This window comes from Cervus canadensis, chromosome 18 (genome assembly GCF_019320065.1).
Source record: "Cervus canadensis isolate Bull #8, Minnesota chromosome 18, ASM1932006v1, whole genome shotgun sequence".
NCBI classification, from domain to species: domain Eukaryota; kingdom Metazoa; phylum Chordata; class Mammalia; order Artiodactyla; family Cervidae; genus Cervus; species Cervus canadensis.
In genome coordinates this window covers 57,391,716-57,646,948 of record NC_057403.1, presented here as the reverse complement: position 1 = coordinate 57,646,948, position 255,233 = coordinate 57,391,716, and the positions used below count along the sequence as shown (strand labels likewise).

Below are 255,233 nucleotides of genomic sequence, written 5' to 3'. Positions count from 1 at the left end.
GCGGCTGAACCAAGATGAAAACTGGAGCCTGAAAGTCCCTGTTCTGAGTCTCTCTCTCCTTCTCTTTGACTGAGTTCAACACATTTATTTCTATATTAACCATGAGTTCCAGGCTCCATTTTTAGCCCAGGGATTAAAAACAGGCATCATGGTAATTGTAATCAAAATGTATTTTTCTATCTTTGACCCCCATCTACCACCGAGTGGCATCTAGCCCATCTTAAAAGTCCTCCTGCTATTCTAGTACCATCATCTCCATTGATAATCATAATAATAAAAATAACAATAGCAACTAGCAGCTACTGAGCACTTAACTCCATACAAACATTGGTAATTTATATAATTTAATTAAATTATTAATAGTACATTGTTGTTCAGTCACTAAGTTGTGTCTGACCCTTTGCAACCCCATAGACTGCAGCACACCAGCCTTCCCTGTCCTTCACTATCTCCCGTAGTTTGCTCAGACTCATATCCATTGAGTCAGTGATGCCATCTGACCATCTCATCCTCTGTCGTCCCCTTTTTCTCCTGCCCTCAGTCTTTCCCAGCATCAGGGTCTTTTCCAATGAGTCAGCTCTTCACATCAGGTGGCCATAGTATTGGAGTTTCAGCTTGAGCATCAGTCCTTCCAATGAATGTTCAGGGCTGATTTCTTTTAGGATGGACTGGTTTGATCTCCTTGATGTTCGGGAACTCTCAAGACACCACAGTTTGAAAGCATCAATTCTTTGGTTCTCAGCCTTCTTTACGGCCCACCTCTATGGGCTTCTCAGTGGTAAAGAATCCACCTGCCAATGCAGAAGACTCGAGAGTTGCAGATTCGATCCCTGAGTTGGGAAGATTTCCCTGGAGTAGGAAATGGCAACCCACTCCAGTATTCTTGCCTGGAAAATTCCATGGCCAAAAGGAGTCTGGCAGGCTACAGTTCATGGGGTCGCAAAGACTTGGACACGACTGAGCACACATGCATGCATGTATGTGTGTGTGTATGTGTGTTAGTCACTCAGTCATGCCCAACTCTTGTGACCCCATGGATTGAAGCCCACCAGGTTCCTCTGTCCATATATATATACATATATATCTCAGAACCGAGGTTTATTTGACATAACAATTAAAATTATGAAACAGCAATAACAATACCAATGCTTTTCTTATTCTCTCATTTAATTCTCACGTTGGCCCTATGACACTTGCCACGCTAACTCAGTTCCTTGCGTGAGTACACAGGGGGTGCCATATATAATCTCAAGAACACGCGTCTCTTGGCTATCCCATGTAATCTGTCTGTCTGGTATCCCTCCTGGCCAGCTCTGGCTCCATCTGTCTACGGGAGGGTCACTGCTGTCCTCAGAGCCCCGCTGCCCGGCATGAAACCCTCTAGCAGGACCTCATTCCGCGTTCCAACAGCCACCTCAACTGTGAAAGTACCCATCCCCATTTGTGCTGCATCCTCTTTCCCACACCACAGCCGTGGGCTCTTCACGCCTCTCCAAGTTTGGATGGGTAGCAGGCTTCTGATTTTATGCTCAGGCTTTATGGCAGGTCCTCACATGCCCCTGTTCTTGGTCAGAAGTCTATCTTCCCTCAGAACATTTCTTTCTGAAAGCCTTGGGCCAATAACCCCACGAGGCCACCCCACCATCCTTTAGACTTGCTGGACTTTGCTGCCTCCCTAGTGAACACAAGAGTTTGTGCTGTCCGGCTGGGACTTCCGCTCAGAAGATGGAGCTGCTGAACAACCATGTCTTTCAGTTATCTTCTCAGTCCTGGGTTGGTTTCATCCTGACTCATCTGCAGTCTCTCTCTGCTGTTGTAAGAAACCCTGTGCATTGTTGAGATAACCGCTTAGCAGTACGAGTGGGAAGTACTCAGTGATTTGGGCTAAATCGTCTTCCTGTTTCCTTGCATTCATCTCATCAGGGAGGTAAAGAGTTCATGGGAGGTCAGACTCATCACTTCACCTCTTCAAGTCCACGTCCCGACCCCATGGGCTAATTGTAAGGAAGATGAGGTTCTGAGCTGTCAACCGGAAACTCCAAAGCAAGATACGCTCGCTGACCTCCGAGCACGTTTGGAATGAAGAAGCACCCCCCTGCTGATGTGGAAGGACCACCATCCACCCTGAGGACAGCCCCGCCCGCATGGTAGTGCCAAGGAGGCAGCAGGCTTACAAAACGCTCTTGAAGAAACAGCCCCGGCCCCTTGGCTCCCAGCCTGTGAGTCAGCAGCCTCGGCAGCCACTTGCTACTCACCATGAAACTGTGTGTGTCTGCAAAGTTGATGACATCTGGAGTTTCGGTCTCAATCAGACTGCTTTTGGCAACTACCTTTCCTGGCACGGAGCTGATTCTGGGTATTTTTCAAACTTGTATCTAGGGACTTCCACGGAAAAAACCCTAAACTGCATCCTGAAAAAGCCACAGCTTGAAATTCCTCGCCTGTTGCATTTGTCACAGTGGTGTGATGTGTGTCCACACCGAGAAAGGCTGATCGGAGACCGTAAAGGTACGGCAACGAGCTGTACCTAGACAGACTCGCCTGCGTCTCCTGCCCTCAGCCCCAGCTCTGCCCTGTCCCAGGTGTGAAGCTGACAAATAGCTTCCAGGGATTCCTCTAACTTTGTCTAAAAAAATAAAATGGAGGAAGTGATGTAAGTAAAGCACTTAGAAGTTAACTACACGTGTTTTAAGTGGAAGAACATTTTTAAAACAATTTATTTATTATCGATGTTGGCTGCGCTCAGCGGGCTTTGTGAGGGCTTTTCTCTAGCTGCAGCGAGCTGGGGCTACTCTCGGGTTGCAGGGCCCAGGCTCCTCATCGGGGTGGCTTCTGCTGTTGCAGAGCAGAAGCTCTAGGGCACACAGGTTCGGTACTTGCAGCTCCGGGGCTCAGTAGTTGTGGCTCCCGAGCTCTAGAGCTCAGGCTCCCCAGCTGTAGCGCACAGGTTTCGTTGCTCCGCAGCATGTGGGATCTTCCCGGATCAGGGATCGAACCTGTGTCTCCTGCATTGGCATGTGGATTCTTTACTACTGAACCACCAAGGAAGCCCAGAAGAACACTTTTAAAAAGGCTAACTACAGTGTCACTAGCCTATCAAAAAACTACCAGAAATTCCTTAATATTATTTACCATACACATACGCACAGTGTTTTGGTTCAAATCAAGATCTGACACAATCTACATATGATGTTTGGTACATACGTCTCTCCTAGGTTCCCTCCTCCCATTAATATTTTCTCCTTTGAAAGTCATCTGGTAAAGGAACCAAATGCTGAAATAGTTTTTTTTTCGGCACTTTTCTGCATTCTAGATTTGACTAATTGCGCTGATAGAGTTTTGCTTAACATATTCTCTTGCATATAGTTCCTGGACATTGCAAACACAATTTAGAGACAGGTGGTATTATGTCTCTCCACGAGGAGAAAAATAATGTTCAGTTGACTCCCTTTTGGTGAAATTACTAGGAATGGCAATCATTAATTACCTAAATGTAATAACTCATGAGGGGCTGCAGCCCAATCACTTTTAAGAGAAAGAGAGGTGCCTAAGGGCCAAGAAGAATGAGGGCCTTCAGCACAGAGTAAAGGTCCTAAAGCTTAGAACAAGACCACTCCACATTCCAAACCCAGCAGTTCCCATTTGCTAGTTGGGACTAATTGTGACTTGGAAAAGTGACTTACTGACTTTGAGGCTCATTTTCTTCATCTGTAAAAAAGAAGATCATAGTATTACCCAACCAACTGGTTTGTGTAAGGGTTAAACAGAAGATATAAAAGGTAGTATATGAGAAGTTGAGGAAACACATGCCCTGAGTTCAGACTAAACTACAAAGCTACAATAATGAAAACAGTATGGTACTGGCCAAAACTAGAAACATAAATCAATGGAACAAGATAGGGAGCCCAGAATTAAGCCCACATACTTATGGTCAATTAATCTATAACACGAGAGGCAAAAGTATACAATAGAGAAAAGACAGGCTCTTCAACAAGTAGTGCTGGTAAAACCAGAGAACTACATGGAAAAGAATAAAATTATATTCTATACTACCATATACAAAAATAAATTCAAAATGGATTAAACACTTAAATGTGAGACTATATATTATAAAACTCCTAGGAGAAAACATAGACAAAACACTCTTTGACATAAATCACAGATGTTTTCAGATCCATCTCCTAAACTAAATAAAAGCAAAAATAAGCAACAGGGGCTAATTAAACTTACAAGGTTTTGTACAGCAAAGGAAACCACTGAGCAAATGAAAAGACTGAATGGGAAAAAATATTTATTTGCAAATGATATGACTGAAAAGGGGTTACAATCCAACATAAGTAAGCAACTCATACAAACATCAGAAAAACAAACAACTCTACTTAAGAATGGGCAGGAGAACTGAACAGACACTTTTTCAAAATGGAAATGCAGATGATCAACAGGCACATGAAAAGATGTCAACATCATTAATCATTAGGGAAATGCTGATCAAAACCACAGTGAGATATCACCTCATACCTGTCAGAATGCCTACTATAAAAAAGAACACAAATAGCAAATGTTTGCGAGGATGTGGAGAAAACAGAACCTTCATATACTAGTTCAAGCTAGTTTTAGAAAAGGCAGAGGAACCAGAGATCAAATTGCCAACATCCGCTGGATCATCGAAAAAGCAAGAGTTCCAGAAAAACATCTATTTCTGCTTTATTGACTATGCCAAAGCTTTTGACTGTGTGGATCACAATAAACTGTGGAAGATTCTGAAAGAGATGGGAATACCAGACCACCTGACCTGCCTCTTGAGAAACCTATATGCAGGTCAGGAAGCAACAGTTATAACTGGACATGGAACAACAGACTGGTTCCAAGTAGGAAAAGGAGTGTGTCAAGGCTGTATATTGTCACCCTGCTTATTTAACTTATATGCAGAGTACATCATGAGAAACGCTGGGCTGGAGGAAGCACAAACTGGAATCAAGATTGCTGAGAGAAATATCAATAACCTCAGATATGCAGATGATACCACCCTTATGGCAGAAAGTGAAGAAGAACTAAAGAGCCTCTTGATGAAAGTGAAAGAGGAGAGTGGAAAAAGTTGGCTTAAAACTCAATGTTCAGAAAACAAAGATCATGGCATCCGGTCCCATCACTTCATGGCAAATAGATGTGAAACAGTGGCTGACTTTATTTTTCTGGGCTCCAAAATCACTGCAGATGGTGATTGCAACAATGAAATTAAAAGACGCTTACTCCTTGGAAGGAAAGTTATGACCAACCTAGATAGCGTATTAAAAAGCAGAGACATTACTTTGCCAACAAAGGTCTGTCTAGTCAAGGTTATGGTTTTTCCAGTGGTCATGTATGGATGTGAGAGTTGGACTATAAAGAAAGCTGAGCGCCGAAGAATTGATGCTTTTGATCTGTGGTGTTGGAGAAGACTCTTGAGAGTTCCTTGGACTGCAAGGAGATGCAACCAGTCCATCCTAAAGGAGATAAGTCCTGGGTGTTCATTGGAAGCACTGATGTTGAAGCTGAAACTCCAATACTTTGGCCACCTGATGCAAAGTGCTGACTCACTGGAAAAGACCCTGATGCTGGGAGGGATTGGGGGCAGGAGGAGAAGGGGATGACAGGGGATGAGATGGTTGGATGGCGTCACCGACTCGATGGACATGGGTTTGGGTGGACTCCAGGAGTTGGTGATGGACAGGGAGGCCTGGTGTGCTGCGGTTCATGGGGTCGCAAAGAGTCGGACATGACTGAGCAACTGAACTGAACTGATACACTGCTGGTGGAATTGTAAATTTGTACAGCCAGTGGGAAACTGTATGCAGTTTCCTCAAGAACCTAAAAATAGAGCAGCTATATGACTCAGCAATGCCACTCCTGGGTATACATCCAAAACAACCCAAAACTACTCATTTGAAAAGATACACACACCCCAATGTTCATAGCAGCATTATTTAATTTAGTCAAGATGGAAGCAGCCTAACCGTCCATCAACAAATGAATGCATAAAGATGTGGTATACATACATACAATGGGATGTTAGTCACCAAAAAGAATGAATTTTTGCCATTTGCAGCAACGTGGATGGACTTGGAGGGAATTATGTTAAGTGAAGTGAGTCAGACAGAGAAAGGCAAATACTGTATGATATCACTTATATGTGGAAACTAAAAAAATATGACAAACTAGTGAATACAACAAGAAAGAAGCAGACTTATAGATACAGAGAATAAACTAGTGGTTATCAGTCAAGGGAGAGGGTAAAAAGGAGGGGGTACAAACTACTGGGTGTAAGGATTTATTGTACAAAATGGGGAATATAGTCAATATTTTGTAAGTGGAAAGTAACCTTTAAAATTGTATTTAAGAAAAAATTTTAAGGCAATGTAAGGTACCCGGTATATGGAAAGTAATCAATAATTATCTCCCTCCCTTGCTAACAACCTAATCTACAAGCTAATAGGGAAAAGCATTCTGAGTGAGACCCAAGGAAAATGGCAGACTAAAGAGAGACAAAGAAACCACCCTCACCTCTTCCGAGATACAGGAACCACCCCACGCCGTGACCTCCAGAAGAAATAACGTGGGTTTATGACTCAACCAGAGCTAGGTTCAAAGTATGATTCTGCCATTTCCTGGCCATGTGACCTCTTAGAGCCTCAAGTCGATTCAGCAATAATTAAAAAAGAAAAAATCAGCTGTCAAGTCACAAAGAAGACATGGAGGAAACTTAAGTGAAATTAGCCCATTTGCAAAAGCTACATACTGCATAACTCCAATAGAAAAGGCCAAACTATAGCTGTGCAACAATGTATCACAAACTTAGCCTCTTACAACAACACAAATGCCTCATCTCAGTTTCCATGGGTCTGGGAATTGGGGCACAGTGTAGCCGAGTTCTTTGCTCAAGGTCTCATGAGGCAAAATTAAGGTGTCGGTGGGTTTGGGTCCCATCTGAGGCTCAGGTGCCCTTCTGATCTCACTCAGGGTGTTGGTAGAATTCAGTGTTCGTGGACTGAGGTCCCCGTTTTCATGCGACAAGCCGCTGACCGGTGGCTGATCTCAGCTCCTAGAACCCTCCTGCCATTCCCTACCATGTGACTCTCTCCCTTTGGTCTCTCAAGTCTGAATCTCTGAATCCTCCATCTCTGTAGTCTCCTGATGGTTCAACTGATTAGAGCAGGCCCACCTCACTCAAGAACAGTGGATTATATCAGTTGGCAATCTTGAAGCCATCTCAGTATTCTGCCTACCACACGCCCAAATCATTAACCAGCTTTCCTAAACTAAACAGTTATGGTCTCCATCTATGGAAACACCACAAACAACCAAAGATAAGAAAATTATTTTTACACACCCAGAATCAAAGCAAAAACACCTTTGTTTATAAGAAAGAAAGAACTGTGGATAAAATTAAATATTTTTCATTTTTTAACATACAAAATAGACATTTTCCCCTTCCTCTTGTAAGTCAGGAAATATCCAGCAGGAAGTGTTAGTTTCATTCACTCAAATTTAACTGAGTGCCCACAGTTTGTAGGCAAGGTAGGAAGTAAAGCGATATATAAGGCGTATATTCCTGCCCCCAACCCGAACTGAGAATCCCATTCACTCATATGTTCATGATTTTATTTTCATTTGACAAACAGCATCTTGGCTTTCTCTCTGTGCAAGGCACGAAAGCGCCAAAGATTCAAAATTGGTTTTTGCCCTCAAGCAAACTCACAGTATAAAAGCAACATCTTGAGTTGCAGTATCATTTAATATTATTTTCAACTGCTTTAACGGCAGGATCAGTTCTGACAGCTTGAGTACAGTATATAGAAATCAGATTGTTGGTAGCATGGTGCAGTCAAAAGAAAAGAAGCCTTGGAATCTAAACCCAAATGATCAAGTTGACATCATCAGTAAGGGAACAAACGGCCATGATGTGATGCACTCAGAGAGACAAGACATGGCTTCTGTGATCCTCCTCCCAAAAAGCATAACCTGAATTTAATAACAGGGAAAGATGAGACAAACCCAAAACTGCAAAATGTAACTAGCTTCTTATATTCTCTTCCAACTGTCAAGGTCAAGAACATCTCAGAAAGGTGAAGGAACTGCTCCAGATTAAAGAGGAATAAGGAGAACTAAACGTGATGCATCACCTTGGATTGGATTCAGGACCAGAAAAAGGACAATCAGTAAAGTCTAAATAATTAGATCATAATATTGTTGTTAATGTTAATTTCCTATTTTTAAAACCGTGCCGTGTTTATGCAAGATGTTATCATTTGGGGGATCTGGGTAAAGGGTAAGTGTAATTTGGGGGTGTACAATTTTTGCAACTTTCTTGTAAGTCAAATTATTTTAGAATGAAAAGACAAAAAGACACTCTGGAATTCCCACTCACTGCTTACAACTGTGTGTCCTTGGGCAAGTCATTTCACCTCTCTGAGCCCCCAGTTTTTCTCTCCTATTAGACGGAGGCGGGCAAAGAAGTTGGGTATAAAATGAGTACACATTTTTCAGTTGTATGTCTGCATACGGACTTCCCTGGTGGCTCAGATGGTAAAGCGTCTGCCTACAATATTTCTTAATTCTTAAAACAAACAAACAAAACCTAGAAGAGGTACTGAAGGCAAAAGGAGCTGAGTCATCACATGACATCACACCATGATGGAGGGAGAATTTGAACTCAGCTCCATTTGATGCCAAACGTCAGGCTCTTCCTGCTTCCTCTCAGCTGTTGCTATGATGATAATACTACAACCAATGCAAGACGCAGGGAGGAGGAGAAGGGGAGGAAAAGACTCCGCAATCAAACAGGAAATGTGGCCAAGAGGAGATACAATCTTAAAGACACAACCGCAAGACTTCTTTAAAAAAAAAATGTCAACCACAGATCTCCTCTGCCAGGAACTGGCCCACAACGTCTGAGTTTTCTCTTCTTTTGTCAGTGACTGCTTGTTACCGTCCAAACGGCTGTGAGAGCAGCCTGCGGGCCCCTCTTTGGAAGTGAAAGTGTAAACAAGTGTGTCTGCTGGAGACAAGGTGGCGTCTTGGGACACCGAGTGTGGCATGAAGCTAGAACCCGTCGGGTCCCCTGTCACCTCGAGACAGCTCATTTGCCATCTGTCCTGGGAGAGCCCAGGGCTCCATGTTTGACAATAGATGTAAACTCCCAAGGACCTGCGTCCCCCACCCCCGTCCCCCAGGCAAGTCCACAAGTGCTCGATTAGCATGTGCATGAGTGTGTTCTGCCCGTGGTGGCTAAGCCTGCGGACCCCAAGTGTCCTACAGCCACAAATCATCTTTAAGGCCCTTAATCCAGGAGGTTAAGTTACACCCCACAAGTCACCATCTGGCTGGGGGGTTCCCACTTGGGAGGGGTCTCCTGGCACTTCTCGAATTACACCAGCTTGAATGTCAGTCCCTGATGACTGACTTGCGGAGATCCCTGCTGCCTCCGAGTTTGCATCGTCCGCTCCTCCCCTTGCTCCAGACAGGTTTCCACTGCTTTAAAGACGGGGAAGGGGAGGAGGTAGGTATCAGGCAATCACCATGTATAGGACACCTACTACGTGTCAGCTCTACTTCGGGCACTTTCTGCCTCCAGCTTGCACGAGCATCGTAATAACCTGTAGTAAGAGTTACTGTGCCCATTGCACAGATTAGGAAATGAAGATTGCCATTCAATGAAGTCAGATCAGAGACTTAAGTGCAAGGTTTTCTGACATAACAGTCATATACACCATGCTCTTTCCATTAACATCGTTGCCTTTGATCTCTCCAGTCACTTCTCAGCAAGATCTTTCCACATTTCTTACAAACTGACAGGCTTGGAGGAGGAATTTTCACTGATATACAAACACACACTGGCACTTCCTGCCTGCCTGCTGCCCTGGACATTCTCCTTCCGATCCCTGGACAAAACGGCAGTTGCCCTATAAAGTGTCCCCGTCCCACACTCTGCCCTGAACCTCCCAGTCACTCCAGATTGGTGCCCCGATGAAGCCTGTCGGCTCCTGGACGCTGATTTCTCACCTTGCCTTGCCAAAGGGCTCTTGTCCTCACCCTCAGCTTAGAAAGGCTCCTGAACCATCGCTGGTCCCAAGCCTCTGCATCTGCATTTCCAGGAAGGGGTTTGGAGGGTGGAGAAGCACAGACCTCACTGGAAACCTCAGAAGCCAAGAGCTTCTGATGGGGCCACCTTAGAGAATCCCCAAGGAAAAGGGCATCAGGCCTCACACACATTCTCATCGAATCCTCACAATAACCTTAAGAGAGGCAGCATGAGCCCCACATGCAGGAGGACACAGAGGCCAGTGAGGAAAAGGGTGTGCTGCGGTGTCACAGCCAAGGGCTTTCTCTGGGGAGAAGCATCCATTCAGCCACCAGCAGAGAACAGTTCTCACCTGGGAGAGCAGAGGGACGTTACATTTCCTACCCAACTTCTGCCTGAGCCCAGACCTGTGTTTGCTCCCATCTAACAGACATACCCGAGTCCCCAGCTGATGTAACCCAGTCTCTTGCCCCAGCCTTCACCAACATAAGTACTGATAAGTCTACCCCTGATTCAGTAGCAATGCTTTGCCAACAATGGTCCTAAAGATGAGTGTGTGTTTGTATATGTATGTAGGTAGGTACCTGCTTAATCTCACATTTTAAATAAATCTAATATATATATATATATATCTAATCCCATGTATAGTGTAAAGTTCATTTCATCACTAAAGAGTGGCTACGCACATAGACAAGACGTGGAAACAAAATATCCATCAGTAGATGAATGGGTATAGAAGAAGGAATATTACTCAGCCAAAAAAGGACAAAATAAGGCCATATGCAGCAACATGGATGCAACTACAGATCATCATCCTAAGTGAAGTAAGTCAGAAAGAGAAAGACAAATACCATATGATATCACTCATATATGGGATCTAAAATATGACAAAAAGGAACTTACCTCTGAAACAGAAACAGAATCAGGGACATGGAGAACAGACTGGTGATTGCCAAGCAGGAGGGGCAATAGGGAGGAATGGATTGGGAATCTGGGATTAGCAGATGCAAGCTATTATATATGGAAGGCATAAACAATAGAGGGAACTACATTCAATATACTGTGATAATGGAAAAGAATATTAAAGAAGGATGTGTATGTATAACGGAGTCACTTTGCTGTACAACATTAATTAACACAACATTGTAATTCAACTACATTCCAATTTTAAAAAGTGACCATGTGCCAACAGCTGTTCTAAACATTTTGTACATAGATAAAACCTCATTTACATATGTATGTATGTGTGTATGTTAGCCACTCAGTCATGCCTGACTCTTTGCAACTCCATGGACTGTAGCCCTCCAGGCTGCTCTGTCCATGGAATCCTCCAGGCAAGAATACTGGAGTGGGTTGCAATTCGGATCTTCCCAACCAGGGATCAAACACAGGTCTCCCACATTGCAGGCAGATTCTTTACTATCTGAGCCCACATATAATGATAATTATATATAATCTCTAAAATTTATATATGATACTTATATATAAAATCTCACTTATATAAATTTTGCATATATAAGAAAATCTCACTTAACCATTAAATACGGACTATGTTAGCAGCTGTTCTAGAGACTCTATATAATTATGCAAATCTCATTTAATCGTTAAAAAAGACTTCATGCCAACTCTTATAAATAGACATAATCTAATTTTATATATTAATGTCCTTTGCATATTTAAATAAATCTCATATATATAAACTCTCATATATTCAGTCACATATATACATATGTTTTTATAAATCTCATTTAATCATTTAAAAACTTCCTAGAAGGCAAGCACAGTTGTAATCCCCGAAGGCTAAGCAAATTCATGCACCCTGTGCATGTGATACCAGGACTCAGCTGAACTCCAAGCACCCCAATGCGGATCTGCCCCCCCAAACCCCAAAGCTGTCCCTGCCTCAGTTAGGGGGCAACCCCAAATCCCAGGGCCAAACGTGACTCGTTCTCTCAGTCTGCCTTCAAAATACACTCAGGATGTCAGTCCTTCCTATTACCTCAACTGCCCCATCCCCAATTCAAGCCTTCATCGAGAGCAGGCAGACAACTACCAAAGTCTCCTTTGGGTCTCCTTGCCCTCAGCTCCCTTTTGCCCAAAACTGCAGGAAATCCGCTAAAAGCACAAGTCAGTCCTGGCTCCCCCTTCCTAAGCCCTCCCACCTCCCTTAGAGTAGAAACCTGAATCCTCAGAACAACCCACAAGGCCGTACAGCACGTGTCTCCCATACGAAGACCTGCCAGCATGTTGAAACCACCCCTTGCAAGAGCCTGAATAGCGTTGGGATGTGATGTATGAATCTAACATCTATTAAGGAGGGTTTGTAAGAATTTCTTTGGTGAGAACTATGCTACCTACCACCCCTTCACGCACACACACCCCTAGAAGTGAGTAAGGAGGCCTCCCCTTTCGCCTGAAGTCAAAGGAAATGAGGCTTTAGCAATTTATATGTATCCCCTAAAACTTAGGGAACACAGTCGATTGGCATCTGACTCGTGCCTGAGAAATTCAGTGGACGAGAAGCCAACTAGCTGACTAGTCAGTCCACCAGGGAGGCGGTCGTTGCTGTTTGGGATTCAGCCTGCGGTCCCTGATCTGTGTGAACAGAGGGTGCGTGAGTGCTCCCCTGAGCCGCATGGGGTCGAGGCACGTGGGATCATCACCCTACAGGGACAAACAGACCTCCACCGAAGACGCTGGCAGTGGACCCCCAGACTCCTAGGGACTGAGGAGGGAGGGATGTGCTGATGATACGGAGTTTACTGGGCAACTGTAAGAGGCGGGCCACCATCACCTGAAGAATCACCAAGAAACCCATGTGGTTCCCTGGAAGAGTCAGCATAAGCATCTGTGGGGCCCAGAGAAGGAAAGCCCCCACGAGACAACAGCGCCACTCGGTCCTTATGGAGTCTCTCTCGCTCTCCCTAATCCAACCGGGAAAGGAAATGAGTCAGTAAGAATGAGGGAAGTCTTGACAGTGAATGAAATTGGAAGCATTGATGCTTAAATGGAACATAACCATCTTTGACTACTGAACTGACACTGTGTTAGTGACATTGTATTATTTACTGAAAGACTGAAGGCAGGAGGAGAAGGAGACGACAGAGGATGAGACGGTTGGATGGCATCACCGACTCGATGGACACTGAGTTTGAGCAAGCTCTGGGAGTTGGTGATGGACAGGGAGGCCTGGCGTGCTGCAGTTCATGGGGTCGCAAAGAGTCGGACACGACTGAGCGACAGAACTGAACTGACAGCCTACCTGTGTTTTCATCTAGGAGATGATTATTCAGTTAACCCAACTTAAAGAGACAGTGAGAGACAAAATTTGGGGATTACACCCCATTACTGTTCATCCAACACACTGGTGGTGCATTTAGTTGTTGCTGTGTCTGACACGTGAGACCCTCAGCTCAGTTCTCAATACCGGGTGAGGGCTTCTTTCAGTATCACATCACATCGAAGGTAGCCTGGGAGAGACAGTCAGAAGAAGGGCTAGTCTTACAGACGCCTCACCCTGAAACATCTGAAAGGCTTCGTCCAGTCTTCGGAAAGGACCAGATGCAGTCAGGAGCAAAGGCGTTTCCAGGTCTGACCTTGACCACTCAGGTTGGAGTCAGGACCTCAGAGAAAGGGCAGCGAGGCACACAAGACAATGCCGATGACACCAAGAACAAGAAAAAGGAGAGGGGACCATCAGCGGGACGATCCTGGGCTCCAGCCTAGGCTGGCTGGTCCACACCGATGGATGGTGATTTGATGGAAAACTAACACCACCACACCATCTTCTAGATTCTGAGGGTGTTGGAGATTATGTAAGCTCTTCCTTCCAGTACCACATTGTGGACAGTCTGAGAATTATGGCAGGATGACATGTCTTTCTCACACTCCTGGACCCCAAGATTCTGTATGACACGGACTGTCTGAGTAATCTGTGCCTGTCAGCACTGGTGTGGCCTCAAGGCAGAGCTGGGGGCTCAATACTGCTGCTGGATGGATGGGCAGGTAGACGTGACCTGTGAAGTCCCTTCCACAGAATTCCCTGCTGCCTCGAGCCCCTGACAGACTTCTTCCTCTTTCCTGTGGCCTCCACGTTGTCTCTGGAGCCAGGCATCCTCAGCAGTGTGCTTCTCCTGAGAGCCACGATGTGATAACCAAGGTGAAGAGAACAGACTTCGTATAATTTCATAGTGACAAATATGGTCATGAGACATGTGTACATCTAGGATTGTATAAAACCAAGCTCTGTAGAAGTTTATCTCCAGTGAGGAAGGATCGCTATGCAAAGAAACATTCTGGGTGGACCAGGGAAGGGGTGCATGCTCCTACCAATTTCTGACAAATCCTACCTGCACCCCTCCCCATTTCCAGGTCCTCGGTTACCAACCCATTGCCCCCCAGCAATCTACCAGCCTGAATTACTGAAGCTCAAGGCAGATGTGGGCGGGAGGTACCTTTGCTCCCCAGGAACCCAGACACAACCTAGAAGCCTCAGCTGCTGCAACCCCCTGGAGACCTTAGAAACTTCTCTGTTTGAAAACCACAGAACTCGTCTGTGAACTTCACCTGCCAGGCTGCCAAAAGGACGACACGAGTGAATGCAGACCAAGTTTCAACCTTTTTATTCAAAGCAGCTTCTCACAATGTATAAATACTGCATATTAGCACACATGAAAAATACAACTTCTAAGGCACCCAGAAATGTGTTCATACACGTTACAGGACCATTCACAAAGAGAGTGTACAATTTGCTCTAGACAGTCAGCATTTGATAAATCAGAAGATTATTATCCCTCAGTACTGCACCCAGTCTCAGGTAATATTTACAGCGTGGTGAGAAAGGGGCCGTGTACCTGCTTTATAAGTCTATGAAGTACTCATACTTACAGATATTCAGAACTAGTTAAAGACTTTCCCATGATAACCTGGCGAAAGAAAATGAGTAGCCTAATTTGCAAAGGTCTCCTTGGATTTTGGTGTGTGTGCTAGATCCATGATCAAATCTGAACACTCCCAGGGTGGGCCGGATACGTTTTTTGGTAGCCTGCTTCATTATCAGAGGTTTGGTAATAAGCCTTACCACTAGAATCCCACTTCTTCAGTATCAGATCATTTCTCAGCCGGCCGATGGTTGAATGGTTTCATTGTGGATGAGCATGGGGCATCTACCTAGTGTGAGAAGTGAAGAGATTTCTTCCAGGGCTAAATAGGAAGTGGAATGGGTTGATGGAGAACAAAAAGGAGGTGGAAATTTGGCAACTGTAGGATCTGGCTGCTCAGTCTAGACACGTCTGAAGAACACGTGCTGGAGGCGTCTACACAGATGGACAAATCATACACTGGTCAGGGACCCTGAAGAAGGCCAGACCTCCACTCTCTATGGTACTGACATGGATAAAGGCTGGGACTACACAGCAGGAACACCCGCCTGGGACTGCGCATTTCAATCCGAGAAACTCATCTTTCAGAGCCTTCACGAGGGGATGACAAATCCCTCTGTAGGGCCAGCCAGGGGGAGCATGAGGTTGGTGGGTGGGGGCAGCTTCTCTGTGCCATGAAGTATGCACACGTCTGCCTAAATGTGCCCACAATCTATGGAACTCGTGCTTTGCTGGAATAATGGAATTCTTTGGTCCTTGGTTTTATGAAAGGCAATATTTTCACAATCCTGTCAACATGGGCATCAGCAAATGACTTCAGGCTGGGACTAATGGCACAGGGACATATTAAATACTAGACGGAAAATTCCACACCCTCCAAACTGCCCAGAGTCACCTTAATGAGCTCCAGAGTGAGGCCAGGTGTTGGGCCAACGAGGCAGGGTCAACCCACAGAGAGGTCAGAGCAAAGGCTAAAAACTAGACGTCAGTTTTTCTGATTGACATACACACACTGCAAATATTTGAAGCCAGTCTCCATCTTAGTGGAAGATAGGTTGGCTTTATGAGCACGAATTTTGAGATGAACGGAATAACTTGACTTTAGCCATTCTATGGCCCTGGTCTCAAGATCATCTTTGAAACCTTGATAAGGAGAACCAGGAGGTAACTACAGGAGCATGGCCAATGAGAAAGAATCATTTTTTTAAATTTAATTTTCAAATTTTACTTGGTTTTATCAGATCCTGGTGGACGCCCATCCAGTGCGCTCCACGACTTATGCGCCACTCAGACAGCCCAGAGTGGACTGTGACCGGCTCAGGTGGCATGCGTGTTGTGCAGCTAGCTTGCCTCTGCCCTGCTACACCCAGGTTCAGCATGGCTTAACACACCGAGTTCACTGACAAGACACTCAGGACATGTGGGAATGCAGATGATACAACCGAAATCAACTTCAGATTGTCTACACAGTAAGACTCACATGTAAACTTTGTTAACATCTCTCAAGGAGTGCTGACCGCAGCCAGACTGGACGCTCCCAGGTCACCTGCAAGGAACCTGGGGTCAACCGCCAAGGTCAGGAGCAGGAAATGCCGTTGGTTCAAAACAAATGATGGACCAGCAGCCCTCCCTGTGACCGTGTCTACACCACATGAACAGCATGAAGGGGGCTCCAGAACCGGGGCCCCTTCATATGGCCAAAGACAATCACCCAGGTGTCTAACTGGTCCCTGCTGCCGTCAACTCAGCCGCACTCTCCAGATCAGCCATGGCATACAGACTGCACAGAGTCCATCCACATGGCTTACGCTGCTTAAAAAAAACAACCCGTATTACCATTTTTTTTTTTGCAACAAGCTTAAGGCTCTGTTCACAAACTCCATCAACTGCCACACAGTGAGAATTTATGGGGAGATCCTCAACTACATATGTAGTTGCAAAGGTTGGAAAATTTTACTGATCCTAATGGTAAGGCTTATTCACAAATTCAATACATTTTCTCAAATTATACTTCAAACTCAATTACTTTGAGAAAAAGAAAATTAACCAGCTCTCTAACAATTTAGGAGCACGCGATTTTAATGGAAAACAAAAAAAAAACAGAAAACCATTGGCACCAAACCAGAATGCTATTTCTTGAAAGAACAAGTGATATTAATGGAAAAGATTGCCTAAAACGCAGATCCTAACTTACCACAGAAATATAAAAGTTTATATTCTGAAAATATATATACTGTATTAAAGTCTGTAAGCATTTCAACCAAAATTTGCAGAAATAACTAAGCAACACTTATCTACAACAAAAATATACATGCAAGACAACCCCCAAATGGTTTCCCTTAAATATCTACAAAAGCAAAGTGTAGATTTTTAAAGATCATACAAAACCATTTACAGAGAATAAAATAAAATACTTAAGAAATCTCATTTAGAGTCTTAAATACTGTGTATATTAGTGAGGATGTCTAAACTAATATATACAACAGATCTCAGTATCTGAATACAGAAACATAGAAGAGAAGCAATTCTGCATTTTAAATATTCACTTAAGAAGATCTGAAGGTGTTTCTATATTTCTCTTTGTTAAAAAAATTTCCACGGAAACTGGCTTGGAAAATTACATGAATGTGACTAAATTTCAAATTAAAAAAGTGTACAAAAATTTTTTAAACCAACAGTTAATCATGGGAAATGCAATTCAGCATCCAGTGAAGGCTATTTTTCAACATGGTTATCTGGAAATAGAGTTGCATTGGTCAAAGTCTACTGTGATTATCATTTTTCCATCCTCATACTAAACTCCACATGGGAAAAACATATTTTCATGCTTCAGAGAGAACACTTCCCAGTTTACTTTATACCAAACAAGAATAACATTTTAAATCAATTCTCTACTAGCTTCTTAGAGTTATCCAATTTCATTTCCTAGAGGGTCATTTTTGATGGTTTTCAACCCACAGACATTATTTCAGAGCAGGAAGGGATATATGGGCATATCAGCCTTAGGCCGAGCCATTCAAATGGTGAGGAGCTCTGACCATCTTCGCATAGTTCTCCAAAAAGCCGTCCTGAACCATGCTGTTAACTCAGATGCTTCCACTGCAAGACCCTGGCCGCTAATCACCAGGGGCTGGAGGAGAGGGGAGTCCTAACGCGGGCCTCACGGGACGGCACAGACTGCACTGGCAGAAGACTCCTTGACTAAAGAAGCGCCCTCATCTGCCCCAAAGGCAGTCCCAGGATGCGGCCACCAAGACCAAGTGCAATTCCTCTAAGACCTGCCCAGGCTCTGGGATGTGACCGACTGGGTGGGGAGGGGCCGAGATGCCGTAGAGAGAGGGGAGAAAGGATCGTGTGGATGGAGAGAAGGTTCTGGGGTAGAAGGGAAGAAGTGAAAACCTGGGCCCCATCTCAAGAAAGCTACGGAGGACAAACATTGGCACAGCCACAGGTGTGGCGAATCTCAGCCCATGTTGGTTGGCCATAAGTTACCTGGATCTCATCTCTGCATTATCAAAGCAACTATTCAGAAAGTGAAAAACTCAGTGGTTTGGTCTACCCTGTAACCAACAGATTAAACTGACTTTTGCCCAATTTGTGGAACATCCTTCTTGAACTGACTGTATGGAAACAGCCCAAACACAGACTGTCGGGTAAAACATCTCCTGTTATACGTGGAACCTGCCCCTTAGCCCCAGGTATTCCACCTGAGTGATGGTTTCACGTTCCTACCTTATCATCAGAGATCCTGGAGGTGTTTAGAAGTTTGGATTTGATGATCCAAAGCTACGTTTTAGTCCAAAGCTAAAACACTTCTGGTTTTTCTGGCAGGGGACAAAGATGGGCATTGAGCCAAAGAAATTTCCAAACATTGCCTTCCATCTCCAAAGGGAATCCTAACTCTGCTGCTAGAGACAATGAAGTGGTTGCCCCAGAAGGTAAACAGAAAGCAAGGTGCTCTTTCTTTAGACGACTTAGTGATGGGTGAGAAATTACCTGCCAAGGAGGAGGCTGTCTAGGGGCTCTGACAGAGCGCACATTGGCTTTCTCAAAGGAGGAGACAAAACCAGAGATGTGACCACAGGCATTTGGGCAAAGGAGGGTGTTTCCCTATAGTAACAGTTCCTACAGGATCCCACGTGGACCACGCTGGCGGGCAGGGGGTGGGGGTGGTGTACACAGGACTTCAACCCATCTTCCTGTGGATGGATTTAGCCAAGGCAGTTGTCTCCCTGCCGAAGGGAGAAGCAAGTGAGACGTGTGCTCTTCCCTGATTCTCTTGAGGTCACAGGAAAAGGAATGGGGCTTCCTGCAGAGGGAGCCAAGACCATCTGAAGGATGGAGAACCCAGGTTAAGTCTCTAGTTCAAGTGCAGAGACTCCACCTGTCCTCCAAAACGCAAAGCTCAGCACCATGAGTCCCCTCTACCTGCCCGGCCCAGGGTGTCCAGCTGCCTCCAGAGGAGGGAAGAGGACCAGAGAGGGAGAGGGAACTGCAGCAATGACCCTCCCTCAGCTCCCCTCCCCTTCCTCAGCTGTGCCCCTCCACTCTCTCCAAGGAAGGGTCAGGAGGGGCTGCTGACTGACAGAGGGCGGAGGGAACAGGCAAGCAGAGGTCCTTGAGAACACTCGGGGGCTTGGGTGGAAATGGAAAGATCCTGCCACTCTGAGAACCAAACCTTCTCTGGTGTGCGACCCCCACACAGAAGAAGATGGCCCTGTAACTTCTCTGCTTGAACCCTGATGTTGACCCTCTCCTCTGCAACCAAAACCAAGGCCCCAGACCAAAACCCCTCCTCCCCCATGGCCAATCTGGGGACTTTGGGCTGACAGCCTGAACACAAACACTGGGGCCCCTCTGTGGCCCATGGGCAGAGGCCTAATCCCTGGTTACTGCTCCCTCATGGGAGTAAAGAGCCTGAAAACAGGACTTCTGGAGGCAGAAAGACTTAGACCTGCTGCTGACAGCTCCATAGAGTGGGGACTCTCCCCCACCTCTCTGGAAGGCCCCAACCAGACACCACTGCCCTGGGAGAAAAGGGACTCTGAAAGTCAAGCCCCAAAGGAAGAAGTGTCCCTCAACAGTATGCAACCCCCAGGGGGCCCGGTCCCCACCTGTTCCTGACAACCGGGAATTAGGGACTGGCTGTGTTTCAGGACCATTCAGGCAGGAGGCCCCTTTATCTCCTTAAAGGCAACAGGGCAAAGAGAAGACCTTTCCATGATTTCTCCTAAGAACAAGTATTCAGTGATCACAGAACTGCTTTATACGTAGAGAATCTGGCGCAGAGCTGTTCTTTTGAATCCTAGAAATTCTGTTTCTATCTCTCTGAATTTTACTTCAATGTGGTTCATTGCTATAATGCACCAAACAGCTCGAACCCTGTGTGGGATTTGGTCCAGGGCAGTATGAAAATAGTATCTGTGTGAACAACAGATATCGTAACGTATAAACAAAAATAAATAAATTAAATAAGTCTGATTAAAGGGGAAAAGAAAACCGCTTTCCTAGTAGTTTATGTGTTTTGCAAAACTAGCTTTACATATAATACACATAAATTATCAGAATTTCCACTTACATCATTTTAAAAAATATATATTTAACAAAACGCTCCTAAATGTACAATATCTGGGTTTTGTAAATCACTCGGTTGGGTTGTTAAGACCAAGCCCTAAAAGTCACACAGACATGCGTCAGAGAGGAGACTGAGGCCAGCTCCACACAAGCGTTCTTTCTGCTCACTGCTCTGGAAAATCCCCTAAGACTGGTCGCCCCCCAGTCGCTGGATCTGCCCTTAACCAGAGAGAGCCATGGCAGCTGAGTCTCCACGTCAGAGGCACTGTGTAGACACAGCCTGAGTCAGAAGGGTTGGTGGGCGGGGGGACCGGTCTTCCTTCCTGGACCAGGATGGTGCATCTCAGCAAGTGGGGCAAGACAAGGGCGCCTGGCAAAGGCCTGGGAAGAGATAGCCCTCGAGGGCCCTCCAGCCAGCTGGGGGTTGGGGTGGGGCCCCGGGGCGGGAGGCCGAGTACGCTGCGTTTCCCATCATCACACAAACCAAACCAACGAGGGGCGAGCAAAGGACACGAGGAGAGGGACACACCCTAGGGACAGAGGGATGCCGGACAGACTCCTCGGCCGGGCACACACGGGGCTCCGATCTCCGCGACGCGGGCGGAGCTGGAAGGCAGGGGCCCTGCAGGGCCAGGCCCTCAGACTTCGTAAATTTTGTCCTGCAGGTAGCTGAAGAGGGAATCCAGGCCTTTGGAGGAGCTCCAGAGTTGCTTGAGCATGACGCATTCTTTCTCGTTCACGTCCTCAAGCACGGACTTCAGAAAGCTCCGCACGAGGCATTTTGACTCCTCCAGCACCTGCAGGGGACACACAAGCCTCGTGAGCCAGGCGCCGGGACTCTGCTCCCGAGGGACGTACTTGGCCTGGGTAACCCGATGTCCACAGCCAGAGGCGGCGCCTCCTGTGGCCCCGGGCTCCCCAGGCTCTGCCCCTTGGCGACACCAGGAACAGGTTGCATGGGTGCCCAGACGTCAAGCCCTCAGTCCCGGGGATGGCTGAGGGGGACCTGTGTTAACCCTGACTGCAAGGCCTTGGTCTTTTACCCAAGGGTGGCAGATACTCAGTATCACTTTCTATGGATGTCAGGAAAAAACCGGGGCAAATACTGCTTTAACCTCCGTGCGCTACCTAACTCGAGAATGGCTGGGATCACAGAGTAAGATAATGAAGTGAGCTAACGGGTTGCCAAAGTACCCACAGGACCCACCTCGACAGCAACGGCCCTTGCTCAGGCTTAGCAGTGAAAGCAGTAGGAATAAAAGGAGCAATCCTTGCCACGGCGAGTAGTAACAACGGCAATAAATGGCAGTAGTGAGCAATGGCAGTGATAACAGGAATGTGAGTGGTGGTGATGATGGTAACAGCAGTAACAGAGCTATAGTACCACAGTAATGTCAGTGATCGCAATAATACCATAGTATTACATTACAGCAGTATTAACAACTGGAGTATCAGGAATGCAGTAGCCATTGTGGTAAAAATAGCAATAATAATCATGATCACGAGTAAGAACAACTGTAGCAATCACAGCGACAGCAAAGCCACCGCCACCACCATTAGCCTGGCGGCTCTATGACAGGCACTCCCCATGGGTTCGTGTATTTCCACCTCAAGTTAACTCCACAGAGAGGCAGTATGTTTATCTCTGCATTACAGATGAAGGACCCGAGCTCAAGGAAGGGAAGTTGCCCGCGGCTGCCTGGTGCACATGCCCTGCAAACCCCTGGCTGATTCCATAGGCCCCACGGCTGCCTCAGTCTGGCAGAGGCACAGCTGGTAGCAAAGTGTCCAAGCATCCTTCTACTCACCTGCCCATTCTCTGCGGACATGGGGACTTCAGTTCTCAGTCTCACCAAGCGCTTTCAAACAGAAAAAAAAAAAAGCAAGACAAGAGCTCCCTTGCTCAAGCAAGCTGGAAATGGGCAGTGACCGTATCCTTCAGCTTGGGCTGGAGGCTCACGGGTGGTAAGAAAAGGCCGACTGACGAAGGATACCTCTTCCCTCCCCCAAATTTCTCCAAAGATCACCATCTCCGGGAGCTATGGGGGAGATTCCTGTCTCAGGTGAATCACCCCAAAGCTCCTGAACTCCTATCTGTGGACAGGAGAGTCTTCCTTGCAGGATTTCTCCAAAAGCCGGTTTTGTCTGAGCACCCCCAGAGGTCAGACTCCTCAGGGGAGCTTTGGGGTCTTTGTCCTCCTGCCTTTTCAGCCTCATGGCCCCCCAACACCCTGTGTGCCAGCTCACACCACCAGGAGCTGCTGCCTGAACCCCATGTGCCCTCACTCACACCGTTTACCCCACTGAGAACATCTACCCACCCCTGCAGGCAGCGACCCCTATGGCACCAACCACCCATCTGCCCAGGCTCATGCAGTTTCCTGGGACTTGAGATCTTCGGGGCTAAAACCACAAGAGAGAGAGTCCTGGGAAAAGAGTTGGCCGCCAGAGTCATCGGGAAGATTAACAGAATCCACATAAAGAGCTGAGTGAAGGGCTCAGCCCATGACAAACGACCACCAAGAAGGCAGGGCTGTCCCCACCCCGCCACCGGCCCTGGGACCACAGGCTCCCTGGGGGCAGCGCTGACACAGTGGGTGTCTGTAAAGGCTGGCGGGGGCCATCAGGAGGTGAGTGACCGCGGGTAGGGACTCAGGGTAGATGGGGAGAAGGGGCGGGTGGCCACTTGGCCCCCACAGTCCAGCCCAGCTCCCCATGACGCTGGAGCACAGACAGTGTCCAGACCTTCTGCTCTCAGAGCGCCTTTTCTCCTGCCCTGCTCTTTCCCCCCTGCCACGGGGTATTTCCACACAGCGCTCAGAGCGACTTTTATGAGAGAAAATTGACAGTTAAAACCCGGTGCCTCCACGGAGGTGTCATTCACTTAACTAGTTTCCAAGGGGTCTTCAGAGTCGAACTGTGGACTTTAAATGCGCCGCGCGCTGGGCGGGCAGGAGAAATGAGGGACCAGGGCGGTAGAACTACTGTTTCTCGTCTCTCAGCGGGCTCGTGCCCTGCCCTTACTTGCTTTTGCTTCCCATTTCTTTGAAAACCATAGATGATTTGTGTTTCCGTGCAAGTTTAGGAACTTTAAGGCATCACTTCCACCCCAAGGTATAAATCTCTTCTGAGGTTTCCACACCGGAGCTGACGTGGGCACAGCTAACAGTGGGTGACTGTCTCCCTCTGGATTTAAGCTCTCAGCACCGGGACTCGGCCTCTGTTAAACCACACAGGGCCTCTCCACGTACTCCCTGCGTGACCTCTGGCAAGTCGGTCACTCCCTTCTAGTCTTGCTGCCCCCTCTGTGAAATGGGTCTGCTGTGAGAACAGCGCGCAGAGACGCGGGAACTCACCACCGCGCTGCAGGAGGCCATCTCCTTGACCCGCAGCATGACCTCCTGGCTGAACGTGGTCGGCCAGAAGACCTGGGACACCAGGCCCCTGCTGCACGCCTCCTGGGCGGTGAGCTTCCGCCCACAGAACAGCATCTCGTTGGCCTGAAAAAGCAAAAGCAGGAGAAGGCTGAGAGCCCGTACGCCTCCGAGTCTGTTAACGAGTGAGCGTGCTGTGGGTGATGGTCCCAGCTCTCAGAGGCGGCATCCTTAACTGGGGACCAAAGATGCCGCGGAAACTATTTGCCAACACTTGTGTCTGTATGCGTCTTTCTGAGCAGAGGGCCCCCAGCTTCCGTTAAATTCCCAAAAGAAGCCATGTACCTACAGGAGCTTCGTCCGCCCAATACCCCTCCCCGCGTCTGATGGCAGACCCCCCACGAGGGACTGGGGACAGTTTAGAGTTGACGCCCCATCCTTGACGGCTGATGTGGGAATGAGCAGAAGAGCCACCCTAGACATTAAAGCTCTCTGTGAGGTCTCCAAGCTGCAGAGGATGGGGAAGAATCTTCCTCCTTCTCTGGCGGCTTAAGGTGCTCAGCCCAGGGCTACCCGCCGCTGTGTCTGTCCCTGCTCCGTGGAGAGGAGGAGCTGCAAGGACAGGACGGATGGAGAACAAGAGCCCTGCAGGCACTGGGGTTCCGGGGCCTGGCACCCCCAACAGGGGCTCTACTGCTGGACCTGCCAGTTACGGGAACCACTGAACTCTCTGTTCCCCCCACACCTCCCTTTAAGCCACTTCAGGTGTCTCCTTCACCGACTGCCCAAAAGGTCCTGAGTAACAACAAGATCCTGACACAGAGAATGCATCCTTTCCAGGGGCCGGGGGCTGGACGCAGACACTGGCCAGCAGCCAAGAGCAGAAGCCCCTCCTGCCTTCCGCAGAGCCCCCCGCACTCTGCTCCCTGAAGGACTTCTCTCAGCTGAGAAGTGTGCCACTGTGATTCATGTTCCGGGACGAGCTGCGTGGATGAGGTTAAGGCAGAGGCGGGGCACAGCGCCCAGCCCTGACACCAATGCCTGGCCCTCCCACTGACAACCAGGGCGGGACGGCCGTGGGCCCTCCCTCCTTCAGGACAGGTCCCCCCGCCTCCTTCCCACAGCGGAACATCCAACGCCCTCCCCGACTGCCGTCCACCGGCCTCCCCTCCCGTCCCCTTCCTGGCCCTGCACGCTTTAGCTGCTCTGAGGCAGATGTTGAAATGCCAAGCTCTCCCAGCCTCTGGATCTGTGCACACGCTTCCCCTCTGGGGGGTCACGATGACCCAAAGGACAACCTTTCATGCCCGAGGAGCGAAATTTGTCAGGTGGTTGGTAACAAGCCAGTGGATGCATCTAGTTGGAGGTTTGAAGACAAACACACGCTGTACGTATTTAGAGACAAGAGACACCGTCTCAGGAAGGAGGAATGCGAGGAAGGAGAAGAAGCCAAACGGGACGTGGTCAGCTGGCAAGAACAGGTCTCAGTCGGGAACATTCTTGGAGTTTCAGAAATGATTGAAATGAAAGAAAGAGACAAGGCTCTGCAGTGTTAATATGTTTGTGACCACCAAGGCCAGGAGGAACGGGGCAGAGCACAGAGGCCAAGATCACAGGGAGAGTGCCTGCCTCATCTGCCCGCCACTGCTGAGGCTGTGAGCTGCAGAAAGTGGCCTTGGCTCCTGAGTCCAAACCACCTTGCAATCCACCTGCTGGGCAGGCTGTGTAGACACCGGCGGGCAGCAACCCCGGGAGGCAGAAGCAGCTGAGATGACCTGCAGACTGCACGGGGAGGAAGCAGCCCTGGGACTCCACCCACGGGAAGGGCCACGTCCTACACAGCAGGACAGAGGAGGGGTGCTCTGGGGCCCCAAGTGTGCCGCAGGAGCAGGCTTACCAGGGCGACGCCCAGGATCTGGGGGAAGGTGTAGGAGGAGCAGCCGGCGGGCGTGAGGCGGATGGTGGCGTACGGGGTCTGGAACCAGGCCTTCTCGCTGGCCCACACAATGTCACAGAGGGGCAGGATGGAGGCACCCAGGCCCAGAGCGGGCCCGTTGATCGCCACCACGATGGGCTTCTTGAACTGGATAAAGGCCTTCACAAAGTCCCTGGGGGAAAGAGAGGACCCTGTTCAGCAGGTGAGCGGACTTACGGACACGCTTGATTCTGTCGAGGTGGGAACAAGCCCGCCCAGGTGCTGGGAAGCACGCACGAGTGATCAGGGGAGCTCGCAGGGGAGCCCGGAGCCACGGGCACAGGCATGGCACAGAGCTTGGCGTCAGATTTTCAGGGGAAAACTCATGGGGTGACCACGGTTTGCCCAGAGGGTCCCAGGTCAAGCCCGTGGTCCCAGCACCGCACCTGGCTACCCTGCCCTTCCACCTCCAAGATAGTAATGAAGAGCAAATATCCTTAAGGAAGACACCCTGAACGTTAGCGCTCACAACGGAACTAAAAGGAGGGTGTGATAAGGAGGGGTATTTGAACTCAAGGAGAGAAGGAATGTTCCAAGGGCAGTGGTGAGGGTGGAGTGGGCGCCTCTGGCAGCATGAACCCCTCCTTACTGGAGGTACCCCAAGTTTGGTCTGATGATCATCGTGAGTGATGCTGTAGAGGGAATTCAAGCTTTAGACCCTGGGCACAGGTGGGGACTGATGACCTTTAAAGAGTTCTTTCAGTCTCAGGACTGTCTGATTCTGAATTACCTACAGGCATGCCAGACTCATTGAGTGTGGTTCTAGAATGTTGATGAGGGTCTGTGTGTTTGTGTGGCTTTGGCCAAAATTGGGGAAGGATGCTGGGCTCCCCTGGGGGCATGAGGCATCTGGCTCCATGGCTACAGATCAGGCAACAATGTCGCCTCCCTGTCCTCCTGCACCGAGCAAGGTTATAGCATGCATCTTGAGTATTAAACAGGGACGCCTACAACAACCTCTGGTCGTCTGGCTTAGGACACTCTTCACCTTTCCCCTAGCTGCTTTATAAGGTCCATAAAACATTAACGTTCATCTGGACATGGAGGAAAAACCCAGGATGTCTAGTAAGGCCTGCATCCCTCATTCTTTTTAGGTGGAAGATTGGAGACTAACAGGAACTTGCAAGAATAAAATCCAGACTCCAGGTCGTGACCTTGGTCTGCCTCCACTTCCCCCTCCAGCACCATCTCCTGTCTCTCTTAACCTCTCTCTCACCCAGGGGCTTCCTGGGCCTTCTGAGAGTTCCTGGAAAACTCCATGATCGGGACTTGCAATTATCCCAATTATTTGCTGCTCGCTTGAATGCTCCTCCTCTTCCAGTTCCTTAAGGAAACTCACAGGTCTGCCTCATGCACTGCTTGGTCTCCAAGCACATAGAGATGAACACTTGGTAAGTCATCTCCCAGAAAGAGAGCAAGGATGGTGGATGTGTGGTAGGGATGCACCGGCTGGTCCTTAGACCTGTTTTCCCTTCCGTCTTCCTCCTGGGGTTACTGTTGGGACATGGCCCCCAGTCTCCCTGGCAGCTGGCTATGCCCAAGTAACCAGGTGCCGGCCGATGGGACGTGAGTAGAGACCAGATACACATTTCTGGGCCTAGTACAAGAAAATCTCCCACCACACAGCCCTCCCGGCCCTCTCAGCTTGACAAGCTCAGCAAGCTTGGAACACATTTGTTGAATCATAAAATGGCAGGTGTTTGGTTCCTGACTCACCCCTTGGAGGACAGCCATGGGTTGATCAGTAATATCTATTCTGCATTCACATATGCAAGAAGTAAACTTCTTTCACAGCTAAGCTATTATGTATGTTGGGGGTTCATTTGTTACAGCAGCAAATACTTAACCTACACAAACATCAAGCTGATTTCTCTCTTCTCAATTGATACTATTCCCCCAAATTCTTCTCAAAAGATCTGGGTATCACAGTGGTATGCCAGGATTGGACTAAACTGTGAGAAGATGGCTTAACACTCCTGAAGTGGGGGTTATCTTAGGACCTATGTGTTGTCGCAAAAGCATGCACCCAGGCTTGAGCCGTTGGATTTCCTGATTTCTGTGTGACTCTGTGAGTAGACTCTTTGTGACACATCTCAGCTACTGCTGGCCCAGTGCAGCTGACCCCAGAAGGACACTGCCGCACAGAGGGAAATGTGGCCCCATGGCCTTCTGAGTCCTGGTTTTCCAGTGGCCTGTTTCCAAGCTTCACTTCCTAACTTCATGGCCCCAGTCACTGGTTTTAACAGGTGCTTTTTGCCAAATGCAATTTGGAATCTGCAGGGGGATGTGGGGCTTCTTTGCAGGGTCCTTGGAACCACGGGGTTTGGGTTTGGAATTTTCAACAGATGTCCCATTCCTAACCCCCCTGGTACAACTCCAGGATCCTGGATCTCACAGTTGGGAAGGACGTTAAGAGAGGCAAATCTTCCACTTGGCATAGAATCGCCTCCTGAGGATGCATCACAGCCTCTGTTGCACACTCTCAGTAAAGGGGGCCCACCCCTATCAGGACGCCCCCCTGCTGCAGTCCCTCTGATACTCCTGTTCCCTCTACTTCACCATCCACACAACAGTCCTTCCAGAAAGTCACTTGGGCCCTCATGACTCTCCGGGAGCTGCCTCTTCCAGACCCCAGAAACTTTGACGCTGCTGTTTCCAACCTGAGCCCTGTGCGCAGGCACCAAAGACCCCCGAGGAGGGCAGAGGGGCCCAAGCGTGCTCAGCTCCAACCCTCTGACCCTTCAACCCCACCCTCCCGTTTCAGTCCAGCATGCTCACTGCTGTTGCTTCGGTTATGTCCGACTCTTTGCGACCCCATGGACTGCAGCCCGCCAGGCTCCTCTGTCCCTGGGACTTTCCAGGCAAGAATTCTGGAGTGGGTTGCCATTCCCTTCTCCATTCAGTCCAGCAGACTTGCATATTCATTTCCTTGATATAAAAACGCGATGAGCAGACCACACTCCCCTTCCTTTTCATCTCACCTCGAGCAGGAGATCTCTATCGCAAGGGTGTGCTGGACGTGGAAGCCAGACAGCAAACAGGATATTGCATTACAGATGCTGCTGCTCAGATATCTGAGAGTGGCAGGGCAGCGCTGGGGAGATGCCTGGCGTCTCCCCCCGTGTCAGAGTCCCTCGGGCTCATGCCAGCCCTCATCGCTGCCTCCACTCAACCTGAGCCCGTGCCGGAAGCTGCAGGCTGGGCCGACATGGCAGGAGGATCAGGAACTTTGGGGGTTGGAGGACTTGGCCTCCAGCCTCAACACTGCCCCTAACGAGTGGGGAGACCTGGGACAAGTCGCCTAGTCTCTGGAGCCTCATTTGGCTTCTTGTAAAACGAGAAAGCCAGTGGTGTGTCCCGAGATGAGAGCAGAGACTTCAATGTGAGGGTCCACCCAGCACCAGCTCAGTGCCTGGCACATGGCTCTCTGTCACGGTCAGCGCATCGGCCGGTGAGGGCAGACACAGCTTTCACTCTGTTCCCAGTGGTCCGTGATCTCCTCTCCTGGCCCGCAGGAGACTCAGAGCCAAATCCTGCAGCGGGGGTGTCCGGAGTCCACCCGGAGCACTTGGCAACTGTGACCCTGCTACCTGTTCCCTCTAACGGGAGCCCTGGGGTGCAGAGCCAAGTCGGCCGAGACGGGGCGGGGGGGCATGTGGGCACCAGGCGCTCATGTGACAGCCACCCCGGCCCCCCCCCAACGCCCGCTCCATCGTCAGATCCAGGGTTTCAGCTAGACCTCACGGCTGGAAGTAACAGGAAGAACAGTAAAAGTCATTCTTTACACCAGCTCTAAGTACTCACTATGGGCCAGGGATGGACCAAATACTGCACGCAGGTTATCTGACTCCTTCTTGTTCCAGCATCCGGCCAGCAGGCCATGGTCTCCCCTGTTAGGGGTTCAGGTGAAGCCAGCCTCTCTGCCAGGATGGAGCACACAGCTTTGTTTGGGTCCCGGAATGAGGCTTCTGTGGAGTGAGTCATCCGAACCCTTCCCACATCTGCTAGTTCATTCAGCGAACATCTGCAGAGGGCAGGCGGCTTCCCGGGCCAGGTGCAGGCATGTTTTCTTTAGGAAACGATCAGAATGGGAAGGGACCATGGCTCAGGTGCCACGGCCGCGTGTCTGGCCCAGATCCTGGGCTCAGCCCAGCCGAGATCGTGCGTGAGAACTGCAAGGGACGCCAGCAGCTTACGAGGTTCTGTGGCCAAAATACGTTATCGGCCTTGCTAGATTTTGAACGAAGTTCTTTCACAAGAGACCTCTCAGACTGTAAATTTTTTTACATGCCTGGAAAATCCACAGGAGAGGGGACAGACCTCATTTATCAGCAGGGCTCCTCATTCACGATGCTTCTCTGGAAAGCTGCAGAAAGTTTTCTGGGAAACGCTTCTCCACACTGTGGCCCCAAAACTTCTGGTGCATGTGTGTTAAGCCTCTTTCAGCCGTGTCTGACTCTTTGCGCCGTATGGACTATAGGCCACCAGGCTCCTCTGTCCATGGGATCCTCCAGGCAAGAATAACAGAGTGGGCTGCCGTGCCCTCGTCCAGGGGGTCTTTCTGATTTCTGGTGCGCTCAGTCAATGTGAAGAAGCCTCTTGGTTGGCACGGGGCAGGGCTTCCTGATCTTGCTTTCATATTAGAATCACCAAAGAAATTTTGAAACCCAAGACATGCTCCCCCAAGGCTCCCCCCACTCATCAAGTCCAAAGTTCCCGGAGATGGGGCCAAGCCTCTGGATTTTGGAAAAGCTCCCTGGGCTGAGAACCAGTGGTCCAGGGGACATGTGGTCCCCAGACAAGTCATGGTTCAGGGGTGCCACCTGGTCCCTGGAGAAGGGGCACTTAGTCCACGTAAGGTGTGGTGGTGGGTGTGTGCCCTTCCCAGGGGGGAGGACCAGTGACAGCCTTGCTGGAAGTCACACTCACTTGCTTCTGACAGATCTGTAAAGAATGAGGTTGTAACCACCCTTCACTGTCCCAAAGGAGATACTGATCTATGGGAGTGGATGTCCTCCCCAGGATCCCAGCTTGTGCCACAACGGCAATGCAAGAGAGGGGAATGCTCCCCACCCAAGGGTCTGCGTATACAGAGCTGTCCACGTCCATCCTCCTCCTCATGGCTGAGCCGTGGCAGCTCCATGAGGCTGGGACGCCCAGAAAAGCAAAGATTTCACCATCTGGTAGGGGGTGGGATTAGTGTGTATAATACTTAGGCATTACCAGAAGCTGGGTTTAACATGAGGAAATAAAATCTCTTTTTGATCAAAAAAATAAAGTGCGATATAACCTAGAGTGTAAAAGCATCTCTAATTTTGGCAGGAAAATATCAGATGTCCAATTAAACTCTGACTTTCAGATAAACATAAAACAATTTTCCAATAGTCACATACAGATATGAGAATTGGACCATAAAGAAGGCTGAGCACCGAAGAACTGATGCTTTTGAATTGTGGTGCTGGAGAAGACTCTTGAGAGACCCTTTGTACTGCTAGGAGATCAAGCCAGTCAATCCTAAAGGAAATCAATTCTGAATATTCATTGGAAGGACTGGTGATGAAGCTGAAGCTCCAATACTTTGGCCACGTGATGCGAAGAGCTGACTCCCTGGAAAAGACCCTGATGCTGGGAAAGATTGAAGAGAAAAGGAGAAGAGGGTGGCAGAGGATGAGATGGTTGGAAGGCATCACTGACTCAGTGGACATGAATTTGAGCAAGCTCCAGGAGACAGAGGAGGACAGAGGAGCCTGGCGTGCTGCAGTCCATGGGGTCACAAAGAGTCGGACACAACTGAGCGACTGAATGATTTTTTAGTATAAGTGTATACCAAATGCTGCATGGGATGGGATATACTTATGCTTTTAAAAAATGCTTCCTTGTTTGAAATTCAAATTTAACTAAGCTAAACCTAGGCATGTCCCCCCACATGTCCAAACTCCAGCAGGGTTCACCTGATGGCCTCCGCGATCCGGGAGCTCTCCTTCCTCCGGTCGCTGGACAACCTGCCGATCAGGTAGGAGTAATCCAGGCCGCTGCAGAACACGCTGCCCACAGCGCTGAGGAGCAGCAGTTTGCTGTCGTCCGTGGCTGCGTTGCAGAGCGCACGCCGCACTTCCTTCATGATCTGCAGGCAGAGACGGATTTGTGGGAATGGTGAGTGGTCCCTCTAAAAGCAGAGCACCGCCAGACCTGCAGATCCCTGGGTGCAGAGGAGAGTGAATCTGCTCTGCAGGTGCAGGGAGCCTCCCCTGCATACACGCCACACCCAGACCAAACAAAGAAACCCAAACCCGACTCCCTGCGCCCTCCCCGAAGCAGCACAGAGCACCACGCCGGTGCCAGAGGGGTCAGTGGCTGCAGGCTCGGAGGCCGGGTGTGGAGCCGTCTAAGTCTGCCGAATCTCAGCATGTCCTCCACCAGCATTGCTTATTTGGCCCTTTCCAAGGTATGGGAAAATATTCCTACGCACAGCCCAGGTGAGGTATGTCAGCCGTCACCAGAAGGCCCAGTTTAACTATGCTCCTGCTTCTGCTTTTTTTTTTCATAGCAGCAGTCATTTATTTGAGTATATACATATCAATGCTGCTGAGGATACAAAGTGCTAACACCATAGCATATACCCAAAACCAACACTCATTTATATAAACATTGCTACCTAGGATCAGGTTGTATCTTTTGGTCTCAAGATGGAATACTGTCCATCACAGTTCTCTTCTCCAATTGAATATGTAATTGAGCAGTTCCGTATATCCAGTTATAACAATGTTCTCTTGCTTATCCTTAATTCCACTAAGATGCTTATGTGGCTCACAGGTCACATGGGAAGTGGGCTTTGGCACCAGAGTGACCTGTAACATTTTCCAGGTGCCAAGGAAAATAACCATTAAACACAAATTCTATATCCAGCTAAACCATCATTCAGAGGCAAGGGTAAAGATCAGGTATTTTTGAGAGGGGAAGGATGGGGAGAAGGGATGGGTAGGGAGTTCGGGATGGACATGTACACACTCCTGTATTTAAAATGGATAATCAACAAGGACCTACTGTGTACCACAGGGGACTCTGCTCAATGTTATATGGGAGCCTGGATGGGAGAGGAGTCTGGGGGAGAATGGATACATGTGTATGTATGGCCGAGTCCCTTCACTGTTCATCTGAAACTATCACAACACTGTTAATCAGCTATGCTCCAATATAAACTAAAAAGGTTAGAAAAATAAAAAGGATTAAGAATTTTCAGTAAAAGAATGCTTACTAGCCTTAGGCCCTCACTGGAAGAACTAAAAAAGGATGCACTTCAAGAAAAAGAAAACTATATTCAGGAAGAAAAACTGACTTGCAAGGAAAAGCAGCCTGCAAAGAAAGTAGAAAATGTGTCAGAAACTCAATGTAAGAATTGACTACAAAATCATCATCGTACTGATAGAGGCTGACTGAAGGCTGGGGTTTGCACAAGGTAGAACTATAGTTTTAGGCAATAATACAGGGTGAGAAGGCCAGAGGTGGGGCATGCCGAGGCTGTGTGTCTGGGAATGGTGCAGAGGTGACTATCACATTTAGGCTTCACTATGTGTACATAATGGGCTTCCCTGAGAACTCAGATGGTAAAGAATCCACCTGCAATATAGGAGTCCCGGGTTCAACCCCTGGGTCGGGGAGATCTCATGGAGAAGGGAATAGGCTACCCACTCTAGTGTTCTTGCCTGGGGAGTTCCATGGATAGAGGAGCCTGGCGGGGTTGCAAAGAGTCAGATATCACTGAGCAACTAACACTTTAACTTTTTCCCTTTCATGTGGACACAACTTAAGGAAAACGTCTCAAAAGTACATGAGTTACAAAGAATGGATGGGGGTGGGTGTAAAATAAAAAAAGCTCACTCAATCCAACAGAAGTTAGGGAAGCAGGAAAAGTAAGTGCAGAAAGTGCATGAAAAGAGAAAACAAGGCATGTACTTGCCTGAGTGGAGCTGAGAGCCCAATAGGAGAGACAGGAAAGGAATAGGCTTTTGAACGATTGTTATTAAATATTCAAAAGGCAGAATCGTAGGGTACAGTGGGGACACTTTACGAGACCACTGTTTTTTAGATTGTACTTTAAGTGACCATGCCCTTTTATTAAGCATAGCGGTGCCAGGATTGCATCCATGAATTTCCACATAATATTTTACCTGAAACAAAACTTCAGTGAGGGCGAGTATGGTATCTCAATCTTGCAGATGAAGCAAGGAAGACTCAGAAAAACAAAGTCAGGGGTTCAAGGTCACCAGCAGGAGGCAGAACCAGGATACAAATCTCACCTCCCTTCTCGTCCACTATTGCACACTGTAGGGTGACTTAAATAAATGGGTGAATCGTGGGGGGAAAAACACACGCCGAGACATCAGTCTGAATCAGAGCTCTTGGGGCTTGAGCTCCACGAGAAGGACGGGAGAAGTGCTTTCCATTCTAACAGGGATAAGCCACAGACATTCATATACAACATCAGAAAAGCTAACAGGCCACTATCGTGCGGGTCCTTTAATCCATCTGCCTCCAGAAATAGACACGCTCTCACCTATAGATGAGCTCTGCTTCTCCGAGAGGCAAAGAAAAGAAAACCCTGATCTGGGGACGTGAGTTGTAATTCTTCACGTGACTCCCCACCTGAGGGCCCGCGTGCTTGTCAGCTAGTGGAAACAAAATCGGACAAAATGGCCACCTCCTCTATGAGTTACATGGAAAGCAGGTTCGTGTTTTGTTCATGTGATGAAAGAACAAACTACGTTTTTAATTTTTAAAGTGTACATATCTTGGGGACTTCCCTGGTGGTCTAGTGGTTAAGACTCTGCACTTTCAATGCAGGGGGTGCAGTTTCAATCCTTCAATCCCAGATCAGGGAAACTAAGCTCCCACCTGCCTTAAGGTGTGGCCCAAAAAATAAATAAAAATGAAAACGTATATATCTAGTTAGTGTGCTTTGCCTTGGCCTTTCTCGTGTTGATAATCCAATTTGGATGGAAGGCTGAGCTTCCTCCTTCCTGAAGGACCCCTTGGCAGTCATACAATGTAACTGAAGCGTGGTTCTAAAATTCTTACACGCCCCTGTGCCTTCTAAAACAGAGTACACCGCACACACGTCACCACCTCTCCACGTCACGTGCTAGCCTGTGATGCAGCAGGCCCCTCAGAGGCTCCCGGGCACACCTCTGCTAACGAACGGTGCCGGACCACTGTGCACGGGGAAGTCCTGGGTCCCTTCTTGATACCAACTGCTCTGCTCTCCATGTAACGGCCACCGCCTGCTCCTGTGGGAAAACACACCCCTCCTCTTCTGCCTCTACCTTCTGAGCTGCCAAGGGCTGGAACCAGATAACCAAATCCATGAAAAGCGGGTATTCAAAGGGAGCAGACCAGGGTCCCTCACTCGCCTTCATCTCTACCTGCTGAATCCAGTCGCCCAGGGCCCGTATCTACTGAGACCACCCTCGTGAAGGCCTTCTCAAATGTTCCCGACAAAATGCCACCTCCTCCTCCTGACACCCCAAGTGCTTTAAACCCCTCCTGTGACACTTCTACCAACTCCCTGGCAGAGTGTGTGCATCCTTCCTTTATCCTGCCCTCTCCTTGACTTAAATCCCTGGGACAGGCAGCCTCTAAGGTAGATGGTATTCACACCTGCATGCAGTCCCTAGTGACTCACTTCTAAGAGAATTTGGTAAAGTCATGGGCTGTTCCTTTCAAGAGGTGATTAAGATACAGGATGACTAAACTGTCTCAGCCATCCTCTTCTTTTTTTTTTTTTTTTCCTGGCCATAATCCAAGGCTTTCAGTATCTTAGTTCCCCAACCAGGGATCGAACCTGGGCCCTGGTAGTGAAAGCACTGGGTCCCTAAGCCAGGAAATCCCCTCAGTCGTCCTCTTTTGCTCTCTCTCTTTCTTGGAGCTCTCAGTCTGGGGGAAAGCAAGCTGCCACACTGTGAGCAGCCCTAGGGAGATGCTATGCCATAGTCCACGGTGGGAAGCCAACGGCAAGAAACAGATGCCTTTGGCCACTGGGGACCTAGGACCTGCCAACAGTCACGAGGAGGAGCGTGGAAGTGCAGCTTCCCCAGCCAAGTCTCCAGGTAAGACTGGAAGAGCCACTGATGTGTTTGAAGTATGTAACAGTATGTGTGTGTGAGGGGTGACGTGATCATATTTGCATTTCCAGCAGATCACTCTGCCTTCTGAAGAACAGATAACAGGGCAGGAAACACGAAAGCGGGCAGCCTTGTTGGTAGGTTATTACTGATACAATCGTGCAGACAACATGGCTAGTAGTCTGGACACTCAGAGTTATGATGGAAATAGAAAGAAACATATGACTGGCTTGAGGATGGTGTGGACATGGCAGATACACCCCAGAGGTGTATCTGGGTGCCCCCATGGAGGGTGGTGGTCCATGGACTGAGACTGGGAGCTACAAAGAAAACCCCAGAAACACAGTGAGGACCTGAGGTCCTCTCCTAAGGAGAAAAGTGGATGAGTTTTTAATCCCCAAGACTTTGGACCATCTATTTTGCCGACTCTTTCCTGCAGGGGCATTTCCATTATTTTCCTGGCTCTTTGCTATATTCCAGACAAGCAGAAATATGACAACACACCTGCTAACCTGAGAATCCAGTTAATACACCCAGTAATGTATGAATTTCTGCCCATGGGGCCAATCCCGCCAACGTCACATACACAACTAGAAAAAGAATTCAGTTGTGACCCTGAAAGAGGCCTCCTTCCAGTCTCTCCCTGAACAAGCAGGGCTGGGTCTGCTGGTGGCCACTGTAACACTTCTGTTTCATCTTAACAACAATAGGAACATTCACTGAACGCTTCCTAGGTGTCAGGGACTCTGAGAGCCTCTTTTGCAGACATTATCTCTAAATCCCACAGGGAATACATTGGATGATTCCTATAAATGAGAACACTCAGAGAGGCAAAGTAATCCCAAGGCAGCAGAAAAGGAAAAGTGGTGGAGGCTGGATCTGATTCCAGTTCTGCCAGGAGGGGGCAGGGCTCCTGTGCTAACTCTGTGCGTGTTAAGTGGCTCAGTTGTGTCTGACTCACTGTGACCCCATGGACCATAGCTCACCAGGCTCCTCTAACCATGGGAGTTTCCAGGCAAGAATACTGGAGGGGGTTGCCATGCCCTCCTCCAAGGCATCTTCCCAACCCAGGAATCGAACACCTGGATCTTCCATCTCCTACACTGGCAGGTGGGTTCTTCACCACGAGCGCCGCCAGGGGAGCTGTGTTCCTTCGCTAACACCATGTCACATCCTTTCGCGCTCCTCTACCCAGTTAGCCAATTTATCCACGGCGTCAATCCACTCTGGTTGCCGGGAGAGCTGAAAACACCAGGTCAATAATTGTTTCTCCATCTTCCTCCTGTTCTGTTACCGACAGACACCAATTAGGAGTAAACCTCGCTAATCAAGCAAACCCGAGTCTCAGGAGGTGAGAACCCGGGAGCCCTAAATCAGTCGGGTGCCACACACTTCTGTGATGAGAAGGCAACAGTTAATACCCAGAGCGGCTGCGAAGGGAGAGGATGAACTGGGAGGCTCCACATCTATTCGGTTTATCAAAGGAAAACGCCGTGCCTTTTTCAAGCACTCTTTTTAAAAGTAGTGAAGTAGAAAAAATCTGAGAAGAATTGGTCTCTTGCGAATGTTTTGTGAGGAGCTTAAAATAACAAGGTTTCCAGGTGTATCAACACGTGAATGGCGGCCTTTGGGGTCAACCACAGGCCCTGGACTCTGAGACCTCTGCAGAGGTCTACACAGCCGAGAGCCTAGAGGTGGTTCTGCTGAAGGTGGAGGAGGGGGCGCCCCCAAACACCCATGCCTAGAAGAGGGGCGATGGGTCACCAGCAGCCCCCTAACTCCGCAGGCCCTGGCCACTCCCTTCCTTCACAGGCTGACAAACATTCCTGCCCGTCTTCCCCACGGTCCCCAAAAAGAACCACAGTTCTGTGTAAATCACAGTGACAAGGGAAAAAATGTAATACAGAAAAAAAGATAAATTGGACTTCAAAGAATTTTGAATTGAATATCAAAGAGTGCTATCTAGAAAAGAAAAAGACAACCCACAGAACGGCAGTATTTTCAAATCAGAGCTCTGACAAGGGCCTGGGATCCAGAGCACACAGGGAACACTTGTGATTATAGGAAGTTCAAGGACACAGAATTTCCATTCCACCCACGCCCGGGCCCCCTGAGAGCACTGGACACGCCGGGCAGTGCCAGGCCATCTGCACCTCCCGTCTGGGCGGGTCACCAGCGACACAGCCGCTCCCTGACTGCGTCCCCCCACCCCAAAGCCGTCCCGTGGCTCACCCTCCAGGTCTGCATTGCTGCTGCGGACACGGGAGTGCAGGTACCATGGGAATGGGAACGGGGGTCTGCAGTGAGCTGTCTGCAACGGCCAGGCGCTGGGCTGACGGCCCTGCCCTCTGAAGCTGTGCGACCCCAGCCCTGTTCCGCTCTCCAGGCCTACGCTGTCTCATCTGGAAGACGTGAACGGTAATAACCCTACACCAGAAGGTGGGATGAAATGGGGCAAGTAGGACACAGGAAGTGTGCACAGCCCTGCGAGCACTGTGGCCGTCTTGGTCACCTGCCACTCTATGCCCTTCCCGGGTCGGTCCCGCAGGAGAAGACTGCTCGGATGCGAGTCTTCTCACACTGGCACTGTCTACAATCTCTTCCCTGCCATCTGCTACGTGCCCCCTGTTATGAATGGTGTTGTCTATGTAAATGCATTATGTATTCCCTGCTTCACTGTTCCATTCATCTCGATGTAAGCAGAATTAACATTTCAAAAAGTAATAGAGAGGGAATTCCCTGGCAATCCAGGGGTTAGGGCTTGGTGCTCAATCCCTGCTTGGGGAACTAGGATCCCACAAGCCATGAGCCACAGTCAGAAAGAAAAAAAGAAAGTCACAGAGAAAAAAGATAAACTGGACGTCAAAAACTTTTGAATTGAAATGTCAAAGAATGCTATCTAGAAAGGAAAAAGACAACTCAGAATGGCAGTATTTTCAAAACATAGCTCTGACAACGGTCTGATATTCAGAACACATAGACAATGCTTAAAACTCAACTATAAAAAATTCCCAATTTTAAAAATAGGCAAAGGATTTGGACAGACACCTCTCTGAAGAAGATAGACAAATGGCCAACAGGCACCAGAGAAGATGCCCAACATTATCCATCATTAGGAAAATGCAGACCAGAACCACAGTGAGACAGTGCCTCAAGCCCACTAAAATGGCTGGAATTAAAAAAAAAGACAATAACAAGTGCTGGTGAGGAAGCAGAAGAATGGGGACCATCATATACCACTGTTGGGGATGTAAAATGGTGCAACCCCTGGGGAAAATAGTTTGGCAGTTCCTCATAAGGTCAAATATGCAGCTACCGTTGTTACTGTTGCTCAGTCACTCAGCTGCGTCTGACTCTTTGTGACCCCATGGCCTGCGGCACACCAGGCTTCCCTGTCCTTCTCTGTCTCCCAGAATTTCCTCAAACTCACGTCCATTGAGTCGGTGATGCCATCCAACCATCTCATCCTCTGCCATCCCCTTCTCCTTCTGCCTTCAATCATTCCCAGTAAGAGGGTCTGTTCCAATGAATTGGCTCTTTATGACCCAGCAATTCCATAATTAGGAATATAACCAAGAAAACCTTATGTTCACACAAAAACATATACACAAATGTTCATAGCAATATTATGCAAGATAGTCAAAAGTGGAAAGTGCAAGTGTTAGTCGCTCAGGTGTGTCCAACTCGTTGGGACCCTGTGGGGTGTAGCCCCGCAGGCTCCTCTGTCCATGGGATTCTCCAGGCAAGAATACTGGAGTGGGTTGCCATTTCCTGCTCCAGAGGATCTTCCCAACCCAGGGATCGAACCCAGGTCTCCTCCATTGCAGGCAGATTCTTTACCACTGAGCCACCAGGGAAGTCTTCGCCAAAAGTGGAGCCAACCCAAATGTCCCTCAACTGGAGAACTAATAGACAAAGTGTGGCCTACCCGCACACAGAAGAGGGATGAGGCACTGATCATGCTGCCACAGGGACAAACCCCTCAAACACTGGGCTGAGTAAAATAAACCAGCCATGGAAGGCCATGTATTGCACAATTTCTGCATCTATGAAATACCCAGAAGAGGCAAATCCATAGAGACAGGAAGGAGGTTAGTGGTTGCCAGGGACGTGGGAAGAGAGAATGGGGTGACTGCTAAAGGGCACAGGGTTTCCTTTAGGGGTGATGGAAATGTTCTGGAATTAGCGCTGATCGTCACAGAACTTTGTGAATACACTAAATACCACTGAACTGTACATTTTAAAAGGATAAAGTTTATGGTATGTGGATTATATGTCAGTTTAAAAAAACTGTAAGTGAGCTGAGTGACTATAATTCCATCTGTATCAGACATGCGGACTACCATGCAGTTTTGCTGGAGAAGCCCAAGATGTGATGTTTGGTTTCTGGGGCTAATACTGATTAATTTTGTGACCACGATCAGTTTACTGAATCTCTCTGTTTCCCAGGGTCTTCATCTTCAAAATGGGATACTGTAGTCACGGATCATAAAGATCAGACAGATGACGTACGTGGTGAGATCAGCAAATCGGGTCCGCAGGTCCAGTCTGCCTGGGTGTGGAGGGCCCAGAGAGCCAGCACCGCCCCCCGCCCCCCGCGTCCCGCCCCTCTCACTTCGGGGGTCAGCGCGTTGTTGTCAGAGGGCCCAGAGAGCCAGCCTCACCCCCGCCCCGCCCCGCTCACCTCGGGGGTCAGCGCGTTGTTGTCCGAGGTCTGGCTGGACAGCAGGATGTGCGTGAAGCCCTCTTCCTTCCGCACGACGATGTCCCGAAACCGACAGTTGCTCTCGTTCTGGCGGACGCTGTACCTGAGCCTCTTGTCGAAGACGTAGTCCTTCTCGGCTTCCAGCTTCCGCTTCACCGGGCTGTGCAGGCCGAGGCCTCCGTTGGTCAGAGCAGAGCCTTCCAAAATCAAACACACAGGGTGAGAGGCTGACCGCGGGACAGTCACACCGCAGCGAGGCGGGAGAGCTCTCAGACTCCACGGAAAGGCTGGGATGCGGCTGGGGCCTCCGGGCAGCCTCTGCTCCGGGTGGTGAAAGGCTATAGCTCCCAACACGGGAGAGCACAAAGAGGGCTCTCTGTGAAGGACCCTGAGCGATCCTTGATTCCCTCTCCCACACATCCACCTGTGAGTGCCCGGGTTCTGCCTGGATGCCTTCAGCAACGACAGATCCAGGAATGGTCCCCAAATAAGGCAAACTGCAAGCCAAAAATACTGCAGCTTTACTCAAAATTTACTCAAAAATTGGGAAGCAACCAATATGCCCTTGGGCTTCCCTTGTGGCTCAGCTGGTAAAGAATCCGCCCGCAATGCGGAAGACCTAGGTTCAATCCCTGGGTTGGGAAGATGCCCTGGAGAAGGAAAAGGCTACCCACTCCAGTATTCTGGCCTGGAGAACTCCAAGGACTGTATAGCCCAAGGGGTCACAAAGAGTCAAACAGGACTGAACGACTTTCACTTTCAATATGCCCTTTACTAGGTGAATGGATAAACAAACTCTGGTTCATTCACACAGTAGAATATTATTTGGCATAAAAAGAAGTCCACTATCAAGCCACAAAAATGCATGAATGACTCTTAAATGCACATCACTAAGTGAAACAAGCCAATCTGAAAAGGTGAGACACGTTGTATGATTCCAATTACATGACATCTCAGAAAAGGCAAAAGCATAGAAAAAGTAAAAAGATCGTTGGTGGCCAGGGGTTCAGGTGGAGTAAGAGGGGGGCTCAACTGGTGAAATGTAGGGACTTTTTTAGGACAGTGAAACCACTCCGCAAGATATCATGATGGCGAACATGAGACCACGAACATGTGCTGAAACCTGAGGAACTTTACAGCATAGACACCTTTGTGGTCGTTCTTCGGTCGCTAAGTCGTGTCCAACTCTTTGCGACCCAATGAACTGCAACACGCCAGGCTTCCCTGTCCTTCAGTAACTCCTGGAGTGTGCTCAGATTCATGTCCATCCAAGGATGGGACGCAGAATGTGATAAAAACAATCTAACTGTATGACAAGCGTATGAAACCACCTCCCTGAAGGGGGATGGGGGAAAGGTCCTGACCGAAGTAATTTTAGGAATGAGTGGAGTCTGTCAAACTAAAAATAACCTGCATGGAAGCACTGTAGTCCAGTTGATAAAGCTGATTCCTACAGAGGTAAATTGTTGTTGTTGCTTAGTCACTAGGTCATGTCTGACTCTTTGCCACCCCGTGGACTGTAGCCCACAGGCTCCTCTGTCCATGGGATTTCCCAGGCAAGAATACTGGAGTGGGTTGCCACCTCCTTCTTCAGGGGATCTTCCTGACCTAGGGATAGAACCTGCAACCTTCTGCCCTGCAGGCAGATTTCTTACCACAGACCCACTGGGCTTCCCTGGTGGCTCAGATGGAGTGGAGGAGACCTGGGTTCAATCCCTGAGTTGGGAACATCCCCTGAGGAGGGAATGGCAATCCACTCCAGTATTCTAGCCTGGAGAATCCCATGGACGGAGGGGCCTGTGGGCTACAGTCCACGGGGTCGCAAAGAGCTGGACACGACTGAGCGACTTCACTTTCACTTTCACCCGAGAAGCCCGCGGAGGTAAGTGGAGGTAAGTAGGAGCTCAGAATTCTGACATCAGACATGGATGCTGGAGCTGAACAATTATGTAAATAGATGGCAAGTGGGAGTGGAAGGTTTCTCTGTTTGAGTGGGAGTTTGCAGAGAAGCAAAGGGAAGGAGCCAAAATGATCCATGTGGTGATGGATGAGCCCTGAAGACATCAGTATGAACCTAACACAGGTACAGATGGTTACATACAGAAATATTCCTAGATAAGCGTGTCTATGCAGGTTAGTATACACACATGTATTTCCTCGCTCTGTTGGCTGAGAAGGCCCAGAGTCTGGCATCCCAATAGCAGTGGGCACCCCAGGAGCCCAGGTCTTGGTTTCTGATAACCATTCTCAATAAAAGGAACAGGGGCTCTCTGGAGAAATAGGTGATTCCAGGACTGGGGCAGGAAACATGCAAGATAAGCTTGCAGAGACTGAAAGGAAGAGAGTAGTAAAACCAAAACCAAAACAAATAACAATCTTCACAATGATAACACCTGTCAAAAGGACATAGGAGTCGACTGAAAGAGCTCTCAATGGCCAAAGATGCAAGAATTTGAGCAATTAAAGTATTAAAAGTACATACTGTGTTATAATTGAAAGTAAAAAATAAATATCCATGAGTCTAGACTGATATAATCAAATGACTGGATAAACGGGAGATAAGAGACATGAATCTGAGCAAACTTCAGGAGATAGTGAAGGACAGGGAAGCCTGGTGTGCTGCAGTCCATGAGGCTGCAAAGAGTCAGACACAACTTAGTGACAGAACAACAAGAACAAGAAATAAATCTTCCATGGAGAAGAATTCCCAATAGTTAACGCAGATGCTCTGCTCTCAAGGAGGCAGAACATAGCTTCTTTAAGGGTGAGCTTCACACCTTGCAAATGGTGTAGAAAGTGGGGGAAGGGGCATAGTCAGGGAAGAGGAACAGTGGAGAAACCTGGCTGGGGCAGATGGAGAAGCCAAAGCCCCGTCTGCCACGTGATCAAGACCAACACGACAGGGATAAGTCAGGGCGTGGCGTGCACTCCTGACATAATGTGAGGGAGAAGGCGCTGGACCTCTGGGGGCTTCCTCTCAGAAACCTACAACCCCAGTCTAATCATGAGAAACACACAGACAAATCCCAGTTGACGGGCATTCTATAAAATACCTAATCATTGTACTGCAAGACTGTGAAGGTCATCAAAACCCAAGAAAATCAGAGAAACTGTCTTAGGGCAGAGGATCCTAAGGAGACATGACAACTAAATGTGATGTGGGATCCTGGATGGGATCGTGGGATAGATAGTAGGATAAGGTATGGATTTTAGTTAATAATACTATATGGATTAGCAGTTCATTGACTGTAACACATGGACCATGCTAGTTTAAGATGTCATAAAAACAGGAGAGGCTGAGTACAGGGTATACATAGGAACTCTCTGTATTTTCTTTCCAAATTTCCTGGAAATCTAAAACTATTTAGAAAATAAAGTTTCCTTTAAAGAACACATTAAAATTAACTTTTGTTTGTTTGTTTGTTTCTGGGTAAACTTACTTTTTTATTTATTTATTTTCATTTATTTTTATTAGTTGGAGGCTAATTACTTTACAATATTGTAGTGGTTTTTGCCACACATTGGCATGAATCAGCCATGGATTTACATGTGTTCCCCATCCCGATCCCCCTTCCTGCCTCCCTCCCCATCCCATCCCTCTGGGTCTTTTAAAAAAAGAAAACTATACCCCAGGTGATTCTGACATTCAGACGGGTTTTTGAGTCCCTAGACCAGTGGTTCTTACACTTGAGCAGACCCCTGGATCACCTGGAGAAGGTTCAACCAGCCAGCTGGGCGCACCCCAGGCTGTGGCCCCTGCCCGAGGGACCGGACTGTGAGAACCAGGCTCAGGACAACTGTCAAGGTGGACTCAGATTCTCAATGAGCACGGGGGTGGGGGTGGGCCTTGGAATCACAAGAAGCAAGCCAAAGGCAGAGACCAGGAAATGCTGTGCTGGAGCCCTCTCCTACCCCACCGAGATGAGCGCCCAGCCCCAAAAGGGCACAGAAGCACCAGCCCCCATGTCATCAGACAGCCTCTGAGAAGCCTCCTCATCTTGTCCCTTTCCATTACCCAAAGTGACAGGGCTTTGTCAAACACCACGATGCAGGTAAACGATTCAATGAACTCCGGAAAGCAAGCGTGAGCATTTAATTAAAAGGCTCATGGAAAGGGAGCTTTCTTCAGGGTCAACCTCAAAACCTCCAGCTCCTGAGAAAGCCTTCCTAATTGGAGCCGGCAGATGCGTGCCGGGGACCTGCTGGCAGAGGTTAGCGCATCACGGGAGCTGCTCTCAGCGGCGGCCACCCAGCTCGCCCGTGAGAAGTCAGAGGCTCAGGGCTCCGCAACGGCAGTGTTTTCCCTGGGGCTGGCAGAGGTCTGACCACCTCTCCTGCCCTGCAACCAAGTCAAGGTGCTGGTTTCCTTTACATCAAGGAGGAGGACCTGAGGGTTACCTTTTCTGAGCAGCTCTATAAGCTGCCTGTAAATTGCTCAGCAGTCCTACAAATCTGCCCTTCTTAGTCCATTTTGCAGATGAGGAGAAGTGAGGCGCTTGCGGGAAGCCACAAAGGTTTTAAATGGCAGAGCCAGGATTAGAGGCAACTGCCCCTCCTTTTCTTCATTCATTCAGAATCTAATGAGTTATCACCTCCTATGGGTCAGCCGTCACACTAGATGTTGGAGGTCCAACAAAAATCAGAGAAATAAGGCCCATGCCCTCCCAGAGCGTGCTTCATGCCCTCCCAGAGGGTGGGAGATAGAAAGGAAACAAATAGAGCAATCATTAAAATAATGATAAATGGGAAAAGATAGGGTGATGTGATAAAGAATACTGGGGGTTCTCGGTGAAGGAGCCCATGGTCTTTCTGTTAAAGCATAAGGGGAAGCGGCCCCTAAGGGACTGTCTGACCAAATAATCCATAAAACTATATAAGAAAACAGACCCATATATCTATTATCTACCAGGACACAGGGCTTGCATCACGAATGCTAACTTGGAGGACACACCATCTCTGGGTCAAGGAAGGCAGGAAGCCTCCGTGAGGGCCTGGATTCACTCACATACAGTAGCATTAAGTCACCTTTCTGAGCCCCACTCCGCCCTCCCACAGAGCTGCTCTCAAAGCTGCTACCCTTCTGGGGCACCATGCCTCCAGAGAGACAGGGGAGGCTGGCGGGGAAGGTACCCCAGGGAACAGAATACGCCGGAAGCAGGGAAGTTCGGGGCTTTGCAGCCAGACAGCATGGGAATCCCAGCACTGTGTCTGCTCATCGGGAGAAGCTTGAAGCCCATGAGCTCTCCCAGTGGTGTCTCCTTCGTTATAAGCTGGCGTCAGTGGTACCTGTTTTTGAGGGTTGTTTTCGTGTTAATTTAATTAAGGAACCAACATGGGATTAGCAAGTGTGTGGCTCATTCCAGGCACTTTCAGAAACGTTAGCTGAAGGACGCCAAGTCACTCCAAAACTGAGTCCGTGTAGCCCCAGGTCTCCTGCTCCCAGCCCCACATGCTGCCTCCAAGCCCAGGACATGGGTCCAGGAGAGATGGGGCGTTCCAAGGCGAGAGGGGCTGACCACCTGATGAGGCCGAAAGCCAGAGTGAAACCCAGCAATGGACCAGCCTTCAAAGCCCACACCCCTCCTCTCAGGCTGCAAGGCTGGGGGTTCACTATTCCCGCTGCACCTCCACTTTCCACACATGGAACGGGAGATGCCATCCCTGCCTCTCAGGATGATCAGGCTGGGTTCTTTCCTTCCATTCCCTTCAAGCCTTCTCATGTTCCTTCCTTCCAAGTACAAAGGAGTATTTCCCACTAAGAAGGCCCCACAGAATCTCCCTCTCACACAGCCCCTCTGCTCCAGACATGCAGAAGTGATGGATACAAAACTGGGCTCACAAACAAGATGATCATCTCTGTGTGAGAGGCAGAGACCAACACAAAGCTCGCCATGGGGGTGGGCGCCGGGAGAGACGGGCAGGAAGGGGACATAGGGGCAGCAGGACTCACGTCTCCCACATGAGGTGGGAGGATGCACCCGGGGGTTGGAAACCAGGGGACGGCGTGATGTCCTCCACGAAAGACAGAACAGCGACAACAAAGCCACATGCTGCCCACAGCCAAGGCTTTATTGGGACCTCTGGGCCAGGTAGAGGGAGAGAGAGGAAGCAAAGAAAGACAAAACCAACTTCCCTCTTGAAATGAGCCTCTTCGCCAAAATTTCAAAACAGGAAGATATCTAATGCTTAGGATTCTGTCTGATAAAATCAACGCTGGTGACACAAACAGCTCCAAATCAAATCAAACAAATATTATGAGACAATATGACACGGACTTTAAAATAGGAATGCGTAGAATGCTCCAAGTGATAGATGTGAGGGAAACAGTCATTTAAAATAAATAAATTCTCAGATAAAAGCAGACAGAAAGGAAAAGAGCACAGGGGTAAGGTAAAGAACTAATTAAAAAGCAAATGACAAAGAGGAAAGAAATTGCATGTCACGGATAAAAGATCCCCAGACTAAAGAAAATTTAAACACTGAGGACAAAAAGACCAAAATTCCTCCAGGGGGAAAAAACAGACAGAAGATATGGACAGATAATCCACAAATATCACATAAAAATAGCTCTTATGGGTAAGAAAAGAATTCAACTTCGTTCAAAAGAATAATGCAAACTAAAATTCAGAATGAAAGAAATGAACATTAAAACTACACTTCTTACCCATTCACTTGGCAAAAGTTTATAATTTTGACAATATACTCTTCTAGAGAAGATGTGGGGAGTCAGGCATTCCTTATTGGTGGGTGGAATGCAAATGGTAGAACTGCTATGGAAGAGAATTTGGCAATCTGTGAGAAAACTGTTCATGCACTTACTCTCAACACAGCAATCCCACTTCTAGAAACATGACGTAAAATATGTACCTATAAACATACATATATATGTATATATAAGATGATTCCTTACAGCATTATTCACAACTGCAAAACACTATAACTACCTAAACATCCAAGCACAGATTGGGGAGATTAAACTATGGTGCATCCACACAATGGAATACTATGCAACTGTAAAAAGAATGAAAACTATTTCTAGGAACTAATGAGTGATTTCCAAAACGTACCTTCAAGTGAAGACAGGCAAGGTATAAAAGTATTTTACCTTTAGTGTAAGAAAGAAGGGGAACTAGACAAATTTGCTTACTTTTGCAAAAAGAAAACAGAGGAAGGGTTAACTAGAAAATGATTAAATTGGTTACCCACAATGGTTGGCAGAGAGAACAGAATAGAAGGGGGGGAGAAGGAGTGTATATAAATAACTGAATCACTTTACACCTAAAACTAATACAACATTGTAAATTAACTATACTTCAATAAAAACAAACAAAACCACAGAAAATATCACTGGGTAAAGAGGCATGATGTATGCAATCTACACTTAAATGGTTCAGAAAAAGAAAAATGATTTGTATATAATCTGTATAATCACTTGTACATAAGTTCTAAGTGTGTATATATGTGTGAGTCTATATAATTACCTATACATGTACATACACACAGATATATACACAAAGAAAGAGAGAGCAAACACGGTAAAATGTTCAGTTCAGTTCAGTTCAGTCACTCAGTTGTGATCAACTCTTCATGACCCTATGAACCACAGCATGCCAGGCCTCCCTGTCTATCACCAACTCCTGGAATTCACCCAAACCCATGTCTGTTGAGTCAGTGATGCCATCCAACCATCTCATCCTCTGTTGTCCCCTTCTCCTCCTGCCCCCAATCCCTCTAAGCATCAGGGTCTTTTCCAGTGAGTCAGCTCTTTGCATCAGGTGGCCAAAGTATTGAAGTTTCAGCTTCAACATCAGTCCTTCCAGTGAACACCCAGGACTGATCTCCTTTAGGAAGGACTGGCTGGATCTCCTTGCAGTCCAAGGGACTCTCAAGAGTCTTCTCCAACACCACAGTTCAAAAGCATCAATTCTTCGGTGCTCAGCCTTCTTTATAGTCCAACTCTCTCATCCATACATGACCACTGGAAAAACCATAGCCTTGACTAGACAGACATCTCTGCTTTTCAATATGCTGTCTAGGTTGGTCATAACTTACTGGTAAATCCAAAAAGGGGTTCTTTTACAATGTTTGCTGTAAGTATGAAATTATTTGAAAACTAAAAGTTGTATATGCTAAATATATAAATATATGTGTGTGTGTGTGTGTGTATATATATATATATATATATATATATATATTCTGAAAATAAGAATCAAATTAAAATTCCATACAAGGAATACCTCTAGGGAAGAAATATTTGAAGAAATAATGGTTGAATGTTTTTAAGAACTTAAAGAAAAGACAAATTCTTAGTTTGAAAGAGCACTCTGAGTATAAAATAGGATAAACAGACAAATAATAATGAAACTGCAGAATGTCCCAGACAAAGAAAAAATCTTAAAATATAGCATGGAGAGAAAAAAACACATTCTCAAAAAGGAATATCAGATTGATAGCAAAAGCAGTTAACAGAGGCCTGAAAAAAAAAGAACTTCCATCAAAATGCTGACAGAGAATAACTCTCAGCCAAGAATTTTATACCCAGCTAAAACCACATTTAAAGGACCAGTTAAAGGGGCATTTTTAGATATCCCAAAACTAAAAGAGTTATCACAGACTCTAAAATAATTATAAATAGAAACTTCAGCAAATCAAAAAGTTAATTTGTAGGAAGACAAGAGATACAAGAAACACAGCTGATGGTTTTCAATTTAGTAAATGCAATTCCTGGCTGCAAAAATAACGAAAACAATTTTTGCTGTTTAACAACACTGAGTGAGTGAACAAAACAAAAACATGAGGCTCCTTGAGAAGTCAAAACCAAGTAAGGTCCTCCCTGCTGCATCAACAGGAGGACAGCACATCTGTTAGAAAAAATGTGTAGTTGAATATGTATGCTAAAATTTAAGAGCACAAATATAACCTATGGCTAGCATCCAAATCAGCCCAGAGAGGAAATATATAAAATGTATCAACTCAATTAGAAAGTACAAAAAGGGCCAAGGAAGGGGATGAGAGAAGGAGCAAAGAGACAGAATTACAAAGTGAAATGCAAAATAAAATAGAAGAAAAGACATAAATGATGTTAACAGTCACATTAGTTTGTGAGCAGGTTAGGCTCATATATTAGAAGACAGAGATGACCTGGCTGGAGAAAAGAATCCACAATCCAGAAGTGAGGAAGACTCCCTAAGGACAGACTCTTAAAGACAGATAAAAGCATCTCAACTCAGCTAGTGGGAGAAGGAAACCTGTCCGGTCAAAATAGTGGAAATACTCAAAAAGTGTCAAGAAATGGTGCATAGTTGTCAGTGTGCAGCAGGAAGAGGTGTGTCAGGAAATGCATTGCACTTTGTAAGTTACACAAAGGCAAACAGAAAGCTGGTATGTGAAAGATAAGGGAGCAGCTGCCCTGGGACGAGTGAGGGGTGAGTTTTCCGGGAGGACAGAGGGTAAAGGTCTAGGGGAAGCCACAGAGGACTGGACGGATGAGGGACAGACTGCAGGACATGGCATCCATGTCCGCATTCTCCACCAGGAACATGGCAAACTCTAGCCCTGGAGAGCACCAAGCTCCCTCCAGAGAGCAAGAAGGGAAGGAGTTCAGACAGGACACCAGAGGATGCCATTCCCAGGTGAGGGGTGCATCTTCTGTGCTGGCTTCACATTTAACTCTTATTTAGGATCTAGGGCAGCTCTAGAGAGTCCCTTGACAGCAAGAAGATCAAACCAGTCAATCCTAAAGAAGATCAACCCTGAATAGTCATTGGAACGACTGAGGCTGAAGCTGAAGCTCCAATATTTGCCCACCTGATGCAAAGAGTCAACTCATTGGAAAAGACCCTGATGCTGGGAATGATTGAAGGTAGGAAGAGAAGGGGACGACAGAGGACAAGATGGTTGGATGGCATCCAACTCAATGGACATGAGTTTGAGCAAACTCCGAGAGATAGAAAAGGACAGGGAAGTCATGTCCCTCGCTGTAGTCCATGGGATCAGAGTCGGACACAGCTTAGTGACTGAACAAGAATAAGGGCAGTTCTTTGATTATCATGGGCAACTGGGCTCAGAGCCAGCTACATCTGCCCGGAACAGTCTGAGAGGGCTCCTTCCACGATCAGTCCAGCATCATCCTCAAAGTCCTTTCTCTCGATTGCCCACTGTTAACACAGTCATCCTATTTTGTTGAATGCTTATTATGTGATCCACAGAGCTTATGTTGCCTGATCCTGTAAGGCACTGTTTCATCCACATTTCACAGGTGAGAAAAGCAAAACCCAAGGTCATGCCCCTGGGAAGGGCCAGGATACAGTTCAAACTCCGAACATCCTGACTTCAAACGTGATGCCTGACTCAAGCAACAAGACTCGGAAGCCTAAAACTGGTCTTGGGCTCTCCTGCTCTGAGGGACCTTCTGCATTTTGTTCCCCCGAGAGACCACTGAAAAACGTCAGAAAGAAAATCTGGATGCTGCAGCTGGCTCCAGTGTCCTGTGGAGCTGCTTCCAAGCTGAGCTCATTTTGCTGCATCCTCGTCATCTCTGCACCCACCTGATGCCTCCACCTGACAGCAGGCTCTTCAGAGACAAGCCTGAGAGCCACTCGCTCTGTGTCTGCAGGACGGAGCACAGTGCCTGGAAGGCAGCCGTGGTCATCCAGCAAATGGAGGAGTGAAAAACAAATCTCGGAGACCAACCAGAGCAGCCTCCTGGCAGCAAAGGCCAACCTCATATTCAACGCTCTCAGTTTTGAGACACATTCCACGTTCATTTCTCAACACATTGGTCATACTTCCGAACCTTGGTATGAGTCTCATGCATGGAGAAGATAATGGTTTCCTGAAACCAGGCTGCTCTCACACCTTGATGACTAACTTGTACCTACATCACACTTGGCCCTTCTGCTTCCTAACAGCCGGGCGAGACCTTCACCTCTCAGAGACGCCCGAGGAAAAGAATACGGTGTGAGTGCTATGAAGTTTCCTCCCCTTGCGAAGAAAATAGTAGCACCTGCTTGGGGCGCGAGCCATCAGGACGCAGAAGGAAGGTATCTCCAGACCAGAGACACTGTTTCCCAGAACGTCTTTCGCCCTGGTAAAGGTCTCATCCTTCTCAACGCGGCCTTTCTGAGACCTGCTCTCTAATTCTTCCAGAGCAGTTCATCCCTCATCTAGAGGCTGCTGGCACATCGTTTTCCTTTTTTTTTTTTTTAACAGTCTTTACTGTCCCTCCCTTCATTCATTCAGCGTGCAATTAATAAATGCCCAGGACAAACCTGGCTCCTGGGATACACTGATGGGCAGAAAGAGAGATGGAGTCTGTGCTTAAGAACTTACAGTCTGGGGACTTCCCTGGTGGCCTAGTGGCTAAGACTCTGCACTCCCAATGAGGGGGGGGAACTAGATGAGGTCAGGGAACTAGATCCCACATGGCACAACTAAGACTTCTCATGCTGCAACTAAAGATCCCTCATCCCGAGGCATAGCCAAATAAATAAACATATATTAAACAAGAACTTACAGTCCAATTTAACACTGTCCAAGAGAACCCCCTGCAGTGCTGGAAATGTTTGCTATCTGCACAGCCACATAGGGCTACTGAAAGTTTAAAAAACTTGTCTGATTTTGATGAACTGAAGTTTAACGTTAGCCACGTGAGGCTGGTGGTGCCACGTTGGGCAGTGTAGGTGATCACGCCGCAGGAGAATTACCCCACGTGCCTTGCAAACCCTGACATGGCACAGGCGCGTCTGGCCCCCTCTTCACACATACACAGATTCTTAAAGGCAAGGCCGTGTCAGCCACTCCTGTGTCTTTACATGGCAATGATAAAGAATCCGCCTGCCAGTGAAGGAGATGCAAGAGGTGAGGGTTCGATCCCTGAGTCGGGAGGATCCCCTCGAGGAGGAAATGGCAACCTGCTCCAGTATGCTTGCCTGGAAAACCCCATGGACAGAGGAGCCTGGCGGGGCCACAGTCCATGGGGTTGCAAAGAGTCGGACATGACTGAGCTTTGAAACCAGCGCAGCCGGCAGGCAGAAGTGGCTCAGTCATGCTGAACAAATGAATGAGTGCATGCCACACACAGCAGAGGGCCTAGAGAAGTTTCTGCCTCCTGACCCAAACCAGGAGAGCGAGAGGCTGGACAGCAGGACGAGAACACAGTGAGGGATCTGCCCGGGTCCCCCACCCACACCCCCCACACGAAGGTGCGAGTGTGAGGCCTTTCCCCTGGCTCCTTTTCTCCCAGCATCCCGCTCACAATCACCGTCTGCGGGAAGCAGACACCACTCACAGAGGCGAGGGAGGCCTGCGAGCAGCCGCCACCCCGGAGCGCCGAGGCCTGCAAGCTGTGGAGCAGGCTGGGCGAAGGGGAGGCTTAAAATAGACAAGAGAGGATTCATCAGTTCCGCAGTTGAGGGAAACCGTCCTTTGTTGACGGCGGGGTGAGGGCTTTCCAGCTGCAGTTCTTAGAAGAGAAAGTGATAGTTCCTACACTTGAGAACTGTTTCCTGGTCTGTGGTTGACGCACCAAAGATCCCTAAAGCGTGGCCAGGTCTCAGGGTGCAGAGCTAACACGCCCGGTCCTCTTCTGTCTCAGCCGGGAGGAACGAGCTGCTGCCCGCAGACTCCGCAGATGGGGGCAGCAGCTTCTTTCTGCAGAAACGGGGCTGGGGTTCAGGTGTTTGGAGGTGGGCGGAGTATGGGGGTTGGCGGTGGTGCTGAAGTTGAAAACACCCTCCAATCACCCCACTCTCTCATATCGAAGAGTTCAAAGAGCCCAACATACACTCAATACTTGTATGGTCATTTCGCAGCTGGTCCTTGTCCCAGCCCCTAACCATCACCATGGACATTATCCCTGATCTCAGGGCTGAATTCAACAGCAAAGCTCAAGTTTATAGGTATGTTCAAAAAAAAGAATCTTCCTTTAGGCAGTATGCTAAGTGACACAAGTCAAAGATAGATACTGTATGATATTGTTTATGCTGTGAAAACTAAAAAAACACAACAAAATAGTGAATAGAACAAACAAACAAAAAAAGCAGTAGACACACAGACCTAAGAGCAAATTAATGGTTACCAATGCGGAGGGGAGAGGCACTATGGGGAGGGGGTGAGAGAGGTATAAAAATTATTGGGTATAAGACAGGCTCTAGGATGTATGGTACAACATGGGGAATATAGCCAATATTCGGTAATAATTGTAAATGGACTGTAATGTTTAAAATTGTATTAACAAATAAATAACCAAATTTTTAAAAAAAATCTTCTTTAGCCTCATTAGCTATCATCTGGCATGTTCTAATCATGCCTGATAAAATCCATACACTAGGAATTTCAAGAAAGCTTAGGCTCCCAGGTTACTTCAAACCATTGAGAGCGATGGGCATACATCTTACGATGTCTGTTGTCAGTTCTAAATGTTTTTAACAGCAGAGCATGAATTCAAAATGCAGGATAACCTGATGAAAAGGAAATTTTTTCTAGAGGTGAAATCACATCTCCTGAGTTAAACACCCTATGGTCACAGTGACGCTCAAATATTTGACCAGAATCCTGGCACCCAGAGAAGGATACCCTATCCAGCCGTACCCAATAGCTGAATTTGCTACTGAATTCAGCTCTACGGTCTCCAAAGCAGAAAATGACTCTAATGGAAAGCTGCTTTGTCATTAGTTCTTATCACCCCTCCACTCACAAACTCTGCCTTCTGACCTCACTCTATTTTCCAACCTCAGTTCCCACCCCCGCCCCTTAAACACCCCAACCTCCAGGACGATGTCAAGTTTCCTGCTTCCGGGCCATCTTCAGCAGTCCCCCTGGCCCCGAATGCCACTTCCGTCCACCTTCACACCTGGAGTCCTTGGGGCCACCTGAAAGGCTTCCCTCCCAGGCAGCTGACTTCCTCCCAGGAACAGCCACTCCCTGGGGGCCCCCACGGCGGTCTGTCTAGGCCCTTCCTGAGCGCTTGGCACACTCAGCTTTGTGGCTGGCCACTTGGGAGCATCTGATTCCTTAATTAGTTTAATGAGTTCTTTGGAAGTCCGGGCTTGTCATCTCTAATCCCCAGTTCCCAGCACGCAGTGGCCACAAAATAAACATCTCTTTAACTGGATTGTAGAAAAAAATGATGGTATCAGAAGGCTAAGGGATGGGTTTTCGATAGAGAAGTATTCTCCTCTGTGCTTACGGACAACCCCACCCCTCAGGAAGTTGAAGAGCTGAAGTTAAGAACATAGGTCTAGAACAAGAAAAACTAAAATATAAAATTTTACAGTTTTTAAAATAAATACTAAAACAAAATAACAAAAAGTATAACAAAAAGCTGCCAAAATAACAAAAAGCAACAAAAAATAAATTTAAAAAATTAAAAACAAAAAAACAACATGGATCTGGAGCCCCACCCACTGGATCTGAATCTTGGAGCAGCCACCTTCTGATGGATCAGTTACTTCTCCACAAACCTCGGTTTCCTTATCTGTAAAGGACTGAACCACCAGGGAAGCCCTATCTGTAAAAGGAGGAGAGAAACAGATCACCCCCCACCAGGATTAAATTAGTCACTACATATTATGCTGCTTAGAACCAGGCATGGTGCACAGCCTGGGCTCAACCAATAAATACTGGGTATTTCTGGCATGGTATGGAAACTGATCCTGATGCTGGGAAAGACTGAAGGCAAAAGGAGAACAGGGTGAGAAGGTTAGATAGCCTCACCGACTCAACAGGCATGAACTTGAGCAAACTCTGGGAGATAGTGGAGGACAGGAAAGCCTGTCGTGGCAAAGAGTCAGACACGAGTTAGCAACTGAACAACAACAGAAACTGCCAATTTGTCTTTTCCCCACCAGGTTGCTTTCTTCCCTCAACTGTGAGCACCGTATTCATCAATATACATGAAGAACAAGCCACCGAGCGACCCTCTTCTGGGTACACGATGAGGGTTCGTAGCAGTCACTAAATGTTGGATGAAGAAAGCATAGATGAAGTTGACTGATGATGTCGGAGGTCACTGTTACCTATTTCCTACAAATCTTCTCAATAAAATGCAGTTCCTACTTGTCCAGAACATTCTCCCTTCTCCCCTCTGCCTGACTACACTCTACAGGTCCTTCGGGTCTCAGATTTTATGCTCTTCCACCCTCCTCTCATCTCCTAATCCCGATGGGCTCCTCACTCACTCAGACCGCCCCCACATCCTGGTGCGCTGGCAGGCTGACTGCTTCCTTCCCACGAGAACCTGAGCTGGGTGAAGACAGCAACCATCTCACATACAGCCGTGGCCTCGGCACCCGATTCCACACCTGGCACGCACGGGTGCTCTGTTCACCTGTGGTCAGATGTTTCTGTCTCACCACCAAGTGAGGCTAGGAGATGGTGGTGGGAAGCCAGGCCAGTAGTAAAATGCCTTGCTTAGACTCTGGGGGCTCAGCATGGACCCACTTTCCTCCCATGTGGAGAAGCAGGAGAGGACAAAGAGGCAGAGGGTGCAGAAACCACAGGGCGCTAGTGTGCTAGAGAAGGACAGACTTGGGATCACTGTCACCAAGACGCGGGCAGAAAAGCCGACTCTGACTACCACCGAGGACATGAGTGACAGGCCAGTCATCCCAGCACTCAGAAGTAGGGCCTCTTGAGTTTGCCTGCTGGTTGACATGAACGGAATAGCCACGAAGATCCTAGCGTCAGTGAGCGAGCAGCAGGGCTGTGGCGAGAGGGAGGAAAGCGTGCCTCTGGGTAGAGCAAGAAACCCAACCGTAGGCCATGCCGTCTGAGAAAGGGGAGAAGGGAAATGAACACCCACGGCACTGACCATGCGGGCCCATCCCCTAACCCTCTGCAGGGGCTTCTGTCATCGCCCGTGGACAGAGAGGAAGACCACCGAGGCTCCAAAGCTGCAAGCACCCGCCCAGAGTCACTGTCTCAACAAGAGGCAGTTTGCACTTGAACTCATGGACCCTGTGCCTCCAAAGCCCCTGCTCACTCATTCCAGTCTCTTCCTCACCACTGCTGCCTCCAGAATTCACAGCAAGTTCAAAGGAGAAATCCCAAAGTCCTTTCTGCAAACAGGACTTTGATTAAGAAGTCTGCTTGCGTTTTCTCTGCCACAGCGAAGGACTACACTAAACAGACACGTGACCTGAATGAAATGCGCTCTGCCGTACAAGAACACCCAGAGCCCTTGACAAGGACCGGCAGGGTCTGAGCCCTGGGGCTTCAATAAGAGCTGGGCGCCCACGTGCATATTAAGGGCGGGGAATGAAGTGCAGCCAGTAGGGCTCTTGGCAGGTGGTGATGCGAACAACTGTCAGGCGAGATGCTGAAAAGGAACCCTTCAGCTGAGGAACAGAGCCTAACAAAACATCAGCGGTCCTCTGGGCCACGCTGCGGGAGCGTGATGTTGAGAACCGTGAGACAGCCCAGGATGGGAGGTGCTGCTCAGATGAGGGATGCGGGCACCTGACAGACATGTGAGGATTCACAGGGGCTCGGGGCCCACGGCTCCAAGCAGAAGAGGCTTCCTGCTTCTCTCTCTGCTCCGCTCATTCATTCACCCCCTCATTCGGCAGGTACTTCTGAAGCACCTCCTAGGTGCTGAGCAGTGCTAGGTGTTGGATCGACAAGTGGGAGCAAAACCAGAGACCATCCGTGCTCTCTGGAGCTGACAACCCAGGGAGGGAGGCAGAGGCTATCTGAGAAGTCAGGCTGTGGCCATGACAAGCCAAGGTCCATGCCGTCAGTGAGCAAACGTGGGTCCAGCTGCAAGCCGACAGGAAGCCCACCTACCGGGGAGTCAGGGGGAGCTTCCGTGGGAGGACTGCTGTCAAGTGGAGCCATGAAGGATGAGCAGGTGGGTTAAACGCCCACCTGAGGGCTTGCGGGGAGGGGCCCACGTGTACACGGCACATAGAGACCGCGTGGGGAAGGAGGCGAGGCGAGCCTGACCAGGGAGGCTTCGCAGGCCTGCGGAGTGTGGGCCACACAAAGGGACGCTTCAGTTCCTTCCAGAAAGACTCCTAGCACCATCCCACTGGCCGGCTCCAAGCCACCTGGTTCTTAAGCCAACCCTGCAGCTTCAGCCTTCCCTGCAGGGTGGTCCAGAAAGCTCTTTGTGATGTGGTCTTGTGTACCCACACGCTGATCCTTGGCTTTATGCTTCTGGGGGTGCTGTCATCTTCTCCCACCAGCCCTGCCTTTTCCCTTGCTCACTCTGGCTCATTCTATCAGACTCAACTTGCGTGTCACCTCCTCCAAGAAGTTCTCTCCTAACTCCTTTCCCAAGCTGGCTCTGGCACCCCTACTTGTAACTCCCTCAATACCTTCTGCGTCTCTCTCCACCACGCTATGAGGGACTGCCACGAGACAGTTCCTGGTATACAGCAGTCACTCAATGAGTGCAGTTAACAAATATAACAAGGGATTAAAGTATACAATATAGAAAATGCTCTAAAAAAAAAAAAAAAAGCTTCCCAGATGGCTCAGTGGGTAAAGAATCCATCTGCAATGGGATGCAAGACACTTGGGTGTGATCCCTGGGTTGGGAAGATCCCCTGGAGGAAGGGCATGGCAATGCACTCCAGTATTCTGGCCTGAAGAATCCCACGGACAGAGGAGCCTGGAGGACTACAGCCCATGGGGTTGCAAAGAGTCAAACACGACAAAGCGACTTAGCATGCACACATGCAAGAGAAATGGGCAGAGGACTGAAATAATATAGCTAATATTTATCAAACGTCTACCATGTGCCACCTAATATTCTAAAGGCTTTCTGTGAATGAATTCACTTATTTTTTACCACAACCCCATGAGGCATGATTACATCTACATTTTATGAATGAAGCCTCTGGCCCAGAGAAGCTGAGCGATTTGCCTGAAGCCACGTGGCCAAATGCCTGGCCCACCCACCCTACTGAGAGTCATCCCCTGCTCTGCTTGGCATGACGAGGCTCAGGCCCCTCCCAGGGGAGGAAACACACGTGTTGGGAACGTGAGAAGACGCTCACCCTCATTTGTAGACTAAAATCAGAACTGCAGAGCTTGGAAAAGTGTGATGAAGACTGGCAACAGCTAGGGCTGGCGAGGGTGTGTGTCTCTGGAAGGCGCCTGGACGCCCATCAGAGGGAGGCCAGCTAAGTCCCTGCAAGCCGTGAAAGCCCAGGCAGCCAGAAAGGGGAAGTACATCCACACCCCTGACACAGATGGGAGTTTTAGATTTAAAACACAGTGTTCTCACCACCTCCAGTCTCTACCCAGATGCCACCTTCTCAGTGAGGCCCTGGTTTCTTACATGTGTGTACGCCCACACAGGTGGGACTATCCTTGTTCATCATCCCTTCAACAGATCTCTGAGCAAACAGAACATTTTTACACATGCGACATATAATGTGTAATAAATATAAATAAATATATATACAAGTTGCATAAGCTGAAAGAGTAGTTCAGAATGACCTATAGGGAAATGTGAACATCAGTCACCTCGAAATAGAATTCAGGGGGGAAAAAAAGGAGGGAACTTGAATGTTTAAAAAGCTTACACTTTCCATAGTGTTTCAATTTTTTGAACTAAATTACTTTTTAACTTTAAGAAGAAAGGGAGGGAAGGAGGGAGGAAGGAAAGAAGTCAGGGGGGCGGAAAAGGGAGGGGACATTTTGGGGACCTGCAGTTAGACAGGCTTCCATCCCAGACCATTTCTCTCTCGTGAAAACCACCCTGAAACAGCAGTGAAGGAGTCAATTTTCTGAAAGGTATAAATACTCACAAGAAAAAGAGCAAGAAGGGACAAGAGTAGATACTGCTTTTCACCATGTGGACGGGAAACTGGACAAGGCAAGGCTGAGGTCATGCCCTAAAGTTTCCACCAAGTGCCTGAGAAGGTGTGGCCGAGACGGGGGCCATCCCCCAAAGCCTTTACAGCTCAGGACTCCCAGGTGCCAAGGACTATGGAGAGTGGCCCGGCCCAGCTGTGGACGCCAGAGGGTGGGGGGAGCCCAGAACCGAGTCAGAACTGCAGGAGGCCACCTGAGACTGGGCATCTGGGCTGAGTGCACTGGGGAGGGTGCTGGGCTGGGCAGCCAGAAGTGGACACGTGACTGCAGCGGAGGGTGGTCAATTCCCTTCTTCACTTTTACTGCTGACATATAAGCCAGGAGGAGATTTTGCTATTTCGGTCTTTTCTGGCAGTTCATCCATAATACAGGATCAGAAAGTCATCAGGAAACCCTCAATCAGAAAAGTAGGATCAGTCCTTCCTTTCATGACCCCCCCACCCCCGGCCAAATCAACTGGTCCTGTAATTATAACTAGGGTTGGGTCCCCGAGCATCCCGGCATCTCCTGCCCTGGCTCCGCCAGCCTTCAGAAGTCTCCCTGAGTCTTCCCCTCAACACAAGCCCACCTCCTCCCCAGTCTACCACCCCTCTGTATGAGTCTACTTTCTCCCCAGGTTCAAAGACAAGAGCAGACAAGCCCAAAGACTCAATGAGCATGTGCAGAAAAGACTCGGCCTCAGTGATGAGGTAAGAAATGCAAATCAGAGAGACACTGAAGTTCCTCTTTTTTGTTCCCACAAATAATGCTGACAAGACAAGGGCAAAACTAAAAATCATTACCTCGTTGGTTCCTTTGTTTACTGGGGAGAGGGGCAAAATCACCAGTACAATCTTAGAATAAATGCCTCTGGGAATTCATTCTAAGAAAACAATTCAGAAATAAAGCAAGACAAAACCAAAGAAGTTTTCAGTTCAGTCGCTCAGTCATGTCTGACTCTTTGCGACTCCATGGAAGTTTAGACCCAACCTGTGTCTGACGACAGGACACTAGATCAGATGTACATTTTCTTATATATATAATAGCATGACTAAAATTATAAACATGAAGACCTGCCCCATATGGAAATAGGCATATGCTATGTTGAATAGAAAAATCAAGATGCAAATGTTGTCATACAAAATGTCTTCCATACACACAGACACAAACATATACACATGGATGTCTGCATGCGTGCACAGACAGACACATGAGCAGAACAGGCTTTTTTCCACTGTGTGATTAGGGCCTGGGAAGAAAGTTAGATATCACACAGCAAGACAGTGTGAGGAAGTAGTTTTAAAAAGCCCTGAATCTCAAAAGTAAAAAGCTGGGTCAGCGGACTTCCCTGTAGTCCAGTTACTAAGATCACACACTCCAATGCAGGGGTCCCTGGTTCAGTCCGCGGTCAGGGAACTAGATCCCACATGCTGTAACTAAGAATTCACAGGCACTGCAACTAAAAAGCAAAGCAGCCAAGTAAATAAATGTTTAAAAAAAAGAAAAGCAAAAAGCAGGGGTCAGAAATCTGACTCTGGCATGTTACCTTCTGGGGAGTCCTAACTTCCTAAAGGGTCAGTTTCCTCACCTGTAAACTAGAGATGAAAAAGACAACCTGCTTCACAGAGTTGTCAGGATTGGCTGAACTATCACATGGACAATCCTTAGCGCAACACCCAACCCACAGCAAGGACATCTTAAGTATCTGTTATTGATGCTGCTGCTGTTATCGTCATCACTAGTAAGGCTCCAGTCTTTGGAGGGCTTGAGTCAGCTCCTCTAAAATAAACGCGGATGTGAGATGTGCCACGTGGAGAGGCGTCGTGGAATTTGGAAAGTGCCTCCTTTCCTGTGGGAGCCGCAGCTGGCCTTCCATCTCTAAAATCAACAAGGAAACTTAAGCCAAGTCCAGTCCCCACCAGTTGTTCACAAGTCCACACCAGGCAGATGATTCCATTTATACGTATTGTCTAACCCAGAGGACAAAAGTCATGCTTCCTTGTTACCAGCTGGCTTCTGCCCATACAGGAATATAAACCCACATGTCTCGACTGTCTTCCCTCTAGACTCTCCTATGTGCGAGTGGTCTGCTGGATAATGCACCCCCAAAGATGTCCCCATCCTCATGCCCAGAACCCCGGGATACGTGACCTGATGTCGCCAAAGGAACTTTGTCAGAGGAGACCATCCTAGATCACACCAGACAGACCCGATATCACCACAAGGATCCTTATGAGAGAGAGGCGGGAGAGGCAGAGGAGACGTGACAGCGGAAGCAGAGGTCAGAGAGATGCGGGGCCATGAGCCAAGGAATGCGGGCAACCTCTGGAAACTGACGAAGACAAGGAAACTGATCCTCCCGGAGAGCCCCCTAGGAACACAGCCCTGCCAACTCACTGTAGACTTCGGACGTCCAGGACTCCAAGAGTGTAAATGTGTGTTGCTTTAAACCACCCAGAGTGTTACAGCAGCTGCAGGAAAATCACACGGGCTGTTGACCCACTAAGATCACCTGGATTTCACAGGTGGGATCCGGGGTCTGGGAGTCACACTGCGGCCGCACTGCAGCTCCACCTCCTGCCGCACCGGGACATGCCTGAGACGCATGCTTTAGCCTCAGTTTCCTGGGGCGGGAAAGGGGGACGTCCCTGGAGACAGCACTCAGGGCTCCCAGGCACATGGTCAGCACTGGCCCTTTGTTATCATTTACATACTATAAAGTTCACCCATCCAAAGTATACAATTTAGTGATTCCTAAGTTTACTTGCAGAGTTGCACAACCATCACTACAATCGAATTTGAGAACATGTGGATCACCCCCAAAAGAAGCCCTGTACCCATCAGCAGGCATTTCCCCTTCCTTTCATTCCCCCAACCTCTGGCAACCACGAATTTGCCTTCTGTCTCTATAGATTTGCCTGTTCTGGACCTATCAAATAGACAGTCCTACAGTAAGTGGTCTTCTGTGACCGGCTCCTTTCACTCAGCATCGTGTTCTCAAGAATCATCCACATTGTAGCCTGTGTCAGCGCTTCATTCCCTTTTATAACAGTGAATAACATTTCACTGTCTGAATATAAAAAGTTTTGTTTACCCTTTCATCAGCTGATGGACACTGTTAACTTTCATTTTCTGCAATTCTTCTAGCCCTGAAATGAACTTTGATAATTAAGGGAATTCCCTAGAAGAGCTGTGAGTATATATGCATGTGTGTTTTACTATAAAGAATAGAGGTTTTAAAAAAAAAAAAAGACATAAATGAACTTATTTATAAAACAGAAACAGACTTACAGAGGTCAAAGACAAATTTACAGTTACCAAAGGGGAAATGTGGAGGGAGGAATAAATCAGGAGCCTGGGATTAACGTACACACACTACTATATATAAAAGAGATAATCAACAAGAACCTATTCTATAGCACAAGGAACTCTATATTCAATATTCGGTAACAACCTATGTGGGAAAAGGACATGAAAAAGAATGAATATGTGCATACGTATTACTGAATTACTTTGTTGTATACCTGATACTAACACAACATGGCAAATCAACCATACTCCAATAAGTTTTAAAAAAAAAAAATTAAGCCTAGCGGAAAATCCTTGTGTGGGACTGACAATTCCATCCCCCTGGAATGCTGAGCCAGCATCTTTGGAACCACTGACGATGTCTCGTAGGAAGGCCCAGGGATGCTGGCCAGAACACTGCCCTAGGACCCTGGAGAAGCTTGCTGGTTTGAACCTAAATCCCTGTAATGCCTTTTCGTAATAACGGGTCACAGACCTCTGAGGGCTTCAGCATTGCCAGACGCTAAGGCCCCACCCAGCCCCTCCCCCTGGCACTCCGGGTCTCCACCCCTCCGAGCCTCAGTTTCCCCATCTATAAGCAAGACTGATCATAGCTAAGCTTGTTATGTTGCTATGTTGTCCAGTTGCTAAGTCAGGGAGCCAATGAGGGGATTAAATGACACTCATCAAACACAAACGGTGAGGCTTCTGCTACTGCAGAGCCCTGCACTGCATCATCAGGATGGTCTTTGTAGGGCCAGTTGGGGGATGGGTGGAACTGGAGCCCTGGTCCCTGGGGGTCCACCCAGTGGGGGAGGGGGGGAGAACTAGCTTTTCACCAACATCTGCAAACCGAATTTTATCACCGTTTTGAGACCCTTTGCAGACAAGGTACCCCTCACAGCTTGTGCCTGGCGGAGCGGCGGGGGACTTCCACTCCCCACCCCACCCTCTTTGGTTCACCACTGGTAAATAGGACTTGGAAACAATTCCTAAGGACTTTTTTTTGAGGTGGTTGAGAGAGGAAAACAATATCTGAGCTGGCAGTGAAAGTGATTAGTCGATTTCCAAGTCTTGACAGTGGTCAAGATTCCATCGGTCTCCTCTGGATGCCAAAATCAAATCCGGGATTGGGGAGCCAACCGGGAGAGTCAATTTCCCCCTTGGATCTGCCATGGGTCAAGCTGACAGTCAGATTTTCCATCACAGTCAGGCACTTTCCACTCAGAGGCAGTGGCCAAGTTGGACGGGTCTGCACACATTACCCATAAAAGGGTTTTAAGTTCATTCATTCGCACAAGTTGCTCACTTGCCACGCTTTGAAAGACAAAATGTAGGAACCCCTTAGGCTTTGGTGGCTGCTATACGTCTGGAAAATGACCCACTCTTGTGAAAATAACAAGGCTAGTCAAAGTCAAAGTCTGTTGGCCTGGGAGTGGGTGTCTGTAGTGTGTTAAAGGAACAGCTGTGCCCAGGAAAATGGATACCTGCCTTCACAAGAGGCCCGTGTGTAGGACACCCTATTCGGACCTCCTGTGATTCACCGAGATGGCTCGGGGCCACTGCCTCTGACACTCGGGACCTCTTCCGGGGACAAGCTGGGCACCTCCAGAAGCAGTGGTGATTCTAAAGGTCATGAACTGGGGTCGAGTTCAGGGCATGGAGTGAGGACTTTCTGGAACAGTCACAATTTTGAGGAAGTATGAGGGAACCGTACCAAGCCTAGGGTGGGGGGCATTATTCAGGACTTTTATCATTATATCCTTAAGTGAAACTGGCCTCTAACTGTCCTTGTTCCTCCCTTCCTTGTCTGGTTTGGAAATCCAGGTTATGCCGGCCTCATCAAAAGAGCTGGGGTGTTTCCTCTTTTTCTGTTTTCTCTGAAACCATTCGGGTATGAGAGAGATGCTTCTGTTCTAGAATATTGGGTAGGCTTGCCTGTAAAGCCACCCGAGTCCTGTGTGCCTTCTCTCTTTTTGTGAGGGACGTGGAACGACTGCTTTAATACTGGAATTTAAAAGTCATTGCCCTTATTCAGGTTTTCTAGTCATCTGTGAGCCTGTTTGCTTAAGCTGTATCTTTTTTAAGAAATTAACCACTTACTCCCAGGTTTGAAATGGAAAGTTGTTGCTGTTGTTGTCCTTTAGCCACTAAATCGTGTCTGATTCTTTGTGACCCCATGCACTGTGGCCCATCAGGCTCCTCTGTCTACGGCTTTCTCAGGCAAGAACACTGGGGTGGGTTGCCATTTCCTTCTCCAGCGGATCTTCCCAACTCAGCGATCAAACCCACGTCTCAGGTATTGGCCGGTGGACTCTTCACAGCTGAACTACCAGGGAAGCCCTTCAAATTGAATGGCACATAGTTAACCTCAGTTTCTTGGGCTTAGAAGGATTACATCCATCCATCAATAAGCAACAAGGATGAGTCCAAGTGGCTTCTGCCCTACCAACATTCCAGGGCCCCCCAGTCAGGGAATATTTTTATCAGCCATCAGGAACTGCCTTGTACTGCCTGGGAGCCAGTTAAGCGATGATCTAGGGACTAGCTCTGGAGTCGGCCTGCTTGGATTTCTCTCCTAGTGCCAACCTGAGCACTTGTAACCTCAGTCTCCTCCTCTGAAAAACGGGTAGAATAACAACAGCTGCCGCTTAGGGCTGCTGTGAGGACCACAGAAAGGACTTCATACACTCCAAGGCCTGACAGAGAAGTTCCCACACAATAAGCCTTTCGACTTAACAACTTTGTTTCACAAACTTTCACCTTATGAATTCTCATGAAGGCAAACTCAAGGTCCAGAGCAAAAGTGCTTCAGCTCTCCCCGGTACCACCAGCTGGCATTCCCAGCCATCTCTGTGCTTACTCATCCAGACCAGTGGTTCTGAAAGCAGGGTCCGTGAGCCAGCCGCGGCATCTGTGAACTTTCTAGAAATGCAGAGTCTCAGGCTGCCTGCCACAGCGGCTAAGGCAGTAGGGGTAGGCACCTTAATTGTGTTTTAACACACCCTTCAGTGGATTCTGATGCCGGCTCCACATCTGAGAACCTAAGGTTCTTGAAAGTCATCGGGCATTTCCCCTGTACGTATTTCGTTCTGAAGTGCTTTTAAAGCACAGTTACTCCACGAGGATCAATAAAAGGAAAGACGATAATCATGGTGAGAGAGTGAGTAGGGACAGATAAACAAACATGATAGAAGTGAAAGCTGAGATAATTTTACAAGATCAATGGAGAAGAGACAGCAAATGTTGTGCGTTTGTGTGGGATGACTCATTCAGTGATGGGAAAGTTCTGAAAACACTGAATCAGGCAGCGTCTGGGATGCAGAGCCTGTGCTACAGAATAAGACAGTTATCCGGACGCGAGGACGGTGATCCCCAAAGTCAGAGGAACATGAACACGGGGACACGGGGACACGGGGCAGCGTCGACAGCGGAAACTCATTGGCTTCACTGAAATTCGGGGAACACTGGGCATCTGTGTGTTGTGCTTGGGGCTCAGTGTTGGCTCTGAGTCAGGGACATGTCCACAGGTTAAAGGTTCATCTGAACCGGTCAAGTATTAATGCTTTGGGCTTCCCTGGTGGCTTAGGTGGTAAAGAATCTGCCTGCAATGCAGGAGACTGGGGTTCAATCCTGGGTCAGGAAGATCCCCTGGAGAAGGGGATTGCTACCCACTCCAGTATTCCTGCCTGGAAAAGCCTGGCAAGGAGGAGGAGCCTGGTAGGCTACAGTCCATGGGGTCTCAGAGAATCAGACACAATTAATGCTTTGGCTTATTTTGATGAAACTGTGCTAACCAATTCTGGACCAGACTACAGGGGGAGTTCACTAATCTAACAGCTTTTCTGTATGGATGAAATAGGTTTGTTTTAGGAAAAAAGAGAGAGAAAAAGAAAGAGAGAGATGCCTGGTAGAGAGTGTATGAGCAAGAAGGAGAAGTTATTTCAGGTTTTAAACCTTTAAAGAACTAAATCACATTCCTACTTACAAGCTTAAAATTCAAGGAGTAATTCTGGATCTACCAACAAAGGACGTGGACTATGAACCATTCATCACTACAACCAAACGCTTCCATGAGAACTGCTGTATACACCATGGCTGTGGAAAGTCAGCATTTAAAAGACACAATCCACACTCCGCCCCCTGAGATTCATTGATGGGCATAGAGACCATTTTTAACAAGCTCCCGAAGGGACACTGAGGCAGATGGTATCTGGACCACAGAGCCATTTGTCATTACGGGAAAAGAACCAGAAGCAAAAGCTGTCCTGGGCCCCTGCATGTACTTCACAAACATTGCTGGGGAAAAACGCTGTCTGAAACCAAAGCACCACCCGCTGGAGCCCCAATTTAGCACTTGTTCCCACAGCTCAGATCGGGGAAGTCAGCAGTAAATGAGTAACGTGTTACATAAGTTGCTTTTCTGTATGCAGAACCTTAATTCACCAAAGAGAAGTTGAAATCATATAAAAAGCAACAGCCCTCCCCCAAAACAAATGCTGAGAAAGCGTGGCCAGGATCTCCCCATCTTTTGCCAGGCAAATATGAGGCCCCTCTGTGCTGAAAACCCTCTGCCTCCCCTTTGTGTCCCTGGGGTCCTGGGTCAGTGGTGGAGGTGGTCAGAGAAGGCGGGACTGGGGCAGAGGGGGCAGAAGAACGTTCAGGGTCCACGTGGGCATGAACACTGGCTGCACCAAGGCATCCCTCCAGCTGAAAACGTAAGTGGAATCACGCTTTGCTTGACTATACTTCTGACCCCTGGCCGGAAAGTTCTGGAACCACACAACCTCGTCTCAGGTCTTCTCCAAGAACTCCAAACCTCGCATTTTCTCTCTCTCTCTCTGGCAAGGATTCTCAGTCTTTTCCTCTTCCTAGTTACTCCAAGACCTGGATATGATGCTATCTCTAACTAGAGTGTTAAAGGCTGACCAGGGCTTGGGCATTTATCACCCCAAGGACCACAGAAGATGTCAACCCAGGTACAGAAAGGCACACCATCCATGTAAGAAATGTGCTATTCCTACCAGTGCATCAGCCTCAGGAGTCTTCTCAACAACGACTTACAGACACCCAGTTTCGACTTACTGGAGAGCAGGCTCTGAGTTTCAAAAGGCACAGTCCTCACCTATGTTTTTATTCCTTACCTCCAAGCACCTAGCATAGTGACCAACTCTTGCGAAGAACAGAAAAAAAGTACTGCGTTGATTTAAATTGACAGCTGATGTGAATCGTAACTGCCACCGCATTTTGCCACAGAGCAGGTCCCCAAAATGCAGGAGAGCCACCAGGAGGTGCTTGTTAAAGAACCACCTTCTGGGCTCCACCCCAGACTTAGGAAATCAGACTCTAAGGGACCTGCCTTTTAACAAAGCGCCAGGGAATCTTACACACATGAATTTGAGGACCACCGCCTTAGCCTTATGAGAACCTGAAGGACACCAATATAGGATGTGATTAAGCCAAAGGACCCTTTGGGAACACTCAGAACCAAACAAGAGAAAGGCAAGTGACTTCCTCCTCTCTGTGCAGGCGTGGGCCCGAGTGGAGTACAGAATGTTCAACACTGGGAATAAATAAGGCCAAGCAGAGATCAGAAACAAGAAAGGTCCGGAGAGGCACTCAGCATCAACAAGGCCACCAGCAAGGCCGGCAGGCCTGTCCTCTGGCTCCCCCGGTGGCGGGGTACCGGGCCCCATCCTGAATCAGGTGGTATCGACCAGACCCGAGGACGGAGTGCTCACAGCTGGCAGCCACGCCGCCTCTGGAAAGCGGTGCTGAAGGAGAAGGAAGCCTTCATCACAACCGCCACAGGCCTAGCTTCCCTCCACCCTGCGGTCTGGCGGCCGGAGTCAGCACACGGCCCTCCCTGACGCTGCCCCCCCAACCCCGCTCTCAGAGCTGCCCCTCCTGAGCAGGGCGGCGGGGGCGGGGGGTGCTGCTACCAGCCAGGGCGCCGGCAGCCACCGCCAAGCCCCTGGGCCTCCATCCGAGGAGCCGCCCAAGCTCCCCTGCCCGAGACGGGGAATCCCTCCGCTGCTGGCGACTGTCACGGGAACGTCAAACACCGGTGTTTGTGCCAGGCCTCGTTCACACGAGCCCACTCCTCCCCGAGAGATGGATTTTTTAAAACAAACAGCTTTTCCATATGCTAGCAGGCAGAGTCATGTCAGCATCAGGGATCCCCAGACGGAAACGTGAGTCAATCTGGGGCAGAGACTGCTAAATCAATCCTGTTTGGGTGAAATTCCTCTCTCTGGAGAAAAAGGGACCTCGGAAGCTGGGATTGCTCAGATTCCCCCCGGGGAGAGTTCCCTGAGGACGCTCTCCCCAGCTGGGCACACTCTGAGCGCCCTGAACTCTGACATCACTATGCCCATCACGTGTCTTGTCACCCCATCCTTCCGGGAACTCTCCCAGCCCGCCCCACCTGCCTCCTGACACCCTATGCCCACACGCACTCTGGTTCCACCCGGGGCATCGGAGGGCCCTACTGTGTTGGGCGTGGGTTGTCCACACCCGTGCAGGGATTTCCTGACGTCCCAAGGCTTGGAGTACTGGCGGCTAAAGAGAAAAATTCACCACATGGACACACGGGTATCTGAGAAAAGAAGGAAGGTAGGTAACAGGTGCAGACAGCTCACCTGGAAGACCTGGCCACTGAGGCCTCAGTCAGGAAACCATCTGACTACTGAGGGAATGTCAGACTCGAGAGCTTGAAATACCTGGGTCACCATCTCCTCCTTCCCCAATTGTGCCTGTGGGGCCTTGGTCAGAGGGAGGGGGGATTCCAGCGTCTCTCCTGGGCAACTTGCAAGAGGGGACAAGAAGGCACAAAGAAAAAGAAGGAGCCGAGGGTGGGGTCCAGGCAGCCTCTGGAACCCAATGCAGACAGGGGGCTGATCATGCGTGTTAGCGAGAATTGGGGGGCAGGACGCTCCAGTGTAAGGGCTAGTTTGGGGAATCCCAAGTCCAAACTGGGTCTGAGAAGGAGACTCCGGCCCAGACACACCTCTCTGGGCTATGACGCTGGGTTCATGACGAGATTGAAAGCAAGTGCCCTGGAAGGTGTGTGAGCTCCAGAGAGACACTGGCCTCCGGGGACATGAATCTCAGGGTCTAGGGGTTAAGGACTCTGAGATGCCCTCAGGGCAGGGCCTCCAGAGCGGCTACCGTGGCCTCGGGTATCCCCGAGGGCAGCCGGGGATGCTGGACCTGGGACCGGCCTTGACAAGAGCGTCAGTGGCTTGACCTCCCCCACCTACATAGGCGTCCGAGACCAGTGTGGGCAAGGGATTGAGCCCACAGGGCTCCAGGTGAGAGAGCCAGGGCAGGGGTCCTGTGTCTCCCCAGGCTGCCCACAAAGCCCCATCTGAGAGGAGGAGCAGCCACGTACCCAGCCCATTTTCCGCCAGCGCCGCGGGGCTCCCGTCACAGTCGCCCAGGTCCTGCTCGCCCACGTCGTTCAGATCCAGGTCAGGCTGGTGGGACCCGTCTCCAAAGGGCCTCTCGTCCTTCTCGGAGCCGGCGTCCCCATTTTCCATGCCGTTCTGCGCCTTTTTCAGCGGCATGATTTGCAGGCCACTGGGGGTAGTCCTGTAAGACACCGTCTTGGCGGCCCGGTCCCCGCCCGCGGGGGGCTTGGCCGAATAGCCCTTCTTGGGCTTGGACAGGGAAGGGTTGATCCGCTTCCGTTTGTGGGAAGTCCCTTTGCTCTTGCCAGCATCCGAGGGCCTGTGGGGGAGCTTCTCGACCGAGGGTCCTCGGCCGTCCCGCAGGAGCTTGGCGGCGCCAGACTGCTTCCCCGACTTGAGCCTCTTGTCCTTGGCCAGGTGCAGCCCGTTGAACTCATCGATGAACTCCTCACAGTGGAGCAGGTGGTGCTCGGGCTCCCAAGTGTCCTCCGTGCTCCCGTAGCCTTTCCACCTGATCAGGTACTCCCATTTCCCCTTTTTGTTCTTCCTCTTGTCTACAATCCTTTCGACCTGGGAAGTGGGAGGAGAATCAGGAAAGAGAGAGAGAAGGAAAAAAAAAAATCAAATCATTGCCAGGTCACAAGAACAACATAAGGATAGAGGTGTCCGTCCTGGCTAGGGGCGCCAGGAGGCAGGACGCTAACCCTCCCAGAAGCCTTCAAGAAGGCTGGTTTATTTTAAGAGATCACTGAAAGGAACCAAAGGCACACAGTGGTTGTTTCCCATGACAACTGCATGACGCCAAGCCTGGCTGGTTGCTTCTACCTGTCCGTCCAAGGCTTACTCTTTTTCTTTTTTAAAGATTGGGTGTGGACCATTTTAAAAATCTCCATTGAATTTGTTACAATATTGCTTCTGTTTTATGTTTTGGTTTTTTTGGCCCTGGGATATGTGGGATCTCAACTCCCAGGCAGGGATCGAACCTGCACCCCCTGAATTGGAAGGCAAAGTCTTAACCACTAGACCACCTGGGAAGTCCCCAAGGCTTACCCTAGCTCAAAATTGTATTGTGAGCGTTCCCAGAAGGTCATTATTCTTTTCGTGGCACAAAAGTGGAATCAGACTTTTAAAGACCAATTTAGTGTGGGTTTTCCACCCAGTCTGCTAATGTGTCCTTGCTTATCATGATAATAATGATTAGTAATGTTAGCTGGGCATGTGTGAGGCAGACGCTACTAACTGTTGGGCATGGGCGCTTTCATTTCATTTCTCCGGACAATAACCCAATGTTGTAGGTATTCCTCCTATCCCCACTTTACAGAGAGGAAAATGGGGCTGAGAGATTAAGTCAGTCAACTAAGTTCCAAGCTGATAAGAGCAGAACTGGGACATGAACCACTCTCAGCCCAGATTTATTTTCTTATTCACTAGGCCATACCAAATCTCTCAACTATAAAAATCTTCCACATTGACCAAAACTGCCTGGAATCGGTGACGCTCAATGTCCCCTTAGTTGGCTCCCCGAGCTGCAAGATAACAGGTGCAACTGCCAAGCAGGGTGACATTATGTACCTGGCATAACCCCTCAGAATGTGCATTATGACTGCTCCATTTGATAGATGCGGAATTAAGTACGAGGCAACGGGCCTACAATGCAGGGCTAGGGATGGTGGAGGTAGGATGTGAACAGAGATCTGGTTTTCAAGCCATGTACTATCATCTACGTACCCTCCAAAGGTAAGAGAATCTCTCCTGTCTTCAAGTACTATCATGGGAAAACACACTTAGAAAATGCCAGTCTCAAGGCTAATAACTGGTGAATGAGGTGAAGGGTATACGAGGGTTTATTTATTATTCTCTCAACTTTACTATAGGTTTGAAACATTTTAACTAAAAAAAAAAAAGAAGAAGAAAAGAAAATTTCCAATGCTCTACAAAACAAGAGCTAAATTTCAAAGGAAAAGTAAACTATTACATTCAAATGTTTATTACATTTCAATGTCAACGTAATTTTCTAGGATGGAACTTCGACCCAATTAAAGTAATAAGTGAGGGATATGCTCTCGAAACTCATAGAAAAAAAAAAACCAACAATATTAGAGGGGAAAAGTGGTTACACTTAGAGCTGGTAACTGTTAAAGATGGGTAATAGGTAAATGTGGGTTCATTTTCAACTGTTTATGTTTGCATATTAGAACTTTTATGTTTAAATTTTTCCATAATAAGAAGTGAAAATTTCTGAAAAGGGAGATTGTCTTCCAATATCTGGGTATAACAGAAGCTATGCAAAATAATTAAACGACTTTCATTGCTTTGCACTTAATAAATATCTTAATAGCTAGACCATATTGCCTCTTTATAATACTGCTTCTTCATAGACAATTTAAATTGTTTCCTTAATTGATTCATCTCAAATCAAATTGGCCTATTTCTATTAAAATTTGTTTCCTTCTAAAATGCTTTGTGAACATCTGTTTTGGATTGCTTATATAATTTTTAGAAGTATCACACAAACTCTATAATAGCTTGAAAAAGTAAAATCATGCCAAACTAATCAAACTTTCAATCTCTGAGTCAAGGAATGGGGTTAGCTGGGTAATAATTTGTGATAATGTTGCAGAAAGTTGGGAGTGTTTGTGGAGGAGCCTGAAGCTTTGCACATTTGTAGGACTTTGAAGGGGAAACCCTCTGCAAGTTTACAGAGGGAGGAAAGTGCACAAGCAGAATGGCACTGAGGGAAATAGTAGCATTCTGGAGAAGGCCAGACTAGGAGTGTCAGGAGGAAGCCCAGATATGTCTAAGGGCTATGAGTTAAGGCATTTGTGTGGGCATGGAGGTCTCCAGCTTCAGAAAGCATGTGCTTGGCCCCCAGGATGGAGAAACTTCTTCCCCAAGATGAAGCAGAAAAACCATGCTAGACAAACAGCCAATACAATGATTGGTAGGTAGGTGGATGGGTGGATAGATAGATGGTTGAATGGATGAATGAACAGATGGGTGGAAAATGGAATGGATGGATGGATGGAAAAATGGATAACTGAATGAATGAATGAACATATGGGTGGATAGTGGGATGGATGAATGGATGGATGGATGGATAGATAAACAGATGGGAGAATAGTGAGATGATGATGATGGTGATGGTAGGTGATGGAAAGATATATAAATGGACAAATGACTAGACGGATGGGGGATGGGTGAAAGGGCAGGTAGAGAGGTGAGTCCAGGAATAAATGGGTGAATGAATGGATGGCTCACACTCGTCAAATGAGCTTAGTATAGTATTTAAGAATGCAGGCTATGGAGCAAGACTATCTGATTTAAATCTTCTAAGGATTTGTGTGTTCTTGATCAAGTTACTAAATCTCTTTGGGCCTCAGATGACTTGCCTAGCAAGAGGGAAATAACAGCACCTACCACCTAGGGCAACTGTGGAGAATATACAAATAAGGTGTTTAGCATTCCAGGGTAAAGGTCACTTCACCTTGCATATCCTCCTGTGAATGCAAACCTGGGTAGTAGCTGAAGACAATGTGTCCCCACCCAGCAGAACAGACATCCTGAGGGCATTCAGCTCCTCCCTAGGAGAGTCCACCTACTTAGGTAAGTCCTTCTGAGTAGGGGAGATGCCGTGCTGAGGAGGGCGGCTCAAGAAGCCTTTGGTCAGCAAGGGTGCGGTGTCTACATGGCTACTTGGGGCCACACTGAGAGAGCAGCTGGTTTTCTTCCCTCTTGGTTACTGGTTACTGGAGGATTCAGTCACATTTGGCTTTATGGGGGACAGAAAGGCCACTGCTTCCACCTTCGGTCCTATCCAGAAAGCTACTGGGTGACTTGACAGTCATTTCTACTTAAATTAACCCAGTACCAACAATGAGCAGTATTAACAGGATCATTACTAGCTTGACGTACAGGAGAAAAACTACTGGCTCGTCCACTTTGTATAAACGTGACCCTGGGCAGGTTGCCTAACCTCTCTGTGCCTCCCTGTCCCCATCCATTAAACAGAGAGAGTAATAATAATAATAAGAGCTTCTCGCAAGGTTGTCGGGAGAATTAAAAGGAATGAGGTGTGATGAGAAAGTAAAGTGTCTTGAACATCAATCACAAAGCACTACAAGACCAGTGGAACCGCTCTGAGAAGTATAAAACTTCAGGTGACGAGAGTGCTTTTATATACATTTTTTTTTCCCTACAGTTTACACACTTTGTAAAAAACAGGAAAAAAAATCAACAGTTTTTTTTTTTCAGGTTTAGAAAAGCAACTGCTTTTTCTGAAAGACCAAAACGCCCATGAGGCGCTCAGAGGAAATCTGGCCCCCAGACACCCCCTGAGACTTTGAATGCACCATCTCCTGGGACCTAATCTCCTTCTTTACATCCCCATACAGGTTTTCTGACGCTCTTTTCCTCTTCTTCTCAGGAAAGCCTCAAATAGAACCAGAAAGCTAATCTGTTCTGTGGATAACAAAAGCCCACGTTATTTAGGACTCGAGTGTTAAATGACTGCAACATTCTCTCTGGAAAATCTCTTTCCCTGAAGCTCCCCCAGCCTCCTCCACTGTCCCTGACTCCTTGCCCCTGTTTTTGTTGTTGTTGTTCATTAATCTTTTTTTTTTTCATTTATTTTTATTAGTTGGAGGCTAATTACTTTACAATATTGTAGTGGTTTTTGTCATACATTGACATGAATCAGCCATGGATTTACATGTATTCCCCAGGCCAATCCCCGCTCCCGCCTCCCTCCCCATCCCATCCCTCTGGGTCTTCCCAGTGCACCAGCCCCGAGCACTTGTCTCATGCATCCAACCTGGGCTGGTGATCTGTTTCACCCTTGATAGTATACTTGTTTCAATGCTGTTCTCTCAGAACATCCCACCCTCGCCTTCTCCCAGAGTTCAAAAGTCTGTTCTGTACATCTGTGTCTCTTTTTCTGTTTTGCACATAGGGTTATCGGTACCATCTTTCTAAATTCCATATATATGCGTTAGTATACTGTACTGGTCTTTATCTTTCTGGCTTACTTCACTCTGTATAATTGGCTCCAGTTTCATCCATCTCATTAGAACTGATTCAAATGAATTCTTTTTAATGGCTGAGTAATATTCCAAGGTGTATATGTACCACAGCTTCCTTATCCATTCGTCTGCTGATGGGCATCTAGGTTGCTTCCATGTCCTGGCTATTATAAACAGTGCTGCGATGAACATTGGGGTGCACGTGTCTCTTTCAGATCTGGTTTCCTCAGTGTGTATGCCCAGGAGTGGGATTGCTGGGTCATATGGCAGTTCTATTTCCAGTTTTTAAAGAAATCTCCACAGTGTTCTCCATAGTGGCTGTACTAGTTTGCATTCCCACCAACAGTGTAAGAGGGTTCCCTTTTCTCCACACCCTCTCCAGCATTTATTGCTTGTAGACTTTTGGATAGCAGCCATCCTGACTGGCGTGTAATGGTACCTCATTGTGGTTTTGATTTGCATTTCTCTGATAATGAGTGATGTTGAGCATCTTTTCATGTGTTTGTTAGCCATCTGTATGTCTACTTTGGAGAAATGTCTGTTTAATTCTTTGGCCCATTTTTTGATTGGGTCATTTATTTTTCTGGAATTGAGCTGCAGGAGTTGCTTGCACCTGTTGAAAACAGAGACCTGGGCCCCCAGGTGATGGCAGCTCTGCTCCTGAATCCCCACCCTACCCGCACAGCCCTCCTGCACTACCTGAAGCTCACCTTCTAAATGGACACAATTGTCAGTTCCCTTAACCAGTTACCTATGAATGCATGTGAAAGTCACTCAGTTGTATCCGACTCTTTGTGACCCCATGGACTATACAGTCCATGAAATTCTCCAGGGCAGAATACTGGAGTGGGTAGCCTTTCCCTTCTCCAGGGGATCTTCCTAATCCAGGCATCGAACCCAGGTCTCCCACATTGCAGGCAGATTCTTTACCAGCTGAGCCGCAGGGGAAGCCCTACCCACAAATGCACGAACGCTATTAAAAAAGTGCATGCCCACACACCTGCCACCCTCTCTTTTCAAAGGTAAACAATCTGAGGCCCTGAACGATTCCTTGGAGTTCAACCAAATCATTAATTAACATTTCCCCTCTGCGATCCCAGCTGATACAGATGGTATTCTACTGCGGGTGGGGGCAGGGAGATTTTGAGGCAGTTATTACCAACGCTGCAATGACAAGTGGACGGCTGTGTCCTTAGGAACAGGATGATGCCAGTCACCTTCAGTGGTACATGCTAAGTGAACATGCTGGGAACTGTACTTAGAACTTATAAGGCGTTAGATTTCATCTTTCCACCCAAGCTTTCCCCTGAGGAGCATTCCCACCACTGACAGCCGAGGAGGCTCAGAGAAGGTAGATAACGTTCCCTCCATCACACAGTCAGCAGGCAGTCAGCCAAGACTGGAACAATAGCTCGTCTGACTCCTCGGCAGGAGTTCTTGGCCACTGGCTACACCAGTGGGAAGCCACTGGAACCAATCAAGCAAGTTGCCAACCATGTGGACCAGCAAAGCAAAGAAACAGGCGCTGAGGAGGAAGACCGCTTCATGATGTTCACCCGACACCCTAATGAGCCCATACACAAGGCACCGCAGGCCACGGTGAACCCGCAGATGCCAGGACGGTGCCCACAGGCCACGGGAAACAAAGCGCTTCAGCGGGGCAGGACAGAGTCTCAGGGGGTGATAACTACGAAAAGTGCTCTGATGGTGAAGAGAAAGGGGCTGTGACAAAGAATGGCTACTTCAAACCGGATGGGCAGGGAGGTTCCTCTGAAAAGGAACGGGACCTTCAGAGTCGGAGAAAATCTGGACACGAGAGGCCTCTCCGGGCAGCAGGACAGCCTCCTCGGCTGCCCACTGGCAGGGAGACGAGATTAACAGCAGCCTCACCTGACATTCACTCAGCACTGACCAAGCGCCAGCCACTGTCATACATGATCGCTGTACGGTAGGTTAACATTACACACATTAACTCATTTAATCTTCAAAATAGCCAAACGAGGTAGGTAACTTTATCCTCTTTCTTATAGAAGGCAAAGTTGAGGCACCCAGAGGTTAAAGACTTTGTCCACCTCTGTCAAGCAGTGGACAGCTAAGACTTGGTCCAGAACATCTGAGCTCCAGACCCCATGCCTTCAACGATGACACCATACCCACTCCCCAGCCTTACTCAGCGAGCCCAACCTGACTGAGGCTAATGGTGTATCTGTCGCTTCTGATGCTCCCCAACACCTGCCAGGTCCCAGAAAACTCACAGCATCTTTACAGGGCTTAAAAGTGGCCTTCCAAAGAGAACTCGAATTTGGAAAGATACAGGCACCACGTATTCATGGCTGCACTGTTTACAATAGCCAAGACATGGAAACAAATGCCCATCAACAGATGAATGGATAAAGCAGATGGAGACACACAATATTCCACACAATGGAATATTACTCAGCCATAAAAAAAGAAAGAATGCCATTTGCAGCAACCTGGATGGATGCTGAGATTATCACCCTAAGAGAAGAAAGTCACACCAAGACAAATACCATATGATATCAATTGTATGTGGAATCTAAAATTAATAATGAAAATTAACTTATTTACAAAACAAAAACAGACTCACAGACATAAAAAAACAAATTTATGATTACCTAAGGGGAAAGGTGGGGAGGAAGGATAAATTCAGAGTCTGGAATTAGCAGATACACACTAGTATAAATAAAACAGATAAACAACAAGGTCCTACTGTATAGCACAAGAAACTATATTTAATATCTCATAATAACCTACAATGGAAAAGAATCTGAAAGAGAATAGATATATACGTATGAGTGAATCAGCTTGCTGCATGCCTGAAACTAACAGAACATTGTAAATCAACTGTACATCAATAAAGAACAGTGGCCTCCTGAGTTTGACTCACGCCGTGTGGAACTCCCTCCCTCTCTGCTCCCATGCTCCATCAGTTCAAAGGGAAACGGAACAATTATCAGTCATCTTCCCTCTCCCAGCTTCCCACCAAACCAAAAGAGTACGTAAAATGACAACAGCTCAGGAATACAGGATCAGATTTTCCAGACTCCTAAAGGAATGCCCCTCACACCAGACGGGGTTGGATTGAGAAACTATGGGTTACTAGCACATCTTAACCTCCGAATGCAAAAAGCCAGGCCAAAAAGGAATAAAGGAGGGTGATGTCCACTTGGGCTCTCTGCCCACATATGCACCAGAGCAGCCATCCCTGAGCATTTCCAGAATCCTGGACCTCAGATCCCACAACCACGAGGGCCTCTCTACCTGCACCCTTTCAGTATCCTGGGACAACTTCCTTGGAGGTAGAACGGCACAGGCTCCCATCATCTGACATGGGGGATGAAGTCCTTGGGTTTCCCTGGTGGAACAGTGGTAAAGAATCTGCCTGCAATGCAGGAGGCCCAGGTTTGATCCCTGGGTCAGAAAGATCCCCTGGAGAAGGGCAACCCACTCCAGTATTCTTGCCTGGAGAATCCCACGGACAGAGAAGCCTGGTGGGCTACAGTCTACAGGGTCACAAAGAGCTGGTCATGGCTGAAGGGACTGATCACGCAAGCACACGTGGGGAGGCCTCAGGAAGAATTAAGATGGAGTGAGTTCTGGAAACAACTAGGTGTGACTGTGTCAGGCTTAGACGACTGTGGTTGCTTCAGATTGTCTCATCAGAGAATAAGGCAGGACGAACAGGCGGCATGTCCTGCAGCTGAACGACACTAAGGAAACGGAGGCAGAAATTCGGCTCAGAGCCACACAGTTCAAGCTGGCTTCTGGGTGAGGGTCAGAATGGGGGACTCAACAGCATCTAAGTGAGGGGAGGACCAAGAGGAATTCCCACACCCACTCTGTTGGAAAACACTAAACCAGGGACTCCTCTGTGATCGAGAGCACATAGACAAAACCGGTAACGTATTTACGCACGCATGCATGCTAAGTCACTTCAGTCGTGTCCGACTCTGTGTGGCCTATGGACAGCAGCCCACCAGGCTCCTCTGGCCACAGGATTCTCCAGGCAAGAATACTGGAGTGAGTTGCCATTTCCTTCTCCATTTCTAAGCTATAAGAGGGTTGTATGACCAGTTTATGTGTGATAAGTAAGGAACTATCCCTTAGCAACGATGGTGAACTGAAATTCCTGTTGACTTTCAATCAGCTGTTAAACAGATGTTCTGACAGAACAGTAGACTTAGTAACTCCTTTATCCCACCGAAAACTATTATAAACATCATGACTAATGACAAAAATCAGTGAGTTGGGGCTCTCCTAGCTTTCAAGGAACACAAGACTATAAACTTCCAACTGATGGTTTTTTAAGTTTTAAGACATTTTGTAAAATCTTTTTCTTTTAGTCGCTTTTCCTAGCACATAGTAGACAGTTCAAAGCATATATAATCATGTTCTCTTTAAATGCTGCATGACAGGTTTCCTTTCTCGAAGACCTTCCTTCCCTTAAAAATCTATGAATGTCCTCCTTGACCATTATTTCCTAATAATGTATTTATAAAAACTTCTAAAACATACCAGAACACGATCATAACTAAAAATTCTCAGTCAGGTTTCCTTTCTCGAAGACCTTCCTTCGCTTAAAATCTATGAATGTCCTCCTTGACCATTATTTCCTAATAACGTATTTATAAAAACTTCTAAAACATACCAGAACATGATCATAACTAAAAATTTTCAGTAACATTACACTAGAAGTACTACTGTATATTTTTGGATAGCATTTGTGTTATGATTTCAAAGACTAGAAAATATGACCTCCTTTTTGAGTGAGGAAACAGGAAGAAAGATAAATGATGATGATGAAATCAATAGGTTGAGAAGGGAATTGAATTGAAAGAAGACTCATTTACATAAGAAAGAATGTAAGGAAGCCAAAGGAAAAAATGCCAGCAAAGAAATAAAATTCCCACTGGAACCAGGAAAGGACAGAGCCAACAAGCAGAAAATCAAATCAGTGATGTAGACAACATACTTGAAACACTCTCCAAGAATGCAGAAGAAAAGGACACAGAGGTTTTTAAAGAAAACATTGAGGAAAATGAGAGTAGACACATAGGAGGGTTAACAGAGATCCAAGAAATGTAAGCCTGGCAAAGAGAAAAAAATCAAAATAAGACAAGAACACTAAGAAGGAATAACAAGAGAAATCTCTGTATCTTGAGTCTGCATGTCAAAAAAAAAAGATCTCTTTGGGGGGAAGCAAAGGTTGAAAATAAATCAACTTAATTTCTATTCTTGCCAACTTTCTTGATTTCAAAATATTAAACTCCCCACCTCACACCCCAGCCTTCCCCCCTCCAAATTGGTACACAAGTTGAAAACATAAATAATGTGAACTTAAGAAGTCTAAAACCAGTCAAGTGGACCTTCAGCAGAAAAGGAAGGAAGAAGACATTTTGTTCTTTAGGGCACAAAATAAAAAAATAAACCATTTTTTAAAAAAAGAGGCTGGAGGATCTGGTAATGCCAGAAAATATGATAGTGTTTAATCAATCAATAAACCCCAATTGATGAGGAAGTGCCAAAGAAGCCAACTGAAAATGAAAGAGTGCCCAGTGGCTGGAACAATCTGAGAAAAGCAAATAGCGGTAGCACTACATTCATAACCTAAAAGAACAAAATAAATATCCATGAGGTCACCTGATATAGATAAATGAATCAATTATCAGAATTGGTCTGCAGGCCAAATCTGGTTCAGGGTCTGTTTCTAAGAATAAAGATTCATTAGGACATATCACACCCACTCACTTATGTACTAACTATGGCTGCTTCATGCTACACAAGCAGTTAGTTGTGTGACAGAAACTGCATGGCCCACAAAGACTAAAATCATTGCTCTCTGGGCCACTGCACAAAGTGTTTGCTGATTCTGAAACAAACAGATGTAGGATAAGAGACAAATATTCCTCATAGAACAATTTGACATAATAAATGTAAAAAGAATAAGGGAAATGGAAAAATCACCATTACAGCACCACAGTAATAATTGCTACAAACAAGATCCACAGATGGATGATAAAATTAGTGGGTAAAATCTTAAAGAGAAACAGGATATCTGCATAGCCTGAAAAGATTTTCCCCAACTACCACAGCAGTTTTAACAGATGCCCTCCAATTAAAACCCCTCCCTTTAAGAGGTGAAGTTTAATTCCTCTCCCCTTGAGTAACTGCACTTAAAGATCCCTTTCTAAAAAAAAAAAAGTATGCAAAGAAAAAAAGAGTAACTATACAGTGCAGAAACCTGGCCCATATCAGTGACCAAGGTTATATCACCTGTGATAAATCGTGTTGCTGTCATATGTAGTCTGATCTGATTCACTGAGAAGGGCACTTTATGCTCTGTGGTATAATCCCCCAAAACCCATACCCTATTGATTAAACATCCAACCTGACAAATCCAACCTGAGGGAACTAACTCTACAACATACTTGACCAGCATTCTAGAAAAGTGTCAAGGTTACAGAATACAAAAAGACCAAAATATGGCCATAGACGGGAGGTGACTGAGGAAGAGGAGCGGCTGAGTGCAGTGCGGTGTCCGGGACTGGGTCCTGAAGCAGAAAAAGACACTCATGGAAAACACCGCTGGGCTGCGCTTGGTCGCTGTCACGTCCGACTCTGCGACCCCACGGACTGCAGCCCTCCTGGCTCTTCTGCCCATGGGGACTCTCCAGGAAAGAGTACTGGAGTGGGTAGCCATTCCCTTCTCCAGAGGGTCTTCCCAACCCAGGGATCGAACCCAGGTCTCCCGCATTGGAGGTGGATTCTTTGCCGTCAGAGCCACCAGTGAAGCCCAAGAATACTGGAGTGGGTAGCCTATCCCTAAACTAGTGAAATCCTAATAATTTCAAGTACTCATTATATACACTTATTCACTTACTGATAAAAGTTAAAAGAAATAAAAATATATCAGGCAAGATCAAATTTTGTAAAGAATATCAAAAGTAAAATGTGAGGGGCAAAAATGCATTAAATAGGAAGGAAGATTTTTTTAATTAAAAAATAATACTCAGTCAGACGGGCGCGGAGACGCTTCTGGAAGTAACATCGCGATGGCTGCCCAAGGAGAACCCCAAGTTCAGTTCAAACTTGTTTTGGTTGGTGATGGTGGTACTGGAAAAACTACATTCGTGAAGCGTCATCTGACTGGTGAATTTGAGAAGAAGTATGTAGCTACCTTGGGTGTTGAGGTCCATCCTCTTGTGTTCCATACCAACAGAGGACCTATTAAGTTCAATGTATGGGATACAGCTGGTCAGGAGAAATTTGGTGGACTGAGAGATGGCTATTATATACAAGCTCAGTGTGCCATTATAATGTTTGACGTAACATCAAGAGTTACTTACAAGAATGTGCCTAACTGGCATAGAGATCTGGTACGAGTGTGTGAGAACATCCCAATTGTGTTGTGTGGCAACAAAGTGGATATTAAGGACAGAAAGGTTAAGGCAAAGTCAATTGTCTTCCACCGAAAGAAGAATCTTCAGTGCTATGACATTTCTGCCAAAAGTAACTACAACTTTGAAAAGCCCTTCCTCTGGCTTGCTAGAAAATTGATTGGAGACCCTAACTTGGAGTTTGTCGCCATGCCTGCTCTTGCCCCGCCAGAGGTGGTCATGGACCCAGCCTTGGCAGCACAGTACGAGCACGATTTAGAGGTTGCTCAGACAACTGCTCTCCCGGATGAAGATGATGACCTGTGAGAAAGTGAAGCTGGGGCCCAGCGTCAGAAGTCTAGTTTTATAGGCAACTGTCCTGTGATGTCAGTGGTGCAGCGTGTTTGCCACTTTATTATATAGCTAAGCAGAACATGTGCTTAATCTTTGGATGCTGAAGGAGATGGATGGGCTTTGGAGTGAATGTGGCAGTTTAAAAAAAAAAAATACCTTCATTTTTTGGACCTGCATATTTAGGTGTTTTGGAACACAGTTGTTTCCTCCTTGAGTCTCAAATATAAGACTGCTATAGTCACATGACAATATTGAGAGGTGGAATCTTGTTTGTTACTGTCATTCCCATTCCTTTTCGTTTAGAATCAGAATAAAGTTGTATTTCAAATATCTAAAAAAAAAAATAATAATAATAATAATAATAATAATAAATACATAATAGTCATGAATTTTTCTGTGTCAAATAGCAGATCCAAAAGTAACTTTTAAAAATTCAACAGAAAACTGGTAGAAATAATTTGAACTGAAAAACTTAATACTTTCAGGCTGCAGATGAAAAATATGGACATAAAGAATCTGATGTATAAATATGATGGTTGATCAAGTAAATATTGCATGTATTTGAATGAACACAAACTTTTAATCGCGTAATTTCTAAACAAAATAAACTTGACAAAATTTCAAGAAAATCATCCATAGAACACATCAAAATCAATTAAATTCTAAAATATCAGAGGAAAAATCCTCTAATGAAGGTCAAAAAAGAAGGTATTTTATGAACTATGATCTCTAAATACACAAAATGCTAATATACTAGATAACACATTTTAAAAATAAGTCCCAACCACTTATAAATGAAATAATGGCCCTAAGTAACCATCAAATAAAGAACTAAGAAAATAACTACAGTTACAATAAAAAAAAAAAAATTGAGGACGCACATAATCAACAGTTGGGCAGCAGAAAGGAGTTGAACATCCACACTGAGTAATCAGTGGAAGAAAACAAACTCTCCTGGGAAGAAAGAGAAAGGAATAAATACCAAAGTAGAAATTAATAAACCAGAAAATGTACAAAAGCTGCACTCATTGACATTCAGAAACTGATTCTTAAAATAAAGAGCAAAAAATGGAAGAGGAGGCAGCCCTGAGGGCTTGTTTCTCCACAGAAACACTGAAAAATCAAGCAAACCATCAGAATCAGTCTTTTTAGAATTCTGGAAAACAAGGTTTGTAACAACCAAACTGAATGCTGAATCAAGAAAAACCCAACTCAAAAATAGTAGGAAAGTTTTTTTGTCATTTTTTCACTTACCCTTGCCCCACCCATTCCCCAGCTCAGCAGCAGTCTTGAATAAAGCAACGCACATTCCCAATATAGAACCATGGTCCTTGGTTCCGGAAGGAGCAGAGCAAACCTTTTCTTCAGAGAGTTGTGTTTGTTCTAACCTGTCTAGGGGCTATGTGAAGAACTGACATAAGCACTTGTTTTTATTTTGCTTGAAACTTACTCAGGTTGGTAAAACATTTATGCAGACTAATTCTTTCAAAACAACGTAAGCAACTGCATAATCTGCTGCCAACTGGGGAAAAAGAGTACAGTTGAGAAAAACAACAAAGTACAAAATCCTGGGAAGAAAAGATGGAGAGTTTTCTTGGGGAGTTAAGGCACTCAAAAAACCCTGACTGTACCAAGAAATTTAGAAAGCTACGCACATTCCCAAGGCAGGATGCATGCTCAGAAAAGACCGAGGGTGGCCCTCAAACTTTCACCTCTGGCTAATCTCTAGGTTTCATGCATGCAGGAAGTGAAGACTAAGGCAGAGTTGTAAGTGGCCTGGCTAAGCATTGAAAATATGTCCCAATACAGAGCCAATCTGAGGCTTCCTTTCTTCCTTCTTCCCTCCCTCCCTCCCTCAATTCCTCTCTTCTTCTTTTATTTCTATTATTTATTTACTTCTCCTGGCAACCAAGGAGATCTGTCACAACTAGCTTAACACATGCTAAAGGAACAGAGATTTCATAGATCATCCATGATGAAGAATACATACTTTATAAAAACTGTTTAGAAAAGCCTCTAAACAAATAGCAATAGTCCACAATGAGCAACAAAACAAATCCTTAGAAGTGAGGAAAGCCTAATTTCCAGAGTTACCACATTATAATACTCAAACTGTCTATTCTTCAACAAAAATTATGAAACATTCAAAGAAACAAGAAATATGACCATTCACAAACTAAATTAACAGAAATTTTCCCCAAGAAAGGAAAGATATTGGAATCACCAGACAAAGACTTTGCATCAACAGTCTTAAGTGGCTCAAAGAGGTAGAGAAAACTATGGACAAAGAGTTAAACTAAGCCAGGACAGCAATGGCTCAACAAATAGAAAAATAAAAAAAGACACAAAACATAAAAAAAAACAACCTAAGAAATCTGGGAGACAAAAAGCACAATAACATTAATGAAAAATTCATTAGAGAGTTTCAGTAGAGAATGTGTACAAGCAGAAGAAATAGTTGGCAAATTTAAAGATAATTCAATTTAAACTGTCCAGGCTGAGCACAAATGAAAAAAATAAAGGAAAATAAACACAGCCCAAGAAGCCTGTGGAACATAATTAAGAGTAACAACATGCATACATAATGGGAGTTCCATAAGGAAATTCCAGCTCACTGCTTTTCAACAAGAACAACAACAAAAATCCAGACAAACCCATGTTCATAACTTGCCTAGAACTCACCACAGAACAGATATTGAGGGAAAAACAACTTAGCCCCAAATCTCAGGTGTTTGTAGAAAGAGACTGAATTTGATTCACCTCAAGTGATGCCACTAGACACCAGCTCTAATGGAAAAGATGAACAATGCAAGATCAGAGAAAAAAACTCAGTGGAGAGAAGGAAATTACAAGACATAATCAAGCAAAGTGCTAGAAATCAACAAAATAATAAGAGATCAGATAGACTGATCAATAGATTTAACATAGCTGAAGGAGGAAATCAGAAAACTTGAAGGTGGGTCAATAGAAATTAACCAAATTAGAACACAAAGGAAAAAAGTAGGGAAAAAAACAGGGCATCTAAGAGCTATGAAAGTAAAAGTGAAAGTGAAGTTGCTCAGTCATGTCTGACTCTTTGCGACCCTGTGGACTGTAGCCCACCAGGCTCCTCCATCCATGGGACTCTCCAGCCAAGTATACTGGAGGGAGTGCTATAGAATGATATAAAATAGTCTGACACACATGTCAGGGGAATCCCAGAGGAAAAGAAAGGGTAAATAGGCAGAAGAAATATTTGAAAAATGAAGAGCCAAAGTTTTTCAAACTTGATGAGAGTATCAAACCACTAATCCAACAGTTCAGAAAACACTGAGTGCCATAAATACTACCCCCTCCATACCCAAAAGAAAACAATATAATACAAGGCAATATGCCAACTTGTATCATATTGAAACTGCAAAAAAAATGCAATCAGAAAGTCTTGCAATCAGTACAAAAGACACATATTTCATACCAAGGAACAAAAATAAGCATTACAGTAAAGAAAAGTAAAAGTTCAGCATGTCCGACTCTTTGTGACCCCATGGACTGTAGCCCACCAGGCTCCTTTGTCCCTGGGACTTTCCAGAATACTGGACTAGGTTGCATTTCCTTCTCCAGGAAATCTTCCCAACCCAGGATCAAACCTGGGTCTCCTGCATTGCAGGCAAATTCTTTACCATCTGAGCCATTTCATAGACTTCTTATCAAAAACCATGCATGATAGCACAGTAAAATAACATCTTAAAGGTGATGAAAGAAAAACGATAGTCAATCAAGAACCTGATACCCAGCCAAAGTATCTTTCAAAGATGAAAAAGGAAGAATTTATCAGAAAAAAACTAAGGGAATTAATCTCCAGCAGACCTATTCTACAAAAAATGTTAAAGGAATTTCTCAGATAGAAGGAATATAATAACTAGACAGAAACTTGGATCTACACAAAGAAATACAGAGCCCTGGAAATAGGATACATGAAAATAAATTCCTTACCTTGAATTGCTCTAAAGTTAAATGACTATCTCAAGTAAAAAGAGCAGCAATGCATTGTGTGTTCATGGCATATGTACAAGTAATATGTATGACAATGATAGGACAAAGGTAGAAGGAAATTAAGAATATCTTAATGATTGCAGTCATTAAAGTGCAATGAAGCAGTATAAGTTATATAAAAGTAAACTGAGTAAAGACATGTAATGCAAACTTTAGTGCAATTAGTTTTATAAATAAACAAGATATAAATAATTGCCAAAGAATTGATGCTTTTGAACCGTGGTGTGGGAGAAGACTCTTGAGAGTCCCTTGGACTGCAAGGAGATCCAACCAGTCCATCCTAAAGGAGATCAGTCCTGAATATTCATTGGAAGGACTGATGCTGAAGCTGAAACTCCAATACTTTGGTCACCTGATGCAAAGAACTAACTCATTGGAAAAGACCTTGATGCTGGGAAAGATTGAAGGCAGGAGAAGGGGACGACAGAGGATGAGATGGTTACATGGCATCACCAACTCAATGGACATGAGTTTGGGTAAACTCCTGGAGTTGGTGATGGACAGGGAGGCCTAGCGTGTTGCAGTCCATGGGGTCGCAAAGAGTTGGACACAACTGAGCGACTGAACTGAACTGATAAATAATTGCAGAGATAAAAAGAATCATGACAATATCAAAATGGATTAAAGATCTAAATGTCAGACCAGAAACTATAAAACTCCTAGAGGAGAACATAGGCAAAACACTCTCCGACATAAATCACAGCAAGATCCTCTATGACCCACCTCCCAGAATATTGGAAATAAAAGCAAAACTAAACAAATGGGATCTAATGAAACTTAAAAGCTTTTGCACTACAAAGGAAACTATAAGTAAGGTGAAAAGACAGCCCTCAGATTGGGAGAAAATAATAGCAAATGAAGCAACAGACAAAGGATTAATCTCAAAAATATACAAGCAACTCCTGCAGCTCAATTCCAGAAAAATAAATGACCCAATCAAAAAATGGGCCAGAGAACTAAACAGACATTTCTCCAAAGAAGACATACAGATGGCTAACAAACACATGAAAAGGTGCTCAACATCACTCATTATTAGAGAAATGCAAATCAAAACCACAATGAGGTACCATTACACGCCAGTCAGGATGGCTGCTATCCAAAAGTCTACAAGCAATAAATGCTGGAGAGGGTGTGGAGGAAAGGGAACCCTCTTACACTGTTAGTGGGAATGCAAACTAGTACAGCCACTATGGAAAAACAGTGTGGAGATTTCTTAAAAAACTGGAAATAGAACTGCCATATGACCCAGCAATCCCACTTCTGGGCATACACACTGAGGAAACCAGATCTGAAAGAGACACGTGCACCCCAATGTTCATCGCAGCACTGTTTATAATAGCCAGGACATGGAAGCAACCTAGATGCCCATCAGCAGATGAATGGATAAGGAAGCTGTGGTACATATACACCATGGAATATTACTCAGCCGTTAAAAAGAATTCATTTGAATCAGTCCTAATGAGATGGATGAAACTGGAGCCCATTATACAGAGTGAAGTAAGCCAGAAAGATAAAGAACATTACAGCATACTAACACATATATATGGAATTTAGAAAGATGGTAACGATAACCCTATATGCAAAACAGAAAAAGAGACACAGAAATACAGAACAGACTTTTGAACTCTGTGGGAGAAGGTGAGGGTGGGATGTTTCAAAAGAACAGCATGTATACTATCTATGGTGAAACAGATCACCAGCCCAGGTGGGATGCATGAGACAAGTGCTCGGGCCTGGTGCACTGGGAAGACCCAGAGGAATCGGGTGGAGAGGGAGGTGGGAGGGGGGATCGGGATGGGGAATACGTGTAAATCTATGGCTGATTCATATCAATGTATGACAAAACCCACTGAAAAAGTAATGTAACTAATAAAAAAAATTAAAAAAAAAAAATCTATGAGAAAAAAAAAAAAAAAAAAAGAATCATGACAAATGCTAAAACTTTTTTGAAAATTTTAACCCAAAAGAAGGCAGAAAAGTGAAACAGTGGATTAGGTGAACATAAAATAACAATATTTTAATAGTTATATAAGTAATTACATCAATGCAAAGGCCATAAAATCAAATTAAAAGACAATATTGAATTTGATTTTAAAAAGTGAGACTCCACTATATGTTGTTTCTAAGTAATCTACTTTTAATCTATGTCTTTAGATTAAAAGATAAGATATATATTGATAAGAATGATAAGAATGTATGAGAATGATAAGAATATATATTATGAATTAACAAGGCTTGAGAGTTATATAATATCAAACAAGTAGAGTTCCAAACAAAGAATATTGCTAGAGACAAACAGGAACATCACATAAGAGTCAATTCTCCAAGAATATATAACAATACAAAAGATTTATACACTTAACAGCAGTTACAAATATGCAAAGCAAAAAACAGAAAACTGGAAGAATTAGACAAATACACTATTATAGTTGGAGACTTCAATATTGCTCTCAGTAATTAACAGAATAAGAAAAGATGAAATCAATATGGATACCAAATTCCTCAAAAACACTATGAATCACTTTGACTTAACTGACATTTATAAGAAAAAACTCACACAAAATATACATTCCTTTCAAGGGCACGTGGAACATTTACCATACTTTAGGCCATAAAGCAAACCTTAAAAAGTTCAAAAGAATGAAAATCATGCAAACTATGTCCTCATAACAAAATTAAACCACAAATTAACTAAAATATATCTGGAAAATCTCACCCCTAATATTTGGAAATTAAAGCACCCACTTCTAAATTATTTCATGGGTTAAATAAGTCTCAAGAGAAGTTATAAAACATTGCAAATTAAATAAACATGAAATTAATGCAACGTATCAAAATTCGTAGGAAGCAGGTAAAATAGTGTTCAAAAGGCAATTTATACCATCACAACCTGTTATAAGCAGAAAACAAAGACCTAAAATAAATAACCTAAGCTTACACCTTAAGAAACTAGAAAGAAGAGCGAATTAAACTCAAAGCTAACATAAGGAAAAGTAATAATAATAAAGGTAGGAATAGAAATAAAGGAAATTAAAAACAGTAACATTACAGACAGTATCAATAAAACCAAAAGCTCATTCTTTTAGAGAATGATAAAATTGATAAACTTCTAGCCAGACATAACAGCAAAAAAAAGTAACCTATAATAGGAATGAAAGAGTGGACATACAGAGACCCTCAGATAAACATTTAGAGCTGCCCTGATGGTTCAGATGGTAAAGAATCTGCCAACAATCCCGGAGGTCCCAGGTTCGATCCCCAGGTCAGGAAGATACCCTGGAGGAGGGATTGGCTGGCTACCCACTGCAGTATTTTTGCATGGAGAAGTCCATGGACAGAGGAGCCTGGCGGACTACATATCCCCAACATTTAAGGACTTCCCTGGTGGCTCAGATGGTAAGGAATCTCCCTGCAATGCGGGAGACCCAGGTTCAATCTCTGAGTTGGAAAGATCCCCTGGAGAAGGGAATGGCTACCCACTCCAGGATTCTTGCCTGGAGAACCCCATGGACAGAGGAGCCTGGTGGGCTACAGTCCATGGGGTCGCAAAGAGTAGGACACAATTGAGCAACGAACACTTTCACTACTTTGGTGATGATCCATGGTCGCCAAGGGCTGGGGAGGGAAAAATGAACAGGTGGCACACAGGGAATTTTTAGGGCAGTGAAACGACTCTGTATGATGATGGATATATGTCATAATACATGTCTTCAAGCTCACAGAATGTACAGCACCAAAATGTAAGCAATGTGACAATGATATATTATTTTAGGTTCATCAATTTTAAAAAAAAGACAAATGACAGAATGACAAAATAGTGACATTGATGACAAAAGTGTTAATGTCCAAATCCTTTTCTAAAACGTTGAAACCAACAACAAAAAAATTTAAAACAATATAAATGGGTAAAGAATCAGAATAAAACATTCAAAGAAATAAAAATGGATAATGCAAAAACATGATCAATCTCATCACTAATCAGGGAAAGTAGCAATGGAACAATGAAGAAAACTGACAGAAATAAGGTTGGTGATATTCATTAGCAAGAGTCTGGGGAAATGAACAGCCACATACGCCTTTCATCAGAGTGTAACACCCTTTGTGGTTAGTTTCTAAGTGGAGTTCCACTCTTTTGCGACCCCATGGACTGTAGCGCACCTGGGTCCTCTGTCCATGGGATTTCCCAGGCAATTTCCTCTCCAGGGGATCTTCCCAACCCAGTGATTGAACCCGCATCTCCAGAATTGGCAGGTGGATTCTTTACCACTGAGCCACCAGGGAAGTTTTTGTAACACCCTTAAGAGTAATTTAATAGATAGCTATAAAAAGTTTAAAAGCACAGATAAAAGATATCTTAAAATTTATTAACTGAACACACACAGAGTATTTATATTTAGGGTCGTATATACTAGCTCAGGCCAATGAACCATGAGCAGAAGAACTGTGTGTCCCCTTTGAACAAAAACATTTCATTTCCTGCTTTGTCTACTCCATGCTAGTAACCATGGAAGTATCAAATGTTTTTGGTACAGCTAGGATAGTTAAGACTCCATCATCAGCCTGGGTCCCCATGGGACTGGGTGGAGCCGATCCCCCCACCAACCGCCCTGCTCTTGAAGCATGAATGAGAAATAACCCTTTGTTGCATCAAACCACTGGGAATAAAAACTGCACAAACCCTTGACCCAGCAATTTGGCTTCTGGGTACCCATCCTGACTATACAACAATGATCAAATAAATTAAAATAGAGCTATATGCTTTGATATAATAGTATGATTCCATTCATGCTAAAATATGCATATGCAAATGAAGACAGAGCCAGAATATTTCACTATTAACCACACCTGGCTCGCAGGCTGGGAGTGGGATCAGGGAAGAGGCACTAAGGGGTTCTTTCCCTTTTATTCAATAGTCTCCTGCACTGCTTAACTTTTTTTGACACAAGTTATTTATATAGTATCTGTGCCACTGTTAAATCAATAAAAATATTTTTAAATTAATGCATTTCCTATACAATCTAAGTGACCCGTTAGAAGATATAATGGGAAAACAGCCCATTCCAAAAAGCGACCAGAAAGATTAAATAGCAGAGGTTAACTTTTACAAGAAATACTGAGAAACCGTAAGAGGAAAAACCACAAAATTCTGCTGAGATATTTTAAAGGGCTCAAATGAATGGAGCTGTGTATACAATGTTTCTGGATGGAAAGTCTTAATATATTAAAGATGTCAGATCACGACAAACTGATCAATAAAAATAATGCGGTTACAACCTAAATCCCAATAGGTCCATTTACAGAACTGTTCAAAAGGATTCTCAAGTATCTCTGGGAGAATTAAACAAAAATAGTCAAGAGATTTTGAAAAAGAAGAATAATGAGGAGGTTCTTTCCACAATTATAAAATAAAACCCAATATAAAGTCACAATCATTATGAGCCGAGTATTCGGGCAAGAAAAAAAAAATTAAGTGAATAAGAGAGGAAGCCCAGAAACAATCCTTAGTATATTAGGAAATAGAATCTGAAGGGGGGAAAAAGTTGCATCAAAAATTAACGCCAAAGGAGGAACTTCCCCTGGTGGTCCAGTGGCTAAGACTCCCCACTCGCAATGCAAGAAGCTCAGGTTGGACCCCTGGCCAGGGAACTAGATCCCACATGCCATGACTAAGAGTTCGCATGTCATACCAAGACGGAAGATCCTGCATACTGCAACTAAGACCCAGCGCAGTCAAATAGGTAAATGAATAAAATGAGTGCCAGAAAGAATTCTTGGATAAGTGGGACGATTAAATAGAAATGAGGTGAGAAACAGATCCTCACTTCACAACAGAGGCATCAGAGTTTGGTGTTTCTTTAAAAACTAATTCCAAGAGGTTCCAAGAGTCAGAAAGCTGAAAGACACACACACACCACATACCCAACTGGAAACCTAGAATAAAACGGAGGTGGAGAGCCATCTGAGTTTTAGTTGAAAGACACTCTATATTTTAAAAGAATAATTTTTTACTCTGAAAAAAACTGTATATAAAAATAGGAAAAAAAATCAAAAGGTACACAGTAAAATGGAAAAAAAATCAAGAGACATGCAAGAAACATGTCAGATGAAAGCTTAAATAATTACCACATGAAAATCTCAGGAACATCATTAAGAAAGGTACATAAATAAGCAAAGGGCATGAAGAAACTATTCACGGATGGTATATACAAATGGCTATTAAGTATGTAAAAACATTTTAATGAATGAGCAAAAAATGTAAACAAAAACAAGAGTGAGATTCTGGTTTTTAATCCATCAAATTAAAGCTTCTTTCTGAAAATCAATAATGCTTAATGCTGACAAGGGGATGGACCCCTTGATGTATTATTGTGAAGTGGTACAACTTTCGGAAGAGATTTTTACAATATGTATCAAGAGCCTTAAAGCACCCCTACTCTTTGACCCAGTCATGCCTCTTCAAGGACTCCAAAAACTTGGCAAAGCATCACACATAGAAGTATACACAGAAGCAGACTAAAATCTAAATCTCTAACAAGCAGGTTAAAATGAAAGATGGACTCTCTAAAAAAAAAAAACTGCATCTACAAATAGGTTTTAATGATGTGGGAAAGTGATGAACTATTAAATGGAAAACAATGATTTTTCATAGCTTCAGGGAATCCTAGATTGTTTCAGTTATGGCCCCTAATAAATAACATCTTTCTGTTTCCACCCCACTCTGCAATGGGATTTCACCCCTCTTCTTACCAAAGGGTGGAGTGTATTTTCCAGCCCTGAAATCCAGAATAGGCTTGTGACTTGCTTTAACCATCAGAATGTGATAGAAGCAATGTCATTCAACTCCAAACTCTAAATAAGCCTTAAGAGACACTGGAGCATCTAATTTCACCTCCTTGGTCCACTGCCCTGAGACCACCAGGTCCAGCCTACACAGAATGAAAAGACCAGAGGTGCCCCGCCAGCTGCCAGCATGACGTGCCAGAAGGGTGGGTGAAGCCACCTTGGACCTTCCATCTCAGCTGCATGAATGAGCCTAAGATACCAAGAGAGAACCACCCAACCCACCCACTGAATCATGAGAAACAATCAGCTGTCATTTTCAGCCACTAAGTCTGTAGCTGATGTATCATGATATAAAACTGTATTAGAGAATTAGGTCAATCATGTAGCATAGGACACATGGAAACTTAGACAAAAAGACAAGAATGAAATATTAAGAGGAAGAGAAAACCTTAGCATGTAGAAAACATACACTTGGGCAAAAGAAGAAAGACTGTTAAGGCTATATCCAGGGAGTAGGATTTGAGTTTATACCCTTTCTATTTATGAATTTCCTTTCATTCAAGGAAACCACATGTACATAGAATTGTGCCTTAAAAATTCATTTATTTCCCCAGACTAGATTGTGAAATCCTTGACACTAACTAAAGACTATGTTTTTCAACCGTGAACCCCAAGGCTTGTCACAGGGCAGGTGAACAACAAATGTTTGAAACATGAAAACATGGAGCCCCAGGGCTTCCCTGATTCAGGACTGGGCTGCAGTTCTGAATTGTCCTGCTCCCTGGATTGCTCCTAATGTCCACTAGACCAGATCTGGTGCCCAGGGGTCAATGACCATCTGATCAAGTTGCCCTATGGCAGGTCTCCTGGTCACCCTGCCCTGGCTAAGGCCAAAGGGCCCTCTTGCGGGGTCCTCTGAGGACTGTTCTGGTTACCCTGTTTCATCATATCATTTACAGAATAACCATGTAATAATTACCATTATTATTATTTCAATGCCACACTCCAGGCAGCCACAGCTACTCGCTCAGAGATAATACTAAAGATGTAACTCGTTCACTCAACAAACACTTTGAGTGCTTATCACATGCCTTCCCTTATAGCTCAGTTGGTAAAGAATCCACTGCAATGCAGGAGACCCCAGTTCAATTCCTGGGTCGGGAAGATCCGCTGGAGAAAAGATGGGCTACCCACTTCAGTATTCCTGAGTTTCCCTTGTGGCTCAACTGGTAAAGAACCTGCCTGCAATGCAGGAGACCTGAGTTCGATCCCTGGGTTGGGAAGATCCCCTGGAGCAGGCAAAGGCTACCCACTCCAGTATTCTGGCCTGGAGAATTTCAAGGACTCTATAGTCCATGGGGTCACAAAGAGTCGGATACGACTGAGTGACTTTCACTATCACATGCCAGGCACTGTGGTAGACATCAGAGGTTCAGTAGTGAGTAAAGTCAAATGTGGTCCTTTCTCTTAAGCTTACAGTCTAGTGGGAGGCAGATACTAGTCAACAGCATCACCAATCAACGTATAATGACATATAGGTAAGTGCACTAAATGTTTGGAAAGAACTCACTGCTGATCCTCGCTTCCAGAAAACAATTAGCTATCACTGAATTATCAACCTGGAAGCATGGGACAGTCCCACAGGAAACCATCCCCATCCCACAAGTAATTAGCACGGGTGACAAGAAAGCTTTGGGTTACAGAAAATAGGGAGAAGAATGAGGTTGAGGTCTACAGTGTAGACAGGGACCACCTGGGAAAAGGAAGAGGAGGATCAAGGGCTGGGGCTGTAGGGAGGAAAACACGTTCAGTCGTGTCCAACTCTTTGCAACCCCATGGACTATAGCCGACCAGGCTCCTCTGTCCATGGAATTCTCCAGGCAAGAATACTGGAGTGGATAGCCATTCCCTTCTCAGGGGACCTTCCTGACCCAGAGATGAAACCCAGGTCTCCCGCATTGCAGGTAGATTCTTTACCATCTGAATCACCAGGGAAGCCCCCTTAGTTCCCTGACCAGGGATCAAACCCAGAACCCCTGCATTAGGAGGTGGATTCTTAACCACTGGACCACCAAGGAAGTCCCCCTGGTTCTATGATTTTAAATGCTCTACCAGAGAAGTAGTCTCAGAGGCCAGAACACAGTTTCCCCAGGTTAGCTTCACCAAACTGCAGGCCAGTGTCATTCTAATGCCTAAACCTACACTGAAGTCATAATCCTTTCCTTGTTTTTATCAGCTTTTGTGTTTGTACAAAAGAACCCATTTGCAACAGAACGGCCACACCTAGCCCTCCAGAGAGATAGCCCTGTTAAGTTACAGGGTGCAGTCCCTCTGAACCCTGGCACAGGTCAAGGGCTGGTACTTCAAGGGGGCTGTCACACATGGCACAGTTGTTTCCTTGCCATTCACTGGGGAAATTCCCGTGAGAGACCACTGATGCCTCTTTCACCACAAGTGTTTTCTATTCCAGTACAGTGTCAGGGTGCTGTGAGTGTCTAGGTCACCTTGCAATTATCCAGAAGGCAAGGCCAGTGGTTCCTCATCCTGCAGAAGGGCTCAGAAGACCAAATTCCTCATTGGTGGGCAATGATGGAGCCTCTCCCTCCCCCATGTTCCTTAGGAAGGTTGTAAGGGATGTTAGGTCATTGGAAAAACCAACATGGGATGGAAGGATGGGGGGAAATGCTCCTTCATCCAATAGGAAATGGAAAAGACACACCTCTTATCTTGGCACAGCCTCATCACTCCCTTATGAGGACCCCAACACCATCCCATTTTGAGGATAAGGCTCAGAGAAGATCTGCATCAAGAAGAAAACTCAACCTGTCCCTTGAGAACACAAAGGGCATCACTGCACCCAGGAGGCAATCAATAAATGTTAGCTGCTAGTCAGACCTCCTCTTAAAAATGAACAAAAAATGAGAGGCATGGTCCTTTCTTCTAAACTTAGAAATGGAAAATACAAGACACTCATTTTGGAATTCAAATTGTTCCCAGCTCCAAAGTATGAAGACAGAGCAGAGAAGAATCTGGTAATGATGGGATCTGTATTATAAAGTAAAATTGATGCAATCCTTATTTATTATAAAGCAAAATGAGGCAATTACCTATCTACATTCCTATTTTTAAATACAAAGATAAAAACTCTCTTCAGGAAACACAGCGCCTGTTGGCAAATTGAACAGAGGCACAAGACACCAGCCCAACAACAGGAAATACAAATAGAAAAAAGCACAGTGAGCTCTGCTTATAACTTGTTTTGAAAACACAAATTTGTTCCAATGTGATTGATTTGAAGATACAATTTGAACAGAATACAAATTTTATGTTCGCGTGTGCACAATCTTTACCCATTAGAAACCCCCTAGATGAATGCAGAATCCCACATAAAATGTGTATATATGTGCATGCATGCGCGTGCACACACACACACACACACACACACACACACACGCACACACCCCCCTCAGGCATCTACCAGCAGCCTCAGCTCACCGTGTGTGTTATGAGCCACAGCGATCCTCAAGCTTCCTCCATTCAGATGACCTCCTTCCAAATGCACAACCACTCTCCAGCTGCAGACCCTCTCAAACCCACTTCCGCAGGCCAACTTCCAATCACATGTACCATCGAAGGTACGAGTTTCTCAGGGCTCTCCAGGTGGCACAGTGGTAAAGAATCTGCCTGCCAATGCAGGAGCCGCAGGGTACACGGGTTGGATCCCGGGATTGGGAAGATCCCCTGGAGGGGGAAATAGCAACCCACCCCAGTGCTCTCGCCTGGAGAATCCCATGAACAGAGAAGCCTGGTGGGCTGCAGTCCATGGGGCTGCAAAAAGTCAGACAGGACTGAGCGACTGAGCGTGCATGCACCCATGTGTTTCTTAACCACGTAACACGTGCAGAGCTGTGCTGCCTTCTTTTTCTGACTGTGTCACTGACAAAGTTTTTGAGTTTTGTGCCCGCTTCTATAAACCCTGTGAGTTTTTTATTGTGTGATTCTGGATAGCACGGTGATTTTTAGGGACACCAAAGTCACACTCTAACGGAACTTGCTGTACATGGAAAACTGTTCTTCCATGGTTGATTTAACTTTTAAAGGAAATACACAGCATTATACTAATAAACTGGCACAGCCCTTCTTGTGGTCACCTGGCAATATATACTAAGCTATGCCCATGTCTTTTGACCAAGTAATCTCATTAGAGGAAACACTAAGCACGTTCAACAGGAATTACAGACATAATTTAAGAGGAAAAAGGAAACAAAAAGTATGCATTTAAGATGTTCATTGTGAAAGCAACGTGTGTGTATGTGTGTGCACACTTGTGTGAATGCAAAGCCCTAGAACATCAGAATTACAGACAGTATGTAACCAAATATTAATAGTAAACGACTTTAATATATTGTTCATTAAGTGAGAAAGGAAAACAAATGTATGTAAACTGATTAACAGGATCAAAACAAAGGCTGGGAAAACAATAATATTTGTTTACACAAGTATACACACAGGCACACAGAGTTGTGTGTTACATTTTTAAAAAGCTAAATCACCAAGAAGGGTTTTCAATAGGCTAATTTTCAGTTTTGCTAAAAAATCAGAAATAGTTCTTCACTGCATATCACATACCCAGCACCCTATTTACTTCAAGACATGAGGGAAGTAATTTGAAATTTCAGTTTTGTGAATACGTATTTTTATACGAGCACCAGTCTGAATCCTGAACTACAGCTGGTTATCTTCAGTCCGTCACTAAAACTAATTTGCAGCCTGCTGCTTGCTGTAAATACGGAAACAATGGTCCCTTCGAAACATGCAAACACACAGGGCAAAACATACCAACAGAAAGGAAAGGTTTTGTTGAAAGGCTGGCCAGTTGTTACAAGGCTTTCACGCCGACTGTGTTAATGGGAGAAGAAGAGGTGGGAGGGTTTGATCAAGCAGGGCCATTACCAAGAAGACAACTTTTGACACAGCAGATGGCACAACAGGAAGTGAAGGTTCTCATGTTTTGCACAGAAGGAACCACTCAATGGGTTCCGCAAACGATAAAGTCTGTACCTTGAACCATTCATGTCGGAATCTCTAAACCAGTAAAAATTCTCATACTGGCAACCAGACACGGGCGACGTGGAGGCAGGTGGGTCAACACACCTGTGGGCACACCTGGGAGGGGCGGAGATGGGAAAACTTTGCGTGTTTAACAGAAAGTTCAGTTTTTATTAACATTTCGTGAGTTGGCTTTCCCATGCCCAAAAAGCTCTCTCCTCTGAACACCTGGGAGGCAGAGTAGAAGACAGTGCTCAAGCTTTGGATCCTAAGAGCTCTAGGGTTTAATTCAATCTGCTTGTTGTGTGACCCTCAGCAAACTGCTTGACTTCTCTGAGCCTCCCTTTCCTCTTCAGAAATGTAGGGATAACAGTATCTCTCTCAAATGTTTGTTCTGAGGATTGAATATTTTATAAAGCAACACCCCCTGGCCCTGACAGGGCTTCTCAGGTGGCTTGGTGGTAAAGAATCCAACTGCCAATGCAGGAGATTCATGTTTGAGCCCTTTGGTCAAGAAGAAGGACTGGCAGATGGAGAAGGAAATGGCAACCCACTCCAGTGTTCTTGCTTGGGAAATCCACGGACAGAGGAGCCTGGTGGGCTACGGTCCATGGGGTCACAAAGAGTTGGACATGACTGAGCAACAGAGCACACATTGGCACGCTGGCCCTAAGAGGAACTTAGCCAATAGTCATTAAACCTGAAACCTGATATTTCAAGAGACATTCAGACTGCCTCCACTCTTCAACTTGACCCCTTGCCTGAGGTCCCCAGAAAAAACAAAATGCTCTGGCTGACTGCATTCAATATGGCATCAAGGGATGGACATCACAACAGGATCTCGAATTATCATTCATCCAACCAACACCGGATTGGATCAACCAGCTTCACTCACTCGATCGCCCAAGTCGTGTGTGGGGGATGATGAGGCTGGGAGGTTAAGGGGAGACTGAGTGCAAAGAATTATTCTTCACACTTGGAAAAAAAAAAAGAAAATATCCAAACCACTGTGATTCAACTGCATGCAATTACGTTTGTGTCTGTTTTAAAATAATGCCTCCAAAATTCTTCCAAAACAACCCCTTGGTCACCTGGAGACTGTGCACAAAACCACTGGTGTGAGCGATCACTGCCTGGTGTCCTCTGTCTGCCCTTGAAATTCTCTCTGATTCATTCATCAGCATCACTGCGATGCAGGTTGCTGGCTCCTCTATGTGTCAGCTAGCCCCTCACGTGTCCCGATGCCTCACCACAGCGGCAAGAAACTGAACACTCCTGGACGCGAATGCGGGGAAAACAATCCCATCCTGAGCAGCAGCGGCCCGGGGCAGCCGCGTCTCCCCCCCACCGTGTGGGAGAAGGTGGGCGGCCAGGAGGAGCGGGGGAGGAGGACTCCTGAAGCCTGAGCAGGTGCTTGGAGTGAAAAATCCTAATGCATAATACCCTCCTTGAAAGGTGCGTATGGTAAGGCAGCCCTGAGCCGCAGTCCCCAGCTCTGGGAGCAAAGGGAAATGGGCAGTGAAAAGAAAAGGCAGTTGCTACCAGACACATCTGTTGCCCTTCAGCTGATTTATGTGGGATGCACAGCTGGCTCTGTCAGTTTGCTACCCACTGGGTGCCACAAGCTCAGTGACGTCCAGCCCAGGGGGCACTGGCCTCCTTGGTAGAAAACGTGGACTTTCTGCCAATACCCAGCCAAGGGACGAGCGCGGGAGGCCACTGGATACTGGAAGCCGAGGGCACTGAGGTCCGGTGGGTGTGCCAGCATTAATAAACGGCTCAGCTACAGGCTAGAACCTCTACGCAGCCCCCAGCAGCCCTACTCACTACTGCGAGACTACCTCTTCCAGGCAGCTGTTCCTTGAAGGTGCGGCCAGTTATCTACTAGACTCTGTCTTCTTCTCTTCTTGTCCTCCGGCAGCTCGTAATGCCCTGTGCAATTCACAGCACACAGTAGATGCTTAATAAGTGCTAGGAGGATGGGAGATGGTGCAAGGGTGGGCAGAAATGTGGATGGAAACATGGGTGGGTGGGGAGCTGCCGGGCCGAGCTCAGTCGCTTCAGTTGCGTTTGCCTCTTGGCAACACCACGAACTGTGGCCCGCCAGACTCCTCTGTCCATCAGCTTTTTCAGGCAAGAATACTGGAGTGGGTTGCCATGCCCTCCTCCAGAGGATCTTCCTGACTCAAGGACTGAACCCGAGTCTCCTGTGTCTCCTGCATGGCAGGTAGATTCCTCTACTGCTGAGCCACCAGGGACAGACTAGGGTTTTAGGAGAAGCCAGGAGGGGCTGTGAGCATACCACACTGGGGAGGAAATTCTGAAATTGTTCAGGTGACTCAATCAGATTGTCATCTGGAAACATCCAGGAGATGGGCAGCATTTTTAATTAAATCAAATGGCCATTCAGATGCCCTGCAGCAGTCGCCATGGGTCACTATTTAAGATGTGCCATTTGAACCATATCGAGGTTTAACCCAGAGCTCAAAAGATCCCTCTAAACCTCTGATTAACTTCAGTCAGACAGTCAGTGGAGGATGACCAAGACCTTGACATTTGCTCCACCACCCTGCCTCTATCAATAAAATTTATGGAAGTGACCCTTCTACGCCTAGACCACAGAAGTGTCATTCATCTCCACCGTGCTCTGCTGGGACTCGCATTCTTGAAACCCAGCAGCCATGCTGTCAGGAAGCCCAAGAGGGGCCATATGGAGAGAACACACATGGGTGTTCCAGGTGACATCACAGCTCAGGTCCCAGCCAACCAGACATGCAAGCAAAGACGTTTCCAGATGATTCCAGTCCCTGGCCATCAAGTCCCCCAAACCCTCAGGTCTTCCCAGTGGAGGCCCCAGACACTGTGGAGAGTTGTGGAGAGGAGACAAGCCATTCCTAGTTTCCGTGTTTGAATTTCTGACTGCAGAATCCATGAGCATTTTTTAAATGCTCTACACCATGAATTTATGGGGTGGTTTGTTTTACAGCCATGTTAATTGGAACACTGGAGCTGAAATATTATCCCCAAACCCAGACCACTTAGCTCAAGCCTTGACACTGAACCTCTATCCTGTGAGCTCCTAAACTGCAGGGGCGGGGGGCTCTTTCCTCCTGTGGTGTTAGATACTCTTAGCGGTCTTACTACTTATAATCAGTAAAATAAATAAGTCAAGAGACTGCTGCCCGTCTGGTTTGTCACCCACCATGTATACATCTGTTCTGTAGCTCAGGCATTAGATCTGACTTCCTTGGACCTGCCATGGTTCTGGCTGCTTTAGTAAAGTCTGTTACCCTATCTCTGACCCCAGCTCTCTCTGTTCACCCCACTGTTCTGCTTCATAAATCCCAGCGTACCTCACACACACACCAACCTGGGAACCCCAAAAAGAAATACCATCTCGATTTCCACATTCAAGCAACTAACCCTGAGGCTCACCCGGGGTTGCCCAGGGAAAGGTAAATTAGCCAAAAGTAGGTTACCACTGCATTTGCTCTAAGCTCCGACTTCAGAGATGAGATGAAAGGTGAGCTTTGTAACGCTCCTTCAGTGGACAGACAGATTCCACAGAGCAGCATGGATGTGGCCTATCAATCAATCCTGCCAGGTAGGAGGTAGCCAGAAGCTCAGAGCAGGCTCGGAGTCCCTGAAGGCACTTGGGAGCAGAGACAAAACCCTGAGACAGAAACATCAGCAGACGCAGAGTGGGTGGTTAAGCTCACGCAACGAGTGGTTACATCTGACTCACCGAGAGGACCAGCAGAGGTGAAGCCAGAGTGAGCGTAACTGAAGCACAGCACACACACCCAACCGGGGCTTGGTTCACGCCATGGGGCACCGAGGTTGCAAAGAGCAGGCAGCAGAGAGGAGGAAGTGCTGTGTCTGACCCAGGCCCTGAGCAAGGAGGGACTCACACACACCGCATCCCTACATCTTGGCACTGGCCTGAGAACACAGGAATCCTTGCGGGACCCCAAGTCACGACCTCTGCATAATCACCAGGGACCCATGACTCGGCAAGACCACAACCACCCTCAACACCCCAACTAAGCAGCGACCCAAGAGGAGTAGCTATTATAACAATCAGAGCATCCACCATGGTCAGGGAAGCGACAAGTTTTCAAGAGACCCACTGGGGACATGGAACAGTGAAGTGGACAGACAAGGCCACTGATCTTGGGGTTAGCCAGGACACACAGAAGACAGACAGCAGAAAAGTATTTAAAATAAATGATTGACTGCAAGTGCACAAAGAATAGGACATGCAAGTATATTTGGCGGTGGGGGGTGGCAGGCGCGCAGTACAGGGCGGGGTGAATCTCTATCATACCCCCAAAATTCCCGGGCATGCAAAACACAACATGGCTCTTGGAACAGTGTTTCCATGTGATTTGTGGAGACAAATGAGTCCTGTGCTGAGCAGATCTATTCCTAATAAGCTTCTCACTGAAAAGGCCCGCAGTGCAGTGTGGGACCCATAGAGATGCACACGGTACCTAGCTCTCTGCACAAACAAAAGCATCTGCTGGGTGGCTCCTGCTGGGTGCTTTCCCCACCTCTGCTGCTAAATCACTCAGACAAACCCACAACAGGTGACTGTCCCCACTTCACAGATGCAGCAACTGAGGCTCAGAGGGGTGCGATGAGTTGGTCACAAAGCTGACACAAGAATGAATCCCAAGTCAATCTCACTGCTTTACTGGCCACGTGGAGAGTGAGTAGTGGGCTTTGCTTTGTCTTTGCATAAAATTAAGGGACCTAATTTAAAATAAAATGTGAATATATAAGACTCATTGTTAATATGATCTGCAAGGAAAACTCACAACTTGTTTAAAGATAGATGGTAAACTCACATAACAGATACAACAGTGATAACCTGGGGCTACCATGACACTAATCACTGCATACACATGATTCCATTTAATCCTAACATCACCCCCTGGAAGAGACCATCGTACCTGATTTACAGATGTGGAAACTGAGGCTTTCAGAGTTACAGTGCTGGCTCAAGGGTCGAGAGTTGAACTTGAGCCTATGCTCTCCAGGGCCTAATATCACCTGACCATCTTGACCAGCACTGACTTACTGCTCCCAGGCAAGCCGGCCAGGATGGTGGCCAGACCCGGGGACAGGACTGGTCACTATGGGGAAAGGACCCAGCAGAAGGAGCTGGACATCCAGTCTGGCCAACATGACCTGACGCCCCAGGCTCCAGTGGCAGGTTGGGGCAGTCACAAGATGGAAAATCCAGAACAGGGGACTGGCAGGGGCCTCAGGAAAGCCTGCTCAGGCCTTGGTGGGAGACAGAAGCCTGGTCCCTAAGAAAGGAACTGACCAGAGGCAGAGAAGGCCTGGGACCTAGACAAACACGGAAGGATGAAGGACTTAGGGCCAGGGAACAAGGCAGCAGTCCAGGCACAGAACCAGAAGCCAAGCACACTGCTCCTGGCAACAAGAAAAGAGTTGGCAGAGCTGGGGCGTGAGCTCTGGCCGTGACGACGCGATGCTCCCAGCAAGCTGGGCGGGGGTCCCTGGGCTCCCAAGGGACTGCTTTGAAGAGAACAACACTCATCCATCCTGCTGATAAGTACTGATGGAGCACGTGATATGTCTCCGGCCCAGGCCAAGCCCTGAAAATGGGGCCTTGAACAAGACAAACACAGCCCTTGCCTCTTGTGAACTTGAAGTCTAGGCAGTGTTTCTCAAACTAGAGTCTGGGGATCCTCTGGGGTCCTTGGTTTAAAAAAAAATGCAGGTTCCTGGGTCCTGCCCCAGAAGGAGGTTAGAAGCAGGAGCCTCTGTGGCCTTGAGTAAGCCATCTAACTTCTTAGAGTCTCAGTTTCCCCATTTGTAACTGGGGAATAAGACGGGCTCACGGGTTGCTGTATAAACGTACTCGGTATACAGTAGGGATTTAACACAGGCCAGGATCACCGGGCAGTACTCTTGCCTGGAAAATCCCATGGAGGAGCCTGGTGGGCTGCAGTCCATGGGGTCGCTAAGAGTCAGACACGACTGAGCGACTTCACTTTCACTTTTCACTTTCATGTATTGGAAAAGGAAATGGCAACCCACTCCAGTGTTCTTTCCTGGAGAATCCCAGGGACGGCAGAGCCTGGTGGGCTGCCGTCTATGGGGTCGAACAGAGTCGGACACAACTGAAGCGACTTAGCAGCAGTAGCAGCAGCAGCAGGATTACCGGGACCATCACTGACATCTTCGGCATCACCATCTCGGAATACAGTCTATGAGACTTCATCTGAACAAGACCACTAGTCACGGGAATGCACTAAATCTCAAGAATTTCTGCATTGTTTTTAGCTCTGCAGGCAGTTCCTGCTTTTCCAACACCGGGACCAACCAACAACCCAAAATTGAGAAAAACAAGTGTCTGCACTGGAGACCACCTGGAGGAAAACAAGGTCACCTGGGGACCCCAGTTCTGAGCCCCTGCGTGCTGCTGTCTCTCCTAGGAGCCCAGACACAGCGACAGGAAGCCAGGGAGGCCCTCACCGGCCAGCTTCACGCTGCGCAGTCACGGGGACAGGAAGCACCTTGCTCTCAGCTTGCGTCTGTCTGCGCAGAGACGATGACTCGGCCCAGGGGGAAACCCAGGAGTCTCTGAGTCTGCCCTGGCCACCTCTTTCTGGCCCTACCCCTCCCCACCTGGTATCACTGCAGTGAAGCCCCGTCAATTCAGGAGGTGTTTCAAGAGCTGTGCTGGGTCATCTCCCAACAGTGTCCCTGTTGCCCACACCCTGACATTCTAAAGCTATTAAAGAGCAAAACAACACACGGGCAGAAACAGGCATGTCACGAATGAGGGTGTAAAGAAAGGGGAATTCAGGTTTTCTCCAAGGGCTCTGAAACTATGCCACATTCCCACCAACTGAGGAGATATTCGCCCTGGAATATCTCCCCGCCCCCCACTCCCGCTCCACTTCCACTTGCCACTTCCCCTCCCTGTGGACATATCGGATTCCATGTTGGACCCTGAAAACCACGGAGTCACCTGAACTCTTAATGCCAGAAACCAAAGGAAGCAAGGAGACAGAAACAAGGAACTAGGCTTGCCCGTGCAAAGGTGATGCTAATTCCCACCACGTTTACGAAAGACCCCATTGAGTGCCCAATGACCAGGCAGTGCAAATTTCACCCATGCACAAACACCCCCGATGAACCTTGTCATTTTCACTGATCCCAACAACAGGAAGTACCCTGGCAATGAGTGTGCACTCTTCTGACAAACCAAGGAGCACGATGCTCTGCTGGCAGTCTTGAGACTCTGAGGGACTTTGCTTGGTGGAGACTCGACTCTCTACCCAAGCCTTCAACCTGGCTTTGGAAAGAGTTGTTGCTGTGGGGAACATACTTCCGGTGTTTCCACCTGAGACTCAGGATGCATTTTCCTCTGGGACCAATGCATTCTACAGATGTGGGAGGCCGACACGCTGCTGATGACTAGAGTAACCCTGCAGCTGTAGCTGGGGGCAGACTTCGGTGGGCTGGCCTGGGAATCCAACTTGTGATATGGTTTCTGGTTTAAAATTAAACCCCGAGAGCCCAACCACTTCAGAAATTGAGTGTGTGTGGTTGCTTAAAGGCTTTCTTTAGAGTCACCGGTGGGGTAACTCATCTTAAATAAGAGAACAGACTAAAATAGCCAGAGAGAACCCACATCACATCGTTACGGGGAAGTGGCTACAGAGATGATGCTTCAGCCTGAAGAGACTCTAAACACGGTGAGCACACTTCCTCTGAGACCCCCGAGAAATGTCACCTCCTCCCAGGCGGTCTGGGGCTTCCTCTAAAGCCCACACAGTGTCCCCCACACGTGGCCAAGACAAGGAGGACAGTACATCAACACGAGAAGAAGCCCTCAGGACAAGAGCACCAGGACGACCATCACTGCTTTCTCCGGCCGTCCCACATGCCTGCCGGGCCCTTGAGAAACACTGCACCTGTGATATTGTATCAACTCCTCATTGTTCCCGTTTGACAGGTGAGCAAACTGAGGCTCAGGAAAAGCAAGGCATCTGCCCAAAGTCACAGAGCTAACACTTGCTGGAGCCTGGATTTGAACCCAAAACTATCTGGGAAGCCTGAGCTCCTTCCCAAGACCGTGAGCAGGTCTGAGTGGAGAAACACTGTCCTGCAGGAGAGGCCTTCTGTCGGGGCTGCTGGAGTAGGTGGTGGTGAGGATTGTCCACACGGCTCCTATAGCTGTGAGCTCTTCCTTGTCCATGAGGCTCACACTCAGCCTGCACATCTGTGGCCCCTTTCTGCTAGGCAGGTTTATCATCTAACATACAACACACTTGGAGGAGGGCACAGCAACCCACTCCAGTAATCTTGCCTGGAGAATCCCACGGACAGAGGAGCCTGGCGGGCTACGGTCCATGGGGTCACAGAGAGTCAGACATGACTGAGCAGCTAAGCACATACAACCCACTATATTTCACTGAGTCTAAAACACACACAATTTTCCATGCTATGGTTTCTGCAACCAGGATTAAAATCAAGGGTGCCGTGACCCCATCCTGCCGCAGGGCGAGGACCTCTGACCTGCCAGGGTCAGCAGGAGCACTGTATATCAATCCTCTGGCCCTGTGCGTCATGGTACCCATTTCAGGCACCTGCTTAGACTTACTGTCTGCCTCAGCGCATTTAGGTGTGTGGCACGGATCCAGGAATTCCTAGAGAGCGGAAAAGCGGTCTGGAGAGCCATCTCAGGCCATCTCCTCTTAAGAGCTGTTTCTCTCTGCACAAAGGCTGCATTCCCTGCGCATGGCCGGACAGCAGGGAACTCTGCCCAGAAGGGTTGTATTAATTAATCCCTGGCCTGGTGTCAAGTCCAGCTTTGGCCTCACAGCCCCAAGGAACTAAGCCGAACATCCAGTTTATAGTTTGCATTCTCTGTGGCTGACTCTGAGGCTGGGAGATAAGACCTTAATTCCAACTGCTTCTGCAACCCAGACTCCCCACACGCAAACCCTGAGTGTAAGAATGCCCTGTGGTCCCAGTGGAACTTCCTCAGAAGGGCCACCATGCCCCAGCTGCTCTGATCCCCCTGGAGGACCACGTGGGACAAGTATCATCCCCCACCCTGACTTTATCTCAACAAATCCTCCTTCCTCACAAATCCCACAAGTTATTCCCCTCCCTTCCTCGGGACAGGGGTCAGCAAGCCACAGCCTGCCAATCTGGCCCACTATTTGTTTTTGTAAATAAAGTTTTATTGATAACACCACCACATCCATTTTTTACATATTGTCTTCCTGCGGCTACTTGCCAGTCTCGAGAGTGAACCTGAGTAGTGGACAGAGATAAAGTGGCCCAAAAAGCCAGAAATACTTTTCCTCTGGCCCTTTTTCCAACTCCTACCAAAACGAAAAAGAAGAAAAGGAGGAGGAAACTTAAAGAAATTATTTATGTGCTCCTGTCATAAGACCCTTCTCTTGATTGTTATTTTCTATTATTATTAGGGTTATTTCTCTCAAAGAAGAAAGCTGTTTTAAAACCATGGAGAACTTAAAAAAATAGAAACAAAAAACCTTGGTGATATCCCACTTCCTACTGGATGAAGATCCAGATTTATGAATATGGCCCGTAGAGCCCCATAACACCCTCTCTCTGCCTATTTCAAACACACACCCCCCCCACCATGAAACACTGCAGTGTGCCTTACCTATAGTAAAGACGTTGTTTTATGCAGCTCTTGCTCACATGCATATACATACACACGTCTGTGAATTCACTCTCAGATCTACCCACTTCTCTGCATCACCAGGGCACAAACACTCACCCAGACCTGTGCTGCAGACACCTGCTCCTCCTGCTTTCAGTCCTCACCCTCACCGTGCATTCTGCACGTGGTGGTCAGCTCTGAAAGGCCCCTTCCTGAAACCCTAAGGTGGCTTCCCACTGCCTTAGGAACAAAACCCAGGCTTCTCACCAGAGCCCACAGACAAGCCCAGTCTGCGGCCAGCCTGCCCCTCTCCTGTACCCACCTCCGGTCCCCCTGCCTTCTATGGGGTCCTCGGCCAGCTTCAGCTCTTTATCATTGGAGCGTCTCTTTGTGGATATTATCCCCTTGGATACTGGGGTTGAATTAGCCTTAGTTAAGTAAATGTTTTACCTTGAATATTCCTAATTCCCATACACTCACCTTTAACACACATGCATGTGTGCACATACACACACATGCCTTGCCTCACCTAGTTTAATAAGACTTCCTCAGAACATCTTCCCTGATAACCCAGACAAAATCAGGGATGTATACTCTTAACATTCTTTTCCATCCTTTGCAACACATCACAATGTCATTGGTGATTTGTGAGATTCATGGTGACTGTCCCCTTATACTCCAAGATGGCAAGCCCCATGTAGCAGGGTCTATACATGTCCCACCCACCACTGTGTTCCCAGCACAACCTCTGGCCCACAGCAGGTACTCAGGAAACGTTTGTTGAATGGCTGAGTCAACAAATCTCCTTCTACACTCTGCAGATCTCAACCCACAAATTTCAAATTCTCATGAATTTGAAAGGTCTAGGAATTGCACTCAGTCACTGGAGCCTAAACTAGATCTGAAGTTCTAGTAGTCCACAAGAAATTCTGGCAACGGGTATGTTGGACTGACCTGAGAAACCTGAACTCGGGCTGAACTGCAAAATGCTTGGCATATTTTGTTCCCAAAAGCGTCAGCCCCAGTGTGAGTGGCGTGCTTTTGTGACAAGCACGTGCACTGCTATTTAAGAAGAGTGAGATCTGAGTTCTAGATGAGTGAACCTTCATTTGTTCAAATTCTCACTTGTCCTGAACATTCTTGGTGTCACTCTACCCACAGGCTCCTAAGCTCTTTTATCTTCTAAAGTGGGATGACAATTAGTTACTCACTGGCTCTTAAAAGGCCAACTGTGAAATGTTCTTTAGCATATACTCAAGTTTCTTCCTTATATATCTGTGAGTCACAAAGAAGCAGTGGTATCTATTTCAAGTTCAAAATTATTGCTAATCCAAAAAAAAAAGTCAAGTTCAGATGAATTAAGATTGGCCATGAGTTCCAATTATTGAGGCTGACTGATGGGTCCTTGGAAGTTTAGGATATTGTTCTCTGTATTATCATGTGTGTTTGAAATTTTCCACATGAACACTGAAAAATTATTTGATGAGCATTTAGTGACTCAAATAAATATTCATCCATATATTTGCTCCCAATAATAAACACTTGTTTTTAAAACTGGCAATGGAATGAAGACATTTGTAAAATAAAGAGACTGATTTTAGCACAACAAATAATTATATTATGACCCTATCTCTAATTTAATTATAACCCTTTACTAAAATAACAACAAATTATGAATGAATTTCCAATTAGTATGTGTAAAAATTGGTGAAATTCTATTTAAAGCAAGTTTTAAATAGCTAAAAACATGACCACAAGTACAGAACTTGACATTCATTATGTATTTACTCAATAAAAGACCAGCTGAGGCATCTTTCTCAAAGAGTAACTATATTTAGATTAAGCACAAAAAGGATTAAAGAATGACTAGGGTTCAGATCTTGGTTCCAATATCATTTTCCAATAAAATGTACAAGTACTCCTTGAAGAAATGGCTGATACTAGGGTTAGGACAGGGAATATATAAAATAAGTCTGGAGCATCTTGTGCCCCCAGAAAGTAAGGAAGTGATAAAAAAAAAAAATAGAGCTATGTCAAAGCCATATCATGAGCCAACCTGAAAGAGCTTCCAATGGCTGAAATTGGAATGATTGGAGTAAACAAAATAAGTAATGTAGTAGTGGATTATATCCCAAATTACGAAATAAATATTCACAAGTCCAATCACGTAAATTAGTTCTTAAGTAATTAGACAAATTAGGGAAAAGAGACAAATCTACCACACAGAAGAACTCCAAATAATTCATGTGGATATGCTCCCCTCAAGAAGATGACACTTAACTCCCTACCCTTAAGTATGGGCTGCGCTTAATGATTTGCTTCCAAAGAACAGAGGGTAACAAGAGGAGGGGTACCTTTACAGTGGAAAAACCAGACAACCTCAGTCCCAAGATCAAGGCCAGCATCAGCAGTCATGTTGATGGCATGCATCCTTGATAGGATGAGAAAAGAATGGTACTTTCTCTCTAGGATCTTCCTGGTAAAAACCCATAACCCAAACTAATCATAAGAAAAACATCAAACAAACCCAAACTGAAGGACAGTCAACAAAATACTTACCTGGTATTCCTCAAACCAATCAAGGGCATTAGAAATGAGAAGAACCTGAGAAACTGTCACAGATCAGAGGAGGCCAAGAAGACATGACAATTAAATGCCATGTGTTATCCTAGATAGGATCCTGTGTTATATAAAGAAACCACAGAGAATTAGTTCAGCCTAGTCATTAAATACATAAATAGAGACCAAATATAAACAACAACAGGTGGTTGGGAGTGGAGGGAGAGAATCAGTATCTGGGTTTGCTACAATATATGATCTAAAATGCCTACTTTTCAACAACAACAACAAAAAATTATGAGGCTTGTGGAGAAATGTGAGAGTGTGATGAATAACGGGGCAGAAAAGCAGACAACAGAATCGGTCTCTGAAGGGGGCCCAGATATTGGACATGGCAGACAAAGACTCTGAAACAGCTGCTACAACAGTGTTCAAAGAATTAAAGGAAACCATATTTAAAGGAGCATTTGATGACTATTACACATCAAATAGAAAATATCAATTAAGAGGTGAAAATCATTTCTTAGAAAGAACCAAATTGAATTCTTTAAGTTGAAAAGTAAGATAACCAAATGAAGATTGAGTCATTAACAAGGCTCAGAAACAGATTTGCACTAGTAGAAGAAAGAGTCCATGAACTTCAAGATGTATCAGTAGAGATTATGCAAACTGAAAACAGAAAGAAAAAAAAAATAAAGAAAAATGACCAGAACTTTAGAAAAGTATGAAATACCATTAAAAACAGATATATGCATAATGGAAGTAGAAGGAAAGGATGAGAAAATATTATTAAAATAAATTATAGCTGAAAATATCTCAAATTTGATGAGGAACACTAGTCTACAAATCCAAGAGGCTTAAAAAAAACTCCAAGTAGAATAAGAACAAAGATATCACACCCGATTCAAATACTGAAAGCTGAAGACAAGGAGAAAGTCTTTAAGGTAGTAAGAAAAAATGACTCATCACATATAAAGGAATTATAAAAAGATTAACAGCAAACTTCTCATCAGAAACAATGGAGACCAGAGGGCAGTGGGGTAACATATTCAAAGTGCTAAAAGAAAAAACTGTCAACCAAGAATACAATATCTAGAAAAGATAACTTTAAAAAATCAAAGGCAGAGTAAAGACATTCCAACACAAACAGAAACTGAAAATATATGTTGCAAAGATAAATAGCTAAAATAAGAAAATACATATAAGATATATAGCTAACAGTCCAATAAAAGAGATTTTAATTTTTAATCATTCAATTAATACAAATGAGGTGGAAGAAAGGAACAATGTACAAATACAACAAATAGAAAACAAACATTAAGGTGATAGAAGTAAGCCTACTCACACCATTAACAATATTTCGTATAAATGGTCTAAATACCCCAAGTAAAAGAGATCATCAAATTGGATAAAAAAAAAAAAAAAAAAAGAACTAACTACATGCTGACTACATGGAACATTTTAGTTTTAATAGAGACACACCAGGAAAAAATCATTCCATAATGATAAAAAGGGTCACTTCTTCAAAAGCACATACACTTAGCATTCAAACTTCAAAACAAAAAAAATAAAAAATGGATAGAAGTGGAAGGACACATATCCACAATTACTGTCGAAAGCTTAAACAGACTTCTCTTAAAACTTAATGGAACAAGTACACAGTAAATCAGTACATATAGAAAATCAGAATTTAGAAAAATCTGAACACTACTATCAATCAATCTGACCTAGCTGACACTCCATCATTACTTGTGACTCCTGACTAGTCACTCAGCCCTATAACACCATAATAAACATTCTTTCCAAATGCATACAGAACACTTGCCAATATGGCCCACAGACTGGGCCATAAAACAAGTCTCAAGTTAATAACACTAAAGTCACACAAAGAATGATTTCTAACCAAAGTGGAATTAAATTATAAATTAATAACAGAAGGATCTCTGGAAAAATCTCTAAATATTTTTAAATTAAGAAATATACTTTCTAAACAATACACAGGTCAAGGAAGAAATCCAAAGGAAATTAGCATTTTAAACTAAATAAAAATTAAAACAAAACATATCAAATTTGTGGTATGATGCTAAGAACTCTATTGGTAAAGACATAAGGGCTCAAGTTAACCTCATGTCCTTCCTCTAAAAATTAAAACAGAGAACAAATTAAACCAAAAGAAGCAAAACAAAGCAAAGAAGGAATTAAATTAATGAAAGAAAACAGAAAAATAAGAGAAAAATCAATGAAACCAAAAGATGGTGCAATGAGGAAAAAAATTGATAAACCTCTATCCAGACTGATCAGAAAAAAAAAAAAGAGGAGATACAAATTGATAATATCCATAATAAGGGAGCTGACATACTACAGGTTCTGCAAAGACAAAACTCTTACACTTCTCAGATAACCTAACAGCTCTATGTCTACTAAATAAATTGATTTTGTAGCTTAAGATCTTTTCAAAACAGAAACTCCAGTTTTACCAATCATTACTCCTACTAGCAGTAGTACTTCAGTACAAACTCTCCAGAAACAGAAGAGGACAGAATAATTCCCATCATGTTCTATCAGGGCAACCTTATCCTGCCACCAAAACTACACAAAAATATTACAAGAAAAGAAAAAACTAAAATCAGTATCCACTATGCACATAAATGCAAAAGTTCAACAATTTTAGTAAATACATTCCAACAATTATATATCATGACCAAATGAAGTTTTATCCTCAGGATGCAAATTGATTTAGCATTCAAATAAATCAACATAAGTCACCATATTTCCAAATAAAACAAACAAAAACCATACAAACAATTCAATGATCCAGAAAAAAACATTTGAAAAAGTCTAATATCCACTCTTGAATTTTAAATTTCAGCACATTAAGGACAGAAGATTTCCTTAACTTGATGAAGTGCATCTACAAACAAACAAACAAAAACAAAAAAAAGCCTACATTTAGGTAGCATTACACCTAATAGTGAAATAATGAATGCTTGCCCCCTTACATCATGAACAAACAAGACAAAGATGTCTTCTCTCACTTACTTCCACTCAGCATTTACTGGAGGTTCTATTCAGAAAAAAAAATAAATGTCATCCAGGTGGGAAACAAAGAAGCAAAACTGGTTTTATTCCCAGATGACACGATTATCTGGGAGATAACTGAATTGAGTCATCCAAAAAAGCTACTAGAACAAGTGAATTTATCAAAGCTGCATGATATAAGGTGAATGTACAAACATCAATCATATTTCTATATGCTAGCAATGAACAATCAGAAATTTAATCTTTTTGAAAAATACTATTCACAATAGCATCAAAATATATGAAATACTTAGGAATCAATCTGATAAAAGATTGTTAGACTTATACACTAGAAACTGCATTATAGAGAAAAATTTAAGAGGACTCTCTTTTAAGTCTTCTTAAGAGTCCAGAAATAGACCCACATACATATATCAACAGCTGACTTTTGACAAAGTAGCATAATCAACTGAGTAGAGAAATATATATACACATATATATGTGTGTGTGTATGTGTGTGTGTGTATATATATATAGTCTTTTCAACATATAGCACTGAAACAATTGGAGAGCCATATGATGGCTCACAGCTTCCCTGGTAGTTCAGCTGGTTAAGAATTTGCCTGCAATATAGGAGACCCCAGTTCAATCCCTAGGTCAGGAATATCCCCTGCAGAAGGGACAGGCTACCCACTCCAGTCTTCTTGGACTTCCCTGGTGGCTGAGAAGGTAAAGAATCCACCTGCAATACGGGAGACCTGGGTTAGGCCCCTGGGTTGGGAAGATCCCCTGGAGGAGGGCATGGCAACCCACTCTGGTATTCTTGCCTAGAGAATCCTCCTGGACTGGTGGGCTACAGTCCATGGGGTCGCAGAGAGTCGGCCACAACTGAGTGAGTAAGCATGGCCCAGCACACGGGGGCTCAATCAGTAAAGTGCCCACCTGCAACACAGGAGACCCAGCCTCTGTCCCTGGGTCAGGAAGATCCCCTGGAGCAGGAAATGCCAACCTGCTCCAGTACTCTTGTCTGGGAAATCTTACAGACAGAGGAGCCTGGCAAGCTACAGTCCATTGGGTCCCAAGAGTCGGACATGACTTAGCAACAAAACCACCATCAGTGCAAAAAAGAACTTCAAATCACACTTCACACTACATACAGAAATTAACTCAAAATAGATCACAGACCTAAATGTAAAACCTAGAACTATAAAACTTCCAGGAGAAAATCTCTGTGACCTTAGATTAGACAAAGATTTTGGTGTTCTTAAATAGAACACCAAAAGCACAGTCCATAAAAGGGAAAAAAGGAAAACACTGGGCTTTATTAAAGTTAAAACTTTTGCTCTTTGAAAGAAACCATTAAGAGATTGCAAAGACAAGTTATGGACTGAGAAAAAATATTTTGAAACATATATCTGATAAAGGATTTTTGTCCAGAATAAAAAAACTCATAAATGTCAATAATAACAAAACAGTCCAATTTTTTTAATGGGTAAAAGATTTGAGTCAACACATCATCAAAAAAAAAAAAAAGTATGCAGATGGCAAATAAGCACATAAGACTCAACATCATTAGTCATTAAGAAAATGTAAATTATAACTATAATGAAACACCATTACACATTCAAAAACGGCTAAAATATTTAGCATATCAAGTGTTAGATATGGAGAAACTAGAACTCTCATACATTGCTGGTGGGAATATAAAGTGGTAAAACCACTTTGGAAAAAAGTTTGGCAGTTTCTCAGAAACTTAAACATACATCTTCCATATGATTCCTCTATTCCACTCCTGTGCATTTAACCAAAAGAAATAAAAGCATACATCTTTAAAAGTCTTGTGCATGAATATTCATAGCAGCTTTATTTGCAATAGCCAAAACCTGAAAGCAATCCCCATGTCCAGCAATAACTGAATGGATGAATAAACTGTAGTGTATCTATGCAATGGGATATTACTTAGAAATAAAGGGAGTGAACCATCAGTACACTCAAGAACTTGGATGAATCTCAAAATAATTATGAAATGAAAGAAGCCAGACAAAAGATAATACATACTGTATGATTCCCTTTATATAAAATTGTGGAAACGAAAATACTCTGTAGTGACAGGAAATAGAGCAGTAGTTGAGTGGGGTGGGGAGACAGTGAAAGAGGTAGGAGAAATTACAAGGAGGCAAGAGGAAACATCTGGAAGGAATAGATATATTCATTAGATGGACTGAGGTGACAGTTTCACAGGTACCTACTGTGTCAAAATTTACAAAATTTTGCACTTTAAATATAAGACCTAGAGCAACCAAAAATAAATAAAATTTTAAAAAATATTTAGAAGTCTAAGAATCCAGGCCTCAGGGGTGATGAAACTGACTCCGAACTTCCAGACAGTGGTATAAGGACTTCCTTTGGTTCCATTTGTTCTGGTCTGTGCACTTCCTTTGGACCTGTGATAGTCCTTCCTAAACAAGAGTCAAGTTGGGGCCTTTGAGGAATGGGAAACACATACACATACACACCCTAATTCTGTTGCCTGCATCAAGGTATTCAGTCTACCAAGAGATGTGACCAACACAGACTCAGAGGCACCTGCAGGAAAGGGTGAAGGTTGCAGCCAAACCAATGTATCCCAAATCTCTACATTCCCACAATCACCCCCAAAGCACTTGGCCTCTTGTCTGGGGGTGCAGGTAGCTTACGGGGAGGAGTATAGAGTTAGGAGGAAACTGAGGAAGTAGGATTCATAAAAATCAGTTATCCAAAAAGAAAATTATTCTAGAATCTGCTGCATATTGTTTAAGATACCCTGAGAACCTCAAAAGGGCCACTGTTGCATCCTGGTTGGAGAATGGGCAGGGATGGAACAGGTAGGAAACCCATTTCTCTATCTGCTGGAAGCACAGCAAATAGTTTCATAATACCATCTTGGCTATGCGGTGGCCTTACCCTATTCCAAGATTCTGAAAATGTTGAAAATTCTGGACCTTCTCCAAGCCTCCCTGGACAGGTTGACTGCGGCTTCCTGGAAGGCATCTGTGACCTCGCTTCACAGCCAGGATGGCAGTGTCTAAACTCCCATCCCTCTGGGGACATCACCACTGTGCCAAGATGGAGAAGCACCTGTCCAACAGCAAGCAGAGGATCCTGGAGCTGCCTTTTCCCCAGTGCGGTGTCAATAAGCCCAAGTGAAGCCATCCTCACTACAAAGGAAATGGCCCTGGGGATGCAGTGACGCAACAGTGAGCCCATCAAGGATTTTAGACGCTTGCATAACAGATCACGTGCACAACGACCACCTTGGATCAGAACTATTCAGTGGCTCCTAACTGATTTCTGCCTCAGACTCCTTCCTCCAGTCTCCACTTAGACACCAATTTGAGCTTTCTAATATATAAATCTTACTGCCTTGTGTGTGCGTGTGTGTGCGTGTGTGTGTGTGTGTGTGTGCGCGCGCTCAGGTGCTTCAGTCACGTCCAACTCTTTGCAACCTCATGGACTATAGCCCACGAGGCTCCTCTGTCCATGGGATTTTTCTGGGCAAGAATACTAGAGTGGGTCGCCACTTCCTCCTCCAGGGGATCTTCCTGACCCAAAGGCTGAACCTGTGCCTCCTGCATTGCAGGCGGATTCTTTGCCCCTTGAGCCATCAGAGAAGCCCCTTCCTGCCTTATCTCCGTCTTAAAAACATGAATGGCTTCCCAATAGGACTAAGTCCCATTCTGAAGGTAAAAGATACATGAAGTTCCCAAAATTAGAAAGGGAGACTGGCTTTACTAACTTGAAGTTAGTAAAAGTTAGTAGAAGGTCCATTTTAGTAAAAAGTTGGTAAGAAAGTCCATTTTATTCTTATTATCAAGAATGAAAGTAACAGTGAAACTAGGATATACAAAAGGTTAGGCTCAATGAACTTAATAGCAAGCCACCATACCTCATACAGATACCTGAGTGACGCTGTTAACACAGCTATGTTCTCATAGACTATATTAGGAAATACCATCACTCAAAGTTTGGTATTATAAGAGTGTAACTTTGAGACTTTACTTGGCCAATGTGTAAATCTTGCTGAATCTACTGGGGGTGGAAAAAAGCTTCCAAGTTAGACCGACAGTAGCCAGGCCACGCAGAGGAAAACTCTGGGGGACCCCTTATGTGGTTGTACCATGGAGCTTTAGAGAGACACGCTAACTGGGCATGATGCTGAGATGCTTGGGATGTGGTCATGAAAACAAGAGGATGCTGGAGGTGCCCTGGGTAGGGGCAAGGGGTGAAGGAACAGTTGGAAGGCAGATGCGCTGTGGATCTAGAGGAACTGAGGCAAGACACTCAGGTAGAAAGCAAGTGGACGGAAACTCAGAAAAGGAAATTAGGCTTGGGAAGGAGAAGCGAGGAAGGCCTTTTCATAAGAAGTCGATCTATTTGGCAATTAGAAGCATGGGGTTTGGACCTACTCATTTGATGAGGTTTATTGCATCAGCACTCACAATGTGAAAGACGCTGTGTTGGGCCCTGGGGGTACAGATGTACCCCTTTAAGTTTAAGGATGTATTCTGGGAAATGGGGGTGTTGAGTGACTCACTGCCATCTGCACATTCCCTACAGAGCTTGTCCTCAATTTTGCAACCCAGCACTATTGTTTCTTCAATTGAAGGTGACAGAGGTGATGAAGGATCTCCCACCACAGTGTTCTAACTACTGACAGTTACTGGAATTCCCAGGCTCTGGCGATACTGTTGATGTCCCCCCCCTCACCCCGCTCACAGCCTTCCCAGGGATCCTCAAGCTTACTCTGTACCCTTTGCCCACTTGGCGAGGTGTGCCAGCCTCAAGTCACCACAAAACGAGCACTTACCACCCAGCTCAACCTTCTTTCTTGGAACTTGGTTGGCTCTTCCAGCCACGCACCTGGCTTGCCTACGCTCCATCATCAGGAGCAAGAACTCTTCAAAAGAGGATGAGATGATCACAGAAAAAGAGCCCCAGTGAAGTCAACAGACTGAGGTGTACCTCACAAGCAAGGGACGTGCTAGAACCTGCCAGCCAGGAAGATAAATGGTGCTCAAGCTGCTGAACTTGCCAATAAGCCACAAAGAAGATGTATATATTAACTGTACTCTTCTATATTATAATGGGTCTATACACAGATTGAGCTTCCCTCATAGCTCAATCGGTAAAGAGTCTGCCTGCAATGCAGAAGACCTGGGTTCAATTCCTGGGCCGGGAAGATCCCCTGGAGGAGGAAATGGCAGTCCACTCCAGTATTCTTGCCTGGAAATACCCATGGACAGAGGAACCTGGCGGGCTATACAGTCCATGGGGTCGCAAGAGTCAGACACGACTTAGCAACTAAATCACCACCATACACAGATTACAAAGATACATGAGAGGAAGCGGCGCTGCTTAGAGCAGTTCTAAAACAAAGCACAGTCTGATCACATCCTTACAGGCTCCAGCAAGTTTCCCCTAGTCTGTGCATCAGTGTTCTCCTCTGTAAAATGGGGTTGATAATGACCACCTCACGATCAGAAAGAAACCAGCGAGCTCATGTCAGCATCTAGTTCTGTGTCTGCCCGGAAGAGGCACTCACTGAATGGCAGTGATCACCATGCCTGATGTGACAGGTGCCAAGGGGGTTCTCAGAGGCAGCCAGACCCCCAGAGGACTGCCCCCCACACTCCAACTAGAGGCCTAGAAGAGCACTCTGGAAATTTTGCTCCTGGACATTTTTCTCACGGCCTTCCTGAAATAATCACTGGACTCCCTGCAGAATGCTCTTCAAGCCATGGTGCTGCCTTCAGACCACACCGTCCACATGCACTGTCTCCAAAAGAATCCTGTCAGTCAAGGAGCTTTGATCAGCTCTGACTTTCAGACATTTGTCGTCTGCCAGCCTCAGACGTGGCCTGTCCATGAGAGAGGCTAGAGAGCCATGATACAGGAGGGACTTTGGGATCACCCAAAGTCTGGATCAGCACTTGCTGGCTCAGGGGTCTCGAGCAGATAGGTCAACAACCATTCCCGACCTCGGTCAGCTCCAGCCTCTGGGCTAAGGGTCAGCTAGCTAGCTTGCCCTCAGTCACCAGCCCTTTATGGCATGGGCTGGTGACCTTGAGATGGTGGAACACCCAGCCAGTAAACTTGAGACTGTGGAAAACCCAGCTGTGACAGCTGGCACAAGCCCAGGGCAGCCTGTGCAAAACCTCCGTCTTGCAGGCCGTTCACCAGCTCCTCAATCTAATTGCAAATAGTGACACAGCCCCATCATGCATGCATTTATAATTCACATTGTTTCAGAGCCCCTTTAATGGATATGTCTCATTAACCTGTTCTCATTTCTAATGGCAAAACATGACATGTAACTATCACACACAGAACATTGATATACGAGTAACCCCTTGTGTAAGTTAAATGTGCAAAACTTTCCAACACACAGCATTCGGGACTCTAAGCGCTTATTTTTGAACAGCTGACTTTGAATTTACTAAGCACTCACCATGTGCCACCACAGCCGTGGCCAAGTTTGAAGCTAAATCTCCACGTTGTGATGTGAGGAGCTGGGAACACGCAGCAGGTAAACGGGAACTTGAGTCTCTAATACATGCTCTAACTGGGTGAGCCTTGAAAACACTGCGCCAAGGGAAAGAAGCCAGTCCCCAAAAGCCACAGACTACATGACTCCATCTGCAGGAAATGCCCCCAACAGGCACATCCATACAGAAGGAAAGCGGATCTGTAGTTGCCAGGGGCCAGGGGGCACGGGGATGTGAGAGTGACTGCTAATAGGTACGGGTTGCCTTTCTGAGCTGACAAAAACGTTCTAAAATCAACTGTGGTCATGGTTGCACAGAGTGTGATGAATGCACTAAAAACCACTGGCCTGCATCTTTAAGTGGGGGAGCTCTAAGGTAGGTGAGTTATATCTCAATAAAGCTGTTCTTTTTCTTTTTTGGCTGCCCTGGGTCACCTTTGGGCGCTCGGGCTTTCTCTATTGGCAGAGCACAGGCTCTAGAGTGTTTGGGCTTGGGTCCCCCAAGGCATGTGAGGTCTTAGCTCCCCAAACAGAGGTGGAATCCATGCCCCCCTCTCCAACACTGGAAGGTGGATCCTTAAACACTGGATCACCAGGGAAGTCCAAATAAAGTTGTATCAAAACAAAGTAAATTGGGGGAAACCAGGAGCTTCACCAAGCTTCCATTTCTTCATCTACAGAATGGAGATGATAATAGAGGCGAACTTTAAATAACTGTGAAAATTCAGAAGGAAAACACTGTAAAAAGCACTCCGTTTGACCCATATTATTATCAGCTATAATGAGAGGATCAGTCACACCAGGCAGAAGGTGGAAGCAACCCAAGTGTCCGTCAATAGATGAATGGATAAGCAAAATGAGGTATACACATACACACATGAGATGCTTAGAGGAGAGTCTGATTCACAGAGACAGAAAGTAGAAGGTAGTTATCAACAGAAGGGGGGAGCAGGGCTGGGAAGTTAGTATTTAATGAGACAACTCACACAATTCAGTCTTACAAGATGAAAAGTGTTCTGGAGATGGGAGAGTGGTGATGGTCCTACAACCATGTGAATGTACTTAATGCCACAGAACTGTACGCTTAAAGATGGCTAAGATAATAAATCTTATGTGTATTTGACTATAACTTTAAAAAATTCAAAATGGTGGGATATAAGAGCTGGAGAAAAGAACACTGTGGGGAGGAGGGGAGAAATTTGGAGAAGACCTCATAGGACTAAAGACCTGGGAGCTAAGGCGTCATCAGGGCAGACTGAAGGAGCATCTCGGTGCCAGCAGCCCCAGCACCAGTCAGATGCTGGTGCTGCCTCCTGGGAGGGATCCGACTGCCTCCTGCTCTGCCATCCGTCCGCTCTGCCACCCAGCACTGGCCCACGGAGCACAAAGTGCCAGCTCAGAGATCCGGGGCGAGGGAGCAGGAGTGAGTCACGGGCTCTGGTTTCAGTCAGACAGACTCACTCCCTGCCAGTCAAGGAAGCTCTGCAGAAAGAGAAGACCCACGCCCGGGACCTCCCATCCAAACACAGACCCTATAGTCCAATGAGCCCGAAGTGTTGATCTGATTATCCCAACAAAGGAGCCTAAGTCTGTCGGGGGTGAAGCTGAGTCATGCTGATGGACAGGAAGAAAGGACTCAGGAACCATCTCAAGGTTCTCCTCTGTTGTTTTCCCCCAGGTGACTGGAGCGGGGCGGGATGAGGGCCAAGGAGAAATTATACAACACAGGAGAGTTTCTTATAGGTCTCTAAGTCAGAAAAACAAAAAGAGAGAGAGACTAACTTAGGCAGGGTTGACACCCACACGACAAGCTTGTCTCTTTAGTGTCCTTTCTCAAACCTGGTGCAGCCTGTGGGATAAGCAAGTCCGGGAAGATGCAGCAAAAACCAGGGTGCCTGAAATTTGTTACTTATATTCTCTACTGCAACCCCCATCCTTCCAAGGCCCAAGATCCCACGGGTATACTTTTTTCTCTGTATCCTTTAAGTCTAAAGTGGTAGAGGCTGGGGGAAAGAAGGAAGGACTACAGAAACAAACAAATGTTACGCATGGGAAAGCCTGATCCAGAGGTACAACTATGACACCCACTCTCTGGAGCTTTGTAATGCATAAATCTGCACCATTAAAAATGAAGCCTTGATTCCTAAAATCATTGTTTTAAATATTGTTTTAGAACTTCCAGCCAATGCAATAAGGCAGGAAACAAAAATAGAGGTAATCTATAGGAAAGAATCTAAAAAACATCATTTGCATAAATCATCATATATCTAAATAGCTCAAGAGAGATAAACTGAAAGAATTCAGAATAAGAAAATTCAGAAAGATGTCTGATTACAAAATAAAGATCTAATTAACATTCAGCAATAACTGGTTAGGAACTATAGTAAGAAAAAAAAACCCACACCATATTTATGGAGGCAGCAAAAATATAAAATGCCTAGAAATAAACTTAGCAAAAATGTGAAGGATTAAATGAATAAATCCACAAAACAACTGTGATACATCAAAAAAAAATGATTTTACCAAATGAAGACACTTCTATATTTGTGGATGGGAAGTTTCATTACTATAAAAATGTCAATTTTCTCAAGATTAAATTTAAAGCAATTTCAATCAAAATCCCATCTGGATTTTTTAAACCTGAAAAATTTATTTCAAGTAAATAAGAAGCAGGAATAGCCTAGAAATTTTTGAAACAAGAAGAAAAATGAATTCAGGGCTTGCACTACCATTTATTAAAACACAAAGCTATAACAAAGAAGCAACTGATGTAAGCAGAGATAAAAATTGAAATTGCATAAAAAGCTCAAAAATGGACCTGTATATATATGTATACATATTTATTACAATTTTATATACAATAAAAATGTCATTTTAGATTCTAAATTCAGTAAAGAAAGTGGGTTTGTATAACTGGTTTAAAGAAAAAATCATGAGATATCTACCTCCAAACAGCCAACATGAATACAGTTTAATTCAGTCACAGGTATAAATAAATACTACACACACATATGTGATTTAGGGATATAGAAGGTCTTTTTAAGTTTACAGGAAATCTTTAAAGCTTTAATTACATAAACATTTTAAAATTCTTATATCAAAGAGTGTCACAATCTAAATTCGAAAAAATATTGTGAGGGAAAGACTCTTGACATAAATGGTAGATAAACATTTATTATTTTTATCACTATTATTTTTATTGAAATGATTCAATAAGAAACAGATGAGCACATCAATGGAAAAGGTGAGGGGGAAAAGGTGTAGAAGGAAAAAAAAAGTGAAATCACCAGGAAATAAATAAAAGATATTTCAACTCATCAGAAATATAAGCTTAAAAAATAAAACAATGAATTGACATTTTTCACAACACTGGCAAGAGTTAAAACAACTGACCATCACTGGCAGGTGTTCAGGTAAATGGGCACTCTTATACACTGCTGGCTAACTTACAACATTCCGGGAGGGCCATTTGGCAGTGCGCATGAAAAACGTTTGTGAAATGGTCACAGCTTTTGATCAGTAATTCTACTTCCAGAAAATGGCCTAAGGGAATAACCAGAACTATGCGCACAGTTTCAACATCATCATATGTTACGGGCACCATGTGTACTTACTTACTAGACACAGTTCTGTGCTTTAAATGGACTGTGTAACTTAATCCTCAGAAAGCTACTATCTAGATTCTGATAAGATCTCCACTTTTACAGAGGAGGAAACTGATGCAGAGAGAGAGAGACCAAGGAAGTCATTCAACATCATACAACTAGTATGTAACAGAGCCTGGATTCAAACCCAGGCAAGTGTGACTGCCTTGACCCAGACTAGAAGCCATCAAGGGAGCATCAATACCAATAGCGGAATTTGACTGTTACCTAATGTCCAACAAAAGGGACTGATGAAGTACCTTCTAGCACATGCACATAACAGAATTAATGGGTAGATGGATGGGTGGAGAGATGAGGGGTGGGTGGGCGGATGGGTGGGTGAATGAACGAATGGCTGAAATCACAAACCATCTGTTTGGAATCTTCGTTTTTATTTCCACTCACACGTATTGAACGTCCACTTCATGGCAGGCAAGTTTTCAGGTACCATTTTAGCCCTCACCAAAACAGGCATGCAACAATTAAAAAAGACTTCTGCTCCCAGGAGTAAATGGTGAACAAAGAGAGTGTGAGGCTGCCCCTAAACCCGATGTTCTCTTCCCAAAGTTCTTAAAAACTTCTTTGTTTCAAAAAAGAGAGAGAGGTCAAAAGAATTCGCAAACTATGAAAGTCTTTCATTAAAATGTGGGTCTCCAAGAACTATAGACAACAGACCTGACAATTTCTGCACTGATACAGTAGCTCTGATAGAAAGAGGCAGCACCCCAATGTGCACTGGGATATCTGGGATAGAGGATTACCAAGGATGCTGTGAAAGTGAGGATGAGAGGAGTCTGAACAAGTCATGAGAGATGCTCCCTACACGGCTGTGCAGGGAGTGGGTCTCACCTCCATCCGGTGAGAAGGGATTGGCAATGAGCCCCAAAACCATGACATCTGAGCCTTGTGTTCCATTATTTGTTATTATCTTTAGCCAAGTAAGATTATTTCCTATAATAAACACATTCATTGGAAATTAAAAAAAATTTTTTTAACATTCAACCTCTTCATATACAGTTAAGGATGAAGACAAGTGACAACAGAAAGCAACCGACCTGGGAGAAGGATAAACAGAACAAACCAAAAGAAAGATGAGGTCTCTGAACACAGGAGTGGCATCTACCACGTGCTCACGACATCAGAGGAAGTGGCTGGGGTGGTGGTGGATTACACTGTTGATACTGGCTCTGCTGGCCCCTAAATGTAAAGGGTACATCCGGGGTGACTGTGTCATATAGATACTTTACACCTGTGCGTGCTCAGTCATGTCTGACTTTGTGACCCCATGGACTGTAGCCTGCCAGGCCCCTCTGTCCATGGGATTCTCCAGGCAAGAATACTGGAGAGGGTTGCCATTTCTTCTTCTAGGGGATCTTCCTGACCCAGGGATCAAACCCAGGTCTCTTGTGTCTCCTGCATTGGCAGGCGGGTTCTTTACCACTAGCGCCACCCAGATCTACAGTCAAAGTCCACGTGGGGATCTAGAGCAAGTGAAGCTTTGACAGCATGCATCGACCCAGCCAAGGGACGTCTAGTTAACTGAGGTCCGGCAGGCTCTCTCCTTGGTGGACAGGGTAGCAAAGCATTGTGACAACAAGCAGCGCATTCACGCATGCTCAGAAAGGTGCCAGTCTTGGGCCATGCCCCTCCTGCTGTGAGTGACACAGGCTCAGCGCGGAGCGATCCAGCAGCGCCGAGCCAGCCGCCTCCTCTGCTCTCAGGAAAGCTCTGCACCCGAGAGGCCTTTGGGTGCCACAGACGTGCAAAAGCCCTGGCCTCCAGGGTGAGTGACAGACATGGAGCGATAAAAATGTCATTGCTGGAGACCCTCTGGCAGACGAAGGACATTCACAACACTTGTTTCCTTCTCCTGCACAAGCACCTCTAAGCGCCAGGTACTACAGGCACCCTGCCCATTGAAACAACCAAGGTAAGAAGTTCAAACAACCTGCCCACGGGTCCTGTGGCTAGGATGGGGTCTGGGATTTTTAACCGAGACTCTCTAATTCCAATTCCCCTGACCTGTGTCCAACACCAGGCAACCTCTTTTGCATGAACTGAACATCTGGAAAGCCAGATGTCCGCTCCCGAGGACATTAGTGACCCTGAAACCAGAAGCCCAAATGAAACCCTGTCACAGCTACTCAAAGACCCCAAGGCAAAAGGCAGTCAGGATGGAATAAAGAGCACCTGGGCAACATAATCCCAGCCCGACCACTTACTAGCTGGGTGACCTTGGGAAAGCCACCTAGCCTCTCTGTGCTTCTCATCAGCAGAAGGAGGAGAACGGTGCCCACCTCTTAGCACAGTATGAAGATTAAGTGGGCTCATATCTATAAAACACTTCAGATGATGTCTGCTACTGTAAGGATGCAAAAAATTGATACACTTTAGCAACTACTATTATTAGTATTACTAATGTTACAAAGAGATGACAGCGTACAGGTTTCCAGCTTGTAACAGGAGGTGCTTTTGCTCCTAGAATTGACTTTGAGGAGTAAAACTGTAACATCACTCTCTGATGCCCCTGGGGAATTTGAAAACAACCCTACACAGGACCAGAGTTTGTAAACCAAATACTAGGCTGTCCTTACTCACTTGGAAAGGTCTGGGCCCTGACCTTCTCTTCTTGTTACGCCCCCCTGCCTCAGAGGATGGCAGAAGGCAGGGAGGACCGATGATACCACTGCTCACCCAGAACAAGCTACACGTCACCCCACCTGATTCAGCTGCCCTGTGGTCGTAAGCACACCCCTTCCTCCTGCTGATCAGCGCAGCTCCACCGACCTGCCCTGTCGGCATCACCGCAACCAACTCCTTGGAATTTGAAGAGGGAAGTGGAAACGGGATGAAACTCACAAAGACCAGACGTAACACCTAGACCCACCTTCCATCCTGGTCTCTGGGGATGAGGCACCTCCCACCAGGTACCAGAGCAGGGTCCTGGGCTGCCCCCCGGGTGAAGCTAGGGGCTATTATTCCCCACCCTCATGAAGACCCGCAGGTGACAAGAGGCTGAATTCCACTCGGTCTATCTGAGCCAAAGCATGGGCTGGGTGCATGATAAAATGACAGGGAGTGAGCCGACCCCGTGGACCAGGGAGGGCTGACTTTATAATCCCGAGCACTAGGAAGAAAAGAGCTTCTTTAAACGTGCTTGAAATGTTCCATTTGGCCATGACTCCAATCATGACCTCGTGCTTCCTTCTTATAGCCAGAGCTTTTGAAGTGCGGATTCTAAGCAATTTTCCGTGCATCCTCTCAAATGTTCTGGAATCTTCTGAGTGCTCTGAATTGGTGTTGAGGACAGGAAAAGTAACCCGAAGAATGGAGGGCACAGGAAGTCGAGCATTCGGAACAGACTGAGAACGATTCCCGGCTCACACAGAATCTTCCCTCGGCCACCAGACAGGCCAGGAAAGAGCTACGCCGTGTGAGTCAGCAGGGTCCCTCCTGGGGCGTGAGGACACCGGCGAGCTTACGGGAGAGTTTCTGGCAGCATGGTGCGCAGAGAGACCACTCCCCGAGAGACTGCTCTCCCCACAACCCTATTATTGTTGGCTCAGCGTCATTTAAAAACTAAGCTGATATTTATAAACTGGTAGACTTAGGGCTTCCCCAGTGGCTCAATGGTAAAGAATCTGCCTGCAGTACAAAAGATGCAAGAGATGAGGGTTCAATGCCTGGATTAGGAAGAATCCCCTCAAAGAGGAAATGGCAACCCACTGCAGTATTCTTGCCTGAAGAAGCCCATGGACAGAGGAGCCTGGTGGGCCACAGTCCATAGGGAGGCAAAGAGTGAGCAACTGAGCACACACACACAAAGACTTCACTTAAAATCCAGATTATGAGGGACTCTTGTGGTTTTCACTATTTATACTTTTATCTTCCAAATTTTCTCCAGTAATCCCATTTTATCTCCTGATTTAAAAACTAAAACTCTATTGAGTGCATCAGTGTTTTACTTAAGGCAAGTAATCCATTAAAAAAAATGTTGAAAAAGCAAATAAATTATTGAAAATTTATAAGGCAAATCAGTGCTTTGACCACAGTAGTCTAAGTTTTTTTTTTTTTTGCAAAAAACAAAAGCAAAACACAGTCATTTAAAATGTCCCTGAAACATTTACAAAAAACTGAACAAGTATTAGTCTTGTATTATTAGAAATAATTCATCAAGTATTATTAGAAATAATAAGTGTCAATAGCCAGAAATTTATGGGCTATTTTCTCTGTCTGTAAAATAATGAAAAGCAAAATCAATAGCTAAAGAACAAACAAAACCTCAAAGCATCCCAATAATCAAGTCTTAGCTAAGGAAGGTAATCCAAACAAACCATGGGCTACAAATAATGGTAAGAGCTCCAACACATATCAAAATTTGTAAAACTGAGTCAAAGCTGGGCTCGGAGAATCCCAAGGACTAGCCTGGCAGTCCATGGAGTCACAAATAGCTGGACACGACTGAGTGAATAACACTTTCACTTTCACTTAATAACCAAAAGAGAACCACACATATATATGGTTGATCAATACATTTGAAAGGGAACACAGACGTAGCGGAAAAAATGGTCCTTTCAAGAAACAGAAGATTCCCAACTTTAAAAATAAAAAGAATCTAAAAAAGAACATATATATAACCAAATCACATTTTCTATATAGGATATTACAAGATATTGAATATAGTTCCTTGTGCTACACAGTAGGTTGATATTATCCCATATATTATATACATATAGTGCTAGCTATTAACCCCAAATTCCTAACTTAAATTAGAAATTTTTTAAAGCATTTTTGTATTAATTTCAAAATATTAACTTAAATACTAAATGTGGAGCTGTGCTGTGCTTACCACCCCATGGACTGCAGTCTGCCAGGCTCCGCTGTCCATGGGATTCTCCAGGCAAGAATACTGGAGCGGGTTGCCAGGCCCTCCTCCAGGGGATTTTCCCCAACCCAGGGATCGAACCCAGGTCTCCCACATTGCAGGCAGATGCTTTACCATCTGAGGCGCCAGGGAAGCCCAAGAATACTGGAGTGGGTAGCCTATCCCTTCTCCAGTGGATCTCCAACCCAGGAATTGAACCAGGATCTCCTGCATTGCAAATGGATTTTTTTTACCAGCTGAGCTACCAGGGAAGCCCCACTACATGTGGCATGATATGCCTATTAGAACATCCTCTATAATAACATTACAAACTGTCATCTATTCCCAAAAAGCACTTGCATGCTTTATTTTTATTCTATAAGCCTCTTGCAACTATTTACCTATTTATTTTGGGGACTGTTTAATTACTATTAGAACAAAACACTGTTCTTCCATCACTCATGTCTTCACGTATTTCCCTACTAGTAGAATATTTGAAGTAAAGCCTCCATCACTTAAGAAAATAAATTAAATTAAATTAAAAACAATAAGAATCTTGACACCCTACCCTGAACCTCACACCATGTATAACAAAGTCAACTCCAAAAGACCACCCATCTAAACGCAACAGGTCAAACAATGAATATTCTATAAATAACAAAGGAGAACATCTTCATGACCTTCAGGCAGAAAGTTTCTTAAAGAAAAGAAAGTGAAGTCGCTTAGTCGTGTCCAACTCTTTGTGACCCCATGGACTGTAGCCCACTAGGCTCCTCCATCCATGGAATTTTCCAGGCAAGAATACAGGAGTGGGTTGCCATTTCCTTCTCCAGGGGATCTTCCCGACCCAGGGATCACACCAGGGTCTCCCAAATTGTAGGCAGACGCTTTACCGTCTGAGCCACCAGGGAAGCCCCAAATTTCTTAAACTAAGACCCCAAGTTTCTTAAACAGGACTTCCTTAAAATTATAGAACTTGTGCTTATCAAAAGACACAATTAAGAAAATAAAAAGATAAGCCATAGAAGACATGAAGAATACATACATATTTCTGACAAAGAGTTTATTTCTAAAATACTTTGCTTTGTCAACACCCAAGGTATGTAATCAGGTTTCTGGGAAGAAAAGATGCAGGAAACACAGGGAGTTGAATTATTACTGGACACTGATGAGGGAAGCATGCCTTATGCCACATCTTATTTGATCTTCACAGTAATCCTTTGAGGCAGGTGCAGTTTTTAATCCCTATCAGACAGGCTCAGCACAACCTTAGACTCCAACATGCTCCCAAGAGCCACCCCCATGCATGGCCAAGGGGACGGAGACGCTTGGTTAGACACAAACTGTAATCAATCTCTGCCAATCTGGGAAGCACCAGCAGGAGGTGGATGTATACGAAGTCCCTAGTAGGAGGGGCTGCAACCAATACATGGGCAGATCCACCGTGAAACAGACGATATCGCTTTCTGAACAAGCATCCCCATTCGGGAAAAAATGGAGATTAAGTCGGGAGCAAAGGCCACCCCAATATCAGAAGTTAGGAGATGCTGCCATTGGAGAATTTTTTTGCAGAGAACTTTATGGAAAATACACCAGAATCTGAGAGCCATCACATCCATCATGATCCACAAAGTGTGGTCTCACGTGGCCAGGAAGAATCCTGTAGAGAAGGGCAGTCCAGTGTCAGCCCACATGGCTCTTGGACAAGTCACTGAGCCTTTCTACTGAGACGCACCTCCCTTACCGCACACCAGAGAGGACAAGAGCCCTCCAGCGGGGAGACCGAGCATGATAAATTACACTGGTGAGACTGTAAAGTTCATTTGGGAGTGTGACGGGGTTTGGCCCTCTTTCTCCCAAATGCTGATCAACTGGGGAATCAACAGGCCCCCAGAAGACCCTCCTGCAGCAGGGCAGAACAGGGTCTCAATGAGAAGGTGGACACTTCTGGGTAGGTGAGAAGCCCACGCGACTTCCCAAGAGAAGAATCCTCAGAACTTGACTCCTGAACGTGGGCAGTGGCCCAGCAACACAACGTGCATGCCTGGTGAGTGGAGGGGTTGGTAAGGGGCTCAGGCTTCTGCCCTCACTTCTCAGAGTCTTGGTTCCCTCACCTGTACTCTATTTAATGCACAGAGGGATTTTAAGATGGCAAAATATGTAAAAGCCCTGACATTTCCTGGTTGCTCAGAGAGCATCAGTACACTTCTGTGTGTTAGCTGGGATGCATGGAGATGCCTCGCATTGACAGAACTGTGAATTCTCACCTCTTAATCTACCAAGGAATCTGGGCATCTCTGATCTGTGTGAGGATGGACAGGAAGGGCTTCCTGGCTCCCTCAACCTAGAGCCCCCACATAGAAAGAGAAGATATCACTGGGGGTGCGGAGTCCACATGCAACACTTCACTGTCTACAGAGAGCCGGCATCTGTGGGGGATGACTTTTGATACCTACAACCCAGAAAAGGCAGAGCTGCCCTCGGTGGACAAAAGGGCCAAAAAAGAACCTGGCCATATCTATCAAAAGCCTAAAAAATAAGTTTACTTTTGACCTGATAATCCTGCTTCTGTAAACCTATCCTATAACTTGAGATACAGAGAAATACAAAATATTCATCACAGAGTTATAAAGAAATTACAAACATAAGCAAAAACCTCAGTCATTTGGAAAAAAAACTTTTAAATAATTATTGGGTAAGGCAATAAAATTACAAATTAGTTCAAAATAGCAACGATAATAATACTACATAGACTACTCTAGAAGAGATATGGCCAAAACTATAATCATAAGAAAATTATTACAATTTTTATTATTAAATAAGAAAGTATAAAGTTTAACACACCAACAATCCAAGAAGTTATGGAAAAAACAACAAAATAAAACTGAAGAAAAATAGAATCAAGGCATTAATAACATGAAAAGCAGAAATAAATTCATTAAAAACTAAATGGCAGTAGAATTCAAGAGCTAGTTCTCTAAAAAGCACGACTGTAAACAAAAACTGCCACCAGCAGACAAACCGCTATACAGTCTAATTAAAGAAAGTAACTAGAAAACAAAAATAGACACAATATAGAATGAAAAAGGGTAAAAACATGGCAGCATTTCAAAAATGACAAGAAATTATTTGACTTAATAAATTTGAAAATTCTCAAGGAAATAGAAGGTTGTCTGGAAAAAATTAAAATGAACACAATTGACTTAATAAGAATTAAGAACATCAAATTAAGCAAAAGCTATAGATGATTTTGAAAATGTTACTAAAGAATACTCTCTGAAGCTTTATAAAATGCTCCAGATGCAATAGAAAAGGAACATTTCCTCACTCATTTTATGACATTTAATGACATTGACAGAAAAATCTAACACACACACACTAAAACTACAGCCAGTATTACTTCAGAATATACATTAAAAAATTCTAAATAAAATATTTTTGAACTTCACAAATAAAATAAAATATACCTCTACCAGCAAGAACCTGTCCCCCCCCAAAATATAAATACACTAATATAATCATATCAATTAGAGGGAAAAAATCACATGATCTCAATAATTTTTAACATTCGTCTAATACATCATTTCCTGTTTTTAAAATACAGCAAAAATAGAACATTCCTAGTCTTAAACAACAAGCCAACATCAAACACAAAGTGAAGTAATACAAGCATTCCCATTAAAATCATGGGATCAGGCTCCTATCACAACTAGTATTTAACATTGGTAAACAAAGCAAGTAAAAGAAATAAGAGCTTCTATTATCAGGAAGGAGAGAAATTGACCATTACTTGCTTAAGATAAAACTGAACTCAAAAAACCTAAGAGAATTAAGCAGGAGACTATAATAACTAATAGAGAGTAAAAAACATGAGCAGGTTATAAAATAAGTATTTAATAACCAATCATTTTACTCTATAAAATTAACAACAAAAAATATATTAGAGAATGATGTACTCGCAATAATAACAAAAACAAAACTGAACAGAACATAGCTAAGAGAAAAATGTACCAAGAAATATGTAAAATTCACACGAAGAAAAAAAATTACTGAAAGATACAAATTAGACCTACACCAGTTAGAAAGATAAGCCAATTGGCCTGTAAATAAGAAAGTCCTCCCAAGCTCAGTAATGAATTAAACACCATTCCACTCCAAACTACTAAGATTTTATTTGACTTGAAAATTGTTTCTGTAAATTCATATGTAAAATAACTGGGCTAGTATAGTCAATAAAATTTTGAAATGCAAGAATAAAAGCATTATATAATTAAGTATAAATAAATAATGTTTATATATTTGATCACATATAATTAAATAACATAATACATAAATAATATATAATTGAATATATTATATAATTAAATAGTACAATAAATATTAAAAATCACTAAGGAAGCAAAGCAAGTTTAGTCTTAAATAATGTGATTTTCTCTGGTTTTTCAAGCCCTTCAATATGAACTGGCCTCAAATGTGTACTCACAGATTAACTGAATGTCTTTAATTGTTTAGAGTTATGATCCATGTACAAATTGAGTACAACCTAATTTTAAAATAACATGCTAAAAGGATGGCCAGGAATAAAACAATAAATCATTAATCATTACAAATAGTGGCATACTTCTGTGATGATAGTTATGAGCACAGAAATCAAATTACTCTGGTTTTTGGACAGTGTTTGCTGCTTGTAGGGACAGGAAGAGGGAGCTACAACCTGCCCTCCTCTTGAAGGTGGCAAAACAGGCCACACACCTGAGTGTGAGATGGTTCTCAGAAGCAAATGATAGCCAGAAAGATGCAGCCACACCAGAGTAATTGCACTGAGGAAGAAAATAAACACATTTAAAATGACAACAAATTCAGGAACTACCCAAAGCACTTCAAGTCTAACCACACTTGCAAAAGTTTCCTTAAGACCAGGAAACTATCAGGGGAATTCTAAGATTCCCTGCAACATGTGGAAAAATCTTGTACTCTTTTTTTTCCTTTGAAGTCCTGTCATAAATTCTACGAGAAATGACTCAGATGATTTGGAAATTACTAGAGTTACTAGAATTACTAGAAATTACTGTCTTCGGGTAAGTTGACCGGAGCGGCGCAAAGACTGTTTAGAGATTTAGTGGTCCACCGTGAAGGCATATTTCATGTTAAAGAAAAGGTGAAAATCCGGAATTGTAAATTGGGTGTCACTGTTCACTTTACAAGGACTGCTAGCTACAGGGTTCCTTTAAAAATAGCAGGCTGCCCTTGCGCAATTACGTTATTATCCAACCCGGGAATGCGTTCATCTATTGTACAGGCAAGGCACACACCTCAGCGAGGCAAGAACTTAATAGCATTTGCCCCTAAGAAAGCAGCTTGCTTTCTTAGAGGAAATGCATTGCCTCTAGTATGTTAAAAAAAAAAAAAAAAAGTGTTAAAATAGTTGTATTCCTTGCAAGCATCTTCTCACCTAGGCTCTATTATTGGCGGAAGAATAAAAATCTTACAAGCCGCATAGATCACAAACCACAACCCTGGGTACATCGTCTATTAACAGATGCAGGAAGAATGACAGATGAGCAAGAAGACTCAGAGCGGACCAGTTATCTAAAGCCAGATTCTCAAAATCATAGAAACAAAGGGCTGGACTCAATCCGATGACAAGTTCTCTCTCAAAGGGTTAAAAGACTCATTGAGAACAAGTGCTTCTGTGGACTCAATGCACAGTGTGACAAAGCAAATTAACTTGGCAGGTGAAAGGAATGGGAGCCAAAGAGACCATGCCATGTGGATTTGTTTCTCTTGTATTAAAGGTTATACTCCATTTATAGTTATTGTAAAATATTGGCTATATTCCCCAGTATTGCACAAAGTATCAATGTAGCTTGCTTCACACCTGAGAGATTTTAAAATTGAGATTGTTTAAAATTGAGACAGAAAATCAATCATGTCTGACTCTTTTCGACCCCATGGACTGCAGCGCAACAGGCTTCCCTGTCCTTCACCATCTCCCAAAGTTTGTTCCAACTCATGTAAAATTGAGGTGGCTCAGTCCAAAAAAAAAGAGAACTACCAGATGTTCAAGCTGGATTTAGAAAAGGCAGAGGAAACAGAAATCAAATTGTCAACATCCGTTGGATCATCAAAAAAGCAAGGGAATTCCAGAAAAACATGATCTGCTTTACTGACTACGCTAAAGCCTTTGACTGTGTGGATCAAAACAAACTGTGGAAAATTCTTTAAAAGATGGGAATACCAGACCACCTTCCCTGCCTCCTGAGAAACCTGTATGCAGGTCAAGAAGCAACAGTTAGAACCGGACATGGAACAACGGACTGGTTCAAAATTGGAAAAGGAGTATGTCAAGGCTGTATATTGTCACCCAGCTTATTTAACTTATATGCAGAGTACATCATGTGAAATGCTGGGCTGGATGAAGCACAAGCTGGAATCAAGATTGCCAGGAGAAATATCAATAACCTCAGATGTGCAGATGACACCACCCTTATGGCAGAAAGTGAAGAGGAACTAAAGAGCCTCTTGACAAAGGTGAAAGAGGAGAGTGAAAAGCTGGCTCAACATTCAGAAAACAAAGATCATGGCATCTGGTCCCATCACTCCATGGCAAATAGATGGGAAAACAATGGAAACAGTGACAGACTTTATTTTCTTGGGCTCCAAAATCACTGCAGATAATGACTGCAGTCATGAAATTAAAAGGTGCTTGCTCCTTCCAAGAAAAGCTATGACAAACCTAGACAGCATATTAAAAAGCAGAGACATTACTTTGCCAACAAAGGTCCATCTAGTCAAAGCTACGGTTTTTCCAGTAGTCATGTATGGATGTAAGAGTTGTACCATAACTAAGGCTGAGCACCGAAGAACTGATGCTTTTGAATTGTGGTGTTGGAGAAGACTTTTGAGAGTCCCTTAGATTGCAAGGAGATCCAACCAGTCCATCCTAAAGGAGATCAGTCCTGAATATTCACTGGAAGGACTGATGCTAAAGCTAAAGCTCCAATACTTTGGCCACCTGATGCGAGGAGCCAACTCGTTAGGAAAGACCCTGGTGCTGGGAAAGATTGAAGGCAGAGGATGAGATGGATGGACAGCATCACTGACTCAATGGACATGAGTTTGAGCAAGCTCTGGGTGATGGTGGTGTCCCTGATAGCTCAGTTGGTAAAGAATCTGCCTGCAATGCAGGAGACCTTGGTTCTATTCCTGGGTTGGGAAGATCCCCTACAGAAGGGATAGGCTACCCACTCCAGTATTCTTGGGCTGCCCTGGTGCCTCAGACAGTAAAGAATCCACCTGCAATGGGGGAGACCTGGGTTTGATTCCTGGGTTGGGAAGATCCCCTGGAAAAGGGAAAGGCTACCCACTCCAGTATTCTGGCCTGGAGAATTCCATGGACTCTGTAGTCCATGGGGTCACTGGGAAATAGTAAAGGACAGGGAAGCCTGGCAAGCTGCAGTCCATGGGGTGCGTGGTGGGGGGCAAAGAGTGGGACACAACTGAGCACCTGAACAACAAAAAAAAAAAAAAAGGAAGGAAGGATATCATTGATATCAGTATCACAATGGAGCTTGTTAGAAATGCAGACCCTCCAGGCCCCACTCCAAATCTACAGAATCAGAAATTCAGAGGGTGGGGCTGGTAATCTGCCTTAACAAGCCCCTCCAGGCAATTCCTGCACAAAATCCAGATTGAACCACTCCTGATTAAGTAGCCATTGAGTTCCAATTCTTTGCCTAGGAGCTAAGACTTTGGAGAAGTCACCTGACCACTGTGAACGTCGGTCTTCTCATTCATATTTGGGGTTTATCACAGTATGTTTTGGGCTTCCCTGGTAGCTCAGCTGGTAAAGAATCTGCTCCTGGGTTTAGTCCCTGGGTTGGCAAGGTCCCCTGGAGGAAGGCATGGCAACCCACTCCAGTATTCTTGCCTGGAGAGTCCCCATGGACAGAGGAGCCTGGCGGGCTACAGTCCATGGGGTCGCAGAGAGTCGGACAAGGCTGAGCTAAGCACAGCACAGAATATGTTCTGGAGAACGGGGTGACAGAGGATAAGATGGTTGGATGGCATCACCAACTCAACTGACAGGACTTTGGGCGCACTCCGGGAGATGGTGAAGGGCAGTGCGGCCTGGCGTGCTGCAGTCCATGGAGTTGCCAGCAGTCAGACGTGACTCAGTGACTGAGCAACAACATAGTACGTTGTTGTTATTTAGTCACTGAGTCATGTCTGACTTTTTCGACCCCGTGGGCCATAGCCCATCAAGCTCTTCTGTCTGTGGGATTTCTCAGTTAAGAACACAGGAGTGGGCTGCTGAATGTTTTGTGACAGCTTGGATGGGAGGGGAGAATAGATGCATGTATATGTATAGCTGAGTCCCTTCGCCGTTCACCTGCAAATATCACAACATTGTTTGTTAACTGGCTATACCCCAGTACAAAATTAAAAGCGGAAAAAAAAAAAAGATAGAGAGAAAGAATATTGAGTGGCTTGTCCTTTCTTTCGCCAGGGGATCTTCCTGATCCAGGGATTGAACCTGCGACCCCTGCCTTGGCCAGCGGATTCTTTACCACTGAGCCACGAGGGAAGTCCTCATCATGGTATACATCTATGTCAAAGAGATGTAAGATTAAAACACAAGAGTCTAATAAGGAGCCTCATGCTTATGGTTGTGGTTTTGATGGTTATCATTTCTAGTTGTTGTCCTCCTCACCAGAGCTCCACCTACACAAATCTGACTCACCTCCGGAACTTCTACCCTTTGCCACTGCTGACTCACAGGGCAAGGCTGTGGGGACCTGAGTTTATAGCACACCCACCCACCCCCAGGTCATGTAGGTGTCTGCCTCCATTTCAGAACTTCAGGAAAGTAGATTTAAAACATTTTGAGTTTCAAAGGCTACATCTGTGGTCCAGGGATGCTAAGAAGAAGGGCTGCTCAAATAAACTTCAAAGGAGTCCCCAGAGTGAAATTCTGAGTATGCAGGGGCAGAGGATCCCAGGAAAGAGAAAGAATTTAGTCCCTAAGGAAGAATGTGACCTCAGGGAGAGCCTGAACATCACAGGGACCTGAAGCGAAGGCAGAAGCAGCAGAAGGTCACTACGGTCCAAAATGCCGGGTGATGCTAAGACCCAGAGCTCACGACTGCAGAGCTGCTGGCCACGGTCACGTCATTCAGACCAAAACCCGACTCAGGAGGGATGTTCCACCATTTAGAAAAGATGTTACAGCCATACCACATGAAACTACACTGGATCCTCATTGTTCACTGATCCCATATTTGTGAATTCTGTTCACTAAAATTTATTTCCAACCCCCCAAATCAGTGCTCAGGAGACTTTGTGGCCATTCAAGAACATGCACAGAGCAGGGTCAGTTGGGTCATCTGACTAGCATGACCCCAGCTGAGACGGAACAAGAGGACACTCTCCTTTTCTGTTTCAGCTCCCATGGCGCAAACAAGTGTGCCTTTCAAGGTCTATTTAGTGCCACACTTTTGCATCTCTGTGCTTTCCATTGGTGATTTTGCTGCTTAAAATAGCCCCAAGCTTAGTGCTGGAAGGCTGCCTAGCGGCCCTACGCTGAGAAAGTTGTGCTGGGCCTCGTGCAGAAAATACATGTGTTACATGAGCTTCCTTCCGGCGTGAGTTTATAGTGCTGCAATTCAACATTACTGCATCAATAATATGTATTAAATAAGGTGCCTTTGAACAGAACACATAAAACAAGGCTATGTACTGATCAGTTGACAAAAATGTGACAAGAGCCTCACAAGCTAAACCCTACATTTCCCCTAGGGTAATGGTTCAGTACAGACCTCCCCTGATAACCTGGGTTGCAGGGCGAAGTCGGTTCCATGACCCCTGAAGATAACAAAATCTGTTGGTGCTCAAGTGTCCCTTATATAAGACGGCAGAGTATCTGCGTGTAACCTGGGCACATCCTCCTGAATACCTGGTCATCTCTGTCAGTATGGCCGCTCAGTCGTGTCCAACCCTTTGCAACCCCATGAATCGCAGCACGCCAGGCCTCCCTGTCTATCACCAACTCGCGGAGTTTACTCAAACTCATGTCCATCGAGTCGGTGATGCCATCCAGCCATCTCATCCTCTGTCGTCCCCTTCTCCTCCTGCCCCCAATCCCTCCCAGCATCAGGGTCTTTTCCAATGAGTCAACTCTTCACATGAGGTGGCCAAAGTACTGGAGTTTCAGCTTCAGCATCAGTCCTTCCAATGAACACCCAGGACTGATCTCCTTTAGGATGGACTGGTTGGATCTCCTTGCAGTCCAAGCGACTCTCAAGAGTCTTCTCCAACACCACAGTTCAAGAGCATCTCTAAAACCTAATACACGGTAAGTACAATGCAAAGAGTTGTAAATATGATGTAAACTCTATGTGAATAGTTGCTGGTACCTGGCAAACTCAAGTTTTGCTTTCTGAAACTTGCTGGAATTTCCCCCACCCCTGCCAATATTTTCCATCCACAGTCGGAATCTGTGGATGCAGAACCCACAGATATGGAGGGCCCAAGGGTACTGGCAAATCCTGTGTTCACAGGGACTTTGGAAAGAACATAACTCGTGACTAACAACTGTGACAAATCATGAGAATCAACTGTAGCTATTCAGAAACTAATTTGTTTCCATGATCTCCAACAAAGAAAAGGTAAAACAGAGAATGGAAGCCAAGACACCAAAAGTTTCACATCTCTGAACTCAAATTAGCTATAATCTGGAGTCCCAAAATAATGAAAGTTCATTCATACAACAAATATTTGGGGACTCATATGCCCTTCCTACAGATACACTGGTAAAGATGAACAAAAATCCCTGTCCTCAGGGAGCTTATATCCTACAGGGAAATCATGAATAAGTTGTTTTTCTTTAAAGGAAATATATAGTATGCCAAAGAGTGTTAAGAACCAGGAGGAAAGACAAAATAGAGAAGGAGGTATAAAATACAAGGTGCTTTGAAAATGAAATAGGGTACCCCGGAAAAGTAGTGGGGAAATCAGAGATGTAAAACACAATAAGAGCTATAAATATTGAAAAGAACAAGACCAAAAAAAATCTTTTTAAATACGGAAAGATTTAACATGCTTAAAAGAAAAGAATCATGTGAAAGACAAGCATTTAATAAAGTGGCTAGGTATAAGATGAGTAAATAAAAATCACTTTTCTATATTCCAGCAATAACTATTAACAGTATAAAATGTGATTTTAAACATTCTGTACATGGTGGCCTCAAAAGCTATATAATACTTAAAAACGGCCTTAAGAAATACACATGACCTGTATAAAGACAGGACTCCCCAGGTGGTTCAGTGTTAAAGAAGCTGCCTGCCAACGCAGGGGACACAGGAGATGCGGGTTCCATCCCTGGGTGGAGAAGATCCCCTGGAGAGGGAACCAGTAACTCGCTCCAGCATTCTTGCCTGGAGAATTTCATGGACAGAGGAGCTTGGTGGGCTGCATTCTGTACAGTCGCAGAGTTGGACGCAACTGAGTGGACTGAGCACAAATGCATAGACAATTGCAAAACTGTTCTGAGAGACTTAAAAAGAGATCTGGAACAATGGAGCTAAGAGCTTTATTCCAGAGAGGAAGACCAAAGAGATTCAAGTGCAAAAATCTCCCCAAATGAAATTTAAGACTGATACAATTCCAATCCCTATCCCAATAGGAGAAAAGGAAATAAAATTTTTTACTATGAGTAATTAAAACAGACCAGCATTGTTGACACTGAAATATTTATAATGAATAAAAGGTCATGTTACTGGAACAAGAACAGACAGATCTATGAAGAGAATATAGAGATTAAAAAATCTTGCCCAGAGAATCCCAGGGACGGGGGAGCCTGGTGGGCTGCCGTCTATGGGGTCACACAGAGTCGGACACGACTGAAGTGACTTAGCAGCAGCAGCAGTATATACTTACGTACTATGGGGAGGTACCAGAAAAAATGGGCTTCTTTTTTCAAGTAAAATTGGTTCAACTAAATATAACATTAGCTTCAGGTGTACAACATTATAATTCAGTATTTGAACACACTAAAAAGTTATCATCACATTAAGCCTAATTTTTAACCACCATGATACAACTGACCCCTTGTCCACCCTTCTCACCCACCAGCCCCCTTCCCCTCTGATATTTACCAATCTCTTCTCTGTTATACATGAGCTTGGTTTTTATTTTTTTATCTAATTCTTTAGATCTCACATATATGTAGAATCATATGGTACTTGTCTTTGTTCTCTGTCTGACTTATTTCAGTTAGCATAATACCCTTTAGATCCATCACATTGTTGCAAATGGCAGGATTTTATTCATTTTGAAGGCTGAATAATATTCCATTACACACACACACACATATCCTCTTTATCCATTCATTCATCAATAGACATTCAGGTTGTTTCTATATCTTCGCTCCTGTAAATAATGATGCAATGATCATGGAGGTGCATATGTCTGTCTGAATTAATGTTTTCATCTTCTTCCAATAAATATCCAGAAGCTGGACAGTTAGATCACATAGTAGTTCTATTTTTAATTGTTTTGAAGAAACTTCATAATGCTTCCCATAGTAACTGCACTAATTTACATTCCCACCAATAGTGTATGAGATTTCTCTTTTCTCCACAACCTCTCCAACACTTGCTATTTCTTGTCTTTTTGATAATATGCACTCTGACAGGTGTGAGATGATACCTCGCTATGGTTTTGATTTGCATTTCCCTGATATGTAGAGGTCCTGAGCACCTTTTTATGTGCCTGTTGGCCACCAGTATGTCTTCTTTGGGAAAAAGTCTTTTCAGATCCCCTGCCCATTTTTCAATCAAATTGTGTTTGTTATTGAATTGTATGAGTTATTTTTATATTTTCGATATTAGCCCCCATCAAACATAGGGGCTTCCCTGATGGCTCAGTGGTAAAGAATCCACTTGCAATGTAGAAGATGCAAGAGATGCAGGTTCGATCCCTGAGTCAGGAAGGTACCCTGGAGAAGAAAATGGCAACCCACTCTAGTATTCTTGCCTGGAGAATCCCACGGACAGTGGAAACTGGGGGGCTACAGTCCAAAGGGTCGCAGAGTCAGACACACTGAGCACACACATATACACATCAGATATATGATGTGCAAACATTTTTTCCCAATCATAGGTTGTTTTATTTTGTTGATGGTTTTTCATTCACTGTGCAACAGCTTTTTAGTTTGATATAGTACCTTGTGTTTATTTTTGTTTTCTTTACCATTATCTTTGAAGTCAGATCCAAAAAAAAAGAAAAAACCAATGCCAAGAGCGATGTCGAGGAAGTTACACCTATGCTTTCATCTGGAAGTTTTATGGTTTCTGGTCTTACATTCAAGCCTTTAATGTACTGACAGTTAACTCTTGTGTATGGGGTGATACGTGGTCCAGTTTCATTCTTTTGCATGTGGCACCATAAATGGGCTCTGATACGTACTGTAGGAGTCATCTCCATCAGTGGGGAAAGAAGTTTAGTAAATAAATGGGGTTATGTCAACTTGTTATAAACATGAAATAGGATGAATTTAGATCCTCATATAATGTGTCCAGATTAATTCCATGCTTATTATATGCCAATAAAAACTAAATCAATATTGCATAAATGATTTCTTATAATTCTCCTGGTTTTTATCTCACTGGAGGGGGTGAGCAAAAGGGCAGATTCAGTCTGGTAACAGAATTGAGCACAAACTACTGTTACTGTTCTTTCCTCTTAGAAACAGAAAAATGAAAATAAAAACAAAGCATGCTGTATACCTTTATAATGTTTCCATTTAAATGTACAATAAAGCAGAGATAATTCTGTCATAGTCACAAGGACATTTTGACCCCCGTAGAAACAAAATAAAGAAGTGGGATCAATATTCTATGCTGACTTCGGTTCTCTAGACTCACTCTGGGAAGTGAGGCAATGAGAAGCCAGCCCTGGATTTAGATGGAAGAGGGTGGGGTATATGCCAGATGCTTCTAGGTAGAAGGTACACATGGGGGTCAGGACAGTGAGGGTAGCGGAAGGTAATATCGAGAAAATAAATGCCCTGCCAGGAATGGGGGTGGTCTTAGCACCCACCATGTTTGAGGGATACTCTGGGGACCAACTCTGATTGGGACAGAACTCTGATAACTTCTCCCAACAAAACAAAACAAGCAAGTGCAAAGGAGATTCAGGGGCAAGAGCCGTGTCCAGCCGCTTCCATCCTGAGGGAGTATATCTGGCCTGTGCTGAGTATCGGGGAGTGGGGTGTGGAATGGGCAGTGGGTACCACTTCTACATCCTTGGAGGAGGAAATGGCAACCTACTCCATGAAAAGGAAAGAATGGTTTAAGAATAAAATAATTGCAGAAGTATTTTTTAAAGTGTTTCTGACCCAATCAAAAAATGGGGAAAAGAACTAAACAGACATTTCTCTAAAGACGACATACAGATGGTTAACAAACACATGAAAAGATGCTCAACATCACTCATTATCAGAGAAATGCAAATCAAAACTACAATGGGGTACCACTTCATGCCGGTCAGAATGGCTGCTATCAAAAAATCTACAAACAATAAATGCTGGAGAGGGTATGGAAAAAAGGGAACCCTCTTACACTGTTGGTGGGAATGCAAACTAGTACAGCCACTATGGAGAACAGTGTGGAGATTCCTTAAAAAACTGGAAATAGAACTGCCATACGACCCAGCAATCCCACTGCTGGGCATACACACCGAGGAAACCAGATCTGAAAGAGACACGTGCACCCCAATGTTCATCGCAGCACTGTTTATAATAGCCAGGACATGGAAGCAACCTAGATGTCCATCAGCAGATGAATGGATAAGGAAGCTGTGGTATATATACACCATGGAATATTACTCAGCTATTCAAAAGATTTCATTTGAATCAGTTCTAATGAGGTGGATGAAACTGAAGCCTATTATACAGAGTGAAGTAAGTCTAAAATAAAAACACCAATACAGTATACTTGTGAAGTAATTAGTCTCCAACTAATAAAAAAATAAATAAATAAATAAAATAAAATAAAAACACCAATACAGTATACTAACGCATATATATGGAATTTAGAAAGATGGTAACGATGACCCTATATGCGAGACAACAAAGAGACCCAGATGTAAAGAACAGACTTTTGGACTCTGTGGGAGAAGGTGAGGGTGGGATGACCTGAGAGAACAGCATCAAAACATGTATATTACCATATGTGAGACAGATTGCCAGTCCAGGTTCGATGCATGAGGCAGGGCGCTCAAGGCCAGTGCACTGGGATGACTCAAGGGATGGGATGGGGAGGGAGGCGGGAGGGGGTTCAGGATTGGGGGCACGTGTACACCGTGGCTGATTTGTGTCGATATATGGCGAAAGCCCCTACAATATTGTAAAGTAATTAGCCTCCAATTAAAATAAATAAATACATTTTTTAAAAAGAAAAAAAAAAGTGTTTCTGAATTGTTTATATAATAAAGTACCAGGGTTTATAAAAAAAAAAAGGAAACTATCTTGCAAAACAAATGGAGTTAGTAATGGTTAGCAGAAAACAATAAGTGAATTAGAAGTCTAGCTTAAAAGTTCTCTGAAAATTAGGAAGAACAAATGATGAGAAAAAGACAGAAATATTGAGTGTATACTCAAAAACATACAATATATTAACCAATATAACCTAAGGAAGAAACTAGTAACCAATAACATAACTTTGAAGCCCTCCACTATTGATCAAAAGACGTGGCACCAGCCTATATTAATGAAAACTGAACACTAGATATATATTTACTTCTAAAATGTATTCATTTAAAAGATAAAGAACAAATCTTATAAGAACCAGAAACAAAAGTTAATAAGTTTTTAATCATCTTAGCATCAGACTTCTCCTCCACACCATGATTTTCAAAAAAACAGTGTGCAATAAAATCTTCACAACCAGTCAAGCTATCTTTCATGCAGACAGAATTAAAAAAAAAAAAAACACATTTTCCATGTTCAGCTATACAAGAGACCAGAAAGTATATCACCCATACATATGTTCTTCCTGAGCAAAAACAAAAAGAAGTATACCACTGACCAAAAAGTGTATCAAAATGATAAATTTATAAATGAGGCAGATGTGCCATCAAATAATTCATGACAAAGTATAAAAGATAAAAGCAAAATGTAGATTTGATCTCTAATTTTTAACAATCAACTATATAAAAGCTATTAATCTTTCCTTAAATAGGACACAATATTTAAAAACCTACAAAAACAAATATAAATTCCTTAATTATTCCAACAAAAACTAGGGGAAAGCTTTACACACTAGACACCACTAAAAATTCTGTTTCCTTTTTGACAAAGCAAAAATAGAGGAACAAGAGAACTGAAAAGGTATTGACCAATTACCCAGACAAGAACTGGGAGTATTGGAAAGTCAAGGAATTAATCTACAATAGGAGCTATGGGAGGATAATTCCTAACCCAGAAGAGTCAGTTGAGAGGATCACAAAGGTTGGACCTACTGGGAATTCATACTGGAACCCTGAAATTCTAATGAAAAAATTAAAATAATAGAACATAAAGGCTTCCCTGGTGGCTCAGTGGTAAAGAATCCGCCTCCCAACGCAAGAGACATGAGTTTGATCCCCAAGTCAGAAAGATCCCCTGGAGAAGGAAATGACAACCTATTTCAGTATTCTTACTTGGAAAATTCCACAGACAGAGGAGCATCGGACACAACTTAGCAACTAAACGACAAACCAAATATAAAACCAGGAACCTTACACTACATTAGATGTCAAGGAAGACTTTTTATAGAAAGAAACACTGAAAAAAAAGAGTCAGAAAATGAATATGAATTAATAGCAGGACGGCATTCCAAGCAAAAAAACAGAAGAATATTTTGAATAGTTCATAAAATGAAACATGGTACAAAGTCAGTAGGAAGGCCAGAATGGACAAAGCACAAAAAAAATAAAGGTAAGAGTCAGTTGTTAGATAGGCAGGGGCCACAATAGGAAGAATAAGAGGCACAGCAGCTGGCTGAATTGATCAGAAAAAATATATATATATGTATATATCATCAGCAAGGACTTATTCCAAAATTTGGAGGGTTAACATTAAGAAATTTGTAAAGAAATTTATAAAACTGTTATCAAGTGATCAAAAAAGAAAGATTTCAAAAAGAAAAAAACTTTAATAAATTAGAAAATCATAACATATCAAGGAATCAGTTTTCTAAGTATAGTCCTTATCTGAATGAGCTACTTGAGGATATACTCCAGCATCACAGAACACAGTCCAAGAAAATTGTGGAATATATAAAAGTGCAACAAATTATGGCGTAAGTAAATTTACACTTAAATCTAAATAACTGCTGACAATTCATTACACTTTGGGAAAGAAATGTTAAAATTCAAGGCCTAATAAAGTAGGTTTGGTATAAATACAACCGTAACAAAAGTCTGTATGTAAAATTTAAATAATTAAATTAAAAAACAGGAGAGGTGGCCAGGAGAAAGAAAATAAAGAGCAGCTAAGTTGCTTCCCATGTTCAAGAGAGAAGCTCTAAGGCATTAGCAGAAAGAATAGTTTCAAATATTCTATTAAGAAGTTAAGGACAACCCATTACACACACACACAAAAAGAAGCATATATATAACTTCCAGGGAGGAAAAAAAGTCACAAAATAAAATAATCAATCCCAAGAAAAGGAAATCAAGAACACATGATAAACAGGAGCAGATGAAGAAGATGGGGCCGCATGGCACCAAGGTGTGTTCCCAAGGGGGCAGTCCTGGAGGGTGTGGCTTCGCTGGATCTGCGCTGGGAACTCCAGAGCACTGAGATGCTATGAGATATCTATGACAGAGAACTGAAAACTTTCCAAGAATATGGAGATACAGGAGAAATCTGGTTTGGAGAGGTGAGCATGACTCAACTAATAAGGTGGATGCAGAAACACAAGATCCCACTGGATGCTTCAGTGCTTGATACTGGAGCTGGAAATGGTGTTTTCCTGGTTGAACTTGGCAAAATTTGGTTTCTCTGATATTATTGGAAATGATTACTCTCCTTATGCAGTACAGCTTTCTGGAAGTATTACAGAGAAAAGGTTTATCTAACATTAAGTTGAAGGGAGAATACTTCTTGAATCCTTCCATAAAGCTGTCTGGATTTTATATTTGTATTGATAAAGGAACTTCTGATGCCATAAGCTTTAATCCTGATAACGCAATTGAGAAGAGGAAGCAGTATGTGAAATCTCTCCAGGGTGTTGAAGAAAGGCTTTTTTCTAATAACCCTATGTGATTGGACCAAAGAAGAACAAATGAATTCAGTGAAGGATTTGAACTCTTCCAAGAGCTGCCAACACCCAAGTTCAGCTCTGGAGGTGGGTCTGGAAACAGTGTAGCAGCATTGGTTTTCAAAAAAAACATGAGACTTTTCACTGGACAGATTCAGTTAGTTTTTTTAAGAAGCTCTACATCAAAGTAAACCTGACACAGAAAATGCAAGCGCAAATAAACATTTAGCAAGTACAAAGATGTACATGTTGAATAGATATAACAGGTTGGTAAAAACAAAAAAGAAAAGAAAATCATGAGCATGTAAGTAGTTGGGTTTTAGAGATCAATCAAGAACGATTTAAAATCTTCTTTTGTATTTGAGATGCAAACATTTTTCTTTCTGATTTAAAAAAAAATCCTGTAACTGCTGAACAGTTAAAACTTTAAAGCAGTAAATGAATTTACAGAAAGGATGTATTCTTCAGTTTTGTGCCTTGGTAAAGGTGAATTGAATATAGCTATTTATGAAAATTTGACCAAGTTATTCCAGGGTCAGAATAATAAGCCAGAAGACTTTCTTAATGTTTGATTAGACTATCACAAAACATAGTAAGTATGAGGATTTAAAAATAAATGATTTAATACCTGAGAAAATCCCCCAGCCCTTATGTATATAATTAAACAAAATCAGATAAATGTATCAGTTGATCAAAAGGAAGCACGATAAACAGAAAATATAACATATGATTTCATAAATAATTTCAAACATACTAATATTCATAATAAATATTATCTGTACACATTGACATGGAAATCTATCCAATACATCTACAAGAAGACCCTGAGACTTCAAACTAGCTCTCACTTTATGAAAAACAGTAAGGATCTAAGAAATTTACTTGATATAATTAGTCAGCTTTATTTAATAGGTATATGTCCTAATTGTCAATATATATTTACTCATATAATATAGATACTACATCTGTGTTCTCTAGAGATGATTCGTCTTCAAATAATAAAATATTGATCACACATTAAATCACAAAAAATTCAGTAACACTGCAAAAAAGAGTTAAGTATACACTTTGATCTCTGGCCACAGTGCATAAAAACTTGAAGTTAGAAACAATTTAAAAAAGAATAAAAATAATATTAACTTAATTATTTTAAAATAAAATTTTTTATTTAAATTAGAAGGCTCCATAATAAAACTGTAGATAAACCATGCTCTGAAACAATAACTATAAATCTTTTCCTTTTTATTTTCAAATATCAAACGTGAAATAAGTATTCAGCTCAAGAAACTGGAAAATTAAGAGTTAATTAAGCCTAAAGAGCCATAAATATTTTGGAAATAATTTGAGTAAATTGGTATGATCTACTGCAGTTGAATATATGAGTACACAACAACACAGGAATTCCACATCTAAGTATTTAACGTGGATAGTCTTTGGCATGGATGTACCAGTAGATAGGTATGAAAAATATTCATAGCTACACTGTTTGTAATAGCAAAGCATGAAAATAAAATAAGAAACTGAAATAATTCCAAATGTCCACCCACAATAGAACAGATTAATAAATTCCATAATTAGCAAATCCTATTATTTGTAATTATATACTGTAATTTCAACATTTTGTGTATTTATATATGTAAATACTATACTCTTACAAAGAAATAGTATACTCCAGTAAAAACAGTATATTCCAGTATACATTAACATGGATAAATCTCAAAAGCATAATATTGAGCACAAAGCAAGATTGAAGAAGAATTCATACAATTCAATTCCATTTCTTTAAATTTCAAACCCAGGAAAAATCAAGCAACATGAACTTTAGGAACCCATAAGTGAAATTATACAGAGAGTGAAGGAAATGATTAACCAGAAATTCAGAACAGTAACCTCTCGGAAAGAGGGATGGCTAGGCTTAGACTGAGACAGGTGCTCAAGAGGGCTAAAAACATGTTCTATTGTTTAAATTATGTGGTGAGTGCACTTATTATTGTTACTATTAAATGTGCATTTTTGCATTTCATATTTCATAATTTAAATTTAATAAATAGATGAAGTAAAAAGTGCATCAATAAAGAAATGAATAATGATAAACCAGGAACTTATTAATACAGAGAAGAAAACAGTGAAATGGGAAAATAAAACTAAGAACTGATTTTATGAAAAAAAATCAATATAAGAGACAAACTGCTAGCAACCTGAAAAACAGGTAAAAGAGGGAAATCACAAAGCTACCTACCAATTTACGGAAGACAAGAAGAGCATCATCAAATACAGAAAAGGGATATTTTGAAAATATAGGAGGAAACTATTTGTACCTCTTCAAACAAATTTTAAAACAGGCATAATAGGAATGTTGTTCTTACTACATATAAATTACAAATAATTACTTCAGAAGATAAAACATGAAAAAATCAACAGTCGTTAGAAATGCTATCAAAAGTATCTCAAAAAATATTCTAGATGCAGAAAATATCACAACCAACTTCTTTCAAAAAACATTCAAGAGAAAGCTTAACTGACATGTTGCACAAACTTTTCCTAAAAACAGGGGGGAAAATAAAAGGTTAATCAATTACTTTCATGAAATCAACACTATTCTGACATTAAAATTTTTACTGAATTAGTACAGAAGAAAACTGAAGACCAACAATATTTATGAATATCAATACAAAAATTCTAAACACACAGAGCAGTTGGCTGAACCTAGCAGAATATTAAAATAAAAATTCATCATTACCAAGTGTGCTTATTTCACAATATAATTTAGTCTTAAGAAATCAGTTACTAAATTATACCCAAGTTTATAATAAGGAGGAAGATTATATGATCATCTCAGGAACTCTCAAAGAAGCACCTAATAAAATACAACAGCATTCCTTATTAAAAACAAAAAGGAAAACTACAGATACAGGAACTCTAATTAACAGGGAAAATCATCTGCCTTTTACCCATAGCCCTGCCTTAATTAATGATGAAATCAGAAGTAAGACATGACAAGACATGACTCCTGGCTGTCATGCTATTAGTGAGTGCTTTCTGAAAATCATGGCAAATAAAATAAGAGTAGAAAAATATATGTGTATAACTAACAGAAAGGACAGGGAAGATAATACAATTTGAGGATGATGTTACCACCTAAAATTCCAAAAAGAACTGAACAAAATATATTTGATAAGAATTCAGAAGGTGTAGCATTGAAAACAAATATCAAAAATTATTCTTCTAATAAAACAGTAATAAATTATAAATAAAACCCTATTTACAAAAGAAACAAAAATTTAAACTGCCCAGTAACAAACTCAGAATCTGTATCAAGAAAGCTAGATAGCTTTACTAACACACATGAAAGGAAGTTTTAATAAATGTAGAGAAACATGTTCTTGAATGAGAAGACTCAAAATCACAAAGATGCCAACTTTCCACAAAGTGATTTGTAAAAAGTGCAATTAAAAGAAGAATCTCATATGGATTTTATTTTGGAACTTCATCAATAGAAATAATCAAAAACATTTTGAGGAAAGAATTAGGAAGGTAAACTCAAGTTATCAAACAATAATATGTTTTCTAAAAGTACAATAACTAATGATGAATTATGGACACTCTTGAGAGTCCCTTGGACTGCAAGGAGATTCAACCAGTCCATCTTAAAGGAAATCAGTCCCGAATATTTATTGGAAGGACTGATGCTGAAGCTGAAACTCCAATACTTTGGCCACCTGATGTGAAGAGCTGACTCATTTGAAAAGACCCTGATGCTGGGAAAGATTGACGGCAGGAGAAGGGGACGACAGAGGATGAGATGGTTGGATGGCATCACCGACTCAATGGACATGGGTTTAGGTGAACTCCGCGAGTTGGTGATGGACAGGGAGGCCTGGCATGCTGCGGTTCACGGGGTGGCAAAGAGTCGGACACGACTGAGTGACTGAACTGACTGAACAATAACTAAAACTGCAGAAGAGAGTAGAATGCTTGTAAACAAACTCATGTCACTATATGTAATAATTTCACCAATGGTAAATCTGAAATTTCAAATCAGAGGGAAAATAATGAATTATTCAATAAATAGTGTTAAAACAATAGATTACCAGTGCCAGTGACCATATCCCTACTTCATACTGTACGGTAAAATAAATTACAGCTATATTAAATGTGTATGTAAATGTGCATAAATTTTGCCATAAAAGGAACAGAAGAGACTAAAGATCAATGGTTATAAACTTCAGCACAAGGAAGGCTTTCTCCCTACTCCAAGGAAGGAAAGTAGGAAGAAAAGGAGGGAAGCAAAAAGAATAGAGAGATGAGAAGGAATCACAAGTATGTTCGGTTCAGATGCTCCGTCGTATCCGACTCTTTGCGACCCCATGGACTGCAGCGTGCCAGGCCTCCCTGTCCATCACCAACTCCAGGAGCTTGCTCAAACTCATGTCCAACAAGTCGGTGATGCCACCCAACCATCTCATCCTCTGTCATCCCCTTCTCCTCTTGTCTTCAATCTTTCCCAGCATCAGGGTCCTTTCTAATCAGTCAGTTCTTCACATCAAGTGGCCAAAGTACTGGAGTTTCAGCTTCAGCATCAGTTCTTCCAATCAATATTCAGGACTGATTTCTTTAGGATGGATTGGTTGGATCTCCTTGTGGTCCAAAAGACTCTCGAGTCGGATTCTCCAACACCACAGTTCAAAAGTATTACAAACATGTAATCTAGGATAAAAGTTACTCTCCTTATAAAAAAAATTACAACAGGCGAAATTTAAAACTAACCAGAAAGAAAAATAAATATTTGGGTTAATGTATGTGATTAGACAAGGATTGTTATTGTTCGTTGTTCAGTTGCTAGGTCATGTCTGACTCTTTGCGACCCCATGGACTGCAGCACACCAGGCTTCCCTGTCCTTCACTATCTCCTGGGGTTTGCTCAAATTCACGTCCACTGAGTGAGTGATGCTATCCAACCATCTCATCCTCTGTTGCCCCCTGCTCCTACTCTCAATCTTTCCCAGTATCAGGGTCTTTTCCAATGAGTCAGCTCTTTGCATCAGGTGGCCAAAGTACTGGACCTTAAGCTTCAGCTTCAGTCCTTACAGTGATATTCAGGGTTGATTTCCTTTAGGATTGACTGGTTTGATCTCCTTGCTATCCAAGGGACTCTCAAGAGTCTTCTCCAACACCACAGTTCAAAAGCATCAATTCTTTGGCACTCAGCCTTCTTTACGGTCCAACTCTCACATCCATATGTAACTACTGAAAAAACCATAGCTTTTGACTATTTGGATCTTTGTCAGCAACGTGATGTCTCTGCTTTTTAATATGCTGTCTAGGTGTGTCATAGCTTTCCTTCCAAGGAGCAAGTGTCTTTTAATTTCCTGGCTGCAGTCACCATCTGCAGTGATTTTGGAGCCCAAGAAAATAAAGTCTGTCACTGTTTCCACTTTTTCCCCATCTATTTGCCATGAAGTGATGGGACCTGATGCCATGATCTTAGTTTTTTTAATGTTGAGTTTCAAGCCAGCTTTTTCACTCTCCTCTTTCACCCTCATCAAGAGGCTCTTTATATTCTCTTGCCTTTCTGCCATTAGAGTGGAATCATTTGCATATCTGAGGTTGTTGATATTTCTCCTGGCAATCTTGATTCCAGCTTGTGATTCATCTAGACAAGGATTAAGGTCATTAATAGTTTTTTTTTAAATCTTTATATATAATATCAATAAGAAATTGAAAACACCTCAAAAAACAGCTTGCACTTTTTAACAGTTATACAAGTAGTGCTGAGAGTCCAGTGAAATAAATAAACAAGCTAGTTACTGCTGGCAGTATCTTTTCTGGATGGCAAGCACATCCTTTCTGGAGAGCAATCTGACAGCATTAGCAACAGTCTTTATAAAAGGTATATTCATTGACCTTCCATATCTAGAAATTTATCTTGAGGAAACATCACCAACATATACAAAGATTTCTAAAGAAAGTTTAGTTATATCACTATTTAAAACACTAAAATTTTTATTTTGCCGTTTGCAACAGTATGGATGAACTTGGAATCCATTACCCTTAGTGGAATGAATCAGATAAAGACAGATACTGTATGATATTACTTATGTGTGAAATCTAAAAAATAAAACAAACAGGTGACTATAATGAATAAGACACAGACCCACAGATATACAGAACAAACTAGTGGTTGGCAGCGAGGAAAAGGCAGGGGGCAAGGTAGCAGTAGGGATTAAGTGGTACAAGCTACTGTGTAGAAAATAAATAAGCTACAAGGTATATTGTACAGCACAGGAAATATAGCCAATATTTTGTCATTGTAAGTGGAGCATAAAAATACTAGCAAACCAAATCCAGAAACTTATTAAAAAGATCACACATCGTGATCAGCGGGTTTATCCCCGTAATGCAAGGGTGATTCAACATATAAAAATCAATAAGTGTACTACATTAATAGAATGAAAAAAACTACATGATCATCTCAACTGACACAGAAAAGGCACTGACAATATCCCACACCCTTCCATAATAAAAATGTCAGAAAACCAGGACCAGGAAATTTATCCACAGCCAAAATCATATTCAGTGGTGAAACACTGAAACCTAGTCTGCAAAGATTAGGAATAAGACAACAATGCCCACTTTCTCCACTCCTTTTCAACACAGTACTGCAGTTCTACCCCAAATATGAGACCAAAACCACAGGCAACCAAAGGCGAAATAGATACTTCATTAAAATTATAACTTTTGTGCATCAAAGGACACTGACAAGAGAGGGAAAGACAACTCAAAGCGAGAAAATATTTTCAAATTATATATCTGGTAAGGTTTTGATAATCAGAATTTAAAAGAACTCCTACCACTCAACCAACAAAAAGACAAACAATCCAATTCAAAAATGGGCAAAGGACTCAAATAGATAGTTCTCCAAAGTAGATAAATAAACGCCACTAGGCACACAAAAAGATGTTCAACATCATTAGTCATTTAAGGAAATACAAATCCAAACCACAGTGAGATAATATTTCTTAACTACAAAGATGGCTACATTTTTTTAAAGTAAAGTAACAAGGATAAGTAAAGATGCAGAGAAACTTTAACCCTCAATACACTGCTGGTGAGAATATAAGGTGGTATATATGTAGTGGACAATAGTTTGGCAGTTTCTCAAGAAGTTAAACAAAGAATTATAGCCTAACCCAGCAATTCCACTCTTGAGTATACACCCAGAAGGACTGAAAAAAGAACTCAAGGTACTTGTAAGCCAAGCTCATAGCAGCATTATTCACAATAGCCAAAAGACAAAAGGTGTCCATAAACAGATGAATGAGTAAACACAACATGGTATACATGAAATACTACAGAATGTTATTCAGCCATAAAAAAAAAAAGGAGTGAACCTGGAAAACACTACAGTAAGAAACAGAAAAACTCCAGATAGAAAAGGCCATGTACTACTCAATGCCATTTACATGAAATATCCAAAATAGGCAAATCCATAAAGACAACAGATTATTAAGTTGCCACTGACTGGGGAAACAGGGAATGACTACTTAATGGGTAAAGGGCTTCCTCTTTGGGTAATAAAAAAGAAATACGTTCTGGAATAAGACAGTGGTGATAGGTGCACAGCAATGTGAAAATGCTAAAAGCCAATGTACACTTAAAAATCATTAAAATGGCAAATTTTACAGGTGATTATTGAACATAGGTTTAAACTGCACATGTCTACTTATACACAGATCTTCTTCAATGGCTCGAGCCCAGGTCCCCTCACTGCAGGCAGATTCGTCACCATCTGACCACCAGGGAAGCCCAGCAAATACTATAGTACCACACAATCTAAGGTTGGTTGGACCCATAGATGGGCAATTACAACATGGAGGGAGAGGAACATGGAGGCAGAGGGCCAACTTTAAGTTACACATGGATTTTCAATTGCATGGAGGGTCTGTGCCTCTAACCCTAGCATCATTCAAGCATCAACTATGTATATTTTACCACAATTAAAAATTAGTTATATGTGTTTGTATATGTGTATATATATAATATATAACTTTTACATCCAAGAAAAGATAGTACAACCTTCAGTACACTTTTTCTACTATTTTTCTCTTTTCTACTTTATTAAATTTATGTCTTTATTTACACTTATTCCTTCTTTAAGACTTCCTTTCATTCATTTTGCTGTCTTTTTTAACTTCTTGAGATGAATTCTGAGTTCATTCTCTTTTGTTTTTAAGGTTATAAATGTTCCTCTAAGTACCAGTTCACCCACTGCACAGAAGTTCTGTGACTTAGTATTTTCATTTACGCTATTTTGAAATTTTTTCTTTAAAAACAGTTGACAACAACAAGAACAAAATACAATCTTAGAAAATAAAAAGAGCAGGAAGAAAAGATAGAGGTGCTCACTCTGGAGGAGAAAACAGCCCTAACTTCCAGTAGCCCAGACCTTTCTGGAATACTGGGGAGACTTCCACAAGCTCCTCTCACGCTCTGGGTGCTGGAGATACATCACTGAACCAGATGTGACCCTGCCTCCAAGAAGACAGTCCTTACAGAAATAAGTACAAAAATAAAGACCGGGGACTTCCCTGGTGGTCCAGTGGCTAAGACTCTGAGCTCCCAGTGCAGGGGGCCCAGGTTTGATCCCTGGTCAGGGAGCTAGATCCCACATGCTACAACTAAGACCCAGGGCAGCCAAATAAATAAATAAAATAAAATAAAATTTAAAAAAAATAAAAATAAAAATAAAGACCGATTCCAAGGACCAGCACTGTGGAAGAGAACCATAGGATGTGCAGAGAATACCTAACAGGGAGGTCTACCCGGGTCTGAGGGTCAGAGAAGGTGTTTCTGGTGAACTGACTTTAGAGCTGCAAGGGGTGGAAAAGGAGACGGGGCAGGATCAGGGGCTCCCCGGGCACAAGCCACAGCATGTGCAAAGGTCCTGAGGCAAAAGACGTTCAGATGCCTGCAAAGAGGCTGCAAGTGCAGCACCCAGAGAGCAAACGGGGGAGGAGTCTCAGCTGAGCCTGGAAAGGCAGGCAGGTCCAGATCCCGCGGAGTAGTTCAAACTTCTGTCCAAGAGCAACTGAAGACATCGGGAACAAAGTGTGGACAGAGGGTGGCAAAGCGGAAATGTTGGGAGTCCAGTTAAGAGGCTATGAGTGAGGGATGGCGTGCACTAGGATGCCAGGAGGGCATCCAAGGAAATAGGGCTACCTCGGAAATGAAACTGAAAGCTTCCTGGTGACTGAATGCATGACTCTTACCAACAGGTAGGATCTGCACAAGAAGGGAGACCTTGGCTCACTGTAACAAGGCCTTTCCCAGCAGTTAGCACACGACGCCAAAACGGAAGAGGCTGCCCTTTAAGACAGCGTGCTTCTTTCCTTTGAAAGCTTCCTAGAAGAAACGGGCTGATCATATATGAACGGTGTATATGCTGGTTGAGGAATCAGATTAGGTAACAGGTAAGACACCCCAGCCTCTAAGACTCTTTGCTTTGTTTTTTTTTTGGCTGGACTGCTGGGTACATGGGACCTTACTTCCCCAACCAGGGGTCGAACCTGGGCTCCTCCAGTGGAAATCCTAACCACTGGACTGCCAGGAGTTCCCTAAGACTCTTCGCTAAAGTCAACAGACATGTCAAGCCATCTGGACAACCCCATGTAAAACTCTTAGGAAAGATACAAATCATGTGTTTGTGTATGTGTGTGTATCATCTCATATCTCAGTTTTCCTATCTATTCAAGCTGAGTTTTCTCATAGAAAAGTACATGGATAAATGACTGTCAGAACTTTACAGCTTGTCACATAGATGGTGAAAAACAGTACCACATCTCTCTTCCTGGTTCTTTGTATTCAAGTACTGATAGAAAGCCTCAACCTACTTGTACATGTTTTCATAATTTTAATTAAGATTAGAAACATGTGGAAAACAAAGTATGATTACCAAAGGGGGAAGGGGAGGGCAGGATAAATACATTTTGTAATAACCTATGAGAAAAAAGAATCTGAAAAAATCATAGATATACATACATATATAATTATATATACATGAATCTCTTTACTGTATACTTGAAACTAACACATTATAAGTCAACTATACTTCAGTAAAAAAGAACAATTTTTTGAAGTGTATGCTGTTAATTCTTTTCTGAGCCAAGTGTATGGACCCATCTGCTAGAATCTGGGGTTACGTGCCTCACCTATGAGAAGCCTGCCTCTCTGGAGCACAGATCCATACATACAATCAAGGCACCACTACCCACCAGGCACCAAAACTCTAAGTACAGAACGTGGCAGTAAAGTGAGAGTTTCAAACACAGCATCCTGCCAATTCCAATCATGACGGGGTGCAAACACCATGCCAAGAGAAATAAAACCGAAACAACAAAGAAAAAAGAACATGGAAAAATGCACTGAGGCTCATAAATATGCTGAAAGAAAGGACACTGACCAAAAAATGTTACCAATTGCCCTCAAAACCAGTCTTCTCCTCAATGCTAAAGCTGAGTAGAGGCCACCCAGCTGAAGGCCACTGAAAACGGCCCCTCCATCATAATTACTAGGTGAGCAGAGGCATCACAATTTCTGAAGCAGCAGGACTTAAAACAGTGTTGAAAAACATCTACTCAGACAAACTCAAAAGGAAGATTTCCCTTCCCGATTAACTCACTTCTCAGGACTCCTTCACAGACCAACACAGGAGCTAGCCGCTATCATCCCCGTCTTGAACAGTACAACACACACAACCACGTTTTCATGCTATAAGCATGAAGAAGCAGAAAGGTTTTCTTGTTCCTTTTCTTGGTTTTGGTGCAACATCTACTGACCTATCCCGTCTGGGATTCTGTTTAAAGAGAGTGCTACAGCAGAATACCACTGAGGAACAAAAGGAAGGAGGCGAGAAGGAATACTACAGGCATTTTATCATTTATCAAAGAGATGACTACCTCAGATGACCTCATGTGAATCTTGGTTTTAACCATTTGGTAGCTGATGAGCCTCAGCTTCTGAATCATAAAGTGGGGATAATCCAAGTATGAATCCCATTGCTAATGTTCAGTCACTAAGTCGTGTCCGACTCTTGGTGACCCCATGGACTGCAGCATGCCAGGCTCCTCTGTCCTCCACTACCTCCTGGAGTTTGCTCAAATTCATGTCCATTAAGTTGGTGATGCTATCTACTCATCTCATCCTCTGTTGCCCCCTTCTCCTCCTGCCCTCAATCTTTCCTAGAATCAAGATTTTTTCCAATGAGTCAGCTCTTCGCAACACGCGGCCAAAGTACTGAAGCTTCAGCTTCAGCAACAGTCCTTCCAATGAACATTCAGGACTGGTTTGAACTCCTGCTGTCCAAGGGACTAGAGACTCTTCTCTAGTGCTACAATTCAAAACCTTCAATTCTTCAGCACTCAGTCTTCTTCATGGTCCAACTCTCACATCCATACTACTGGAAAAACCATAGCTTTGGCTATTCAGACCTTTGTCAGCAAAGTGATGTCTCTGCTTTTTAATACACTGCCTAGGTTTGTTCATATATTTCCTGCCAAGGAGTAAGTGTTTGTTTTTTTTGTTGTTGTTGTTTTTTAATTTCATGGATACAATCACTGTCCACAGTGATTTTGGAGCCCAAGAAAATAAACCTGTTACTGCTTCCACTTTTTCCCTTTCTATTTGCCATGAAGTGATGGGACCAGATGCCAAGATCTTAGTTTTTTGAGTGTTACGTTTCAAGTCAGTTTTTTCACTCTCCTCTTTCACCCTCATCAAGAGGCTCTTTAGCTCCTCTTCACTTTCTGCCATTAGAGAGGTATCATCTGTACCTGAGGTTGTTGATATTTCTCCTGGCAATCTTGATTCCAGCTTGTGATTCACCCAGCTTGGCATTTAGCATGATGTACTCTCCATATGTTAAAAAAGCAGGGTGACAATATACAGCTTTGACATACTCCTTTCCCAATTTGGAACCGTCTGTTGTTCTATGTCCAGTTCTAACTATCGCTTCTTGACCTGCATACAGGTAAGGTAGTCCGGTATTCCCATTTCTTAAAAATTTTCCAGTTTGTTGTGATCCACAAAGGCTTTAACATAGTCAATGAAGCAGAAGTATATGTTTTTCTGGAATTCCCTTGCTTTCTCCATGATCCAGTGAATGTTAGCATTTTGATCTCTGGTTCCATTACCTCTTTGAAATCGAGATATACATCTGAAAGTTCTCAGCTCATGTACTGCTGAAGCCTAGCTTGAAGGATTGTGAGCATAACCTTGCTGGCATATTAAATGAATGCAATTATACAGTAGACTGAACATTCACTGGCATTGCCCTTCTTTGGGTTTGGAATGAAAACTGACTTTTTCCAGTCTTGTGGCCACTGTCCAAATTTGTTGACATATTGAGTGCAGCTCTTCAACGGCACCATCTTTTAGGATTTTAAATAGCTCGGTTGGAACTGTGTCACCTCCACTAGCTTTGTTTGTAATAATGCTTCCTAAGTCCCACTTGACTTCACACTCCAGGATGTCTGGCTCTAGGTGAGTGACCATACCATTGTGGTTCCTGGGAACATTAAGACCTTTTTTGCACAATTCTTCTGTGTATTCTTGCCACCTCTTCTTAATCTCTTCTGCTTCTGCTAGGTCCTTACTGTTTCTGTCTTTTATCATGTCCATCCTTGCACGAAATGTTCCCTTGATATCTCCCATTTTCTTGAAGAGATCTCTAGTCTTTCCCCTTCCATTGTTTCCCTCTATTTCTTTGCATTGTTCATTTAAGAAAGCCTTCTTCCGTCTCCTTGCTATCCTCTGGGTTATACACCCAACTGCATTCAGTTGGATATATCTTTCCCTTTCTCCCTTGCCTTTCACTTCTCTTCCTTCTTCAGCTATGTGTAAAGCCTCCTCAGACAACCACTTTGCCTTCTTGCGTTTCTTTTTCTTTGGGATGGTTTTGGTCACCACCTCCTGTACAATGTTAGGAACTTTCATCCATAATTCTTCAGGCATTCTGTTTACTAGATCTAATGTCTTGAATCTATTCATCAGCTCCACTGTATAATCATAAGGAATTTGATTTAGGTCATACCTAAATGGCCTAGTGGTTTTCCCTATTTTCTTCAATTTAAGCCTGAATTTTGCAATAAGGAGTTCATATCTGAGCCACAGTCAGCTCCAGGAAGGACCAAATGAGAGAATGCATATGAAAATTTACACAATGTCTGGTATACAGTAACACTCATTAAACACTATTATTACTATTTTTAAAAGACTATTTTATACAAGAATCACAGGAAGTTACGATTCTAAAACCTCTCTGTACTTCAACCAGGATCAAAGATTAGATTTCTTCAAAATATATATCAGTTCATGAAGTCAAAAGTGAATATACCAGCTTCCCAAAAAGTCAATACCATAGACATAGCCACAGAAGAGTGGGAGAGTGGAGGGTAATAAAATATAAACAAGTCTCAAGATATCAAAGAGTTTGGAATCACTGCCATGTTTGATAAACAGACAAGAAAACAATCTATGACAATCCTTTGTTGTTGTTGTTATTCAGTCACTACGTCGTGTCTGACTCTTGCAACCCCATGGACTGTAGCCTGCCAGGCTCTTGTGTCCACCACTTTCTTCTCCAGGGGATCTTTCCAACCCAGGGATTGAACCCTCGTCTTCTGCATTGGCAGGCAGATTCTTTGCCATTGAGCCCTTGACAATCCTACATGTACTAAAATATACATCACTTTGGAAAGAAAATTAGGTCTATAATTTGGAGAAAGTCCATATGTTTTTACATCCCAAAGGCAGACATGGTATGGTTCCCTTTCTCTTTCTGTTAATATTTAACTACAAGATGCTTACCAAAGTCTATTTCACAAACCACCCTGTGTACCATATTTTTCTAAGTGAACATGGTTTTAAGGCAACACAAACAAATACAGCAATGTAAATATCAGGACACTAAAATGCTTTCCATTCACTTTTTAAAGCAACAGGAGCTTTGGATTCCATGAGTCAATCTGACTTCCAACAGTTCATCATCGCATCTGGATTTCCAGGAAAAGTTTAGATGTCAAGTGCCTGCCATAATGTCAAGGCCTGTGATGTCAGTCGCTGAAGCACATCTTAACCCCATTCTTCATCAACAAGAGAATTAAACAAGACCTGGGGCTGGGCTGAGCCTCACTGGCCTCCTTTACTAAGTCTTGTGCAAGAAAGCAATAATGACGTCAAGATTTCCAAGGCAACTCTCCATAAGAGTCTAGGAAGATACCATCTCTGCCTTGTGGATGACACACTCAGACTTAGTGAAGGCAAACAGCCAGTTTTGACATCTCAAGCATTCCTCTCTTCTTCAGTAAAGTAAAAGAGTCCCTCACTTTTGTTCACTTGTTGGAGATGTTAGTGAAAAACTGAGCAGAGGACTTCAAAACTCCCATCCACTCCAAGATTAAATAATCCCTTGAATATAAGACTGTATTAACTTTACTTATAACACAAAGTAGAATGCTGTCAGTGAGGTTAACTTATGAGAAACCAAAATTATTATTAATTGACCAATAAAGACATAGAAAATAGACTCAAAACTTATATGCCCTCAGGAAAACTGAAAGATTAAAAATGCCTTCAAGCTTCCTACAAAACAGACTGTACAAACATCTGAGACAATTTCAACTTTCATGTAAATGAAAGACCTAAATAAATTAATTCTTTCACTAGAGTGTTTTCTGAATCTTGCACTATGTCAGGTGCTAAAGATGCAACAAGTCAGAGGGAATCTCTGCTCTCTCAAAACTTACAACCCAGTGGGAGATTTAGAAAATAAGATAATAAATTACAACCTATTAATTTTGAGTGCTGTGATGAGAGACAAACAGGGTTCTACAGGAGCCCGAAGAAAACTCTTGATGAGCTGGGGAAGTTTTCCCAAGAATGACGTCTCAGCTGAGACTTAAAGGATGAACAGGAATTAAGGAAGCAAAGATGTGGCAGGGATGATAATGAAGAGTGCCCTGTCACTTAGGAGGGTGTGATTAAAGGAGAGCACATGGAACGTCCAAGAACTGAGAACAGATTTCTCTGGATGGAATATATGCTGTGAGTGGAGAGCTAGTAAAAGAGGAGAAGGGTCAAAACCCAAGGGCATCACTTAAAGATACTTCATCGGGAGAGACATAGAAAAATGGGGATTTTTAGAAAGACCTTTGTGAGTCCAGTATGGAAAAAAAAAAATTGAACTAGATTCGGAGATACCAGCTGAGATATCAGGGTGACTGAAGCAGTGAGAGTTGTCTCTTGAATTAAAGTGGTGAGAGTGAGTATGGAGAGAAAAGGCCAGGTTCAAGAAATATTCAGGAGGCAGATTCATCAGATACATGGGGTCTGGGCAAAACAAAGGAGGACATATTTCTAGCTACAGAGCAGGTGGATGCAGATACTATTGAGGCTAGGAGCCCAGAAGGAAAAGCAAGTCTCATATATGCTAAACATAAGTTCAGCTTTGGATGTTCTGAGTTTAAAGAGCCCAAGAGAGTTAGATGGCTAGCTCTGGAGCTCAGGGGGGAAAAAAAAACAAACAAGAAAGTGTCAGAGACTCGGAAATCACCCTTCTGGTCACTGTAGCACAATGAGAGAAGAGAAGAACCCCAGGTTAAAACTATAAGGAGCCTCAAAGTTTAAGGAATAAACAGCAGAAGATGAGGACACACAGGCAGTTTAAGAGTGGAAGAGCCAGTGGAAGAAACCATCTCAAGTAGAAGGGACGGAAACCCAAAGGAAATGTCAGCTTCTGAAACACCTCCCCACACGTGGATCTGTGCTGTGCGTGGTATGGACAGATGAGGAATCACAGGCATGATCCCAGCCCACGGCCAGTGCGTCGGTACTCAAGACCTGGGCTGCCCCCAAGAAGCTGTCAAATGACAAATGATGTCTTTGGGAGGAACCAGTAACCTAAAGGGTGAGGACAGAGGACGAGACTGCTGGATGGCATCACTGACTCAATGGACATGAGTTTGGGCAAACTCCAGGAGATAATGAAGGACAGGGAAGCCTGGCAGGCTGGATTCCATGTGGTCACGAAGAGTTGGACAGGACTTAGCAACTGAACAACAACAATAACCTAAAATACAAGTGAGGTGACAGATGCTCATCATGGAGGACCTAGAGCAGACAGCCTACCAATCAGTGAAGAGCAAGAGCTGATGACGTGGTGGATAATGTGATACCCCACCCAGGTCCCCTTTTCCAGGTCCATGTGCCCATCCTCTCAGCTTCTAGGAATATCTGTGCTGCTAAGGACTCATGATGTGCGCCTCAAAGGGAACTGCCTTCCACCACAGGGAGCTGCCCTGCCCAAGAATAATTCTCCCCCACCTCAAGGGCAGCCTACCAGCAATGGCTGGCTGATGCAGGGATATGAGGGGTCCGGGCCCCTGGCCTCAAGTTGGGACATTTCTGAAGGGTCATTCCAGCTCCCAAGCCTTCCTCGGGATCCACTGAGACCTCAGTTGGAAACTCACTGCACGTCTGCTGCACCACCCAATCCTGCCTCACTTCCTTACAGGTCAAGCACCCAAGGGAATCCTTCAGTAAACCCTCTGGATATAATTCTCCAGTTCTACACAGCTCAACCTAAAATGGATGGTGTATACCAAACTGGGCCAAGACACTGAGGCTTAAGTAGAGAAAAACAGCAGCTGCAAACCACACGGTGGTCTTTGTGTGTATAGATGTGCAAGGGGCTCTGTCTCATGCAGCGCTTAATAGAGAATGTTGTTGGTGTTATTGTTCAGTTGCCCAGCCATGTCCAACTCTTTGTGACCCCATCAACTGCAGCACGCCAGCCCTCCCTGCCCCTCACCATCTTCCACAGTCTGCCCAAGTTCATATTCATTGCATCGGTGATGTCGTCCAGCCATCTTATCCTCTGATGCCCTCTTCTCCTAGAATAGCTGCTCTCAATCCAGTTGCCACCCATAATGAAGGACAATGATTTGGATGTTTGAATTCACCATAAGGGATTTTTGTTACCTAGTAAGTCTATACAAGATCCAGTGGAAGGCAAAATGGAAACTTGAATTTCTAGGACAATCTGAAGGAATCTTCTTAGAAAGGGTAAAAAGTAATACTATATAGGGGAAAAATAAAGGACACTCACTCAAGAGAAACCCAAGGTAGCCTAGAAGCACAGGCTTTGAACATTTTCAATGACTCATTCAACAAATATTTATTGAAAGGTTACAGTGTGCGCAGCAAAGTGCCATGAGTCGAGAATACACTCATGGAAAATACAATAGACACGGCCTGTGGTCTCACAGAGCTTAGAATCCAGCAGAAAATTCTGGAGTTCAGCAGTGGAACCCTGTTCCCCCACCAGAATGGTTCCAGGAAACCTAACACATAAAATCAGATACATGTGATAACTTCCCAGTGGAGCTGTCTGGTTTAACTATAACTTACAGACAATTCCTTATCCCTGCGCTACCTCTAAGAGCAATAAAGCCTATTGTGATTAAGAGCAAGGTTTTTAAATAAGGTCTGAAGAAGTTACTCTTCCTATAACAGCCATGGCAATTTATCTCCACACTTGGTTTGCTTATCCATAAGAAAACAACCCCTGATTTGCAATGAAAAGTAGCTGTGAGTGCTAACCAGGCTTGGTTGGTTTCATCAGCTTGTCTTGCAATTTTAGGGTGTCCTTCACTCTAACTGAAGTCTGATGCCTGTTTCATAGTTGAACCTTTAACATACAACAGCTCACACTCTCTCTCCTAAATATAAACATCAGGGTAGAAGGACCCAGAACTCTAAATAAACACCCACACTACCTTTTATATATGGTCAAGGCTATGGTTTTTCCAGTGGTCATGTATGGATGTGAGAGTTGGACTGTGAGGAGAGCTGAGCGCCAAAAGATTGATGCTTTTGAACTATGGTGTTGGAGAAGACTCTTGAGAGTCCCTTGAACTGCAAGGAGTTCCAACCAGTCCATCCTAAAGGAGATCAGTACTGGGTGTTCACTGGAAGGACTGATGCTGAAGCTGAAACTCCAATACTTTGGCCACCTCATGTGAAGAGCTGACTCATTGGAAAAGACCCTGATGCTGGGAGGGATTGGGGGCAGGAGAAGGAGGGGACGACAGAGGATGAGATGGCTGGATGGCATCACCGACTCGATGGACATGAGTTTGAGTAAACTCTGGGAGTTGGTGATGGACAGGGAGGCCTGACGTGCTGCAATTCATGGGGTCTCAAAGAGTCGGACACGACTGAGCGACTGAACTGAACTGAACTGAACCTTTTATACAATATAAGGAGACAAAGTTTTAGACATTCAGTTACTACCAGACACTGATTATTACACCAGGCCTAGAACATTCATCACCACAGCACCTGAACTTTGAGTGGTATTTAATGGACTAGCATGCATTGTGCTATAAAGTGTGTTTACTTGTACACTTTCATGTAAGTAGCTATGAACAGGCCTAAAATTTTTAAAGAATGTTGCAGACTTCTAACGATGCTAAAACAGTGCATTTACTGGAAGTTCACTTACACATCCAGAGACGGCAGGAAAAGCTGTATTCTGAGGTCTGCTCACAGAAGGGGTTGACCTGATTGCCCCTTTTAACATACTCAAAACACTCCAATGTGTTAAAAATGTGGTATACAACCATATGTGGGCGTGAGGTTTTCTTCACGATCACATTCTGCACAGCAGTTTAAAAGACATTCATGGCTGCAGCCCCAGCACTTAGCATAGTTCTAGGCACATAGTTAACATACAATAAATATTTGATTGATGAATAACTGAGCAAAAGTAACAATTTTTAAATACAATTCACATCCAGGATATATGATCCACGGTTTATTAGCAAGTGCCCTTGAGATATAAGTTTTAGAAGACTGAACTCAAAGACAAGGAAATGAAAATCAAAGAGGAAAATTCCCTGATCAAGAATCTGAGAATAGGGTGGAGGCCCCTTGGCAGGGGAATTCCTGGTATGGCAGAATGTGGCCTGGGGCCCCAGTCCCACACTTGTGTCCCTCCAGTCTCTACACCGAAGCTCCTATAAGTCATTTAGAAAGCAGTGTGGTGATGGAACAACGCTGGGGGGATTCCGGGAGAGATGGGATGACTGGAGCAGAGAAAGAACAATTTTTTTTAACATTTAATGTTTTATTGATTAAAATATTTAGGATTACAAATTGCAATTCAGTTTTCCGTTATCAAACACACAATTAAGAGAAAACAGGACATAAAATGACAAACTGATGGCCCTCCCAGGCTTCCCAGGAACAGGCCACAGCTTTCTACAGGTTTGGTCAACTGATGGGCCTCTCACTGGAGTAACAAGAACTTTGGAGGCAGCAGCTTCCACCGAGTGACTCAGCCTCACTGGGCAATGTCAGAAGAGACATTTTGCTGAAAGAAGGGACAAGAAGGAGTGACTCAGGACCAAGAAAAACTACTTCACCATGCCCATCATTCACTCAACTACAAGAGCAGAGGCTGACTCAAGGCAGGCATGAATTTCAGACCCAGCTGAGAGGCCTGGCCCAGGGGTCCAGTACCACCTCTAACCTGCCGTCCCAAACATGGCTCCAGGGAACAGCTCCAGTGTAACAGAAGACCAAAAAACGGCAGCATTCTTGGAGCTCTAGGCTTGCCTCTCTTCACACACAAGATGATGACAGCTACAAAGAAGTAAGGTGTTCATGTGAAAAAGCAACAAGACTCAATCAGGAGGAGGAGTTTTAAAAAGAGAAGAGCTCTCATTTTATAGCAGAAGCCATCAAGGTTCAAAAAGACTGAAAGACATGTCTAGCTTCACAGAGTTACCAACTGGTGGTGTGTGGATGGGAATGCTGAAACTATCAATCAGGGTTCAGCCAGAGAAGGTGAACCACTAGATACACTGATATATACTACAAGATTTAACAAAGAACAGCTTATGTGGTTGTAGACCTGGCTAGGGAAGTCTGGAGTCCATAAGTCAGATCATTAGGAAGGGGAAGCTGGAAATCTTCCAGGCTGAGGCTGCTATCCACAGATGGCATTTCTTCTTCTTCAGGAAAGCCCCCATTCTATTCTTAAGGCTTTTCAACAGACTGATATCAGGTTCACCCAGATTACCTAGAATAATCTCTCTTATTTAAAGTCAACTGATTATGGACCTTAATCACATCTACAAAATAACCTCACAGCAACACCTGTTTTAGTGTTTGATTGAATAACTGACACATAAAACACCATCATATTCATTTATCAATAGCATCCCAGTGATCTGATCTCTCAGAGAACTGCTGGTACAACAAACCCATTAATGAAGAACTTTATCTCCTTGTCCTCAATACAGCAAGATCTTTTCCCTGACCAAATTTTATTCAGAAAGGTTCTGGGTGACTACATTAAACATGTTCTACCTTTTTTCTCCAGCTAAAATTACTGAAGATGTTGGAGCCCACTGTCACCGCTCAGCAGGAGAGGAGTTTGTAGGGTTCATGGAAAATCACTTCTTGGGTCCAATAAACCAAAGTCAGTATCACAATTTTTTGTTATCCACCAAAGCAGAACATGTATAGAACTAGGGGAATGGAGAATAGGCTGATCTATTCTCCCACTTCACCCTGGATATCACATTCACTCTCTCCTCACTATCAAACAGTGGTTTTTTTTTAATTGAAGTATAGTTGACTTACAATGTTGTGTTAGTTTCTGATATATAGCAAAGTGATATATTCTTTTGCAGATTCTTTTCCATTATAGTTTATTATAAGATACTGTACATAGTTTCCTGTGCTATACAGTAGGACCCTGTTGTTTACCTATTTTATATAATAGTGTATGTGTCTAATGCCAAGCTACTAATTTATCTCTCCCCTCTTTTCCTCTTTGGTAGGAGATCCAACCAGTCCATCCTAAAGGAGATCAATCCTGGGTGTTCATTGGAAGGACTGATGCTGAAGCTGAAACTCCAATACTTTGGCCACCTCATGTGAAGAGTTGACTCATTGGAAAAGACCCTAATGCTGGGAGGGATTGGGGGTAGGAGGAGAAGGGGATGACAGAGCATGAGATGGCTGGATGGCATCACCGACTGAATGAGCATGGGTCTGAGTGAACTCTGGGAGTTGGTGATGGACAGGGAGGCCTGGCGTGCTGCGATTCACGGGGTCGCAAAGAGTCAGACACGACTGAGTGACTGAACTGAACTGAACGAACCATAAGTTTGTGTGGTTTTTTTTGTCTGTGAGTCTGTTTCCATTTTGTGAAAATGTTCATTTGTATTATTTTTTTATATTCCACATATAAGTGATAACATATGACATTTGCTTTGCCTAACTTACTTTACTTAATGTGATAATCTCTAGGTCTATCCAAGTTGTTGCAAATAGCATTATTTCATTCTTTTTTCTATGGCTGTCTCACTCAAGCTTCTCAAGACTGTTACCCATATGTCTTTACATCCACATTCCCCACATCCCCCTGCATGCATCATCACACTGCAATCAAGCCTTCCCACCAACACACTCTATAGAAAACATGCCTCTTAAGGTTTCCAACGACTTACTGTTTATTACAGCCAAAGGACTCTGTTGACCACACCTTTCATGAAATACAATTTTCCATTACCTTCCATAACAGCAAAGTCTCTTGTTTTGCCTCCTACCTCTCTTGCTACTCCTTGTAAATCTGATCTTCTGTCTCTTCTTCTATGCTGTAAATGTCCACTTTCTCCAGTCCTCCTCCCCTGGACACCCTTCCTATTTACACACTGTCCTTTGCCTTTCATTCTAATCTATATGCCAATGATTCCCAATCTCGATCTCCATGACAGATCACGCTTTTGAGTCCCATGCTCACATGACCTACTGCTATGAATATCTATACCTAGGTGTCCCACAATCACTCTGAACTCATCGTCCTTTCCACTGCCCCCACTTCCTCCAACCAATGCTTCTTCCTCAGTTCTCTATCTCCACTACTGGTTCTACCACCCACCTAATGGACCAAAACAGAAACCACCAAGTCATGCATCAACTCCTGCCTTTCCCTCAATCCCTACATAATGTCAGTCAAGTCTTACTTGAGAGGGAATGAAGAGAGTATAACTGAAAATCACATTTTCTAGCCTCCTTTGCAGCTAGCTCTGACCATATAATTATTCAGGCCAATTAGAGGAAAGCAAGATGGCATGGAACTTTCGGGCAGCTGTTTATAGAAGATGACTCAACTTTTGCATCTCCTTTTCTGTCTATTTCTCCCATCCTCTTACACAAAAGATGGCTAGAGCTCCGTGGCCACCTTGGGTCCAACAGTGACCTTAACGGTAGAAGCCACAGCTGAAGGTGAAAGAGACAAGGAGAAGCCTGATGTCCTGAGAACTGCAGAGAGCATCACACCAATCTTAGACTGCCTAACTCCAAGTTTATTTCATGGAAGAAAAGAAATCTTGTTTAGGCCACTGTTATTGTACATTTTATATTATAAGCAGCCAGACATAATCTTGACTGCTGTACCAAATTATGTTGATTCCTTTTTAATGCTTCAAATTCCATCCATTTGTCTTCATCTATATTACCACTCCTTTGGTTCAAGTCACCAATTGACACTCATTTTAATTACTGAAAGAGTATATTAACTGGTCACCATGGCTTCCAGTCTTCCTCCAAACTAATCCACTGTCCATTTCTGAGGGGCAATCTGACATTATGTAACGAAAGTGTTAAAAATGTTAGCATTCTTCAACCTAGAAATTTCACTTCTCAGAATTTATCTTGAGAATAATAATGACAGGAATACAAATAATTATGTTCATGGAGGTTAAAAGCAATATTTAAATTGTTTATAAATGGAAGAAATCTAGATATCCAACAATAGGGGATCAGTTAGACACAAAATAGTATATCGATTCAAGTGAAAATTAACCTGTCATTAAAAATCATGATATAGAATAGTATTTTAAGATATATAAGGAAATAAGCATTATATATATGCATATGTAAGAAAAATAAAACAATATGTATCCTATGTTCCAATCTGATTTATTAATTATACAGATACATACAGAAAATACTTTCACTCATATTTGTACCTATACCAAGAAAGCTAACATTTTAATTAGTTCAGATATCACATCAGTATTTAATAAATATCAAGTATATGCTAAAAGTATATATATATAAATATTTATCTTAGATATATTAGATATATATATCTACATATAGATATAATTTTATGCTTTTATTTTTCCAAGATGCAACAATAAACATAAATTGCTTTTAAAAATAGAAAAGATAAATATTCTCAATAAGTTCTGCAAATCTGATCATGCTCATTTCCTAGTTCAAACATCTCCACAGTCATCATGTTCTCTGGAAAGCCTTCACTCATTCCCCCACGGTAGATCCCCCCTCATGATCGTAGAGAACCCCATTTTCCCTGTACTAATACTTTTCCTCCTGCGCTGTAAACTGCCTATTTTCTTAACTATATCTCACACTAGACCATAAGCTCAGGCAGTACAATCTCATCAATCCCCTAGAGTAGTGCTTGGCATATATTTGGTGTTCTCTTAATGTGAGATGAGCAAATGAATGATGGTGTTATGAACTTAGCCACATCTACAACTCTTTTCACCATCCAAGAAATGTAGAGGGGCTCACATCTTTGCAATCTAAATGTGTGTCTCCAGTACTTAAGATCTTTGATAATTACCATGTCTGAACCATTCCTTAGCAATTGCTTAGGTGCAAGACGCTGTATAAACTCATTTCAAGGATAGTTTAAGCCCTTGAGGAAATGATCTTATGTGATGAGGAATGACTTCACAGAAAAGTCTATACTACTTGAAAATAAGCTGTTATCTATCCACAGGGAATAATTTAAAATAACTTCCAAAAGCTGGGAGAATCATATACCCAGTCGATATTCTTCAGGTGTCTACCATGTGCCAAAAAATCAATTCAGCTCATCCAGTGAATTCTCTTTGACAATATTTGCCTCTTCAAATACTGGTACTGATACTCAAGAAGTTTTATCACTGACTGTTCGTTCTGGAACTACACATGTTTCACCTTGGGTACAAGTGGTACATAAAGGAATATGTCAGATTAACAAGTTGTGTTGGTTCTTACATGACTTTCATAGTTTGTTAATGTTTTGAAGCAATCGCAGGAAAGAGCTCTGACAAGGAAAGAGAAAGACTTAACAATGCTTGAAGATCAAGAACAAAGCTGGAAACGCATTCAAGTGCCTTCCTTTAATCTGAGTAGGCCCACGGTGGCTTCAAGAATTAATACCTTTCCACTAATGCTAACATGACTGGCAAAAGCTGCAAATTACAGATGAAGAAGGTACAAAATATTTCTTTCCATACAGATGAATGCAGAGGGCTATGCTCTAGGTTAGATTTCATTTCAATGAAAACAGTCTCCATTAGAAGTGAATGATCTCTGCGAGCTACAGAGAGAAGAAAGAAGTACCAGCCCAATTTGAAGGCTGTAAGGATGGACTGACCCGGCAAGAGCAAACATCAGCCAGGTGGAGATTTAACTGACGGGTATTTTTATTAGATTTGGTTTTGTTTTTGTTCACGAAGTTCCAATGTTTCTGCAGTTGGCCTCAATCCAGTTTTTCCCATAAACCCTGTTATTTTCAGTGCATAATTTTGCAGGACACAAGATGCCTATGTAGCGCTATAGCGGAAAGGCCCATGTTCATCACTGTAGCAGCATCGATTTTTAACTACAGTAAATTTCTTTCAACAAAACGAAAATCCTATTATTATTTATTTTGTTTGGAAGAAAACAAAAGCAGTATTATATATATATACATACATATAATCGTATACATATTTATTAGATATGGATGCATGAATACATAAGATAGAACTATCTTATAGGAAGATACGCAGGAACTGTAAGTAAACTGAACACTAAGTAAACTGAACTGCCACTGTTAAAAACGCCTCAATAAATTTCAACTTGGCCGCTACTAACCTTCTGTGTAGACATACAGCATTCTCTTTGAATATTTTTGCCAACTGAGGGGAGCCCTCCTCCATACTGTCAGCTAATCACAAGGGAGAGGGTGTAAAACACCACCCAACAGCCACTTGGAAAGCCATGCAGTTGAAGCTTAAATGCATTCAATCCTTTTAATGAATAACACAGTCTGGCTCTCTGGAAGGGGACTCAGCCACACTTCCTTCCAGACAGAACTGGAAGGGAGTCTCCTAAACATGGTATTACCACCACGGAGAGACCACAAGTCAAAGGAGAAAGGAGAACAGAGGGCAGCGCTCCACACGAGTATAACAAAGGTCAGCCAAGGTACTTTATCTATACTTAAGTCAGTCTTCTGTTCACTGATTCAGTCAACAAGTATTTGAACGTTCGAGGACACAGAGATGGACAAGGCAACCGGGCTCCTTACTCCACTGGTTACATCTTCTTGATATCCAAACATGTTAGCGAATGGTTGACTACCATCTGGGGGCTGCAAACTCTAATGCCTACTGGAGCCTGATAAGTAATGTGACAATGAAGCAGAAAGGATTTCTGGTAAGAGGGCGCACTGGGACAATTATAAACAAGTATCACATGGCCCATCTAAAGGTATTCAAGTCCATTTTTCTTATCTACCATCCAGGCAAGGCAAAAAACATAAAGAGACTAGACCTGGCTCACAGACTACCATTTCATGACTCTTTTGTTTAGCAGAATGTTGACGAGAGCATCTGGATAAGAAATTTCATTTTGCATCTAGATACATGATTTTAAAAGGCTCAGCCTATATTTACGATCACCTTCCTAAAGTGGATGGCTATAATACACCAGTTGATGAGAACTCTGCTATAGGAGAAACTGTCTACCAAGAGCCAAAATTTTGGTAAATGAGCTTGACTCCGTATTTCTTCACTATGACTGAAGAGTGCCGTTAGATAAACAAAGTTTTTCTCTAAAATTAGCACCTATTCCTTGAAAGACGCTATTCAGAGAAGGCTTACTTTTTACACTTTTAGTTGTCTAAAGCACCAAAGAGAAGTTGAAGACTCTCTAGACTCCAAATCACATCTTTACCACAGAGGGTCAAGGAAAATGTCAGCAGACACACAGGTGAAATAAACCAATTACAAACATATTCAATAATAGTTCTTGTCCAGTCAAAATGTGGTTTCTTGGTCAGAGGTTACAAGAAGCCATCTTACATACCCTTGGGTATAGTATTTAATTAATGTAATATTTAAATTGAGAATGGCATCAGTTTTCTTCTCTTTTTTACCTTTAAAGGTCAGTAAGTGTACTGGATAATCCAAGATGTGTCCTTAAATCAACATCCTGCTTTTTACACGCCCAATTTTACAGTTCAAAATGTACAGTTAGCACTTCTTAACTGTTTTTAAAACTAAATTTGAATAAATTAAATTTCTCAGTATGTGTTATGTAATGTAGACACTGGCTATAAAAATGCTGACATTGGTTATATTCTCGTAATGCAATTTAGCCCTTTTTAGTAATGACTATGCAAATAATCAGCCACGGGAAAACTATTTTACATCTAGTACAATTACCTACTATCACAGAAGTAATTATTATTATTGTCTTGTTTACTGAACTTCAAGGAGAACTCAAGAGATGCTAAGACACTTCCAAGGCCGGTGTGAAAACTCCCCTTTTAACAGACTCATCTGGCAACTATAATTACCAATGTTAAGGAGGGCATTTCAGATGATCATTAAACAAGAAATTATCCCCAGAAGGTTCATAAGTTCCAAACTTTAAAAGAAGAAATACTGACAGCTCCTAACATGTCCTCTATTAAGGCATTAGCCTTCTCAATGCAACTCTTCTCCCAGGGAAAGGCGGAAGCTCTGAGTGACTCACTGTCAATGGGTAGAAAAATCCATACTCCCAAGGAGCCGAGCTTTGCCTCTGAACAATGTCTACTTTTTTGCTGGTTATACTTTGGGAAACTAAATCAAACATCCCATTTGACTGTGCTTCAAGTCTTTTGGTTTCAGAAATTGTTCCACCATCTTGAAATAGACAAAAGTGCTTGGTGACCTATTGGACACAATCTTCCAAAGTTCTTCACCAGGTCTACCCAACTTCATCTTCTCTATCAATGCAGGGATGAGGAAGGCAGTAGGCTAGAGAAGAGGTCAAACTGCAACATTCTTTCAAGAAAAACAAACATTTTGGCTGGATGGTTCTGCCCCAGAACATATGGTGTTTCAGTCAACATGTTTGTTGGGGCTGTGGTCTTCTGAATGCTCCACTGGGGCTGGAGTTTCTGTTTGCCAGGTGGCTCACACACAATCTTACTGAAGCCAGGTCTGGTTGTTGGCAGGAGGTCTCAACACTGACCTCTCCATAGGACTGCAGTGTCCTCTCAAGCCATGGCACCTGAGCCCACTGGTGGCTCATGACTGAGCCTCACCAGGTCCAGAATCATCCAAAAGACCCTGGTCGCACAGGAGGCTAAGATGCTACCTTGCCTGTTCTCCACACTCTTCTTCTCTCACACTGGCCAGCAAATCCACCAACTGAAAAAGCTACATCCTTCCAGAAGACCCAGAGGAAAAAGCTCATTGTGGGTGAATCACCCCTGTAGTCTCCTACCAAGAATTCCACCCCTTGGGGTGTTCATCTCAATTTAGTCGAAAGTCTTGAGAACCAGGGCTAGTGGTAATCGATTTCTGTGGGAGGGAGTCCTGCACCATGCCAAGCTCTGATTCTGGTTTCCTGGAGGATCAGCAGGCCTTCAGGTTGAAGATGGGGCATCTTTTAGCTTCCCTAATCCTGAACCTTCTCTTGGGACCAACAGCTCTTTGGGGGCATTCTCCCTAGGGAAAGGGAGTTGCTTCTTGTTGTGTCCACTTGTCCCAAATCCAAAAGCAGGAACTGTTCTGTTCAGAGCTAGTAAAACCCAGGTCCCAGAGGCCATGGCTGTTTCTCCATTGTTTCAAAGGTGCCACACTAATGTCTTCCTTGACCATTTTTTGAGACGTTCTCAAAACATCCGATGCTGGTCACTACCTGTTGTGGACCTGGAGACAGGCATCCACTGAGGTCAGTGCCGTAGAGCGCTGGGAGCCAGGCTTCCATCCCCAGTCCTCTAGCAACGTGTTACCACCCACCTCCGCCTTCCATGTGCTCCCGCTTCCACCGGAGGCCCTCTGCAGCGCCCCCTCTCGCCCCGAGTGAGCGCGACACCCGCAAGGACCGCCCCCACGCCCCGGCCCCGAGTCGGCGGCGGGGGCAGCAGGTGGGGGGAGGGGGGCGGGTGGCCCGGTGGCCCCGGGGAACGGTTTGGCGGGGGTCTCCCGAACCCCCCATCCGGCCGCCCCCTTTCAAGGCCGCCTTCCCCCAGGACCCCGCCTCGCCCCGGCCCGGCTCCGCTCCATCGCGGCCCGCCCCCCACCCCAGGTTCCCCTCCCGCGCCCCCGGCCCGGCCCCGGGGCGGTGCACCCCCGGCCCCTCACCCGCGCCGGCCGCCCCGCGGCCTCCCGCATTCCCCGCACGTCCGGCGCCGACTTTTACCTGTACTTTCTGCACTCGAGGCGGCTCGTCGGGCGAGAAACACCTCCCCGGGACCGCTACCTCCCCCGCCCCGGCTCCGCCCGGCTTCCTCCTTCCCCTCCAAGGCCGCAAAGTAGATGGAGTAAGAGAGTGTGTGCGCGAGAGAAAGAGAAAGAGGGAGCGGGCGCGGGCGCCGCGGGAGGGCGGGCGGCGGGCGGGAGGCGCGCCCGGCCCCCGCCACCCTCCGGCCGCCGCCGCCGCCGCCACGGGCTCGGCAACTCCGGCTCGCGCCCGGCCCCGGCCCCGGCCCGGCCCCCGCCGCCCGCCGCCCGCCCGCCGCCCGCCCGCGGGCTGGGGCCGGCCCGCGCCCCCGCGTCCCCGTACCTCGTAAAGGTCCCCAGAAGCCATGCCAGGCTGCGGAACTTGGCTCGCCGGCTGTGCGCGTCTGCTCGCTCGCGCCCTCCGTGCGTGTGCGCGAGGGGGGCCAGTGTGCGCGTGTGTGTGCGCGCGCGTGTGTGTGTGTGTGTGTGTGGTGTGTTGAGTAAACTGTGTTTTTGCAGAATGACAGGCTTGGGGGCTGCCTATGCGCAGAATCAGAGCGGGCGGCGGCGGCGGCGGCGGGGCTGGCGTAACCGGCAGCGGCGGCGGCGGCGGCGGCACGAGCGCGGGCAGCAGCGACGGCCGCGCAGCGCGCCCGGGAGGCACCGACGCGGCCCGAGCGCCGCGGCCCCCGCGACCCGGCGACCCGGCGGCGGTGTGGCTGCGGCGGGCAACGGCTCGCCCCGGCGCCGCCTGCAGGAAGCCGCCCCGCGCCCGCCGCCGGCCCGGACGCTGCTGCCACTGGGCGAGTCCCCGCCCCCCGGGAGCCCGGCCCGGCCCCCCGGGCGGGCGGGCGGGGGGGGAACGGGGGCGGCTGCACGGCCGCGCCCCGGGGGACCGGTCCCGGAGCCGGGGAGCGCCCAGGCCCGCCCCACCGCCCCGGGCCGGCCCCGGAGGAGACCCGCGGGGCTCCCCGGGGGGGTGGCGGGCCAGGTGCCCGCCGGGCGCACCCGGCCCGGGGCTGCGAAGGGGCGGCCGGGAAGCAGGTAGAGGGCTGTGGGGCCCGGCGGGGAAGGGGCCCCCGGGCGGGTTCGGCCGGCCCCCGAGGGCCTCATCTCTTGCCCCGCACCCCCGAGAGGGAGTGGGCGCCGCCCCCGGGAGACCTAGCCCCTGGGGACCAAGCGGCCCCTCCCCGGCCCCATAGCGCCTCCCTCTAGTCTGGGTGCTGAGATGTGGAGGCCACAGGAAGAGGGACGAAAGGACCCCTCCAGAGGCTCCGAGAGAGCCAGGACAGCACCCCGGCAAACCCTGGAAAGTCTTTGGAGCCGGGTGTGGCCTTCCCCCAACCTCCCCAGCCCCCATTTACCCACTCATCCATTATTCAACAAGCATCTTCCAAAGTCTACCCGACTACACAGTGTCCCCGGGTAGGAGCGACTAGGACCCTGCCCTCAAGGGACTTTGACTCCAAGAGGAGAGAGGAACCACACGCACGGCAGGAGGATTCAGTCGCTCAGCCAGAAGTCGCTCCTACTATGTGCAAGGCTCCAGAGCCGGAGGGACTCTGAAACCCAAACTCGTTCTTAAGTCATCTCTTCCTGCTTCATCGTGGACACCAATTCTGTTTAAAGATAGTGAACTCAGGACCTGGGAAGGCAGGCTATTCAATTTGGAAGAAAGGTCTTCCTCATTCTAGCCCCAGAAATGCCCAGTTGGTCACTTTCTCTAGCTGTGGTGTGGACTTAACTCATATCCTCCCTCCGTCTTTTCCTATTTGAGAGACTTTGGACAAGTCACTTTACCTCATGAGGCTTGCCTAAACTGGAGATGGTAAGACACACCTAAGGTGATGGGAGAATCGAATGGAGGATCTCTGTATACACAAAGTGGCCTATTCCAGCAGAATTCCTTAAAGTTACTTGTGTCTGAATTTGGACCCTGAACTGCCCTTGTGGAGAGGGAGATGGCAAAGGAGAATTATAACAAACAGAAAGGTTTGATCCATAGATTATCAAAATGTTTTAAAGTCATCACATCTTTCTATTAAAAAAAAAAATCCCACAGAATCTGGAACACAGGGTTTTCATGTCTGGCTCATTCTAGGAATACATGAGCTTTTACATGCTGTCCCCTGTGCCTAGAATGTCCTTCCACACTTAATCCATCTGGAAAGCTCCTCCTGCCGAGGCTTGTTCAATTTTGTATCACAAGCATGGCAATGTGATCATTATCCCTATTGCTGGCAGAGAGTGGGTACACAATGACTGTCAGACTATACCAATACAACAGATTTTATACCAAGTCTAGTTAAAATCCCACATTAAAATGATGAAGGGGCAAAGGGGTGAGGGGGTGGAAATAAACAAGAAAGTGTATTTGGTTTAGAAACTGAAAATTGCTATAGCAGTTTTCTTCCCTCTTCATACTGATATTTTCCCCATGGTCATGGTTTTAAATAAGAATATTAATAATAGGCAGTTCTCTATCTGTAGGTCAGAAAACAAATTTTAATGATCCTTAATTTGTACTTGGGAATAAATGCACCACGATAGCATGAGGATGTAATTTGGAAGTAGAAGACAAGAAAGAAACTGGGTTTGGAAATAATACGCTCAGCCAAATTTGAATATATAATCAGTAGTTTTACAAAAACACCAAAAACTTCACTTGTGCTGGCCAAGTACTCCCTGGGAATGTGAGCACAATTTGAAGGAAAAAAAAAAAAACCTTAGTCTAGACAACAATTGTTTACAGAGTTCACAGAAGGAGATATTCACTGTGGATTGGCATGCTCAGGGAATATTTTATGGATGAGATAGTATTGTAATGGATCTTGAAGACTCATAGAAAAGGAGGGACTTTGGAGAAAAAGACAAGGTAGATGGTAGGCAGTGCTTCAATGAGACGGGCGTGAGAAGACCAGAAGATTGATTTGTGGAAGTCACAGGACATTGGATAATGAACGTGGGTCTGTTCATGGAGAGTCTTGAACACCAAGCTAAGAAGCTTGCAATTTAGCCAGTCAGCGGGGGGGAAAACTGGGTGAAGACTTTTGAATCCATCAAAAGCATGTGGCAATCAAAAGTGTGTTAGAAGACAAATTCTATAAGAAATATGAAGAACAGACTCCAGGGGTTGAAGTTAGAGGTAGGGAAACCAGTCACAGTGGTCCAGTGTGGTGGAGGTAGAAATGAAGAAGAAAAACTGGATTTGCAAGATGTTCAGAAGGAAGAACCTGGTGGCCACAGACTTTCATTATGGTTACTCCATCTACTTCCACAAAGTATTTGATCCACATCAACAGGACTTGATGACTAACAGGATGTGTGTGTGTCTGTGTGTGGGGGTGTGTCTGTATGTGTGTGTGTGTGCATAATTGAGGGAGGGGGTGAGCATCTAAGGAAAGAAAGGATACAGAGATGACTAAAGTTTTAAACTGAGTGACTGAACTCCCCATCCGTCATAGCACCATTTTGTTTTGAGCTTGCCCCCAGACCATCATTGGCTTCCAGAAAGGCCAGGTGCTTCCCAAAGGATGAAAAGGAAGTCCTTCACCCCCGAGGAAAGGCCAACCAATGGAGAGAACTGCTCCAGGTTCTTCGGATGACTCAGAACCACTGATGCTCATGGAGAATGGAAGATACCTACCATCTTCCTCAAAATGGGACAGACTGTTCATACTAGCCATGATGAAGGGCAACTGATAGAAACTCAAACTAATTTAAAACATAGCTTATTGACTCACATAGAGTAAAAAAGGATGGAGTTGCTCTCCGGGTTGGCTGGATTCAAGGTCTCTAAGGATGTGAGATGTCCTTGCTCTATGCTAGACTTTCTGTTGGAGATAGACTTCCCCCAGGCAGTTAAGAATATGGCACCTGGCAGCTCACATCATCTGAGCTTAGAGATCTCATTGAGTATTTCGAAATCCTAGGGAATGTTTCTGCTTGGCCAGTGTACATCATGTGCTGGTATGTTGGACAGATTACTGTAGCCAGTCACTAATGATGCTCTATGATTGGCCAGTTTAAGTCACATCTCCATCTATCCCAGCAGGAAGAGTTCAGTGATTGACTGCTTTGCCAGAATTACCTGATCCCAATTGAGAATGAGCAGAAGCCCAAAGAAATGGGGGAATGAAAGGATGCCGGGAAGACAGATGTTCACTATATGCTAAAAGAAGCTTGTGGCAGAAAGGGAACTTAGAAACAAGGGAAGTGGCTGCCTAAAACATGCCCTTGTGATAGAGCAAGAATGGACAGTTTAATATCCAAGGATAGACTGTATCCTCCACCCTGACAGTGGCATTAGAAAGCCACAGTCTTCTCCTTCTGGCATTGCTTGAGACCTTATCTTAACTTCCTATATAGCATGGTTGAACATTTGGGTTCTAGATTCACATTGCCTGGGTTCCAATTCTTGTATCATCACTGCTAGGTGTATGCTATGAGGCTGTTTACTTAACCTCTCTGTTCTTTCATTCCCCCAAATATTTATTGTTACATAGTAAATTATCCCCAAAACTTAGTAGTTTAAAACAAAAGGCATTTCTTATCTCACCATTTCTGTGCTTTAGGGCTCTGGAAGCTGCTAAGCTGAGTCCACACTCAAGGAGAGATGAATTAGCCTCCACCATCTAAAGAAAGGACCATCAAAGAATTTGTGGACATATTTAAAAACCACCACACCACATCTGTAAATTGAGGTGATAGACAACCCCATAGAATTGTTTGGAGAATTAGATAAGATGATCCGTGCAAGGCACCTGCCACTAACAATGGCTGAATAATGGTATCTGTTATAATTAATATTACAGATGCTACTACTGGTTTTAAACTTGCGTGTGTCATTAATATCTTTGAATGTCCAAGATCCTATTGAAAGGCATTAAATAAAACCTTCAAACAATATTCTTCTCATGCCATATAGAAACCCTTGTTGCTAATTAAACCTTACTTTTAGCATTAATTTTAAAACATTTTATTTCAATGATGATGATGATGATGGTAATACAGTAGTAATTGAAGTAAATCATACTTATTCAGTGTCTACAGCATGTCAGTTACCATTCTCACGGAACAAAACAAAAAATCCCCTGCCCTTGAGGAGCTTACAGTACAGTGGAGGAGACAGTGAATCAAACAAGGAAACAACATACATATGTGATATTATTTCATGGACTGATAAGAACTACAAAGAAAAATGAAACCAGGTAAAGAGGAAAAAAAAAGAAAAAGAAAAACTGAGATGGGTGTATGCTTGGGAGAGGGTGCTGGTTTAGGTAAAGATAAGACCTCAGTGAAATTGTGACTTTTGAGCTGAAACCCCAAAGAAAGTGAGAGAACATAAATCCAATCAGAAGGCAGAGAATGTCAGAGACCAAAAACAGCCAAGGCAAAGCCCTGGGTCTGAAGAAACTTTGTGTGTTCAAGGTCCAGCAGTGAAGCAAAGTGGCTAAAGCTGAGTGAGCGAGAAAGAGCACCGGTGGAGGTCAGCCTGGGACCTGACCAAGGGCCAGGTATATGGAGGACCTCGGAGGCCAGGTAAAGAATTGAGATTCTATGCTCAGTGATGTGAGAGGTCATTGGGGAAGCTTTGAACAGGGGCTGATATGATTGGGTCACTTGGCTCTTGGGTAGAGACTGCAATGAAGGGACACAGAGGGCTGCTGGATACCATCCTGGAAGTCCAGGTGTGAGATCCTCGTGGTGTGGACTGAGGGAGAAGGTGTCAAGACAAAGAGAAGTGGTTGGATGGGAGGTATCTACGGGGATACGTGGGCTGTGATAACATAGAAGAATCCTACATTTTTTAAAGTCTATATTTTATTTTGTGTTGATTTTATTTATTTATTTTAGCTGCACCATCGGGCATGCATGATCTTAGTTCCCCAACCAGGGCACAAAACCATATCCCCTGCATTGGAAGCATGAGTCTTAACCACTGGACAGCCAGGAAAGTCCAAGAATCCTAAGTTTTTGGTCTGAATGTCTGGGAGAATGGAGATGCCATTTACTGAGATGTAGAAACCTGGGGAGAAGTATATCTGGTAGGTTATTTGTATTTGTATTAGGTCCAGGTGAGAGGAGATCAATAATTCCATTTTAGAGCATGCTAATTTTTAGGTAAGTTCAGACATCCAAGTGGAGATGAGGTAAGAGTCAATATATGAGTCAGAAACCCAGGTAGGGGACTTCCCTGGTGGTCCAGTGGCTAAGACTCCGAACTCCCAGTGCATGGAGCCTTGGTTCGATCCCTCTTCAGGAAACTAGATCCCACATGCTGGAACTGAGTTCAGTGATGTGCTGAAACTAAGACCCAGTGTGACCAAATAAAAATTAAATTAAAAAAGGAAAAGAAACCCAGGCTGAACACAGCAGCAGTGGTCAGCACACAGCTGGTCAAGACTAGGCATAGACCTGGTGGGAAAGAGGGTGTCAGATGGAGCCCCAGAGTGGTTTAGTAGTTAGAGGTCAGGAAGACGGTGAGGAGTCAGCAAAGGTGTCTGAGAAGGGGTGATGGAAATAGGAAGGGAGGAAGAGGGTATGGTGTCCCAAAGCCAAGTTAGAGACAAAGGACTGCTCATTAAACTTCAGGGGGAGAATGGGTAAGAAGGGGACCGATCACAGGATCCAGCAACATGGAGAGTTTTGGTGACCCTGACAAGACCCATTTTGGTGGTGCAGTAAAGTTGAAAGCTAGACTGATGTGAGTTCAAGAGACTTGGGCAGAAAGGAAGTACAGATGGTGAGCACAGGTGACTCATTCGAGGCCTTTTGCTATAAAACAGCAGAGAAGTGGGTCGGTAGATGGAGGCAGGCATCGGATGCAGGAAGGGTTTTTAATACAGATAATATGATGACATGTCTGAACAATGATAGGAATGACACAGTCATGAGGAGGAAATAGTCATGCAGGGAAGAGAAGAAAGAATTGCAGGAACAGAGTCTTTGAAAAGGTCACTGGCGAGTGGATGCAGAAGGCCAAGGCGGAGGGCGCAGCCTTAGGAACACAGAGTGTCTGCAACAGGTTGAATAGTGCCCCCCAAAATTCGAGTCCACCTGGAACCCCAGAATGTGACCTTATTTGCAGATGTAATTAGTTAAGATGAGGTCATACAGGATTCAGGTTGGCCCTGAACCAATAACTAGTGTCCTTAAAATAGAGACAGACAGGGAGAGCGCCATGTGACAATGGAAACAGTGATGGGAGAAATGTGTGTAGAAGCCAAAGAATGCCAAGGATTGATCGCAATCACCAGAGGCCAGGAGGGAAGAATTCTTCCCCAGAGCCATCGGAGGTAATGTGGTCCTGCTGACACCTTGATTCCAGGCCTCTAGTCCCTAGGTCTGTGAGAGAATAGATTCTTGCTGCTTTCAGCCATCAGGTTCCTGGTGAGCTCTTATAGCAGCCACAGGAAACTAATACCCCATTCTCTGCACACACAGAGGCAGGCCACGTGTGTGGTGCAGATGAAGTCACTGGCAGGTTTGGAGCTCTCTTCTGTTATTTCTATATTCCCCATGAAATGAGCCATGAAATCATCAATGAAAGTGAGGGGAAAGGTATCAGATAGGAGAACCTGATTTACCTGGAACAATGCTTCTCCCAAAACTAATAACACCCTCCTTTTTCACTGTTCAGGCTATCTAGATGTAAAATGAACAAGTGTAGTTCTTCCAGTGTTTGAAGACAGACTTTAAAGTATGCAAAAGTGACTTGGGTGAATTCCCTGGCAGTCCAGTGGTTAGAATTCTTTGCCTCTATTGCAGAGGTCACAGGTTCCAACCCTGCTCAGGGAACTAAGATTCTGGGCCAAGGAACTAAAATCTCTGGTTGAGGAACTAAGATCAGGCATGTCCTGCAGCGAGGTGGGGGGAAAAAAAGGTTGACTTGGGGAAAAGAGGAAACTGACTAGGAAAATAGGGTGGTGTTGCTGGGAGATACTGAAGGCCCACTGGATATGTGGTCATAATTTAATCAGACCCGTAGGCATGGTTTTTCTTCATCCAATCACATTCCATTGTTCAGGGGCAAGCTGGGCATTGGGTTTAACCAAGGGTGAGATTCACCGTGTGAGTTCAGTGGAAGGAGAGAGAGGAAATGGAGTTAAGAATATATATAAGGAAGTAACTGTAAGGAAAGAATGACGGTGACTGAACCTAAGCTAGATAAGGAGGTCTATGATATCATGTGGGCTGGGCAGAGGTAATATAAACAAAATTGTTGGTCAGTGAGTTGGAACAAAGATTGTTCAAGTGAGGACTACACCAAGTAACAGGCTCTTGAAATGGTTCAGTCAGTGTTGGCAGTGACCACTGTTGAACAACTACCTTTGTTGAACAACAAAGCATGTTGCATGCTTTCCTGGTTTCTTTCCTGTTGTTGTTTTTTTCCTTTGGCCACACCGCTGGGCCTGTGGGATTAGTTCCCCAACCAGGGATCAAACCCGTGCCCCCTGCAGTGGAAGCTCGAGGTCCTAACCACTGGAACACCAGGGAAGTCCCCGCATACTTTCCGTGTATGACCATCTTTTGTTTCCTTTGCCTCTATGTTGCTACCATATTCACAATGAAAGACCTTGTTGTTGTCCCAGCAAGACAGAGGCAGGATCCATGTTCAGAACCTTGATGACCTTAAGAACAAAGGGTGACTTCAAGGTAAGATCTGAGGGGCAGAGAAGACCACAGATATTGGGGCTGGAAGAGGGGCTAAGAAATGAGAGAAGGAGAATGAGAACAAAAGACATTCTAGGATCTCAACCGAGGTAGTCTTTGAATTACCTTAATTGAAAGGAAAAGTGAAGAAATGGGTTGAACTGTTTATGGATTCCAGTGATTTTTGGTGGAGTGAGTCTGCCTTTTCTTTTAGGCATAGTGTACAGAACTCAACTATTACATGCAAGTTGTATCATTTTAATCATTTCAACAAAATAAGAATCATTAGCCCCATTTTATAAATGTAAGAATCATGACCCTGATCATATGCTCCAGAAAGGGCAGATAGACCTTCTGTTGCCTGAAGTAGGATCAGACTCCCTGTGGGCTATATTCATGAGAAAAAGTTATTCTTGTAGAAACCATGAGGCAAGAAAGAAAACACAAGTGTTTGGCTTTAAGCCCTGATGAAGAACTGATCCTCTGACTTCGAAATCCTGCGGTAAGAGAGGCGTGAATACTGGGAAGCAAACAATATCAGTTTTTAGGGGTGTCTGTGTGTGTGTGTGTATGTGTGTGTTGTAAGAAGAATGAACTTGGACTTAAATTTGTTAGCCCAACACTACTTTGTTGGGACTTCCCCGGTGATCCAGAGGTTAAGGCTGTGAGCTCCCAATGCAGAGGAAAGTGACAAGTGAAAGTGAAGTCGCTCAGCTGTGTCCAACTCTTTGAGACCCCATGGACTGTAGTCCACCAGGCTCCTCCCTCCATGGGATTTTCCAGGCAAGAATACTGGAGTGGGTTGCCATTTCCTTCTCCAAGAGATCTTCCCAACCCAGGGATTGGACCCCAGTCTCCCGCATTGTAGGCAGACACTTTACCGTCTGAGCCACCAGGGAAGTCCAATGCAGAGGGCCTGCGTTCAATCCCTGGTCAGGGAACTAAGATCCCTCGTGCAGCAACTAAGACCCGACACAGCCAAATAAATATTTTTTTGAAAAACACTGCTTTGTCTAAGAAGATCAAAATGCAATTTTTTGTATGTTGTAAATCAGTGACATTACTGTGATACAGATACGTCTCTCAGTGTAGTTTCAAGTGACTAAACTCTATCACAGGCTCTCAACTTTGGGTCTCAGGATCTATTGGCACTCTTCAACAAGACTGGAAATGCCAAAAGGGCTTGTGCTCATGTGGATTATAGCTACTGTTACTTGCTGTATTGGAAACTGAGTTGAAAAAATTTTTAGAACAGGAATTCACACACATAAAAATAAGACACCAGCACACACTCCATTAGCCTCCAGAGGAACACAGTTATCTAGAATCATGAAACTTCCAGAAAAGTACTGCATACACTGGTGACAGGATGAGAGTGAAAAAGGCGAAAGTTTCCTGGTGTTATTTTGAAGATAGTTTTGACCATGGGAATCCCTGAAATGATTTCAGAGACCCTGAGAGACCTGGACCACTCTTTGAGAATCGCAGTTCTACAGAATCGGGTAAAAGGCTGTATCTGTTGTGGGGAAGGTCGCATCTTCAAAGGTTATATGGAAATGTTTCTTTTCTAAATAGACCTAGATGGCAGGCTTTCTACATCTTAGGATGTGAGCATGCGTGTTCTCACTCACTCTTCTCCCCCTTTTCCTCCTCCTTCTCTCCTCCTCCTTCTCTTTTTAATCTTTTTTTTAATGAAAAATTCCAAACTTACACAAAAGTACAGAGAAAAATGCAGTAAGCCTGCATAGACATACCCAGTACAAGGTACTAGGCCCACCAGCCTGAGCTCACTCTTATTTCATCTCTCCTGTCTCATTCCCTCACGCAATACACTAGATTATTTTCAAGCAAGTCTAAGGAATTACAGCACTTTATCTGAAATCGTGTCAATACATGTCTCTGACATAGGACTGGTATCATGTAACTGCATCTCCACCATCGCACATGGTTGTTATGGTTGTTATTTAGTCGCTAAGTCGGGTCTGACTCTTTGTGACCTCAATAGACTGCAGCCCACCAGTCACCTCTGTCCGTGGGATTTTTCAGGCAAGCACCTAGATTAACACTACTTCTTTTTTTTTAATTGGAGTATAATTGCTTTACAATGTTGCATTAGTTTCTGATGTACAACGAAGTGAAGCAACTCTACATACACCTGTATCTCCTCTCTCGGACCTCCGTCCCACCCACCCCCATCTCACGCCTCTAGGTCATCACAGAGTACCGAGCCGAGTTCCCTGTCCTACACAACAGATTCCCCACTAGCTATCCGTTTGACATAGGGTAGTATATACATGTCAGTCTTAATCTCACTAATTCTTTGATGTTATCAAATGTTCAGTTGAGGTCCAAATTTCCCCAGTTGTCTCATAAATACTTAGTCACAGTTGGTTTGTGTAGATCATGGTCCCTGCCTTTTTTTCTTGCAATGTATTTGTTGGAGGAACTAAATCATTGGCAGCGGTGTTCTTCAGCATGTGCTTCTGTACTCAGTAGCTCCTCTGTGCTGGTCATTAGATATAGATTTGAGTTTGTTTGGGGGGAAAGAATACTTCATAGCTGGTGTGCACTCCCACTAGAAGGTACATAGTGTCTGCTTGTCCTTTTCTGATTTTAGCAGCCACAGAGATACTGATTTCTGCCTAGATCCATATCATTAGGGGTTACAAAATGAAGATGATCTATCACTTCTTCGTTATGTATCAGCTGGATGCTTCTATGAAATCTTCCCTGATCAACTGTTTGATTGCCCTAAGGCATATCTGTACAGGAAATGCTGGCTAAATGCTTTGTTTTTCCTTTTATTTTTGTTTTCCAAATCATGAGTTGGTTCTCCAACAGCCTCCAAAAGATCATTAGGTATTTGTTTTAGTGTCATGTTGAACTCATGAATTTTAACATATTTAATATATCTCACCCCCTTATTATTGTTCCTCTTCTTATTGCTCAAATGGCCCCTGTTTTTGGCCAGCAGGAGCCTCGTGCAGTTGGTTCCTGAATCTTTCAATGCATCCTCAATTTCTGGTATAAAAAGATACTCAGGTGTCATGACCACTTCCTGCACCAGATCTTGAATCCATCATTTCACCATTGATCCCTGGTTCTTCTCACTGAGAAATGTCATCAGGGTGCCATAAAATGAACACCAACTTGTAGCTGCGGGTTGGTCATCACTTCTAGACCTTTTCAATGAACAAAGCTAGAAATTTTTTACAGTTCTTTTAGTCCTTAGGGTATATCCCACAAAGAATGTCCAGTCACATTTCTTTGTTTCAAAATCACTTGGAATAAGTTCTCCATGATTGGTTAAGTCAACAACTCACTATACGTTTAGAGTCATTTGTTTTTGTCTTGATTTTGATGTTTAGAAATTACATTTTTACATCATTCCAAAGTTAAATCTGTAAACAAATTATATTTATGGAAACCTGCTGTTGTTCAGTCGCTAAGTCATATCCGACTCTCTGCAACCCCACAGACTGCAGCACACCAGGCTTCCCTGTCCTTCACTATCTCCTAGAGTTTGTTCAAACTCATGTCCATTGAGTTGATGATGCCATCCAACCATCTCATCGTCTGTTGCTCTCTTCTCCTCCTGCCCTCAATCTTTCCCGGCAGCAGGGTCTTTTCTAGTGAGTTGGCTCTAAAAGTCTAGCTTCTATCATTTTCCCTCCAGTCTGTTCCCTCCCTCCATTTGCAGGTAACCATTTTATTTTATGGTTTATGGTTGAATTTTTTAACACAAATAAAGATACACATACATTCATATTTCTTAGATAAGTGTCGGAATACTATGCACACTTTTCTCCACCTTGCTTTTCTCATTAAACATCATATCTCAGTCTTTCGCATTATCTACAATTACTATTCTTACAGCTGCATAATACTCCATGATGTGGTAGTGACATTGTCAGTCAGCCCCCTTTTGACAGATAGCCTTTTGCAGTTACAAATAGTACTGCAATGATTAGCTTTATGCCCGTATCCTTTTTGAATGTCTGCTTGCCTATAGCAGGATTTCAATTTTTTGAAACCTGACTTCAGAAAATGTACTGACCATTATAATCTGTTGGGAGAGAGGGTGCCCAAAAGCAAGCCCCACCCCTGTGGGCAGGGCACTAGGTTTATTTTTACTTCTGAGAAGGGTAAATGTCGACACTGCAAATGTCGATCATTTTGGCAGGGAACTAACCTGGAGGTAACACATGGGCACCTGCAATGGGGAGGGAACCCGAGGCTCCACGGAAGAGCAGGCCAGTAGAGGAAGCCATTGGAGGAAAGGTGAGATGAGGTGGGTCTCTACCAGAATCACTCAGTCTAGGGAGCGGCCCGGCAGTGCCAGCTGGGCACTCACGGGGAGGAACCTGGATCTGTGGTCTCTGAGGATAGCAGAATAATGAGCTGGAACTTTCTCTGTGTTCAGTGTCTCTTCTTTTATCTCAAAGTCTGCAGTTCTGTGAAATGTTGCAGCGCTATCTTAGTTATGCTATGGGAAATTTAGAGTCAAGCCTGTATGTATGATTGGAATGCACTGATAAAGCAGAAAGTAGTCATCTCTCCTCATCCCCTGCCCCCAAGGCAGCAGCGTGGCAGCAACGCAGCTCAAGGGAACACAGTGGCCCATAATTCTGGAAAGTCAGTTCACGCTAACCCTGTAGAAATCCTTGTGGCACTGAGAGCGGGGTCATGGAATTAAGAGATGGTCCGGGTTTGGGTCCTCATCAACCTGCTGAGTGCAGCCAGACTTCCTGGTGAAGGATGGCCACAGAAGAGACACCCAGATGGACAGACACTCACGCCCAAGGAGTCTTCTCTTTTGAGCAAAATAAGACCATTGTGTGTTGACTGAGGAATGAGGAAATATTAATGATAGAGCCTTAAGTGACTAACAAGCAATCTACAAAACAAGGCGACTAGGGTACCATTTTTCTAATTAACCATTTCTAAATTTCTAATATTTCTAAATTTCTAAATATTGACTTCCGGTGTGTAGACACATCAAAAGGGAAATGATAGCAATGGACTTAGAAGGGGTGATGAGATCATGGGTAATTATTTTCTTTGTTTGAATGTTCTACAATGAGCAAAAATACATATATGCGTAAACAGACACATTTATAGAATCAGGATATTTTGCTTAAGGAAATGTTATTTTAAAAGTAAAGCAAGGTTCAAACTATTATATATAGAATGGATAAATAATAAGATCCTACTGTATAGCACAGGGAACTATAGTCAACATCTTGTAACAAACCACAATAGAAAATAATAATGAAAAAGAATATATATGTATGTATAACTGAATCACTTTGCTGTATACCAGAAATTAATACAATATTGTTAATCAACTATCCTTAGATAAAATAATTTTTTTAAAAAACTAAAGCAAGTTTTGGGAGTGGGAGTTTACAGAGAAATATAGGAGGAAGCTAGAGTTATTGATATGGTAATGGGTTGGAGGTGGAGTCATCAGTATGGACTCACGTTTAGCTTAATCTAGATACAAGTAGTTCCATATATAAATACTTACACACACACATTACTATACACACACATATACCTGCTTGCTCTGTCAGCTGAGAGGGCAAGGAAGTAAGGTGCACTGAACACATCTAATGCCCAGATCTTGATCTCTAATACCATTCTACAGTAAAAAGAACCAGAGTTTCCTAGAGAAATGGCTGACTCTAGAACTAAGGCAGAAAGTATACAAAATGAACCTAGAATATCTTATAGTACCAGAAAATAAAAAAGTACTCAAAATGAATACACAAACCCACAAAGATGAGAGTATGTCAAAGAAGCCAAGTGAAAAAGCTTTCAAGAGTCAAAGCTGGAACAATTTGAGCGACAAAATAAATTTAGTAGTATTGGATTATATCCAAAGTATGAAATAAATATTCATGAGTCAAATACTAATATAAATGAATGACTAAATAAATAAATGGGTTAGAAGAGATACATTTTCCTGTGCAGAAGAATTCCAAATGATTTATGCAGATATTCCACACTCAAGGAGTTGAGGCATAACTCCCTACTGTAGTGAGTTCTTTCCAAGAGTGTAGAAGGTGGGGGAGAGGGGACAGGGGGGCGGGGAGAGTAATTTTAGAGTGGAGACACCTGACAAACACATCCTCAGCCAGGATCAAGACCAAGGTCAAATAATGACAAGTCAAGCTGATAGTAGGCACCCTTGATATGATGCGGTAAGAATGGCACTCTACTGCTATGGTCTTCTCAAAAACTGAAGATCCCATTTTAATCAGGAGAAGATTATCAGACAAACCCTCACTGAGGGACATTCTATAAAATATCCAACCAGTACTCCTCCACGTGCATGCAACGTGTGGGCGTGCAGAGTCATGTCTGACACTTTGCAACCCTACGGACTGTTGCCCACCAGGCACCTCTGTTCATGGAGTTTTCCAGAAATGGGTTGCCATTTCCTCCTCCAGGAAATGGCATCCTCCTAGGTGGATTCCCCACCTAGGGATCAAACCCACATCTCCTGCATCTCCTGAATTGACAAGTGGATTTCTCAAGACTGAGCCACCTGGGAAGCCCCAGTACTTCTCAAAAGCATATCAAAAACAAGGGAAGTCTAAGAAACTATCACAATGAAGAAAAGTGTAAAGAAGTATGATGATTAAAAGATGATTAAATGTAATGTGGGAACTTGGATGGGATCTTAGAACAGGAGGGAAAAATGACATTGGGTAAAAATTAAGGTCATGTAAGTAAAGTATGGCCTTTAGTTAATAGTAATGTATCAGTGAAAAGTGAAAGTGTTAGTCACTCAGTCACGTCCAACTCTTTGTGACCCAATGGACTGTAGCCCGCCAGGCTCCTCTGTCCATGGGATTCTCCAGGCAAGAACATTAGAGTGGGTTGCCGTTCCCTTCTCCAGGGGATCGTCCCAACCCAGGGACTGAACCTAGATCTCCAGCATTGCTGGCAGATTCTTTACTGTCTGAGCCACCACGGAAGCCCTATTAGTTGCTAATTGTGACAAATGCACCCTAATGTAAAGTGCTAATATTTACATTAGCTACTATTACTAAAATGTTAATAATAGGAGAAACTAGTGAATATATAAGAAATCTTTGTACTATCTCTACAATTTTTCTGTAAACGTAAAACTATTCTAAGAAAGGTTTCTTTTTTTTTTTTAAGCAAAGTCCTGTAACAGAATACAATAAAGCATTTTCAGAAATTATCTCTTCAGGGCTCTGAAGGAGGCCATTAAAGACGAGGTTTTTTTCTGGAGAAAAACTTTATTATATTGATTTCAATTAACAGTTTTGCTTAAAAAAAGAGAGAAAGAAAATACTCCTCCACTAAGAGGAGGAGTATTTTTCTTTTCATTGAAGAGTGAAATATTACATTTTCCCAAACATACAGATGTCCATAAGGTTATAATTTCACAAAGTGAAAGAGAAAATAGTGAATGCATCTGAGAAAAAGTCACATCTAAACAACAAGAAACCTGGAAAGAGGAAGAATCCAGGAAAGAACTTGCCTCTGAAGATGAGCTGCTCCTAAACTGAGAAGAAAACTGGAGGTTTTCTAATTAGGATTCTCAAAGGGCAAAAAATAATAAGTTCTATAAATAATGATCAGAGTGTCCTGAGAAAAGATAAAGACTAATAAGCAAAAGAAAAAAATTAAAAGAGAGATGAGTTACACAAAAGATTTCAAGGAAATTTAAAATGTTGTAGATGAATCAAAATCAACATCATAGACAATAAATGACAGCATGGAATATGGACAGCAAACTTGAGAATAGTTCTCAGAATTAGAATAGAAGGACAGAGCGTGAGATGAAGAGAGAAAACATGATAGTCACGGGAGATGGAGAAAATAGGTGATTTTTTTAAGTGCCACTAAACAAGAGAAAAAACACAAAAGAAGCAAGATCTGAAGCTATGATAGAAGAAAGCATCGATGAACAAAAGACTTACCACTTTAAAGTAACTTTAAATGTTAACGACTTTATACTAAGAAAGTAGTCATTTTTATGTAAAGACAACACAATAACATTCTAATATGAACATGAACTCAGAAAATATATTTCTGTTGGAAAAAAATACCTAATTATATATTCCAATCCAAAAAATAAAAAAAGCCTCAGGAATGGACCTATCTAAAGAGACCAGCAATAAAACACTGAAACTTATCAAAATAGTGAGGTCTAAGTGTGTTTTCAATCTATTTTTAATACTGAAAGTGAATGTAAAAGCAACAGTGTAATAATATCGGGGACTAAAATGTGTGACCAAGGGGGAAGTGAATGCTTTTTCTTGAATGGGAGATGGTAGGTTGGAAAGCCCAGATACCCCTTTGCTCCTGACCCTGCAATTAGAAAAAAAAAAAATCAGATGGCAAATCTGAAACAGTAAAGATAACCTCTACTAGAATTTACATGATGCACTAGCTTCCAAAATACAAATATAAAAGCAAAGTTAGTATAGTCCACAAACCACAAGATAGAATATAGAGACAGCAAGGAAGTATAAAAAATAGGAAACATAAGTGAAGATGACAGGGGTAATATTTATAATAGTGACAGAAGTAAATGGGATAAATGCCCCCAAAGAGAGGCAAAGACTCTTAAATTAGGCTGCAAAAGCGTGTTAGGCCAAAAACTACAGACAAGCCTTGAACAAACAATGTGTAAGTTAGGGGTGCCCACCCTCTGCATGCAGTGGAAAAATCTCCCATTGGCCTAAAGTTGGATCTTTATATCCATCATTTCTCTGAATCCGAGATTCCTCCACATCTGAGACGCTGCATCCTTGAATTCAAACAACAGATTCTCTAGTACCATATAGTTTTTACCACTGAAAAAAAAAATCTGCCTGTAAGTATATCCCACAGTTTAAACATGCATTTCTCAAGGGTCAACTGTATTTTTTTCACATATAAATATAAAATAAAAATGATATAATGTGTTTAAAAAACAAAGGACTACAAGAAAACGTGGACTTCCCACGTGGTGCTAGAGGTAAAGAATCCACCTGCCAATGCAGGAGAAGCAGGAGATGCAGGTTCAATCCCTGGGGTGGGAAGATCGCCGAGGATAGGAAATGACAACCCACTCCAGTATTCTTGCCTGGAAAATCCCATAAACAGAAGAGCCTGGTGGACTACAAGTTCACGGGGTCACAAAAAGTTGGACACAACTGAGTGACTGAACACACATACATGAGAAGACATGGTATAAATGAGAAATTAATATTAGATGAAAGAGAAATCTAGGGACTTCCCTGGTGGTACAGTGGGTAAGACTCCACATTCCCAATGCAGGGCGCCAGGGTTCAATCTCTGGTCCGGGAACTACTTGCTGCAACAACGCATGCCACAAGGACTGAAGATCCTGTGGACCACAACTGAGACCCAGCACAATCAAATGAATAAATAATAATAATTTTAAAAGAAATCTAGGAAAAAACACTAAATGTAAAAAAAGTGGACATTATATAGTAATAAGGAACATAATTTGAAATGAAGATATGGTGCATTGTTCAGCTAATATTTAACAATTCCCACAGGAACAAAAAATGCATGAAACATTTAATGTTAGCTTCTACTACAATTTAAAATATGTGTAGGGTTCAGGATGGGGAACACATGTAAATCCATGGCTGATTCATGTCAATGTATGGCAAAAACCACTACAATATTGTTAAGTAATTAGCCTCCAACTAATAAAAATAAATGGAAAAAAATAAAAAAATAAAGTATGTGTAAAACTTTCTTGAGTTGTTCTGTTGTGTACATTTCATTTAAATACATTAAGAAAAAAACAATGCATTAGAAATACAAAAAGAACCTGACAGAACCACTGTAATTTTATGAAAGGTCAACATAACATTATTGCTTTGGGAAGGTAAATTAAACAAAAAAAATCAACAAAAACAAAGGATTTAAGTCATAAAATTAGTAAGCTTAATTTTTAAAATGGGATGAGGAAAGAGTATATTTTCCTGACAATTACAGAAAATTTACAAACATAAAACACATAATAATAAAATTCACTAATAACAATATTATACTATATATAAAATATATATTTTATATATTATATAACAATAATTCAATAATAAACACATAATACATAAAATTCAAAAATGCAATACAATTACACATTGATCACAGACATTCCTTGAGGATATCTGATCCTGAGAATAACCCTTTCAAAGTAAATCCCCTTAAAAGGAAGTTCAAATTTTCAAAACGAGCATTGAAGAAAAGTTCATTTGTCTTGAAAAACGAAACAAAAAGTTAACAACGTAAGTTTATTTTAGTACACATTTAATGAAATCAAAGAACAAAAAATATTGATTTTGGCATATTCTCACAAATCTATGATCTCATGATACAACACCCTTTATGTTTGAATAATATTAATAGAAAGAATAATTTTGCTGGGAAAAAAATCAAAACTTTTATCAGTTTCCCAAGGATCTTTTCAATGCTTTTATATTTAGATATCTGTTCCTCCTGGTGGCTCCTATGCTAAAGAATCTGCCCGCAATGCAGGAGATCTGGGTTTGATCCCTGGGTCAGGAAAATCCCTTGGAGAAGGGAATGGCTACCCACTCCAGTATTCTGGTCTGGAGAATTCCATGGACTGAGGAGTCTGGCAGGCTACAGATCATGAGGTCGCAAAGTCAGAAATGACAGGGTCACTAACACTTTTTCTTTCCTCTGATACTACACACCATCATCTTGAAATTTTCCTCTTCTTTCACTTAAATTTGGGTGATTCTAACAGTTGTCCAACATCACCTTCAACCTTATAAAATCTTCAGGCTCTCTTTTTCATCAAGTATAACATGCCTGCTTTGTTTTGTCAGGAAAATATCCAGTAATCGACTAAAGGAAAATGATCAACCGGAAGGCCAGGTAATGACCCTTGTATTCCCAATGAAAGGACCTTTAAGACGAGATTGATTTTATAAATGATTAATGCATCAGTAAATATTTCATGTGAATACAGTTTTGCTCCCCTATACAACTTCATGGCAGGTTCCCTGATGGCTCAGTGGTGGAGTATCTGCCAGCCAATGCAGGAGACGCAGGAGATGTGGGTTTGATCCCTTGGTTGGGAAGGTGCCCTGGAGAAGGAAAGGACAACCTACTCCAGTATTTTTGCTAGGGAAACCCCTGGACAGAGGAGCCTGGTGGGCTACAGTCCATCAGGTCGCAAAGATTAGGACACGACTGAGCGAATGAGTACGCACACACGCATGTGTTAATACAACTTCATAACTGCAGGGAGTTAGACTTTGAAGTCTCCTCTGTTTGAATGTAAAACACTTATCCTGCATAAGTATGCGTAAGATGTCAAAATTGTAATGACATCTTATTTAGAAGTTAACTGCAATGAAAATAGATAATATCAGAACTAATTGATCATGTTGAGGTTTCACAGAAAACAACAAAATTCTGTAAAGCAATTATCTTTCAATTAAAAAATAAATAAATTTTAAAAAAACTAATTGAATACAGTCCAGGTGTCAAGCAGAGGTGGAATTTACAGAGTTAAAGGCTTCCATTATTAAGTAATATTGGAAATAAATAAACTAAGCATTTAACTTTAAAAAAAATGGAAAAAGATATGGAATCTAAACATAAGGAATTAAAGATATAAATTCATCTAAACTCTGATTCATTGAAACAAACAAGGCATTCCAAGGTGGCGCTAATGGTAAAGAACCCGCCTGCCAATGCAGACGTAAGAGAGATGCAGATCTATGCAGGTTGACCCCTGGGTCGAGAAGATCTCCTAGAGTAGGAAATGGCAACCCACTCCAGTATTCTTGTCTGGAAGATTCTATGGACAGAAGAGCCCGGCAGGCAGAGCAGTCTGGCGGGCTACAGTCCATGGGGTCGCCAAGAGTGGGACAAGACTGAGCACAAAGAATGGAAGGGAGAGAGGGAGGGAGGGAGGGAAAGAGGAGAAAGAAATGAAATGAGAAAGAAATAAGGGGAGCAGAGGAAAAATAGAATAAACAGGGCGCAATTATATAATGCTAGGAATGGTAAAAAGGTCTCCTTCAGTAGAGATTAGGTTCTGGAAGACTTTCAAAGTCCGTTTGTTCTTAAAGTGAAATTAACAATACCAAGTGACTGCTATCGCCACCTATTGGTGGCAGACAGAGTTGACATCCTTGCTCACCTTTGTTTCCATCTAGGAAATCTTGTAAATCAACGTTTCCAAGCTGTTTTAAATTTACAGCTTCTGAAATATTTTAAATGGAACAAGATACCTTAGATGCTATGACAGTTAATTTTTTTCATTTCTCATGACATTCATTGTTTTATTTCTAATATTGCAAACAATACATGTTCATTGAAGACAATTAAAAATACATAAAGGCAAAAATTAAGAATTAGCAATCACTCATAATCCCCATCCCCAGAGATAACCATCATTATCATTTTGATTCACTGCCTCTCAATGTCTAAATATTTTTTAATTGGGGTATAATTGGTCTACTTCACTATATTGGTTCCAGGTATACAACATAGTGATTCAATATTCCTATACATTATAAAATGATCACCATGATAAGTCTAGCTACCATCTGCCACCATACAAAGCTATTACAATATCATTGGCTATATTCCCCAAGCTGTACATTTCAGCCTTGTGACTCCAGTACTCAGAGGTACTGGAGATTTTTACCTCTAAATCCTCTTCACCTATTTCACACATTCTCCCCAACTCCATTCCCTCTGGTTCAGTTCAGTTGCTCAGTCATGTCCAACTCTTTGGGAACCCAGGGACTGCAGCACCCCAGGCCTCCCTGTCCATCACCACCTCTCAGAGTTTATTCAAACTCATGTCCATTGGGCCAGTGATGCCATCCAACCATCTTGTCCTCTGTTGTCCCCTTCTCCACCCACCCTCAATCTTTCCCAGCATCAGGGTTTTTCCAATGAGTCAGCTCTTCGCATCAGGTGGCCAAGTACTGGAGTTTCAGCTTCAACATCAGTCCTTCCAATGGATGTTCAGGACTGATTTCCTTTAAGATGGACTGGTTTGACCTCCTTGCAGTCCAAGGGACTCTCAAGAGTCTTCTCCAAAACCGCAGTTCAAAAGCATCAATTCTTCAGCGCTCAGCTTTCTTCACAGTCCAACTCTCACATCCATACATGACTACTGGAAAAACCATAGCCTTGACTAGACAGGTAACCACATTTATTCTCTGTATCCAAGGGCCTGTTCAGTTATATTTGTTTATTTGTTTTGTTTTTCAGCTTCCACATGTAAGTGAAATCATATGGTGTTTCTCTTTCTCTAAGTTATTTCACTGAGCATGATAATGCTCCAGGTCCATCCATATTGTTGCAAATGGCAGAATTTCATTCTTTTTATGGCTGAACAACATTCCATTGTGTATATACACCACACTTATTGATGGACTTTGGTTGCTTCCATTATCTTGGCTACTGTAAATAAGGCTGCAGTGTTTTCTTTGGGAAAACACCCAGAAGTCAGATTACTGGATCATATAGTAATTCTATTTTTTAATTTTTTAAGGACTCTTCATACTGCTTTCCATTGTGGCTGCACCAATGACACTACCATGAACTATGTGCTAGGGTTCCCTTTTTTCTGCATCCTTGCCAAATCTTGTTATTCACTGTCTTTTTGACAATAGCTTTTCTGACAGGTGTGAGGTGTCATTGTGGCTTTGATTTGTATTTCTTTGATGATCGGTGATTTGGGGCATCTTTTGATGTTTCTGTGGGCCCATATGTATGTCTTCTTTTGAAAAATTTCTCTTCTAGTCCTTTGCCCATTTTGTAATTGGATTGTTATTGTTTTTAATGTTGAATTGTATGATTTCTTTGTAAATTTTAGTATTAACTCCCCAAGAGACCTAGAGTTTGCAAAGACCTTCTACCATTCCGTGAATGGCCTTTTCATTTTGCTGGCAGTTGTATAATCTATGTCAATTAATCTTAAAATCTTAATGGAAAAATGAAAATGTGTTTGAAATTATAAACACTAAAATTGACTTGAGAAATAGTGAAGTCAAAAACAGAAATGACTATGCAAGATATATTAAAAAAAAAACAAAAACAAAGCTTTCCTCAATATATTTTAGGACCAGAGATAACAGGTGAAATTCTTTTAAGAAAGTACCTATACTCTTGAAACTGTTCCAAAATGTAGAAAAAGAGGGAGACTCTCTAATTAATTTATTAATCTCTAATTAATTAATCAGCATAACTACAACACCATTAAAAACTGACAAAAATACCCCCATAAAGAAAATTTAGAGATAAATTACAATATTTAATATGAAAGCGAAAGTCAGCTTAAAAATTATGACAAGATAAATAAAATTACATAGCCAAGAATATCACACTGTGTCCAGTGAGCATTAGTTCCAGATGTACAGGATATTTCAATATATGAAATCATCAATCTGATTCACCATGGTGATAAATCCAAAGAGAAAAACTCTATGAGGATCTTTAAGTATAAAAAGAAAACACTTTGAAAAAACTCCATGTATAATTAAACAATCCTAACAGTAGAGTTGGAAAAATAGTTCATAAACATCAGTAAGATTTTCTCTCCTAAAATAGCAGTAAGAAAATTATTCCTGAAATAACCACTATTATTCAGCATTGTTTTGGAGCTTTTGGTGAGTATAATTGAGTTAGAAAAAAGACCGAATATATAAATTGCAAAAACATATGTAACTATTTGGTTCAAAAAAAAGAGAATTAATTAAAAACTATTAAGTAAATTAGTTTAGAGTTCTAATTTTATTAGAAAATAAGTATAAACCAAAACAATGGCTTTCCCATATACTAGTTACAATCATTTGTAAAATATCATGGGGAGAATTATTTTATAAAAGTATCAAAAACTATGAAATTTCTTGAAACAAATGTAAAGTTTAAGACACACTTTGTCAAATCTATGAAACTCTAAGAAAACTTAAAACATAGCTTGGACAAATAAAATTAACATACTATGTTCATGGATGAAAAGACTTAATATTGCAAACAAACAAGTTCCCCAAATAAATCCAAACATATAACACAACTCAACCATTATTTCAATAGGATTTCCTTTTGAAAATAAATGGTGCAGGTTCTCAAAAATTCAACTAAAATAATGAACACAGAGAATACTCAAGACATTTATTAAATAAAGGAAATAAAAGTGAGCCCTTCCCTAGTTAATTTTAAAAGCACAACTGGTCCTTGGGCAGGAGGGGAAAAATAGATCAATGTCTATTGAATGTCCAACAGAATGTCCAGGAACTAAAAGAAGGATATAAAAAGAAAGTAGCTTGTGATAAAATTAGCATCACAGAGCAGCATGGAAAATAAGACTACTGATACATGGTATTGAAACAACCGGCTAAGTAAAATTAAAAGTTAGACCCTCCAATAAACAAGTGGTATGTTATACTTAGTTTTGAATTGTCAGCGGCGCTTCCCACGAGTCTATAGTCCCGTGCACCACGATAGAGACTTAGCCATATGACTTGATGTGGCCAGAGACTATGCCACAGTCTGGTTCCATGAGCCGTTGCATGGTTCCACCATGGCCCTTTGTCCCTCTGGCAGCAGACAGAGATAGAGGCTGCTTGTTCAGGTGGGCTCGCAGAATGAGGCATATCTGGACCGGAACCAGAGCAAGCCTGTAGCCAATCCACAGAGTGAGAAATAAACAAGTGTGATCAGAAGTCATTAATAATTTAGGGATCATTCATTCCCACGAACAACCTAACGAAAACCTGGGTGACAGAGAAATAGAAAGATGAGATGTAAAAAAAGAAATTATGAAGTCTCTAGAGGAAAATATGGATGAATGTTTATATAATCTTATGTCTATTTAAATATAACACGGAAGAACAATATTTAAATGAAACACAATTTAAAGCTTTGGCTACATAACAGGTAAAATTTCTTTTCTACAAAATATTCAGCCAACAACACACTGGGAAAATTTATGTACAACACATATGTCAAAGGATTCATATGAAAAATATTCTTACAAGTGAAAAAAGTAATGTTTTAAGGGGCCAAGGATATTAATAAATGTTGATTCTCAAAAGAAAGGATATGAATAATTAAAATATATGTAACAGCAGAATCACCAAATAAATGCTAACAAATATTAAGGGTCTTTTTTTTTCTTTTTTGAAGATTTTTTTTATGTGGACCATTTTCAAAGTCTTTATTGAATTTGTTACAATATTGCTTCTGTTTGATGTTTTGGTTTTTTGGCTATGAGGCATGATGGAGCTTAGCTCCTTGACAAGGGATTGAACCCAGACTCCCTGCATTGGAAGGGGAAGTCTTAACCACTGGACCACCAGGGAAGTCCTTTGAGGTTCCTTTTTTAACAGTCTTATTAACAGAGATAAACAAAAAATATATGATCTGTACCCAATGTTGACAAATGAATAGAGAGAGAAACACTTTCTTATACTGCTCTTAAGAGTGTAAAATTTTTGGAAAGTAATTGGGTAAAATATTAGAAGACTTAAAAAGTGACTCAGAAAGTCTACTTCTTGTAGCTTGTCCTTAAAACTAATTGGATAAATGGGCAAAAATATAGATATATATCATTGTCATTTATAATAAAAATATCTTTTTAAATCTTAAATGTTTAAATTTATGATATGTTTATACAATGGAATTCCATATAATCATTGAGGATGATTATGTAGACATATGTAATTTAAAAAGGCAAAATACAATTTACAAATGTTTGGTTATAACCAATTATTTTATTCTAAGAATATATGGTATAAAAAATATGCATGTATGTATATTTCAGTTGTGTGTGCATATTTATATCCATGCATAATTTTTAATATCTAAAGCTGGAGAAATAGCTAAATATGTAGTTTTGGTATATTTTTTTCTTTCATTCATATGCATTTTCTAAAACTTCATATTATTTATGTGTTAGGTAATAAATTCTTCAAGGTATTCTAAAAAGCTGTGTTGCTTAAATCCCATTAGGGTGACAGATTTCTGGGACTATAGAAAAAGCTATTGATTGGCTGACCTTGAAAATGCACAGGTCCAGAGATATACAGAATTTTGTATGGATTTCTAGTGACTTTCATTCCTCTTGAATATAAATCCATGGACACCTAGATGAAGAACCCTTGAATAATAAGTATTGTACACCTGATTTCTGTCTACTTCAGATTTCATAAGTTGGGTCCACTTAGTCCAAGTATCTATAATGAACAAGTTCCAGCATTGTTTAACTTGGTGTTCTCTTAAGTTGACAAAACATGTTTTGAGAGTGAATGATTGCAAAGTTTGTCATGAGAATGGCATCATTAATCCTCTATCATTAGAAACATATAGCGAGTATATTCATCTGAAGGACTGAGGCTGAAGCTGAAGCTCTAATACTTTGGCCACTGGACGCGAAGAGCTGACTCATTGGAAAAGACCCTGATATTGGGAAAGATTGAAGGCAAGAGAAGGGGGCAAGAGAGGATGAGATGGTTGGATGGTATCATGGACTCAACGGACATGAGTTTGAGCCAACTCTGGGAGATAGTGAAGGACAAGGAAACCTGGTGTGCTGCGGTCCGTAGGGTGCAGAGGCGGACACAGCTGAGTGACTGAACAACACTAGGAAGTGTATCCAGGGTCCCGACTTGACTGCCTGTCTTTCCAAAGCAGTGTGTGAATTCCCTTAACCAGGACAACCAAGAGGAGTAAACGAACACAGACTGCTCTGGTCTGGTCTTCTTCCTGAGTTTGAGGTTCCGCATTTCCTATGCGAGGGTCTCTGAGTCTTTATCCAGGCTACGTGATGCTTCAGCTTTCTCACCGCAACTTTGTTCTCTGTGTCTGCCTTGCTTGCTCTGTTCTCTCACTCTCTTATTCTCCTTAATGATGCGGTGAAGGATAGTCTATGTTCCTCTCCTTAATCAAAGGGCACAAGGGCTTGGGACCTAAACTGAAAACCCACCACCTCCTTCCATGCCAAGACTATAGCACCCTTGACCCTGGGGGACCCTTATCTAGCCAGTTCATGCTTTGTAACATGGGACTCTGAGAGTGTGCCTTTTTCTCTCATGGACAAGACATTCTGAACGTCCCTGAGATCACTCACTAAACCAGAACTCATGTCACTTGAATTCTTCTAAGTGTTACACAAACTCTGAAGGGCTGAAAGATTAAGTGAAATTATAACACCCAACAGCTTCTACATGGGAAGATAAGTCAAATCAATAGACCTTTATCACCTGTCTCTCATGGTTTATCCCTGTAGGAAGTGTGAGCAGAGATATACATTAAAAATTTAGGATGATAATCTCTAAAAAACCTGTGACATGTCTAGGCAACAAGATAACATGTATACCCAGATATTTAAAGTGAAATGTGTCAGATATGAGAAGCTTACTGTTTTCAAGGAAAAGTTTGGTTTTTTCTTTTTTTAATGGGAATCTTTCAGAAGAAGCTAAAACATTTTCCTGCCTTGGGCAGAATATATGGAACATAGATTAACCTCTTCTATATGTCTCTGGATAATTAGGAATGTCAGCTTTCGTACTGTGCTGTGATATAGAGAACCCCCTGGGGATTTTCAAGTGTAGAGGCTGCCTGCAGCTATATGAAATGACTTAGAGCTATTACAATGCTCACTTCATACTTTTTATAGTTTTTTGGGTCTCCTCCTATGTTATCACCAATTTTTTTTGTTTTGAGCAGGCTCCCAACCATTTAGCCAAGTTTTGATACAAACTGAATCCAAAATAAAAGTATAAAAACTTATAAGTAAGATAAGAGGTTCTCTGCTTAGATTCTGCTTTTAGATAAATACTACCTTTAGAATAGGAAAAGGAGTACGTCAAGGCTGTATATTGTCACCCTGCTTATTTAACTTATATGCAGAGTATATCATGAGAAACGCTGGGTTGGAAGAAGCACAAGCTGGAATCAAGATTGCCGGGAGAAATATCAATAACCTCAGATGTGCAGATGACACCACCATGATGGCAGAAAGTGAAGAGGAACTAAAAAGCCTCTTGATGACAGTGAAAGAGGAGAGTGAAAAAGTTGGCTTAAAGCTCAACATTCAGAAAACTAAGATCATGGCATCTGGTCCCATCACCTCATGGGAAATAGATGGGGAGACAGTGGAAACAGTGTCAGACTTTATTTTTTTGGGCTCCAAAATCACTGCAGATGGTGACTGCAGCCATGAAATTAAAAGACGCTTACTCCTTGGAAGGAAAGTTATAACCAACCTAGATAGCATATTAAAAAGCAGAGACATTATTTTGCAAACAAAGGTCTGTCTAGTCAAGGCTGTGGTTTTTCCAGTAGTCATGTATGGATGTGAAAGTTGGACTGTGAAGAAAGCCGAGTGCTGAAAAATTGATGCTTTTGATCTGTGGTGTTGGAGAAGACTCTTGAGAGTCCCTTGGACTGCAAGGAGATCCAACCAGTCCATCCTAAAGGAGATCAATCCTGGGTGTTCATTGGAAGGACTGATGCTGAAGCTGAAACTCCAATACTTTGGCCACCTCATGCGAAGAGTTGACTCATTGGAAAAGACCCTGATGCTGGGAGGGATTGGGGGCAGGAGGAGAAGGGGACGACAGAGGATGAGATGGCTGGATGGCATCACCGACTTGACAGACATGGGTTTGGGTGAACTCCGGGAGTTGGTGATAGACAGGGAGGCCTGGCATGCTGCGATTCATGGGGTCGCAAAGAGTCAGACACGACTGAGCGACTGAACTGAACTGAACTTTTAGAAAATGAGGTTTTTCACATCTAATTTTCTGCACAATCGCCACTAATTTTTCTCCCCCGCCACCCCCTGCCGGATTCTCAACTATGTTGAAGAAAGATAGGTTTGGTTGATAGGTGACATTCAGTCAAATAAGATATTACGGAATAAAATTAAATACGTAATGAACGTATGAGCAAAAGAAAGAAGTGGGGTCCTTGGGAAACAATACAGAAAATGCACAACTTAAACCAAACCAGAAGAGAAGAGTGAAGGGTAAGTTCTTGACATGTATTGACACTCACTATTGCCAAGTACTGGGATGAGAACATACTGTTTCACATTTAAGATTACATTAAAGATTGCAGTTAGGATTTCATTCATCTGAAATATAAAACAGAATTTATTTAACTTTTCTAACAAAAAGCCTAGGAGTTAGTGGTTGCTACCTGTGATTTTGTTTCTCAATGATACTGTCAGAGATCTGGGCTCTTTCTGGTTCTATTCTGCCATTGTTCACAAATTGCCTATATCTTAGTGGTTACAAGATAGCTGCTGCAGCCCCAGACATCACATCCAATGTTCAAAGCAAAAGGAAGATGAAGGGACAAAGATTTTATCCCTGTGAGACTTTGTTTTTTATTTGGAAGATTGTCCTTCTTTGGGAAACTTCCCCTTTCATCTCCTTATCCAGATGTAGGTCATAGGCCCCCTAGGCTGAGATACGTTCTATTTTTTTCTTTTTGGCTGTGCCACATGGTTTGCCAGATCTTAGTTCCCCTACCAGAGATTGAATCTGGGTCATAGCAGTGAAAGCACAGAGTCCTAACCATTGGACCACCAAGGAATTCCCTGAGATAGGGTTCTATTATCCTGAAATAAATTGGGATGCTGTTAGCAAGTGGGGAAAAAGTATAGAAAAAGTATGGGTGGGGAAGGCTACTGAGTCATCCACAGACAATGTACACCAGGCAGGTATTTCCTCATTTAACCCAACAGTAACTTGCCTTATTGTAATAGGGAAACTGAGCCTCTACTATGTGACTTGTCCACAGGCACACAAGGCTAAATTTGAACCTTCTGTTCTTCCTCTCTCCACGATCACACAATGGCAGTAGAAACACCACGCATATTTAGAAGATACATGCCAGCAGGAAGAATAAAGCTATTGGCCAGATTTGTTGTTGTTCAGCCACTCAGTTGTGTCCAACTCTTTGTGACCCCATGGACTGCAGCACGCCAGGCTTCCCTGTCCTTCAGTATCTCCCAGAGCTTGCTCAAACTCATGTCCATTGACCACCACAGTTCGAAAGCATCATTTCTTCAACACATAAAGAATATTTCAAGAAGCATTATCTTCATCTTTATCCAAATTTGTAACGATGGAGTGGCCACTGCCATTGAGCTGGAGGAGGCAAGAGCGCCTCTCAGTGTCCTGCCCTATCTCCATGCCTCCAGGGTAGCACCACTCTCCTGCCTCTTGCCAGAACTGCTTGGTCATGGCCTCCGACTTCATCAGGCATCTGTCTCGCCCCAGGAATTGCATTTTCAGCAGCAACCTCACCTTTGGCCCCAGAAAGCACAAAATTAAACTCCTCCACCCGCCTCTCCCTCACCTCTCTATCTGATTCTAGTGAATTGAGACAAAATAGCATTTACTCCAGGGTGTTCTTCCTCTTCACAATGGTATCATCATTTTTGAGCAAGCTGCAGAAATTAAAATCATTGCTCCTTTTTGTCTAATAAAAATCCTGCTTTGGGACACATGATAAGCAACCTTACTGATTTTCTTTTGTATTTAAAAATTTCCAGAAGAAAAGAATGAAGTATTTTGCAAACGTGTGAAAAGGGAAGTGATTGCACTCTGAGTCTTTCATATTTAAAATCTCCTTGGTTCCTTCTCATCTCCATGTTGCTTCTGTGACTCCTGTTCTAAAACTCAGACCCAGTTGAGTTAATGGTGCATGTGTATGCTCAGTCTTGTCCAACTCTTTGCAACCCTTTGGACTGGAGCCGGCCAAACTCTGCTGTCCATGGGATTTTCCAGGCAAGAATACTGGAGTGGGTTGCCATTTTCTCCTTCAAGGGATCTTCCCAGCCCAGGGATTGAACCTGCATGTCTTGCACTGGCAGGAGGATTCTTTACCCCAAGCCACCTGGGAAGCACCAGTTGGATTAATGGTACCCCATTTTCTAGAGGAAGAGTGCTTAACCTTGAGACCTATGGTTGAGCTCCAGCACATCCATTTAAGTGATAGTAAAATTGTACTTGTGTGTACATACGTATCTTTTTATGGAGAAAAGATCCATAGATTTCATCAAATTCTCTAGAAGACTGGATTAGTTTTCTAAAACAGTCAAAACTGATGACTAAAACCTTGCTGGCTTAAAACAACAGAAATTGTGCTCTCACAGTCTGGAGGCCAGAAGTCTAAGATCAAGATGTTCCTGGGACCACATTCTCTTCAAAGGCTCTAGGGGAGGGTCTGCCCTTGCTGCTTCCAGCTTCTGGGGACTCCTAGTGTTCGTTGCTTATGGTCACATCATTCGAATCTCTGTCTCCATCTTCATAGGGTCTTCTTCCCTGGGTCCTTTTCTGTCTCTTACAGAGACACTTGGAGTTGGGCCTCACCCTAATCCGGCATGACTTCATCTTGATCCTGACCTTTACTATATCGGCAAAGACTCTTGTGAGCACATGCTCAGTCGCATCAGTCATGTCCGACTCTTTGAGACCCATGGACTGTAGCCCACCAGGCTCCTCTGTCCATGGGATTCTCCAGGCAAGAACACTGGGGTGGGTTGCTGTGCTCACCTTCAGGGGATCTTCCCAACTCAGGGATCGACAGATTCTTTACCGCTGAGGCACTGGGAAATCTGAAAAGACACTTCCTTTCATACATAATCACATTCTGAGGTTTGGGGTGGACATAGATTTTGGGAGGACACTATTCAATCCACTCAGGGATCTGTGATCCTCAATAGGTAAGGACAAAGGACGTCCCAGACTCCAGGGATGACATTCCAGGACCTCCAGACTCTGCCCCCATCATATATCTCTGATCTCGTCTTCAGCCACTCTCCAGCCACCCCCGCCTATCCCAGCTCCCCAAACCGCTACCCTGATCTGCTTCCCCTCCTCCTGATGCCTTCTCTTTGAGCCTTTCCCATCTCGCTGCAGAAGCAACACACAACTTGATCCTTGATCCTCCACATCCTTTCTTCACACTCTTCCCTCTAGAGAACTCACCTCCCTAGAGAACTCACCCACACCCAAGACCAACTTTTTATTTTCCTGAAAAACTGAAACCTGCAACCCTGACCCAATCCATGCTGTGTCCACAAGAGTTAACCTTCATTGAGACTTCCTTAATTCTCTGAACATGTGGCCCCACGTAGTTACCACATATGAGGTAGGTGCTATCATTACTTGCACTTTACAAATGAGAGAAATGAAGGTTAGACAAGGTAAAGAATTTGCTCAGCATCACACAGCCAGCAACAAGCAAAGCTGGGGTTCCAACCCATATGTAGCCGAGGCCAGAGCCCATACTCTTGACCATCAAGAGTAAGCTTAGCTTGTTCAAACAAAGAAAAGACAGTGTGATTGGAGCAAAGCAAAACGTGGAAAGAGACTGAAAGGTCAGTAGACCAGCCCTTGATTAGGTAGGGCCTTGTAGGCATGGAAAGTTAAGAAGTAATTCTGAGTGTGGTAGGAAAACCAACAGAGACTTTGAAGAGAATGAGATCTGGGACAAGGCCATAAAGTAATTTGTCATAAAGAGTAGTTTCACTTATTCATTTGTCCATTTACCAAATAGTTACTGAGAACCTGCTATGTTCAGGACACAGTGTGAGTAATGTGCATACAATGGCAAACATGTTAGATGAGACCCTGGTCTTCACGGAGCTTGTATTCTGGTGTGTGCTCGGTCACTAGGTCATATCTGACTCTTTGCAATCCCATGGACTATAGCCCTCCAGGCTCCTCTGTCCAGGGGATTCTCCAGGCAAGAATACTGCAGTGGGTTGCCACTTCCTCCTCCAGAGGATCTTCCCAGCCCAGGGATCGAACCCACGTCTCCTGCATCTCTTGCATTGGCAGGAGGATTCTTTACCCCTGAGTCACATGAGAAGCCCTGCATTTTAGTAGGAGAAAGGCAATAACCAAGAAGAGACTAATCAAAGCAAGGCAGTTAGTGACAAGTACCATAAACAAACAAAACAGAAGCCGCATAAAACAAAACTGCCAGACAATGGCAGAGAGGCAGAGGAGCAACTCCAAACCGGGGGGTGGGGGAAGGGCAGTGAAGGTCTCTCCAAAGAGGTAACATCTGAAGGGACACAAGGGGGGATGAGGAACCGACCAAGCAAACATCAAGAAGCAAGCTTTAGTGAAAAGTCGAGACACACACAGAGAAGATGAAAGTGCGTTAGGGCTGATTTAGTGAGCAAAACTCCAGAAAGAACTTTATGGGACCTAGACCACAGCAGTAACACGCAAACGCTTTACACTTCCTACAGCTGCATTTAAACAGTCTCAGTAGGACTGGGAAAATGGTGAATTATTGTCATTTGGGCACCCTGACTACTCATTAGTATTCCTGATGAATGGAAGATGACAAATATTAGACAAGAAAAATGACTGCAGCAAATGCCTTGGCTCCTCTAACTTTTCACCTTTGGCAAATGACTTCTTCGACAGCCTCTTATGCTGCGTCTGGCAGCTGGGAACTCCCAGAACTGCAGGGAGACAAAGCAGACATGATCTTTGCGATGCCACAAAACCAAGACCTCTTGAGGGGATGTGCTCCGAAAAACGACGTAAAATTCATCCATCTTCTGAAGCAAGTGATGATGACAGAAAGCCTGGGCTCCGACTCATGCAACCAACCCCAGGCTAAACCATCTTACAACCATCTTCTCCTGTCTCATCTCCCTTCGGCTCCTTCATGTAGCCAGGTTGGGCAAAAAGGACTAGATTTCAGGCCCTTGGGAAAGCTGCATCTGTCACCCAAAGGCCTTGAGAAAGCCACAGATACAGAGATGTCTGTACAGGACACACATCTCCAGGGTGACTCGTGAAAAGACACCATGGATTGACAGACCCTCTCACTCACTCAGTTCTGTAAGCCAGATGCCTCTAGTACTATCTGACTTGCTGAGGGCATGTCTCTTTAGATCATCTGATCGACATGGCCCACGGCCCCATCCTAGTCCACAAGAAGGCCTGTTTCTTTTCTGGTGTCCTAGAGGATGGGAACCGGGAGGAGTGAGTGGGGTGTTCTGCTTCCTCTGATCACCACTCATGTTCCTTCTTTCCCTCTCTCTCTCCACGCAACACTATCCAAGTCTGCTGTGTGTGGTTCACTTTCACTGAGGCTTTTAAGGACAACCAGTGTGGTTTCTGCGCAATCACTTCCTAACAACCAGAGAAACTCAACCCCTAATTTAAAACAGCGTTGTTTTTTCACAGGTCCCCATATTTCCTCCCCCACAGGAAATTTCCCACTGTCACGATTTGTCCGGAAATGCTGCCTGCTGCCACAGGACTGAGAGTTTCTTCTGACATGCTGGGTCCCTCAAACCTTCTTTCCTCGGCTGCCCGTCAACACTCAAAATCCTTACTTTCCTCGTGGAAGCAGTTGAGCTCTTTCACCCTCAAAAATCTAGGCTTTGCCTGTAAGTTGGCAAAAAAAAAAAAACAAGACAGAGGCTCACCTTTCCCAACCACACAGCCCCATCGAAGTATTTTATCCATCAAAGAGCTCTTCATCTCTGATACTCATGCTGTTCTTTCCCTAAATGACAGAAACTCGACACTCTTTTTTTTTTCACTAAAGTGCATTTTTTTCTTTCTGCCACACTGCCTCATGATCCTATAAAGCTATATCAAGACAAATGCCATCAATGAATTCACTTCCTTCCATATTTAATTTCCCTCCTGCTTTGATTGCTGGGTCAGTTTTGTTTTGCTTTAAAGCATCATGTCAAAGTACTATGAAACACCAGTAGCACCTCTCCACAACCGTGACAACCAAAACCACTCCACAACATTGACAAACATCCCCTGGGGGCAAAATGGCCCAGGTGGACAACCGCTGGTCTGCTGAACATGATTTTCACTCGTCATCTGGTTCTTTGAGCTCCTGGGGACCATGAAAAACCACTTCACAACAGTGTCAGATCTCTGAAGAAACCAATGTGGATGAGGTGTTGGCTTCATCTCAGGACTCCTCTGATGGACTTGGGTGAAGACTGGCTGTCCTTGAAGCGTTCCATCAACAAACCCTTGAAGAAGATTGCCAAGCAGTTCAAACATAGAAATTGGCTTCGTCTGTCTGGCAGAAGCCAAAACATCTGCTTGAACATTAATTTATCCTGTTTTCAGTGAGCTAGCAAGTCCCAGTGATTGAATGAATTTTTTCAGCTTTCATTCTTTGGGGCGCTTCTAACACAGCCCAGTCCCTGGGGAACCCTTTGTGTCAAGAGGACACAGTTGAAATGAGGCACAATTAGAAGGAACTAGACTGTTTAACCGGAGAAGGCAATGGCAACCCACTCCAATACTCTTGCCTAGAAAATCCCATGGACGGAGGAGCCTGGTAGGCTGCAGTCCATGGGGTCGCTAAGAGTTGGACATGACTGAGCGACTTCACTTTCATTTTTCACTTTCATGCATTGGGGAAGGAAATGGCAACCCACTCCAGTGTTCTTGCCTGGAGAATCCCAGGGATGGGGGAGCCTGGTGGGCTGCTGTCTATGGGGTCGCACAGAGTCGGACACGACTGAAGTGACTTAGCAGCAGCAGACTGTTTAACATCTACACTGAGTAGCTTTGCAGGTCACAAAATCTTATGAACTTCCCTATAAACTTGGTTCTAAAGGGGATATAGAAGGTCAAATTCTTTTTTCCAGGGTCATCTTTAAAATTTGATATCCCATTACAATGCCACTGCTCCTAGAAGGAGGGTCACACCTTCACAACATCAGTCAATTGATCCCACCCTTTGTTAAAAAAAAAAAAAAAAAAGAAGAGTGGCTAGAAAGGAAAATGGGAAGAATAATGCAGTCCAGCAAGTATTAGTAGAAAAGTGAAAGTGAAGTCGTTCAGTCGTGTCTGACACTTTGCCTCCCCATGGACTGTAGCACACCAGGCTCCTCCATTGATGGGATTTTCCAGGCAAGAGTACTGGAGTGGGTTGCCATTTCCTTCTCCAGGGGATCTTCCCAACCCAGAGATCGAACTCTGGTCTCCCACATTGCAGGCAGACTATTTATCCTCTGAGTCACCAGGAAATTCTGTATTAGTAGGGGACATCCCTTCTAATAAGGGCAAGGAAAACATTGGCCTCTTTCCACCCTTGGTCAAGAGCAGCCCTGCTTCTGTTTAGTCAGTTTCCTGGGCTGCTCCTTTTAACTCTCCACACTCATTCATTCATCTATTTCAGAAAAGTAGGCCAAGGAGGTACTTTCCTGGTTGCCCAGTGGTTAAGACTTTGCCTTCCAATGCAGGGGTGCGAGTTCCAATGCAGGGGGTGCAAGTAGATATCACTTATATGTGTTATCTAAAAAATACAACAAACTAGTGAATATAACAAAAAGAAGCAGACTCAGGTGTACAGAACAAACCAAGTTACCAGTGGAGAGTGAGAAGGGGGAGGGACAGCATCGGGTTGGGGAATTAAGGGGTACAAACCATTAGGTATAAAATAAGCTACAAGAGTATATTGTACAACATGGGGAATATAACCAATATTTTATAATAACTACAAATGGTTCATAACCTTTAAAAAATAGTGAATCACTATATTGTATACCTGTAACTTACGTAGTATTGGACAGCAACTATACTTCAATTCTTTAAAATATTTTTTAAAAGAAAGAAAGCTATGGGAATAAAAGAGCTCAGTGCTACATGAAGCCAGAAGGCTCAACTGCTACACTACAATTCTTGTTTCCACTCTACCTCTGCTTTAAGGCGGCCACACTTAAAAATGCTCACAACCCAAGAGTGCAAAACCAAGGATAAGAGCACAAGAGGCTATTCTGTCCCCAGCAACTAGTGCGTTGCATTTACATAGCTTTGAGTGTTTCAAGTGCTCCGAGATTCCATAAGGGAAGGATGAGGGTTTTATAGACCTTTCCCAGGTGGTGCTAATGGTAAAGAATCTGCTGCCAATGCAGGAGACGCAAGAGAGAGGGGTTCAGTCCCTGGGTTGGGAAGATCTCCTGGAGGAGAAAATGGCAACCCACTCCTGTATTCTTGCCTGGAGAATTTTGTGGACAGAGAAGCCTGGCGGACTACAGCCCACGGGGTTGCAAAGAGTCGGACATGATCGGTGAGTGAGCACGCACATAGTTGGTGCTTTAAGGGTTCTTCGGTCTCCGCAAATCAGAAAAATGCGAAGCTACCATAAGAAGCCCAGTCCTTATGATTTAGATATATTTTATTCTCAAGGTGAGGAATTTACAAATATAGACTTTTATTTAGAGAGCAAAACTCAAGGCACCACAGCTGCTCAAGAAGAGAATGAGAAAATGGCACCTAAGTTACCACTAAAGTTGTCAGAACAAGGGGAAAGGTCAACAAGGAGATTGCGCAGCTATTTCCAGAGCATGAGTATCGCCTTGGGAAGAAATATTTTGCTCTTTTTTTTTTTTTTAAAGCATCTGCTTTGAAGATTTTCCTGTTTTGGAATCCTATCAGTTCTAAAAATCAAGATATTTCCTTCAGCTTATTTATGTAAGAAGCTTCCTTATTGATATTTCTCTCACAAAGGCAGAGTCCCCAGTTGAGAAGTTACTCATAAGCAGCCTGCTTTGGCATATGCTTTGCTATTTGCCTTTTTATTTCAAGTCCTTGAAAATGAACTTTAACACCACGTTCTGATTGCCAGGGTACACAGTTAAGTTGTCAATAGAAATGTAAAAGACTGCTTATGTTTTTTAACATCCTTAATATTTCTTGCATAATTATCAGTCATCATTTGAGAATTCTACCCCCAAACCAGCCATACACCCATCAGTCATTATTTGAGATTACAGTTAAGTTTGTTTTTCCTTCTGCAGTGCTCCCACTTACATTAATGCTCTTCCCAACACAGCATAAACTTTCATGAAGAGATTGCTTCATGGGGATGTTTAAGAACTTGTCCTCATTTCAAAGGGGTATGCTTAACATTAAAGATTTATACACACTGAGCTTCCTGCCTCTTTGATGAGAAAGAAGAAAATGCATCCTGAAATGAGTTTTTTAAAACAAGTGACTAATTCTTCAACTGTTTCTGTTTTTGTTTTTCTTTAGCCTTAACTTGCCAAGTTATTTATGAGGCTGCAATCTTTCCCAGACACTATTATAAATGAGTTGTAAAATCTGGTGACATGTGAGGGGTCAAAGGTGTAAATGTCAATGAAATATGCTTTTGTCTCGGGGCGGGGGGGGGGGGGGGCAACCTCTTATTCCTCGAAGGAACAAGCCCCACTTGATGCACACCTGTAATCACCAGGCTCTTAAACCTTTTGTATTGATGTTATCTTCCATTCAACTAACACGTAATGATGTCCTTTTATACCAAAGATACAGTGGTGAACAAAGCCAGTCACGCTCCCTCCCCTCATGGAGCTTACAGCGGGGGAAGAAAACTGCAAGTCAAAGAGAAACACGAGTAAGTCTGATATAGAAAGTACAGTCTGCTGGGGGTCCTGAGAGGGCTTCCTGGAGTGACCATCCAGGTCACAGAACAGACATGGTTGTCCAGGACAGACTCCACAATCTGCTGTCCTGCCAGCTTACACAACTACAAGCGCCTTCACCTCCAGAATCACTGGGGAAAGGAATGAATCACCTATCCTCAGTGAAGTCCATTCTAAAAGTAAGCACTCTCTAACGAAATAAAAAGTCCTTTACTTACTTTTTTTTCTGTAAAGAAAACAGACTCCACCTACAGTTCATTCTCCCTTTTCCCCCTGTCTTCTTCTGAATCATTTAATTGTTTCACTTCATATGTAACAACTTACAACCATGGTAGAATCTAATTCTCCAATGACACTGGGAGACTAATGATAGCTTAAAAATGTTAGTCAATGAAAACAGTATGCCATTAAACAATGTATATGTTAAATATATAAGATATGCACGTGCACACTGGTTAACCGATGCTTGCAATGGAAAGATGAGGACTTTTCTGTGAGTTGTTGTTTAGTCGCTCAGTCACGTCCGACTCTTTGAGACCCCATGGACTGCAGCACTCCAGGCCTCCCTGTCCATCACCAACTCCCAGAGCTTGCTCAGACTCATGTTCACTGAGTCGGTGATGCCATCCAACCGTCTCATCCTCTGTCGTCCCCTTCTCCTCCTGCCTTCAGTCTTTCTCAGCATCAGGGTCTTTTCCAATGCATCAGCTCTTCGCATCAGGTGGCCAAAGTATTGGAACTTCAGTTTCAGCATAAACTGAATTCTTTCATTCTGAGGAATACTCAGGATTGAGTTCCTTTAGGATTGACTGGTTTGACCTCCTTGCAGTCCAAGGGACTCTTAAGGGTCTTCTCCAACACCACAGTTCCAAAGTAGCAATCCTGTGGTGCTCGGCCTTCTTTACAGTCCAACTCTCACATCCATACATGACTACTGGAAAAACCATAGCTTTGACTATTCAGACCTGTGCCTGGGTACCCCTGAAAGCAGTGATGTACAGTGGAACTCTCTGTGATGCTGGAAATGTTCTATACCTGTCCTCATGCAGTTATCACCAGCCATAGGGCTACAGCTATAACTGTGTGTGGTATCAACCACACAAGGCATAATTCCTGTATTATTTTTCCTGTAAAATCACACCACATGCCTCCTCTCTGATTTTCAGTTTTTGATTTCCTTAAAATGGAGTGAGAATTTAAAGAAAACTGTGACACAATCTGAGAGAAATATCCTTTTAGATTTTAATATTTTTCCTAATTTTTTTTACAGGTCTTTTGCTCACATCTAATCTGATAGTCATTTTCTGGAGCAGATTGAATGTTTCAGGTCTTTTGGAGTGTTCCACACCTGTCTTCCCTTCCCACTCCTGCCTGGTTCCTCTCTTGAGATTGTCAGCTTCTCACAAAGACAAACTGGAGGTGGGAGGGAATGGGTTCCAATAGGCAGAGACTGTTGAGTTTCCTCCCTCTGAGCTGAGCAAAACCCAAGGGGCCAGCATCAGAGGACCTTGAGGCAGAGATTGTAAATGACAGGTCCCAGGAAGAGTGAGATGTCTCCCTTGGGTTTGAGACCTATGCAGGGAGCAGAACACCATGGTGGGGAACAATATGCCTTTCTTGAGTAAAGAGTTGGAGTCTTATTTGCAAATCACAATATACAGATGTCATGTGAACACAGAAAAAGGGAACAGAGTGAGACAGAAAAGTTTGGTAAAATACTCAAATGAACAAGGGGGAAAAAACAAAATGAAAAATGGAATGAATAGCAATCTAATGAAATCAGCAAAAAAAAAAAAAAGTTAAAAAATTAATAATCAAAGTGAATGATTATAGAGTAATGACCATGTCCAGAACATGCCATGAAATTTACTCCTCCGTGTCTGTGCCGGTTTACCCTCCTTGCCTTTCTCTGCCCCACGAGGCTCAATGGCTTTTAGTTGGAGCATTGTGTGTCCATTGCCACAATCAACAAGAGAGCATGTTTTCACTGCTCCAAAGAGGAACCCTGCTCCCTCAGCCATCTCCCCCTTCTGGGAAGCAGGGCCCCAGTCATCTCAAAATCAGTTTTTAAAAACCGATTGGTCTCACAGTTCTTCATTTCCTGAAACATAACTCTACTTACAAAAGCCTTTAATCTTGCCTAGACTGCTTGGAGTTGGAGGAAATTTTATTAAACATTTGCTGTGCACCAGTAACAGTGAGACACACTCCACAAAGCCACTGTCAACCTCAGATACAGGAGACAGTCTCAACCAGCAACCACATCTCTGAGAGGATTAGGAACAATACTAATTGCTACCCAACACCAGATATTGCTATGTGATATGCTACTGTACATTCAAGAAGGAGTAGACAGAAAATAAAAATCCACGTAGACTCAGATGGGTCATAAGGATCCAAACTGAAAAACAGTACCTTACGAAGGAAGACATTTGTGTCTGGTTAAATATCACACTTGGAAAGTAGACTTTGTATGAGGTTCCATATACAGTGATGAAAATATGGGATTATTTAGAACATAATGTTGCGATGACTGAAAAAGAATTACTGAATCAGAATTAGAGAAACATTGCAGTTGTTTCTTTCTTTTTTTTTTTTTTAATCAGGTCTCCATAAGATAAACACTTTGAGACTGTGGACCAGATAAAGAGTGTAAGTGCAAACAGAAGACAGAGGTGGGAGAGACAGTGTGGTGCAAGTTGAGGGGAGTTTCTGTAGCTGACAGATGGTGATAAACTCCTTTTGGGATGGCTGAAAGGGATATATTGAGCCTATCTGCCTCACAGCATCTTCATATGGTTTCATCTTGCCGTCTCTTTCCGTCTTGATAATTCCAACTCTGCAAGCATGAAACCATCTATGTTGATTTGCCTCTCTTGCTTAAAAACTGTGCTGTGTGAAGAAAATATTGGATCTACAAGATGATGAAATTACTTGTCTGACAGTTGCAGAATGTTGACTAGTACTGCCAGCTATAGTGGCAGCCAGCAATCTCCCTGCTGCTACTTACACACTCTAAATGGTGAGTCCACCTGGAGATGCTATAAGAAATCAAGAAAGAGCAAAAGGTGCTCTGAAGTTCAAAAGAAAGGTGTAAAATTCTAAGTAAGGTTCAAAGAAGAGCTTCCTGTAAAAGACTTTTCCAACGGAAGATCATTTCACCAGAATGTCCAGGATTTGATCTCTTGCAGAACAATGTGGTATTTCCAGATTTCAGTATCTTAACTTCAAACAAGTACAAAGATTTTTTTATTTCATATTTTAAAAATTAATTAATTTATTTTAATTGGAAGCTGATTATTTTACAATATTGTGGTGGTTTTTGCCATACATTGACATGAATCAGCCATGGGTGTACATGTGTCCCCCACCCTGAAACCCCTCCCACCTCCCTCCCCCTCCCATCCCCCTGGGTGGTCCCAGTGCACTGGCCTTGAGTGCCCTGTCTCATGCACTGAACCTGGACTGGTCATCTATTTCACATGTGGTAATACACATGTTTCAGTGCTGTTCTCTCAAATCATCCCACCCTCGCCTTCTCCCACAGAGTCCAGAAGTCTGTTCTTTGTATATGTCTTTGCATCTGTTCTTTGTATGCTGTCTCGCATATGGGGTTATCATTACCATCTTTCTAAATTCCATATATATGTGTTAATATACTGTATTGGTGTTTTTCTTTCTGACTTACTTCACTCTGTATAATAGGCTCCAGTTTCACCCACCTCATTAGAACTGACTCAAAGGCGTTCTTTTTAATAGCTGAGTAATATTCCATGGTGTATATATACCACAGCTTTCTTATCCATTCATCTGCTGATGGGCATCTAGGTTGCTTCCATGTCCTGGCTATTGTAAACAGTGCTGCGATGAACACTGGGGTGCACGTGTCTCTTTCAGTTCTGGTTTCCTCAGGGTGTATGCCTAGCAGTAGGATTGCTGGGTCGTATGGCAGTTCTATTTCCAGTATTTTAAGGAATCTCCACACTGTTCTCCATTGTGGCTGTACTACTTTGCATTCCCACCAACAGTGTAAGAGGGTTCCCTTTTCTCCACACCCTCTCCAGCATTTATTTTTTGTAGAGTTTTTGATAGCAGACATTCTGACTGGACAAAGATTTTTTTTAAAGGCATACTAGAATCTTATGTGGCACCTATGGCATAGAAAAAATAAATTATTTTTTAAGGTTTTATATATCCTAGGAGAGTATTATCTAATATAAATGTCTCATGCAAAATAACAGAAGAATACTAAACATGAAGCCATCATTTTGCACCCAAGAAAAACATCTGGATTAACTTGAAAATGGAAAAATAACATATAACTAATATCTAATAATGGGAACACAGCAACCATATTTTACTTATCAATTCAAACACAAAGAGAGAATTTGCTTTACACTCATTTCCTTTAAAAAACGACAGACTTATAAAAATGATAAATTACTCTTTGAAATGAAGTTTTTATTTCCCAGGAAATCCTCCTTGATCTGAAGAGGAGGATGTGGCTGGAATCTCTTATCAACAGGGTTTGATGTCACAACAGCACAAAAACTGAAAATGGAACAGTGCCACAGCGCTGATGAAAAGATCCATCATTGCTTTTCCTTCCTCTCCTGTTCTTATTCAGATTTCTCTTTCAGCCTCTACATCTGAGCCATCTTTTGCTCAGGAATGAATTACATTTGTCCCACGAAATTTATGAGTTTTTTCACAGCATAACATGGCATCAGATAAAGGAATTCTTCATCCACCCATTTCAAATCTCACATTCACAGATCCAGCCCAGTAGAACTCAGCATTACCATGGATCATTCACTTCAGGAAATCATTCTTCAATTACTATTAATAAATGGTTTTTTTAAAGTGGGCAATGTTTTTTTCTTTAAAAAAAATAAGGATATAACCAGTATGTAATAATTCCATCATATATTCATGTTTAGACTCTTGGATAAATGATATTCTATTATACCAAACTTCGTGAAGCAAAAGGATGATTCATTAAAAGATTCACCTCTTGTGTTTAGTAGGATACAAGGGAAATATTTTCTATTAAACAAGAACAAACTGATATAAACCAACTGATATAAGAAATTTTAATTAAAAGTATAGCTCAATTCGACATGGAAAACAAACAAACAAACAAACAATGCTGCCCAAACTTGATTAAACGATGGATAGATCAAATTTGAGAAACACTAAACAGAATTTTTAAAAAATCAACTATTAAAGCAATATTGAATGAAAATGAAAATATTAGAGGAGTTGGCAGATAAATTGGACACATTACAAAGATTTCACTAATGAGGGGATCTTTTGCAGAAAAAGAGCAAATATAGCAAAGCAATACTCAAAGGTATAATAAGAGAAAATTTGTACAAGCTAAGCATCATTAAACTTTTGAGAATGAGATAAGCCTCAAATCTGGCCTCCTAGCAACCCACCTTGCATCCCATCTAAATTCATTCACCATTCTGCAACCAGAGAGATCTTTCTAAAATAGAAAAATGATCATGTTGCCTACATCAACACCTACAACTATTTAAACTTTTCACTTTGACTCTGCTTTTAGGAAAACATATCACCTCTCAAGTAATCTTATATAAACTATGATCTGCATACTTTAGGGAAGCATTCTCCCCTTTGCTTGATTCTCCTCCAGTCTTCCTCAGATGTGACACCTATTTCTTAATTCATGTTGTCATATAATTTTCCCTTTGTTTACAATTTTTTTCCTTCCTACTTCCTATATCTCAACCTATCCAACTCTGACTCATTATTCAAGCTTCTTCTTTTATGTCATCACTTTCTTAAGGAAGATTCTCTCTCCTCCTTAGTTGGGTTAAATTTTTTTAGCCAGAAAACAAATTTGTGTTCAGTCACTCAGTTGTATCCAACTCTTTGTGACCCCATGGACTGCAGCACGCCAGGCTTCCCTGTCCTTCACTATCTCCCTGAGTTTGCTCAAACTCATGTCCACTGAATCAGTGATGCCATCCAACTATCTCATCCTCTGTCATTGCCTTCTCCTCCTGCCTTCAATCTTTCCCAACACTAAGATCTTTGAGTCAAGATCCAATGAGTGAGCCCTTCACATCAGGTGGCCAAAGTACTCGAGCTTCAGCTTCCGCTTCAGTCCTTCCAATGAATATTCAGGAATGATTTCCTTTAAGATTGACTGGTTTGACTTCCTTGCTGTCCAAGGAACTCTAAAGAGTCTTGTCCAAAAAAAAAAAAAGCGTCTTCTCTAGCACCACAACTCAAAATCATTAACTCTTTGGCTCTCAGCCTTCTTCATGGTCCAACTCTCACATCCGCATATGACAACTGAAAACAACCATAGCTTTGACCATATGGACGTTTGTTGGCAAAGTGATGTCTCTGCTTTTTAATATGCTGTCTAGGTTTGTCATAGCTTTCCTATCAAGGAGCAAGTGTCTTTTAATTTCATGACTGCAGTGACTGTCCGCAGTGATTTTGGAGCCCAAGAAAATAAAATCTGTCATTGCTTCCACTTTTTCCCCTTCTATTTGCTATGAAGTGATGGGACCAGATGCCATTATCTTACTTTTTTGAATGCTGAGTTTCAAGCAAGTTTTTTCATTCTCCTCTTTCACTTTCATTAAGAGGCGCTTTAATTCCTCTTCACTTTCTGCCATTAGAGTGGTGTCATCTGCATATCTGAGGTTGTTGATATTTCTCCCAGCAATCTTGATTCCAGCTTGTGATTCACTCAGCCCAGCATTTTGTGTTATGTACTCTGCATGTCAGTTAAATAAACAAGGTGACAATATATAGCCTTGCAATACTCCTTTCCCTATTTTGAGCCAGTCAGTTATTCCATGTTCAGTTCTAACATTGCTTCTAACACAGGTTTCCCAGAAGACAGGTAAGGTCATCTGGTATTCCCATCTCCTTAAGAATTTTCCATAGTTTGTTATGATCCACACAAAGACTTTAGCGTAGTCAGTTTTTCTGGAATTCCCTTGCTTCCTCTATGTTGGCAATTTGATCTCTGGTTTCTCTGCCTTTTTTAAGCCCAGTTGTACATCTGGAAGCTCTCAGTTCACATACTGTTGAAGTTTAGCTTGAAGGATTTTGAGCATAATCTTACTATAATAGCATGTGAAATGAATGCAGTTGTATAGTAGTCTAAACATTCTTTGGCATTGCCCTTCTTTGGGACTGGAATGAAAACTGACCTTTTCCAGTCCTGTGGTCACTGCCGAGATTTTCAAATTTGCTGGCATATTGAGTGCAGCACTTTTAACAGCAACATCTTTTAGGATTTCAAATAGCTCAGCTGGAATTCTATCACCTCCACTAGCTTTGTTGGTTGTAATGCTTCCTAAGGCCCACTTGACTTCACACTCCAGGATGTCCAACTCTACGTGAATAACCACACAAGCATAGTTATACAGGTCATTAAGACCTTTTTTGTATAGTTCTTTTGTGTGTTCTTGCCACCTCTTCTTAATCTCTTCTGCTTCTGTTAAATCCTTACCATTTCTGTCCTTTATTGTGCCCATCCTTGCATATATTCCATCCCTTGATATATTCCATTTTCTTAGCGATGTCTAATCTTTCCCATTCTATTCTTTTCCTCTATTTCTTTGCATTGTTCATTTAAGAAGGACTTCTTAGCTCTCCTTGTTCTTATCTGGAACTCTGGGTTCAATTGGGTGTATCTTTCCCTTTCTCCCTTGCTTTTCACTTTTCTTTCCTCAGCTATTTGTAAAGCCTCCTCGGACAGCCACTTTGGCTTCTTGAATTTCTTTTTCTTTGGGATGGTTTCAGTCACTGCCTCCTGTACAACATTACGAACCTCTGTCTGCAGTTCTTCAGGCACTCTGTCTACCAGATCTTGAACTTTAATTCAATTTAATCCCTTGAATATATTCATCACCTTCACTGTATAATCATAAGGGATTTGATTTAGGTCATATCTGAATGGCCTAGTGGTTTTCCCTACTTTCTTCAACTTAAGCTTGAATTTTGAAATAAGGAGCTCATGATCACAGTCAGCTCCAGGTCTTGTTTCAGCTGACTATATAGAGCTTTTCCATCTTTGGCTGCAAAGAAAATAATCAATCTGATTTCGGTATTGACTATTTTGTGATGTTCACGTGTATAACTGTCCCTTGGGTTGTTGGAAAAGGGTGTTTGCTATGACCAGCAGGCTCTCTTGACAATACTTTGCTAATCTTTCCTCTGCTTCATTTTGTACTCCAAGGCCAAATTTGCCTGTTACTCCAGGTATCTCTTGACTTCCTACTTTTGCATTCCAACCTCCTATGATGAAAAGGACATCTTTTTTTGGTGTTAGCTCTAGAAGGTCTTGGGGGTCTTCATAGAACAGATCAACTTCAGCTTCTTCAGCATCAGTGGTTGCAGCATAGACTAGGATTACTCTGATGTTGATTTGTTTGCCTTGGAAACGAACCAAAATCATTCTGTCGTTTTTGAGGTTATATCCAAATACTGCACTTCAGACTCTTTTGTTGACTATGAGGGCTACTCCATTTCTTCTAAGGGATTCTCACCCACAATAGTAGATATAATGGTCATTTGAATTAAAGTCACCCATTCCTGCCCATTTTAGTTCACTGATACTTAAGATGTCAGTGTTCACTCTTGCAATCTCCTGCTCAACCACGTCCAATTTACCTCAATTCATGGAGGTTCCTATGCAATATTGTTCTTTACAGCACTGGATGTTACTTTCCCTGCCAGACACATCCACAACTGAGCATTATTTCTGCTTTGGCCCAGTCACTTCTTTCTTTCTGGAGTATTAGTAATTGTCCTCTGCTCTTTCCCAGTATCATAGTGGGCACCTACCAACCTGGGAGGCTCATCTTCCATTGTCATATCTTTTTGCCTTCTCATACTGTCCAAAGGGTTCTCTAGGCAAGAATACCAGAGTGCATTGCTATTTCTTTCTCCAGTGGACCACATTTTTTCAGAACTCTTCACTGGGACCCAACCATCTTGGGTAGCCCTGCATGGTATGGCTCAGAGCTTCATTAATTTATGCAGGCCCTTTCACCATGACAAGGCTGTGATCCATTACATATATATGCAATGGAATATTACTCAGCCATAAAAAAGACTGAAATGTTGCCATTTGCAGCAACATTTATGGATCTAGAGATTATCATACTAAGTAAAGTGGGATAAAGATAAATATATGATATCACTTATATGTGTAACATAAAAAAATAATACAAATGAACTTATTTATTATTTTTTTTTATTAGTTGGAGGCTAATTACTTCACAACATTTCAGTGGGTTTTGTCATACATTGATATGAATCAGCCATAGATTTACACGTATTCCCCATCCCGATCCCCCCTCCCACCTCCCTCTCCACCCGATTCCTCTGGGTCTTCCCAGTGCACCAGGCCCGAGCACTTGTCTCATGCATCCCACCTGGGCTGGTGATCTGTTTCACCATAGATAGTATACATGCTGTTCTTTTGAAATATCCCACCCTCACATTCTCCCACAGAGTTCAAAAGTCTGTTCTGTATTTCTGTGTCTCTTTTTCTGTTTTGCGTATAGGGTTATCGTTACCATCTTTCTAAATTCCATATATATGTGTTAGTATGCTGTAATGTTCTTTATCTTTCTGGCTTACTTCACTCTGTATAAGGGCTCCAGTTTCATCCATCTCATTAGGACTGATTCAAATGAATTCTTTTTAACGGCTGAGTAATATTCCATGGTGTATATGTACCACAGCTTCCTTATCCATTCATCTGCTGATGGGCATCTAGGTTGCTTCCATGTCCTGGCTATTATAAACAGTGCTGCGATGAACATTGGGGTGCACGTGTCTCTTTCAGATCTGGTTTCCTCAGTGTGTATGCCCAGAAGTGGGATTGCTGGGTCATATGGCAGTTCTATTTCCAGTTTTTTAAGAAATCTCCACACTGTTTTCCATAGCGGCTGTACTAGATTGCATTCCCACCAACAGTGTAAGAGGGTTCCCTTTTCTCCACACCCTCTCCAGCATTTATTGCTTGTAGACTTTTGGATAGCAGCCATCCTGACTGGTGTGTAATGGTACCTCATTGTGGTTTTGATTTGCATTTCTCTGATAATGAGTGATGTTGAGCATCTTTTCATGTGTTTGTTAGCCATCTGTATGTCTTCTTTGGAGAAATGTCTGTTTAGTTCTTTGGCCCATTTTTTGATTGGGTCATTTATTTTTCTGGAATTGAGCTGCAGGAGTTGCTTGTATATTTTTGAGATTAATCCTTTGTCTGTTTCTTCATTTGCTATTATTTTCTCCCAATCTGAGGGCTGTCTTTTCACCTTACTTATAGTTTCCTTTGTAGTGCAAAAGCTTTTAAGTTTCATTAGGTCCCATTTGTTTAGTTTTGCTTTTATTTCCAATATTCTGGGAGGTGGGTCATAGAGGATCTTGCTGTGATTTATGTCGGAGAGTGTTTTGCCTATGTTCTCCTCTAGGAGTTTTATAGTTTCTGGTCTTACATTTAGATCTTTAATCCATTTTGAGTTTATTTTTGTGTATGGTGTTAGAAAGTGTTCTAGTTTCATTCTTTTACAAGTGGTTGACCAGTTTTCCCAGCACCACTTGTTAAAGAGGTTGTCTTTTTTCCATTGTATATCCTTGCCTCCTTTGTCAAAGATAAGGTGTCCATAGGTTCGTGGATTTATCTCTGGGCTTTCTATTCTGTTCCATTGATCTATATTTCTGTCTTTGTGCCAGTACCATACTGTCTTGATGACTGTGGCTTTGTAGTAGAGTCTGAAGTCAGGCAGGTTGATTCCTCCAGTTCCATTCATCTTTCTCAAGATTACTTTGGCTATTCGAGGTTTTTTGTATTTCCATACAAATTGTGAAATTCTTTGGTCTAGTTCTGTGAAAAATACCGTTGGTAGCTTGATAGGGATTGCATTGAATCTATAGATTGCTTTGGGTAGAATAGCCACAAATGAACTTATTTACAAAACAGAAACAGACTCACAAGCACAGAAAACAAACTTATTGTTGCCAAAATGGAAAGAGGGGGAGGGACAAATTAGGAATTTAGGATTAACAGACACACACTACTATATATATAATAGATGGAAAGGAGTTACTGTATAGCACAGGGAACTATAGTCAATACCTTGTAATAAAAAACCTATAATGGAAAATAATCTGAAAATAGGTATACATATATAACTGAATCACTTTGCTGTACACTTGAAACTATTGTAATATTGTAAATCAACTTATACTTCACTTTTTAAAAAAGCAAAGGGGAAAAAGGATACCTTTTGATAAAAAGAGATGGAAAGAATTTAGCACTAACAAACCCTCACTGCAAGAGTTACTGAAGGTTATAGTACTTTCAGGAAGTTGAACTCAGAAGGAAGTAGAGTCATGCAAGAAACAGTAAGTAGAGAAACTGGTAAACACATCAATAAATCTGAGTAATAGCAATAATAATGACATTTGTGGAGGGAATAAAAACAAAACAGTGGTGATAACAGTAACCCGACTTAGCAATAAAAAGGAACAAAGTATTGATACACTCAACAACTTGGATAGATCTCAAGGACATTATGCTGTGTGAAAAGACCCAGTCTCAAAAGGTCACATACTGTACAATTCCATTTATATGACATTCCTGAAGTGATACTGTTATTGAGATGAAGCACAGATTAGTAATTGCCGGGGGTTGGAGGCAGTGGGAGGGCAAGAGAGGGTGAGACCATAAAAGAATATCACAGGGAGAGCTTTATGGAGGCTGATCAGTTCTGCGTCTTGATTACAGTAGTTGTCATACAAACTTCCCCATGATAAAGTGACATAGAACTATAAATAAACATCGTGCCGATGTCAACTTCCTGGTTTTGACATTGCACTTTATTTGTCTAAGATGCAACTTTTTAAATGATTTTATTTATGTATTTATAGCTGTCCTGGGTCTTCTTGGCTGCTGCAAGGGCTTTTATCTAGTTGCAGAGAGTGGCAGCTACTCTCTAGTTGTGGTGCACAGGTTTCTAATTGTGGTGGCTTCTCTTGTTACAGAGCACAGACTCCAGGGCACGCAGGCTTCCAGTAGTTGCAACACATAGGCTCAGTAGTTGAGGCTCGCAGGCTCTAGAGCACAGGTTCAATAGTTGTGACGCACAGACTTGGTTGCTCTGTGGCATGTGGGATCTTCCCTGATCAGAGATCGAGCTCGTGTCTCCTGCATTGGCAGGAGAATTCTTTACCACTGAACCATCAGGGAAGCCCTAACTTTTAGAAGGTACTGGGTGGAATACAGAGACTGCTCTGAACTATCTCTGTAACTTCCTATGAATCTATAATTACTTCAAAAGAAAATGTTTTTTAAAAAAAGATGAAACCACTAAATAGTAACAAATATGGAAGATGGCAGGAAAGATCAAAGCTAAATCATTTTGAGGTCTTCCTATGTTTGAAGAGAGGACAAAGATATTGATTAAACCTTAGCCAACTATGTCATTAAAAATTTAAAGAAGGCAATAAAAGAACAGAAAAAATGTACAGTTTCTAAATCAGAGAAGGAGAGGGGAAACATAATAAGGGAAAATTGATTAATTCAACAGAAGTGACAGAAGGAAAAAACAATAAAGTGGCTTGCTAAAACATATATATTCAAAAAGTCATAACTTTCCTACAACATCAGTAAGAATGAATTAGGAAAAAGTAATTCAATGCATAATAATAACAAAACAATTATAATGTCTATAAAAGATCTAGGGCTTCCCTGGTGGCTCAGATGGTAAAGAATCCACCTATAGTGTGGGAAACCTAGGTTCACTCTCTGGGTTGGCATGAGGGCATGGCAACCCACTCCAGTGTTCTTGCCTGGAGAATCCCCATGGACAGAGGAGTCTGGCGGGCTACAGTTCATACGGTTGCAAAGAGTGGATGGGACACGACTGAGCAACTAAGCAGACTTAAAGATCTAAATGAAAACTCTGTGTGTGGCATGTGAAGAAAACTACAAATATTTGTGGAATAAGTTCTGTTTATACGTGGCTCTTTGGCCTTGAGAGATAAGGAAAGGAGAGTGAGTTTCGAATTTGTTCATGAAAAGGGCGTCCTTGATAAGAAAGCAAAAGTAACCACAGTGCACTGGTCTGCAAGGACTGACTGCAAGAAAGCTACAGTTTCTCATGTGTCAAACTTTGACCAGCTGAGTAACATAAAGACTACAAGTCCCTTCAGAATTCCTAATAAGGGGATGCCAGAAGTAAAACATCCGCACAAGTTAATCCCTGTTTCTGATGGAACAGCTTGCAGAGGACTGGGAAGCGGAGAGTTCCTGCATCTCTCTAGAGCAGGTGTGCCCCTCTGTGGGAAGGCAGAGGTGCTCAACCCTTGACCTTCTCGGCGACAGGCTGCTGGTAGTATCCAGGTCAAGCCTAGTCCACATCGCTACTGCAGCCAGCCACATCTCACCCCAGAAAGAACATCCTAACCAAAGAAGGTCTTGCCCCAGGGTTAAGACTTCTCTTATCAGGGAGAGGAATGGCTGAGGCTACTTCTATCCTCTTTATCAACCACATGCAATAAATGGGCCTTATCCTTTTAAGAGACTGGTGGGAAATACTGAGTTCAATGGTTTCATCTCAGGGTGGAGAGGGTGGTGGATGATCCAAATCCCCCTCCACCCGCATCTTGAATTCTCTAGTTAACTAATAATCCAACTGGAACACTATACGTGGGTAAAATAACAAATGCTCATTGATAAAATAGGGGCTTCCCAGGTGGTACAGTGGTATAAAATCCACCTGCCAATTCAGGAGATGTGGATTTGATCCCTGAGTTGGGAAGATCCCCTGGAGTGGGAAACGGCAACCCGCTCCAGTATTCTTGCCTGGAAAATTCCATGGACAGAGGAGCGTGGAGGGCTACAGTCCATGGGGTCACAGTCAGACATGACTGAGCATGCATGCATGCATTGATAAAATATTCAGTATGACTTGAATAAAGCAAGCTAGGCTCCTGAAGAGGGAGTTATCATTCCAAACCAATGCTTAGGTTTCACTTACTATGATTTCAATCAATATCTCAAAGGGGTGAGTTTTGAACTTCACAAAATCATGACAATCACTAGTATTATTTAGAACTTACTGTATGCCAAATGTATCTACGTGCCATATGAGTTTTAATTCCATTAATCCTCACCACAGTCCCATGCAGAAGATGATACTGCTGTCCTCATAGAAGATAGTACTATTGTTCTCATGGAAGATACTACAATTATTCTCAAATGAGGAAGCTGAGGCAACTTGCCCAAGCTTATAAGGCTGGCAGATGTTAGAACAGGATTTGAACTTGAACAGAAATCCACCTGAAGTTCCTATGCTCTAAATGCCATTGCAACTTGTCTTTTAAAATAAAAACTGGGAAAATAAATAGATAAGGCTATCAAAGAAAAACATGAATGGAAGCAGACTAGCCCTGACAGCTATCTCTGGGGTGGGTGGCGTGTAATACACAGTGTGATATTATATGAAATAGATAAAGGGAATCAGGAGAACAAAACCAATCACTGAGAAACAGAATCTATTGTCTACATTAATTTAATTATAGGTGTATTCAAAATCAGAGAGATATTTTAATAAGCTGTTTTAGCACAACAGGCTAAGAACTGCAAGGGGAGGGTAAAGATTCACTTTGAATTAATAATTTCCCCTTTCACTATACACAAACAGAAATCCTAACTGGAATAAAGAGTTAAATAAAACCAAATTGTATCATAAAAATAGAATGTGTATTATTAAATATTTATCAACTCTCAGTGGAGAAGAAAAGCCTATGTAGTAAATTACAAAGGAAAACAGCAACTGACTTGATAACATAAAAATGTAAATTCTCTATTAACTAAATAAAAACTTAATTCAGAGGCAAAGGCAAGCAGAAAAGTTACAGCAAATATAACTTAAAATCATACAAGGTTTGACCTGAGACCAAACTGTGGTGGAGGCAGTGACGATAATGGCGACCTCCTTCAAAGGTCTCCTGCACGCACTGCTGCCCTCAGGGCCCCCGGCCCTGCAGCAGGCCACTGGCAACCCACCCTTCCGCCGGAGACTCCTGGACACTCACAGATACTGAAAGCCCTCCAGGAGGGAGAAGCTAACAGTGAATTATGGTATGCTGCCCTCAAGCATGTGGACCCCAGACCAGTTGGAACCTGAAGGCTGATGGTGCTGACTTCCACTTACCTCATGACCAACCCCTCAGAAGAATGTCCACAAGCTGATCATGCCCTCTTTGAACCATTACTATAAAGCTTCTCACTATCCTTTCCAAGTGGGGACATGTAGATTTTCAAGGTAGGAGCCCACTGTGTCCCCCTTTGCCTGGCAAAGTAATAAAGCTCTCTTTTTCTACTTCAAAAACAAAACAAAAATCATACAAAACACAACTGCACTGTTTGGTCAAGTTGCTTTAAACTTCGAGAACTAGTTGATTTCCTTAAAACAGAAAGAATTTTCAGAAATCAAAGAGCAAAATACTAAAACCCCAGATGAAAAACTGACATGAGCAGAAAATCAACAGAAGAGACACTAAAGTTCAAAAGTTCATTTTTAATCCAATAAAAGATGCAAATTAAAACAACATGTCATTTTACATTTCCCTTTGTTGATAAAGATTTCTTTTAAATAATGGTAGTAAGATTGTAATACAGATATAAATGCATGCAAACTTTCTGTAATGCAATCTAGCAAAACAGTAGGGTTGCATTTTGTATCATTTTGAATTAAGTAAATTAAGTAGTGGGATATAAATATCTTAAGAGCATTATAATTTGTGTGCGACATTTGAAATAATGCAAAGCCCAGCATCCTTAAAACTTGAAAAACATAGTAAAATTACTGAGCTCTCCAATGAAGTGAATTGTATAGCAATAATAACCACTTTATATATTATAAGTATTAAATGAAATAACATATTTAAAGTATTTAGAACACAGCCTTGCACGTATAAGTATTACATGGCGTTTATTATGAAATGATCTTGGTGGTGATGATCATTCTGATCATAATGATGATGATAATGGTTGAAGTTGCCACATGATGGCACCATGTTAGCAGAAAATAAATATACACCGTTATCCTGTGTCATTACTTTGAGACCTATACTGAACTAAATGTTAGACATTCTGTAGATGATTTTGTTGGGTATTTATCATTTTGCTAAAGTATTCAGTAAAAATAATAATTTGTAGTAAACAATAATTTTTAAATATAAATTTCAACTATTTTTATATTTATAAGAATGTTTGTCAAATTCTAATACAATCACCATTGCTGAAACGGTAACCATGAATCAATAACTTTAAAATAAAATTTAGATATATTACATTACACAGAGAATTTTTTAAAACTCATGATATATGATGCTCTTTGGGAAAAAACTATCAAAAGAATGCTGAAAAATAAAGAATCATTAAAGCAAAAATATATTGTAATAGTTGAAGATCTACACACACAAGGAATATCCTCTCATACAAATTTTACACTCATTCCAATTAGAAAATCAGTGTTAGATTTTCAAGGTCTTTGGGAACACTTCCCTCACACAGACTGTAACCACTTGGTAAAGGCAGAACCAGTAAATTTACAACAGTCAAGACCCTTTATGTACTGGTACCAAAATACATAAGAATTGCTATAAAAATCTTCAGAAAGAGTTGAGCAACAAGTTAGACTAAAACACTCTTTAAAGATAAAATAAGTAGGAAAATCTGTATATCAAGATATATACTCAGTATCTATTTGTTTCCAAAGAAAATCTCTAGATTTTTTCAAAACTAGAATTTATACGGGCCATATGCTCTCACCATTTTATCATCAGCAGAATTTTAAACTTTATAAAGTAGCTCTTGATTCAGTTTAGAAATAAAATCTTTATTTCAAGACAATTTAGAAAATTTCTGTCAAAAAAATAAATAGCACTATTTACAGTATGCAGTCAAAGCTGTATTCAGAAGAACATTCATAGCCCTAAATGCTTTTGTTACTGAATAAGAAATAATAAAAACAAACAGCCAACACAGGAAGCTATAAACCTATAGAGAATGAGGTAAGAAATTACAATAAAGGAGAAATTAGTACACTAGGAAATAAAGTATAGCTGATATATATGAGAATGAGTTCTTTGAAATGGCCAGTTAAGCAAATTTTAGCAAGCTTAATTAAGATATTTGCACATACATATATACATGGGCTTCCCAGGTGGCACCAGAGGTAAGAATCCACCTGCCAGTGCAGCAGATGTAAGAGACACGGGTTTGATCCCTGGGTTGGGAAGATCCCCTGGTGAAGGGCATGGCAACCCACTCCAGTATTCTTGCCTGGAGGATCCCCATGGACAGAGGAGCCTGGCGGGCTCCAGTCCATGGGGTCGCACAGAGTCAGACACGACTGAAGCAGCTTAGCACACACACATCAATATCAAGTGGCAAGCCAGGAAGTGACAGCACGTTGCTCATTAAAACAAACAAACAAACAGCCACTAAAGGCATTCGCATTAAAACAGACAACAAGAATGCCCATAATCACTTCTCATATTTTAGATTATGGTGGAAGTGCTCTACACCATTGTAATACTCTTTATTTGCATACAGCACAAATATATATCTCAAAAACAACAAACCAATTATAAAGCTATTGAAACTAACAGGAAAGTTTTCAAAAGTGTCTGTTTACACTGGTTACTATGGCCTGATAGTTTTAGTTTGGGATGATCCGTGTTGGACAACAATGTCAATGTACTTAATTCCACTAAACTCTATACTTCAAAATGCTTAAAATGGTAAATTTTAGTGTTATTTATCTTTTACCATGATAAAAGAAAAATGCCAATGGCTTCGGTCACTTGGAGTAAGACTGGCCCCATACAAATGCTTGATTTTTTTTTAAATAAATTGTTGTTGTTTTGTTGTTTAGTGGCTAAGTTGTGTCCAACTGTGCCATAGACTCTAGCCTGCCAGGCTCCTCTGTCCTTGGGATTCTCCATGCAAGAATACTGGAATGGGTTGCCATTTCCTCCTCCAGGGGATCTTTCCAACCTAACTAGTTTTTTAAAGTTAATGGGTAAAAAACAAGCATTCACAACAGACGAGGAAGAGAGAGAAAGAGAGAGGGAAGGAAGGGAGGGAGGGAGAGAGGTAGGAGAGAGGAAGGTGAAAGGAGAAGACGAGAAGAAAAGGAGAAGCAAAGGATGGAGGGTGGAAAGGAGAAAGATGCAGGACTCTTAGGAAACTAAAAATGTTTGTTAAGGGACATCAAAGACAACTGAGCTTTTTTCAAAAGGCATCATATTCCAGGATGAATGCATTCAATATTACAAAAATCTAAAAATTCTCCAAGCTAATCTTTAAAGGTAATTCAGTTCTAGTCAAAATATCAGGAGGATTTCCTTTTCAGAATTTGACACAATAATTATAAGGTTTATCTGGAATAATATATGAGTGAAAATAGCCAAGAAGATTTTGAAAATTAGTAATGAGGAAGGAGGAGCCATTCCAGAAGTGCATAATGTGCTCTATAATTTCTTTTACTCCCTTTCAGAAGACTAGAAATTCAGCTTATCCCAGCTCACTAACAATCATCCAGAGAAAGAGAAACCATTACCTCAAGTTGCTAAGTTACTTTAACCTAGTAAACAAGCACCTTCAGTAGAATTTGCTTTTAATGTATTCGCTATTTTTAATTTTTTTTAATTTTTAAAATAGAACATTACAATTGGAAGTAAACTGATTAGTTGTGCTGTATAAGTTAACCAAAGTGTATTACAGAATGCCTCAATATTCTGTGGTTTTTGGCTCTAAGCTTTAAAGATATTCAATATTCTTGAATATCTTATTGTCTTCTTGTACAATTCATGAAAGTAAAATCTTTCTATAAAAATAAGTAAATATTCTACTGGTCCTTGAAAAATAGTAATCAAGGACAATTTCTTAGAGAGTGGTTATGAGATCAGACAGAGTAATAAACAATCGAAAGTATAGAAACAGCACCAAGTATATACATGATTCTCATACACAGTAAGTACAGTGTTTCAGGTCAATAGGAAAAAGACCAATTATTTGCCATTTGCCACTGAAGTTACAGACTGATTGTTTGTGGGGAAAAAAATAAAGTTAGTGACTTCCCTGGTGGCTTGGTGGTAAAGCATCCGCCGGCCAGCGCAGGAGACGCAAGTTCAACCCCTGGTCCGGGAAGAGCCCACATGACTTGGAGCAACCAAGCCCGTGCTGCACACCTGCTAAGCCTATGCTCCAGAGGCCAGGAGCCAAAATACTGAGCCCCTGTGCTGCAGGCACTGAACCCGAGCACCCCAGAGCCTGTGTGCCACGATGAGAGAAGCCACTGCGATGAGAAGCCCAGGCACCCCAACTAGAGAGTAGCCCCCACTCTACTAGAGAGGAGCCCCAACTAGAGAGGAGCCCCCACTCGCTGCAACTAGAGAAAAGAGCGTGCAGCAACAAAGACCCAGCCTAGCCAAACAAATAAATATGTTTTAAAAAGGAGTTCTCTAAATCATGGTTTACACTAAAATGAATTCTAAATGGACTGAAGAGTTTAATTCTTCCATACATTTGACAAATGTTTACCAAGTACAAATTTATGAGCTAGATTTCTTTTTAGTCCTGAAACACTGATTTTAATTATTTTTATTGGAATATAATTGCTTTACAGTGTGTTAGTTTCTGCTATACAACAAAATGAGTCAGCTATATGTGTGTGTGTGTGTGTGTGTGTGTGTGTGTGTATATATTTTTTTTTTACCAGCTCAGTTCAGTTGCTCAGTCGTGTCTGACTCTTTGTGACCCCATGGACTGCAGCACGCCAGGCCTCCCTGTCCATCACCAACTCCCGGAGTTTACTCAAACTCATGCCCATTGAGTCGGTGATGTCATTCAACCATCTCATCCTCTGTCGTCCCCTTCTCTTCCTGCCTTCAATATTTCCCAGCATCAGGGTCTTTTCAAATGACTCTGTTCTTCGCATCAGGTGGCCAGAGTACTGGAGTTTCAGCTTTAGCATCAGTCCTTCCAATGAATATTCAAGACTCGATTTCCTTTAGGATGGACTGATTGGATCCCCTTGCAGTCCAAGGGACTCTCAAGAATCTTCTCCAACACCACAGTTCAAAAGCATTAATTCTTTGGCACTCAGTTTTCTTTGTAGTCCAACTCACATATCCATACATGACTACTGGAAAAACCATAGCTTTGACTAGACAGACCTTTGTTGGCAAAGTAATGTTTCTGCTTTTTAATACGCTGTCTAGGTTGGTCATAACTTTTCTTCCAAGGAGTAAGTGTCTTTTAATTTCATGGCTGCAGTCACCATCTGCAGTGATTCTGGAGCCCAAAAAATAAAGTCTGTCACTCTTTCCACTGTTTTCCCATCTATTTCCCATGAAGTGATGGGACCAGATGCCATGATCTTAGTTTTCTGAATATTGAGTGTTAAGCCAACTTTTTCACTCTCCTCTTTCACTTTCATCAAGAGGCTTTTCAGTTCCTCTTCACTTTCTGCCATAAGTGTGGTGTCATCTGCATATTTGAGGTTATTACTATTTCTCCCTGCAATCTTGATTCCAGCTTGTGCTTCATCCAGCCCAGCGTTTCTTTTGATGTATTCTGAATATAAGTTAAATAAGCAGGGTGACAATATACAGCCTTGACGTACTCCTTTCCCAATTTGGAACCAGTCTGTTGTTCCACGTCCAGTTCAAAATGTTGCTTCCTGACATGCATACAGATTCCTTAGAAGGCAGGTCAGGTAGTCTGGTATTCCCATCCCTTTAAGAATTTTCCACAGCTTGTTGTGATCCACACAGTCAAAGGCTTTGGCATAGTCAATAAAGCAGAAGTAGATGTTTTTCTGGAACTAGCTTGCCTTTCTGATGATCCAACAGATGTTGGCAGTTTGATCTCTGGTTCCTCTGCCTTTTCTAAATCCAGCTTGGACATCTGGAAGTTCAAGGTTCACATCCTGTTGAAGCCTGGCTTGGAGAATTTTGAGCACTACTTTGCTAGCGTGTGAGATGAGTGCAATTGTGCGGTAGTTTGAGCATTCTTTGGCACTGCCTTTCTTTGGGATTGGAATGAAAACTGACCTTTTCCAGTCCTGTGGCCACAGCTGAGTTTTCCAAATTTGCTGGCATATTGAGTGCAGCATTTTCACAGCATCATCTTTTAGGATTTGAAATAGCTCAACTGGAATTCCATCACCTCCACTAGCTTTGTTGGTAGTGATGCTTCCTACGGCCCACTTGACTTCACATTCCAGGATGTCTGGCTCTAGGTGAGTGATCACACCATCATGATTATCTGGGTCGTGAAGATCTTTTTTGTATAGTACTTCTGTGTATTCTTGCCACCTCTTCTTAATATCTTCTGCTTCTGTTAGGTCCATATCATTTCTGTCATTTATTGTGTCCGTCTTTGCATGAAAATTTCCCTTGGTACCTCTAATTTTCTTGAAGAGATCTCTAGTCGTTCCCATTCTATTATTTATATATATATATATATATATATATATAAAACCCTCCCTCTTGAGCCTCCATCCCCCCATCTCACCCCTATGAGCTAGATTATTGTGCCACAGCAAGGACAGAGTAGTCAACCAGATCCCCCAGGAATTCCGCACACTCATGGGGCTGACCACCTAGCTGTTACCTAATGGTAAGTGCTGGTAACTTCAGTGGAACTGAGGAAATATTAGGTATCAGGGGTCCAGCCATAGCAACTCCAGGATTAGGTAATGTTTCACTTCCCACCCTGCATTTCTTTTATCTAGTGAACAGATCTACCCAGTGATAATCCTTTGGCTTTTCACCTTTCCCTTGATGATAGTAAACTTCAGGTTGTTTCCTGCTTACCTTTAGGAATAGTGGGTGGGGAGGTAATCAAGGTCTGTGTGCTAAGTCGCTTCAGTTGTGTCCAACACTTTGTGACCCCATGGACTGTAGCCTACCAGGCTCCTCTGTCCATGGGATTCTCCAGGATTGAACCCATGTCTTTTATGTCTCCTGCATTGGTAGGCAGGTTCTTTATCACTAGCGCCACCTGGGAAGCCAAATCAAGGACTGCTGTTCAGTTGCTCAGTCATGTCCAACTCCTTGTGACCCCATGGACTGCAGCATACCAGTGAACTGTCCTTCACCATCTCCTGGAGCTTGTTCAAACTCACGTCCATTGAGTCAGTGATGCCATCCAAGCATCTCATCCTCTGTTGTCCCCTTCTCCTCCTGCCCTCAATCTTTCCCAGCATCAGGGTCTTTTCTAAAGAGATGGCTCTTCACATCAAGTGGCCAAAGTATTGGAGCTTCCATTTCAGCATCAGTTCTTCTAATGAATATTCAGGATTGACTGGTTTGATCTCCTTGCAGTCCAAGGGACTCTCAAGAGTCTTCTCCAACATCACAGTTCAAAAGCATCAATTCTTCAGCTTTCCTTATGGTCCAACTCTCGTATTCATACATGACTACTGGAAAAACCATAGCTTTGGCTAAAAGGACCTTTGTTGGCAAAGTAATGTCTCTGCTTTTTAATACGCTAAGTTTGTCATAGCTTTTCTTCCAAGGAGCATGTGCCTTTTAATTTCATGGCTGCAGTCACCATCTGCAGTGATTTTGGAGCCCAAGAAAATAAAGCCTCTCACTGTTTCCATTGTTTCCCCATCTATTTGCCATAAAGTGATGGAACTGGATGCCATGATCTTCATTTTCTGAATGTTGAGTTTTAAGCCAGCTAGTCCACTTTCATCAAGAGGCTCTTTAGTTCCTCTTCACTTTTTACCATAAGGGTGGTGTTATCTGCATATGTGAGGTTATTGATATTTCTCCCGGCAATCTTGATTCCAGCTTGTACGTCATCCAGCCTGGCATTTTGCATGATGTCCTCTGCATATAAGTTAAATAAGCAGGGTGACAATATACTTGTCACCTTGACATACTTCTTTCTCAATTTTGAACCACTCCATTGTTCCATGTCTGGTTCTAACTGTTGCTTATTGACCTGCATACAGATATCTCAGGAGGCAGGTAAGGTGGTCTGGTATTCCCATCTCTTTAAGAATTTTCTGTCTTGGGACTTCCCTGGTGGTCCAGTGGCTAAGACTCCAGGCTCCCAAGGCAAGGGGCCTGAGTTAGATTCCCTAGTCAGGGAACTAGATCCCACATGCTGCAACTAAGACCTGGTGCAGTCAAATGAATTTAAAACAAAAAAGAATTTTCTGTCTCAAAACAACAGAATGATCTCTGTTCATTTCCAAGGCAAACCATTTGCTATCACAGTAGTCCAAGTCTATGCCCCAACCACCAGTGCTGAAGAAGCTGAAGTTGAACAATTCTATGAAGACCTATAAGACCTGCTAGAATTAACACCCCCAAAAAGATGTCCTTTGCATCATAAGGGACTGGAATGCAAAAGTGGGAAGTCAAGAGATACTTGGAGTAACGGGCAAATTTGGCCTTGGAGTACAAAATGAAGCAGGGCAAAGGCTAATAGAGTTTTGCCAAGAGAACTCACTGGTCATAGCAAACACCCTCTTTCAACAACACAAGAGATGACTCTACACATGAGCATCACCAGATGGTCAACACCAAAATCATATTGATTATAGTCTTTATAGTCAAAGATGGAGAAGCTCTATACAGTCAGCAAAAACAAGACCGGGAGTTGACTGTGGCTCAGATCATGAACTCCTTATTGCCAAATTCAGACTTAAATTGAAGAAAGTATGGAAAACCAGTAGACCATTCAGGTATGACCTAAATCAAATCCCTTACTATTATGCAGTGGAAGTGACAAATAGATCCAAGGGATTAGACCTGTTAGATAGAGTGCCTGAAGAACTATGGATGGAGGTTCATGACATTATACAGGAGACAGTGATCAAAACCATCTCCAAGAAAAAGAAATCAAGGACTAGGATGTTTAAAACTCAGCTTCCTCAACACGTCAGAGCACGTGCTGAAGACAGAGAGCCATAAGCTCACAAGAAGGTGGAGGGGATTGTCCAGAACAAAGGGCAAAGGTAGCAATCACAAGATAATGTATCCTTGATAGCACTTTCACCATCAGGGGCAGAATTAATGAGAAGCAAGAAGAAAAAAATCAGCTTCAAAATAAGTACATACGTAAGTGTCTCTCCCTCTCCCGGTCTGTGCTTGGATTGGGATGTCATCTGAGAAGTATAACGTGAGGTGTGGCTTGTGGCCAATAAAACAGCTCTGATTCTGCCTCCCAATAGTTTCTACCTTAATTGACATGGCAACCATAATGCAGACATCAAAGGTTGAATTGCACAACCAGTTGTTTAATTACCTTTGTGATGAGGCCAGAGAAGCCCAGGGTCAAGGGATTCACAGAATAGGAGTTCTGGCATAGCCTCAGGGGTCAGGTGAGGCCTCCCTGAGGATGTTCGAGAATTCTGAAGCAGGAGCAGGATTTAAACACGCAGATAGACTAAGGTAGAAATATATGTAAGGTGAGCACATGTAAAGCAGACAGCCCTCCCCAGGGAAGGTGGGCATCATCTAATCCATTGAGGATTGGAATAGATTCCAAAAAAAAAAAAGGTGGAGGAAAGCTGAATTAGCCCTCTGCCTGACTACTTGAGCTGGAACATCGATCTTCTCCAGCCCTTGGCCCTCCTGGTTCTCAGGCCTTCGGACCTGGACTGGAATCTGTACCATTGGCCCTCTGGTTCTTAGGCCTCTGAACTTACACCACCAGCTTTCCCGGGTCTCCAGTTTGCAGATGACAGACTGTGGGACTTCTCAGCCTCCATAATTGTGTGAGCTATTATAATAAATCTCTTTCTTAGCTTTTGTTTTTTTTTTACAAGCTATGTAATATATATGACTGGACCTGACAAATATGGATTTCTATATTAATTTGAGTTGCTATAACAGGATGGCTTAAACAACAAAAATTTATTTCATACAGTTCTAGATGTTAAGAAATCCAAGATCAAGATATAGGCAGGGAAATTCCCTGGTGGTTAGGACTCTGTACCTTCATTGCCAAGGGCCTGGATTCAACGCCTGTTTGAGGAACTAAGATCCCACAAGCCATGCGGCACAGCCAAAAAAAAAAAAAGACGTGGGCGAGGGAATTCTTCCTTCTTTGCAGAATTTCACTTAGAATCCTCACACAGTGGAGGGCAGAGAGATCATCTTTCATGAAGTGAAGTTGCTGAGTCGTGTGCGACTCTTTGCAATCCCATGGACTGTACCCTACCAGGCTCCTCCATCCATGGAATTTTTTAGGCAAGAGTACTGGAGTGGGTTGCCATTTCCTTCTCCAGGGGATCTTCCCAACCCGGGGATTGAACCCACGTCTCCTGCATTGCAGGCAGACGCTTTACCCTCTGAGCCACCAGAGAAGCCCCAAGAAGTGGCAAGCCACCTGATTCATGAGAAGTGAAGTTGCTCATCTCTCTCATATCTCTTCTTAAAAGAACACTAAGAGCATTCATGAAAGTCCATCCTCATGATCTAATCATCTCCCAGAAGTCCCACTTCCAAAGCCCATCACATTGGCAAGTTAGGCTTATACATATGAATTGAAGGATCACAAACTTTCAATCCATAGCACATATATAGTTTTTTTATTACACCTAGCTTCATTTTCCCTTTCTGTTTATACCATACTATTTCTCTCTCACACTTAAATCTTTGCCTGTACATTTTCAAAGAGTGTTTTTTAACATTGAAAAAATAATATTATTTTATCAAATTGAGAATAATAATGCATACAGAATAAAACACAGGCTTGGCCACCTAGGAGAGTTCTGTGGAAATTCTGCTTTTCTTGACCATGACCTCATTCCAATTCAAAGTCTGGTATCTGGGGAGGAAAATAAAAAACTGATTTTTTTAATCTCTCTTCAAAACTCCATTTAAATTATGTTCAAAATGTCCTATTATCATCAATTCAGGGAGAAAATGCAAATGAGTAATAAATATGAAAAAATGTTCAGCACTCAACTAATCAAAGAAATGCAAATTAAAACAACAAGGCAATATTTTTTACCTATCAAACTTGCAAATGTTGGGTTTTTTTAATTATTTTTTTTTTTTTGCAAATGTTTTTTAAATGCCAGTACTGGATGCTGGCAGAGGTGGGATACAACTCATTTAATAGTGTTCATGGTGGCACAAACTGAAAAATGTTTTGGCAAAACAGAGCAACAGCCTTCAAAACAGGTATAACATTTGACCTCATAAATTCTGTTAGAAATCTAGTATAGAAAAGTAGAAAATCAAAGATTTATGTACAAAAAAAATTCAAAGCAGTGGCATAATAAAGAAAAACTGTCAATATCCTACAGCTGAAAGTTTTGGTCATGGTTTTCAGGCTGTTTCCAATAGAGCCCTAGAGTTAAAATCAGCGGAAACCAGTGGGAACAGAAAGTGGTTAAGTTGATGGGACTCTGAGTTCTATATTTGTAAGTTGAACAGTTCAGCTTTTATCTATTTACATACTGAGTTCCAGTTAAGATTCATTTTTGTGGGGAGGAGGGTGGAGGAGTTAATCTTCTGTGAGTGATTCCCAAAGCTAACCACCGTGCTTGGCTCATAACAAGTATTCAACAAATAGATGATGTTTGTTATAGATTTAAGTACTTTTTCCTGATTGAAAACAAGTTTGAAGAGTACTGAACATTATAATCAGGAAATTAAGTACCACAGGTTGGCAAACTGTAGCTACGAACCAAGCCTGGCCCACTACTTGTTTTTATAAATAAAGTTTTATTAGGATATAACCATTCACACTCATTCACGTCCATGTTGTCCATGGCTGCCTTTGTGTTGCAACTGCAGAGTTGAGTAGTTGCAATAGAGACTGTTTGACCTGCAGCACTGAAGATATTTACTCTCTCCTGAGTCTCTTGCATTGCAGGCAGATTCTTTATCGCTGAGCCATTGGGGAAGTCCTGTATTTATACTAATCACCCTTAAAATTAAGGAAATATTCTTCCAGGATTCAAAAGATATTTGTTTTACCTTTTTTTCCTTTATTTTTAATTGGAGGATAACTGCTTTACAATATTCTTAGTTTCTGCCATATATCAACATGAATCAGCCACAGGTGTACATACGTCCCTTCCTTCTTGAATCTCCCTCCCAGCTCCCACCCCATCTCACCCCTCTAAGTTGTCACACAGCATTGCATCACACAGCAAATTCCCACTGGCTATGTATTTTATATATGGTAATGTATATGTTTCACTGTTACTCTTTCAACTAATCCCTACCTCTCCTTCCCCCATTGTGTTTACAAGTCTGTTCTCTGTGTCTGCATCTCCATTGTTGCTTAGCAAATAGGTTTATCAGTACCATCTTTCTAGATTCCATATATATGCATTAATATATGACATTTGTTTTTCTGACTTACTTCACTCTGTATAATAGGCTCTAGATTCATCTACCTCATTAGAACTGACTCAGATGCATTCTTTTTACAGCTGAGTAATATTCCATTCATCTTCTTTATTCATCCACAACTTCTTTATCCATTCATCTGTTGATGGACATCTAGGTTGCTTCCATGCCCTAGCTATTGTAAATAGCGCTGCAATGAACACTGGGGTACATGCATCTTTTTCAATTACAGTTTCCTCAGTGTATAGACCCAACAGCGGGATTGCTAGATCATATGGTAATTTTTTATTCCTAGCTTTGTAAGGAATTTCCGTACTGTTCTTTACAGTGGCTGTATCAATTTACATACCCATCAACAGTGCAAGAGGGTTCCCTTTTCTCCACACTCTCTCCAGCATTTATTGTTTGTAGATTTGTTGCCGATGGCCATTCTGATGGGTGTGAGGTGATAGCTCATTGTAGATTTGATTTGCATTTCTCTAACAAGAGAGGTTGAGCTTCTTTGCATGTGTTTATTAGCCCAGGATTCAAAAGCTATTATCTAATCCAGCAAAGAAGTTGCTCATATCATGAACCAACATCCCTACATATGTCTTTGGTTATTTCACTTCCATCTTACGAGTTAACAGAAAGGAAAACATCAACCAACATTTACTACACTTGCTGATCAATAGCAACCATAATTTGGCTACGGATACAAGCATTCAGCAGAGATCAGCAAAAACACCCTGTGAAAATCAATCAGCTCTATGCAATTTATAAGAGTATTGCTTATTTTATCTTTATTTGTAAACTGTATGCTATACTTCTTTTATGTCAGTAATAGTAATAATGTTCAAACTTATATGCATCCATTTTCCCAGGGAGCCAGTTGTTAAGTATTTACCAGCACACTGCTGCCTAAAAGCAGTGGTAGAAAGAAGTTACTAGCATAAACATGATTTGCAAAATAGTTAGTGTTAGTCACTCAATCGTGAGTGACTCTTTGCAACCCTATGGACCATAGCCTGCCAGGCTCCTTTGTCCATAGAATTCTCCAGGCAAGAATACTGGAGTGGGTTGCCATCCCCTTCTGTAGGGAATCTTCCCAACCCAGGGATCAAACCCAGGTCTCCTGCATTGCAGGCAGATTCTTTACAACCTGAGCTACCAGGGAAGCCCTTGTAAATATATCCACAGCTGAAGAACCTAAAGAGCTGATGAGGAAGAGCACTAAAGTGAAAAGGTAAAGGTAAAAAGTCTCTGTTCTAACTTGGGCTAAAGAAGAGTCAAGGACTTCCGCAGTGGCTCAGCAGTAAAGAATCTGCCTGCAGGGAAGAAGACTTAAGTTCAACCCCTCGGTCAGAAAGATCCCCCGGAGGAGGAAATGGCAACCCACTCCAGTATTCTTGCTGGGAAAATCCCATGGGCTGAAGAGCCTGGCGGGCGATGGTCTGTGAGCTCACAGTATCAGATGCGACTGAGAACCCACAGGAAGAGTAAACAACCAATATTCTGTGCCCCATATTTTGCGCCCCGTGTGGAGGAAATCAGTAGGGAGGTTATTCCTCATCTTTCAGTTTCTGCCACAGGTAAGAAAGACAATAAGAAATCTGAGAGCAAGAAAGTTAAAAGGTCTTCTCTGTAATTAACTTAATAGGTAAATTAAGGTGCATAGACTCCCAGGGGCTCAGAGATAAAGGGGGTCCTCTAGCCTCTACCTAATTCTCTGAACCCTTTACTATTCATCCAATAAACTGTACTTTCTCCTCTAGTGAGATTGTGACTTAATGTGGGAAACCTGATCTCCTTTGCATTAAAGCATTACTTTATAATTTTCAAATACAATTATATTAATTATCTCATTTGATTCTCCTAACAAATTTTTATAAAGCAGAAATGGCTGCATTTTAAGGGGAAAAAAATCCCAAGGAAAATGTAATATTTTTGTGTGCTTAATTTAATCATGGTTTTAAAACCAGACCCAAGAAAAATACTGTATTTCTTTTAAATGTATTCATATCTGGTTCCTTAAAAGATTTCGGTATGGTTTTATTTCTCAAGCACTCGCTCTTTAACATTCTTCCTGACAAAGAAGACAAAACCCATCTGATCACAATTAACAAGGGGCAACCATTAATTTTTTAAACCCTGGCCCCTGCCTTTATCACGAAATCTTCTAAGAGGTAGACAAGCAATCTTTTTTTTTTTTTTAGTCCTTGATCTTAATTTTCTTCATTAATATAGAAGCTTGTACACAGTATGTGCTCAAGTAAATTAAGTAAGAATGGTTTTCCCAGCCTGCCTTGCATGAATTATAAGACAAACGCCATACTGGAGTGAGACACATAATGAGTTGTTCAAGGCTATAAAAGTCCCAAGCAGCCTCGTGAAGGAAGGCAATTTAGAGGCAGTGAGACAGTAAGTATGTACAGTTCCTTTTCAGAGAGAAGGGATAGGGAGAGAAAACAGAAGGAAGGAGAGAGGGAGGGAGGGAGGGAGAGAAAGAAATGTCCATTTATAGAAGCCCTATAACATGTTTCAGGAACTTTCACAGATGTCATGTTCTGAATCTTCAGACAACCTGACTTGGTTACCATGAGCCCCATTTGACAGATGAAGAAGCTGAGATTCAGAGAGAGCTTAATGGCTTGACAGATAACAAAGATGTATCTGTGTGGCTCATCCTAAAGGCAAGATCACAGGTTAGACTAAGATTTCCTTCTAAGAAAGGGAACACTCTTGCACTGTTGGTGGGAATGCAAACTGGTACAGCCACTATGGAGAACAGTGTGGAGATTCCTGAAAAAACTGGGAAAAGAACTGCCATACGGCCCAGCAATCCCACTGCTGGGCATACACCCCGAGGAAACCAGAACTGAAAGAGACACGTGTACTTCAATGCTCTCTGAAGCACTGTTTACAATAGGTAGGACATGGAAGCAACCCAGATGTCTGTTGGCAGATGAATGGATAAGGAAGTGGTGGTACATACACACAATGGAATATTACTCGGCTATAAAAATGAACGCATGTGAGCCAGTTCTAATGAGGTGGATGAGCCTGGAGCCTATTATACAGTGAAGTAAGTCAGAAAGAGAAAGACAAATACTGTTTATTATGCATATATATGGAACCTAGAAATATGGTACTGATGATCCTACATGGAATATTTTCTGTCTAGTCCTTTACAGAAAGCATTTATTGACTGGGGGCCTGGTTAACACACATTTTATGGACCCCACTCCTGTAATTTCTGACTCAGAAAGTCTGAGGTGGGTCCTGAGAATCTGCATTCCTATTAAGTTCCAGCAGAGGCACCCCCACGATATGCTGAGACACACTAAGATTTGAGGACATCTGGCCTAGAGCAAAAGTCAATAAATGCTTTCTGTAAAGGACCAGACAGAAAATATTCCAGGCTTTTCGGGCCAGATGGTCTGTGTTGCAACTACTCAGTTCTGCTGTTGTGGCTCAGAAGCAGTCACAGACAATACTCAAGCAAATGAGTGTGGCTGTGCTCCAATAAAACTTTAATTACGGACAATGAAATCTGAATTTTATATCATTTTTATGTGTCACAAAATAGCATTTGTCTTTTGACTTTTTTTTCCAACCAATTAAAATTATGAAAGCCATTCTTACCTCAAGGGTTGTACAAAAACAGGCTGTGAGCCATCACTTGCAACCTCTGCTCTACAGCTGTACTCTGCCACCTACTAGGAGAGAACTCTCTAATTAGCACAACGACCCAAAGACGGGCAGCTCCCATACGAGGTGTCTACGTGCTCAGTGCTAAGTCACGTCTGTCTCTTTGCGACCCTGTGGACTGTGTAGCCTTCCAGGCTCCTTTGTCATGGAATTTCCAGGCAAGAATACTGGAGTGGGTTGCCATTTCCTTTTCGAGGGGATCTTCCCAACCCAGGCATCAAACCCGCATCTCCCACATCCACGGGCGGATTCTTTACCACTGAGCCACCTGGGAAGCCCCTCATAAAAGGTAAAATGTTGCAAAACTCTCTATGGTCCAATGAAGGCAGACAGCCTCTGTGGCAATTAGGAAGCCTTCTATGAGGTGACTATCCCTGTGGTCCTTATGTGATGAGTAGGTGTTCAACAAGTAGAGACAATTAAGTTATGCAAAGCGAACGGCTTGGGCAAAGGGGTGAGGACTGGCAAATGCAAGACACCACCTTCCAAAAATGCCCACTTCCACCACAGATATTTCAGTCTCTTGAACTAAAATGTCTTGGGAAAGTGTAACATGTAAAAAGTGTTTCAATGTTTCTGTGAGCACCAACTAAACTGAAGCATTGAGAAAGGGACAAACTCCAACAAGGAAATAGCAGCTTGATGTGCAAAAGCCATCATCAGTGATACATTCTTCTTCTCTCCCTACAGGTCACCAGTTGCGGGGGAGGCTATCTTATCTCCTACAACAAATTACTTCTGGGTGCAAGTTCAACTGTGTGAAATATGCTCCAAGTATCATGCAATGCAAGAAATAATTCTCTCGAGATAGTTTCTAGTTATACAAATTCAGTCTCTTGAGATTTGTTTTGTTTTCCTAATTCGTTACATACCATCCAGTTGTTGGTTATTTTCAAACACAAGACATCCCTTTATGATCATAAATTATTACCATTTCAGTGTTTTTTTTCCCCAGGTTACACTTTTTCATTAGATTTGCTTTGATACTAGCTATTAAAAGGAAATGCTATCTAGTCTGGTAATATTTCCTAGAATAAGAAAGAAGGCAAAATTGCCAAGTTGGTAAGGAGTAGTAATTTCCTCTCCTGATAGATTTCCAATTTTAGATAGCAGAGCCGTTAAGAGACCAAGCTCTTACTTCACATTCTCTGGGCCCAAACCCTTGATCTTGTACTTACCAAGCTCTCTGCCTTTGACACAAATTATTTCTTTCTCAGAGCCTCAGTTTCCCTAACAATAAAATGGGAAAAAATCATTGTAGCCCATCTGGTTATACATGTGTTTGCACAGTACAGAAAAAGTGGCTCAGATAGTGTTAACAATCATTATTTCCCAGGGGCCCCTTTCCTCCAAAACTAATCTACATCTCTTTTTTTGGTTGGGGGGGGGGTGCTAAAATATTCCCTTCATTTGACGTTTTGATGTGGCGTCAAGTTCAAGGCAGGACCTGGCAGGTAAGACTTTTCGGGACCCCTTCTCCTTCCTTCCTCCATTACTTGGACCCAGGAGATACCAGAAACTGCTCACCCAGCGGAAGGAGGCAAAGGCAGAGAAAAGGGGCAAAGCTGACCACACAGCCTCTCCCACCACCCACTTCCAGGACTGAAGTTTCACCGTTAGGGGGCCTGGAGTTTGGCCCCTTCCCCTGGATTGAACACATCCCTTACTGAGATGAGAATCTTGGGGACATAGAGTGAGCTGGGTGTTTTGTATTCTTATTATTTGCGAATGGCTGGAAAGACTAGCAGGCCCATCTGAGCTTCCACCATGGGCACGAGAGAGCTTGTCGCATGACATGGGTTGACTGGGCAGAGGGGAGAAAGAGATATAGCTGCTTGTGGTCCTACTCTAAGAGGCCAGTTACAACCACATGTGCTTAGACTGTCTGTCATTCTGTCTGCTGTGGCTGAGGTGGGGACAGTAGAAACGACTCAGACATAAAGACCTGAAGCTTTGCAGCCTGTTAAACCCCCATGAAGTGCCATTTTCTCATCTAAACACCGGGGATGAGAATAAGTGGGGTTTAAATGAGATGACGGGTGCAGAGTTCTTTACACAGAGCCTGCCATCCCGCAGAACGAACAGACGACAGCTCTGGGTGTTCTGATCATTAGTACACGTGTTCTCACGCCCACTCAGTGGTCACCTGCAAATTCATGTGCATCGTCACTAACAGACACACCAATCTGCAGTCAGGGCTTCATCTGTCACATCACCATACGGCAGAGCCTGCTACTGTAGGCTCTTCCCCCACACACACACAAGTAACACTGACATTGACATTTCTTTACTTAGTACCACTCTCCTCTCCTGACTTATTGGTCAGGAATGACATCTTCCCAGGCTGGTATGAGTAAGGGACAGGCTTGAGGAGAGGACGGAGAGCTGGCCACCCTGACCCTCTGGTTTGCCTCCCTCTCCCCTGCTCTGTCACACCTGGATACTTCTAGTTTCACACAAATCACACTTTGTTGCAATTATCTCTTGAATCAAACACTTTCTCCACTCTCTGTGAACTCTGTCAGAATGTGCTGGAATTTTCCTCCATGGATCTTCACTGTCTGGCTCCTGGATTTCTTAAATGATTTAATGCTATTGTTATTTTTTATTGGTATATAATTGCTTTACAATGCTGTGCTAGTTTCTGCTGTACACCAAAGTGAACCAGCTGTTTTTCTTGTTGTTTTTCAGTCATTAAGTCATGTCCGACTCTTTCGGAACCCCATGGACTGCAGCCCACCAGGTTTCTCTGTCCTTGAGATTTCCCAGGCAAGAATACTGGAGTGGGTTGCCATTTCCTTCTCCAGGGGATCTTCCTGACCCAGGGCTTGCACCCACGTCTCTTGCGTCTCCTGCATTGGAGGTGGATTCTTTACCACTGAGCCACATAAACATGTATCCTCTCCCTCCTGAGCCTCTCTCCCATCCCTTAAATGATTTAATGATATTATTTACCAAGGTGTGAGAATAAGCATCTCATTCAAAAGTACACCAGCACTGGGCAGGTTTAATCCCTGGTCGGGGAACTAAGATCCCACAAGTCATGCAGTGAGGCCAAAAACAAAAAAATGTATCAGCACATGCTCTATATAAATCTATATTTATACTTATAACCTTCCCTACAGACCATTACTCTAACCAAGTTTTTTCTCACTGAATCATTTCATTTGCCCAGCAGGAATTCCCTAAAACCTCTTTACCCCAAAATACAATGTGGCTGCTAACATTCCATTATGTAAAGCAAATCCAGGGTACTCCCTGAGATGCCTTAAATTGTGTCCCCCGGTGGCCAGAAGCAGTAGCTGCTTCCTGTGAAAGAGATCTCACTGACGGGAGGAAGTGGTGCCATTCTTCAAGGGAGCAGAAAATACAGTTCCAAGAGCACATCTACACAGCCAGGTGGCCTTCTTTTCCAGATTTGCCTCCACGTGAGCACTTCATAACTTCCTTGAGACCTCGCTGCACCTTCTTATCCCCTGTGGTCCATGCGTATGCACAGTCAAGGGAAGGCATTAGTGCCTGAGAGCCTCCACCTCCCTGAGAGCACCATAGCCGCACGGCCATGTCACAGTCTGCCACGCCCCGTGGTCCCTGGCTGTGCCAGGGCAAGAATGCTGTTTCCAAAGCAACTGCAATGTTGTGCCTTACAGATGCTGCAGGCAGAGAACCCCACATGAATATGTGCAAACACAGTCACACACCAGTACGGGGACACACTTAAGCAGGCACAGCTGAAAAACATACACGCACACATCCAGACACTGATCTCCTATATTATAAAGTTGTGATGCTGGAGAAGACTCTTGAGAGTCCCTTGGACCGCAAGGAGGTCAAACCAGTCAATCCTAGAGGAAATCAGTCCGGAATATTCATTCGAAGGATAGATGCTGAAGCTGAAGCTCCAATACTTTGGACACCTGATACATATAACTGACTCATTTGAAAAGACCCTGATGCTGGGAAAGACTGAAGGCGGGAGAAGGGGACGACAGAGGATGAGATGGTTGGACGGCATCACTGATGACGTTGGACATGAGTTTGAGCAAGCTCCAGGAGTTGGTGATGGACAGGGAAGTCTGGTGTGCTGCAGTCCATGGGGTCGCAAAGAGTTGGACATGACTGAGCAACTGAACAACCACAATGAATCTTTTAAAAAGAAACAGACATTTTATTTCTTATTCTGGCCAGAGAAGTTAGCTTTCCAAGGATATACTTAGCTGGTTTCATATTTGCCCTTTAATATTTCTTACAAGTAAACAGGGGGAGATTGAAACCCAATAAATGCTCTGTATGTATTTGTAAATGTGTGCTGATCCCATTCATCCAACTCAGCTCCCGTGTTAGCTGGCAAGGGCTGAGAGGGTTAGGGATTATACCTGGCCTTAGATGTGGGAGGTCCCGCTCTCCTAAGGCTTCAATTAGTGGCCTCAAATGAGTAATCCATCGCCCCTGCTATTTCTTCCCTGCTCTTTTTTTCTGTTTTTCTTCCCTAAGACCCTGCTCTTGGAATTCCCCTCCTAGGAAAGTCAGAAACCTGACTTTAGATTCTGGCGTTAGATTCTGGCTGCTGAGTGAGCCTGGGCAGAATCGTGTTGGTCTTACAAAGTCTCCAATCTACACGGGGCAGGCCCAGAGGCCAAAGATGTCCTCAGAGAGCCGCGCGTCTGGGAGCGAGGGGCTGCCCAGTGCGCATGTGCAGGGGAGCCGGCGCCTTTGCAGAACTGGAGAAGGGCGTCCCCTTTGGGCTTAACGAGGGAAGCGGTGCTGGATTTCAGCTCCCACGCACGCACCCACTCCTGGTGGCCCTGAGCTCACTGCAGACTCTGTAAGAAGGGGGTCTGCGGCTTCACCCACAGGCCAAGGCAGCCGTGGGTTGCCACTTCACACACACTCTCTCTCCACGCTCTTTTCTCCTGCTCAGATTCCCGGACCAAACATCCTCTCAACCTGAAGAATCCAAACCCTTGAAGGGAGCTCTGTTGTGTGCATGAGAAACCATGAGAGTCAGCGTGGTCAGGAGCCCCGGCTCCAAAGCAAGGAGCCCTGAGTTCTCACCCCTGCCCGTGAGACACGAAGCCGATTACTCAGCCTGGCTGTGTGTTTTTCTGTCTCTACCCTGGAGCGCCAATGGTTCCTGCTTCCCTGGCTGGTTATGAGGATGAAATGAGGGCACACATATCAAACTTTTAGGACCTGACACGTAGTAAGTGAAAGTCTCTCAGTCGTGTCCGACTCTTTGCGACTCCATGGACTATACAGCCCACGGAATTCTCCAGGTCAGAATACTGGAGTGGGTAGCCTGTCCCTTCTCCAGGGGATCTTCCCAACCCAGGGATCAAACCTGGGTCTCCAGCATGGCAGGCGGATTCTTTACCAGCTGAGCCACCAGGGAAGCAACATATAGTAAGCACTCAACAAATATCACCTGCTATTAGTTACCTGAATTAATTCCAAATGTAATTACATTTTCCAAAGTTACTGGCTGCTTTGGTTGCGTGTGCTTGTGTGTGTGTGTGTGTGTGTGTGTAAAATAATAGGTGCCCTTTCCCTGTCTGCCTGCCTTCAGCACATATATTTAAGGTGTTCATTCTATGGGAACTTTATGGTCAGTATCCAGAAAGTGGGGCTTAAAGATGAGGCTGAACTTGGTGGGGTGGGTGGCATTCCAACGGGAGCTCTACTGTAGGGTAACATGTTTATCTATTAGGACAATGAACAAGTCTTGACTCTACAAAGTCAAAGGTCTTGACTCTACAAAGCACAGATTCTACAAGTGAAAAGGGGACAAACAGTAAACTACAATGACACTGTTAGAGGCTGCCAATGAAGACATTTTGAACCAAGAAATGGAAAAACCATTGAATGGATGTCTTTCCCTGTTTCCTTGTGTGTGGTGCTAGTATGGAATTTTCCGGCATGAGAGATGCACGGCGTGGCTTAAGGCCACCATCAATGCCGACATCAGTCAGCTGTCCCTGCCCAATGGCAACATTTCATAGGTCCACGCATATGGCAGTTCTTCCGAAAACTGTCTCTGAATTTCCAAGGCTGGCTTAGGTGTGTTCCCCATCTTTTCCTCTTAAGTCAGTGGACTGAATTGTTGGGTTATTTGTATCTCCCACTAGACTCCAAGTGCCAGGATGGCAGAGCCATTGCTTTGTTTTGGCATTGTGCCCTCAGCACCTAGCACAGTCCCTGACACCCAGTGGGTTTCAATATTCTTGTAAGTGAACAAAGGATGGTGATAGAGGGGATGAGTCAGCGTTTTTGAGAGGGCTGAGGATGGGTGTGGGCACTGAGTGATGTGTATGAGAGGGGATACTTGGCCCAGCTCCCAGCCACATCCGGGCAACCAGACAAGTAATCATTTCCGTTCAAAGACAAGGAAAAGAGGACTCTAGAATGTCCTGAAGCGTGGAGGGCTGCATTCATTAGTGGATCAAACACCAGTGTAAAAAAGAAAAGTGAACTTACAGACAATATTTCCAGAGTTCACAGCCACAAAACTCAGGATGCATGTACTGACACAAATCCCAGTTGTCAGTGTGTGATTTGGACTGAGAAACTCTGCACACGCGCCTTGGCCAGAGTGAGAGAGAAGTCAGCACAGGAAGACCAGACTGGACCCGCTGCAGGCAGGAGGGAGGCCAGTGTGGATTTAAGCCTGATGCCAACATTCATGGCTGCCATTGGCTGCGGTCCAGCTGCGGGCCTACATCTGATAGGATGAGGGTTCCAAGCAGGGATGTGGCTGGAGGAGGGGTGCAGGAAAGGCCTGCAAAGGCTGCTGGGAAGCCCAAGTGCCTAGGGGTAGTGGGAGGGGGAGGGGAGGCCAGGAAATAGGAGGAAGTTTAGACAGCATCATTCCCTGGGGGCACTGGCCGCTTCTAGGTCACAAGCAAGAACTGCTAGCAGAACAGAAACTTGGCTGGGAAAAAAAAATTTTTTTTTTTAAGCTGCTGAGTGAAACTTACCTCTTTAAGTGCAGCCAGTTCCCTTACTGTGTGATCTCAAAGTGGCAGTGGGCAATTTCTGTGCTATCTTTGGAGCAGCATTCTCCAGGCCAGACCACTGGATGGAACTGGGAGGTGGGTCATTCAGAGGCTTCTTACGGGCGAACCTTTTGGAGGCAACAAGTGCTTGCCAGGGACCTCCATCGTGCAGTGGAACCCAGCAACCTAGAGGAAGGTTTCAGGCCCAGCTGGTGAGGTCAGGTTTGAGGCAGATAACAAACAGTAATAAGTGAAACCCAGCTGTCAACTGGGCCCCCCTACCCCCACTGCATGTGTCCTGTGACATCGCAGATGCTCTTGCTTTTCTGAAAGTATACACACTCACACCCTTCCTCAATCTCCTTTTAAAAGCAAAACTAAAGAAATCTGTGTGCTTAGAGGAAATGGAAGTTTAGGTGGGTGGAGCAAAGCAGAGAACTTAAAATTAAATGTTGAATATCTTTTAAGATTCCTTTGCCTAAGTCACTAAGGACTCCACCAGGAGCCCCATGCTGAGACAGATCTCTGGTTTTCCTTCTACCTTCTTCTTTCCATTTTTCTCTCTCATCTCCTCACTTCTTGATTACCCTTGGGAACTTCAAATTCTCTTCCTTCTCTCTTGGAAAAATCATGAACCCTCTCTGGCTTCCACTCCCTAACATATCACTGGATTCACTATTGAAAAGCATGTTCATCTGAACCTGGCAATTGCCACTATCCTTAGGTAGAAGTGGTTGGTTAATGACATCATTTCTCTTCTCATATTAGGATTAAGTATCATCTCTTGCCGGGTCTCTCAATCTCCAGACTCCTATTAGTCCAAAATCAGCCGTCCTGAAACATCACTTTTATCCACTCACTTCTCAGGCTTTGAAAGTCAAAATTCATTACCTTCTCCCAAATTTTATTTTCTGTCCACATTTCCAGTCTTGCAAACATCCATCCAAATGACCAAGCCAGAGTATCGGTATCTTCTACTCTCTTCATATCCAGCTGGCCACCAAGACCATTCGATTCTCCCTCAGAAATGTTTGGTCAAGAATAATGTTCCAGGGACTTCCCTGTTGGTCCAGTGGTTAAGACTCTGACTTCCACTGCAGGGGGCATGGGTTCAATCCCTGGTCAGAGAACTAAGATCCTGCATGCTGTAGAGTCAAAAAGTAAATAAATAAATAAATAAAAATAAAAAATTTTAAAAATACTATTTAAACAAAGAACGATGGTTCAGATGGGTGTTCAATAGAGAGAAGGCAGATGTTATGACTAACAGTTCTACTAGAAATATATGGAATGAGAGAAGGGAGGTTTCCCAAAAGAAGTACGACAGGCAAGCAAAACAATAGCATCTCAGCGAGGAATTTAGGAGCTGTGATATTCACAAGTTTTGAGAGCTGGCTTCAGAAAAGTGTATGTAGAGAATTAAGTCACAATCAAATGACACCAGCCCCTGAGAAAGAGGAATTGGAAAGATCAGACTGAGGTAGGCATTGGGAGGTGGGGTATGTCCTAGAGAAAGAGATTGAGGTACCAGCCCACTATCAGAAGTAGGGCAGCCATAACAAAGTACCAGACTGGGTGGCTTAAACAGCAGCAATTGATTTTCTCATAGCTATAGAGGCTGGAAATCCAAAATCAAGGGGTCAGCAAGGTTAGTGTCTTTTTTTTTTTTTTTTTTTTTAACTCACTGAGCTTTCAAACTCCTTGTACCATTTTAAAAAAATATTTGTTTATGTGGCTGCATTGGGTCTTAGTTGCAAGATGTGGGATCTTCCGTTGTGGTGTGTAGGCCTAATTGCCCCATGGCATGTGGGATCTTAGTTCCCCAACCAAGGATTGAACCTGTTTTGAAATAAATTGAGCCAATGGTGCACTGGGATGACCCTGAGGGATGGGATGGCGAGGGAGGTGGGAGGGGGATTCAGGTTGGGGAACACATGTACACCCAAGGCTGATTCATGTCAATGTATGGCAAAAACCACTACAATATTGTAAAGTAATTAGCCTCCAATTAAAATAAATAAATAAAGCTGTCCAGGGAACGTTAAAAAAAAAAAAAAAGACTTTGTGTGGCAGAAAAGAAAATAAAAAATAAATTGGGCCAAGATATATTTTTTAATACTATTTAAAAAAAAAAAAAAGAATGATGGTCCAGATGGGTGGTTCAACGGAGGGAACACAATGAAACCTGCCTGGAAGGTGGATTCGTAACCACTGGACCACCAAGGATGTCCCAGGGTTAGCATCTTCTGAGACCCCTCTCCTTGGATTGTAGTTGGCCATCCTTGCCCCCCGTCTTCCCATGGCCTTCCCTCTGTATATATCTGAGTCTAAGCCCCTCTTCTTATAGGAGCATCAGTCATATTGAATTAGGACCCACCCTAGTGGCCTCATCTTAATTACCTCTTTAAAGACCTGTCTCCAAATACAGGCACATTCTGAAGTGCTGAGGGTTAGGACTTTTGAATTTGGGGGTGAGGGGGCGGGGGGGACACAATCCAGCCCATAACAAGGGACCACAGTCAGAACCAAACTGTCAGCAGCAGGATGACTTGATGATGAATCTCAGAGAGAAGAGGCCAGAGCTGCTCAGGAGCCTCCAGTGGCCTCGAGCCAAATACGCTCCCCAGGCCCTTCTCATTTATGACACTTTTGTGTTTTATTGACCGACTTCTGAGATGGAGTTGGTTAGGGGCTTTGAAGCATCATCAATCATTAAAGCAGAATTAACTCAGTCACAGCAAACTGCATTCCATTCACATTTTAAGGACAGAAAAACCTTTCCAGATCATCTAGAAAGCAGAAGGGCGGGCTGCTTTGGTCATGTTACCGCGTTACCAGAACTGAAAGCTTGGCTTTTATATCACGAAACTCCAAACCTGGATAAGATACAGTCTTTCTCCCTAAGACACAGAAAAGTATAACTGAAAAAGGCAGGTGTCTTTTTCAGGCCCTTCATGATTCTATAACACAGAATTAAGTCTGGTGGAAGAATAAAAAACGAAGAACCATCATTTTTGTAGGCCTCTTTGCTCTC

The 255,233-nt window shown here is 43.5% G+C and overlaps 2 protein-coding genes across 2 annotated transcripts; one reads left to right on the top strand and one right to left on the bottom strand.

Moving 5' to 3' along the window:
- Positions 1 to 14,662: 14,662 nt before the first annotated feature.
- Positions 14,663 to 176,568, bottom strand: CDYL2 (chromodomain Y like 2). The gene is made up of 7 exons (XM_043435235.1): positions 176,337 to 176,568; positions 70,169 to 70,757; positions 40,663 to 40,880; positions 31,812 to 31,984; positions 25,783 to 25,993; positions 23,868 to 24,011; positions 14,663 to 21,308 (listed from the first exon to the last, which is right to left on the bottom strand). The coding sequence occupies exons 1-7, from the start codon at positions 176,358 to 176,360 to the stop codon at positions 21,150 to 21,152; spliced, it is 1,518 nt and encodes a 505-aa protein (XP_043291170.1). The 5' UTR covers positions 176,361 to 176,568; the 3' UTR covers positions 14,663 to 21,149.
- Positions 82,241 to 83,300, top strand: LOC122420276 (GTP-binding nuclear protein Ran-like). Its single transcript, XM_043435236.1, has one exon. It carries the CDS (start codon positions 82,279 to 82,281, stop codon positions 82,927 to 82,929), a length of 651 nt encoding a protein of 216 aa, XP_043291171.1. The 5' UTR covers positions 82,241 to 82,278; the 3' UTR covers positions 82,930 to 83,300.
- Positions 176,569 to 255,233: the final 78,665 nt, after the last annotated feature.

Excerpts from the sequence above, each read along its gene's own strand:
- LOC122420276 (XM_043435236.1), top strand. The coding sequence starts at position 82,279 with ATGGCTGCCCAAGGAGAACCCCAAGTTCAGTTCAAACTTGTTTTGGTT.
- CDYL2 (XM_043435235.1), bottom strand. The coding sequence starts at position 176,360 with ATGGCTTCTGGGGACCTTTACGAG. Across the intron at positions 70,758-176,336 it reads CTTCTGGGGACCTTTACGAG|GTCGAAAGGATTGTAGACAA; the intron begins GTACGGGGACGC and ends CCCACTTCCCAG. Across the intron at positions 21,309-23,867 it reads TGGCCTCCTGCAGCGCGGTG|GTGCTGGAGGAGTCAAAATG; the intron begins GTGAGTTCCCGC and ends TGTCCCCTGCAG.